This window comes from Schistocerca piceifrons, chromosome 1, assembly GCF_021461385.2.
Source record: "Schistocerca piceifrons isolate TAMUIC-IGC-003096 chromosome 1, iqSchPice1.1, whole genome shotgun sequence".
In the NCBI taxonomy this organism is placed as follows: Eukaryota; Metazoa; Arthropoda; class Insecta; order Orthoptera; family Acrididae; genus Schistocerca; species Schistocerca piceifrons.
In genome coordinates this window covers 235,095,868-235,384,225 of record NC_060138.1, presented here as the reverse complement: position 1 = coordinate 235,384,225, position 288,358 = coordinate 235,095,868, and the positions used below count along the sequence as shown (strand labels likewise).

General features: G+C 41.5%; 1 protein-coding gene and 1 non-coding gene across 3 annotated transcripts; one reads left to right on the top strand and one right to left on the bottom strand.

Moving 5' to 3' along the window:
• Nucleotides 1-142,473: 142,473 nt before the first annotated feature.
• Nucleotides 142,474-287,966, bottom strand: LOC124803997 (inter-alpha-trypsin inhibitor heavy chain H4-like). 2 transcript variants are annotated; one of them, XM_047264717.1, is made up of 17 exons: nt 287,815-287,966; nt 266,775-266,941; nt 253,815-253,925; nt 250,324-250,462; nt 247,447-247,561; nt 238,304-238,464; nt 235,338-235,541; nt 226,456-226,603; nt 210,803-211,194; nt 205,356-205,634; nt 188,886-188,979; nt 180,112-180,201; nt 177,435-177,470; nt 167,024-167,056; nt 160,683-160,795; nt 153,129-153,268; nt 142,474-142,804 (listed from the first exon to the last, which is right to left on the bottom strand). In XM_047264717.1, exons 1-17 carry the CDS (start codon nt 287,911-287,913, stop codon nt 142,762-142,764), a joined length of 2,364 nt encoding a protein of 787 aa, XP_047120673.1. In that variant the 5' UTR covers nt 287,914-287,966; the 3' UTR covers nt 142,474-142,761. The 2 variants fall into 2 exon arrangements, with proteins under 2 accessions (XP_047120673.1, XP_047120674.1); XM_047264718.1 differs by lacking the exon at nt 167,024-167,056.
• Nucleotides 247,173-247,246, top strand: Trnat-ugu. Its single transcript has one exon. It is a non-coding gene; the product is annotated as a tRNA-Thr (tRNA).
• Nucleotides 287,967-288,358: the final 392 nt, after the last annotated feature.

The window sequence follows — 288,358 nt, the reverse complement described above, 5'->3', positions numbered from 1 at the left end:
ACAGATTCTAATCTCAAGATTTAGACCGCAAAGTAACCCGACAGAACGAGTCTTCAAAGAATTTAATCGTTTTATTCGCACCTATGTATCGAGCCAGCAAACACGGTGGGTCGATTTCGTTACTCCATATGAAGAAATTGTAAATAATCTTCCGCACACTTCGACCGGTTTCACACCTTCAGAATTAATCTCCAGGCAAAAGGAAAGCAATGAATGGACTGATCCTATCCCCAAGATACAAGGTCCAGAAGTCAACCTAGATAATAAGTTAAGACAAGCACTGATCTCTCTCACAACTCATGTCAATTTAAGAAAAAAGGATTTGACAAGCATGTCAATAAAGTTCTGTCGTATCGCCTGAACGAGCGTGTTCTTCTGAGGACACACTTCAAACCATCTCTTATCTTACGTAAAAATCGTAAGTGGCAACACCTATACGAAGGACCGTTTGTTATAGTCAGGAAGCCACATATTGGTTGCTACGTGTTGGCAGATCCAGTTAGTGGACGAATAAAAGGACTTTACCACCATGTAGACCTAAAGAAGTACCATGAAAAACATTAAAAAAATATCATTTATATTATGTTAAGCTGAAACTTGAAACAAGTGTGATGTGTTTAGAAAGTATGAGAGTCAACAGTATGTACATGTATTCTGCAGGTGACGTAATCATTTGAGTGAGGTGGACACAAAGTAATGATGGAGGTGGAAGGATATTAAGTGGCTGAAGAAGGTACTCTACGTATTTGGAAAATAAGATTTGCCTTAGTTTTAAGGTACTTTTAAGTTTCTTGAGCAATAGAGGGCTGCAGTCGTTGAATTGAGTAAGGGATGTGCCAAAGTGCCACCTGCTGCTTTAGTTTTAAGTTACGGCAAATCTCCTTTTTACCATGTAGCAAAGGTTTTCTTTAAATCCCTCATTCAGACCCGAATGTCCGTATATGTGAAGTAATAACCTAAGTTAAGCTTTCAAAGGATTGATATTTAAAGTCGCTAGAACCATGTACGATGCAGAACTGATACATTGTAATCTGTAGATTACACCGAGTATAAGCAGCAACATATAGTTAATGTACAAAGAAATGAATAATGGTACTCGTAACTAGAGAGCAACTTTAATTTATTTATTACTATGAGTTAACCAGTTAAGAAATATGCATTTATAATGATAATTAGGTCCTGTATTGGAGGAACTTAGAGAGACTATTCCTATGTCATGAGTATCATGCAGAAACCTTCGATACTAAGATACCTAGTTGAGGACTGGGATAATCTGCTTATATTGTTCTGCTATGTCCGCATGCCGTGATTTTGAGATGTATTTGAAGATGCTTTGGAAGCGGATTTGTGCGACATTTTAATACTGAAGTCAAGTTATGCCACGTGGATGACACTAAAAACGGTGGAGCCGAAGAATGAATTTGCTCAACTGATTATTTCACCTATTATCTATCTTCGTATCTTTCATTTCCTTGCACTATCCTATTATAGTTTTCTTCTTTAGCATTCTTACCTTTCTACCCTACCCGGTAGGGGAAGAAATTTGGAAATTGGTTCAAAAGACTTGACGTGTGTATATTGTGTGTATTGACGATAGTGGCTCGTTGGTTAATGCGTATCTGCAGTCACTTATCGAAACGTGATGTAAATCTGATTTGCTGTGAGCAAAAGCATCCTAGGAAATATAATTTTTCCGATTTCTGTTGGATGAAGTTTTGAACGTGAACTGTTTGGCACGCCAAAGATGGTATATTTTACTGATTATTGATGTAACCGAGTAGATGAACAAAGAAACTAAAAAAAGGCTGTTGTAGAACAATAATAAAAGGAAAAGAATAATATTTAAAATACATATAAAATCTAACGTGCTTCAGAAGCACCATTCAGAATAGCAAACACGTTTTTCGTTAGGTCCTTTCATGATAAGTAATTTTAGCATTACCTGTACTACTCTGTAGTATAAAGACACGTAAATAGACACGTATGGATTGATGCGTGTGACTCAGTGACAAAATGATGGACACGTGAGTAAATCGTAATTTGACACATGTATGTACACGAAAAACTGGTTATCTCTGGGAATCAAAACTGTAATAAACCTATGGACACGTGTGATGTTCCGCGTGTAAAGTAGAATTACAAGTATTCTCACGTTGTAACGACGATACAGTGACTATCACTCAAAGGATTGACAAGCTATTGTACTCACTGCAATAGGTGACAGTAGTCATTTTCATCGATGACTGTTCTTCGTCGCTGGTGCAGTCAATTTACCGTCCAGGTTGACCATGTCGCTTTGACGAGCTGCTCCAGTACCCACGATTCAACAGAATGCACAAGTTAAAAAAACGGGGTTGGTAGCCACTGAACTATCTGCCTCGCGCAGGACGCGGACTGCCAACGCTGTTAAACCGCCAGTTCGTTATCACGTGACTGTGAAGCACTGTGGCAACATTCAGTGACTGCTCGCCGGCCCGTACTCAACAATAAGCACTCCTCTCCATAACGGGCGCGAGCGTGCTCCAGATTTGAGATGAAAATGGAAATAAAAATAATGAAACGTTGATAAACTACGCACGATTTTACTATATTTACATGAAAAGGACACTAATGATGACTTTTCCTTAACTATGAAAATTGCTACGGCAATATTGCTAAATACATTGCTTAAGAAAGACCTATACAAGTCGAAACGTGTTTTGTTAATATTTGCTAACGAAAGAATATAAAACCTAGACACAAAACAAACATGAATAATATATAATGTATATGTACATAGTCTATGTAGTCATTTTTATTGTCTTAAATTCTTACTCTATATTCCCTTAGATTAAGATGCTAGTTAATGAGCAAGTCCTAATACAGATTTTTTTCTGTATTTTCATGTGCTGAAACATGAATTGGAATGAGATTAAGACAGCCACCAAACTGACTCATTCGTCATTGAACCAGTCATCAACTTTCCTGATGCCCGACATGACCCGATGGATTGTCGAGTCAAGAAATATCACTTCCCCCTTCACATAGTGAAATTCCCAGTGTTTTCCACCAGAATGTGAAAAGGTGATCCCCAGTTTTAGTGCAGTAGAAAGTGAAAGGCGATGAAAGAATTCCCCTGTGAAAATCACCCGAGTTCATGGGAAATACTCCCAACTACAAAGTGAACAGTGACGTCGCTACGAGAAAGACTGATAAAAGTTTCATGTTCTGTTCAAAATTGGTGGAAATGCACCAATACTGTAATCGAATTTTTTCTTCTTGTCAATATTTATGTATATAAGTATCTGTATGTGTATTTGATTTGTACTTGTATCTATGTTAATATTTCAATGCTTCTATTGATTGATTGAGAGTAATTCTTGAGAACACGCAAAAAAAAGGAACCTATGTTAAATCCTTGAACACTTATGATGGTATCACGCTACAACCAAGTTTGTTAATGATCAAGCAACTGTGAGTAGCTTTGACGACTTAGTGTTAAACGTATATAATTCTATGTGCCTTATGTTATGTTTGTTTTGCTCCCTACAAGGAGAGATCCTTAAATACTTCATTCACTAAGTACGTGAATCCAATAATATTAAGACTGCGTGTTGAGTCGTAACGATCTTTCAGAATCATTACTCCCCACGCGGGAAGCGATGTAATATTATTGGGATTTCCGTAGTATGAGGGCTGTGGGTACCCTTGGAAAGGCATTCACCTATCTGTATATTAAATGATCATCCTATGAGATGAGACGTATTCTTTGAAAGACATTTGTTTTATATAATTTACGTAACTGTAAACCTGCGCATCTAGCGCGGGCGCTAATACATCGATTGCGCAGTCAAAGAAACATTTCAACAGAAGCTGAACTGACGTTCCACTTCGATCTAAATAAAAGAGGACAGTAAAAAAAAAACTTTTGTAGATCTTCAGATTTTAATGTACTACATCTGCTTGTAATGTGAAAACGTAAAAGAAGGTCGACTTTAAGCTAGAAAAGTGAGCGGTCTTGCCAGCGTGCAGACAACATTATTAATTAATAAAATTAAAGTAATTTATGTTCGAAACTGTAAATCGGCAAGTTATTGTTATGAAGGTGTTGAACAGTGCAAGAATTGTCTTTTAACGAAGGAGAAAAGTAATGGCTGTAATTTGTGACAAAAACGTGAACCAAGGAGACAGCACAGGGCAGGCTGAAATCTGATCGCACCATACAGTTAGAAAAGTACTTATGTAAGTTATATTGTTTATAAATAAGCCCCAATTTGCTAGTGAGAATTGTTTGAATATATTTAGTGTTTACCAGATTTCTTATTCGGTTCTTTTCCTTTATTCTTTTTTAACCTCCATGCCATATTATTTTTATAAATGTCAAACAGCCTCTACTACAGCAGAGAATACTGCGGCATCCTGGTCGTGTACAGAAGGCCGCCCCCTGTCTTCTATACAACTCATAGCTGCCCCATTTATTAATGATTTCATTTGCAAATGCAATTTTACTGTTCATTGTTAAAGATCCCTTACGTAATTATAAAATTCATAATGATTACGTAAAGAAATCCGGGTTGTTCTTTTCCAAATAATAGAACTCTTTCCGTAATCAAAAACTAGCCTCCCTCTGACAACGATCAGGAGCTGACCAGAAAACGGACGTCTTCGATCGCCTTCGTGTCTCCTGTGGCAAAGCTGTGTCAAACTGGGAACACGACATTCTAGTATGAAACACAGATTTAAATTGAAAGAATTGAAATATATTTAACCTAATAATAGTTTTTTTATCATACTAGAGGTGCTCCAGATCTCTTGCATGTTCACAGTGAGGTGAGCGTTGCAAGATTTCTGTTCATGGAATCCGTACTGATTTTTATAGAAGACGTTCTCCATTTCCAAGAAAGTCATAATGTGTGAATATGAAACACGTTTCATAATTCTACAGACGAATGACGGCAGTATTATAGTTCTATAAGATTGAAAACAAGGTTCACTTGTGCCTTTTCCAATAGCTCAGTAGTTTTCGTTTCTCTAGCGACCTACGATTAACTGCCATTAGAAGAGGAGCAGTTGTCCATACATTACTCGTCGCCTGAAAGGGTTCCTGTGTGTGAGTTCTGTTCTGGAAGTATTCGAAATTTACATGCAGTAAAGACAAGAAGATAATAGAAGCTTTTGAAATGTGGTCCCACATAATAATCACGAAGATTAGAAGGCTATATCACGTAACAAATGAGGAAGTACTGAACAGAATCGGAGAGAAAAGAAATTTGTCGCACAAGCCGACTAGAAGAAGTGGTCGTTTGACAGGACATATTCCGACATTAATGGTTCACCAGTTTAATACTGGAAGGAAGTGTGGGGGTAAAAATCGTAGAATAAGACCAAGAGACGTAAGCAGATTCAGGAATATGTAGGTTGCAGAAATTATTCGGAGATGGAGTAGCAGAGAGAGCTGCATCAAAAGTGTCTTCGGACTAAAGACCAAAGCAGCAGCAGCAGCAACAACAACAACAACAACAACAACAAAGATATTCCGTGGCTTTCATATGGAAGTTCAGCCTTCGTATTAGACAGGAAAAGTTAATTTGGGTTACCGCTTCTTCAGTTATTCACTTGTTGATAAGTTGGTAACACCAGGAACGGTTGGATAACCAGCAGCATGCTCAACAGAAGCCAAAAAAATTCAGAGTTAAGTCTTGTAGGTGACTCCAGAAACAAGATTATTCGTATAGAGCCTTGGGACAACATGTAGACCAAAGCCACAAATATGGAAGTAGCAAAATTGCATAGCCTGGAGTAAGAGTTTCCGCGAGACACAAATTATCGTCGGATGCCTCCCGTACTCTTGAAACAATTAAAAGCATTGAGATTTCAGTCGCCAGCAAGCTGAAAGGGGACTCTCATGAACTGCAAAGAATGTTAGTAGTTTCGCGAGAGATTCCGTTGGCACTAGACAGATGTCAGAAGTCATTAGAATCCTGAACTAAAGAATTGTAGCGTTAGTTTGGCCACTGAAACACATTAGTGTGTAAAAGACAGGAGGCACGAAATATGAAAGCATAGTAGTTGGCTCAACTTGAGAGTTCGATGTCACCCGTCGTGTCTGAGATCTGATGTACCGGTGGCATTGCGGATGACGTCATGCGTGTTCGGAGTGTTGGTTTGTTTTGCTCATGGGTACTAAAAAAAAGTATCAGGTTGTTTGTGTTTTTTGGGTAAAAGTTTAGATTAGGGTCAGTAGCCTACTTACGTATTTCGTGCAAGAATGTTTTCAACGCTTGCCTTGAGATATGATGGGAACAAAAGGTGTCCGAGCAATTTGTGTTACACAGCCAATGAGAGAGGTCGAGGTAGATGACTTGTTTCTAAGTGATACATTTAGAATAAAGGGTGAAACATTGCTGTAAATGAGGATTATAAAGGTAATTGCTCCCTGTCTGAGTGGCAGCAGTTTTTATAGTATCTACAAAGGAGGACAGCGTCACAGTACATGATATATTCGAAAAAGCAGTAACATAATTTTTCGCTCCGCGTTGTTACGCAGTCTATCTGCGCGAGCACACTAAATAGATCAATGCTTTTTAATTAAATCATGGGAGAAGGTAGGGGGATCAATGTTTGTTAACATATCGAATATCCAACTCTTATTAATAAACTATGATCCACCTACCTTCTCTCATAATTCAGTTACAAAACATTGATCCATTTAGCCAAAGTGACGGCTTTTTCTGCCCTTTCAGATGATTCCATCGCCAACAACGTTTGATTCTTTATGAGTCATTTCAGCAGCCATTTCATACATTTTTGTGTCTGTGCAACTAAGCCATGAGACATGCCCCAATGGACGACTTGGCCGTACAGACCTAAATCACTTAAATCTAAATCTACTTGTCTACATCTACATGGATACTCTGCAAATCTCACTTTGTGCTTGGCGGAGGGTTCATCGATCCACCTCTACAATAATTCTCTATTATTCCAATCTCGAACAGCGCGCGGGAAAAATGAACACGTGTATACGTATTTCCGTGCTAGCTCTTATTTCTCTTATTTCATTATGATGATCGTTTCTGCCTATGTAGGTCGGCATCAGCAAAATAATTTCGCATTCAGAGGAGACAGTTTGTGATTGATATTTTGTGTGATTCCGTCGCAACGAAAAATGCCTTTGTTTTAATGGTGTCCACCCTAAATCTTCATGTCAGTGACACCCTCTTCCCTAGTTCGCGATAGTACAAAACGTGCCTCCCTTTTTTCGGCTTACACGATGTACTCCGTTAATCCTATCTGGTAAGGATCCCAGACTGCGCAGTAGTGCTACAAAAGAGGGCGACAAGCGTAGTGTAGCCAGTCTCTGTAATAGATCTGTTACATTTTCTAAGTGGTCTGTCAGTACAACGGAGTCTTTGTTTTGCCTTCTACACAACATTTTATATGGATTCTTTCCAATTTACTTTGTTTGTTAGTATAATTCTTAGGTGTTTAGATGGTCTTTAGATTGGACTGATTTATCATGTAGCGTAAGTTTAACGGATTCCTTTTAGCGCTCATGTGGATGACCTCACACTTTTGGTTATTTAGGGGCAACTTTCAATTTTCGCACTATATAGATATCTTTTCTAAATAGTTTTGCAATTTGATACGCATCAATCCACTTTGTAGTACTCGCTTCCGTAATGACAAAATATTTCTCTCTAAACTCACTAATACACCGAAAAACAGTGAACAAGACAATGGCTTCAGCTCTGGCGCTTTGGTTATGTCAACGAATCATGCCACCGGCTCCACGAAACTGACACATTGCCATCCTATCAGCAGCAAATAAGCACCGCCGAGACTACTGCTGGCCCTGATCAAGACTAGTCGTATTTTGTGTTAGGTTTGTAGAGACCGCTGCAAGTTTGGATATTGCGAACATGTTGTTGATTTCACAAGTTCAGCTACTTAACTGAAAATAACGAGCGTATGCTGGACTCTGCTTACCCTCCTAAAGAGGCAAAGCTTAAACACTATCTTTGGTTGTCTTAGTAACGAGAGTAACCAGAGATCACAACATGTGTGATTCTCTAATTTCTTATTTTTCCTTCGACGCATATTTTTCTCAACGCTGAGCCAACAAGCAATATAATGATAATAATTATTTTGTGAATAATAATATCATTGAAATAAGAAAAGCTGACACTTCGACCACTGCGAATTACGTAAGTCTGCAAACATTTAACTGTAAATCAAGACTGAATATTTTAACGTCAAGTGTAGAGAAAGCGGTGTTGTTAATTGAAAGTAATGTACAGACGTGTACCACAAATAGCTTAGTTGGACAGCCAATAACCCGGTCCAGAGCGGTAGAATAAAGTAATTCACAATCGTCAGGTTCAGAATAGTGCGCACCAACTCATTTCTCTGTGATACTAAGGATGCTTAGTTCCAGTAATTTTGGAATTTGCAGCTATTAGTGAAGCCGGGTCAACGGAAGTGTTCGATCGTAATTTATGTGATTGGGAGCTGTTGTAGATGTATGTAGGTGTAAGGGAAGTGTTCGGTTTTTTTTCGTATTGGAGGATGTGATCGGTAGGTTCTGTTGAGCTACATAGGTCAAGGGAAGTGTCCGATTCTGGATAGGAATGTGTTTTTTGGTATTTGGTCAGTTTTGTGATGTTGATTTATTTCGTTGTTTTGCGTGGTTTTGTATGGCGGTCGGTGGCTACATTTGTGTATATTTAGTTTGTCCCCACCCAAAAACCCCCAATTTCCCACGCTTGTCCCGTTAGAGTCATTAGGCTTTTTGTGAAACCTGTGTATTTCAGTGTTTATAATACGTATGCGATGTTTTTATATCCGCCATATTGGATAATACGTATGCGATGTTTTTATATCCGCCATATTGGAATTGTCGTTTATAGTCGTTTCCGCTACATTTGTGACGTCATGGGTCAAAGCCGACGGGTAAGATCGGACGCTTCTGTATTTCCGTGAAGCCATGGGCAAAATTTCGCTTGCGGCAGCTGCGGCTTAGTGTGTTGATGTAGTCAACGACCGGTGATGAAGTGAGTAATTAATGCTGTTCCAGATACCCCAGTCCACTCAATAAATTAATTACCCTCGCAAAGCGAGCATTTCATAACAAAACGTTTCCGTTAGTATAGACGTCACACAATTCCGATCATTCAACGGTCGTTGCCAACATAGGCACACTACACCGCCGCTACCATGTTTTGGTAATTGTGGTGACTTTTGATTATCTGTATTGGTATCGCTTTTGGGTTTCCGGTTTATTGCTCTCTGTGTTGCTGTTGGTTTTAAGTTCTTTTTTTTCCATTGACTAATCAGTTGACCCTCTTATTCGAGGGTAGCAGAGTTAACAGGGGGGCGCAGAAAGCTATGCGCAGAAAGCAACGTGTTTTCTCAGTTATGCGCGTGACGTCACGGTGGAAGCAGCTGTGCCAAACAGTACACAGTTCGAATTGTGTGTGATTGTTTTTCTTGTGTTGTTTTGTGTTTGAAGGAGTATTTTGATTGAGTTCTTTCTTCTGAGGTACTCAGTCAACAGCGGAAACATTCGGAATTCGGGAGTGTTAATGGTTTTGCTGTAATTGATATTTGATTCGGAACTGAAATAGTTAGCGATAGTGGACAGCGGGATGAACATTGTGTTCGCCATCTCTATAGTTTATGGTTCGTCCTGTGAAATTCTTATTGGATAATCTACAAGTGAGTGAGAAAATTAATTTTTACAATGCTAGGCTGTGTTGTTATGGGCTGTTTTTCCTACAACCGGAGCACAAAGGGAACTGACGTAATGTATCACAGTTTCCCGCGTAATGAAACTACAAAAACTATGGTTGTCGAAATGTTGTAGGAAAGACAGTGTAAATATTGCGCATGCACGAATATGTTCTCGCCATTTCGCAGAAACAGATTACTTAAGGGATTTACAGTCTGAATTGCTTAATTTGCCCCGAAAACGAATGCTCAAGCCAGATGCAGTTCCTTCGTGCAATTTGCCGTGCAGTAGTGCGACTGTCAATGTGTCACCCGCAACAGAAACAGAACCAAACGGTATAAGAAACGAGAACTACAGAAGAAATCTCTGGAAACTCTGGAAAAGCTGTCACCAAATAAGAAACATCATAATAAGAGCACATGTACAGATGACAGTTTTTTTTTTCAGACACAGATAGTTACTTTGATGAATACTATAGCGGCTTTAGAAAGAAGGAATGCTATTCTTACAAACAAGTGTGTGCAACTTCGAGCTCTTAAGTAAATTCATTTCAATGCGGTTCAATGAATAGTTTCTGATTTATTTGAGCCGAGGTTTCGAATTTCAAGTTTGTGACAGTGTGGTTGTGATCTGATGTTTTACCGATGTGTGAGGCATAAGCTGCGAAAGAATATAACTCATCAGTTTTAACTGTAATATTTTAGCAGCAGAAAAGCAGTTTAGACATCTCAATTCTGGTTTAAACAAAATCTTCCGCCAAAAACTTGACGTCAACGCGCATGCCGTGTCGTCTGCTTGTGAGCGCTTGCTTCCACGCTGACGTCACTAGGCCAGCCAATGGCAGAGCAGAGCGCTTACTGCCCAACCTTATTATTTAGTAACCTTGAGAGTTAATATACATGCTGAATGTATGCGGCATTTTTCCCAACACACTATTGTTTTTTACGCAAAATTTTATTTCATTTCGCACCCGGCTTAAGGTTTTTAAGCCGTTATTCAGTGATTTCTATACAAGTAATCGCTGGACAGTGGCTTAAGAAGACGAAATCTGGTGTGAAACCAAAGTATACGTTAAATAAATAACGACTCAATGGTAAAACAAAGTCTCTCATTCATATTCTGTTGGGCTACATCGTCAAGCGATATTTTCGATTAGAATTGGATCGCGCTAATTTGATGTACCTTTTTTCCTGCATCTTTGGTACTAACCGTTGCAGTTGTGTTCCTCCGGCTATTTAGGTTCATATATTTTAGTCTTTTCTTGAGTTTGTGGTTGTTTAAGAGGTCAATTTTTCTCCGCCAATAACTTCCAATTTCCCGCGGTTTCGTTCTAGGTTCAATATTTATTATTTAAAATTGTACGAGTTTATAACTGATTTTTATGCTTTTGTACCCTGGGAATGGGTGGTTATGATGTCCTGAGCGTCATTTTTAAATCAAATTTGTGCTGCATTTTGGGCATCGTGATTATGTCTTTGGCCAAAGCGGACGCATGTCCGTCGAAGCCACTCCGTTTATCCCAATAATCCACCGTGCTTCAGACACCCTGCTGTACATCACTCCAGAGAGTGCAAGCATATGTGGCACTAGGAGTTACATTAATACATTAGAAAGGTACATGTAGGCCTATACCAATGTAGTCAACGAAACCCATTAATAGTTTTTCAATATAAGAATAGTTATTCAATACAAGAATAAATATACTCAAGAGGTAGTTTATCAGCATAAGACATAGTGTCATTTGAGGTGGAGAAAAAAGAAAGAAAGAAAAAGTATGTAACAGAGCAGAGAAAGTTTGTGTTCTGCAATAGATGATTTTGCTATCGCATAATTCTGGAGTAAAGTATTCCGATTTGGCATATCCTAAGCACAGCGTAGCCATGAATATTTTGAAAGCTACTTACAAAAATATATTCAATGCAGATCCCACTAGAATTCCTGTGTCATGTTTGAAAATTCTTACCGCACTTTAGGAAGAAGAATTAATGTGTTGCTGCTTATATTTTTTCTGTACTTGTAAAATATCAGCTGAAGTACTGAATCACCTAATAATTATACGTTTTACCTCGTAATTCTCGTGCTGTGGGTTGTAGGATGGCAGTTATTAACCGCCATTTAGATTCTTTACGATTCCTTCTACCTACTCTGAGCTCAGTTACACTTAATGTATGAAGCAATATGTTGACAAACAGTTTTCATCTGTATGATAAAGCATAAGTGAGGCAGCAACTGAGGAGAAATGGCTGAAATTATTAGCAATATTACCTGATATCGTCCTATTTTCTATGCAACGTAGCTCCACTTCACCATAATTTCTTATTTAATGTCTGCGATATCATTTCACATTAAGTCCTTCGGTACACACAAAGTAAGTTATCTGTCACAATAACTTAACGCAGTAGCTTAAAGTAGCCGAATTAACGTTTTCTTATTTTATTTTTGGGACATAATTCCTTCTTTAAATTTTTACGGGTGGTAATTACTTGTACGGACACGCACGTTACGGAATAGTACGGAAAGCGACAAAATGTTAACCTGATAAGATGATCCAGATACGTATGCTACGCGATGACTATTTTGTTTACTTCTTTGGGGTTGTGACGGGATTCTAATCAATCGCTATTCGGACAATGAAGTTCTATGAAATGGGGCATCATTTTGAGTACACAAAGAAAGGTTTAATTTATGTTTCCTACGCGCAAAGACACTCGTCAAGCTTCTATAAAGACCAGTTGCTGTGTATATCAACATACCTAATATTTCACATCCAAATAGTTTTCTATTTACGAGTAAAGGTAGTCACCAATGAGTAAAGACTAACCGAGTGCGGTGAACATGTATGCAGAGGGCATCAGATGTTAATTTCGGTTTAGTTTCTGCAAACTTTAGGGCTATGATACATGTGGCTCACTGAGGTTTATACGAACTAGTTTGCTATCCTTAGATGGAGTGATTTCTCAGCCACTCTACTGATTTGTACGTGCAGGAGAATGGTGTTCCTCAGGGAAGCGTTTTAAGTGTGACCCTCTTTGCCGTCGCCATTAACAGTATCACGTCCACTATCCGGAGTCCTGCCCAGTGCTCCTTGTTTGTGGACGATTTTGCTGTTTTCTGTTCTTCCTCCAGTCTTGTCACTGCTAGTCGGCAGCTGCAGCTTACGATAAAGCGATTAGAGGCATGGACTGCGAAGACGGGTTTTACCTTTTCTGCAGACAAATGTGTGTGTGTTCATTTTAATCGTTCTCGACGTGCTTTTACCTCCCCTGAATTGCGCCTGAGGGACACCATTCTTCCTTTTAGAGACACTGTGAGGTTCCTGGGCCTCACTTTTGATTCCAAGTTGTCGTGGTTGCCGCACCTTAAAGACCTCAAGGTGCGGGCCCTGAAGGCGCTGAATATTTTGAAGTGTCTGAGCCATCGGTCCTGGGGAGCAGATCGGGCGCGTCTGCTGCAGTTTTATAGGGCTTTCGTCCGGTCGCGTCTTGACTATGGATGCACTGTGTATGGATCAGCGAGGCCTTCGTATCTGAAGATTCTTGACGCAGTACACCATGAGGGTATCAGGCTGGCTACTGGTGCCTTCCGTACCAGTCCCATCCCCAGCCTGTGTGCTGAGGCAGGGGAACCGCCGCTCGCCATCCGGCGGAAACTCCTCATGGTGCGACGGGTGTGTCAATTCCTTGCCTGTCCTACCTCCCCTGCATACCCTACTGTTACCCGACCGCCTATGGAACGTATCTTTTCCAGTCGTCCAAAGGCAACGAGACCATTTGGGATTCGTGCCAAGCATTTGCTTGAGTCCCTTGGTGTGGAGCGTGTGGCACCCCAACTCCAGGGTTTTACCCGCCTGCCTCCCTGGTTGCTCCAGAGGCCCAGCGTCCTTTTAGACTTGTCAGAGTACCGGAGGAGCTGCACTCTGTGATGTTACAAAATAGAAGTGATGTTGCTATTCAATGGAAAGTTGGAAATTGAGATTTAACTAACTGTTTTATCAATCACAATTGGCGTAAGAATCATGGATTGACCATTGTCATAAAATATTGCATTATGAGATGTGAATAGTTTTTACTTGCGGTTTCGCGTGGCTTGAGGCAGTCACAACTAGCGTGCTATTGATTAAGAAGTTGCGTTATCGTCTTTCTAATTACTTCATGATCGTAGATACGATCATACCCGGTTGTGAAGTTATTGTTATGACAAAAAAAATTTCCTAAGGGACCAGAAAGTTCTTAAGGGCGCAAAAACAACTGTAACATCACACAAAAGAGAAATTCAATATTAAAGCTGATGCAAGAAGACGATAAAACAGTTTTCTTTTTATCAATGTAACACGCACATTGGACTGCTGATCTTGGTCTCTGTAATATTAGCAAAATGCATAATTAAAATGAAAATAATACTGAGGAGATAATAGAAATGAGCACTGCTAAATGATTCAGTATTCCCAGAACAAATATTTATTATAACTAAAACATATATCGTACCTTAAGCTTAATACAACAATGACGGTAGATTTTTATGTCCGTATCATGTCCATTTAGCGCTCTTTTATATAGCCATTGTCTTCTTTGAGTCGCTCGTGCGTCGTCACGGTAAGTTATAACAGTTCTTTACACTTCACTCAACTCAGACATACACGTTTTTATACATTTAGTAAAAATTAGATCAGACTGCCACAAATCTGCGTCCGTCTTACTTCAGAAAAACAGTACAAGTCTTCTTAGCGCTCCAGGCTTCATTTGTTCTCCCTCGAACAAAATAGTGAAGGATCGTATATCTATCCGTATTTTTCTGTTTTTATTGCCGCCCAAAGACGACAAATTACATCACTAGAAAATTCCACCGTCGCTATGCGACGCCTCATTATACATTAATCATTATTTACAAACAAGTATTTGCCTTCTGGCTGAAAGTATTAACTACTCGTATTTGCTGTTTTAATGAAGTCAAAAATAGCGAATATCTCATTGCCTCCCATGAGGAGAGAGGGAATGCCGAAGGATTACCTCGATCCTCATGTCCTCATGAGATATTCGTGATTTTTGGTGTGACATTTACATGATGTTACTGGCGTACTATGTACATAAATTGAAATTACATTTATAAACATATATCAGATATTTATCATTTTTCAAAATAAAGTTTTTCATTCTTTGTTCATCAGTCACTTCATTCCATAATACCAAGACTAACATTTATGTGCATATTTAAGTTTGGTCCATATTTGCTTATAACAATAAGTGAACGTTCATTTCGCACTTCAGGGGATAGAATTCAGGAATTACTTTCTCTTGAGCTTAACAACTAATACATGAGTACAGTGAGTGCTTATTTTCACTAAACTAGAGTGGACAATGTTCGAGCATCTGTTGACTCCTTGTGGTTCAATTACAGTTTAATAACGTAGCACTACACTTCGTGATGCTTTCACTTTCTGTGTTAGCTGTCTACGGCGTTCATCATGCAGTACATCTGTCCTTTCCACTGTGGTGCCAGGAATTCATGCGGGTTTTTATTTACAATATGAAACAGAAGAAGTGGAAAATTATTAGTATAACTTATAACCTATTGGATACATTTGTTAAGGATCGGGACTGGTCTGGGATTTAGGGTCTTCCTATAGTGCACATTCATTTTCTTTGTCCATCAAGAGACAGGATTATAATTCATTTTAGCAGCGTTCAGGAGTGCCGGTATTAATGGCTTTAAGGCCTGAGTAATCTAACAATCTGCTTCTCACTCATCTTAACTTCAACTCAAGAAAATTGCTTAATTTACATATGAAAATGTAGTCACACAAGTGTACAAATGTCTTTCCTCCAGTATGTACGATTGAAGTCATGGCGGTTAGCAGTTTAAAGTTTGGATTGTTTCGTCACCCACACGTCAGCCACTCACAGCGGCTGCACAGTGTTGCGTGAGCTCCAACACTCAGTATCCGTTCGCTCTCAGGCTGTAAGAGAGCTGGTGGTCGTCGAGTGCTCCTTTTTTTTGTGAACTTCGTATCACACGAGTGCATCGATACAAACACCTCGCGCGCGTTTTCCATCGGAGGAGCCAGACACTGAAGCTGCCTCCATACTTCTCTGTCAACTGCCTCCCATGAGGCTCACAGGTAAGTGACGACGAATGTTTTAGCTGTCGCTGCACTTAGAACAACACTGAACTTTGCGTTGCACCTGTTGTCGTAGCCTTGACTTCTTTTTTTACACTTGCAGTACAACACTACCACTAGTATACAGTGAACAGTTATTTTTATTATGCACGTCGCACTTTAGTGTGCATCTTCACACAGCATTCGTGCTTAGTTCCTTCGCCGATGGAGTTCATTTACAAAACAATCAATTTCGCACGTTTCCTCCACTGGTATAGAAAGACTTATATTCTACTATTTACAAAATATCACTTACGAGCTAATATTTACAATTAATGGTCACTCCTTTTGTTAAGTCCAGTGAACAACTGCTTTATGAATGGACTCTTTATATCTCAAGATTTGCTTTGACTAGTGAACCTAAAAATATTCTTTCAAACTTTCTTTTAAGTGCTCATCTCCTCATTATGAAAACTACAGGTTTCGCAACACTCGTTGCATTTATTCTTTAGTGCACCCAAGATCATTTTCTACTGCCACGCAGCATATCTACTACTTAACGAGTATGCATTTAACGCTGAATCTTTTTTTTTTTGCTTGCCAAATTTGTTTTTATATTTGAGGGCAGACTGGATAACAATAGGTCTCCCTCTTCGCTTCATGTACTCAGCAATCGTTCTCTGTTAAAAAAAAAAATAGGGTAACGCGTGTCTACTATTTTTTTTTTTTTTTTTTTTTTTTGCATGAATGGAATTACCGACAGTTCACTGGGTTTACGCAACCGGTCCATAACAAACATTACCAAAGCTAGCGAAGTTCATCACGCTACGTGTCTCATTTCTCATAAGCACTGCTTTGCTTCGAAGCACACGTGCCTTTTACAAGTCGACCCTTGGTCTGGGTTAATGAACCAGGATCAAAAGGAACGGGCACAAGGAAAATGGATTTCATAAGAGGAGTGTCTTACGAGACATTTTTGCAATAAAATCTGCATGTAAATAAAATTATCTCAATAAACATAGGCACATATACAAACTTCAACCTCCTTCCTTACAGCATGCTTTGCTACTTCTACGTCTTACTCAGGTTATAGTCAATATCAAGTTTAAATATCACTGCATTGCTTGTTCTTTAGATTAGCCTTCAATTAGGGTATTGAATGGTCGCTAGATTACACTACAAATCTTCTGAAGATCTTTACTTGGACTTATTTATGATACAGGGGGCTTGCTGTGTGGTTATTTAGTAACTTGATTCTACTGAAATCAATTCGTCAGCTAACATTCCTCATATACTCTTTACATTGGGCTCAGATCACAGGGAAATAGTTTGCTTTCATAGCAATTAATGGCCTCGTGGAGTACTTACGCTACATTATTGATGCTTCATGGTTTGCCTCCATTTGTACTGTATTTCACCTAACTTAGTTTACTACAGCTTATTGTCTCCTTGCGTGAACACATGCGGGTTACCACTTGTTTTTTCCATTTAACAGCACGCTTTAACTGAACTTTAAGCTATTTCTTCTACTCCTGTCCACTGTCTGGACTGTTTGACCATGTACCTTTTTTTTTAAGCAGGTAATTTGGGCTTTTACTACAGAACTTCAAGTACTTACATTACTAAAAATAAATCTATCTTCTTGTACCTTGAGAGAAGTGCTTATTTACGCATCCTTCTCCATTTCTCACCTTTACATATTTATATAGCTCCGGGCAATCGCCTCGCAAGCACTTTTTTTCTTATTACTAACTTAAAATTAAATTGAAATTCTTGGTGCAACCTCAATTTCCTGCTTCAGCTTGTTGAAGAAATATCGGTTCATGTCCATCACTATAAACAATTTTTTCATACATAGCATTTAATACTTAAAGTTTACATGTAATAGCCGTTACCATGTAGTCAGTGCGCTGTTCAACACAATACTTATTATTAACAGTTCACACAAGGAAATTTCCAGTACGCAAGAGGTAAGAAACCAAAACAGATGCTATCTGCAGTTGAGGCTGTGTCTGTAAACTAACTCTCTGTTTCAATGGACCAATCGCTCCCGATATGGAGCAGCCCTGAATCGGCAATGATAAAACTTTTGAAACAGAAGACACCTGTCTGAAGAGACATGATGACATCACATTGATGTTTGCTCCTGTATCAACAATGGCTGTGACAGGAATGTTGGCAATAGAAATCTTAATCGAAGCCTGGACCTGTTCATCATAAATGTCATTAATGTCTTGAGCTTCTAGGTCAGGTGCAAGGTCATCTCGTAAGTCGGTCTCATGGTCGTACCGTATCGCATTAACATACTCAGAATCAGAGTATTCGTTAGTACCCCCACTGGAACCGGCAGCGACCTCTAGGAGGCTGAAAGGTGCTGCCTCTAATTTTCCGCAGGATGTTTAACCTGTTTGTCATTCATGGCCTTAAGTGTTTGTTCCGTTTCATATTGGTGCTGGTTATGTGGTACAAATGCCGGTGTAGAGGGGTAAAATCCACTGGGTGCATTCACTTGTGAATAGAATACTTGAGAAGGCTGATGTCGCCCGATCTTTTGGTTGCCGGCAAAACCATTTCCTTGTGAAGGAAAGTTCGCATTTGGTGCCATTTGAAAATTGTTCCGCGGTCCTCTATCCTGTGAATAGTTATTCTTATGTTGTGCTGGGTGGCCTCCGCCTTGCCCATGCCACTTACTATATTTCGACCTATAACTTTGATTGTACACTGGTCCATTTGAAAAATTACCACTAGTTTGTGGAGGATTTCCATGCTGCTCAGGCGCAGAATTAAAGGGTGGGTTTCCGTACTGATGTTGTACCTGGTGGTTGTAAATTGGGTGGTATCTCTGCTGATTACTGTAATTGGTTTTCTGCTTCCGTTTAAAGTTATTGCCGTTTGCGTTTTGATAACCGCTGGCAGGTTGGTAACAGCGGTCGCAGTAGCTCGCTCTCTCCTTGGGCGCATTGTTGTCCGCGTGCGATGCATTCTGCTGGCTGCCAGGGAAGAATTTGCCGCTGCCAACCTTGGAGCGCACATCCTCGCTAATTAAATCTAAGGAATCCAGCACAGAAAGGAATACATCCGTGTCTTCTTCGGACACATTTACTAATTTCTCTCTAATAGACACAGGGAGTTTGCTTTTGAGAATCATAATTACGTCCTTGGAAGAAATCGGAGAATCCCAGAATTTAATTTTTGCTAGATACTTCTCAAAGTATCGCCGGAGACTTCCATGCTTCTCATTGAAAATTTCCGCACCATACACCTCCTTCCTTAATCTTTGCTGTACCCCATTACTCCAAAATTTTGCCAAGAACATTTTCTCAAACTCTTCATAATTCCTACACGTGTCTACCATTTCCGTTCCCCATAATGCTGCATCACCAGAAATAAAGCCAGTGACGAACTGAATACGCTGTCTGTCTGTCCAGCTCCTGGGAAATATGCCGGAAAAATTCTTTAGGAACACGATGGGGTGTATTTCTCGCTTCTGCGGATGAAAAACAGGAAAAGTGCGATGCTTAATCACACTTTCCTCTTGCATTAAACTCACGATTGTGGGCGGATCATTTATTTTCCCTACTCGGGACTCAACAGGACTGTTGTTTTGCATGTAATCAGGCGGTGAACAATAAGGAGTTGACTGACATTCGTCACCGTCTAAATAGTTGTTCCCTATAGTTTGCGTATGCGTGTGCGGATTTTCTACCCAGTTTCTCAGCATTCTGACTTCGTCCACTACTTGCTGCTTCCACTCGGGAAGATCCCGTGTGAGTGTCCTCCGAATCTGTCCCAATTCAGAAACTACTGTGTCTCCCGACTTACCAGGAGCAGCTAAGATTTCGTAAGTTACATCCTTGACAGTCTCCCTAAGCTCCTCCCTGACCTTCTTTTCGATAAAAATATCTTTACCCTTTATCCATTCACTGTAGTGTTCCGACAATGCCTCCGCGTGTGCTTTCACGGTGCTCTTAACCTGTTCTTCAATATTGATTGAGTCTATCTGCCTCGACAGATCCTCCACTACACCTTCAATGTCAGATACTGCATTTCTAACTGAGTTTATTTCTTTGGTAGCTGCCTGAATTTTTGTGTTTAATGTTCCAGATACTTCAGCTATTTCACTTTTCACCTGTTTCTGCATTTTCTGAATTTGATCACTGATCTTAGTTTGCACCTCACCCAAATGGGTATTTAATTCAGCCGTAATTTCTTTATGCAGATCTGTTTTGATTGTGCCTAGCTGTGTTTTTAATGATTCGCTTACAGCATCTAGTCGGGCGTTAACAGTCTCATTTTGTGTTTTTATAGCCTCATTTTGTGTTTTTACTGATTCGCTTACAGCATCTAATCGGGCGTTAACAGTCTCATTTTGTGTTTTTACTGATTCGCTTACAGCATCTAATCGGGCGTTAACAGTCTCATTCTGTGTTTTTATAGTCTCATTTACTGCGTCAAACTGTTGTTTCAGCATTTCCATTAACGCACCGAGGTCATTTGTAGCTGCAGCGGGAAGAATTTGGACTTTAGGGTCACTTTCCCCTGTTACAGACATGGTTAGTTCAGTTTCCACACGGGAACCTACCGTTCGCGATCGTAAAGGGTATGGAATACTATTAACGTCTTCACTCCCGTCTCCTGTTGTCACCTGTCTCTGTTTACTATCTGCCATTTTCGTCAGTAAACCACGTGCTACGTAAGGCTTTCGTCGTTTGTCAGTGACGTGGTGAGTCCGCTAAGAGCACCACTCTCGCGTGAGCAACAAATGAAATTCTATCTGGTAAGAAGACAAGATGGAACCTAACCGTTTCAGACAAATGAATGAAGATGCTCTTCACTGCAAATTGCACACACTATCCACCATGTTGAAAATACAATACAGGTATACTAACAATGGGGAGAAATAATTTCTATTATCAGACTACGAAGAATTTTACTTTGAAAGATAAAATAAAGCAGATTTTCTATAGCGGGAAGGAGATAGAAAGGATGTGGATCGACTTGGAAAAGCAACGTTGCTACTGAAGCACTACACTGCGTATGCAAAATTCTGACTTACTTTTTGATGGCTTGAATACCGCTATGTTGTCTCAGCAAATTCACGTCTCTTTTCTTTTCTTTTCTCTCGGTAATTAAACTGCATTATTGACCGTTATTCTCACAGAGATACGATGTGTACATGAAACGACAGAACATTTATTAACACAAGCACATAGAAAATTTTCCAAGAATTTGAACTAATTTTTGGTCAAGTCCCTGTTCGGGCGCCAAGTGTGATGTTACAAAATAGAAGTGATGTTGCTATTCAATGGAAAGTTGGAAATTGAGATTTAACTAACTGTTTTATCAATCACAATTGGCGTAAGAATCATGGATTGACCATTGTCATAAAATATTGCATTATGAGATGTGAATAGTTTTTACTTGCGGTTTCGCGTGGCTTGAGGCAGTCACAACTAGCGTGCTATTGATTAAGAAGTTGCGTTATCGTCTTTCTAATTACTTCATGATCGTAGATACGATCATACCCGGTTGTGAAGTTATTGTTATGACAAAAAAAATTTCCTAAGGGACCAGAAAGTTCTTAAGGGCGCAAAAACAACTGTAACATCACACAAAAGAGAAATTCAATATTAAAGCTGATGCAAGAAGACGATAAAACAGTTTTCTTTTTATCAATGTAACACGCACATTGGACTGCTGATCTTGGTCTCTGTAATATTAGCAAAATGCATAATTAAAATGAAAATAATACTGAGGAGATAATAGAAATGAGTACTGCTAAATGATTCAGTATTCCCAGAACAAATATTTATTATAACTAAAACATATATCGTACCTTAAGCTTAATACAACAATGACGGTAGATTTTTATGTCCGTATCATGTCCATTTAGCGCTCTTTTATATAGCCATTGTCTTCTTTGAGTCGCTCGTGCGTCGTCACGGTAAGTTATAACAGTTCTTTACACTTCACTCAACTCAGACATACACGTTTTTATACATTTAGTAAAAATTAGATCAGACTGCCACAAATCTGCGTCCGTCTTACTTCAGAAAAACAGTACAAGTCTTCTTAGCGCTCCAGGCTTCATTTGTTCTCCCTCGAACAAAATAGTGAAGGATCGTATATCTATCCGTATTTTTCTGTTTTTATTGCCGCCCAAAGACGACAAATTACATCACTAGAAAATTCCACCGTCGCTATGCGACGCCTCATTATACATTAATCATTATTTACAAACAAGTATTTGCCTTCTGGCTGAAAGTATTAACTACTCGTATTTGCTGTTTTAATGAAGTCAAAAATAGCGAATATCTCAACTCCTGCGTTTGTTTTTACCTCCTTATTTTACGATATTTTAAACCAGCATGCCGAGATTGTACCAGTATTTACGGATGGCTCTAAACAGGGGGACTCTGTTGGTTGTGCTGTTGTTTTCCCTGATCGAGTCGTCAAGTTACGGCTTCCTTCAGCGTTTACCATCTTTGATGCCGAATTGTTTGCGATCTTGCGGGCATTGGAGCAGATGAGATGTTTTCCCAGTCTTAAGTTTCTCATCTGTTCTGACTCCCTGAGTGCCCTTCAGACCATGCAACACTTGTACCCAGCGGATACGGTCGTCCAGAACATCCATGATGCCCTACTCCACCTGCAACGGCAGGGGAAGGAGGTTTCTTTCTGCTGGGTGCCGGGGCACGTGGGTATTAGGGGAAACGAACTGGCGGATGTGGCTACCAAAGATGCATGTTCCCTCCCTCACGTTGTTGAATGTGCCGTCCCCCTCCATGCTGTTACCTCCCTTTTGCGTTTTCGTGTTATGCGTCAGTGGGAAGAGGAGTGGCTGGCAGTCGGTGAAAATAAGCTGCGTCTGGTCAAGGCCACCACGCGGCCATGGCGTACGTCCTACCAGTCATGCAGGCGGGATGAGGTTCTCCTCACTCGACTCCGCATCGGGCACAGTCCCTTAACGCACGGTTTTTTACTCCGGCGGGAGGACCCCCCAATCTGCAGTGCTTGTGGCGTCCAGATTACTGTCCGCCACATTTTACTTGACTGTCCTTTATTCTCTGACCAGAGGGCGGTGGTTTCCTTGCCACCGGATTTGCCCTCTATTTTGCAAGACGACGCAACGACTGTGGTTAAGGTCTTACCGTTTTGTGTCCTGTCCAATTTGCTGCCTCGGATTTTAGGGAGAGGATTTTAATGTGCTGCTGGGTGACTGGCTCACCCAGCAGCGTTTCTTCTACTCTTTTTTTGCCTCTGTATGTGAGGATTTGTAACTGCGTCAGGTCTGTGTCTTTTAGCTGTTCTCCTTGTTCGCTGTCCGTCTTCGTCCCTTCACTGCATGTGTTCCTGTTTCTATGCGTTTGGGCGCTGATGACCACGCTGTTTAGCGCCCGAAAACCTCAAACCACACACACACACTTTTAAGTGTTATCGTTAGTGTCAGTGATTTTGCGGTCAAAATATCATATTTTAAAAAGTTAGTGGCGTGACCTCTGAATGCTTGTTTCGTATACCATTGGCACGTATTTTCCTGTTTTTCGATATTGCTCAAAACACTTTCTTACTCAAATTAAAAACAAAGAAGTCCAAATATTCGTATCTAACGACAAATCGACGTTTATGTAATGACAGACGAAGCTGGTATTGGAGAAGGAATCGCAAGATGATACTCTGAAGGAACCATTAATCCGTTTGCCTTAATGTATTTAGAGAAACCACCGAAAACCTATAGGTCTATCTTGATGGTCGACAGCAGTTTTGAATTACCGACAGTCCGAATGGGAGTTCCGTGTGTTACCGCAACGCCACCTTGCTCGAGCTAAAATAAAAAACGAGACCATGGTATCACAGTAATCCGATTTTTTTATTGAATCGGTAGCTGCGGCCTCAGGTGGAACTGGCCGCAGCGTCACAGTCGCACAGTCTGGCAGCCTGGCGGTCTTCAACAGGCGCCGAGTTGACGGCGACGCCCCCACACACGCAGCGTCTGACGCGGCGGCTCTGAAGAGCTGCGGGGTGTGAAGTGCGCAGCCTCCGTGGTGGGCAAAGAGGTGGCTGGCGTGACCTACGACAAATTTAAATTTATAAATATGGTGGGCTGATAGCACACACGTAGATATGAATTTAAACGTGAAAACTACGAGTAGTGATGATTTGCCTGTACCCTGCTCCCTCAATACAGTTTCTTCTGTTGAAATAGACTATAAAATCATTGTGTCATGGTGGCAGATAGTTGCAATAAGTATCCGAATAAATCTGATATAGTAGAAACCTCGCAGAAAATGATGCACTATCCCGAATTAAGTTCTATGCACGAAGAAACCGAGACAGTTGTGAGTAATGGTGTATATACCCGTAACCGAATAATAGAATATCTTAAAACACAGTTCACAAATGTTCAGCTAAAGTTCGAAGGGCTTCACTGACAATTATATGTCAGAAAAATAAACGTTGATCCAGCATAAAATAACGGAACCGGAAGACAAAGCAAAAGGTGGGTCAAGGAAGGTGAAACTATACTGAAACATCGATAACAGTTTTATTGGAAGAAGGAGGTACGGCAGAATGTTTTCTGAACCGCACTCGGTACTGTAAAAGTGCAGGTAACCATGGTAAACCGTTGATTATTGAGTTTGAATAGATTCTACCAAGGTTCCAGTGAAATAACTGTATTGCTGCAAAAGGACTAAGTATCTACTCACATATTCACAACTATTATAGAAGAAAAGCAGAATATGTATTTCGACAGTGCTCTCCTATCAGTACGTTCCATTCCAGTGTCCGCCGATTGAGGGTTGTATTCATCTGAACTCAGAACTAAATTGCATGTATTTGAAATCTTAAATGATACGATAGATACGCTAAGGAATAAATTGCAAGTAAACACTTTGACATATCTTGGCCATAACTTTACTGTTCCATTACGTCATTATCAAAGGCTATCAAGATACAAATCAAAACTGGTATCACTAGAAATACAAGATGTGTTACATTTTCACAAATTAAATGGAGGCCACAATATAGAAAGTTCAAATGTGATTTAAAGCTCTCCGAATGCTTGATGACATTTCTGTAAGTAAGTATAAACTTATAGAAACAGATATACAGTATCTAGTCAACATTCCTTCACAACAGAATAGTGCAAACTAGCTTCAAGGATCAAGGTTGATACTAAGTGCAATAAACCGCTAAGGTCGCAGTGGAATGAGGCATTTGTTTGTAAACAAGAATACGTGTTTAACCTGTTACATCTCTTAAATAATTTCTTCCGAAAGGAATACATGAAATGTATAATGTAGTTCACAAGAAGTTTTCTTAAAACGCATGTCGTGGAATACATTAATTATATCGAAGAACAGGTGGCGTTTATGTACCGCTATATCTGCTATTAAGAATAAAATTTCATAACAGGGAACAAATGAATGACTGCTATAAAGGAAAAGAACGACTCAAACTAAAATGGTTCTCCAAGGCGCAAACTTTGAAAATGACATACTATAGTTAACCAGTAATAAAATAGCGACAACCCAGATTACCCTGCATAAAACTGTTGCGAAATTAACAAACAACAATAACGGCACAGTCATATTTATACAATCTGTCGTAACTGGTTTACATTTCAACGTTACATTTTTTGAAATTCATGGAATACAGGCGAATTCTTGAAGACTAAAATCAACATATAATGAAACATAGCTTGGATTCATATGCATTGTATCCTTAAGTGTGATAAAAGAAGTCGGGATTGCTGGGGGAGGGACGAAGGAGAGGGGAGTGAAATAAGAGGCGAAAGGGGAAATATATCAACAGGCCTAAGGTTGGCATATGCTTCAAGTAACATTTTTTATAAAACTGGCTGTAGCTCTTTGCCTACAAAAATCTTTATTTTTATTATAAAAACAACGCTGTTTATCATGATTAAATTATATCTTGAAAGCACTGAAAAGTGCATTTAATTGTAAATAAGAGCTTTCAACTTATTCCATACAGCAAATCAAGCGCTAAGTAGTATCTTACAAGTATTTATCAGTTGATGACTACGATGGGTGTGAAACGGAAGAAAAGTAACGACATAATTAAACAATAATTTTGGTTTGTGACATTTCTTACCAGAATAAATGTTATTCATTTTCGCCCCAGCATTTTAGTAGCTGATATTGTGTTTCATAAGCGCCACCTGTACTTTAGTATGACCTTATTTTAAAAATACTTCAGACAATTATTTATGCGATGTAATGGGTTAAACACTTCTTCTTGTTCACAAACAGTTGTCTCCGTACATCACTACTTTGCCTCACTTAGCGATTGTTTCAACTTTGTATTCATCTTGATCCGTGAATTCATTCTGTACTTACTTGCTGTGAAGGATACCAGTTTTCTCTTTTCTTACATAGATAACGATAGAACGTTGAAACACGTAGGGCGTATTGGATTAATAAAAGTGAATATAAGACATTTCACAGTGCTTTTAACGGGCGATTTGTCTCACAGAGTTTTAAGCACTTAAGTTTGTTAAGATAGTCGACGTATCCAAACTGGTAGCGTTTTAGTGACATCCGGAGGCAGAATATTAACTAGTTTCACGTCCTCAGTTGAGTAATGATGTGTTCACGAAACGAAAAATACACTTTGAAACACAAATGTATTGCTCCCGATACTGATTGAATCTCCACTCACCTATAGCAGTACGGTTTTCTTCTTAGACCTGCAGTCGTTTCTGCAGTCACTCCATAAGCACGCGCCAAAGGTGAACGGACGCTCCTGTTGGAAAATAACTTATTAGTATTACTACAAATAACATGTTGAGTATTTTAGGAAATATTCTGGTCCTACCATGTACAAATTTTGCAATGTGTTTCATTTATCGATTATTTTGCAGGCTATGATTACCGATATTATGTATACACTGACTGATTTTCATATTTAAAAAGTATCACTGATCAGTCAGTGCCTCAGTAACTAGCGATACTAACAAATAACTAATATCCCTTGATCTCTGAGGTTTCCCCAGTGTGACTGGTTAATGTTTTGCTTCTGTGGGTCAAGCCAGTTGCTGTACCTATCTCAGGCATAATATTTCAACGAGCTTCTGAGCCAACTTCTTCAGGAAGTGCGCCGTTCGCTGACTGGTTGTTGTCCAGGCAGAGAATACACATCTCAGCAAAACTCATGGGACCTGAAGAAGATGGCTGGGACGCTCGTCGAAGTACTGTGCACAAACTGGTAACATCGACTCCCCAAAACAACCGGACGCATAACATTAACTTGTATCACATTCTGAAGTGTGTGTGATGTGATCATGAAACTTGTAATACACATTGAAAAGAAAATCTATTGTTCTCAATAACGATCGAGAGTACACTTACCGTAACATTATCGCTTTATTCCTCTTCCTGCAGACGTTTCTGCAGCAACTCCACGAAACACCCGTCGAGGGTGAACTGACGCTCCTGTTGGAAAAGAACTTATTAGTTTTATGGAGTAATTCAGAACATTAGCTAGTTCCTAACATGTACAATTGTTACGAATTGTTACATTTATTACGAATTTTGCAGGCTACAGTTGTCGATTTGAAATATAGAATGACCAATTTCTTTCGGGATTTCGGACGAGTTGTAGTTACTGTTTTATTCGCAGTGTTTTAATGACAAACAGAGCCACCTTCTGCGGGTTTGGCGACGTTTGATGAGTGGTCTGAGTTTAGGCAGTAATGTACTTAACTGCAAAACTCGCAACGCCTTGGAAGTATTGTGCACAAAATGAGAAGATCATCTGGGAAAAGTATCCGGAAGTAGAGCATTATCTAGTATCACGTTATGAACTGAATGGCGATGTGTTCACGAAATAACAAATACCTTTTGAAACCAAATCTGTTGTTTCCTATATTGATCGAATTTAAACTCACCATAGCAGCACGGCTCTCTTGCTCCCCTTGCAGCCGTTTCTGCAGTACCTCCATGAAGAACGCGTCAAGCGTGAACTGACGCTCCTGTTGGAAACGAACTTATTAATTTGGTGACTTTCAACATGTGGAGTAATTCAGAAACTTTGATAGTTCTTAACATGTACAGGTGTTAAGAATTATCACGAATTTTGCAGGCTACAGTCGTCGATTTGAAGAATACGATGACTGATTTACTATCCAAGAACATCAATGCCAAATACATTTCTCAGCAAACATTAATATTAAAAACAACTGATAGCCTGTGATCTCTAAGTTACGAATTTTTACGTTTATCATAAATTTTCATGACTGCAATTAACGATAATAAGAGTGAATTGGTTGACTCGAATATCCAATTTACACCAATCTTCTGGCCATGTTCGAGAGTTGGAGAGTGGTTCTAGGTGTACGAACGCCCAAACTTATTTTCATTAACTATTAACATTTTATTGTTGTAACTCTCTGTAATTTACTGCCACGATCGGCAGAAGGAAGCGTTTACCTTGGATGGCAGAGGGTCACATCGAAATACTTGAGGGACAGCGACTCTGCTATCTCTTTAATCGTTTTCCTGCGTGTTTTTACTCCTCAAGGCAAAGTAACAGGGACTGTAACATGTTTCACTAACAGTTGCAGTTCCTCTATTTTCTATTTTCTAACTTCTCGAATGACACAACTAGTATACCTCCGAAACCCAGAATCACGGTTTTTAAGTCTCAAATCAAAGTCTACATTTTCTTTGGTCATAAGATATTCACCCAAAGCAGCTGGTAATTGGTATATCAACCAGATGATCAACAATGCCGTCACCAACCAGTCTCTCGTATTGCCGAAAATTAAGTGAATCTTATTTCTTACAAGACGTTTCAGCATAAATCCCTACTACTTAACAGGGACACTTCCATTCTCAAGTCTAATTCGTATGATCATTATAGTTCGCGCACTCTAAACTAATGACACAAAAACTAGTAGCATGATAACGCATTTGGTTTGTCTAAACTCTCTAAGTCCTCTGTCAGTGATAAATTTAATGTCGCTCAGTGGAGTTCACACAACCATTTCATCGGCACTAGTGCAAGACTATCAAACGATGTGAAAAGATCGGATACAATGTGCTAATAACATGAGGGAGGGAAAATAGGGCATATCGGATCTGGAGAGAGGAGCTGACAATTTTTGCAGCCAAGGAGGCCTGTAGGGAACACACCGTGACAAAACGAGCCATTAATCTGCGAATCAGAGAGACAAACTTCTGTGAGAGAAGGTGTGACTAGCCCATCATCCGGACAAGTCCCACCTCATACCAATTATTTCGATGCGATGAAGTCGGCCTGACTTCCCCGCAAAAAGAGGAAAGTCCCAACTAAAGGGTTCATACTCTCAGGAGACGGCCACTAAATTTGTGATGCCTGTGGCATACAAATTCCTCTAAGGCACAATTTAAGCTTACGTTGTCTTTTGATCAAAAGGATAGAAGGCCTGCTTATATTTTAGCTAAAGTCGGAAAGAGCAAGGGAAAGTTTGAAAATTTTGTACTGGACGTGAACATTAGTCTAAGTTTTAGGTTTTAGGCTCTTGTTTTCTACTGAGCTTCCGGCACATCCCCTTTTCCTCCAGTATTTAATAAATCGATCCACGCACCAGCGACATTCACCTGTTGTGGTATTTTGGATACTTCCAAAGAACCAATGAATCGCTATCAATTTTATCATCAGTTTTAGGAATGGTTTTGAATATGATTTTGGTAGTTCTGTGTGTCTGTATATGTGTGTGTTTTAATTTTAATTTTGTTTAGTATTTTTACTGTTTTACCACTTTCAACCAACCTCGTCTCAAACGCCCTGGGTTTCTTGCGCCGAATCCAACATATAACCTTCGAAACTGACACTCATTGGGAGATGCGTGTCTAAGGCGTATTATTTGTAATGTCTTCCTACATAGTATGTTTAACAATAAATGTATTTACAGTAAATCGTGGTACTCTGAAATAGCTATTGGCTATGCTATGGGCAAGGAGATAGGTCTCAAACGTCACTGCTTGTATATAACGTTATCAGTAATGCAGAATGACATGGCTCACCTCCAAAGTACCTCGAACAGCAACTAAGTTCCTCTGCAGTCGTGGAACTTCGTCTCTCTCCCCTCCTACGCACCGGGAGAAAAACCTCCTTATGCGCCGGAACATCGCTGCAATGATGACAGGCATCGTGTTAGATATGGCCAGACCGTCTCGATGAGTAAATCTTACAGCAATGTTTCACAAACTGATCGCAATAAAAACTTGGGACTCTGACAGCACGTCTGTACATTTAGCTTTTGTAATAAAATAGGTGTCAGTGTCACAAACGGCCTCCAGATCGATGAAATATTGTTTTATTTGAATGTGCTTATCCATTTGTGACTAGTTAACGGTTTATTACTTTAATCCGTTCTTAGTAATTACTAATGGATGAACCTCATTAACAGTATTTCTTGGAAGACAGGCGAAGGTGTTCTCAAAATGTGATACATTTATTCATCAAAGAATAATTTTGTTTTTGTAGCCGTTATCTGAAACCTTCCCTGATAGACTGACTGTGCTAGTAGTATAGCTCAGCTGGCCAGACGTTACAGCGTGATTTACTGACTACATTACGTTCGCGTTCGCTCACTAAGGCGCTGTGGGGCAGGATCCGCAGTTTCATTTGTATGTGCGAATGGCAATATGTTAGTGGTATGCAATTTGCAACATGAGGTGGCTTAAATCCTAAATCTCTCCGCAGTGTCTGACGAGATTAAGATTTGCACTAGACCCATTCGGCTTAGTCAGTTTGTTCTCCCGGGGATTAGCTCTTACTACCAGATGTCATAGTTATCTACATCTACATCTACATCTACATTTATACTCCGCAAGCCACCCAACTGTGTGTGGCGGAGGGCACTTTACGTGCCACTGTCATTACCTCCCTTTCCTGTTCCAGTCGCGTATGGTTCGCGGGAAGAACGACTGTCTGAAAGCCTCCGTGCGCGCTCTAATCTCTCTAATTTTACATTCGTGATCTCCTCGGGAGGTATAAGTAGGGGGAAGCAAATTTTACATATTCACAAGTACCTTTACCTTTAATCCAAATAAATACAGTTTCATTTACAGATATCTTACGTCTATTACGGGTATACAAAGAGAAGGGTGAGGGTGACATATATGATGATTTGCCAAAGTCTTTATTTGCATTTTCACAAACATGGTATGTGCGGTAGGCTATGACGTCACGGTCGACGAAGCTTTCAAGTCCTGATACATTGGGTACACCTGTACCACCTCGTACAATTGCGACAGTTAGCCACCCATTACCATGCGAAAATGTATCATTCAGATCAATACTAAAGTTCAGTCTACATCCACAAAAGACAGCAGGTCCATCTAGTAGTGAATGTGCAGCGACAGATTTTATAGTATTCTTTTTCTTGTCAGCAGCAGATGTTCTCATTTCCACGTCTTCAATTGTTTTATAAATTGTCTGTCTTGCACGACGACGATATCTTCTGTAGGGCATCTTGGCAGCGTTCAATGCAGTTGCCTGTGCAGCAGCAGCAGCGCGAATGATCCGCTCCGCGGGAAGCGCTCGCTTTTATAGCACCCACGACGTAAGTGCGATCCTGAACCTAAAAGTACTCTTTACCGCCATGAAAGCTAAGCAATTACATGTACGACGCAATTGCCATAATTGCGATTAAAATATACCCAGCGGTATCTAAATGAACAAAATCCCCGATATCTTACAAATATCCAATGCATTTAACAGCTAACGTTGCTTCGACATATTAATTCAATTGCGTTAAACAACAGCAAGAGAAAGCACTTTCTCTCAGTGGCGGATACAGAAAAGCCTCACGGAGGGGGAACTCCAGATAGTCTGAGCGACCTTCACTTTTACCACAATTAAAAAAATAGTCTATTAAGTCACATGCAAAGTCTAAGAAAGTTTTGTTTAAACTGATTATATACATATGCAAGACAATGCCATCTTATTACATAAAAAAATTACAATTGTGGTTCTCTTCCTTAAATGATGAATTCTATGCGCCTATTGTTCCTGGCAGATTGATAATTACATCCATAGGGCAATCAATGTCAGGGTGAGTGTTCATCAGAACTAAGCCATTACTTTCTAATACCTTTGACAGAAAGCGCCTATATAGTAACCATACGGTTTTAAGAATCTTCTCGAAAGCCACTCTTACCGGTGATATACGCATCAATGGTTTTCCATACCTAACTCGCATACAAATTAGGTATGTGAAACTACTGTTACGTTATTAGTAAAAATATTGTTACGAGTCTCGTAACAATACTTTTACAGAGAAATTACTAAGAATTACTATTATTAATACTACACAGTCAACTGATCACTCTCACTCTTGACTAATCTTCACACTAGCAATTGCTGCAACTAGGACTTTTTACTTATTCATTTTTCAGTCTTAATATTTCTGCTTCGGAATGTAAACTAGCTTCGTATTCGGCGAACAGTCTGTATTTATAACGCTACATATCGCAGGTCCTATGACACAAGAAAACAGCAGAATATTCGCAACTTTTCTCGAACAAATGCCAGACAGATTAACGTATCGAGATCACTAGAATGGCCGCGACTTTTCTCATAGGCATGTGTTAACTACTGTATCTATGTGCCAGACAGAAACGTATAAAATACGATGACGGGAGCGCGCGTGCTACACGGGAAAGTACAACTACTCGATAACTCGATTCAGCCGAGTCGACTGACAAAAGAAACGAACGAATATCGTGCAGGCTGATTGGCGGGGGCGGTGCGGTAGCCAATGCATGCGGCCCCGCAAGGGGGGCGGGGGGGGGGGGGCAGTGGATGGGAGGCCAACAAGTGTCTTTCTTCACAGACGGCATAAAATAACAACTATACGGACCTGCAATGTTCACAGACAATATGTATGTTTAATTAAGAGAGAAAGATCGGTGGCACCTTTGTAACTGTGAAACGAAGCAATCAATTTGATAATACGCGATGGAAGCACATGAATAGCGTCAAAACCTAAATAAACATCTGTGCCTCTACAAGTGAAGCTCATAATCTTTGAAATCATATGGGAAGAGAAAACGATGCACGTGGCATCCTGTAACTAACTACATGTCTCCAAAATTACATCACGCTCTGTCGCAACGCTTATACGTGCCAGTCATTTAAAATCTTGTAACCACGTGTGATTCGTTATGGTAAATGAATTGGTGAAAGTTTAGGCAGCGTGGTTCATACCTGTTTCGGGTACGTTGCACCTCGCCTTGAAACTGTGTGTTAGCTTCTTTCAAAGCTTTTAAAGCTCCCCAAGAACTTTAGAATGTTTCGTTAGTTGTAGAAAAATACAAAATCCAACACTGCGATACTTCGATCAAAAGTGAACTTCCTTTTACTCAGAATGTATTCGTAACGATACTTCAAGAGCACGAGAGAATTCGGAAGTAATTGCTAGGCAACAAAGCACAAGGCGACATAGCATTGTTGTTAGCGTTGCTGGAAATCGACATTAAACAGCAACGCGAATAATTGCACGACGATAGCAAAGCTTAACTGAGCACTGAAGTAAAATTTAAATAATTGAAATGTTTGTACGACGAAATATACATGTCTCGTGATTGAAAGATGTGGAGCAGTATCTAAATGACGAAAACAATCGAGTACCAAATAAAACCGACTATTTTTAACAGCTGACTGTACTACAGGATATTAATTCAATTCACTTAAGCAATAGGATAGAAACAATTTCTTTGATACGGTGCCAGCGCTGCTAAACATGATTCTACGCAGATTGCACCAATTTTCAAAGTGTTTTCTCTTTCACAGACGGAAGATGAACCAGCCGTAGGACTCCACTGTGGTGTCGTACAGTATCTATACCACACCAGGCAGAACGCATCCTAAGGTTGGCAGTGGACCATGTGACAGCCTCGACAGTCCATGGCCGTCTTGAAGCTCCACCTGCGGCTGTAGACGCACGTGGTGCCGCCGTCAACGTGGCTTACGAAGACTCCGCAACGAGGCCATCCAGTCTACTAGCGGTCTGCGAACGAAGTTAGCCGAAGCTTCAGCAATTTATAGTAGTGTTTCTGTGTCGCGTTCCGTTACGACGACTAAGCTCCAATTAACGGACTCTCTCTCGAATCTGCAGTTCAAGTTATGTGCCATTCAGATTACATGTGCTGCTAATGATTTTTGCATTCTCTCTAAGCATCCATATATTTGTCGTTTCACACTTCTGGAGGAGCCAACACTACAATGATCGCAGATAGTATGTAACTTTAGTCGACAAGCGAGATAGGTCGGGTGACATCGCAGACAATGTAATTGTGAAACTAAGCAATTAAATCAGAATATACTACGAAAGGATGTGATCATCGTCAAAAACTAAGTAAAGAGGTCTGCCTCTACAAGTCAAGCAGCTAACTTTGGAAACTATACGAAAAATGAAGACAATGCCCTGTTTCACGTGTCATGCTGTTATTAAGTACATCTTCCAAAATTGCGTCACACGTATCAGTTTGAAAATACTTCTCCACTAAACACGAAGTCACTTAAAATGCTATACGATATTCTTAATGCAGATTAATCTATATGGTAAATGAATGTAGCTCGTACTTCTTGCAGGTATGATGTACCTCGTTCTGTAGCTCCGTGTTCGTTTCGTTCAAAGATTTTAAAGCTCCGCAAGAACATTTGAATGTTCCGTTAGCTGTACTCTAAGCACAAAATCCAATAATACAAAACCTGAATGAAAACTGAAGTTTCTCTTAGTCTACGACACAAAGAAAGTATTCGTATCGATACTTCGAGCAGTCGAGAGAATGCAGAAGTAATTGTGAGCCAACGGAGCAGAAGAATTTAGACGAAGTACATTGTCGTTAGCATGGCCTGGGATCTACGATAAACAGCAACAACAGTAACAACACTCTTTCACAGTTTAGCAACGTCGACAGCAATGTTTAAACCAGAACTTCAACAAAATAAATGATTGTACGACGATATAGTCTTCTTCTCAAATGAAAGATATGCACCAGTATCTAAATGTCAAAAACACACGAGCGGTTAGTACAGTACCAATGGATTTAACTGCTAACGATGCTCCAATATAATAATTTAATTTCATTGAATTGTTTTGTTACGGTGCCTCCTCGACTCAACAAGACTCTATTGAGTTGGCACTAGTTTCCAAAGCGTCTTCTCCTTCACAGACGAAAGAAAATTAGAAAAGCACAACCCTACAATGATTACAGACAATATTTGTGTGTAATCGACATGCAAGGAAGGTCGTTGACTCCGTTGTCGCCGTGAGACTAAGTAATTAATCTGAGAATACACGCTAAAAGCACCCTAACATCTTCAATAATTAAGTAAAGGCGTGCGCCTCTGCAAGTCAACCATGTAATCTTTGAAGCTACACGAAAAATTAAAGCAGACTATTCTTTCACGTGGCATGTTGTTACTAACTACATGTTCTAAATTCACGTCACAATCCACCACTCGCATTGTTTTAGAAATGCTCACCACTAAATGTTCAGTCATTTAAAATCTTATACGATATTCTAGCTGCATATGATGCTACATGGTAAATAAATAAATGACAGTTAAGTCAATGGCTCGTACCTCGAGCGGGTACAACGCACTCCCCTGTGAAGTCGGATGACCGCTTCTTTCAAAGCTTAAGCAAGCTAAGGTCTTTAGAATGTCTCGTAAGTTGTACCGGAAATACAAAACAAGCACTACAATAATTGAACCAAAACTGAAGTTTCTTTTACTCAAGAACACAGAGCACGTATTCGTATGGATACTTCAAGTACTCGAGAGAATACAGAAGTAATTGCTAGGCAACGGAGAACGGTGCTTTACGTGATGTAGCATTGTTGGCAACGTTGCGTTAGATAAACGTTCTGTAGCTTCGCCTGCAACTATAGAGTCAATCACAGTTTAGCAACGTCGTTTAACCACTTAATGAAATCCATCCATGTCATCGAGTCGATATTCGTATATATTATTGTGTATATGTATATTTCTATATTCCACATCTCCTTCTAACGCACTGGAACGACTTCAACCAAACTTGGTAAACATGTTACGGTAAACATGTTACTCGTTTGGAAAGAATTACTGTGGGGATAAGAACCACGAACCATCTACATGCCAAAGGTATGTGGATAGAAGTGAAGAAGTACACCAACTCAAGAAGCGAAAATAGCCAGATTATATCCATCAATTATTTCAGACTCATTACACCTAGTGAACTGCAGCAAACATTCTCACTTCGAACACTTCGGAAACTTTTTCTCGCTGACAACCACATAAAATTATCAAACGAAAAAAATTTAATGTTTACTAAATTATTGCTGTTCATTTAGTAAAAACCTGCATCATGAAGCATGACGTTTTATTACTTCGTTACTACTAGTTTTGTTCCCGAGACGTTTGTGGATAGTATTCACATATACGATTAAGGTTACCAAAAAATTATATCATTGGATCGTACATATCGCAGGGGATATGATGCCATAAACACTAAGATGCGTGATAAACTGCCGCATCAGGTATGACATATTAATTTATTTCTTCAGCACTTACGACTCTATTCGCGACACATTTCGCTGATAGTGTCCACGTATGTCCCTAATTGTAGCTGAAAAAAAAAATATCGTTGTATGACACATAGGTTATGAAACATGACGTCAAACACTGAGATGCACGAAAAGCAGCGGCATCTTACATGATGTTTTAATTCAGTACCTCTATACTTATAACTTTATTCACAATACTTTTCGCTTACAGTTACCACATATACCACTGGATGGTCCTGAAAAATTATATCATTCTGCAGCACATAGTTCAGGACATACGTCGTGATAGACACAGCTCTGCATGGTGTAATTCGATAGAGATATAAGTGAAAATACAGTTCATTTAGGTATTCCGGTCGTCCTTCTCTTTTGGTGGATGATTTCATGGATTTCAATAATCGCGCGATATTCTGTGTGTGCACGGACATATACTCAAAAGACACGAATTCGCCAGCATGGTTTACAGACTCGTAGTGAAATGCCTCTTACTTCGTAGTGTATGGCGATTTCCATCCATCTGTAATGACTTTGGAGCCGTGCAAGATGAAGTTCTTAATAAGAGACGCTTTTGTTTCTTTAGGCCTGGAATACACCTTCGCAGAGAAACATTCTCTTGGGTCCCTTACTGTGCCTCCGAATACTCAAATCCGTTCGGTTTCGTTCTTGAGTAGTCGTCGTTTCTCATATTTTCGAGTGGTTATGTACGACTCGTCTATTAACACAACCTTATTGACACATTGGTCGAGCATCATTAGTCACAATTATGTAACACACTTCTCTATGGAAACCGTAGTAGTCACAAACAGTCCACTTTCCAACGCTGTATTTTCCAATACGTAATCTCTAATCCAGCAGGAAATGAAGAATATGTTCTGCTGTATTGTCTGTATAGAATTATCAAACCGTGTGTTTTTCATTATATTTGTTCTTTACCGACATTTACTACAATATCGCTGAATGGAAACTCACAATCTTTACTTTTTTAATCAAGTTTGACGCAGTTCTCTCCATAACAATTCAGGCAGTTTCTAGAATCGTGACTCGGCAGCTGATGGTACTTCCAACAGAAGTCTATAAACAATTTTTAACGGCAATCAACCAGGGGTTATTTCCAAGGATGATTGCTTATCAAAGTCGCGGGGTCAAAACGATACATAATGAACGTGCGATCATAAATCGAGCATGCGACTCTGGTGGCGGGTGTTATGAATATGTTTACGGGATCACTACAGCAATGACAAAAGAAGAGCGTTACAAAAATACTTGCAATTGCAAAGGAGACGACTTACCTTACTCGTCGTCGGTGTTGTCGTCATGTTATTCCATTACGGTGGTCTGGATGGCTAGTTTGGAAGAATCGAACCATGTATTCTTCCTGATACTCGTTCGTTTTCCACACTGTCCGCAATGAAACTGTAATGGTATTTCAGCATCGAAACTGTTCTTACGAAGTTTTACACACTTCGCACAACCACAGTCTACACAGTCCCTTCTTCCCTCGACCGGTAGTACTCCATATTTGCGACTAAAAGTCAAACAATCTTCTACGCTGTATAAACATGGAATCAGATTTTTCCATGTGAGGCAATCCGCCGAAAAAACATCCAAAACACCAGACACCCCACTCACTACCGACACAAATCGTCTGGGTTTCCCTAGCATCTCACAAATAATTCGCGGAGGTATGTAATTTAGAGCAACTACGGGAACAACGAGAAACAGATAGAAATGACGATCACAACTAATTGATCACAACGCTCACCACCGGATTCGCATGATTGATTTAAGGTCGCACATTCGATATATATCATTTGGACCCCGCGTTGTCGATAGGCAATCATTCTTGCAAATTACCCAAACCGGGACTCAAATCACGCCACGTGAGATTAACACTACAGGTAACCGCAGCTGCTTTGGTCATATCTACGAGACTACTGAAAACAAAGTTGTTTAACACTTGTTATGTGTCATTGATATCGCTCGAAGTGAGATTCTTCGCCGCAGATTACGTCATCGCTGTAAACGCAGTCGAATGTATTGCTCCGTGTCAGTTGCGCATTTGATACATATCGCTTGCAACTATTCTTGTAAATTACCTAAATTTGAGACACACGATGAAAGTGCATGAACATCGTCAAAAACTAATTACGGTAGTCTACCTCTACAACTCAGGCACCTAACCACTGATACTGCGCGAAAAATGAAAACAGTGCCCTATTTCATAGAGAATGCTGTTACTAATTACGTGAGCTACACAACGCCACACTCCACCATACGTATCAATATGAAAAAAAAATTCTCCACTACACACCCAATCATTTAAAATTTTACACGTCATTTTAACTACAGATGATTCTCTATGGTAAATAAACAGATGACAGTGAAGTCAATGTGGCTCATACCTCTTGAGGTTGCGATGCACCTACTCTGAAACTGGGTGTCCGCTTCTTTCAAGTTTTTAAAGCTCACCAAGAGCTTTAGATTGTTTCGCTGGTTGTACTCGAGACGCAAAATCCAACAAAAAATACTTAAAACAGAACTGAAGCTTCTTTCAACTGTAACACAGAGAGCGTATTCGTAACGATACTTCAAGTAATCGAGAGAATACGGAAGTAATTGCTGGGCAACGGAACACGACACTTCAGTCGATTGTTGCAAGCGCGGCCAGAGATCGTCATTAAACAAAACAGCAACGCCATTAACTGCAGAGCTGTACGCTGTTTTGCTACTACGTAATTTCTCCGCTAGGGCACCCCTTCTAATGTCGAAGCCTTTCTGTTTCCCAAAATTTTTACTCCCACGTGATAGCCTCTAACTGGAAGAGATAACGGACACCCTATTAAATGTAGGAAAATACGGTGTAGAAAGTAATGTAAACTGAAGAAAGGTTCAAAGAGTCAGTATGAGCGGTCGTCCACACGGCAGGAGCAGAGAAGGAAGTCTCCGTGTCGCGGTGCTCCGCCCTCCCCGTCGCCTTCCCAGGGCACCAGTTTCAAATGGAGCGCTACAACACAGCTGGAGCCTTTTGCTGCAGCTTACGTCATACCAAGAGCGGAAAGGCTGCATTTTTGCGCTGGTATTCCTCACGTATCATGATTCCCATACGAGATGGATAGTTGGGTTACTAGGATGAAGTGTTCTGAAACGTGTGCACTGTGGCCTAAGCTAAGAATTCTTACATGTTTCTTGAGGGAATCCTGAATTCACGTAGCAGCCATTCAGTGAGAGTGCACTTTTACGAAAGTGAAAAGGCTGTCACTTCGAAGACCACGGTGTCCTCAACATCCTTTTTACTGACATTTGTACAAGTAAATGCAAGTGTACAGTGCCTTACGACGCTTTTGGATTGGATGGCTGACTTAAAAATCAGATATTGAGGAATGTCAGACCTATAAAAATATTTTGGGGGGTTACATTAGTCTTGTCAAGTAAGTGAGTGCTTCTCTGGCAGTTTACTACTCTACGTACGATATCCTTTCAATAGGAGACGCAACGAGCAGTACGATCTTCCGTCGGTGCCAGGTATATGAAGAACAGCCAAGCCTGGCGCCGACACGCCGTAGAGGTATTGTTGCGTCTTTTCCAGTTTCTCGATGACACAGCATCATTGTGCCCAAAAATCTTAACAGCGGTGTCTAAATTGGCGAGGGCATCAGAGAAATATCTACGTCAACTGCTGCAGCAAATTCTATGCAACCGATGAATGTAGATAATATTTATATAGACGTATTGAGATTTCAATAGCACGGAGACGCCTGGAAAAGACAACGACAGGAATCTAGAAAAATGAACTAAAAAAAGAGCAGTGAATACTTTGTAGCGCCCCCTTAGAAATTTTAATGAAGTACTGTGCTGATAAACCTCTTACATTATTTGATTTGCAAACAGCTGAGCAAAACTGAACGTACTCAGACATTACTCTCTTTACTTATTCTGATCAACACTAAACTGACACACAATATTTTTTAGCGTAACGCAATCTGACTATCAACAATCCCTACAAAAGAATGGCCCTGACTAACATTAACCTATACCTCTCACAAATCACTCACCTCACAAAAATCTTCGTTACTCGAACTACTGCAATACAGCGAGCGCCACTACTGCCAGCTAAATAAAAAGATTCAAACTACTGAAGGCACTAACTACTGATAGGCACAGTTAGCAAATGAAAGATTTTGATAGAGAACAAACAATGTATTTACCTTAATAGTGTTCAAAAGTCATAATATATATATATATCAGTTCATGACATCCAGTCTTAAAAATTTACTGTCTCTGATGGACACACGTCCAGATCATCCGCTGTCAAAACTCCGCCATTTCTCTCCCCACATCCACCACTGCTGCCGGCTCACCTCCAACTGCGCAACGCTACGTGCTGCTAACAGCTAACTCCCCAACACTACAATAGCATATACTCCGACAATGCAAACCAACCACAGCCTTCACACAGCACAGTCAGTGATTTTCATATAGAGCGCTACGTGGCGTTACCAACAAAAAACCTAAACAGCCTACTTAGAACTTTTTCATGTGGAATACTCTATACAGTGATTATAATTCCAATGCAAAGGCAGTTATGTAAGGAAAATTAGGAGTAACTTAACGTAAGTCTGCTCTTTATAGGGCCGATGATAAAGGCTCCTTTATAAATGACATCGAAATTGCGAAAAACAAATCATTACCCATATTGATCCAATGTCTCTGGAAATATAGCTGCACTACGCAACTCCTAAAATAAGACGACTAAGTGTGAACCTTTCTTCCTAAGACATTACTAAAAACACGGGTTGTTAAGCCCTAATTTTCCTACTCCATCTCCATTGCCACCTTAAGCCTATTATCCTGTCAGCAGCTTACACTTTCAACGGGGACATTCTGCGATTAGGTGTCGTAAAGCGAAGTGCTTCGCTGCCATTGTAAAAGCACCAACAATATTTCATCTTACAATTGTGTATAAGTGTTAACACCACAGAAAGTTAATAACGTTATTTGTGAAAGACGGTCTGTTTCACTAATTAATAGAAGTGTAAATTTATTATTATTTCACAGTGATCGTCGGTTCAATGGGTAAGTGTCACACAACATACACAAAGGTCCAAGCTTCAATCTGGTATTGGTGCAAGGACGTTTTCTTTACCTATCGCTGCCGGCCGGAGTGGCCGTGCGGTTCTAGGCGCTACAGTCTGGAACCGCTCGACCGCTACGGTCGCAGGTTCGAATCCTGCCTCAGGCATGGATGTGTGTGATGTCCTTACGTTAGTTACGTTTAAGTAGTTCTAAGTTGTAGGGGACTGATGACCACAGCAGTTAAGTCCCATAGTGCTCAGAGCCATTTGAACCATTTTACGTATCGCTTCTTTCACTTCCGGTAATAATTCGATAATGTGAGCAATGCGAAGTCAAGGCATGGCTCGTATTCCTTGTTAATCTGACTAATAAATCAGTTAAAATGTTGGGGTACGCAGTAGGAAAATGTCTACTAAATTACCAAGGTACTAGGAACAGCTTCCGGAGTGATGACTCCTTTTTCATTACAGCTACGGACATTTCCCCTGTATCCTCAAGTAATATTTTTAAATAATTTCTAATATAGCTCTCGTTAAAGTTAACAAGATTCTCGTGGAATGTTAATTGTTCTGCTGTAGCGGGAGGGAAGTGAAGCCTTTTAATTTTGAATTAAACATGTTTTGAACAAAATTCCCACTACAACTGACATTATGCATGTTACCGTTTTTTGGTCCTATTCTGAATAATTTTGACGCACATATCGTTGTTCGATAGTGATAAATTGGGCGATGAGTGACTGTGTGAAAATGTAGGACGAAATATGTCCCGGTGCAGGGCATGTATAATTGGACTTGGTATTTGAAACAAATACGACTGGAAGTTCTAAAACACATGATGTCATTAAGCAAGTGGTACGACGCAGATGCCGCGCAATCATGACATTACTGAACTTATGCTACACAGCGGAAATAAATAGGTGAAACATAGAGAGTACTTATACAGTTAATTAACGATACATGGTGGTTCAAATGGCTCTGAGCACTATGGGACTTAACATCTGAGGTCATCAGTCACCTAGACTTAGAACTACTTAAACCTAACTAACCTAAGGACATGACACACATCTATGCCTGAGGCAGGATTCGAACCTGTGACCGTAGCAGTCCTGCCCATCCGGACTAAAGCACCTACAACCGCTCGGCCCCAGCAGCCTGCAACGATACATGACGGGTACACACTGATCAGCCAGAACAGTATGACAACCGACCTGCTATCGATATAAACTAGTCCAGTCGATAGCAGTGTCACCTGACGAGGAATGACTACTAGTCAGACCCACGCACGGTGTATATAGTTCAGTGAGCGTGCTGTCCGTGTGTAGAATGCGGCAGGCGCGCGTTCTTTCTGCGTTTGACCGAGGGCAGACTGTGTGGCAGGGAGGCTCGACACGAGCATTTCGGGAACTGCACGACTCGTCGGATGCTCGAGGAGTGCTGTGGTGAGGGTTCACTATGTGTCGAAACCAAGGTGAAACCATGTCCAGACGTCGTGTGGAGTGGCAGACACTGCTCTTCACAGATGTCGATACGTAGGCTGGGCAGATTGGTAAAACAGGACAGGTGGAGACCTGTAGCGCAACTAACTTCAGATTTGCCCGCCCAGCTAGCCACGCGGTTTAACGCGCTGATTCTCGAGCGGGATGGCGTGCCCCTCCACGGCACGAATCCGCCCGATGGATTAGTGGCGAGGTCCGATGTGCCGGCCAGCCTGTGGATGATTTTTAAGGCGACTTTCCATGTGCCTCGGCGAATGCGGGCTGATTCCCCTTATTCCGCCGCTGTTACACTATGTTGGCGATTGCTGCGCAAACACTGACTACACGCACGCGTACACCATTATTACTCTACCTCGCAAACATTGGGGTTACACTCGTCTGGTATGAGAAGTTCCCAGGGGGTCCATTGGGGATCGAACTGCACAATAACCCTGGGTTCCGGAACGAAGCCTCTCCGTCTTTTCTAGGTCCCCGGTTCAATACACACACAATACACAACTTCAGATTTTAACGCCGCGAAGAGTACAAGTGTGTTTGAACACACAGAGCACCGTACTCCCCTAACAATGGGCCTCCGCATATGACGACCCATGCATGTGCCAATGCTAACATCACATCGGCAACTACGACGGAAATGGGCACGTGACCATCGGCACTCGATGTTGGCGCAGTGGCATAGCGTTGATGAATCCAGATACCTCCTTCGTCATGCCGATTGGAGGGCACGAATCTGTTGTCTCTCATGGGAACAGCTCCATGACACCTGTGCTGCGACACGGAAACAAGCTATCGGCGGCTGCATTATGCTCGGGGAACGTTAACGTGGACATCCGTGTGTCACGTGGAGCTCGTGCAAGGGAACATGGGGGCCAAGAAGTGCCGTGCACTGGTTGCATCCCTTGTATATTCATTCATAACGTTCATGTTCATAGTGGCACAAAATAATGCTCCATATCATCAGGCCAGGAGTTGATGGAGTGGTTCTACGAACATGGTTGCGAGTTCCAATTGATATGTTCGCTCTCTAATCGTCGTGTCTGAACCCAATCGAACACATTTTCAATGTTATTGAACGTGGCATCAGAGCTCTCACCCCCCGGAATTCAAGGGAATCAGGTGACTTGTGTGTGCAGATGTGGTGCCAACCCCCTCCAGCCACTTACCAATTCGTCATTGCGTCCGTGCCACGAATCGTCGCAGAGAGGTGGGCATACTATAAAGTAGGTGGTCATACGGTTCTGGCTGAGCTGTCTCTGTAATGAATGTTAACTCATTGTATCTCAAAATATGATAATTATTAACGATTAGCGGAAGAGTTACAATACGGGCGTCTTACTCTTACGAAAGAAGATGAGAAAAAGTGTGCAAAGGACCCGAAAGAAGCCCGTTTGTTTTGTATAAAAGACGAACGAAAATATGATGTTCATATTATTACATCGAGATCAGATATGTTTCTTCATAATACTCAACTGAATCGATTAAAGGTAATATGTTACAAGTTCTGCGTGATAAACTGAATAGATACTCCTTCGAACACGTCCTTAAATCACACAGCAAATGAATAAGATTGCAGTGAATAAATCTTTTTTATTGTTATGGAAAGTAGAATAGACTATTAGCACGTTATTGTGAACTGAATAATACTCGAGAAAGGTAAGGAAACATTGATCCGTATATTCTTTTTCCGGAAACTAGTAAATCTGACATTTAAGATACGTTCTTGTTTTTGTTGTCTCTGGACCTAAGACGGAATCGCTGCATAACGACTGCAGCCTACATCCAGAAGACCCAGTTTACTGTAGTCAAGTCTATGTTTTCGTCTACGAGTTCCTGCCTCCCCTTCTCCCTCCCAGTTGTTTCCACTACCAATCTGACGATTCCTTGACATCTCAGAATGGGTTATACCAGCCAATGCAAGAAATATTCCAGAACAAGACATGTCAGTAGAAAATCCAATCGTATCACTTAAACACGCAATAATGATGTCGATGTCTGATGTTTCTTGGTTGTTGTTGGGTCTATTAGCCCGACAGTCAATAGGTGCAGCAGTTAATTCTCATAAAAAATTTACGGTATTGCTCTCTTTAATAACCAAAGAGAGCCAGAGATCTTGTAACAAACCTTTTGAATCAAGAATGTTTGGTCGGAGCCAGTTACGAATCTTGGAAAATAGATGCGATTCAATGCGTTCCATTCGGCTTGTTTTCACTCGTGTCACACAATTTGAGCATGTCATCGTTGTGTATATTGAATACACACTATCTGAGGACTTATTAGTAGACACTGGTATGGCGTGTGTCCACCCCTCATTTTTTGACGAACTCTTCTGGGGACGCTTCCTAAGAGGAGTCTAAATTTATGTGGTGGAATGGGTGCCCATCCTTCGTCAAGAGCACAGACCAGATGTCGACGCTGGGATCTGGATCGACATCGATGTTCTTAGCCATACCTACGGTGCTCCATTGGGCATGCCAGTTGATTTCTGAGGCGTTATTCCCTCTACACTTATTTTTGCGTATATAATCCACGAGCCACCGTACGATGTATGGCGGAGGTACAATATAGTACCACTACCAGTAATTTCCTTTCCATTGCGCTCGCAGGTGGAGTGAGTTACAAAAGACTATTGTAGGTACCTTCACAAGAGCTCTAATTTCCCTTGTCTCTGCGATATTTACGCAAAATGTACTATCATGCTCAAAAGTATCCGAACGACCTGAATTACGTTTTGCCTGATTTGCAAACAGTCCACATAATGTAAGTGTTTTACAGTTGCTCTAATCTCGTTTGGTCCAGTTATTTAACTATACAGTATGATTACCGCGAGTGACCACTAGAAAACACTGCTCTGTATCATGATAACTCTAGATATAAATTAATACCACGATACTAGAAATACCAGGGAACACCTGAGACATTCATCATGCCTGTGAACTCAAAATTATTGCAAGAAGTGTCATTTTCAAAGCCTTATCACCCTCATTGGCGATAGGTGCCGGGTTCGAATCCCAGGAAGGCAAAAAGTGACTGTAACCGTAACGCATCAAGCATTCTTAAATTCTTGTTCTATAAAAGATTTCACAACCATCTATTAATCATCGTCCACTTGGTGAGTGCGCTGCATGAACTGATTATTGAACTAACCACATACAAAACCAATGATTAACAGCGGCAAGCGCTCTGTCGAAACATCATCGTTTACGACATGTCACAAGTAATTTCACTGTATTCATGATGGCGCGTTGATATATATGCAGTTCGAAAACCACCTATCGTCCTTCTTATATAACACAAACTGACATAAAAAATGGAAATTACACTACTGGCCATTAAAATTGCTACACCACGGAGATGACGTGCTACAGACGCGAAATTTAACCGACAGGAAGAAGATGCTGTGATATGCAAATGATTAGCTTTTCAGAGCATTCACACAAGGTTGGCCCGGTGGCGACACCTACAACGTGCTCAAATGAGGACACTTTCCGACCGATTTCTCATACACAAGCAGCAGTTGACGGGAGTTGCCTGGGGAAACGTTGTTGTGATGCCTCGTGCAAGGAGGAGAAATGCGTACCATCACGTTTCCGAGTTTGATAATGGTCGGATTGCAGCCTATCGCGATTGCGGTTCATCGTATCGCGACATTGCTGCTCGTGTTGGTCGAGATCGAATGACTGTTTGGCAGAATATAGAATCGGTGGGTTCAGGAGCGTAATACGGAACTCCGTGCTGGATCCCAACGGACTCGTATCACTAGCAGTCGAGATGACAGGCATCTTATCTGCATGGCTGTAATGGATCGTGCAGCCACGTCTCGATTCCTGAGTCAACAGATGGGGACGTTGCAAGACAACAACCATCTGCACGAACAGTTCGATGACGTTTGCAACAGCATGGACTATCAGCTCGGAGGCCATGGCTGCCGTTACTCTTGACGCTGCATCACATACAGGAGCGCCTGCGATAGTGTACTCAACGACGAATCTGGTTCCACGAATGGCGAAACATCATTTATTCGGATGAATCCAGGTTCTGTTTACAGCATCATGATGGTCGCATCCGTGTTTGGCGACATCGCGTTGATCGCACATTAGAAGCGTGTATTCGTCATCGCCATACTGGCGTACCACACGGCGTGATGGTATGGGGTGCCATTGGTTACACGTCTGGAAGACCTCTTGTTCGCATTGACGGCACTTTGAACAGTGGACGTTACATTTCCGATGCGTTACGACCCGTGGCTCTACCCTTCATGCGATCCCTGCGAAACCTTACATTTCAGCAGGATAATGCACGACCGCATGTTGCCCCTGTACGCGCCATTCTGGATACAGAAAATGATCGACTGCTGCCCTAGCCAGCACATTCTCCAGATCTCTCAGCAATTGAAAACGTCTGGTCAATGGTGGCCGAGCAACTGGCTAGTGACAATACGCCAGTCACTACTCTTGATGAACTGTGGTATCGTGCTGAAGCTGCATGGGCAGCTGTACCTGTACACGCCATCCAAGCTCTGTTTGGCTCAATGCCCGGGTGTATCAAGGCCGTTATTACGGCAAGAGTTGGTTGTTCTGGGTACTAATTTCTCAGGGTCTATGCACCCAAATTGCGTGAATATGTAATCACATGTGAACTCTAGTATAATGTATTTGTTCAATGAATACCCGTTTATCATCTGCATTTCTTCTTTGTGTAGCAATTTTATTGGCCAGTAGTGTACTTCCGGATGCCGCGACCGGTTCCGAGAAACATTAAACTGGTGGCCCACACCACTAGTCTCACTTTTTCGAACATACGCTCCTTTCTCCACGCCAGGAACCACCATCCCACTCCACAGACAAGTGCGGTAATGTTCATTTGTTGCGTGATTCGTTGTGTGATGTCGTGTGAAGGATCTTATTTCAGAGACTAGAAACTGGAAATACAATGTCAACTACATGTATATTGTTTTGTTTTACAACTTCCAACCTTCCTTCTTTATATATAGATGACCATGTTAAAGACATCCTGTTTCCTATCATCATGTCATTTTGGAACAAGGTTTTTTTTGTGATGCACACTATGTCACATAATCTTCGATCACACAGGTATACTCACAAAATTTCTGTCTTTTTTGTGTACATTACATCTCCCTATCTCACTTATTGTTGATGCCTGTCAATTTTCACTACGTGTACAAATTTATTGTGTATGTGTCAATAGTTACAAAATATTATACACAATAATATGCTATAGTGACACGAGAGTATTTTTGTTTGTGTATGTGAGCGGGATATCTGCAGTTACAGTTCTGGTTAATGGTGAATGGAACATCAGTCAATCCATCACTGTAAAAAAAATGATTATCATACTTCTGTTCAGGGAAACGGCATGAGTGTGGTTAAATGTTTCAACCATGAAGCATAGAAATATTGTTTGTCTTTTTGGCTGCATGCAGAAGTATGTGTGTGAGTTGGGCACCAGTAGATAATTCGTAAATGTTACCTTAATGAGAAGCTCTCAGATCCAATAGGTCAGATCCAATAGGTCAAATGTGTTCAACATTTGTATGACTGTGTGAGTGTGTCCATGAACGACAGTGGGCTCCCTGAGGGTGAATCTGTGTTGAATGTGACTTATTCGTTAATATAAGATGTCGGCAAAGTCATAAGAAAAATTGCACCTTTCATTTTGTCATCAATTTCCAATTTAATCTGCCAATCTGTTGTGACATTTTGGAAACTGTTTAGACTAATTCTTTTTGAGTGATTGACACACTACCTCTGTCAAGTGAGTCAACCACTACCAAAAATAATCTAAAGTGACTGAAGGGTAATGAGAGGTTCGATGCCCTCTTTTGCATGTCACCTCTCATTTTCATCAATTTTATTAATGTTCTTTGTCGTTGCACGGTGGTAACAGACCGATTACGGTTATTGTAATAAGAGTATTTGTACTGAGAGCTCAAAAATACTTTTCACTTGATTCCTATGTATGTTCGGTTACTTCCCTGGGTGGCCTCTGCGAGGCGAGCATCGGAGAACGCTGCACACTGCATTTCCGGTTAGGGGCTGCACTTCCCCAAATTCTGAGGGGTTCATACAATGGGCTTAAGTGCCTGGCGGAACGACTGACGGCGGTCGAGCTTCGCCTATTGTACGCAGGGCGAACGAACTGCGAGACGTCTGAGTGTCGCCGCAGTTTATGTGTTTTTTCCGTTCCTGTGCGTCTGGAATGAAGACTCCTGGCGTCGACTGACTGCTTTGTGGTCTTGATTCTGAGAGTACTTGTGGACCGTGCCCTGCTGGGTTTGAGTGTCTTGCGCCGGAATGCCGTGGTCTAGGCAGGTTGTTTTTGTAGCCAGTCAAACGGCACGTTCAGTGCCCTCAGCTGAATGGCAGGGCATGATTGGTCAACTTAAACTGAGGGTAGTTGACGTCATAATGCCCTGCTCGAAATTGGAGGGAACAGTCGCTTTTGGCACAAGTGATGTTCTGAGACAGTGCGGGGGAATTCTGGAGTCTGCACTGAATGCTGATTCGTGGTTTTCGAGGAGAGTAGGGAGTTGAGCAGTGTTGGCTTCGCTCTTGCATTGTGCGGGCAGTGGGGATTCAGGATCTGATCTTCGTCGGAGTTGGATTGTCTTGCGACTTAGTCGCACCTTTTTTCGGCAAAACGTAGAATTCTTGGACAGTCTTTGAGGCCAGGGGTTGAAACAGAGTTGCTGCACACCAGAGGTCGGCGCCTACATCATCAGAAAGCCGCCTACGGACGACCGGCTGCAAATTTCAGGATTGGTAAGGAATTTTGCCTTCTCCAGCATTGTAGGGGGCTATTAATTTTATATTGAAGTTCTCAGCAGCACGCGCGCTCGCTTTGCTACAAGTCCACCTTGCTTGTTTCTCCATGTGAGCTCTCACTACTAATCACGATACTGCTTTACAGTCGAGAGAGTAGTATTTGATTGATTAGGACCTCCAGTCATTATCGTCAAGCTATTGCATCACAGAGAGTAGGAGCCCTTGTTCTAGAGCCAACTCTAAATCGCATAATAGTTCAGAATACCCTATCCTTTAACCTACTGTTTGTGTCGATAATCATGTGCCTTTATGTTTTGATGTATATTAAATATCATTGTAATATTTAAGCCGCATATCATTTCGTAGATATGTGGAGAATCCCATTCCCTGTTGTTTATTATGCTAAAGTTGTTTTTTCTTCTCTGAGTAAATTACGATTTTTATTAAATTATTGTGAGTGTGTAATCCCTATTTTACCAGCTTGCAGGGTCCACCATCATTTCCCTTCGTTACCGTTGTGCGCATAATTAATTAGGTGATGGTTAAGGACGGGGTCGGATGCATGTCTCGTTCTCATGCAAAACCCGTCAGAATAATGAGAGGTACAAACTCTTCTCCACCCCAGCACGTCGCAACCTAGCAAATATATTTCCGAAATTCCATTAGTGTACATTAAATATTTATTTGTGTTGCAGTCTCTTTCTGTTGATGTATTTCCTACTTCGGCGAAAATCGATTGGAGCCAATCATACATGGGGTGTCACTACTCGAGGCAATCACTAAGGCCTGCGCTCCACCTCCAGAGCTCAGTACCCGCACAGCGAGCAGCCCAGGATAAGACTTCGCCAGGACACCACTCGCTACAACGCGAACGCCGCTCCACTCTGGACGTCACCGAGCTACCAGACTTCATCAGTGTAGCGGTGTCGTGCTGGGAGGCTGGGAGACCTTGGTATACTCTGCTTCACTACTTCTTCACCTCTTTGACGGTATCGGACTTAGTGCTGATAGTATCTGCATAAACTTACATGATTTTTCTGGTTCTTTCGTCGGGTCTTCATCAGCGAAGTGCGACCTCTTGAAATTCCAAGTATTGTAATTCTGTTACAACTTTTGTACGTTAACGTCTGCTCAATACTCCGCACTTACCGTTTTGTTTCTATTTCAGAACTCAACATGTTCAAGTAATTCCGGAACTTTATGTAACACTTCGGCCTCTTATTTGCTCAGACTTATAAGCTTTAACTTTGTTAAACTCCGAAACTATTTTTGTTGTTGATCACTCACCCAAGTTCGTTTCCTTGGAAGTTATCGATTGTGTTATAATGTAGTCAGTGGGTTACGTGTGTGACACGTACTGGCACTTCGTTTACAATAAAACATTTTAATGGAGCGTATGATGTATTTTGGCGCGATATGTCCGCTGGAACAGTATATTGTAACTTCCCCACCATAAATTTATGTATGACAAAATACGTGTTTCATAACCCTCCACTGGGGGGGGGGGGGGGGGGGCAAAAATTTGGCAGCGATGGTGAGTCATTTGGACTTGCCAAGCGCGGCAAAATTTTTCTTTAATTAATCAACTTCTAGAATTCACAGAATATTTAGATACATGAATTAAATGTTGTGCACATGCACCGAGTACAAAACATTCCAAACATAGACAAAATGTGAGTACAAAAGATATTCGCAGATCAGAAAACTGTATATACAAATTATTTGACAGATAACAAAGTGCACACGCACTGAAAAAATTCTTTAGCATTTTCAGAACAAATAAACAGAAAGGCAAAAAATCATGTTGACAAGTGACATGAGTGCACATGCACTGCAGTTGAGAACATATCAGCAAATGACGAAATGTATATACAATGAGTAACAAATGACATAAGTGCATACGCACTGAAGTATTGAACATACAGAATGAGTACAAATCATATTGAAAAATGAGAAAAGTGCACAGGCACTGAAGTTCAGTAGAAAACATATTAACACATAAGTGCACATGCAATGTAGTTCAGAACATATCATCAAAATAAAAATGTATATACAATATAAAAGACAAGAGTGCACATATACTGTACTTCAGAACAAATCGAAAACATGTCTTTAGCATTTTCACAACAAATAAACATAATGGCAAAAAAAATCATGTCGACAAGTGACATAAGTGTACTCGCACTGGAGTCCAGCAAATCGAAAAAAAAAAATGTATAGCCCATGAACATAAATGATGTTAGCAAAAAAATTATTTTCACTATTAGGATAGGAAAGGAAAGGATTGCATCATGGTTGTAGCACTTTAGATTGCACACAGCTGTTCTGAAAGTCCATATCTTTCCACAGAAGTACAACACCAAGTGACACAATTTGAAGTTCTTTTCCCATCAGAATTTATCAGCGTAGCCAAGACACTGAACTGTCGTAGTAATATTTCATGTTTTCTTCTTGGCAGTACATTAGGTACACCAAACAGTGGGACCATAATAACGTCTTCATCGCTCACGGTGGTGGACAGCATGTCGTGTCAACACCACGCTCTTACAAGGCACACCAACGTAGAATTAGTGCAAAAACCAAATATAGTGCTCCATGATCATGAGGATGGACAGGACAAATGGACATTGCAGTAATTCAGGGTAGTTAGCTCATAAGGTGAAGGACATTAAGTCACATAATAGGCTTCATTGAGAACTACAGTAGTAGTTTGCGGCATTCATAGCCCAGTTATTGAACATTTCTGTACCAAGTATGTAGTATTACAGAATAATGTTCATAAAATTAAATTATTGGCATCATGGGTAATCGTATTACAATAAACAGTGACAGTCCTTGGCTAGTTACAAAGCATATTTAGTATGACAGAATAATGTTCATCAGAAGTCTTCATTGAAAAAAAAAAGAGTCAATTATTGGCCTAGCATTAACATAATACATTGAGTGATACAAATTATTGGCACTCATTGGCCATTTGCCAAAACATGAAAAGTCAACATTGAAAACAAGAGCTAATTAATGGCATAATTATTAATGTAATTCATTTAGTGACATTAATTATTGGCACTCATTGGCCAGCAAGTACTGAATAGTATAAAACATCGTTCATCATTCAGTATTATTCAGAACTTTCTTAAATGAGTAGCATTATTTGAAACTGGTGATACACACCATTAAGAAGTCATGATTAAAAATGAGTTAATTACAGTCACAGCATTAACAATCATGGGCTTTATAAGTAGTCTCATTACAATAAACAGTGGCAGTTATTAGCCAGTTACAAAGCATTATTATTTTCTTTTTTGTATCATTAAGAAGTCATTACTGAAGTGACATACTATTCAGAGCTGATCAGCATTATTCAGAATTCTCTTAAACTAGTAACATTATTTGGGACTGGTAATACATTTTGTTTTTGTGATAGCAATGCATTGCTTAGGGTAATTATAGGGGAAAGCAAGAGAGAAGAATTTGCTTCTGGGTTATTGGTATAAATGAAAAATGTGTAACGTCATTTGTCATAAGTCAGCTGTGGCAAGATTATGAAACAAGTAGAGTATATGTAACCAAATTCATAGATTTAATGAACAACTGCTTATAGCACATTAATCTCATAAATAATTTCTCCTGCAAAAAATATATAAAAATGGATTATTAAGCTGAAAAGAGAAATGCATTTTATGCTGAAAAGTAGTGAACTTCGAATTAACAGGTAGTGAAATGTGTATAAAAATGTGTTCCATAGCTGTCCTTTCCAAAACCTTCAGTCATTATACTGTGCAATATAACACCTGCTGTCAAAATGAACTGCAACAAATACTTAAATAACTACATAGCCTAAATATAACTTCAACATTATCCTCATCTGCAAAGAAAACTTCATTATCCATATCATCAAAAACTCCATTATCATCATCACCTGTAAAGAAAAACTTCATTATTCATAGCAGCACATTCTTCATCATTATTCATCAGCATTCATTATCATCTGCAAAATATCATTTCATTACTCATTACACAACTATTCCTTATCTCTAGCATATTTCATCACTAAAACTAAGATGTGTAGTTCTGTCTGACAGCCTACATCAATCACCTTGTATTCTGAAAGAAAAAATTAGTTAAGACTGCTATTCTACGATGAGTATAGTATATTCTTGTTAATGCTTGTTAATCCTGATCCATTTACTCTTCCTCATAAAGTTATTGCATCTTCTTTCGTTTATGCCGTAGGTGAAATTCCCATTTCTGTTGAATTTATTTCTTACACGCATCATTTCTTTCTGAAATTGATGAACAAAGATTAATGTCTTGCATTTAAATCATATGCCCACTAAATAATGACTGGTTTATGGTGACATAATTAACCATACAGCATAACATGACAGAAAACGTAATATGTCAAAGACATTGACAGTGTTCAGATGCAAAAATGTACACAGAATAATACAATGCAGCAGCAAAAAACGTAAAACAGTCACGATCTTGAGATGTCATAGGGCAAAAAGAATGTCAAAACCAACTGGTGTGTTATACCTTAACTATTTCACAGTGCATATAAACAAAACATGAAAACAATCGTACATAAAAAGACAAAATGCGACGTTCGTTGTGTTCAGCTTGCATGTAGTGTAGTTAATAGAGGCGAGAATTAAAGACTTTAATGGAGAGAGAATTTGATAAAATTAATACGCCATTACATAGAATTGCATAATTATTCATAAAATACGTAAGTTCATCTGGAAAAATATGCACGGTCCGATGTGTAACGACAAGAAAAGCGACCTGCTAACCTGACCTTGCCGGGCACTTGCCAAGAAAAATACGATAATCATCAGTAATTAGTCATGTGAATACAATTGCATAAGTGGTCATAAAAAAATTAGTAAATGGCATCATAGTGTGTTGAATCGTAAAGTGTCTTCATTCAATAAACGGTTTAATATTTGACCAATGGTGGTTGCCTTTCGATTTTCTGGTTCTCAAAGTTTCGACGTGTACAACATTGGGGTGAGGGATGCTGCGAATCCAATATGGTCCTGCGGATAGAAGTTCAAATTTACTGCACTTACCTTTTATTCTACTGGATAAATAGTGTGTACGCACTAATATCTTCTGTCCAACGTGAAAGTCGCGGCGTGTACAAATCTGTTTTTGCTGTCTTCTCCGGCGCTCTGCGGCACGTTTGATGTTGTTCAGCGCAATGTTAATTATTTCATGGTGTCGTAGGCGACGACATTTAGGGAAGTTTACTAATTCTTTAATTTTGTTTGGTGGTTCAACGTTTTTCAGTATAACAGACGGAGTTAGCATAGTGGATTCATTTGGAATGGAATTAATTACATCTTGGAATGAGAGTATGTGTGTATCCCAATCAATATGTCTTTTGTGGCAGTATATTCGGCACAGCTTACCTATTTCTTTCATTAATCTTTCACAGGGGTTCGAAGAAGCATGGTACTTGTATATATAAATCGGAGAAATGTTTCTAGCTCGTAACATACGTGTCCATGTAGCAGAACGAAATTGTGATCCATTGTCAGAAATTACTTTCATCACATGCCCTACATGAAATAGAAAATGTTTTACAAATGCTTTCGAAACAGTTTTAGCAGTAGCTTTGCGTAACGGAGTGAAGGTAACAAATTTTGAAGTGAGCTCAACAGCGACAAATATGTAGCAAAAACCTCTGTTAGTTCTCGGAATCGGACCAAAAATGTCTACAGCGGCCATATGTCTTAATTTAACAGGTACAATGGGATATAAAGGAGGAATATGTGAAGTGGTGTCTGACTTAGCTTTCTGGCAAATTTTACAAGACGCTAAAACTCGTCGTATACGTTTCTCCACGTTGGTAAAATAACAGTACTGCATCAGTATAAGAAAACATTTTCTTGCTCCGTAATGTGCGTAACTTAAATGAGTGTACCAGATTAATTTGTTAACCAGTTCGTCAGGAATGCATAATAACCAGTTGTAGCTGTCAGGATGAGAGCGGCGAGACAGAATGTCATTGCGTACAGTGTAATGGTTTCTAATCGTAACATTATTCCTATCTTGCCAAAGGTGTTTAATTTCTTTCCACACGTTGTCTTTATTTTGTTCTTGTGCTATGTCCTGTAATGACGACGAAATAAAATTTTCAAATGCTACTTGTTGAATGTACACGACACTGAAATTTGCTTTGCAGAAGTTGGTTGCTACGTCTTGCTGATTGTTGCTCAGAGAACGCGATAGTGCGTCTGCTATAACATTTTGTGTGCCGGGAATGTGGACAATCGTAAAATTAAATTCTTGTAAATAAAGTTTCCATCAACTTAATCTATCGTGTGTGAATTTAGCCGAAAGTAAAAATTGTATCGCTCTGTGGTCTGTGTAGATGGTGGTATGTCTGCCATAAAGAAAGTGCCTAAATCTCGTGAAAGCCCATACAACACATAATGTTTCCAGTTCTGTAACGGAATAATTTCGTTCAGCGGGTGACAAAATGCGACTTGAAAATGCGATGTTTTTAATTACTGTAGAGCCATCTTCTTCTATTTCCTGAAAAATATGTACGCCTAAAGCGGTGTTAGAACTGTCAGTGGGAATGGAAAAATTTCTGGTAAGATCTGGGTGCGATAAAAGTGGAGCATTCAACAGAGCATGTTTCAGGTTCACGAATTCAGAGTGTGCTTGCTTATCCCATGACCAAATAGTGTTTTTACCTGTTAATTGGCATAATCTAGGCGTGTCTAAAGCGGAGTGATGAATAAATTTACGAAAAAAGTTAATTAAGCCCAAAAAACTGCGTAGTTGCTTTTTCGTTGTAGGAATAGTAATGTCACGTAGAGCTTGAAGTTTTTCCGGATCAGGCGCAATGCCTTCTGCTGAAATTACGTGTCCAAGAAATTTTATAGAAGTTTTGCCAAAGTGCGATTTACTAAGATTAACTGTGAGTCCTTGAGCATGAAAAGTTTGCAACAGTTGTTCTAAAATCACATTGTGTTCAGACCAGTTAACTTCTGCAATAAGAATATCGTCTACGTACGTCGTGATTCTGTCTTTAATGCAAACGTGTGTCGGATGGCGTCAAAATTAATAACATTTTCGTGAACAAGATTCTGCGTGTTTAAATTATTGCTTACGTTACTGGAACATACAACCTGTACTGTGTCTGGTCAAAATCTGTCGTACGTGCTATTATTTACGGGAGGATGCTGTGGCATTTCGACTATTTGAACTGCTCTGTTATTTCTTACAGACGTGTTACGCTATAGATGACACCTATTGCCTGGTTCATTCACCAGAATATGTTGTTGCTAATGTTCTTGCTGCTGATAAGATAGACTGTTCTTAAACGTACGCTGACAACTGTGCTCATTATTTCTACGTCTGTCGTAATAGTCATTTCCAAACGGTGCATTGCGATAGGAATCGAAATACTGTGCCTTCTACACGTAGCCGTTTCCCTGCTGCCGAGCGTTACTATTTGTTGGATCTGGGACTATACGTGCACGCGGCGGAACATTAAAGTTTGGTTGACTTTGTAGACTGCATTGTTGGTTAGGTATGCTAAGTGGCTGACTTTCATGCTGTTGTAGTGAAAAACGTCTATTGTTACCAAAAATGCGTTTGCTGTTAATTTTACACATACTGATGATTACGATTTTTACCTGTTATTAATATTCTCGTGGTAGTTCTGGAGTGCCTAATGAAAATTGTCACTTTCGGTAAAAAATTTGTCATATCGGGTTTTCTTTAGTCATTTTTTATAATTCTACATAGAGCAATAGTTAAAGAGCAGTTTTGATAGATATAAAGGATAGTAGAAGAGAAGGCAGCAGTGCGGAAAACTGAAGATGAAACAGCACTACTACAGCTCGGGGCCCTATGCACGCTAGGGCACATATTCATTAAAGCGTAATGAATCCCCTGAGGTCTTTTACGCACTGCAAATAAATTTTAGCTTTTGCGTTGCAAGCAATAGCGGTAAAATTCCAAAAGTAAATCGCTGTATTCTTGCTAATTCCAGTTTCTGTATAATAGTTAATGCTGATGAAAATACAATAGCAAATTGTCGCCTCAGGTTCAAAGCTAGTTTCTACATTACAGGTAATAGCGGTGAAAGTACAAAAATAAATTGTCGTATACAGTGCAAATCGTGTATCTGTGTTCTGCCATTATTAAATTCCTTACATTTTCTTACAAATGCAAATTGCTTATAATCAACGTTCTCGTCACTGAATTTGATAACACGTTCAGGTTTGTGTGCGAATCTGTTCGTCTGTGTCATTTCGGATTTCAAGTTGCGTAGCTTTTCAGATTTTAAGTCGCGTGGCTTTTCGGATTTTAAGTCGCGTAGTTGCTGTAAATTGCTCAAATTATACGCACTGCGTAAGTCTGACAAATGTTCGTAAAGTGGCGTCTGCTGTGATGTGTTATTAACTGAAATATTTTTTTATCTCTGTTACCTCTTGTTGTAAACTTGTCAATTTTCTATGTAAGGTGTTATTAGACGAATCGATCTCATTAGTCGTCTACTGTAAATTTTGAAATTCAGGTGTTCGATTAAATGAAACCGGTGAAGTATCGTCTGACTTATTGTCATTAGTATTTTCGATAACATCAATACGACTGGCCAATTCATCATATTTTTCAGTCAGTATTTTTACCTGCTCATCAGACTTAGTGTCAGAGGCATTTATCTGTTTTTGCAATTTACGTGTTGTTTCGTTCAGTTTTTTAACGTCAGTTTTGACGACATCGGAATCCTGTGTTAGTTCTAATTGATCGAGTCTGTCGGTCACTGTTTGAAAATCGGTTGTGTATGTGTCTGTTTTCGATTTAAGATCAGAAATTTCGTCACGTAATTCTGTGTTCGACTGTTTGATGGTATTGATTTTGTCGGACACTGTAGTAATATTATTGCCTACATACGTTTTTGCCTTCGCAAACATTTTACGTTTGTCTTCTTGTCTTTGAGCAGTGATTGTTTCCATGACTTGACGTTTGACTTTATTTTGATCCTGAATAAATTTGCGGAAACGCGTATCACTGTTTTGTATGTGAAGATTAAAGCGTTCGTCAATTTGAGAGTTCTGTTGGTCGAATTTCGCGTCTATCTTTTCATCTATTGTGCGCGAAAGTTCTGCCGTCATTGCTTTAAACTCGTCGCGTAATTGTGTAGCTTTTTCAGAGAATTGTTTAGCGACTGTACTGATTTCCTCTCTAAGTGTTTCTGTTGCGGCTGTTTGCATTTCCCTTAATTCTTGCGCAACAGACTTAATTTCTTCGTTACTTTTTCTTGAACTAGCCTCAATTTCCTCGCGCAACTGTTCTTTAGTGTCATGACACTGTGCGGCAACGTCTCTAATTTGTTCACTAAGCTGTCTGGAACTGTTGTCTAATTTATCATTTAGCTGTCTGGAACTGTTGTCTAATTTATCATTTAGCTGTTTGGAACTGTTGTCTAATTTATCATTTAGCTGCTTGTTCTGTTCACTAAGTTGTTTGAATTTTTCATCAGTATTGTCTAGTTTTTTTACTATTTTGTAGCAATATTGCCATAATTTGACCCAATGTAACATTATCTACTCTATTATCTGTGCTGTTTAGTGGTGGATCTGGAATTATCTCACTTTCTGTAACCATTTGGTCATTTTGAGATTTACAAAAAGGTTTGTCAGTCGAATGTACACTGTCGGTCATTATTTCTGAATTAAATGGATCCGTCGTACTTTCAGAACACTGTCCATTTTCATTAGACAAATTTGTCTGTTCGTCACGTGAATTTAGTAAACCGGTTGTGTTAAGCTGGGCAGCGCTCATTACAATAGAGCGTCCCGCGTCATCAATTGTCGTCAAATTAACAGAACAGACAATTGAGTTCGTTTGTTCATTATTAAGGTAAAAGTCATCATTATTGGTTGGAATGCACTGATTGTCAGTGAACGCAGGATTGTCATCATGACACTGCGTGTCACAAGTCCTATCGGTAAAGTTGTTTGAGTCGGTAATTTCATTCATAATACCTCGCGATACACTACTCACAGTCTTTCGCGGCATTTTTACAATAGTCACAAATATTCACAAAACAAACAAGCACAAATGCAAAAAGGCAACAAACAAATACAACAGAGCAACGAATTGCCGTTGACCTGTATAAAGAAAGTCACAATATTAATAAAAGCGTTTGCGCCAAATCCTAATTATATCTAAGCAAATAAGAGCAGATATCTGACTGTTTTTCAAAAGACTCTCAACGAAATACGATCCTGGACTGGGTGTCGCCAAGTATAACTTCCCCACCGTATATTTATGTATGACAAAGTCAAATAAAAATGGAGCCACGAAGCAATATCGTCCCCACAGAAATATTTAAATAAGAAAAATAATAAATGGGAGCCAAGTGTAACCTCCCACAGTGAAATCTACTGACAATGACAATTAAACAAAAATTAGCAATCTGACCCAAGGTGTAAGCTCTCACGAAAATAATGAAAAACAATTCAATGCTAATGAGACTTCAGTGACAATGTAAACTCAATTAAACCGAAATATTGGTCTTTGGCCCTGTGCAAAAAATCATAATTAATTTCTTACCTCAGTATAACTGCATGTCAAAGTTCTGCTCTTATTGTTGGCTGCGGCTTGGAGGAAATGCATTGCAAGTATTTTTTTTTTTTTAATTTTTTGAAATTTAACTGAAACTTTTCTTTAAAGGAATATCAACGGAATATTTGTTTCGTTAAAGAATTCTTTGTAAAAAAAATTGCTTTGAAAACCAAAATTATTATTGGGGCGATTGTTTGCACAAATTAGTTACAGTTAATTTACATTATTAGCTGAGCGCATTTAAAAATAATATACCTCATCCTGAATCTTGACCAGAGTACCATGTCGACGCCCGCCGACTCATCACACACAACTGTACTGGGCTGCTACTATCGACAGACTGCACTGCTCACAGACTGCCCACCGACTACTGCTCGCAACTGTACTGCACGACTACTACTGACAGAGTCCCGCTCGCAACTCTCGCGCGGTCAAGCGCAGACTAGCCACGATAAATGGCTCTCTGGTCAGAGACTCTGCAATGCCTCGCCATCGCCGCCATACAACATACGTGTTTCAATATATCACATCTAAAAGGTTCTGGCACTGATTTTATTCCTGGCATATAATCGACGTCAGAGTAATACGTACAGTAGCAACTAACAACAGAAAACAGAGATATGTGTCAAACCAGTCAGTTGCGAGCAGGCAGCATTAAGTAGTGAACGTGCGGCCTTGTTGTGCCACAAACTGTAATCGAACAGAGAACTGAACGTCTCTCAATCAAGTATACAAGAAATTATACACAATGTTTTCAAGATGAGAAAACCTTGCGCAAACCTTTTCCCGCACACCTTGACTCCTGAACAAATCCCATTAACGCTTGGACGCATGCACCAATACGGACATTTCCTTTCTGTAAAACATCATAACGGGTGAGGAGACTTTGTGTCATCAATATGAACGTACCAAAGAACGGAAATGTGCAAAAGAGGTCTCTGATGGTGTTCCAAGCACGATGAAGGCACGAGTGTGACGCACGAGCTGAGCGACATCCCAACTAAGGGCATTTCTGACAGTTTCACTTGGTTATATGAGCATTCTGAGCGATCTACTCAAATGTGGGGGGGGGGGGGGGGGGAGAGAATATGTTGAACATACACTATGTGATGAAAAGTATCTGGACACGAACATACACTATGTGATGAAAAGTATCTGGACACCCCCAAAAACAACCGTTTTTCTTGTTAGGTGCATTGTGCTGCCACCTACTGCCAGGTACTCCCTATCAGCGACCTCAGTAGTCTTTGGACATCGTGCATCGTGAGAGAGCAGAATGGGGCGCTCAGCGGAAATCACGGACTTCGAGCATGGTCAAGTGATTGGGTGTCACTTGTGTCATACGTCTGTACGCGAGATTTCCACACTCCTAAACATCTCTAGGTCCACTGTTTCCGATGTGGTAGTTAAGTGGAAACGTGAAGGGACACGTACAGCACAAAAACGTAAAGGCTGACCTAGTCTGTCGACTGGCAGAGACCGCCGACAGTTGAAGTGGGTCGTAATTGGTAACAGGCAGACATCTATCCAGACCATCACACAGTAAGACCAAACTGCATCAGAATCCACTGCCAATACTATGACAGTTAGGCGGGCGGGGGGGGGGGGGGGGGGGGGAGTGATAAACCTTGGATGTCATGGTCGAGAGGCTGCTCATAAACAACACATCCCGCCGGTAAATGGCAAGCGACGCCTGGCTTGGTGCAACGAGCGTAAACATTGGACGATTAAATAGTGGATAAACGTGGTGTGGAGCGACGAATCACGGTGCACAATGTGGCGATCTGATAGCAGAGTGTGGGTATGGCGAATGTCCGGTGAACGTCATCTGACAGCGTGTGTAGTGCCAACAGTAAAATTCGGAGGCGGTGGTGTTATGGTGTAGTAGTGTTTTTCACGGTGGCGTCTTGCACTCCTTGTTGTTTTGCGAGACACTATCACAGCACAGGCGTACATTGATGTATTAAGCACCTTCTTGTTGAAGAGCAATTCGGAGAGGGCGATTGCATCTTTCAACACGATCGAGTATCTGTTAATAATGCACGGTCTGTGGCGGAGTGGCTACAACGACAATAACATCCCTGTTATGGACTGGCCTGCACCGAGTCCTGACCTGAATCCTTCAGAACGCCTTTAGGATGTTTTGGAACGCCGTCTTCGTGCCAGGCCTCACCGACCAACATCGATATCTCTCCTCAGGGCAGCACTCCGTGGAGAGTGGGCTGTCACTCACCAAGAAATCTTCCAGCAACTGACTGAACGCATGCCTGCGAGAATGGATGCTATCATCAAGGCTAAGGGTGTGCCACCACCATACTGAATACCAACATTACCAATGGAGGGTGCTACGAACATGTAAGTCATTTTAGTGTGGCGTTCGCTGTTTTATTCAGTGGTTTGGTTTTAACTAATTTGTAAATAAAAAATGATAATCTTATTTTATTATATTGAGTAATTACTAAAGAAATTTTCTCCCGGCTAAACATTTGGTCAAGTTCCTAAAGAACTCCAAGTTAACGTTGTGTTAAATTGTTGTCTGTAAGTTGTGTGTCACTAAATCACAGTTCATACAACAGCTTCTATACAACTATTATGATGGAAAGTTATCTTCAGCAAATTGATCATTAAAACCACCGAATATCAGCCGCGCACAACACTGACGTATGTTACCTGAAACAATATTCTTCGCAACTGGTGCGTAATTAATTTCGGCTCCATACATCAGCTAGAAAAGTTTGTTATAAGGATCGTGCTACGAGCACTGTTTTTAAAGAACCAATCTGATTCGAATTATTTTCATTAAAATGAGTTCGGAATCACCGGTGCACATTTATTTTTACACATTTGTATTACTTTCGGCATTTATGTCTGCAGAGTTGCGTAATTTGAATTTGCCGCTGAGATAATTGTTAAGATGGCGGCAGACAATTGATAGAGACTTTCTATTGTTAGAGCAAATAACATAAGTATTTGAAATGATTATATAACTCTACTTTCGTATTGTGCACTATTTAGACTTCATCAAGTAAACATTTGATATTTTTCTAAGGAAAACACAGACAAAAACTTGATACAAATCGCTATCATCAACGGCTGCGCTCCTTGAAGCGGAAAGAAATAATTAACACAGATAATGCTTACTGAGAGAGGAATTAAAGTTACAAATAATTATTCACTCATATTTACAATAATAATGATCTCTATTCTCAAGTAATAATGAACAAATAATTACAATATATTAACAGACCTCAGTTTGATATGCGTCCGCAACCTACAAAAGCCAACCAATCAAAGGTAAAACAAAGGAAGACAAACGCAGATCATAAAAGGAATTTACAATTATCATTGTCTTTGTATGATACACATCGATATGTCCAATTACATCATAGAATATTATATAAATAATGAATATTTATCATCGTTTTCACTTTTTTTTATATGATAATGTTTATAAATGTTACAGCATAATTTCCTCTCGTCGCACTGTAGCTAAAATTTATCTCGTGGATGTTCCAATGCCCCTTGGGCTGAGAAAAAATAATAGTTTATCTATTGTTTATTTTTGTTATCAGTCCACGTAATCCACGTAGATTTGCTACTCTCCAGATGAAAATGTTTAGTTTCAATGTTGTTTTAGACATGATAAAATTATAGTTGAATCGAGTACTTTAAATGACTTCAGTGACTGTATTATCTCGGAAATTGCTGCGGATACTTCCCGGATTAACTTATCCTCCCCCCCCCCCTTATTTGGGTTCACTGGACTCGGAAAACCGGGAATAAAACCGTCCAAGGGGCTTCAAGAAAATACAGACACCTACTTTTAACAGTCAGGCTTGACAGGAATGTAATAAAATATGCTGGAAAATGTAAATTTATGACTCTGTTGTAAGCATCTGAGATAATGAATGTTTTTTCATGGTGGTATATCATAACAATTTCGAAAGTTAATGCCAGAACCATTTGCCGCTGACGTCGAGTCGAGCCGTTGGAACGCGGTCAGGTAGTGGCTGCTGCTGCTGGGCCGCCCCCGGCCGAGTCAGTGGGGCGTCGGCTGCCGTCGGCTGCCGTCGGCTGTATCGTGGTTTGGATCTGCTGCTGGCTAGAAGTCGCGCTGCAGAAGGTCTTGTTTCTCCTTCCTCACGTCCCTCAGTTTAAGGCGGGTACATGAAATGTCAAAATATAAGCATCAGTGACAAGATAATTACTATTCTCATCCTGTGGAAAAGTTTATTAGTGTCCATTTCACTCACATTCACACGGATGGAATTAGACTGTTTTTGGAGTATGTTCTGTATTTTGACACTGTTCAACATACTGTAGTGATTCACGTGTAAGTTTATCACAATATACACATTTTGAACACTGCACCGTTAATCATACAAGTGTCCGTAGTGTGCTTCGTTTACTTAAGCGGAATGTAAATATTTTCGCGACGCGCTGCGTAGCCAACGTTGCATTATTGTTTTGCCCCGCGGCTGGCTGTACAGTTGTCACATTAAACTTGGCACGCGAGGACGCTTCGTATCAAACTACTAAAGGTCATCAGTTCAAGTTAATTATTAATACAGTCAACAGTACTCAACGTTCATAGCGTTGCTGCTAACTTTGACACTCCAAGAGCGTTCATAAGGTTACGTGATCACAGTTTTTATCACTGATCATCATTATTCACAATATAAATCACAATTCTTCACGCGTCCACTAGTTCCTGCGAAACACGTTTCACTGTTCTGATTGCTGTCAGTAGTTTTCCACAGTACTTAACAGAAATCTACATGCAAATGACACTTTTCAAGTAGGTCTGGTACACTTGCACATAAGTTCATATTACCATGACTGAATAACAAAATTTAAAATTTTACACTGTCACATGAACATGAGACAATATAAAACTTTCAGAATCTGCTACATTATCTTGACCATGAGATCATTAATGAACTGTCCAGATAATAGTACATTTCCATTTTTATTACAGATACAATATTTATATATTTCTATTTTTTTATTTTTTTTTATTGGGATTGTTATTTACCATGTTTTTGGGACGGATGTCCATGTTCGGTTTATCTAACTGGAATGTTGCTCATAAGAGCATTTTAAATGACATCGTAACGAAACCGTGTACGTAAATCAGTACACATTCAGATTTCGCTTCACTAGTGGTGAAAGCAGTTTACTTTATTTTTTTTATTTTTTTTTGTTTTTGTTTTCGCAGAACACAGCTCACACAGCACCAACACTCGCTACGTGTGTGGGACTACATGACTTAATCTTATGAAAATATTTTTGTTATATCCATTCTTACACACGAACAAATATATTGTTTAAGCATTTTAATCATTTCTATGCTACGTATAGAAAGGTAAAATTCCTCACATTTAATGCACAACACTCAAGTGTTTATCAAGTTATTGATATCTTTTAGAGTAAAAATATTTTTTATTATGAAGTTTCTCTACTCCTTTGCTCAAATAATTCAAGAACATTACAGTGTAATACTTGACATAAAAGCTTATATACTAATACATACATAATATTATCACATTATTGCTGCTAATTATTTTAGCATAAACACTATATTTATAGTTATGGGGTAGTGCACTTGCACTTCTGATTGGTCCCTTGTATATTCACTTCGTTTTTCTTAGTCCAGGAGACCGAGTAAGATGCTCTGCAATAGGTCTTGTGCGGATATACTTTCATATTATACTGACAATCTTTTATGATTCCAGGGCGTTTAGTAGTGAATACTTCGAGGTATCCGGATAATAATTCTGTTAATTGTCTATCCTCTGAAGCATTAATGCAAGTTGCCTCCTGTGCTTTCTCTTCTATTGTTGTGACGATGTCACTCACGTTGCTGGGTGCATCGTTATTTCGATTTTTGTGACACACCTGTGGGTGCTTATGATCCAACACTTAAAGCTTTTGTTTGCTGACAGAAAGATTCATTTTTCTCATCAGCGGAAGGTTTGCACCGAAATCCCGATTCAGCATTAATGTTATGGGTCGCTGTTGGTAATTAAGTGCACGTGTCCCACTGGCGAGTTCAATTACAGCTTCCCTTTCCCGAAGGAACTTAAGACCCAGAAGCACCGGTACTGACTAGTTATCCATTAGTAGGAACGTGCATAATAAGCGATCATTTCCCAAGGAAACTTCCACCTGTGTCTGGTATTTTATACTCTGTGCCTTTTTTCCCAATGCCCCGTATAACCTTACAATTTGCAACCGGCAAAATCGGCAATCTTCTTATCTCCGATACCTTCTTGAAAAACTGCGTGTTCATAACTGATACATTCGGACCTGTGTCAAGCAGAATAGTAGTTGTTACACCATTTACAGCTCCGGTGACACTTGCTTGGATATTTTCCCTTTGTGGCTTATCAGAGACAGCAAGTTCCTGATATAGCTCATCTTCCATCCTGTTGCCATCCTGACACCGTATCATGTTTATTTTTTTGTACCGTCGCCCTATTGCCTTCATTGTTGGCCTCGATCACTTGGCGAAGGCCTAAAGGGACCGAAATTATTTTGTTGGCTTCTGAGTGTTTTGTTTTGCTTCTGAAGGTACTTCCACTATTCTAACATTTTGTGAGTTTTCAGTCGGAGGAGGCCTGCTTGGATCCCACAACGGTGGATATTGATTGCTTGGTATAGGTATAGCCTGTACATAATTTATTGGCTGACCTGAATTGATAGAATTTTGTTGCGGCTGCCAATGACTTGGCCCTGGCTGTCGCCAATATTCACTGTGAAACACGTATGTTGTGTGGCGGCGATTGCGAGGCATTGCAGAGTCTCTGACCAGAGAGCCATTTATCGTGGCTAGTCTGCGCTTGACCGCGCGAGAGTTGCGAGCAGTACTCTGTCAGTAGTAGTCGTGCAGTACAGTTGCGAGCAGTAGTCGGTGGGCAGTCTGTGAGCAGTGCAGTCTGTCGGTAGTAGCAGCCCAGTACAGTTGTGTGTGATGAGTCGGCGGGCGTCGACATGGCACTCTGGTCAAGATTCAGGATGAGGTATATCATTTTTAAATGCGCTCAGCTAATAATGTAAATTAACTGTAATTAATTTGTGCAACAATCGCCCCAATAATAATTTTGATTTCAAAGCAATATTTTTAACAAACGAACTATTTAATTGAACGAACGATTCCCTTCCATTTCCTTTAAAGAAAAGCTTCAGTTAAATTTAAAGAAAAAAAATATTACTTGCAATGCATTTCCTCCAAGCCGTGGGCAACAATAAGAACAGAAATTTGACATGCAGTTTCAATGAGGTAAGAAATTAATTATGATTTTTTTGCACAGGGCCAAAGACCGATATTTCGATTTAATTGAGTTTACATTGTCACTGAAGTCTCATTAGCATTGTATTGTTTTTCATTATTTTCGTGACAGCTTACACCTTGAGTCAGATTGCGATTCTCATTTTTATTGTCATTAAATTTATTTGCTGGGAGCTTACGTTAGGTTGTATTCTTGTTAACATTCAACTATTGTGTTTCAAAATTTCTCTGGGGAGCTTACACTTAGCTCAATGTCCATTAGCACTTAAAATAATATCATTAAAATTTCGGTGGGGAGGTTACACTTGGCGACACCCAGTCCAGGATCGAATTTCGTGGATAGTCTTTTGAAAAACAGTCAGATATCTGCTCTTATTTGCTTAGATATATTTAGAATTTGGCGCAACGCTTTTATTAATCTTGTGACTTTCTTTCTACAGGTCAACGGCAATTCGTTGCTCTGTTGTATTTGTGTGTTGCTTTTGCATTGTGCTTATTTATTTTGTGAATAGTTGTGACTATTGCAAAAATGCCGCGAAAGACTGTGAATAGTGTATCGCGAGGTATTATGAACGAAATTACCGACTAAAACAACGTGACCGATAGTAATTGTGACAATCCTGCGTTCACTGACAATCAGTGCGTTCCAACCATTAATAATTATGTAGACCTTAATGATGAACAAACGAACTCGATTCTGTCTTTTGTTGATTTGACGACAATTGATGACGCGGGGCGCACTATTGTAATGAGCGCTGCCCAGCTTAATACACCCGGTTTGGAAAATTCAAATAATGTACAGACAAATTTTTCTAATGAAAATGGACAATGTACTGAAAGTACGACGGATCCATTTAATTCCGAAATAGTGACCGACAGTGTAAATCCGACTGACAAACCTTTTTGTGAATCTCAGAATAACCAAATGGTTGCGGAAAGCGAGACAATTCCAGGTACACCACTAAACAACACGAGGAATAGAAATGATGATTTTGTGTCGAATCCAATTATGGCAGTTTTGCTACAAAAGAATAAACAACTTAATGAAAAACTGGACAACACTTCCAAACAACAGATCGAAAAACAAGACAAACTTAGTGAACAGGCTAAACACTTAAATGAAAAACTTGACGATAATGACGAAAATCTCAAACAACTTAGTGAACAGGTCAAACAAGATAACGAAAAACTCAAACAACACTTAAATTAAAAATTAGACGACAATTCAAGACAGCTTAGTGAACAAATTAGAGCCGTTGCCGCGCAGTACTATGACACTAAGGAACAGTTGCGCGTGGAAATTGAGGCTTGTTCAAAGAAAAAGTAGCGAAGAAATTAGGTCTGTTGCTCAGGAATTAAGGGAAATGCAAACAGCTGCAACAGGAACACTCAGAGACGAAATTAGCTGGGTCGCTAAAGAATGCTCTGAAAAAGCTACACAATTACGGGACGAGTTTAAAGCAATGACGGTAGAACTTTCGCGCACAATGGACGCAAAGATAGACGCGAAATTCGAACAGCAGAACACTCAGATTGACGAACGCTTTAATCTTCACATACAAAACAGTGATACGCGTTTCCGCAAATTTATTCAGGATCAAAATAAAGTCAAACGTCAAGTCATGGAAACAATCACTGCTCAGAGACAAGAAGACAAACGTAAAATGTTTGCGAAGGCAAAAACGTATGTAGACAGTAATATTGCTACAGTGTCCGACGAAATTAATTCCATCAAACAGTCGAACACAGAATTACGTGACGAAATTTCTGACCTTAAATCGAAAACAGACACATACACAACAGATTTTCAAACAGTGACCGACAGACTCGAACAATTAGAACTAACACAGGATTCCGATGTCGTCAAAGCTGACGTTAAAAAACTGAACGAAACTACACGTAAGTTGCAAAAACAGATTAATGCGTCTGATTCTAAAACCGATGATCAGGTTAAAATACTGACTGAAAAATGTGATTAATTGGCCAGTCGTATTGATGTTATCGAAAATACTAATGACAACAAATCAGACGATACTTCACCGGTTTCATTCAGTCAAGCACCGGAATTTCAAAATCTACAACAGACAGTCAATGAGATCGATTCAGCTAATCACTCATTACGGAGAAATTTGTCAGATTTACAGCATGAGGTAACAGAGATAAAAAATATTTCGGTTAATAACTCAACACAGCAGACGCCACTTTGCGAACATCTGTCAGACTCGCGCAACGCGTATAATTTGGGTAATCTACAGAGAGTACGGAACTTAGATTCCGATCAACCACAGTTCAATAGATTGGCTTCAAATGGCTCTGAGCACTATGGGACTCAACTGCTGAGGTCATTAGTCCCCTAGAACTTAGAACTAGTTAAACCTAACTAACCTAAGGACATCACAAACATCCATGCCCGAGGCAGGATTCGAACCTGCGACCGTAGCGGTCTTGGGGTTCCAGACTGCAGCGCCTTTAACCGCACGGCCACTTCGGCCGGCAGTTCAATAGATTCTCTTACAATCCTGAACCTGCTCCGTCATACAGAGATGATAATTTTGATTACAAACATTTTCTGTCAGTGAGAAAGTTTAAAGTGTTTAAAAACGACAGAACACAGATTCACCCACTGGATTGGATACAACAGTTTTGCTTTGCTTTTCCACCGACTTGGCCCGTAACACACAAACTTGAATTTATTTGCAGTTTCTTGGAAGGCAACTCGTATGGGACCGATCGCGAGACAATGCTCTTCAGCAGAAGATTTTCAGAATGCTTTTCTGTCAGCGTACTGGTCGAAGACGACACAGCGCGGAATTAAAGATCAGTTAATTAGTTTGCCAAATTACGAGAACTCAAATTTTCCCAGTGTGACGCAATTTTTTGAGCACATGGTGCAACAAAACCAATACCTGAGTGAACCGTACAGTTAATCTGCACTTACACAATTATGCATTTCCAAATTACCACGGTCATTACGAGTGTAACTTCTAATGGGCCAGCAAAAAGAAAACATTTCAGCATTCAGGGATCTGTTGCAGCTTTTAGAAGTTCAGCAATCTGATAATTCTTTTGTGAACAAAAATTTTTCATATAATAACCAGGGGCATCCAACTTACAGTAATTACGATCAGTCACGCAATTTTAATAGTAAAAGTAATAGACGTTTTAGGAATGACAACTCCCAGAGCTTTCATAACAGGCAAAATTCCAATTATCAATTCCGTCGAAATCATCAGCAGCAGGAACCACACTTTAGTAACAATAGAGGTGTTTCACAACAACAACATCAAAACCAACCGGTTAGCATACCTAACCAACAATGGAATGCACAAGGTCAACCAGGCTTTAATGTTCCGCCGCGTACACGTATAGTCCCAGATCCAACAAATAGTAACGCACGGCAGCAAGGAAACAACTACGTACAGAGAAGACAGTATTTCAATTCCTATCGCAATACACCGTATGGGAATGACTATTACGACAGACGTAAAAACGATGAGCACAATTATCAGCGTACATATAATAACAGTCGGACTTACCAGCAACAAAATGATCAGCAACAACATATCCTGATGAATGAACCCGACAGTAGGTATCATCCAGAGCGTAATACGTCTGGAAGAAGTAATAGAACTGTTCAAATAGTAGAAATGCCACAGCATCCTCCTGATAACAATAACACGTCAGATAGAATCTGACTAGATACTGTACAGGTCGCATCTTCCAGTAACACGAGCACTACTTTAGACACACAGAATGTTGTTCATGAAAATGTAATTACTTTTGACGACATACGAGACACTCTTTTACAGGAAAGACCTGTCGTTCAGAAAACCATTTCACATCCTGTTATCGAAATTAAAATTGGTTCATCGAAATTCTCAGCAGTAATTGATTCCGGCTCACCTATATCAGTAATAAATGAAGAAACTTTTAACGAGTGTAACAAAGAGAATACCTATCCGACATTACCTTTAGGCAAAACAAAAGTGAAAGGAGCAGTATCGAGTAAAGGAGTAGACGTTAAATTTCAGACGCATTTATCATTTTGTATTGGAGGTCATACTTTCCACTCAAATTTTTGGATAGTTCCTTTATTGACAACAGATGTTATTTTAGGTACGAATTTTCTGGTACAACATGACGCAGTTATTGATTTTCAGAATTCTTATTTAATGTTTAAGGATGAAAATATACAATTTGCTATAGAATTTTCAGCACTCACTATCTGCGGAAGAGCAAACAATTAATCGCACAGAGGTCATTTCCGCAACACGTAACATAGACTGTAATTCTGCATTGTTCACGGATACGTACGTACATAACTATAATACTCCAGACGAAGCTGACTACGACGTAATGCAAATGATTTCCGATAAAGTTAGACAAAGCAGTGCAAATACAGACGACGAACGAACGCAATTACACAAAATTCTTATACAGCAAGCTCCAGTTTTCGACAACATTCCTGGTACTATGTCTGGCTTTATGTATGAATTTCAAGTGAAACAGCACGACACATTTAAAGCAAAGCATTATCCCATTCCATATATCCACAGAGAACAGGTTAAAAAAGAGTTGGCCCGCATCTCGTGGTCGTGCGGTAGCGTTCTCGCTTCCCACGCCCGGGTTCCCGGGTTCGATTCCCGGCGGGGTCAGGGATTTTCTCTGCCTCGTGATGGCTGGGTGTTGTGTGATGTCCTTAGGTTAGTTAGGTTTAAGTAGTTCTAAGTTCTAGGGGACTGATGACCGTAGATGTTAAGTCCCATAGTGCTCAGAGCCATTTGAACCAAAAAGGAGTTGCAGGATATGCTTGACCAAGGAGTTATAGAACCGGCAGTTAGTCCGTACATAAACCCGCTACATATTGTTAAGAAAAAAGATGGCTCACTTCGCCTTGTACTTGATTCACGTCACATTAATGACATTATTATTAATGAAACTGATCGACCACAGACATTAGAGGAACTTCTACAGAAATTTCACGGTACAGTTATTTATTCCACATTAGATTTGAAATCGGGATTTTGGCAAATTCAGCTTCATCCGAACTGTAGAAAATATACAGCTTTTCTCTGTTTTGGCGACTGTTATCAATTTTGTAAATTACCGTTCGGCTTAACTATTTCTTCTGCAGCTTTTATTCGCGGTTTGAACACTATAGTTCCGACAGAACTTAAAGACAGAATTACGACGTATGTAGACGATATTCTTATCGCAGAAGCTAACTGGTCTGAACACAATCTGATTCTTGAACAACTGTCACAAACTTTTCGTGCACAAGGACTTACAGTTAACCTCAGTAAATCGCACTTTGGCAAAACTTCTATAAAATTTCTTGGACACGTAATTTCAGCAGAAGGCATTGCGCCTGATCCGGAAAAACTTCAAGCTCTACGTGACATTACTGTTCCTACAACAAAAAAGCAATTACGCAGTTTTTTGGGCTTAATTAACTTTTTTCGTAAATTTATTCATCACTCCGCTTTAGACACGCCCAGATTATGCCAATTAACAGGTAAAAACACTATTTGGTCTTGGGATAAGCAAGCACATTCTGAATTCATGAAACTGAAACATGCTTTGTTGAATGCTCCACTTTTATCGCACCCAGATCTTACCAGAAATTTTTCCATTGCCACCGACAGTTCTAACACCGCTTTAGGCGCACATATTTTCCAGGAAATTGAAGAAGATGGTTCAATAGTAATTAAAAACATCGCATTTGCAAGTCGCATTTTGTCACCCGCTGAACGAAATTATTCCGTTACAGAACTGGAAACATTATGTGTTGTATGGGCTTTCACGAGTTTTAGGCACTTTCTTTATGGCAGACATACCACCATCTACACAGACCACAGAGCGATACAATTTTTACTTTCGGCTAAATTCACACACGATAGATTAAGTAGATGGAAACTTTATTTACAAGAATTTAATTTTACGATTGTCCACATTTCCGGCACACAAAATGTTATTGCAGACGCACTATCGCGTTCTCTGAGCAACAATCAGCAAGACGTAGCAACCAACTTCTGCAAAGCAAATTTCAGTGTCGTGTACATTCAACAAGTAGCATTTGAAAATTTTATTTCGTCGTCATTACAGGACATAGCACAAGAACAAAATAAAGACAACGTGTGGAAAGAAATTAAACACCTTTGGCAAGATAGGAATAATGTTACGATTAGAAACCATTACACTGTACGCAATGACATTCTGTCTCGCCGCTCTCATCCTGACAGCAACAACTGGTTATTATGCATTCCTGACGAACTGGTTAACAAATTAATCTGGTACACTCATTTAAGTTACGCACATTACGGAGCACGAAAATGTTTTCTTATACTGAGACAGAACTGTTATTTTACCAACATGGAGAAACGTATACGACGAGTTTTAGCGTCTTGTAAAATTTGCCAGAAAGCTAAGTCAGACACCACTTTACATATTCCTCCACTATATCCCATTATACCTGTTAAATTAAGACATATGGCCGCTGTAGACATTTTTGGTCCGATTCCGAGAACTAACAGAGGTTTTTGCAACATATTTGTCGCTGTTGAGCTCACTTCAAAATTTGTTACCTTCACTCCGTTACGCAAAGCTACTGCTAAAACTGTTTCGAAAGCATTTGTAAAACATTTTCTATTTCATGTAGGGCATGTGATGAAAGTAATTTCTGACAATGGATCACAATTTCGTTCTGCTACATGGACACGTATGTTACGAGCTAGAAACATTTCTCCGATTTATATATACAAGTACCATGCTTCTTCGAACCCCTGTGAAAGATTAATGAAAGTAATTGGTAAACTGTGTAGAATATACTGCCACAAAAGACATATTGATTGGGACACACACATATTCTCATTCCAAGATGTAACTAATTCCATTCCAAATGAATCCACTATGCTAACTCCGTCTGTTATACTGAAAAACGTTGAACCACCAAACAAAATTAAAGAATTAGTAAACTTCCCTAAATGTCGTCGCCTACGTCACCATGAAATAATTAACATTGCGCTGAACAACATCAAACGTGCCGCAGAGCGCCGGAGAAGACAGCAAAAACAGGTTTGTACACGCCGCGACTTTCACGTTGGACAGAAGATATTAGTGCGTACACACTATTTATCCACCAGAATAAAAGGTAAGTGCAGTAAATTTGAACTTCTATACGCAGGACCATATCGGATTCGCAGCATTCCTCATCCCAATGTGGTACACGTCGAAACTTTGAGAACCAGAAAATCGAAAGGCAACCACCATTGGTCAAATATTAAACCCTTTATTGAATGAAGACACTGTATGATTCAACACACTATGATGCCATTTACTAATGCAATTATATTCACATGACTAATTACTGATGATTATCGTATTTTTTCTTGGCAAGTGCCCGGCAAGGTAAGGCTAGCAGGTCGCTCTTCTTGTCGTTACACATCAGACCGTGCACATTTTCCATTTTTTTGTGTGTATTATTGTATTCCAGTTTTGTTTGTATGCACTGTGAAATAGTTAAGGTATAACACACCAGTTGATTTTGACATTCCTTTTGCCCTATGACATCTCAAGATCGTGACTGTTTTACATTTTTTTTTGCTGCTGCATTGTATTATTCTGTGTACATTTTTGCATCTGAACACTGTCAATGTCTTTGACATATTACGTTTTCTGTCATGTTATGCTGTATGGTTAATTATGTCACCATAAACCAGTCATTATTTAGTGGGTATATGATTTAAATGCAAGGCATTAATCTCTGTTCATCAATTTCAGAAAGAAATGATGCGTGTAAGAAATAAATTCAACAGAAATGGGAATTTCACCTACGGAATAAACGAAAGAAGAGGCAATAACTTTATGAGGAAGAGTAAATGGATCAGGATTAACAAGCATTAACAAGAATATACTATACTCATCGTAGAATAGCAGTCTTAACTAATTTTTTCTTTCAGAATACAAGGTGATTGATGCAGGCTGTCAGACAGAACTACACATCTTAGTTTTAGTGATGAAATATGCTAGAGATAAGGAACAGTTGTGTAACGAGTAATGAAGTGATTTTTTGCAGATGATAATGAATGCTGATGAATAATGATGACGAATATGCTGCTATGAATAATGAAGTTTTTCTTTACAGGTGATGATGATAATGGAGTTTTTGATGATATGGATAATGAAGTTTTCTTTGCAGATGAGGATAATATTGAAGTTATATTTATGCTATGTAGTTATTTAAGTATTTGTTGCAGTTCGTTTTGACAGCAAGTGTTATATTGCACAGTATAATGACTGAAGGTTTTGGAAAAGACAGCTATGGAACACATTTTTATACACATTTCACTACCTGTTAATTCGAAGTTCACTACTTTTCAGCATAAAATGCATTTCTCTTTTCAGCTTAATAACCCATTTTTATATATTTTTTGCAGGAGAAATTATTTATGAGATTAATGTGCTATAAGCAGTTGTTCATTAAATCTATGAATGTGGTTACATATACTCTACTTGTTTCATAATCTTGCCACAGCTGACTTATGACGAATGACGTTACACATTTTCATTTATACCAATAACCCAGAAGCAAATTCTTCTCTCTTGCTTTCCCCTATAATTACCCTAAGCAATGCATTGCTAGCACAAAAACAGAATGTATTACCAGTCCCAAATAATGTTACTAGTTTAAGAGAATTCTGAATAATACTGATCAGCTCTGAATAGTATGTCACTTCAGTAATGACTTCTTAATGATACAAAAAAAATTTATAAAATAATGCTTTGTAACGGGCAAATAACTGCCATTGTTTATTGTAATGAGACTACTTATAATGCCCATGATTATTAATGCTATGACTGTAATTAACTCATTTTTAATCATGACTTCTTAATGGTGTGTATCACCAGTTTCAAATAATGCTACTCATTTAAGAAAGTTCTGAATAATACTGAATGATGAACAATGTTTTATACTATCCAATACTTACTGGCCACTGAGTTCCAATAATTAATCTAATTAAATGAATTATGACCTTACATGTTTTGGTAACTGGCCAATGAGTGCCAATAATTAATGTCACTAAATGAATTACGTTAATAATTATGCCATTAATTAGCTCCTGTTTTCAATTATGACTTTTCATGTTCTATAACTGGCCACTGAGTGCCAATAATTAATGTCACTAAATGAATTTTGTTATTAATTATGCCATTAATTAGCTCTTGTTTTCAATGTTGACTTTTCATGTTTTGGTGAATGGCCAATGAGTGCCAATAATTTGTATCACTCAATGTATTATGTTAATGCTAGGCCAATAATTGACTCTCCTTTTCAATTAAGACTTCTGATGAACATTATTCTGTCATATTAAATTTGCTTTGTAACTGGCCAAGGACTGCCACTGTTTATTGTAATACGATTACCCATGATGCCAATAATTTAATTTTATGAACATTATTCTGTAATACTACATACTTGGTACAGAAATGTTCAATAACTGGGATATGAATGCCGCAAACTACTACTGTAGTTCTCAATGAAGCCTATTATGTGACTTAATGTCCTTCACCTTATGAGCTAACTACCCTGAATTACTGTAATGTCCATTTGTCCTGTCCATCCTCATGATCATGGAGCACTATATTTGGTTTTTGCATTAATTCTACGTTGGTGTGCCTTGTAAGAGCGTGGTGTTGACACGACATGCTGTCCACCACCGTGAGCGATGAAGACGTTATTATGGTCCCACTGTTTGGTGTACCTAATGTACTGCCAAGAAGAAAACATGAAATATTACTACGACAGTTCAGTGTCTTGGCTACGCTGATAAATTCTGATGGGAAAAGAACTTCAAATTGTGTCACTTGGTGTTGTACTTCTGTGGAAAGATATGGACTTTCAGAACAGCTGTGTGCAATTTAAAGTGCTACAACCATGATGCAATCCTTCCCTTTCCTATCCTAATAGTGAAAATCATTTTTTTGCTAACATCATTTATGTTCATGGGCTATACATTTTTTTTTCGATTTGCTGGACTCCAGTGCGAGTACACTTATGTCACTTGTCGACATGATTTTTTTTGCCATTATGTTTATTTGTTGTGAAAATGCTAAAGACATTTTTTCGATTTGTTCTGAAGTACAGTATATGTGCACTCGTGTCTTCTATATTGTATATACATTTTTATTTTGATGATATGTTCTGAACTACAGTGCATGTGCACTCATGTCACTTGTCAACATGGTTTTTTGCCATTCTGTTCATTTGTTCTGAAAATGCTAAAGAATTTTTTCAGTGTGTGTGCACTTTGTTATCTGTCAAATAATTTGTATATACAGTTTTCTGATTTGCTACTATGTTTTGTACTCGGTGCATGTGCACGACATTTAATTCATGTATCTAAATATTCTGTAAATTGTAGAAGTTGATTGATTAAAGAAAAATTTTGCCGCGCTTGGCAAGTCCAAATGACTCACCATCGCTGCCAAATTTTTGCCCCCCCAGGGGAGGGTTATGAAACACGTATGTTGTGTGGCGGCGATGGCGAGGCATTGCAGAGTCTCTGACCAGAGAGCCATTTATCGTGGCTAGTCTGCGCTTGACCGCGCGAGAGTTGCGAGCGGGACTCTGTCAGTAGTAGTCGTGCAGTACAGTTGCGAGCAGTAGTCGTTGGGCAGTCTGTGAGCAGTGCAGTCTGTTGGTAGTAGCAGCCTAGTACAGTTGTGTGTGATGAGTCGGCGGGCGTCGACATGGCACTCTGGTCAAGATTCAGGATGAGGTATATTATTTTTAAATGCGCTCAGCTAATAATGTAAATTAACTGTAACTAATTTGTGCAACAATCGCCCCAATAATAATTTTGATTTCAATGCAATATTTTTAACAAACGAACTATTTAATTGAACGATCGATTCCCTTCCATTTCCTTTAAAGAAAAGTTTCAGTTAAATTTAAAAAAAAAAAATAATATTACTTGCAATGCATTTCCTCCAAGCCGTGGCCAACAATAAGAACAGAAATTTGACATGCAGTTTCAATGAGGTAAGAAATTAATTATGATTTTTTTGCACAGGGCCAAAGACCGATATTTCGGTTTAATTGAGTTTACATTGTCACTGAAGTCTCATTAGCATTGAATTGTTTTTCATTATTTTCGTGACAGCTTACATCTTGAGTCAGATTGCGATTCTCATTTTTATTGTCATTAAATTTATTTGCTGGGAGCTTACGTTAGGTTGTATTCTTGTTAACATTCAACTATTGTGTTTCAAAATTTCTCTGGGGAGCTTACACTTAGCTCAATGTCCATTAGCACTTAAAATAATATCATTAAAATTTCGGTGGGGAGGTTACAACTGTCACCCCGCATATTTTTAGGCTTGTCTTTATATGAACTGTCTGACCTGTTGTCATTTCGTCGCTTTCGGTTGCTATTGTTATTGTTTGGGTTTGCATTGTGATGCTGCCTATGGTTACCATTCGGTTGTTGGTGTTCTTCCGCCTTTTGATAATTACTGTTATTATTATTAGGATAACCAAAATTTTGGTTGTATGGATTCCTACTACTATTATTATTATTGTATTTTCCCTTACTATAAGCTTTATTTTTATATTTCTTTGAACTACCTTCGCCCCTATTTCCATTATTTCCATTCCATGATTTTTTTCTATTAGTACTATTATTATTGCTGATCACGTCAGAATTTTTTCTGGCGTCTTCTTGCACTAGATCCAGAGAATCAATTACAGATAGAAATTCTTTCAGATCAGTGTCTGTAACATTAAATGATTATTCTGTAATATGTATGGGTAATATAGCTTTTAACACTCGCAATAAGACTCTGGTGGTGTAATGTTTAATATATTTTTCAAAGTACTTTCTTAAGGAACCTGACTTCGGATTGTACATTTCTGCATTGTAAACAACTTTACAGAGTCGCTCTTGAGTAGACACTGACCAGAATTGATCAAGGAACGCCTTCTCAAAGTCGTGGAAAGTCTTGCAAGTTTCTGCTGCATTTAATGCCCAGAGCGACGCATCACCAGAAATATATGAAACCACAAACTGTAGTTTCTGTTCTTCCGACCATGATTTTGGAAGAACACTTTTGAAGTTTCGAATGAAAACTATTGGATGTATGTTTTTCTTGCTTTCTTCGTTAAATATTTGAAACTGTCTATGCTTAATCAGGCTTTCTTCATCCATCAAAGTAGTTAAGTGCATGGAATTGCTGTCATTCGCAGGTGGTGTGCTTACTTTATTACAAGTACATTCTATTCCACTATTATTGTTCCTTGGTGTCACATATTGCTTTGGTAATACCGGTTGATTACCAAAATTTGGTCTTCCTCGTGGTGCATTAAAATTCGCCGTTAGATTATCTGCAATCTTTTGCCTGTCAGTACCAGTGTTGTCATTACTGCATGCTGTCAGATTTTGAAAGTTTTGATTTACAGAGCTCAGCACCCTGGCTACTTCTGTTCGGACTTGCTTTCGGATTTCCGAGGGAATGTCCTCCTGCATTGTTTCCACAGCGGTAGCCAAGGCTTTGAATTGGTTCTCTAGTCTATCTACTTCAGTTTGAAGACTATTGACCTGAACTGGAATGTTTGTTAACGGTTGAATAGTGGTTTTTACTGCATCGATCTCCTGCTTAAAATTGTTAGTAATAGCATTACCACGATCGACCAACACTTGATTTATCCTACGAACAATCTCTTTATCTCTTTCCAGAAAAAATATTGTTTATATTTTCCATAAATTTCTTTTCCTTTTCTTGGTCCCTGAGTTCCTGTTGCCGTTTTTCTATAAGCTTTTCCTGTCTACGTTTTTCCTTTTCCTGCTGACGTTGTCTTTCACGCTCCTGCTCTTTAAGCTCGCATTGTTTTCCACGCTCCTGCTCTTTAAGCTCACGTTGTTTTTCACGCTCCTACTCTTTAATAGTAAACTTTTCAAAAAATATTGTTAGCCTATCCCGTTTGGACATAGCTTGAGCACTGCTAACTTCTGCCCCTTGCCCAGAAGAAATATTGTCATTAATTCCTAACTGGTTAAATGCAGGAGTGTCAGTTTGTTTTGGCAACTCCTGTTTTACTATCACTCGGGACATCAGTTAATAAATTATCATTCATAATTAAATTTTCTAATAATTCGACAGAAATATGGGTAGATCGTTCTACCTGAGACTCTGATGTCATCTCTGCATCAGTATGCTCATTCGCTTTAATCGGTTTCTTTTGTTTAACCATTCTATCACCAATATAGCACAACAAATATATAAATCACTGACAAGCACCAATTGACACAACATAATTTTATAACTAACACATATACACAAATAACACTTAAAAATATTATTCTCGCAGCCAGAATATTCAATTATTACTACTTATGGCTGGAGGTACCCAAAATTTACACACAGATCAATTGCTAATTGTGTATTGCTATGTAAGTACTGAACAATAACATCTATTCCTACCTGAGTTGGTTGAGAGTTGTGGCCTGCACTGCATATAAGAAGTTATTCGTGTGTGTCGCACCAGCCCAGATACAGATTCGTACATTTGGTACCCCGTACCTGTAATAGATCATAATTTCAATTATTAAAATGAATAAATGTGCATTGGTGGCCCCACGTTGGGCGCCAGTGTGGCGTTCGCTGTTTTATTCAGTGGTTTGGTATTTAACTAATTTGTAAATGAAAATGATAATCTTATTTTATTACATTGAGTGATTACTAAATAAATTTTCTCCCGGCTAAACATTTGGTCAAGTTGCTAAAGAACTTCAAGTTAAAGATGTGTTAAAGTGTTGTCTGTAAGTTGTGTAAGTGTCACTAAATCACAGTTGATACAACAGCTTCTATACAACTATTGATTATGATGGAAAGTTATCTTCAGCAAAATGATCATTAAAACCACCGAATATCAGCCGCGCACAGCACTGACGTATGTTACCTGAAACAATATTCTTCGAAACTGGTGCGTAATTAATTTCGGCTCCATACATCACCGGTGCACATTTATTTTTACACATTTGTATTACTTTCGGCATTTATGTCTGCAGAGTTACGTAATTTGAATTTGCTGCTGAGATATTGTTAGAGCAATTTTCTATTGTTAGAGCAAATAAGATAAGTATTTGAAATGCTCATAAAACTCTACTTTCGTATTGTGCCATTTAATGAATCAGACCATCTTCTTGTTTATTGACAAATGTCAGTATCAGCGTCTTTGACTCAGAAAATAATAGTGAAAAGAACTAAAAAAACTTACGTAGATAAACGCATCTTAAGTGATGGCTGCTACAGAAGCTGCATATCTAATGGCTATTTCCTTTGTTTACGTCTCGCCTGAAAAGCGTACTCCTTTAACAAGTATCTCAGTAGCATGGACTCCACTACATACCTGTGATGCCAAAGACATAAAAGGAGAAAAGAAAAGTAAGCGAAAGCTTTCTTTCTTACATCTATAAATCCCTAGTCGCCCGGAGAGAGATCTGCAGTGAGTTTATTTCATGGTTCACATGACGGTTTGTAATATAAGTAATTTTCGCCTCACAGACATTAATATACGCTCAATAGTAAACGCCTGATGGCCTTAAGTTATCGAACTGTAAAGTAAAAGAAATGGACCATCGCATAGCAGCGACAGAGTCTATTATTCTTTATCTTTGCCGTTCTTTCGCGGTGCCTGTAAATCTCTATGTACATGTATCGATTAATGATATAAAAAAGAATTCTGTTCTTTCAAGACAAACGAGGCAGTTGGCGCCTCACCTTTTACTGTCTGTATTCCATGAAACTGTATTTTATATTTTATGTGAAAATATTGAGTGAATATGCTAACTGTTATTTTTCCACTCAGAAAACATGTAGTTTCTTGTAACTGATTACAAACAGACAGCATCAAGAGGACATTTTGACTGTTATGTATAAAGTATTTAACCACAATGGTCATCTATTGTAATTTAATATGGAAAGGTACATAGCATTAAAAAAAGTGTGTTAAAGATAAGTGTGCTTATTTTAGTAAATTAACCTTGATGATTTCCATCTCCTCATTTACTCAACTGATAATTATTTTGTGTTAGTTCATCACCAGAAATTACGATCACGCTGATGGGCCGAACGCAGCATGAGGCAGAAGCAACATTATCGTTTTCCTATTATTTCTGAACCAATTTGTTTTTAATTGTGTAGTGTTGCATTTCTTTTAAAGTCTATAAATCTTCTGGTCCCTTAGTGTTATTCCGGGTATGACTACATCGCGAATATAAAAATGCACAGAAATGATAATGTTTCTCTTATTCAGGTATTTAATGCTCAACGTGTGTTATTATAATAGTGTAATCAATCCCTGATTCTGTTGCCAAGTGGCCCACCAAAATAGTCACTTTTTCGACATTTTTCCAAAAAAAAAAAATTAAATAAAAAAGAAAGAGCAACGCTACAGGTTCCCAAGCCGGCGTTGATGACAGACAGGTTGCCTGCCAGCCATTGAGATTTATACTTTCCACTACATCGTTTATATGTTTTCTACATATTAAAGAGCATGTACAGCTCCCTTGGGAACTCCGGAAATACCCTCAACGTGTGTCAATTTGGTCCCATGAAGTTGCATGTTTTTTTGAAAACAGCCATTACGTCCGGTACTAGGTAAGCTAATTTTTTCATTAAACGTCAGCTTTGGACTGCATTGTAGTCCAGGAATATACCATAAACCAAGGCGCCGTTGTCTAAGGTGCTTCAGATCTCTTGGATGTTCACAGTGCGGTGAGCGTTGCAACATCTCTGTTTATGGAAACCGTATTGATTTTTATAGAAGACGTTCTCCATTTTCAAGAAGGTCATAATGTGTGAATATGAAACACGTTCCATAATTCTACAGCCGAATAACGCCAGGGTTATAGGTCTATAACCTTGAAACCAAGGTTCACTTGCTCCTTTTCCAATTACTCAGTAGGATTCGTTGCTCTAGGGACCTACGATTAACTGCCATTAGAAGAGGAGCAGTTATCCATACATTACTCGTATCCTGAAAGTGTTCCTGTGTGTGAGTTCTGTTCTAGAAGTATTCGAAATTTACATGCTGTAAAGACAAGAAGATAATGGAAGCTTTTGAAATGTGGTGCTACGGAATAATGCCGAAGATTAGAAGGGTATATCACGTAACACATGAGGAAGTACTGAATAGAAACGAGGAAAAAACAAATTTGTGGTACAAGCCGACTAGAAGAACTGGTCGTTTGACAGAATATATTCAGACGTCAAAGATTCACCAATTTAGTACTGGAAGCAAGTATGGGGGTAAAAATCGTAGAATGAGACCAAGTATAAAATAAGCAGATTCAGAAAGATGTAGGTTGCAGAAGTTATTCGGAGATAATAGGGCTTGAAAAGGATAGAGTATCGGGGAGACATGTATCAAAACAATCTTCGGACTGAAGATCACAGCAGCAACAACAACAAAGATATTCCATTGCTCTCATAAGGAAGTTCAGCATTCATGTTGGACAGGAAAAGTTAATTTGGGTTACCGCTTCTTCAGTTCTTCTCTTGTTGGTAAATTGGTAACACCAGGAATAGTTTGAAAACAGCAGCATGCTCAACAGAAGCCACAAAAATTCAGAGTTAGGCGTTCTACGGTGACTCCAGAAACAAGATTATTCATATAGAGCCTTGGGACAACATGTAGACCACAGCCACAAATATGGAAGTGGCAAAATTGCATGAGCTAGCGTAGGAGTTTCGGCGAAACACAAATTCTCGTCGTATGCCTCCCGTACTCTTGAAACAATTAAAAGCATGGAGATATCAATCACCAGCAAGCTGAAATGGATAACTGCATGAACTGCAAAGAATGTTTGTTGTTTTGCGAAAGATTCCGCCGGCACTAGATGGATGTCAGAAGTCATTACAATCTTCAACTAAAGATTTGGAGCGTTAGCTTGGCCCTAAAACATATTGGTGTGGAAAAGACAGGAGGCACGTAGTATGGCAGCACAGTAGTTAGCTCAACTTGAGAGTTCGATATCGCCTGTCGTGTCTGAGCTCTGACGTGCCAGTGGCATCACTGATGACGTCAGTTTGGGTGTGTTTCTTGGGTAAAAAATTTGATTAGGGCCAGTGATCTACTTATCTGTTTCGCTCACGAATGTTTTCAGTGCTTGCCTTTAGGTATGATGGGAACAAAAGGTGTGCGAGCAATTTGTGTTACACAGCCAATGAGAGAGGTCGAGGTAGATGACTTGTTTCGGAAGCGATACATTTGGAACAAAGGGTGGGACATTGCTGTAAAGCAGGGTTGTAAACGTAATTGTTCCTTGTCTGAGTCGCAGCTGTTTTTATAGTATCTACAAAGGAAGGACAGCGTCAAAGTACATGATATATTCGAAGAAGCAGAGCATATTTCTGTGTTCTGCGTTGCTACGCAGTCGATCTGCGCGAGCACACTGAGTAAGTAGATCAATGCTTTTTTAATTGAATCATGGGAGAAGGTAGGGGGATCAATGTTTATTAACATATCGAACGTGTAACTCTTATTAATAAACTACGATCCACCTACCATCTCTCATAATTCAATTACAAAACATTGATTCACTTAGCCAAAGTGACAGCTTTTGCTGCCCTTCCAGATGATTCCATCTCCAAAAACATTTGATTCTATAAGAGTCATTTCAGCAGCCATTTGATATAATTTTGTGTCTCTGCAACTAAGCCATGAGACATGCCCCAACGGACGACTTGGCCGTACAGAACTAAATCACTTCACTCTAAATCTGCATGTCTACATATACACACAAACCTTACTTATGTGCCTTTCGGAGGGTTCATCGAGCCACCTTTACAATAATTCACTGTTATTCCAATCACGAACAGCACGCGGGAAAAATGAACACATGTATACGTATTTCCGTGCGAGCTTTTATTTCCCTTATTTGATTATGATGATCGTTTTTGCCTATGCAGGCCGGAATGAAGAAAATATTTTCGCATTCTGAGGAGAAAGTTTGTGACTGAAATTTTGTGAGATCCGTCGCTGCTAAAAACGCCTTAGTTTTAATGATGTCCACTTTAAATCTTCTATCATGTCAGTGACACACTCTCCGCTATTTCACGATAATACAAGACGTGCTTACCCTCTTCGGACTTACACGATGAACACCGCTAACCCTTTTTGCTAAGGATCCCACACCGCGCGGTAGTATTACAAAATCCGACTGACAACCGTAGTGTAGGCAGCCTCTGTAATATATCAGTTACATTTTCTAGGTGTTTTGCCAGTAAAACATAGTCTTTGTTTTGTCTTTCCCACAGCAGTTTCTGTGTTTTCTTTCCAATTTACTTTGTTCGCAAATATAATTCTTAGGTATTTAGATGAATTTATGAACTTTATATTGGATTGATTTATCGTGTAACTGAAGTTTATCGGATTTCTTTTAACACTCATGTGGATGACCTCCCACATTTCATAATTGGGGGTCAATTTCCAATTTTCGCACCATACAGATATCTTTTCTATATAGTTTTGCAATTTGTTTTGATCTAAATCAACCCACTTTGTAGTACTCGCTGGCATAATCACAAAATATTTCTCTCTATTCTCACTAATACACCGAAAATCAGCGAACAAGACAATGCCTTCACCTCTGGCGCTTTGGTTATGTCAATGAATCATGTCACTGGCTCCGCGAAACTGAGATGTTGCCAACCTATGAGCAGCAAATAAGCACTGCTGTTGGCACTGATCAAGACTAGTCGTACTTTGTGTTAAGTTTGTAGAGGGCGCTGCTAGGTTTGAAACTGCGAACATGTTATTGATTCCACAAGTTTAGCTACTTAACAGAAAATAACGAGCGTATGCTGGACTCTGCTTACCCTCATAATCAGGCAAAGCTTAAAAATTATCCTTGGTTGTCTTAGTAACGAGAGTAACCAGAGACTACAACATGTGTGACTTCGAATTTCTTGTAATTTCTTTCGACGCATATTTTTCTCAAAGGTGAGCCAACATGCAATAAAACGATAATAATTTTGTGAATAATAATATCACTGAAATAAGAAAAGCTAACACTTCGACCAACGTGAATTATGTAAGTCTGCAAAGGTTTAACTGTAAATGAGGACTGGATGTTTTAACGTAAAGTGTAGAGAATGCGATGTTGATAATTGGAAGTAATGTACAGACGTGTACCACAATCACCTTAGTTGGACAGCGGATAATACGTTCCAGAGCGATGGAATAAAGTAATTCACAGTCGTCAGATTCAGAATAGTGAGCACCAACTCATGCCTCAATAATACCATACATAATTAGCTCCAGTGATTTGGTAATTTTCAGCTGAGCTGTATAAGTAGAAGCCATGGGTAAAATTTCACTTACGGCAGCTGCGGTGTCGTGTGTTGATGTAGTCAAGGACCGGGGATGAAGTGAGTAATTAATGCTGTTCGTGCTCTGCGGTTGACATGTTCTTGTATGTACCCCTGTCCGCTCAATAAGTTAATTTCGTAACAAAATGTTTGCGTTGGTATAAGCGTCACATAATTCCGAGCATTCAACAGTCGTTGTCAACATAAGGACACTACGCCGCCGCTGTCGTGAATGAAATTTAACCAAGCCGTGTTTTAGATACCGCGTTTCTTGTTGTTGTTGTTGTGTTCTTCAGTCCTGAGACTGGTTTGATGCAGCTCTCCATGCTACTCTATCCTGTGCAAGCTTCTTCATCTCCCGGTACCTACTGCAACCTACATCCTTCTGAATCTGCTTGGTGTATTCATCTCTTGGTCTCCCTCTACGATTTCTACCCTCCACGCTGCCCTCCAATACTAAATTGGTGATCCCTTGATGCCTCAGAACATGTCCTACCAATCGATCCCTTCTTCTAGTCAAGTTGTGCCACAAACTTCTCCCCAGTCCTATTCAACACCTCCTCGTTAGTTATGTGATCCACCCACCTAATCTTCAGCATTCTTCTGTAGCACCACATTTCGAAAGCTTCTATTCTCTTCTTGTCTAAACTGTTTATCGTCCACGTTTCACTTCCATACATGGCTACACTCCATACAAATACTTTCAGAAACGACTTCCTAGTTGGCATCGCAATATTCAGTTTAGCTCTATAGCGCTTGTTACCGTGTTCCGGTAATTGTAGTGACTTTTCGTGACTTTTGAGTATCTGTGTTGGTATCGCTTTTGGCTTTCCGATTTATTGCTCTCTGTGTTACTGTCGGTTATTTTTTCCACTGACTATTCAGTTGAACCACTTATTCTTGAGGGCAGCAGAGTTATAGGCATATTGAATGTACAATGGCAGTTTTCTCCAACAGGATTGTTAATTACCCAAAATTTTCTTTCATTTAACGACCGGTTTAAGGTTCTTAAGCGATTATTCAGTGGTTTCTATACAGGTAACTGCTGGACAGTGGCTTAAGAAGACTAAACCTGCAGTGAAACGAAAGAATACGTTAAATAAATGACGAATCAGTGGTAAAACAAAGTCTCTCATGGATATTCTATTGGGCTACATACGTCAAGCGATATTTTCCATTACAGTTGGATTACGCTAATTTGATGTACGTTTTATCCTGCATCTTTGGTACCAACCGCTGCAGTTGCGTTCTTCCGATTATTTAGGTACATATATTTTAGTCTTTTTTTCATTTTGTGGTTGTTGTTTAAGAGGTCAATTTTTCTCCGCCCATAACTTCCAATTTCCCGCGGTTTCGTTTTAGGTTCAATATTTATTATTTAAAATTGTGCGATTTTATAATTGATTTTTATGCTTTTGTAAGCTGGCAATTGGTGGTTACGATGCCCTGACCGTCATTTTTAAATCCAATTTTTACTGCATTTTGGGCATCGCCATTATGTCTTTTGCCGGCCGGTGTGGCCGTGCGGTTCTAGGCGCTTCAGTTTGGGACCGCAACGGTCGCAGGTTCGAATCCTGCCTCGGGCATGGATGTGTGTGATGTCCTTAGGTTGGTTAGGTTTAAGTAGTTCTAAGTTCTAGGGGACTGATGACCACAGATGTTAAGCCCCATAGTGCTCCATTTGAACCATGATGTCTTTGGTCAAAGCGGACGAATGCCGTCGAAGCCACTCCGTTTATCCCAATAATCCACCGTGCTTCAGACACCCTGCTGTACATCAGTCCAGAGAGGGCCAGCATATGTGGCACTAGGGGTTACGTTAATACATTAAAAAGGTACATGTATAGCAATATAGTGGTCGAAACCCATCGAAAGTTCTTCAATATAAGAATAAATAAATTTAATTGTCTTATATCTTACTTTTTATAAATATCCATTGGAGGTAATTTATCTGCATAAGACGTAGTATCATTTAAGGTGGAAGAAAAAGAAAGAAAGAAAGAAAGAAAAAGTATATAGCGTAGGAGAGAAAGCTTGTATTCTGCAATAGATGATTTTGCGATCACATAATTGTGGAAAAAGGAATTTCGATCTGGCATATCCTAAGCACAGCGTAACCACGAATACTTTGAAAGTTATTTACAAAGACATTTTGAATACAGTTTCCACTACAATTCCAGTATTGTGTTGGATAGTTCTTACCGCACTTTAGGAAGAAGAATTAATGTGCTGCCACTTATATTTTTCAGTAGTTCTAAAATGTCAGGTGAAGTACTGCATCACCTAATAATTATACATTCTCGTGCTGTGGGTTGTAGGATGGCAGTTATTAACAGCCATTTAGATTCTTTATGAGCTCAGTTACACCTACTCTGAGCTCAGTTACACTTAATCTATAATAACAATATATTGCTAAACAGTTTTTATCTATATGATAAAGCGTAAGTGAGGTAGCACCTGAGGAGAAATGGCTGAAATTATTAGCAATATTACCTGATATCGTCCTATTTTCTATGCAACGTAGCTCCACTTCACCATATTTTCTTATTTTATGGCTGCGATATCATTTCACATTAAGTCCTTCGGTAGATACAGAGTAAGTTACCCGTCAAAATTACTTAACGCAGCAGCTTAACGCAGCCGAATTATAACTAACGTTTTTCTTATTTTATTTTTGGGACAGAATTACTTCGTTAAATTTTACGGGTTGTAATTATTTGTACGGCCATGAGCGTTACGGAATAGTACAGAAAGTGAGAACAGGTTAACCTGACAAGATGATCCAGATACGGATGCTTCACAATGACTATTTTGTTTTCTTCTTTGGAGTTGTGTCGGGTTTCTAATCAATCGCTATTCGGACAATGGAGTTCTTTGAAATGTACCATCGTTTTCAGTACACTAAGAATGCTTTAATTCATGTTTCCTACGCGCAAAGACACTCGTCAAGCTTTTATAATGACCAGTTTCTGTGTGTATCAGCATACCTACTATTTCATACCCATATTGTTTCCTACATACGAGTAAAGGTAGTAACCAACGAGTAAAGAGTAACCGAGCGCGGTGAACATTATATGCAGAGGGCATAAAATGTTGATTGTAGTTTAGTTTCTGCAAACTTTAGGGTTATGGTACATATGGCTCACCGAGGATTATACGAACTAGTTTGCTATCCTTAGAAGCAGGTATTTCTCAGCCACTCTACTTTTTTAAGTGTTATCGTTAGTGTCAGTGATTTTGCGTTCAAAATATCACATGTTGCACTAGAAGTGGCGTGAATTCTAAATGCTTGTTTTCGTGTTCCATTAGCACATTAGTTTACTGTTTTTAATATTGTTCAAATCAGTGTCTTACTCAAATAAAAATAAAATCGAATTATTTGGATCTAGCGTCCATCAAGGGAGATGTAATGACAGACGGAGCTCGCAGTGGAGAAGGAAATCGTAAGATAATACTCTGAAGGAACCATTCATCCATTCATCCGTAATGTATTTAGAGAAACCACCGAAAACTTATAGGCCTATCTTGATGGTCGACAGCGGTTTTGAATTACCCACAGTCTGAATGGGAGTTCCGTGTGTTACCACAACGCCACCTTGCTTGAACTAAAATAAAAAAAACGAGACCATGGTATCACATTAATCCGATTTTTTATTGAATCGGTAGTTGCGGTTTCAGGTGGAACTGGCCGCAGTGTCACAGTCGCACAGTCTGGCAGCCTGGCGGTCTTCAACAGGCGCCGAGGTGATGGCGACGCCCCCACACACGCAGCGTCTGACGCGGCGGCTCTGAAGAGCTGCGGGGTGTGAAGTGCGCAGCCTCCATGATGGGCAAAGAGGTGGCTGGCGTGACCTACGACAAATTGAAATTTAAAAATATGGTGGGCTGATAGGACACACGTAGATATGAACTTAAACGTGGATACTACGAGTAGTGACGATTTGCCTCCATCCTGCTCTGTTGAAATAGACTATAAAATCATTGTGTCATGGTGGCAGATAGTTGCAATAAGTATCAGAATAAATCGGATGTAGTAGAAACCTCACAGAAAATTATGCTCTATCCCGAATTAAGTTCTATGCACGATGAAACCGAGACAGCTGTGAGTAATGGTATGCATACCCGTAACAGAATCATAGATTATCTAAAAATACAGTTCACAAATGTTCAGTTAAAGTTCGAAGGACTTCACTGACAATCGTATGTCAGAAAAATAAACGTTGACCCAGCATAAAAGAACGGAACCAGAAGACAAAGTAAAAGGTGGGACAGGGAAGGTGAAACTATACTGAAACATCGATAACAGTTTTATTGGAAGGAGGACGTACGGCAGAATAGTTTCTGATTAACCCTCGGTATTGTAAAAGTGTAGGTAACCATGGTGAACCTTTGATTATTGAGTTTGAATAGATTCTACCAAGGTATCACTGAAATAACTGTATTGTTGCAAAAGGTCTTAGTATCTACTCTCATATTCACAACTGTTATAGATGAAAGGCAGAATATGTATTTCGACAGTGCTCTCCTATCGGTACGTTCCATTCCAGTGTCCGCCGATTGAGGGTTGTACTCATCCGAACTCAGTACTATATTGCATGTATTTGAAATCTTAAATTATACTATAAATACGGTAAGGAATAAATTGCAAGTAAACACTTTGACGTATCTTGGCCATAACTTTACTGTTCCAATACCCCTTAAGCATTAAGACATTACGTCACCACCAAAGGCTAGCAAAATAAAAAGCACCACTAGAAATACAAGATGTGTTACGTTTTCACAAATTAAATGTATGCCACACTATAGAAAGAACAAATATGGTTTTAAGCTAACCGAATGCTTAATGTCATTCCTGTAACTAATTGTAAACGTACAAGAACAGACATATAGCATCTAGTCAACATTCCTTCACAAGAGAATAGCGCAAACTAGCTTCAAGGATCAAGGTTGATACTAAGTGCAATATATTGAGGCATTTGTTTGTAAACAAGAATACGTGCTTAACCTATTACATCGCTAACTAATTTCATCCGAAAGAAATACATGAAATGTATAATGTAGTTTACAAGAAGTTTTCTTAAAACGCGTGTCATGGAATACATTAATTATATCGAAGATCGGGTGGCGCTTATGTACAGCTATATCTGCTATTAAGAGTAGACGTAAACTTTGAAAATGACATACCATAGTTAACCAGTAATAAAATAGCAACAACCCAGATTACCCTGCATAAAACTGTTGCGAAATTAACAAACAACAAGAACGGCACATTGATATTTATACAATGTATTGTAATTGGTTTACATTCCAATGTTACATATTTTGAAATTCATGGAATACAGGCGAATTCTTGAAGATTATAATCAAGATATAATGAAACATATCTTTCATTCATAGTCATTGTATCCTAAATTATTAAGTGTGATAAAAGAAGTCGAGATTGCTGGGGAAGAGCGAAGGAGAGGGGAGTGAAAGAAGAGGCGAAACGGGAAACATATCAACAGGCCTAAGGTTGGCATATGCTTCAAATGCCTTTTTTTTTTTTTTTTTGTAAAACTTGCTGTGGCTCTTTGCCTACAAAATTATTTATTTTTATTATAAAAACAACACTGTTTATCATGATTAAATTATATCTTGAAAGCACTTAAAAGTGCATTTAATTGTAAATAGGAGCTTTCAACTTATTCCATACAGGGTCAAGCGCTAAGTAGTATCTTACAAGTATTTATCAGTTGATGACTAAGATGGGTGTGAAACGAAAGAAAAGTAACGACAAACTTAAAAAATACTGGGATTTATTTTGGTTTGTGACATTTCTTACCATAATAAATGTTATTCATTTTCACCCCAGCATGTTAGTAGCTGACATTGTGTTTGATAAGCGCCACCTGTACTTTGGTACGACCTTATTTTAAAAATGCTTCTGACATTTATACGATGTAATCGATTAAACACCTCTTCTTGTTCACAAACAATTGTCTCCTTACCTCACTACTTTGCCTCACTTAACGATTTATTCCACTTTGTATTCCTCTTGATCCGTGAAGTCAGTCTGCACTTACTTTCTGTGAAGAAATGTTGTCTACATGCTATATATCCATTTGGACATTAAGCTTTTGGTAAGCTTTAAACCGTATTTGTACTTTCTATATTATGGCTTCACCTGAGCAGAGAAAATGTAACATCTTGCGGTACCAAGGATACCAGTATTGGGTTAATAAAACTGAGGATAAGACATTTCACAGTGCTTTTAACGGCGGATATGTCTCACAGAGTTTTAAGCACTTAAGTTTGTTAAGATAGTCAACGTATCCAAACTGGTAGCGTTTTAGTGTCATCCGGAGGCAGAGTACTGATTAGCATCACGTCCTCAGTTGAATAATGATGTGTACACGAAACGAAAAATACGCTTTGAAACACAAATACTGATGAAATTTCCACTCACCAATAGCAGCACGGTTTTCTTCTTAGACCTGCAGCCGTTCCTGCAGTCACTCCATAAGCACGCGCCAAAGGTGAACGGACGCTCCTGTTGAAAAAGAACTTATCAGTATTACAATAAATAACATGTGGAGTATTTTAGGAAATGTGCTGGTCCTACCATGTACAAATTTTGCAATGTATTTCATTTATCGCTTATTTTGCAGGCTACTCTTAACGATATTATGTATACACTGACTGATTTTCACATCTAAAAAGTATCACTGATCAGTCAGTGCGTCAGTAACTAGCGATACTAACAAATAACTAATATCCCTTGATCTCTGAGGTTTCCTCAGTGTGACTGGTTAATGTTTTGCTTCTGTGGGTCAAGCCAGTTGTTGTAGCTATCTCAGGCATAATATTTCATCGAGCTTCTGAGCCAAGTTCTTCAGGAAGTGCGCCGTTCGCTGACTGGTTAGTGTCCAGGCAGAGAATACACATCTCAGCAAAACTCATGGGACCTGAAGAAGATGGCTGGGACGCTCGTCGAAGTACTGTGCACAAACTGGTAACATCGACTCCCCAAAACAACCGGACGCATAACGTTAACTAGTATCACATTCTGAAGTGTGTGTGATGTGATCATGAAACTTGTAATACACATTGAAAAGAAAATCTGTTGTTCTCAATAACGATCGAGAGTACACTTACCGTAACATAATCGCTTTATTCCTCTTCCTGCAGACGTTTCTGCAGCAACTCCACGAAACACCCGTCGAGGGTGAACTGACGCTCCTGTTGGAAAAGAACTTATTAGTTTTATGGAGTAATTCAGAACATTAGCTAGTTCCTAACATGTACAATTGTTACGTATTGTTACATTTATTACGAATTTTGCAGGCTACAGTTGTCAATTTGAAATGTACAATGACCAATTTACTATTCAAGTGACATCACTGCCGAGTCCATTTCCCAGCAAACATTAATGCTAAAAAGAACTAATATTCTGTGAACTCGTAAGTTTTCTCGAAGCGATTGGTTGATGGGATGCTTTCGGGATTTCGGACGAGTTGTAGTTACTGTTTTATTTGCAGTGTTTTAATGACAAACAGAGCCACCTTCTTCGGGTTTGGCGACGTTTGATGAGTGGTTGGAGTTTAGGCAGTAATGTACTTAACTGCAAAACTCGCAACTCCTTGGAAGTATTGTGCACAAAATGAGAAGATCATCTGGGAAAAGTATCCGGAAGTAGACCATTATCTAGTATCACGTTATGAACTGAATGGCGATGTGTTCACGAAATAACAAATACCTTTTGAAACCAAATCTGTTGTTTCCTATATTGATCGAATTTAAACTCACCATAGCAGCACGGCTCTCTTGCTCCCCTTGCAGCCGTTTCTGCAGTAACTCCATGAAGAACGCGTCAAGCGTGAACTGACGCACCTGTTGGAAACGAACTTATTACTTTTGTGCCTTTCAACATGTGGAGTAATTCAGAAATTTTGCTAGCTCTTAACATGTACAGGTGTTAAGAATTATCACGAATTTTGCAGGCCACAGTCGTCGATTTGAAGAATACGATGACTGATTTACTATCCAAGAACATCGCTGCCAAGTACATTTCTCAGCAAAAATTGATATTAAAAACAACTGATAGCCTGTGATCTCTAAGTTACGAAATTTTACGTTTATCATAATTTTTTATGACTGCAAGTAACGATAATAAGTGTGCATTGGTTGACTCTAATATCCAAGTTACACCAGTCTTCTGGCCATGTTCGAGAATTGGGGATTGGTTCTACGTGTATGATCGCTCAAACGTATTTCGATTAACTACCAACATTTTATTGTTGTAACTCTCTGTAATTTACTACCACGATCGGCAGAAGGAAGCGCTCTCCTCGAAGGGCAGAGGGTCACAGCGGAACTATGTGAGGGACAGCGACACTGCTATCTCTTTAATCGTTTTCCTGCGTGTTTTTACTCCTCAAAGCAAAGTAACGGTGACTGTAACACGTTTTACTAACAGTTGCAGTTCCTCTGTTTTCTGACTCCACGAATGACACAACTAGTATTCCTCCGAAACCCAACAACACGGTTGTTAAGTCTCAAACCAAAGTCTACACTTTCTTTGGTCATCAGATATTCACCCCAAGCAGCTGGTAATTGGTAGATCAACTAGATAATCAAAAATGCAGTCATCAACCAGTCGCACGTATTGCCGCATATTAAGTGAATCTTCTGTCTTACAAGACGTTTCAGCATAAATCTCTACTACTTAAAAGGATCACTTCGATTGTCAAGTCCAGTTCGCATGATCATTATGGTTCGCGCACTCACAATAAGTAGCAGCATGATAACGCATTTGGTTGGTCTAAACTCTCCATGTCCTGTGTAAGTGATAAATTTAATGTTGCTCAGTGGAGTTCACACAACTATTTTATCGGCACTAGGGCAAGACTATCAAACAATACTACCTAATGTGAAAAGATCGGATACAATGTGCTAATAACATGGAGGAGGGAAAATAGGGCATTTGGGATCTGGAGAGAGGAGCTGACAATTTTTGCAGCCAAGGAGTCCTGTAGGGAACACACCGTGACACAGCGAGCTATTAACCTGCGGGTCAGAGATACAAACTACTGTGGGAGAAGGTGTGACTAGCCAATCATCCGGTCAAGTCCCACCTCATACCATCATTTCGATGCGATGAAGTCGACCTAGCTTCCCTGCAAAAAGGACAAAGCTCCAACTGATGGGTTCATACTGTCGAGAGACGGCCACTAGATACGTGATACCTGTGGCATACAAATTCCTTTGCGCCACAATTCAAGTTTATGTTGTCTCTTGATCACGAGGCTACAAGGCCTGCTTAAATTTTAGCTGAAGTTGAAAAGAGCACGCTAAAGTTTGAAAATTTTGTACTGGACGTGGACATTAGTCCAAGTTTCAGGTTGTAGGCTCTTGTGTTATACTGAGCTTCCCTCATACCCCATTTTGCTCCATGTTTAATAAATCCATCCACACATCAGCGACATTCACCCGTTGTGGTGTTTAGGATACTTCCAAAGAACCAGGGAACCGCGATCAATTTTCTCATCAGTTTTAGGAAAGGTTTTGAATATGATTTTGGTAGTTCTGTGTGTGTGTTCTGTGTTTGTTTGTTTGTGTGTGTATGTATGTGTGTGCGTGTGAATAAGGTCTTACAGAAATTTTTGATTTAAATTTTTTGTAGTATTTTTACTGTTTTACCACTTTCAACCACCCGCGTCTCAAACGCCCTGGCTTTCATGCCCCGAATCTAGCATATAACCCTCGGAACTGACACTCGTTGGGAGATGCTTGTCTAAGGCATATTATTTGCAATGCCTTCCTGCATAGTATGTTTAACCATAAATGTATTTACAGTAAATCGTGGTACTCTGAAATAGCTATTGGCTGTGCAGTGTACAATGATCTCAAACATTACTGCTTTGTATATAACGTTATTAGTAATGCAACATGACATGGCTCACCTCCAAAGTACCTCGAACAGCAACTAAGTTCCTCTGCAGTCGCGGAACTTCGTCTCTCTCCCCTCCTACGCACCGGGAGAAAAACCTCCTTATGCGCCGGAACATCGCTGCAATGAAGACGGGCATCGTGTTAGATATGGCCAGACCGTCTCGATGAGTAAATCTTACAGCAATGTCTCACAAACTGATCGCAAGAAAAACTTGGGACTGTGACGGCACGTCTGTATACTAGGCTTTTGTAATAAAATAGGTGTCAGTGTTACAAACAGGCTATTAAATCCAGATCGATGAAATATTGTTTTATTTCAATAAGCTTATCTATTTGTTACTAGCCAGCTGTTCATTATTTTAATCCGTTGTTAGTAAACCACTATACTACACTCCTGGAAATGGAAAAAGAACACATTGACACCGGTGTGTCAGACCCACCATACTTGCTCCGGACACTGCGAGAGGGCTGTACAAGCAATGATCACACGCACGGCACAGCGGACACACCAGGAACCGCGGTGTTGGCCGTCGAATGGCGCTAGCTGCGCAGCATTTGTGCACCGCCGCCGTCAGTGTCAGCCAGTTTGCCGTGGCATACGGAGCTCCATCGCAGTCTTTAACACTGGTAGCATGCCGCGACAGCGTGGACGTGAACCGTATGTGCAGTTGACGGACTTTGAGCGAGGGCGTATAGTGGGCATGCGGGAGGCAGGGTGGACGTACCGCCGAATTGCTCAACACGTGGGGCGTGAGGTCTCCACAGTACATCGATGTTGTCGCCAGTGGTCGGCGGAAGGTGCACGTGCCCGTCGACCTGGGACCGGACCGCAGCGACGCACGGATGCACGCCAAGACCGTAGGATCCTACGCAGTGGCGTAGGGGACCGCACCGCCACTTCCCAGCAAATTAGGGACACTGTTGCTCCTTGGGTATCGGCGAGGACCATTCGCAACCGTCTCCATGAAGCTGGGCTACGGTCCCGCACACCGTTAGGCCGTCTTCCGCTCACGCCCCAACATCGTGCAGCCCGCCTCCAGTGGTGTCGCGACAGGCGTGAATGGAGGGACGAATGGAGACGTGTCGTCTTCAGCGATGAGAGTCGCTTCTGCCTTGGTGCCAATGATGGTCGTATGCGTGTTTGGCGCCGTGCAGGTGAGCGCCACAATCAGGACTGCATACGACCGAGGCACACAGGGCCAACACCCGGCATCATGGTGTGGGGAGCGATCTCCTACACTGGCCGTACACCACTGGTGATCGTCGAGGGGACACTGAATAGTGCACGGTACATCCAAACCGTCATCGAACCCATCGTTCTACCATTCCTAGACCGGCAAGGGAACTTGCTGTTCCAACAGGACAATGCACGTCCGCATGTATCCCGTGCCACCCAACGTGCTCTAGAAGGTGTAAGTCAACTACCCTGGCCAGCAAGATCTCCGGATCTGTCCCCCATTGAGCATGTTTGGGACTGGATGAAGCGTCGTCTCACGCGGTCTGCACGTCCAGCACGAACGCTGGTCCAACTGAGGCGCCAGGTGGAAATGGCATGGCAAGCCGTTCCACAGGACTACATCCAGCATCTCTACGATCGTCTCCATGGGAGAATAGCAGCCTGCATTGCTGCGAAAGGTGGATATACACTGTACTAGTGCCGACATTGTGCATGCTCTGTTGCCTGTGTCTATGTGCCTGTGGTTCTGTCAGTGTGATCATGTGATGTATCTGACCCCAGGAATGTGTCAATAAAGTTTCCCCTTCCTGGGACAATGAATTCACGGTGTTCTTATTTCAATTTCCAGGAGTGTAGTAGTATAGCTGAGTTATTACCACTGGCCAGACATTACAGCGTGATTTTCTGACTACACTACGTTCACTCACTATGGCGCTGTGAGGCAGCATCCGCAGTTTCATTTGTATCTACGCATGGCAATATGTTAGTGGTATATGATTTGCAAAATGAGGTGGCTTAAATGGTAAATCTCTCTGCGGTGGCTGACGATATCAGGATTTGTAATGCACCCATTTGGCTTAGTCGGTTTGTTCTCTCGGGGCTTCACTGTTCCTACCTTCTGTCATAGTGAATAACAACGTTAAGTACGATCCTGAACCTAAAAGTACTCTTTGCCGACATGTAAGCTAAGCAATTACATGTACGACGCAATAACCATATTTGCGATTAAAATACACCCATCGATATCTAAATCAACAAATTCCCCGATCTCTTACAAATATCCAGTGCAATACACATCTAACGTTGCTTCAGGATATTAATTCAATTGCGTTAAACAACAGCGAGAGAAAGCACTTTCTCTCAATGGTGGATACAGAAAAACTTCAAGGAGAGGGCGCTCAAGACATTTTGAGCGACCTTTACTTTTACCGTTATAAAAAAATAATGTATTAAGTCACATGCAAAGTCTAAGAAAATTTTGTTTAAACGAATAAATACATATGCAAGGCAATGCCATCTTATGATATAAAAAAGTTACAATTGTGGTTCTCTTCCTCAAATGATGAATTCTATGCACCTATTCTTCCTGGCAAATTGTCTAATTACATCGTCAATAGGGCAATCAATGTCAGGGTGAGTGTTCAACAGAGCTAAGCCGTTCCTTTCTAATACCTTTGACAGAGAGTCTATATAGTAACCATGCGGTTTTAAGAATCTTCTCGAAAGTCACTCTTACTGGAGATATATGCGTCATTAGTTTTTCATACCTAACTCGTACACAAGATAGGTATGGGAAACTATTGTTACGAGATTAGTAAAAATATTGTTATGAGTCTCGTAACAATATTTTTACTGATATATTATTATGAATTACTGTTATTAATACTACACAATCGCCGGCCGGAGTGGCCGTGCGGTTCTAGGCGCTGCAGTCTGGAACCAAGCGACCGCTACGGTCGCAGGTTCGATTCCTGCCTCGGGCATTGATGTGTGTGATGTCCTTAGGTTAGTTAGGTTTAATAGTTCTAAGTTCTAGGCGACTGATGACCTCAGAAGTTAAGTCGCATAGTGCTCAGAGCCATTTGAACCATTTGATTTTGAACTACACAATCAACTGATCACTCTCACTCTTGACTAATCTTCACACTAGCAATTACTACAACTAGGACTTTTCGCTTATTCATTAATCAGTCTCAATATTTCTACTTCTGAATGTAAACTAGCTTCGTATTCGGCGAATAGTCCATATTTGTAACGCTACATACCGCGGGTTCTATGACACAAATAAACAGCAGAATATTCGCAACTTTTCTCGAACAAATGCCAGACAGAACAACGTATCGAGATCACTGGAATGGCCGCGACTTTTCTCATAGGCATGTGTTAACTACTGTATCTATGTGCCAGACAGAAACGTATAAAACACGATGACGGGAGCGCACGTGCTACATGGGAAAGTACAACTACTCGATAACTCGATTCAGTCGTGTCGACTGACAAAAGAAACGAACGAACAGCGTGTGGGCTGACTGGCCGGGGCGTCACGGTTGCCAATGCTTTTGGGCCCACAGGGTGGTGGGGGGAAGCGTATGGGAGGCCGCGCCCCGCACGCCACCCATATGTATCCGCCACTGCCTTTCCTGCGGTGCTATTTCTATTCAGTACGACTCTACAGAACTGTAACGAGTCTCTTTCTTCACAGACGGCATAAAATTACAGAAATACGAACCTGCAATGTTCACAGACAATATGTATGTTTAATTAAGAGAGAAAGATGGTGGCACCATTGTAGCTGTGAAACGAAGCAATCAATTTGATAATGAGTGATGAAAGAACATGAATATCTTCAAAACCTATGTCAAGAGCTGTGCCTCTACAAGTGAAGCACACAATTTTTGAAATCACATGGGAAGAGAAAACGATGAACTATTTCACGTGGCATCCTGTAACTAACTACATGTTTCCAAAATTACATCACGCTCTGTCGCAACGCTAATACATCCCAGTCATTTAAAATCTTGTAGTTGCGTTACGTGTGATTCATTATGGTAAATGAATGGGTGAAAGTTTGGGCAGTGTGGTTTACACCTGTTTCGGGTACGTTGCACCTCGCCGAGAAAGTGGGTGTTCGCTTCTTTAAAAGCTTTTAAAGCTCCCCAAGAACTTTAGAATGTTTCGTTAGTTGTACTCAAATACAAAATCCAACACTGCGATATTTCGACCGAAAGTGAGCTACCTTTTACTCGGAAAGTATTCGTAACGATGCTTCAAGTACACGAGAGAATTCGGAAGTAACTGCTAGGCAACGAAGCGCAAGGCGACATAGCATTGTTGTTCGCGTGGCCGGAAATCGACATTAAACAGCAACGCGAATAGTTACTGTGTCAATAACTATTTAGCACGACGATAGCAAAGCTTAAAGGAGCGCTGAAGTAAAATTTAAATAATTGATTTGGTTCGACGAAATATACATGTTTCGTGATTGAAAGATATCGAGCAGTATCTAAATGACGAAAACAATCGAGTACCTAATAAAACCGTATGATTTTAACAGCTAACGGTACGGCTGAAGGTGGCAGGGGTAAAATACAGGGAGCGAAAGTTTATTTACAATTTGTACCGAAAGCAGATGGCAGTTATAAGAGTCAAGGCGTATGAAAGGGAAGCAATGGTTGGGAAGGGAGTGAGACTGATGATGGTCGAAGTAGAGAGGATATAAAATGTAGACTGGCAATGGCAAGGAAACCGTTTCTGAAGAAGAAAAATTTGTTAACATCGAGTATAGATTTAAATGTCAGGAAGTCGTTTCTGAAAGTATTTGTATGGAATGTGATGTGTCGACAGAAGTGCCGACACAGTGTGATTTGAGCGGACCGCAATGCACGCTATAAACACACGAAGGATGGCGTGAGGTCTGAAACAGGATACGTAATGAATGCTATAAAGAAAAGTACGTAGCTTTTGGAATACTTAACTTTAATCCATCCTTGTTGTATACATCGTTCTTGATGAGACATGCTTTATACGATAAGTATCAATTGCTATGTAAGGCTAATGGCGCCTTGCTAGGTCGTAGCCATGGACTTAGCTGAAGGCTATTCTAACTATCTGCTCGGCAAAGGAGCGAGGCTTCGTCAGTGTAGTCGCTAGCAAAGTCGTCCGTACAACTGGGGCGAGTGCTCGTCCGTATCTCGAGACCTGCCTTGTGGTGGCGCTCGGTCTGCGATTACTGACAGTGGCGACACGCGGGTCCGACATGTACTAATGGACCGCGGCCGATTTAAAACTACCACCCAGCAAGTGTGGTGTCTGGCGGTGACACCACAGAATGTAGCCATGTACGGAAGAGAAACGTGAACGATAAATAGTTTAGACAAGAAGAGAATACAAGCTTTCGAAATGTGGTGCTACAGAAGAATGCTGAAGATTAGATGGGTAGATCACGTAACTAATGAGGAGGTATTGAAAAGAATTGGGGAGAAGAGGAGCTTGTGACACAACTTGATTAGAAGAAGGGATCGGTTGGTATAGGACATGTTCTGACACATCGAGGGATAACCAATTCAGTATTGGAGGGCAGCGTGGAGGGTAAAAATCGAAGAGGGAGACCAAGAGATGTATACACTTGGCAGATTCAGAAGGAGGTACTGGGAGATGAAGAAGCTTGCACAGGATAGAGTAGCATGGAGAGCTGCATCAAATCAGTCTCTGGACTGAAGACCACAACAACAACAACGGTACTCCAGGATATTAATTCAATTTCCTTAAGCAATAGGACAGGAAAATTTCCTTTGATACTGTGCCAGCGCTGCTAAACATGGTTCTACGCAGATTGCACCAATTTTCAAAGTGTTTTCTCTTTTACAGACGGAAGATAAACCAGCCGTAGGACTCAACTGTGGTGCCGTACAGTATCTATACCACACCAGGCAGAACGCATCCTAAGGTTGGCAGTGGACCATGTGACAGCCTCGACAGTCCATGGCCGTCTTGAAGCTCCACCTGCGGCTGTAGGCGCACGTGGGGCCGCCGTCAACGTGGCTTACGAAGACTCCGCAACGAGGCCACCCAGTCTACTAGCGGTCTGCGAACGAAGTTAGCCGAAGCTTCAGCAATTTATACACTCCTGGAAATTGAAATAAGAACACCGTGAATTCATTGTCCCAGGAAGGGGAAACTTTATTGACACATTCCTGGGGTCAGATACATCACATGATCACACTGACAGAACCACAGGCACATAGACACAGGCAACAGAGCATGCACAATGTCGGCACTAGTACAGTGTATATCCACCTTTCGCAGCAATGCAGGCTGCTATTCTCCCATGGAGACAATCGTAGAGATGCTGGATGTAGTCCTGTGGAACGGCTTGCCATGCCATTTCCACCTGGCGCCTCAGTTGGACCAGCGTTCGTGCTGGACGTGCAGACCGCGTGAGACGACACTTCATCCAGTCCCAAACATGCTCAATGGGGGACAGATCCGGAGATCTTGCTGGCCAGGGTAGTTGACTTACACCTTCTAGAGCACGTTGGGTGGCACGGGATACATGCGGACGTGCATTGTCCTGTTGGAACAGCAAGTACCCTTGCCGGTCTAGGAATGGTAGAACGATGGGTTCGATGACGGTTTGGATGTACCGTGCACTATTCAGTGTCCCCTCGACGATCACCAGTGGTGTACGGCCAGTGTAGGAGATCGCTCCCCACACCATGATGCCGGGTGTTGGCCCTGTGTGCCTCGCTCGTATGCAGTCCTGATTGTGGCGCTCACCTGCACGGCGCCAAACACTCATACGACCATCATTGGCACCAAGGCAGAAGCGACTCTCATCGCTGAAGACGACACGTCTCCATTCGTCCCTCCATTCACGCCGGTCGCGACACCACTGGAGGCGGGCTGCACGATGTTGGGGCGTGAGCGGAAGACGGCCTAACGGTGTGCGGGACCGTAGCCCAGCTTCAAGGAGACGGTTGCGAATGGTCCTCGCCGATACCCCAGGAGCAACAGTGTCCCTAATTTGCTGGGAAGTGGCGGTGCGGTCCCCTACGGCACTGCGTAGGATCCTACGGTCTTGGCGTGCATCCGTGCGTCGCTGCGGTCCGGTCCCAGGTCGACGGGCACGTGCACCTTCCGCCGACCACTGGCGACAACATCGATGTACTGTGGAGACCTCACGCCCCACGTGTTGAGCAATTCGGCGGTACGTCCACCCGGCCTCCCGCATGCCCGCTATACGCCCTCGCTCAAAGTCCGTCAACTGCACGTACGGTTCACGTCCACGCTGTCGCGGCATGCTACCAGTGTTAAAGACTGCGATGGAGCTCCGTATGCCGCGGCAAACTGGCTGACACTGACGGCGGCGGTGCACAAATGCTGCGCAGCTAGCGCCATTCGACGGCCAACACCGCGGTTCCTGGTGTCTCCGCTGTGCCGTGCGTGTGATCATTGCTTGTACAGCCCTCTCGCAGTGTCCGGAGCAAGTATGGTGGGTCTGACACACCGGTGTCAATGTGTTCTTTTTTCCATTTCCAGGAGTGTAGTAGTGTTTCTGTGTCGCGTTCCGTTACGACGACTAAGCTGCAATTAACGGGCTCTCTCTCGAATCTGCAGTTCAAGTTAAGTTATTGTGCCATTCAGTTTACGTGTGCTGCTTATGGTTTTTGCATTCTCTCTAAGCCTCGACCTATTTCTCAGCACCCACCTCTAGAGGAGCCAACACTAGAATGATCGCAGACAGTATGTAATTTTAATCGACAAGCGAGATAGATTGGTGACATCGCTGACAATGTAACTGTGAAACTAAGCAATTAAATCAGAATATACTATGAAAGGATGTGACCATCGTCAAAAACTAAGTAAAGAGGTCTGCCTCTACAAATCAAGCGGCTAATCTTCGAAACTGTACGAAAAATGAAGACAATACCCTGTTTCACGTGTCATGCTGTTATTAAGTACATACACCAAATTCGCGTCACACGTATCAGTTTGAAAGTACTTCTCCACTCAACACGCAGTTACTTAAAATGCTATACGATATTCTTATTGCAGATTAATCTATATAGTAAATGAACAGGTAATAGTTTAGTCAGTGTAGCTCGTACTTCTTGCAGGTATGATGCACCTCGTTCTTTAGCAGCGCGTCCGCTTCGTTCAAAGATTTTAAAACTCCACAAGAACATTCGATCGTTTCGTTAGCTCAACTCTAAACAAAAAATGCAATAATACACAACCTGAATCAAAATTGAAGTTTCTCTTACTCTGCGGCACAAATACAATATTCGTATCGATTCTTCGAGTAGTCGAGAGGATACAGAAGTAATAGCGAGCCAACACAGCACGAAAATTTAGACGAAGTAGCATTGTTATTAGCATGGCCTGGGACCGAAGATAAACAGCAACTACAGTGACAATAGAGTCCTTCACAGTTTAGCAACTTCGATAGCCATCTTTAAACCAGCACTTCAACAAACTAAATGTCTGTACGACGAAATAATCTTGTTTTGCGACTGAAAGATATACTCCAGTATCTAAATGCTGCAAACATGCGAACGGCTTGTACAATCCTAATGGATTTAACAGCTAACGATACTCCAATACATTAATTTACTTTCATTGCTCAACAGGAGATGAAAATTGTTTTCTTACGGTGCCTCCTCGATTCAACAAGACTATATGCAGTTGGCACCTGTTTCTAAAGTGTCTTCTCCTTCGCAGGCAGAAGAAAATTCCAAAAACACAACCCTACAATGATTACAAACATTATGGTGTGTAATAGACACGCAAGGAAGTTCGTTGACTCTGTTGTCACTCTGAGACTAAGTAATTAGTCTGAGAATAGACGGTAAAAGCACAGAAACATCGTCAAAAATTAAGTAAAGGCATGTACCTCTGCACATCAAGCATCTAATCTTTGACGCTACACGAAAAATGAAAGCAGAGAATTCTTTCACGTGGCATGTTTTTGCTAACTTCATGTTCTAAAATCACGTCACAGTCTACCACACGCATTATTTTGGAAATAATCACCACTAAATGCACAGTCGTTTAAAATCTTATACGAAATTCTAGCTGCAGATGATTCCACATGGTAAATAAATAAATGACAGTTAAGTCAATGGCTCGTACTTCCAGCGGGTACAACGCACTTCCTCTGTGAAGTCGTATGTCCGCTTGTTTCAAAGCTTAGGGAAACTAAGATCTTTAGAATGTCTCGTTAGTTGGACTTAAAGCCACCACTGCAGTACTTGAAACAAAACTGAAGTTTCTTTCACTCAAGAACACAGAACACGTATTCGTATGGATACTTCAAGTACTCGAGAGAATACAGAAGTACTTGTTACGCAACGGAGAACGGTGCTTTATTCGATGTAGCATGCATCGTTGGACATTCAACAGCATCGCCTGTAACTACAGAGCCAATCACAGTTTAGCAACGTCGTCAGCAATGCGACCAGTTACTGAAAACCATGCCTCTTATAAAGTCGATATTCATATGTATTATTGTGTACACTAAACTCTCGCTAATCCGACCCTCAGTACTCTGGCCTCTCAGTAATCCGGTCCACATCAGCCTCCAGTCGCGCAAGCAGAAAGGACGCACACAATAACGAATTCTCGCGTGCAGCATTGTAGTTAGTTAACTATAATGTTAAACAATGCTATACATGTTCTTTGCGGTTCGGTATCATGGCTTCTAAAAGGAAGCTTCTTATGCTAGGTCTCAAGCAGAAGCTCTAAATTCGAGATAAGCTGAACAAAGGTACTTCAGAGAAAGCCATTGCTACTGAGTGCAATGCTGGACGAACATCAATTTATGACCAAACTTTAACAGACGAACAGATAATCAAAAGCGTACAGGAAAGTTACGATGAAAGTGATGAAGAAGAGGGCATAGGAGGAGACAACATGAAGATATCTCACGTTGCTGGTGCTGAAGCTGCGGACATCTTTCTGAAGTACTTTATGCAACAATCATAAACAAGTAGTACCGACGTAATGCTTGCAAAGCTGTTGTGTGTTGCAACATACTGCCATCGCGTATCGTCATTCCGACAACTAAAAATTTTGAAGTCTTCCATAGTGGAATAAATTTGAGACACTCTCCATAACTTGGCAGTCTCGCTAATCCGGCACCCATACGCACAAGGAATGGCCGGATTAGCAAGAGTCTAGTGTATATGTATGTTCGTATATTCCGTATCTCCTTCTAACTCTCTGGAACGACTTGAACAAAACTTGTTAGCCACGCTACTTACTGTTTGGAAAGAATCGCTGTAGGGATAAGAACCATGAACCAACTACATGTCAAAGGGATGTGGATAGAAGAAGTGTAACAACTCACGACGCTCAAATAGCCACTATTATATTCATCAATTGGTTCAAATGGCTCTGAGCACTATGGGACTTAACATCGGAAGTCATCAGTCCCCTAGAACTTAGAACTACTTAAACCTAATTAACCTAACGACATCACACACATCCATGCCCGAGGCAGGATTCGAACCTGGGACCGTAGCGGTCGCGCGGTTCCAGACTGTAGCGCCTTGAACCGCTCGGCCACACCGGTCGGCTATTCATCAGTTATTTTAGACTCTGCGCACTTAGTGAACTGCAGCAAACTTACGTACTTCAAACACTTAGGAAACTTTTCTCACAAACAACCACACAAAATGATGAAACGAAAAAAGTTTAATGTTTACTAAATTTGGGCTCCTCAATCAGTAAAACTGCCTCATGAAGCATGACGTTTTCTTACTTCTTTACTACTAGCTTTGTTCCCGAGACGTTTGTGGATAGTATTCACATATACCATTAACGTTACCAAAAAAATTATATCATTGGATCGTACATATTGCAGGGGATATGATGCCATAAACACTAAGATGCGTGATAAACTGCCGCATCAGGTATGACATATCAATTTATTACTTCAGCACTTATGACTATTTGCGACACATTTCGCTGGTAGTATCCACATATGTCGTTAATTGTAGCTGCAAAAAAAATATCATTGTATGACACATAGGTTATGAAACATGACGTCAAACACTGAGATGCACGAAAAACAGTGGCATCTTGCATGACGTTTTAATTTAGTACCTCTATACTTACAACTTCATTCACAATACTTTTCGAGTACGGTTACCACATATACCACTGGATGCGCCTGAAAAATTATATCATTGTGCAGCACATAGTTCAGTGCATACGTCGTCATAGACACAGTTCGTCAAGGTGAAATTCGATACAGATACGAGTTAAAGTACAGTTCATTTCGGTCCTCCGGTCCTTCTCTTTTGGTGGATGATTTGAGGGATTTCAATAATCGCGCGATATGCTGTGTGTGGACGGACATACACTCCTGGAAATTGAAGTAAGAACACCGTGAATTCATTGTCCCAGGAAGGGGAAACTTTATTGACACATTCCTGGTGTCAGATACATCACATGATCACACTGACAGAACCACAGGCACATAGATACAGGCAACAGAGCATGCACAATGTCGGCACTAGTACAGTGTATATCCACCTTTCGCAGCAATGCAGGCTGCTATTCTCCCATGGTGACGATCGTAGAGATGCTGGATGTAGTCCTGTGGAACGGCTTGCCATGCCATTTCCACCTGGCGCCTCAGTTGGACCATCGTTCGTGCTGGACGTGCAGACCGCGTGAGACGACGCTTCATCCAGTCCCAAACATGCTCAATGGGGGACAGATCCGGAGATCTTGCTGGCCAGGGTAGTTGACTTACACCTTCTAGAGCACGTTGGGTGGCACGGGATACATGCGGACGTGCATTGTCCTGTTGGAACAGCAAGTTCCCTTGCCGGTCTAGGAATGGCAGAACGATGGGTTCGATGACGGTTTGGATGTACCGTGCACTATTCAGTGTCCCCTCGACGATCACCAGTGGTGTACGGCCAGTGTAGGAGATCGCTCCCCACACCATGATGCCGGGTGTTGGCCCTGTGTGCCTCGGTCGTATGCAGTCCTGATTGTGGCGCTCACCTGCACGGCGCCAAACACGCATACGACCATCATTGGCACCAAGGCAGAAGCGACTCTCATCGCTGAAGACGACACGTCTCCATTCGTCCCTCCATTCACGCCTGTCGCGACACCACTGGAGGCGGGCTGCACGATGTTGGGGCGTGAGCGGAAGACGGCCTAACGGTGTGCGGGACCGTAGCCCAGCTTCATGGAGACGGTTGCGAATGGTCCTCGCCGATACCCCAGGAGCAACAGTGTCCCTAATTTGCTGGGAAGTGGCGGTGCGGTCCCCTACGCCACTGCGTAGGATCCTACGGTCTTGGCGTGCATCCGTGCGTCGCTGCGGTCCGGTCCCAGGTCGACGGGCACGTGCACCTTCCGCCGACCACTGGCGACAACATCGATGTACTGTGGAGACCTCACGCCCCACGTGTTGAGCAATTCGGCGGTACGTCCACCCGGCCTCCCGCATGCCCACTATACGCCCTCGCTCAAAGTCCGTCAACTGCACATACGGTTCACGTCCACGCTGTCGCGGCATGCTACCAGTGTTAAAGACTGCGATGGAGCTCCGTATGCCACGGCAAACTGGCTGACACTGACGGTGGCGGTGCACAAATGCTGCGCAGCTAGCGCCATTCGATGGCCAACACCGCGGTTCCTGGTGTGTCCGCTGTGCCGTGAGTGTGATCATTGCTTGTACAGCCCTCTCGCAGTGTCCGGAGCAAGTATGGTGGGTCTGACACACCGGTGTCAATGTGTTCTTTTTTCCATTTCCAGGAGTGTATAATCAAAAGACACGAATTCGACAGTATGGTTTAGAGATTCGTAGTGAAATACCTCTTACTTCGAAGTGTATGGCGATTTCCATCCATCTGTAATGACTTTGGAGCCGTGCAAGATGAAGCTCTTAATAAGAGACGCTTTTGTTTCTTTAGTCCTGGAATACACCTTCGCAAAGAAACATTCTCTTGGGTCCCTTTCAGTTTCGTTCTTGAGTAGTCGTCGTTTGTCATATTTTCGTGTGGTTATGTGCGACTCGTCTATTAACACAATCTTATTGACACATTAGTCGCGTGCCATTAGTCACAATTATGTAACACACTTCTCTGTGGAAACCGTAACAGTCACAAACAGTATTAATCAACAGTCCGGTTTCCGAGACTGTGTTTTCCAATACGTAATCTCTAATCCAGCAGGAAACCAAGATGACGTTCTGCTGTATTGTCTGTTTAGAATTATCAAACCGTGTTTTTCATTATATTTGTTCTTTACCGACATTTACTGCAATATAATTGAATGGGAACTCATAATATCTAATTTTGGAATCAAGTTTGACGTAGTTCTCTCCATAACAATTCATACAATTCATACAATTTCTAGTATCGTGTCTCGGCAGCTGGTGGTATTCTCAACAGAAGTCCAAACAATTTTTAACGGCAATCAACCTGGGACTCATATCACGCCACGTGAGATTAACGCTACTGGTAACCGTAGCTGCTTCGGTCATCTCTACGAAACTACTGAAAACAAAGTTCTTAAACACTTATTATGTGTCATTGATATCGCTCGAAGTGAGATTCTTTGACACATATTACGTGTCATCGCTGTAACCACAGTCGATATATTGCTCCGTGACAGTTGCGCATTTCATATATATCGCTTGCAATCGTTCTTGTAAATTACCTAAATTTGAGATACACGATGAAAGCGCATGAACATCGTCAAAAACTAAGTAAGGCAGTCTGCCCCCACAACTCAGGCACCAAACAACTGACACTGCGCGAAAAATGAAAATAGCGCCCTCTTTCACACGATGCTGTTACTAATTACGTGAGCTACACCACATTACACTCCACCATACGTATCAATATGAAAAAAAATTCTCCACTACACACGCAGTTATTTAAAATTTTATACGTCTTTCTAACTACAGATGATTCTCTATGGTAAATAAACAGATGACAGTTAAGTAAATGTGGCTCATACCCTTGAGGTTGCGATGCACCTACTCTGGAGCTGGATGTCCGCTTCTTTCAAAGTTTTTAAAGCTCACCAAGAGCTTTAGATTATTTCACTGGTTGCACTCTAAACACAAAATCCAACAAAAAATACTTAAAACAGAACTGAAGCTTCTTTCAACTGTAACACAGAGAGCGTATTCGTAACGATACTTCAAGTAATCGTGAGAATACGGAAGTAATTGCTAGGCAACGGAGCATGTCACTTCAGACGATATAGCATTGTTGTAAGCGCTGCCAGAGATCGTCATTAAACAAAACAGCAACGCCACTAATTACAGAGCAGTACGCTGTTTTGCTACTACGTGGTTTCTCCCTCAGGGAACCCCTTGTAATGTCGAAGCTTTCCCAAATTTTTTACTCCACGTGATCTCCTCGAACTGGAAAGAATTACGGACACGTTATTAAATATAGGGAAATACGGTGTAGAAAGTAATGTAAACTGAAGAAAGGTTCAAAGAGACAGTACGAGCGGCCGTCCACGCAGCAAGAGCAGAGAATGAGCAGACGATAGAGAAAGGAAGTCTCCGTGTCACGGTGCCCTGCCTACCCCGTCGCCGTCCCAGGGCACCAGTTTCAAAGGGGCAACAACTGATCACAGCTGGAGCCTCTCGCAGCAGCTTACGTAAATCTGATTGTGAGAAAGTCTCATGTTTCAGTAGTAGATGTAGACACTGCTTTCTGTTATGTTATCTGAAATGACCTTTTTCCGGTTGAAACTAGAAATCGATGTTCCTTACTTGCGATCTCGGCAAATAAAACGTTATCGTAAAGGAGAATACAACACTAACATACTTATCACAAACATGAATTCCGTGTTTAATTTTAAACAGCATTTAGAGAACAGGAATTGAGATTTGCGTTCGCTAATCGGATCATACAGTCTGACACTATCTTCAAGAGATGTCCTTTGAAATTTACATTTTGTGCTATTTTTCAACCAGCGGTAAAAGACGTCCTCCCAGTGTGAACGATGTTTGATTATATCATTCATTATGCAAAATTATTATTCATGGTACATAGTGCGTAAACAAATCATTATTTACATGAAAAACAATGCCCATCAGTTAAAGTTTTCTCTGCGCAGGCTGTGTTGAATAGTATAATTTACAGTACGGCACTTACTTGATTCATACTAAACAGCAACTAAGATCTGTCAGTGCCCACAACTGTTAAAAAAATTTGGAATTTTGGCAGTAATAATTGGCAGCACCTGGATACTCTCCTGTCATTGCAGCAGTGGGACCACGATTTCGTCAGCGCTCGCGACCACGACCTCAAGCTTGCAAAATAGGTCTACAAAAGAGACCAAGGGGCTGTGAGGACATTAGTTGACATATCTGTGTATCGTTCTGGTTTTTCTCTGTTTGTGCGATTCCAATTTTTTTCAGCTAAAAACAAGATGATCAATAATACTTGCAAACTTTTTTACTGGTTTTGCACTTACCTAACACTTCAGCGGTTCAGATCAAGTATTTTTGTTTATCTGCCAGTGACAAGACATTTTACAACATCTCTTCATCAGCGCTAATACGGGGAAATATATTCACGTAACATACAGTTACTCTGCGTACGGAATCATAATGTATGAGGAATGCACTGTCGAATTGCGGGGGCAGCAGTGGTGCTGCACAGTAATGCGATAACATATTACTCTTATCACCTCCACAATGAAGTGGCAGTCTGCTGTGGAATACATTAAATTGGGTACAGAAACGTGTCAGCACACAGCGTAACGCTGCGATTAACAAGCGTGAGTATCGGTTGCGGCATAAAGGCGCGCAGGAACTGTGCAGCTATCTGTATACTGAAAACTACTTTCTCACCACATTATTGGCTAGCTAACAACGACACTGCATTTGCTAAAAATTTATTTGTTCACGCATATCCGGCATAGTCCACCATCAGAACGTCATATAGAAGGACTTGTGCCTTGTCACATGATTTCAGTCTTGTCGTTGGTGCTTAATTAAGATTGAAATGACGTGACATGAACTTATGGTTTGTGATTAAAACCACCTGGATCATTCTATACATCGGACATTCGACAGTTAAAGAGACACATAGATGTAGAAAAAATTGTGCATTTTTTTACCAAACGAGACTTTTTCTGCTTCTACACATAATGTTAATACACTTCTCCGAACGCTGAACTATTTTTATATACCTGATGCAAAGACGTTTTGGTTTTTTTTAGTCACTTTCCATAAATCATTGTTTCATGCTTTCTCTTTTGGACCCTGGTTCGAAATGGTGAACCGCAGTTTCAGCACACGCTAAAATTCTGTTTAGAGAAGGGTCACATTACCTTTGATAGCTTTCTTCTAAGTCTCTATGCTTCAAGCCTTGATTCCTTGTGTTTTATTCATTCTATCAGGCCCGCCTTGCACGTCTTTCGCTTTACTTAAGTTTGGTTCTGGTGACGTTAGGAACTGTGCCAACCCCTACTGTCACTGTTTTGGCTGTATGTTCAACCTCAGCACGTCAGTATTCACGAATAATGCCGTCAGGGCAGGTTTCATAATAAGGAGTTGACACTTCTACTGACCTTTGATAGCTTTCTTCTAAGTCTCTATGCTTCAAGCCTTGATTCCTTGTGTTTTATTCATTCTATCAGGCCCGCCTTGCACGTCTTTCGCTTTACTTAAGTTTGGTTCTGGTGACGTTAGGAACTGTGCCAACCCCTACTGTCACTGTTTTGGCTGTATGTTCAACCTCAGCACGTCAGTATTCACGAATAATGCCGTCAGGGCAGGTTTCATAATAAGGAGTTGACACTTCTACTGACCAGTCAGGATAGGAAGTTGCTAGTAAGTCACTGAGATTAGACCGTTTGTAAGCTGTTACGCCAACTTACAATAATTACCGCAGTTCATACAACATTCATCATAATATAAAAGCATTTGAGTACAGATTTAACCCAATTTTCTTTTTTTTTCAAAAAGTAAACAAAACGAATCATTGAACTTTACTCACGTAATGTGAAAAGTTTTACGTCCACGCCATCGTTAAATGCAATATTGGGGTTAAAACAAAACAATTTTTAACGGTCAGCTGTTTTTAGCTCATCTCCCTGATGAAAATCGACACCCATGGAAGTAAAAAAAAATTCCTTTCTACATCAATTTTTCTCTTTAATTATTGAATGTCCCTCGTTCACGAGGAACACATCATTGTTCAGCATCTCTTTTCGGCTATTGCCGTCGTGAAAACAAAAACTGTATATGAAGCTCTTTTAAATGATGTTTTGATGATGGGCTACCTCCTAACTGCGTAAACAAACAAATTTTTAACAACTAGTAGACAGTCATCATTACCCACCGAATAAAGCAGTTAAATCCAACTCTTTACTTACTTTTCTTATTAAACAATGACCTACAGGATTCTCCCTGACAAAGACAACTCAAACTTAAACTACTCATTTATTACCCACAAGATACAAGCCCTACGCAATCTGACTGCTACACATTGAGAATCTGACTTACAATAATTAACACAAAAAGACCCCGAATTTCAGGAAATCTTGACAATAATGCAGATCCAAAAAATATGAAATTTAAGAAATATGCGACTGTGCGTGTGCACATTCACAACTGAAGAGTCTTGAGGATAAATAGCAAGTCATTGCTATGCTACCAATGTGTAGTCAATACTGATGCATATTTAAAGTCCTGAGCCTCCACTTGTGCACTCACAATTTTTTTTTTTGCAATGACTTTATAACCTGTCATGCTTTTAATCCTTGCTAAATTGTCAAGAGACGTGCAAGAACTAACACAATCATATAATCTCTGAGATTTGGTACATATGATATGACCAACAGACAAATATCTGCAGTAAAAAGAATCCCTACTAGTTACCTAACTTGGAGAACTGGTGTCTATACAATTGCAATTTCACAGCATAAGAATACAATTACAAATGTAAATAAACCATCATTATAGTAAAGAACATGATAACACAAATAACATTTGTAGTAATACAGGCTTCTCAAAAAGAATATAAATAAGCATATATCTGAGTATTACAGGAATTATGACATAACTAAACAGGTAAAAAATGAGAATATCAGTACAAAATTTAGCTTGACACATGAATATTAAAAGAAAATATAACAGAATAAATAATGTCATCCTAAAGTAAAGAACATGGTACAAAACCAGAGATTAGGTTTGAGGATAACAGTAACCTCATTATAGTGAATGCAGCCTAGTAGTAGGAAAAAAATTCTACTAAATTTATCTTATCAGGTAAACACAGACAGATAGGAAGAACATAGACACACAAGGGTACACAAAAACATATCAAAATAACACAAAAGGAAAGGTCACTAACGTTTTCAAGTGATGATGTGTCAAAGTGTAAGTGTAAATTTAACATTTGATAGTGCAATACGTATAATGTACATTTTGTAACTCTTTTTCATTTTTCTCTTTTTAACAATATTCTTCACGCTCATACCGTCTTTACTTTCAACCAAAATTACGTCATTTCCAACCAAAACTTCGTTTACTTCTCGCAGATCTCTCTTACTTCAACATTTGTTTCCACAAAAATACTATCTAAGCATGCTATCTGTATTTATATTTTCAACCAGTGCTTCTACTTATATATTTTCCAAGAAAATCCTATCTAAACCTGTTGTCACTATACCCTACTTACATCTGTTGATTTCCTCTTTCAAAATAATTGTTCTTCACTATACAATACTCTTTGGCCAGACCTTTTCCTTACAGATTCTCAATGGATTTCTTCCCAACACATCACAACCCATTTTCTTATACAACACACCCACTCCTAAGCTAACTTAAACCTACTGAGCTCAGATATGCAAACTAGACAACGAGGCAATGCAGCATCACAAAAAATTGAGACAAACAACAATGACAACAAAAGCAAATTGGCAAAGCAAACAGCAGCATATCTAAATTTGCAAGCCAAATGCAACATTACAACTAATATAAGACAATATGCAGAAAACAATAAAAATAAATCAATGGTCAAACTGGCTTTAGCATAGTAGTACAAAGTAAAATTCAGTAGAATACTGCCTGACAAATGGCAGCAGCAAATACAATAACTTATACCTAAACATGACAAAGCACAAGCAGAAAAAATATTACAGTAAAGACAGCAATGCAGATAAGGGAAATATATGTGTAAGCTTACAATAGCGTGTGTGCATCTGCAATCATCAAAACTATGCAAGGCGCCAGCACAAGAAACAAGATCTATAGTATCTCCCACGTGACATGCAATGGTTCTATGTCACATCTTAATAGTGAAGTGGTATCCACAACGAGGTCAACGGCCTGTCTTTTCTACAGCTGTGCAAGCGCTTGTGGGTGTGCGGTGAGCTTCAAAGCGGCTGAAACGGCACCAGTAAAGTTGAAACGCAACACAACAATGCGTATATTTCAAGGCGGATAGCGCACAGCCCAGCACAATAGAGCATTAAGTGAAGGTCACATATACTCTTTAACAAAATATTTACGACAGCAGTTTCTACTACAATGACAGTTTCATACAAATAAAAGAATTTCACAGGTTGGAAAATTACAGGAGAAATTTGTAGAAACGAAATCTCATCAATAACAGCGTCCAAAAATTTCCGTCGGAATTCTAGTACTCACATTCATACATGTGTTCATGTTTCATAACTATTAAAGTAAAATTCTTGGCTTTCAACATTCTTTTCCACAAACCAGAGTCCCTGACCCTTACTCATTATTCATTACCTCATTTCACATATACGTACTCGTCGATACTTCTTCAATATTTCATCATAATAAACGTGTATGTAGCATAATCATATCCCTCATATAGTATTACCTTATTGATCATAGCAGTATCTCAACATCATAATAGACACTGTCGTCATAATGTCATCATAACACATCAATCAAATCTCAGAAACGTCGTAGCTTCCTTCAGTAAGCTCAAATCCTCTAAAACATGCTCTTTGCCCGTTTCAAAAGTGTCATCTCCCTCAAACATACTTCAAAAATCATGATCCCATACAATATACTTCACTCAAAGCTCTTGCAGTATCAAAATGGTTCCAAAAATATATGTGAACAATTCACAAAATGAAGACAAAGTACAATTTCATAAATGCAAAGTCATCCACCTGCGTAATTATGTAGACATGTGTCAGTGACGTAGTAAAAATGTTCATTTCTCTCCATGAAATGACCAGAAAGCTATGAATTCTATGTTAGAGAAATATGGTACCGATGTGTAAAACTGTATAAGCAAATACCATATCAGTTAAAGCTCCATGAGCTTGCCAAACGCATGATACACACAGTAGGTGTACCCCCTTGAAGGATAATGTAAATAGATCTTATAGGCTAAAATTGCGGAATGAAATTTATCACCGAAAACCTTCTCTGTAGCATTGTAGGTCAAAAATGTTTCTAATAATGTCTCAATTAACAAAGTAATCACTCAAATATGTGTAATGTAGTTCTAAACTGTACTTCTTGTTGTAAGAAAATTACTGTCATCACTTAATGGTAAAAATGTGCCAACTGTCGCAGTTATCGTCGTTCATAAGCAAAGTTCTCCAAAAATCAATGTACAGTAGAACCCACCTAATCTGTCACCTTCGGGACCGGGACCATGGTCGGAACGAAAAAAAGGTCGGATTATCCGAAAAATCTAATACTTATTGCAAAAAATATAAAAGACATTTAGTACAAAAATTAAACTATTTAAGAACTAAAAGACGTCTACTGTAATATAAAAAGATGTTCTTTTACAAAGTGTTAAACAATGTATTAACTAAAAAACGTCTACACAGACTATAATATATATTGGTTTTAAAAGGAAAAACGACAAGCAAATTACAGTCCTATACTGTACTTAATAACGTATAAACGATATTAACTGTAAACTAAGAAATGTTTATAGCACTGTATATAAAGAAGAAATTTTTTACAAAGATATAAACTACTTTATGTATGAACTAAGAAATGATTATACTGTATGCATTGTTTTTACATTAAAAACGAAGACAAATTGCTTGGAAAAAAAGTCTGTGATACATTTTTGTTTAGCAGATGTTATTCTAGATTTAGCTGCAGTGTACCTCCATTTTTTCATCCACAAAACGTCCATTGGAGATGAAGCTCGATTCTGCTCGATGTATTGAAGGGCGATGTCAAAAGCGTTTTTTGCATCGTTGTGTGGTGGGTTTGTCTTCGCCGTCCGTGTCCTCATTCACAGTTCCCCGGCTAACAGCGGCAACAATCTGGTCATCTTTGAGCTCTTCAAAAGTGTCACAGTCTTTGTCACATTCGTTGATCTACTTTTCAACTTCATTGGCAGGGACGTTCCGCTCTAGAGTTTGCAGATCCTTAACGATTTCCAGTGTGTCGTTGTTTTGCTCATTTTCGGTATGCTCATTTTCAGTCATAACTTGAGGCCAAAGGTTACGCAACGATTTCCGCAGTGTGTCAGGTTTCGGTTCATCCTATGCTGCAGCGATTGTGTAGATAGCATCTTTGATGTTCAGGGATTTCATTGCCTCAAATAAGTTACGACCTCCTTCAGATTTATCCAAGATTGAGCTGATATACTTTCTGCGATATAGCCTTTTTAACCATTCGATAACCCCCTGATCCTTGGTTGGATGAGTGAAGTCACATTAGAAGGCAGACAGAAAGCTTTTATGTCCCCTTTCACTACATCTTCTTCGGTTGGATTTGATAGTACGTTATCCAACATCAGTAGAGCACGAACAGGCAGATTTTTTTGCTTCAAGTCTTTTTCGACCGATGGGACAAACTCGTCGAAAAACCAGGATTTAAAAAGGTTGCAGTCCATCCAAGCAGATTTTTGATTGCGGTAATAAACCAGGCAAGGAAGATAAGTTTATATTTTTGAATGCCCTTGGCTTCTTAAATTTGCCAATGACGAACAAGGGGACCTTGTGGGTACCATCTGCGTTGCTACAAGGAATGACTGTTATTCTATCTTTTATAAGTTTCGTTCCTACAACAGATTTATTTGAGGCTGCGAGCGTTTTTGTTGGCAACACTTTAAGTTCAGCCCTGTCTCGTCGATGTTATATACTCTGCAGGGTAACAGTTCATTTTCTTCTACAATTTCTTAAAACTTAAGAGAAAACTCCTTAGCAGCTGCGGCATCGGCAGATAGTTTTTCACCAGAAATAGAAACAAATCGGACACCATGACGAGTTTTCCAACGATCAATCCAGCCTTCACTGACAGGAAATTTGCTTTCGGCTTCTAGTTATTTTCTTTGAGAATTGACCCGGATATTGCAGTTCCTTTCCTTTTTTCTTGACAAAACCATATCCACAATCCGTTATCAAGTAGTTCAAGTTTAGGCTTTTTTAATGTTTTGCGATTCTTCAGCGTGTTTTCACCATCAATTGTAACTGTATAGGATTCAATGTCTTTCCGATTCTTCCTCCAATCCTTAATTGTCGTAACACCTACATTCAGATCGTTTGCAATTTTTTGTAGCGTTTCTTCTTCGTCCAGTTTTTGTTGCACTGCTAATTTTTCAATTAGTGAAAGAGTTACATGTTTACATTTGAATGCAGACATGTTGAAAAACAGACAACTGTACACACAATGAATCTACAGTAATAAGTAATATAGGGAACAAGGAATAAAGCAAATAACGACGTTTTTTAATCCCAACAAAGTACAAAACTGCACAATAACGTACAGTATAATAATATGCACAGCGATAGACACCGCAACAATGGCCCGACAAACTTCCAGTCAGTGACAAGTCGGCACAGGCTCGCGAGTAGAGATGGGCAAACTCGTTCATCCTTGGGAACTAGTTCACTGTTGATCGTTCTGTTTTGGGAACCGTTCATTTTTACTCGTTCACCGTTCATTTGTGCTTTGTATATGGTTCTTATGAAGAACTGAAAACTAGTAGTGTAGGTGACTGAAGGATGGAGGGCACCAAGTGGGAGTATTTGCCTCCCCCCTGGGAGTATAGAGTTTTTATTCATTACAGAATTCTTACACACTTTTAGAAGTAATTTCTGTGATTCTGCAGAACCTCTCGTTTAGCCAACTGCAGCGTTGCGTGGCTGATCGCAGGGAAATAATATAGGGTGGCGCACGGAAAACCGGCCCCGAGTACAGACTGCTCGCCAATTACGGACGATGTGTTGCCCGTTACGAGCAGATATAACAAACAGACAAACATGTAATAATTAGGCAGTGAAGAAATAACAAGCAAATGCAAGCAACAATGGCTAAACAATCGATGACGATGTGTAGAGAGCTGGAGAAGAGAACATGAAAATCTCACGCGACGCACATGGGCTATAGCACATGTAGTCTTGTAAGCCTGCTGGTGGCTGTTTCCTAACTTAATAGACCACAAGTGTCTTGTACAAAATTCTTCGTTTCGACTTCCACTACATAGCTATGCTACGTTGTAAACAATAATCGTTTACACTCTATACATACTTCACGTTGTCTCAGAGTTCGTAGGCGAAGTAGACTTTGTGGAGGCATAAAATAAAATGTGGTTTTCTCATCATACTTGCCTCACACGCTTGGTAAAAGTTAGGTTTTTATGTTGCATTATTAAAGTTAATGCAGCAATAATAATAATAAATAGCAGTAATAAAGTTTTTGGTTTGAAAGCTCCTTCTGAACAAATTTTTTTGAGATAATAAGTATATACGATTTTATGGAAATCTATGTCTTTTCAAATGGAGAAGCACCGCTTTTGCTACTGAGCCAAAATGACCCACAACCTACTTTTTTTTTTCTTCAAAGAAACCGAACTAGCAGGTAATGCAAATTGGAAACAAACAAACTTAAAAATAATTAGAGCCTTCCTAAATGTAATGTTTTGCATATGGAAGATACACGAAAATCGTTTTATATGAATTTTCTTACACTAAAAATTAAGCAAATTATTGAAAGTTAGTCGCTGAATCAAGTTGATGAAACCAAAAAATATATGAATAACAAAAAAACTTGCCTTGTTATAAGTAAGTCTGCTGCTGTTCATCGATATAATGAAGTGAGCTGATATGCCCTTTTGTTACCTGAAAAGACGTACCTATTACTTACAACGTGATTTATATGTAATTTACGTAACTATAAAATACTTCTTGATTATCGGTCGTGGACGCTGAATAGCCAGACCCAAGTGGAAGAACAGTTTGGAACACATGTAAAATGGGCGAGCGCAGTGAACGAAACGAACAACTGGATACTGAACTAACTAGGAGCAGTCGGCAGTGGAACTGAGACAGGTGGTCATGCGAAGAACGACGAGTGCGGCCGAGGGAGACCGAGACTGAGACGAGCACGCGACCGAGGCTGGAACGAGAACTGACGAAGTGACCGCCGCTACCGAAGTGAACTAGTGAACTATGAACCGATCGTTCCTCGTTCCCGGGAACTATAAGTAGAACGCCGCGACCGAAGTGAACTATGAACCGATCGTTCCTCGTTCCCGAGAACTATAAGTAGACCGCCGCGACCGAAGTGAACTATGAACCGATCGTTCCTTGGAATTCCTTCCTCGGTCCTTTCGTTCATCTTGGTGAACCGTTCCTTTGCACCCGTTTGTTCGCGAACTACCCATCTCTACTCGCGAGCCTGAGCATGGTCGGACTAACCTGAGTGACGGACCATCCAAGGTCGGATTAGAGGGGTTCTACTGTACTTACCTCGTCATACAAAAAAGTAAAGTGCTATGCGAATTAATGTTGTAGTTATTACGTTCATTACCGTGACCTTGAAAGTACTGTACTGTAACATATATTGTGTTACGAAAATAACTGCCTCATTGTAGCCATGCCACAAAAGTCACTACCAGAACAAGTTTTACCTTCCAGAAGAAGGTAGAAAAACTGTGCAGACATAAAACAGGTACAGCTTAAAAGCAATCATGAAAATTGTGTCACTCATTAGTAGCGTCGTAATTTCATCGTGTAGCTGTCAAACTAACCAGATACTGTGTCATCTGTGACCTCTCAGAAAGTACTTCAAATAAAAAAAATATTTTTTCTCAAGTTAACCAAAATGCTGCAGTAAAATCTCATTTGCAGTGTAGGTTACAGGAATGTAGGCATTATAGTCGTGACGTAATCGTGCAACTAACAAGCGAAAATGTACTCACAGTAAAATAGTGTCATCTGTTTAGTATCTAATACGTCATATCATCCCTGTTAGTACTTGCAACGTGATCATTAGCATCAAATTCCGTCGAAAGCTCCAAACTGTGATCTGACAAAAGATAAAGTCAAGTGATTTCCTTGTCATGGTTTGAAAGTCATTCTTCAAATTTCAAAGCTATTGACTTACCTCCTTTCTATAAACTTATTCCAGCATCGTGAAAGTTTAAAATTGCTTTATACTCATTCAAAAAATCTACACCTAATATGATCTCCGTCGGCAATAATGGAACAATATGAAAATTCGTAATAAATCTGTGCTTTGACAAAAGAATTCTGAGTTAGTTTGCTGGTGTACATCTAAACTTTTTCCTAAAATTGCACCTTGTAGTTTAATTTTACGCAAAGGAAATGTGTGACAATCATTCGATTTTGTTGCATTTACTGAAAGCTGTTTCAATAATTACCGAAATAGGACTGCTGGAGTCGAGCACTGCCGAAAATTTTATGTTATTTGTTGTGATGTGAATTGCAGGATATACGGTATTGTTCTGTTTCATGTGATGTTCCTGGAGTAAAATGTCCGTTATGTCTTCCGTTTTCACATAACTGAAAGCCATGACAGCTATGTGGTCAGCCTCATAAGTATGCAGTATGAGTCATTGTCTATTATCTCTTTGTTGTCGCACGTCTTTACTGGGATTTGGAGATATAATTTCTACAATGTAAACTTGTAGAGAGTGCCCTGCCCAATTTGAATCACGCCAGTTCTGATTAAATTCATGTCTGTTATCATGGCTATAGCATCTGCCGTCTTGTCGGTAATTTCTGTAGTTTCTTTCTTGTCGATTAAGTGGTGGAGAATTTCTCCTGGAATCTTAATTATAGGGTAGGATCTTGTGTCTGAAGTTATTTTGTCTCCCTTGTTAATAATTATTCTGGTTCTCATATTGTCTATTTCTGTGATTGTCTCTGTTATAGTCAATTGCACGGAAATGTTATCTGTCTCTGTAATTATTGTTTTCTATTGGTTGTCATATGTGAGATGTCTGTTTTGGCCACGATTTGCGTTATGATGGTGAACTTGTGTGTATGGTTATTGTTTCTGTCATCACGAAATTGTGCGGGATATAACCTGTAACTGTCGTTATCTTCCTGTTTTCATGCCATTGTTCATGTCGATTTCCAGTTCTTGCAAAAGTCCCTGAAAAGCTTCGATATCTTCTTTACAACGTCCAGCCAAAATAATATGTCTTAAGTGTTCAGGCAGTTTAATTAAGCAAATGTGAATAAGTTCCGAGGGGCTGTAAAGGTTTGACAGATACTGAATCTTGTGTGATGTCTTCAAACTATTTCACAGGGCTGTAAAATTCAGACTGTTCGTAGTGCTTCTTCATTATAATACTGTGTTTCGCTCGATCTTGTGTAGCCTGAGACCAATAAGCAGAAAAGAAGGCATGATAAAAATATCCTTCACTGTGACAGTCGCGAATAACCGATAGCATTCATACAGCTGGTTGATTTTCTAAATAACCACACATAAAGCACACAAATTCTAAACTATGTTCTAATGACCAATTGGGAGGGAAACAAAGAGAAAATTAATGAAGTCAAGCTTGCGGATGTATGTCATTACTAGAATTCTTGAATGTTTGAAACGTACGTGTCGTGATGAAGACCTTATAGTCAATGTCATCGTGTCGGCAAGTCGCAAATCGGTCATTGTTACGTCGTGTCGGCGGTTCCATGTCAAAGTGCATCTTGCCGACTCCTTTCAAGATCTCGAAAATACCATGTATTATTACTGTGTGACTTTTCCGTATTTCTAAATCCCTTTTCTCATGCCGGTGCGTGAATATGTAATTCTTGTATCACCTATGCCTAGTGATCTTGTACTTAACGGTACTTCTCTTTTGTGTTGCGTATTAATTTGTTTCTGACTCTCTTTAAATTTCCTCATTTCCTCGTACTCCTCTGCGTCAGTAAAAGCTACCGGTCTTGTATCATTAAAGTCATCATCTACCTTCGTAGATAAATTGGTTAACTGATAGTAAAGTTCGGCAATTTTTTTAATTAACGTGCTGATTTCCTCCGTGTGTTTTTCTGAACCACGTTTTAGCGTGTCTATTTGTCATAATCTTATGTACTGTGTCCTTTTAAGTTTTCCTGATTTTTTACAAGTTGTGCAACCATATCGGTAGATGCAACAGAGTCAGTTTTAGCCTGCAAGATGTCATGATTTTTGTGTACAATGGTCTTCGTTTGTTTTATTGCTGCTTCGTGGTTCTATAATGTGTCTTCCTGTTGAGAAAAAATAGGCTGAAAATGCTCACAAATTTGTATTTTTAGGTCTTCATAAATGTTTTTATATTTCGATTCAGTTTTGTGTATCTCAGAGGTTAAATCTTCACGTTGTTTGTTCAAGTTTTTGTTTAATTTCGTCAGTTGTGTCTAACTTTTGAAGTTGTTACTCTGTTTCTTATTTTGTTCCATTGTGTCTATCTTTTGAAGCTTTTGGTCTGTTTGACCAAGTTTCTGAAGTAATTGAAATAACAATGAATTAGTGACTTAAACACGTTCCATTGTGTTTTTCGTCACTGATTTTGCACCGGCAATATTCGGATTTTGAAAAGCAGAGAGTGAGTCTTGACTTAATTGAGAAAAGCGTATTGATGCAAAACCTGAATTTACGGTATTTGCAAGATTTTGTTCTATTATTTTGTATTCCTGAGGCGAACTGTTACCGACCGACCGATGATCAATGGTTCCCTGTTCACTGATTGTTTCAATTCCTACCCCACTATTTACTGTCTGGTCCATGTCCCTATGCAATATTACCAAATTACTGTCTTAAACAACAGTCAGTTCGTTACTAGGTGGTACTAACAAGCTACGCTCCTCTGTCACTGTGATTTCTCAATTTACTTTGCAGTGCCGGCCGGAGTGGCCGAGCGGTTCTATGCGCTACAGTCTGGAGCCGCGCGACCGCTACGGTCGCAGGTTCGAATCCTGCCTCGAGCATAGATGTGTGTGATGTCCTTAGGTTAGTTAGGTTTAAGTAGTTCTAAGTTCTAGGGGACCGATGACCTCAGAAGTGAAGTCCCATAGTGCTCAGAGCCATTTCAACCATTTGCTTTGCAGTCTACTGTTACGCTTCCCACTAGCCATGATTATCACACTATTTAACACAATAACACACAAGAAACAATTTGAAAAGCTGAAATAAGAAGAAACACTAATATTGCACTGAAAATAATAAATATCTAATCTGTTACAAAAGGGACTGCAAGATACTTAATGCAATCCTACATGTGTGACACAAGTACTTTGCTCATGACGATACAGTACAACAATAAGAAACTACAACTACAAAGGAAATTCGATACATACAATTACATGCTATTAGTAAACAATAACTAATTTCTAATCAGGCACTAATTATTCAAACTACAAAGAAATCAGATGAGTAAAGTATCCTCGGCTAAGGGTCGCCAGGTGAAAGTAACTCTTCAGTTATTGTTATCATTTAAACACTGACCTACATAATTTTCCCTGACAAAGACAACTCAACTTAACCTATTCATTTATTACCCACAATACACTGACGGCAGTGGAATCGTTGTGTAACCTCCTGCACATGCCTATTCCTTAAATTTTTTCAATAGCATTTCGCGGAAAGAACATCGTCTGCCCTCGGGATTCCCGTCCTAGTTCACGAAACATCTCTGTAACACTCTGTTATTTATCAAACTTACCATTAACAAGAGGCTACACCCGTGGTCTATGGGCAGATTCTTTGATTAATAATCAAAACATCCTCGATTCCGAGTTCGAAACCCGCCCCCGCTTAAATTTAGATTAATAATCGGCATTGGCGGCCGGGAGACTTCCGACATAAGAAGTCACCCTCACTCTGCCAACGGCCTTGTCAAAGAGGTTGGAGGAGCGGACAGAGATTCGGGGAACTCTCTGGTCCTTGTCGTGGAAAACTGCCCCTGAAGGCGGATTAATCAGCAATGATCAACCGCATGAGGACGCAGAAAGCAATGGAAACCACAGCATTAAAGACACGTAACGTGTATCCAAAGGGCATGTGGCCTGAAACTGAATCTCTCCATTGGCAAAAGATTAAGGGATAGCCCCCATTCGATCTTCGGGTGGGTACTGCCAAGGGGGAAGGTGACCATAAGAAAAAGATTGAACAGCCGACTAAAGAATAATGTTCTACGAGAAGGGGCATAGAAAGTCAGAGGCTTGAACGTGGTATGGAAGCTAAAAAATCTGAAAAGGGAAATGCAAAGGCTCAATCCAGATAAGGTAGGGGTCAGTGAAGTGAAGAGGGAAAGAAGACAGGAACTTCTGGTCTGATGATTATAGGGTAATATCAACAGCAGCAGAAAATGATATAATGGGAGTCGGATTCCTTATGAAAAGGAAGGTAGGGCAGAGAGTGTGTTACTGTGAACAGTTCAGTGATAGGGTGGCTCGTATCAGAATCGACAGCAAACCAACACCGACAACAGGACACACACGTCGACGACGCAAGCTGAAGATGAAGAGACAGAAAAAGTGTATGAGGGTAACACAGTACGTAAAGGGGTATGAAAATCTAATAGTCCTGGGAGTGGAATTCAGTTGGAGGGGAAGGAGTAGAAGAAAAGATTACAGGAGAATATGGGCTTGGGACAATCAGTGAGAGAGAAGAAAGAATAACTGAGCTCTGTAATAAATTTCAGCTAGTAATAGCGAATAATCTGTTTAAGAATCACAAGAGGAGGAGGTATACTTGGAAATGGCCGGGCGATGCGGGAAGATTTCAGTTAGATTACCTGATGGTCAGACAGATATTCCGAAATCAGATACTGGTTTATAAGGCGAATCCAGGAGCATATACAGGGTGGTCCATTGATAGTGACCGGGCCAAATATCTCACGAAATAAGCGTCAAACGAAAAAACTACAAAGAACGAAACTCGTCTAGCTTGAAGGGGGGGAAACCAGATGGCACAATAGTTGGCCCACTAGATGGCGCTGCCATAGGTCAAACGGATATCAACTCCGTTTCTTTTTTTAATAGGAACTCCCATTTTTTATTACACATTCGTGTAGTACGTAAAGTAATATGAATGTTTTAGTTGGACCACATATTTCGCCTTGTGATAGATGGCACTCTAATAGTCACAAACGTATAAGAACGTATTATCGCGTAACATTCCGCCAGTGCGGACGGTATTTGCATCGTGATACATTACCCGTGTTAAAAGGGACCGTTTACCACTTGCGGAAAAGATCGATATCGTGTTGATGTATGGCTATTGCGATCAAAATGCCCAACGGGCGTGCGCTATGTATGCTGCTCGGTATCCTGGACGACATCATCCAAGTGTCCGGACCGTTCGCCGGATAGATGGCAATCTAAATGGTGCAATGCTGATTTCCTACGTATTGTCCTACCGATGCTACTACAAGATGTTTCACTGCATGACAGAATGGCAATGTACTTCCAACATGATGGGCGTGCGGTTGAAGAGGTATTGAATAGCATATTTCATGACAGGTGGATTGGTCGTCGAAGCACCATACCATGGCCCTTCAACTTCCCCACGGAAAGAAAACCGGGGACGAGAGAGATGGTGCAGTGGTTAGCATACTGGACTCGCATTTGGGAGGGCGATGGTTCAAAACCGCGCCCGCCCGTCCTGATTTAGGTTTTCCGCGATTTTCCTAAATCGTTCCAGGCAAATGCCGTCCTACCCTAATCCGTAAACACCGATGACCTCGCTGTTTGGTCTCTTTCCCCAAACAACCCAACCCGAACCAACGAAGACAGTGGTCATAAGTAGGCGCGGCCCCCTTGTAAGCGCGATGTAAACCGACGTCTCTGCGCTGTTTAACGTTTGCGCGTTGCTGTGCCTCTAAGCTTTCAGTATCACATACAAGACACCAGAAGTCAGTAGAAGACGATGTTTAGGCCCAGAATGCTACAATAAAACAACAAGGTCGCGTGACGGAAGTATCTGAAAAGCGTCTCAGAGGATTTTTAAGTAACGGCGGTGAGATTGTAATTACTGAATTCCTCCGTCTCATCAATCTTTTGTCCCGAATACTCAGATTTTCATTTTACATCAGGAGTTGAACGAAGAAGTTAAAATTAATTTAGGAAAGTAGTTGCCACTTCCAGTCCACAGGTATAACATTAGCCGTAGAATACAAGATGAGAGAAATTAGAATGTTTTAACATCTGAGGTCATCAGTCCCCTAGAACTTAGACCTACTTAAACCTAACTAACCTGAGGACATCACACACATCCATGCCCGAGGCAGGATTCGAACCTACGACCGTAGCAGTCGCGTGGTTCCAGACTGAAGCGCCTAGAACCGCTCGGCCACCGAGACGGGCTAGAAAGTTTTAGACTGTACCATATGTGACTGTCTTTTTGTTAATAGTCTGGGAACCTATGACATACGCAAGAATCTTCAGCAAGTAAATATGCTAGTTTATGGTGCATCACATATGTTCCACATCAGAGTGTCTGCAAGGATTGAAACTTTTTGCCTAGTTTCTGTCTTGTATATAAATTTGTCATTGAAGCGTTACTAAGACCTGAAATAGACACTTCTGACCATCAAAATTGCTACACCATGAAGATGACATTCTACAGACGCGAAATTTAACTAACAGGAAGAAGATGCTGTGACATGCAAATGAATAGTTTTTCAGAGCATTCACACAAGGTTGGCGCCGGTGTCGACACCTACAACGTGCTCTCATGAGGAAAGGTTCCCACCGATTTCTCATACACAAACAGAAGTTGACCGGAGTTGCCTGGTGAAACGTTGTTGCGATGCCTCGTGTGAGGAGGAGAAATACGTACGTACCATCACGTTTGCGACTTTGATAAATGTCGGAATGTAGCCTATTGCGATTGCGGTTTATCGTATCGCGACATTGCTGCTCGCGTTGGTGGATATCCAATGACTGTTAGCAGAATATGGAATCGATGGGTTCAGGAGGGTAATACGGAACGCCGTGCTGGATCCCAACGGCCTCGTATCACTAGCAGTCGAGACGACAGGCATCTTATGCGCATGGCTATAACGTCTCGATCCCTGAGTCAACAGATGGGGACGTTTGCAAGACAACAACCATCTGCACGAACAGTTCGACGACATTTGCAGCAGCATGGACTATCAGCTCGGAGACCAGAGCTGTAGTTACCCTTGAAGCTACATCACAGACAGGAGTGCCTGCGATGGTGTACTCAACGACGAACCTGGGTGCACGAATGCCAAAACGTCATTTTTTCGGATGAATCCAGATTCTGTTTACAGCGTCATGATGGTCGCATCCGTGTTTGGCGACATCGCGGTGAACGCACATTGGAAGCGTGCATTCGTCATCGCCATACTGGCGTCTCACCCGGCGTAATGGTATGGGGTGCCATTGGTTACACGTCTCGGTAACCTCTTGTTCGCATTGACGGCACTTTGAACAGTGGACGTTACATTTCAGATGTGTTACGACCCGTGGCTCCACCCTTCATTCGATCCCAGCGAAACCCTACAGTTCAACAGGATAACGCACGACCACATGTTGCAGGTCCTGTACGGGTCTTTCTCTATACAGAAAATGTTCGACTGCTGTCCTGGCCAGCACATTCTCCAGATCTCTCACCAATTGAAAACGTCTGGTCAATGGTGGCCGAGCAACTGGCTCGTCACAATACGCCAGTCACTACTCTTGATGAACTGTGGTATCGTGTTGAAGCTGCGTGGGCAGCTCTACCTGCACAAGCCATCCAAGCTCTGTTTGACTCAATGCCCAGGCGTATCAAGGCCGTTATTGCGGCCAGAGGTGGTTGTTCTGGGTACTGATTTCTCAGGATTTATGACCCCAAATTGCGTGAAAATGTAATCACATGTCAGTTACAGTATAATATATTTGTCCAATGAATACCCGTTTATCATCTGCATTTCTTCTTGGTGTAGCAATTTTAATGGCCAGTAGTGGTTCATGGTGTGGGTTCCTGTAGTCATGTCCTAGTTCATGAACCACGGGCAACGTATGAATGGCCAAGTAAGTGGTCCCGGCAGTCGGGATACCAGTTACTTTGGAATAAGGCTGGGCATCTCGGACATATACTGAGTCGTGGTCACCTTTGTGCTCATACGGCAAAGACTACCAAATCCACCGGTTAGTCCCTCAGCCGTTAGGGGTAAAACACAATGGGACTCGGGGCAAGTAAGGCTAGCAACCTGCTTCCCTGGTACTTTAAATATGATGCTGGCAACAATCAGAGCAAAATGCCTCGGACCTTTGGAGGTGACGGAGTCCCACCTCTAACTGACAAACCAGGGACTCCTAAGATACGACTTGGCAAACAAATGGTAATGAGATGGGGAGCTATTAATATCAATGGGGGCTACTCTTGGAAGAAGGTAGAGCTGGCAGAGGCTGCAAGTAAGATGGGGCTGGACGTTTTAGCTGATAGTGACATTCGGGTAAGGGGTGAGAAAGAAGAAGAAGTGGGAGAATACAAGGTCTACTTGTCAGGAGTCAAAGCAGGAATAGCACAATGGGGCGTAGGGCTTTACATCAGGAAAGAAATGGAACCCAGCGTAGTTCCAATAAGGTATGTAAACGAACGACTGATGTGGATAGATTTGACAGTGTCTAGCAAGAAAATTAGGATTGTGTCAGTATATTCGCATTGTGAAGGGACTGATCAAGATAAGATGGATAGTTTTTATGAGGCACTCAGTGATGTAGTTGTTAGAGTAAAGGACAAGGACAGTGTTCTGCTCATGGGTGATTTTAACGCCAGGATTGGAAATCGAACAGAAGGGTACGAAAAGGTTATGGGTAAATTTGGAGAGGATATGGAGGCCAACAGGAACGGGCAGCAACTCTTGGATTTCTGTGCCAGTATGGGCTTAGTAATCACAAACTCCTTTTTTAAACATAAGAACATTCACCGGTATACTTGGGAAAGCAGGGGAACCAGATCTGTCATTGACTATATAATAACAGATCAGGAATTCAGGAAGGCTGTGAGGGACACACGTGTATTCAGGGGATTCTTTGATGACACTGATCATTATTTAATCTGCAGTGAAATTGGGATTGCGAGGCCGAAAGTGCAGGAGGTCAGGTCCATATGTAGGAGGATAAGAGTGGAGAAACTTCAGGATAAGGAAATCAGGCACAAGTACATAACAGCGATCTCAGAAAGGTACCAGTTAGTTGAATGTAGTCAATTACAGTCATTGGAAAAGGGATGGACAAGGTACAGGGACACAGTACTAGAAGTGGCTAAAGAATGTCTTGGAACAGTAGTGTGTAAAAGTAGGATGAAGCAAACAGCTTGGTGGAATGATACAGTCAAGGCAGCCCGTAAAAGGAAAAAGAAGGCGTATCAAAAATGGCTACATACCAGAACCCAGGTAGACAGAGAAAGTTATGTTGAAGAAAGAAACAAAGCCAAACAGATAATTGCAGCATCGAAGAAGAAATCGTGGGAAGACTTTGGAAACAGGTTGGAGACTATGGGTCAAGCTGCTGGAAAACCATTCTGGAGTGTAATTAGCAGTCTTCGAAAGGGAGGTAAGAAGGAAATGACAAGTATTTTGGACAGGTCAGGAAAACTGCTGGTGAATCCTGTGGATGCCTTGGGCAGATGGAGGGAATATTTTGAAGAGTTGCTCAATGTAGGTGAAAATACGATCAGTAATGTTTCAGATTTCGAGGTAGAATGGGATAGGAATGATGATGGAAATAGGATCACGTTTGAGGAAGCGGAGAAAACGGTCAATAGATTGCAGTGCAATAAAGCAGCTGGGGTGGATGAAATTAAGTCGGAACTCATCAAGTACAGTGGAATGTCAGGTCTTAAATGGCTACACAGGATAATTGAAATGGCCTGGGAGTCGGGACAGGTTCCATCAGACTGGACAAAAGCAGTAATCACACCAATCTTTAAACATGGAAACAGAAAAGATTGTAACAACTACAGAGGTATCTCTTTAATCAGCGTTGTGGGTAAAATCTTCTCAGGTATTGTTGAAAGGAAAGTGCGAGTATTAGTTGAGGAGCAATTGGATGAAAATCAGTGTGGGTTTAGGCCTCTTAGAGTTTGTCAGGACCAGATCTTTAGCTTACGACAAATAATGGAGAAGTGTTATGAGTGGAACAGGGAATTGTATCTATGCTTTATAGATCTAGAAAAGGCATATGACCGGGTTCCTAGGAGGAAGTTATTGTCTGTTCTACGAGATTATGGAATAGGAGGCAAACTTTTGCAAGCAATTAAAGGTCTTTACATGGATAGTCAGGCAGCAGTTAGAGTTGACGGTAAACTGAGTTCATGGTTCAGAGTAGTTTCAGGGGTAAGACAAGGCTGCAACCTGTCTCCACTGTTGTTCATATTATTTATGGATCATATGTTGAAAACAATAGACTGGCTGGGTGAGATTAAGATATGTGAACACAAAATAAGCAGTATTGCATATGCGGATGACTTAGTTGTGATGGCAGATTCGATTGAAAGTTTGCAGAGTAATATTTCAGAGCTAGATCATAAATGTAAGGACTATGGTATGAAGATTAGCATCTCCAAAACGAAAGTAATGTCAGTGGGAAAGAAATATAAACGGATTGAGTGCCAAATAGGAGGAACAAAGTTAGAACAGGTGGACGGTTTCAAGTACTTAGGATGCATATTCTCACAGGATGGCAACATAGTGAAAGAACTGGAAGCGAGGTGTAGCAAGGCTAATGCAGTGAGCGCTCAGCAACGATCTACTACTCTCTTCTGCAAGAAGGAAGTCAGTACCAAGACTAAGTTATCTGTGCACCGTTCAATCTTTCGACCAACTTTGTCGTGTGGGAGCGAAAGGTGGGTGGATTCAGGTTACCTTATCAATAAGGTTGAGGTTACGGATATGAAAGTAGCTAGGATGATTGCAGGTACTAGTAGATGGGATCAATGGCAGGAGGGTGTCCAGAATGAGGAAATCAAAGAAAAACTGGGAATGAACTCTATAGATGTAGCAGTCAGGGCGAACAGGCTTAGATGGTGGGGTCATATTACACGCATGGGAGAAGCAAGGTTACCCAAGAGACTCATGGGTTCAGCAGTAAAGGGTAGGAGGAGTCGGGGCAGACCAAGGAGAAGGTACCTGGATTCGGTTAAGAATGATTTTGAAGTAATAGGTTTAACATCAGAAGAGGCACCAATGTTAGCACTGAATAGGGGATCATGGAGGAATTTTATAAGGGGGGCTATGCTCCAGACTGAACGCTGAAAGGCATAATCAGTCTTAAATGATGATGATGATGAGTAGTGTAGATTCAACAGAAAGTAACATGGTATTACTAAAAACAAAAGTGTTAAAAACAAGATGAATCTACCTACACAAGGGTCTAACAATTAGACAAGTCAGAAATACGCACTTTGAATGTTTATTCTACACATTGGGCTTGGCAGGCATCAAATTTAATTTATGGCTTATAGTATGTAGAACAACAAACTATTTGTAGATTTGCGACCACCTCATTCGAAAATTTCGATAAATATAATTTTAACAGTGAATTAACACTACTGTGCTGCTCAAGTAGTTAACCCATTACTGAAAAAATTTTACAACTGATTAAATAAGATACAAAACAGAAACTCATTTTACCGCATCCGATGAGGAAATCGCTCCCTGCACGACCTTTGTGAGTTGTTCGGTTCACACATTGCCTCCTGGTACTCCCAACTCTATCTAATGGTTTCAACGACCATGTCGAACAAAATAAACGATGTTCTTATTTCCCACATTTATATTATTAAATTAATATACACGTATATGTAGTCTACATTATTTTGAGAAGGCGATGATTTACAGCTTTTCAAAAAGAATTCAAAACTCATGAAAGTTGGAAATTTGTGGTAAGTACTATGGGTCCCTAGGCTTACGCACTACTTAATCTAACATAAACTAATTACCATAAGGACACCACAGACATCCATGCCCGAGGGAGGACTCGAACCTCCGACGGGGAGAGCCGCGCGAACCGTGATAAGACGCCTCAGATCGCACAGCAAACCCGCGCGGTTCAAAACTCATGATTGCACATAGTTATATAGTTCCAAAATTTATTATACAGCCGGTTTTAGTAGTTAACAGACCGCCGGCCGGGGTGGCCGAGCGGTTCTAGGCGCTTCAGTCTGGAACCTCGCGTCCGCTACTGTCGCAGGTTCGAATCCTGCCACGGGCATGGATATGTGTGATGTCCTTAGGTTAGTTAGGTTTAAGTAGTTCTAAGTTCTAGGGGACTGATGACCTCAGAAGTTAAGTCCAATAGTGGTCAGAGCCATTTGTAGTTAACAGACCATCCTCTTCAATAGTACTCAGATGTGGTACAACAAGCCGGCCGAAGTGGCCGTGCGGTTAAAGGCGCTGCAGTCTGGAACCGCAAGACCGCTACGGTCGCAGGTTCGAATCCTGTCTCGGGCTTGGATGTTTGTGATGTCCTTAGGTTAGTTAGGTTCAACTAGTTCTAAGTTGTAGGGGATTAATGACCTCAGCAGTTGAGTCCCATAGTGCTCAGAGCCATTTGAACCATTTTTTTGTGGTACAACACATAAACACATAAACATAAACATAAACATCATTAAGCGTCATAGCACAAAATAAATCTCTCTGTTTAACTCAATAACAAAAGTAGACATAGCATCGCGTAATTTCATGATGAAGCATAAGACACATGCAGAAGATGACTATTGCCATTATTATTTATGATGATTATCAGTTTCGTCATATCTGCTTATGATTTCAACATCCACAAGAAGATAGTCTATTAACGACTGAAATCGGTTGTATAACAGATTTTGGAGTAATAGAGGCGTGTGCAATCATCATTTTTCAACTAAGATTCTGCCTGAAACAATGTCCTTTGTCCTTCTGAAACAAACAGTAATCGTTTCTTTACCTGTCACGGCAGACTTCTAACAAGCTGCAATACTGTCTCTACACATGCATACATGTGATCCCAAATAGCAGGTACGTCAACTTTCGCAATGATATTTCATTTTGTTTAAATACTGAGGCACTTCCAAATATATTTGGCTACAGACAACCGCAAAATTAAACAACGCGATAATGTGAACCGTCTATTGTCACAGATTACAGATTACTTGTGTGATTATCGTATACCTGAGGTATTATTGTATTGACATTTACTGAGCCACGCATAACTGAAGTTCTTCAGTTTCAGCAAGTGTTGGCAAACGGCTGGCACTCCGCACTCATTCCTACTGTTGACAACAGAAAGGAATAAAAATCGACTTAGGCACATGTAAACATATTTTGTATGAAGTGCTTATCCACACAAATCTTAAAAATTACTATGTGTATACAGGTGGGAGAGGGCAGATTTAGTGTTACAGGGCTCTATAATTGTAAAACAAAAATTTGGAAAAAATAGTTCGAAAGCACTTGAACAACGGAAAAAAAATCGACACGTCATCAAAACGATGAAAATAAATAATTATGGTACTCTCAATAGATCTGCCCTATCACGCGAAGTCGTGTGCTGCGAACTGGTTATTGCAACTACAGTAGATGGATTTAATTTTTTGTTGCCCTTGTCTTCAGACACAACGAAAACTGGTATGTGGATCATCATCAGGAGTGTCGTATAGCATAAATGTCATGGACTGAAGTTTCTAGTGTATACTGATTCTATCTGTCGCTAGTAACAAGAGACTTACCATACATAGAGTCTGTACCATTTCTTCACGAATCAGAGAGTTGTTTTCTCCATGCTGATGCGTGTTAAAGAGACGTTTGTAACCTGAAATCTGGATCTCAGACAGCTGTCTACAGCAAACCAATCTTTGGACTGTAGATTACAACAGCAATATTGTTGGGAGTATGGTACCGCGGCCATTACGGTGTTGGTAGGAAACCAGCACTAGACTGCTTCCGGAACTATTGCCGATGGAGCACATGTACGTAGCAGTTACCTCACCATCTGCTGCGCTTGCCGTCTCCCCCCCCCCCCCCCCCCTATCCGAACACATGGCCGAAGCAAAGACATTTTCTGTGTTGCAGAAAGACGACGATTTCACCCTTGTATCCATATGAATCAACTTGAAGACCTCACAAATTATTTGGGTTTGGGTGGTTGGATTGTGACTTGAACATTTCCTCCATCCAAATGACAGTCCATAGTCGTAAACATTGAGCCACCTCGTTCGATAGTGAACGAACAGTACTGCAAGTTAGAATATTTGTTGATTGTGCCTCAGAATGTGATACAGAACTTATTAAAAGGAACACAAATTTCATGATTTCTCGATTTATGAAATATATTATCCTTAATTAGCTACGTAGCTTGTAGAAATGGATGTAGCTTTTTACGAAGTCTGCTATTTTTTAATGTTTCCTTGACTTCGAAGTTGCCCGAGCATATACAGAAAATGGTCATCTATTGTTGAAAAAAAATTTCTGAATTAGCACGAAACGAGTTGAAGAAAATCGCAAGAAAATGAAAACCATATTTGCTTCAGAGCGATTCGTAGCCTGCACCTCCTGAAAAGGCAATACAATGCCTATCGACATAAAACGCCACATTCTTATGCGACCTAGAAAAATGCGTGCGCACAATACATTCAATTGTTTATTCATCTTCGCTTTGAACCGCCACTTCTATCTTGCGGTTGCAAGTAACAGGCTGTCCACACACGCTGACTAAAAATTATTTGCCCGACACAACAGTGTTCAAGATAAAAACCAACACAGCAGTCATACATCTCAGCAGCAATGACAAATGCGTTCAATAGACACGCTATACATTGAGGTATATCGTATCGGACATCCTTTTTTCCGGCACAGTGCAGTAGCTCAATGTGGAATGGACGTAACAAGTCGTTGGAAGTGCCCTGCAGGAATATTGAGCCATGGGACCTCTACAGCCGTCCGTAATTGCGAATGAGCAGTGGGAGTTCATTTCTCCTTCTCACTATCGATAACTCTTAGCTAGCGTTATCGATGACTCGCTAGTCTTCAAAAGCAGTCGCTTTAAAGTCGCGTCTAGCAAAGACGTCCGAAAAGCGCGGCCCAGGCAGTAGACGGGTTGTTTTGGCACAGTGTGGAACCGGGGGCAGCAGCAGTGCTTAGAGCACGGACGCGCGGAGCAGATTGGCAAGACGTCTGTCCGGGTCGTCCTATTCTTCGCCAGGACTAGGCAGAAGGCAAAGATCTGGTTCGCTTACGTTGTGCCCAACTAGCTGCTCAGCCTTGTGAGCCGATTTCCCGCTCCACATACTGTCTGTACACACGCTCATATTTATGTTCACTGAGTCACCGGCACGCGTTGTTATTTGGCCCCTACGCCTAATCTAGTTTGTTTGTTTAATTTTTGTGGTGGCACCGCCAGACACCACACTTGCTAGGTGGTAGCCTTTAAATCGGCCGCGGTCCATTAGTATACGTCGGACCCGCGTGTCGCCACTGTCAGTGATTGCAGACCGAGCGCCGCCACACGGCAGGTCTAGAGAGACGTCCTGGCACTCGCCCCAGTTGTACAGCCGACTTTGCTAGCGATGCTACACTGACCAATACGCTCTCATTTGCCGATACGATAGTTAGCATAGCCTTCAGCTACGTCATTTGCTACGACCTAGCAAGGCGCTATTATCAATAGATATTTATCTTGTGAAGCATGTAAACAAGAGCGATGTTCTCCAATTGTGGATTAAAGTTAAGTATTCCAAGAACTACGTTCTTTTCTTTATAGGATAATTACTTTACCTTGTTCCAGACCTCACGCCAATGTACGTGAGCTTAAAAGCGTGCATTTCGGCCTCCTCTAGCAACACGGTGTTGGCTCTTCTGCCAACACTCCAATTTTTAAATTTGGTTGTTTTTCACGTTGCTTTAGAACCTGGTGGGCTCTCTGCTATCACTATTATCCAGCCCTTTTAAGCATGTTGTGACCTCCAGCCGATGGTAAGACCCTCGCGAGTTGTTTATTGTATTCTTTCCTGGAAGAAATTACAGCTCCCTTTCTGTAGTTCTCTGTCAACGAAACTTATTTCCTAGGGCATATCAACTTACTGAAAACCCTCTACAAGTGCAATCGTGATTAAACTATAACTTTACTCGTAGTATAATCCAGTCAGACACTTATCTTTCTCGTTTGTTAACACCCTTACTGAGTTGCTGGAACAGTGTTCGGTGTCGGGAGCTTCTTGCCGCGTGGGCCTGGCTGGTCTGGTCTCACACGGAGCAAGGTTCGCCGCAAGTTGGCGAGATGGCGTGCATGCCTGCCGGCTTGCAGGGAAGGAGCCGACTATCTTCCATGCCGAAGATCTCCCACGGTGCAAGATCGGCAGCTAGTTGTGTTGTGATCGGCTGCATGTTGTATCGAACGAAGATGGCTGCTTCAGGTACAGATGTTCAGAGCAAACTGTCGTTATTAGCTGTTTTGGTGCTAAACGATGCAGAAATGCATGCTAATGAGAGAAGAAGAAAGAAAGAATGGACGAAAAACTGGATTAAGAGGAGAAACGCTGGAAAAGGTGTGCTCTCCATGCTTCATAAAGAGTTGAGGTTAGTTCGTATAACACCTACTTTTGTTTAAAAAGTATCATCATTTCATTACTGTTTGACTTTATAAATATGACTATTATATACGACTTTATTTTATAGGATAGAAGATCGTACATCCTTTGCAAAGTTTATACGAATGGATGTATTGCTATTTGAAAAACTGCTTTTCGATAATTTTACTTTGGCGTACTCCACTTTAAATGGAGTACGCAGATTGTGCATTTTGCTATAGCACTCCTTGCTCGTCGTGTATGGTCGAACAAGACACACCGCACTTGCAACTCTTTCGAGTGCTTCTGCACGAAAGAGTTTATTATATTAGTTTGCACTTTTCACTACGTACAGACACTGTTCTTCCCTGTAAGTACATATCAATGCTTCAATCGCTTCCTTGGACCACTGCGGTGCCATTATTTAATAATTATAAGAACATCCTACCGCTCCTCACAACAGCAGAAAGGCGACTATCAACAAAGGCTTCCCGCCCAAGCTTTCCGCGTCTGACGTCACAAACGAAACGTCCCATGATTGGCCAACGTACGCACAAGAAAAACAGCACCGGACCTATCCTGGAAATCTTACAAGGTTCCCAGCAAGGGTAGCCCGCTAGCAGACGACGGAGCCCGCAAGGTAGCCGTCGCGCGAGCCAGCAAGGAAACTTACAGCGAATCTTGCTCCGTGTGAGAAGGGCTTTACTTGCGGCCCTGCGCGCGGCCCTCGGCATTTCCTAGCGCGCCGGCCGAGATGGGCCGAGCGGTTCTAGGCTCTACTGTCTGGAGCCGCGTGACCGCTACGGTCGCAGGTTGGAATCCTGCCTCGGGCATGGATGTGTGTGATGCTCTTAGGTTAGTTAGGTTTAAGTAGTTCTAAGTTCTAGGGGCCTGATGACCTCTGAAGTTGTTAAGTCTGGTCAAAGCCATTTCCTAGCGCTGCTTGCTGATTGTTTTCAGTCGCGCGCCGTGGCTGTCTGCGCTCAAACTTAGTATCTTTTATTATCTGACTTGCACTGTAAACGACATTTTGCTGTGGGCCAAAAGGCATTTGATTAACTGGCTTTGCACAAGAAGCTTTCCCTTTAATGTTTAGTATATATTATATACTTGTGCTAAGCTTTATTGTAAGTTTTTTGATGTAAACCTATGGGTGGTCTGCCTAATGTTTTGAAGAAATTTATTTAGAAACTGTTTTAATTATTTTAATTGACTGTTTTTTAAGTATTATTTAATTTAAAATTTTTAAAAAGGCTGATATTGTTAAGGTCTTATTTCTTGAATTTGTTTGTTATTATTATTATTGTAAATCGACAGCTGCCTCTTTCACCATTTTGAACGAATTCATCCTTGTAATGGCAAATTAAATTCAAGTTTACCTAACTGTTTTTCAAATGGGACCTGTTGTTATCTCCCCTCCCCCCCAAAAAAAGTATAAAAGTAAATGTTCTTGTCCAAGAATAAATGATGACAGCTAAAGCGGCCTAGTCCTTTCATGTATGTGATTTCCCTGTTTCTGGTAATTCCGGATTTCAGCGAAAGTGTTGCCAGTGCAGGATTTTGTGCACGAACATGCCTCTCGATTACGTTCTGAGTGGCCACATCGTTAGCTCGAATTGTCCAGAATCTTCTTCAAACCAACAGTGAACGATTATGGCTCGATGACTTGTCGCATTGTCATCGGTAAAAATTCCACTGTTATTTGGGGAATGAAGTTCAGATGGTCTCCAAGTAGCCAAAGATGACCATATCCAGTCACTGATCGGTTCAGTCGGACCAGAGGACCCGGTCTACTCCAAGTAAACGAAGCCCAGACCATTATGAAGCCACCACCAGCTTACACAGTGCCTTGCTGGCATCATCGATCTATCGCTTCAGAGGGTATGCGCCACACTGGAAACATCCCATTTGCTCTTACAAACTGAAATCGGGACTCATCTGACGAGACCACAGTTTTCCAGTCGCCTAGGGTATAACGGATATGGTCACGAGCCCAGGAAAGGCGCTACAGGCGATGTTGTATTAGCAAAGATACTCGCGTCAGTTGTCTGCTGCATTAAGCTCATTAACGCCAAATTTCGCGGCAGTGTGCTAACGCATACGTTCGTCGTACGTGCCACATTGCTTTCTGAAGGTATGTCACGCAGTTACTTGTCTGTTATCATTGTCAGCTCCACGCAAACGCCGCTGCACTCGGCCGTTGAGTGAAGGCTGCCGGCCAGTGTGTTGTCCATGGTGAGAGGCAATGCCTTAAATTTGCTATTCTCGGCACTCTCTTGACACCGTGGATCCCCAAACATTGAATTCCTTAACGATTTCCGAAACAGAATATTCCATGCATCTAGTTCCAACTGCCATTGCCCGTTCAGAGTATGTTAATTGCCATCGTGGGGCCATAATCGCGGCGTAAACCCTTTCACATGAATCAACTGAGTGCCAATGACAGCTCTGCCCATGCGTTGTCCTTTAATGACTTGTGTACGCGAAACTATTACCACCTGCATATGTTCAAATCGTTATCCCATGACTTTCGCCACCTCAGTGCAATACTGCAGTGTGCTACATGTAGGGTCCTAAATTTCTAGATTCGATTATCGTAAGTTCTATATTGGTCGATCACAGAGAATTATGGCAGCTTACGTGACGCAAATGCGGGTAACTGCTGATAACTTATTTCTGACTCTTAGTTTGTTGCGGATGCATAGACTGGAGGTCACTGCTACATAACACAGTCTCATATCAGCCATCTAGGAAAAAAGCGTGAAAACTAAACCTGCCGGAAGACTCTGACGACAATAAACATGCTGTACAACATTGACTCTTGATTTTAATTGAACAAACTGTGGCTGTCCCACACTTTAACCAACTCTCTTAATCATTTATTTTACTTCAGTGTTTCAATGTCTTCTAAATTAATAGCTCATAAGTTTTAGCGTACACGCATCTGTACTACTGTCCTGCGTTTCTTCTTGCGTAAAGGCTTCTAGGGACCACGTTCCATTTTCAATTCCTAATCCTATTTTGTTCTGTCCTCCGCTTCGATTATTCCTTTATTATTTCACTGTGTTTCTTTTCCGGTCTTCAGACTACTTTTTGACATTTCTTTTTCGTCCAGCCTTGGAATCCTTCCAGTTTTAAAGCTTATTCCTTAAGTCTCTCTTTCCAGTACTACTTCTAACCTCTTGAATCCATATAGTTGTTAATGTCCCTTCCCTGATGCACCTGAAGACTTGCTTGATGAGTCTATTGCAGTCGGTCATCATTTGGATCGATTCACTCGTAGTGCGATTGAAACGTATATTTTAATTGTTCTCAAGTGAGATTGACGTCCTGCCTTCTCTTTCGCTGTTCAGTTTTAACGTTATTTATTGTACCAAGCTTTCACTGTATGGGATAATTTTAACTGCGCAAGTTGCCACCAGTTCGCTTCGGTTGTTGTATCTTCGGCAACACTGTTCACCAACATATTATCTTAGTCGGCGATAGTCGTTGTCTCATAATGGAATTGTAAGGAGAAGACAGATTAACAAGATATATTACTGTAAAACAACAGCGATTTCTTTTTCATTAATATTTATAGCAGAAAAGTTTAAAAACTAACTTCCAGGCTATAAATAAAACAAATGTTCAGAAGCAGGGGACCAAGATTTGGTGCGGTTACAAACCAAAATCTGTCTCCTTTTTTTTTTAACAAAAATGGCTAGAAATCATTCCAGAATTAGCAAGGATTGCATTTATGAAATTGACAGAAAGTGACAGCTTTTTACTGGTAATAAAATGACTCACCAAAAGTACATTACATGAAACGGTGTGTAATCAACGAATGCGATGTGAGCGGTTTTAGACTCGTTGCAATAAAGAACAAAGTGTACTCTGTAGAGAGAATTAATATTTTATTATCAGTAAAAACGATTGTGAACTACACGTGACAATGAGAGTATTTAATTTTTACGCAGTGTTGCCAAGTACAATGTACAGTTGTGGAGCATGCTGCATTGTTTGAACTCGTCACAATCGTCATACGTGTGTCTGGCTTTCGACAGTTGTATAGCTTTCTCTGGCGTTCCTTACTGCAGCAGCGGAGCTACTGTAGATTTGCTGTCACCTTCCATGTGAGCTGTTGTCTTCTTTCGCCAGGCCGCTATTCCATAGACTGGTCATGGAACTGCAGTGGTGTGAGGACAACATACGCCGAGGAAACTGGAGAAAAAGGAAATCTGTTTCAGGCACATCTTAGAGATACATATCTACAAACGGCTCAGGCTACAGCTTGCAATACTGAAAATCTAAGACAGATAACGCTCTTTCCGTGGCCTGTTGGCAAGGGCGCCCATATGATAGTTTATTGGAGGGGCGGGAGCAAGACCTGAGGCAATGGAGTATTTTTAATTTTTTGGAAGACAAATCTAATTTGCAAGTAGGCACAAAAAGTTCCATTACCGACCATGTTAAAAACCTGCGTAATACCGACTTTTCAGCCATTTTCTTGGCAGAAAACACCTGTCTACACGGTATTTTTCTCTGTTCCTCGAGAGCTAGGAGGGGGGGGGGGGGAAGCTGCGGGAGAAATCTTTGCCCTGGGTGTGGGCGCCCTTGCCTATTGGTCTTACTATTTTTCACTTCAGATCACACAAACTACTTTTAAGAAATCAAAAAGCCTCAAACGTAAAATAATTTCTTCTTTGTTATTTGTTTCATTTTGACAGAGAGAATATATCATGGGGCTGTAACAAAGAAGGAATAATATAAATTGACAGCGTTACCAGTGACCATGGACAGAACAGTTCCGAAATTTGTGTGATTTACAAAGGCTGGAGTTAGATATCTAGCGGGCTGAAGTTTCCACCTACCAGTACACACAAATAGTAGCGGTGCTGGCTGTGTCTGCTCCCAATGTGTCAACACTTCTGCTGTGCAAAGCATAATGACTGCGACTTTTCATCGTGCGGTTGCAGTAGGACATTCATGCAACGTGTAGTAACGTGCGGATTGCTATGTGAGAAGAAGAGTTGAAAGAGGGGCATATGGAGACGCTATAGTGATCTACACCAACAGTGAATTTCAGGATTTTTACTTGCTTAGCCGAGAGCGCTAATACGCTGCTTGCTAGACTCGGGTAGGCGCGCCGGCCCCGGATCGAATCCACCCGCCAGATTAACGACTAGTGCCGGTGTGCCAGCCAGCCTGGATGTGGTTTTTAGGAGGTTTTCCACATCCCTCTTGGTGAATACCGGGCTGGTCCCCACGTCCCGCCTCAGTATACGACTCACAGACATTTGAAACACATCCGCACCTTTCCATGATTTACTCTGGACGCAGACAGATGGGGTACTCTGACTCCGTCCCTGGGGGTACAGGGTGGCGGCCACCCCTTCACATTAACATGCCAAATCCGATTTAACCTCGCCAACCCCAGGCAAAATGCGGGACAAAGGAGCAATCGATAGAATAGACTTGAAACTTCATACTTGTTACAAGAAGTTAATTTCGGACAAAACGGTCAAAACAAGCTGTTACCCGACATAGAAAATACAAAATACGACATTTTGTAAATGTCCATTGCCGAGCATGTTATTTTGCTAATCCACGAAAATATATAGGTTTCAGTGAGTTCGATAGTTTCCGAGGTAGAGCCGTAATTCTGAAGCTGTTTCCCCGTCGGTAATGTTTCACTACTTTCAAAATAAATTAACTTCACTCTATCTCAGATTAAGATCAAGAACACATTAAGACATACTTAGAGGCACTATAAAGACCTGTACCAGTCGTTATTTGCTGACTTCTTACATGATTTTAGCTTCTCTAACACCAGCGACGGTCGAGTGCCTTGGCGGCGCATTTCAAACAGTAACCGTGAGGGCGTTGCAGCTTTGAATCTTAAGGATCTGCTGTCAAATTATATCAGACTCTTGTATCTTAGATGAGTGTTAAGAATCTCTGAGAAAGCGAGCACCTAGTTATCAGGTCTTTAATGAGCTGCAGGTAAGACGCAGGTGTGCAACACTTATGCCAAAATACAATTTGCCTTTGAAGGGGACATTTTAATATTTTTGATTTATGTATTATAATACACAATTTAATTAATACATTCGTATAACTGAAACATAAAGGCGCTATTAAACGTAAAATCTGTATTATGGTTCATTATGAGGAATCTTCAACAAATTACCACTGCGACTTTTATAAACAAACGCTCTGTTAAATAGACTATGTAAAAGTGACATATTTTTTGGAGGTGTGTCCCAGTATTGTTAACTATAATGAACATGCACAAAAATAACTACTGAGTCAGTGACCTGCCATGAGATGAGTCTGGCATGTCTGCCTGTGCAGTGTCAAGTTGTCGAAATTATGATATCAGTATTTTTCACTGCCGATTAATACCATTCGATGAGGTTGCGATTATTAGTCTGAACGCATGGGGCATTTCGTTGGGCGACGATGAGAGCGCTTGTCATGATGTAAACGCGGCACCGGAGCTAAAATAGCGCCGATTACACTGATTCCGGTAAAACTGTAACAGCCTGTAATTCATTCACCTCAAAGCAATTACGTTAGTTCTGTATCGCAAAATGTTTTTGCCCACTAAATCATTTTTTCATTCATATTTTACACTGATATTTTATAATACACAGTTGAACACTGCTAAAATTTCACACATAGAAAATATCAGCAAAAATAAACTCTCTAAGAGAACTGATATTTGACTACCTGAATTGTAAAACTACTGTGTATTTCATTTAAAACATGTCAATAGATACCATAATTGTTAGTTGAAACTGTTGGTTGCTGTTAAATAGATGTATTTGATTAATGTTGTAACATGTAATTGTTAAGTATGAATGAGGTACGAAACTACTATTTAAATGTACACACGTCATGGTGATTCCTGGTTCATGATAGCCGTTGCTGCCGTGACCAGCTCGTGACAGGTATCGTAATCATCGTGGAAATGCCTTGGTATTCTCTCATACCAAACACTGCTTTTGTTTCAAAATCGTGTTTATGTTTTAAAGTTCCCCGATAGTTAACTTCGGTTCTTTACTTGTCAGTGGGGACGAATTTAATTTAATGAGGCCATTTGTGAACATTTCGACAACATATGAAAGACCAAATCCGATTGTCGCAAATAAATTGCGTGCTGAAAAGTAATGCCTCCGAATTTCTTCAGCGCAAAAGTCTTAAAGCTTTGATAAATAAAACTAACGTTATTAACATTCTACATCTTTATTCTACACGTCTAAACATTTTATTTTGAAAATAAGTCACCGTTGTGACGAACGCATTTCTCCCAACCAGTCTGTTGATAACGTCACTGCTGAATGTTTAATTTTGTTGACGGAGACACAACCTCATCTCTGCCTCAGTCACTGTCAAAGTGAAGTCTTCGAACATATTCTTTATGTTTTGGAAATACATGTAAATCCGTTGGAGCAAGGCGAGACGGTATAAACGATAATGGAAGACAGTGAACTCTCAAGGCGTCGGGTTAACGTAGATATTGTAGCGCTCGAGTGTTATCTGGACCGGACTGAGTGGCCGAGCGGTTCTAGGCGCTACAGTCTGGAGCCGCGTGACCGCTACGGTCGCAGGTTCCAAATCCTGCCTCGGGCATGGATGTGTGTGATGTTCTTAGGTTAGTTATGTTTAAGCATTTCTAAGTTCTATGGGACTGATGACCTCAGAAGTTAAGTCCCATAGTGCTCAGAGCCATTTGAACCATTTTTTTGTGATCTGGCACTGTCCTGCTCCACGCATGGACGAATTCTTTGAATAAGAAACTCGATTACAGCAAGCCGTTTCTTGTGCACCAACACATTTATGTTTCGTACCAGCACGATACACGCTCAAGCGGCGGAGGGCTGCCAACGTGTTGACACGAAGAAGATAGATGTAGAATGTTAATAACGTTTGTTTCATTTAAAAAGCTTTAAGAATGTTGAGATAAGAAATCCGGAGGCATTATTTTTCAGCACGACCTAGTATATTGAGTCGTTTACATTAAATATCCGAACCGGTATGTTATACTGGGACGATATGTTGAGCTTAAATCAGACTGATACATTGTATTCCAATGTGCTGCCTTTGGAAAGGACGTTCAACAATTAACTACTGTTTTGTTGCTTAGATAAGACAATATTAATGGCAGTGCCATGCCTTTCGTTTCAGTATAATCATTTAGAATCTTATCTGGCAGTTGATAAAATAATACTGTTGGAAGTTTCACGAGAGAGAGAGAGAGAGAGAGAGAGAGAGTCCTGTTTATATTTTCTTGTTTCCACCCGTGATCACTGTCGTGTTCATTTCCTCCAGTATCGTGTAGCTGTGTCCAACTTGTAACAGTACCGAAGTGTACCTGGAGTATACATGCATGCATGTCCGAAGGAACAACACACGTACTGCAATATCGTATTTACCCGCCGATACCAGGCACCGACTGTCAGTTAAAATGGCCTCACCTTTATGGCAATTGCAAACTGTGTGTACAAGGTGTGACGTAGGACCGACGAGATAAGGAAATTTAGGTCTGGCCGTGAGTAGCGCTGCCGGCACGGTAGCTCAGCGTGTTCGGTCAGAGGGTGAGCTACCCTCTATAATAAAAAAAAAAAAAAAAAAAAGTGAACGGATCAACAAAGAACCTGAACGGGTGTCATCGGACGACGGCACCGAACAAATTCAACGAGCAATATAGAGCAAAATGAGATAAAAAAAGTGCGCGGACGGCCAAAGCCGTTAGGGCGAGCGCTCGCGTAACATGGGAAATTCGGGTTCGAGTCCCGCTTGGGGCACAAATTTTCATTACTGTCCTTCCGTTCTACAATTGAGGGTTTCTTTCATTAGCAACATCCATGCTCTCTGATAAAATGGTGATGTGGGTAGAGACTGTGGTTTAGGAGGGTCGCCGATTGAGAATGAGAGGTATCAGAGCTGTGGTTGTCATTTCCTTGAGATCTGTTAAGACAATCCTGTATGCTGACGTGAAAGTGCGATAAGTGCTCTCCAGGTGGGCGCCATGAATTCTGGAGGGCGACTTCAAGGTTGCGCACGGGGCAGCTTAAAATCAAAATGGTTCAAATGGCTCTGAGCACTATGGGACTTGACATCTGAGGTCATCAGTCCCCTAGAACTTAGAACTACTTAAACCTAACTAGCCTAAGGACATCACACACATCCATGCCTGAGGTAGGATTCGCACCTGCGACCATAGCGGTCGCGCGGTTCCAGACTGAAGGGCCTAGAACCGCTCGGCCACACCGGCCGGCCCGTGGCAGCTTACGAGGCGATGTTGGCACATGATGAAATCATGACTGGGACTTCCTTTTCGACACTGTGACAATGGATGAGGCATGGATGACGTTTATAACTCCTGAAACGAGGAAACGTTAGCTCTGTGGAAGCACACAGATTCGCCACCACCAAACGAGCCATTGTTGAAGAAATGAAGATTGCATGTCATAGAAAAGTGTTGGCATGATCTTTATACATAGTGTTTCTCAAAGGACAGTACGATGACAGGTACGAGCTACTAAGGGGTTTTGAAGAAGAATCTCTTAGAAACATTTCGAGAAAAATGTTCTGAAAGTGCTGTTTCACTAAGACAAATCACCAGCGTATCGGGGGCTCGTGGTGCAGTAATTTCTTCATGAAAACGACTTAGAAATAGTTTCTCATGCTACTTACTCAAGTGACCTGGCTCCTAGCTATTTTGTGACTTATTACAACGGTGACACATAATCCGCGGTCGCGCATTCTCCAGTCGAGCTGTTGTCATAGTACCAACTTCCCAGTGGTAAAAACATACTCCGAAAGAAGCGTTCGCAGTGGCTATGGAACCATAGTGTCGATTTCGTGAAGGTATGTACAACTGCCGGGAGATTACTTCGGGAAATGACTCAAGTATCAAATGTTTTGTGTATCTAGTTTGTGAAGAGAAAGTCAGAGGACTTAGAACTTGAACACTCCTTCTATGGGGAATCTAACACAACAGACACTCGATTAATCACTTTCATATTTGAGATAATAGCCGGTTCGATGGTAAGCATGACACTGTTTCCCATTTTACATAAATTAAGCTTAAAGTTTTGCCGGCCGCTGTGGCCGAGCGGTTCTAGGCGCTTCAGTCTGGAACCGCGTGACCACTACGGTCGCAGGTTCGAATCCTGCCTCGGGCATGGATGTGTGTGATGTCCTTAGGTTAGTTAGGTTTAAGTAGTTCTAAGTTCTAGGGGACTGATGACCTCAGATGTAAAGTCCCATTGTGCTCAGACCCATTTGAATTTTGCAACGACACGAAGGGACTCGAAATTCAATACAACTACGTATTGTACGTTTACCCCAAGACATATTCGAAACAATGTCCATGTAGACAAAGACAGTGACGTGCTCGATATCTTTGTGCTCTCGGCATGTTGCAAGCTACGATCATCTCTTTCTGCTCAACGGAGCACAACGAAGTCATTAAACAAAGGTGTTTCTTGTCAGAATAAACCGAGGAGTGCTGAGAGGTGTACAAAGCAACATCAGTCGAAATGGAAGCGATGACGATACGCCAAAAACATGTGCTGGCTGACGATGTAATGCGTACCATAAATGACATTGTGCGTCGTAATTCGGAAATAAAGCAGTTTCAGACAAAACTTTACTTAATATTTTACTCTTATTTCGATCCATTCATCAGACCTACTACGTTTGTAGAGTTACTTTTGAATCACACTGTAGACAAGTTCTGTTCCAATGTCGTCAGTTGCACATTGCTCCGATGTTATCTTACACAACTTTACATTGTTAATAAATGTTATCTAAAATCGTTTGTTATCATACGACCGAACCAAACGACGTAGGGTGCTCAGAGAATACTCTCATACTCTGACAAATTTTGTTTGAATTAAGATTAACAACAATCTTGCTCACGTATAATTAATGTTCTTGCAAACTTATTTTACGTTCCTTCAACTAATTTTAAGTTAAAGAGTAGTATGTCTTTGTAATATGTTTGTCTACCAAGTTCAATAGCATTTCTGTAAAATTTTCGTGCATGCCAGAATGAATTTTCACTCTGTAGCAGTGTTTGCGCTTATTTGAAACTTATTAGCAGATTAGAACGTGTGCCGGACCAGGACTCGAACTTCCGAACTTTGCCTGTGCTATCAAAGCAAAATCCAGAGTTCAAGAGCTACAGAAGTAAAGCTGTATGGGTAGCTCGTGAATCGTGTTGTGGTTGTCAGAGGTTCGAGTCCCAGCCCGGTACGCGGTTTTAATCAGCCAGAAGGTTTCCGGTTATCGTGTACGCTTTAAAGCTCAACCCTTTCGAACAGGACAGTACGCTTATCCTCATCAACCGAATGTTGTACTGTTAGGTTAGCAGCTTCCACTGCTAAGCCCAATGTGTGTCGTGACTTTTTGCTGCGTATCATAGTCCTATGGAGTGCGTTGTTAAATTTTGTATTCCCAAGACGCCTAAACAGGTTTCTAATACTACCTCGAGACAGTGTACACGAGTCAGCATCTGCAGTTGTCCTTGCCGGTGATTCTAGTGATGCTAGAAATCTCCAGTAGTGCTTCTCTTATTCTTCCCACGTTGTGAAAGCATGAGTAAGGACACACTAGTGATTTGTCCAGTTTTCGCTGTACACGTCGCCTCAGTAGGGAGAGGTATTAAAATTTTATTTCCAAATGATGAAGGGAGCAATTATTCCTTGCGATGTGTACGAAACTAATAAGAGTCGACTGTACGTTTTGTTTCAGTGGTTTCAAAAATTTTACTTTCATTGCTAGGTTAATCAATATACAATAAAAACTATAAAAGTGTACAATGTACGTGACGCTACAACTCCGAAACGATTCTCGGTGCCATCAAAGAGTCAAATGGTGTGTTAGCCGTTTAACCCCCCCCCCCCCCTTTCCCTCTCCATCCATGAAGGAAGTCCTGTTTTTACCTGAAGGGCGGGCTTATGAAAATGTAAGAGCTGAAAGTTTCGCTCTCCAGAACATTCGAGAGTATTGAGAAAATTCCAGAACATTCGAGAGAATTAGAGAACTTTCTACTACATTCCAGAATCGCTGCGGTAGTATTAGTCTTAAAAGTTAGTCGTAAGAAAGCGGAATTTTGTTAAAAATTCAGTAAAGGCGCGATTGGGCGATGAATTTTGGGGCCGCTGGCAGTGTGTGGTAAGTCGGTCGCCACTAGGCCAGCCGGAGTAAACAGGGCCCGGAGATGCGACGGCGTATTGCACTTACGATTTGTTTGGAGTGAAGAAACAGCAAGGCAGCGAACTGCAGCGTTGCTTGAAGTTATTGCGATGTATGAGGCGAAGCAGTAGGCCAGAGCCGGGAGTGACGATGTGTAAATTGCTGACGTATGGGAATTTACCCCTGCCATAGTTTGTCTCTCTCTGACACTACGTCAGAAGCGAAGGGAAAAGCAGTATAAATAGTCAGGCACTTTTAGCTTGAGGGGTGTGCCAAATCAGTCGAGAGTCAGGTCGGACCTGTGCTGGTCTACACTTATAGGGGCCAGCTTGGCAGCGATTTTGTAAATACTCTGTGTAAACCTGTACTTTGTTTCTAAGTACTTGTTCGGGCTGTATTCCGCCCCTGGGGACACAACACCAGGGCGGGACGGAACGGCAGCCGGGTACTTGGGAACTGCACGTCTGCCTCAAGGTGGGCAGTGACAGTGGTCTGCAGCGGCTCCAGGACGGGCCACGTTCGCTTCCCACCTGGTGTACCGGGGTCCAGGCGACGCGTACGCTGCGGGGAAGGAGGGGGGGAGGCGGAGAAGGGGGGTCGGCAGCGCTGCAGCTGCGCCAGAGGCGGCGGTGGGTGTTGCCATCCAGCAAGCACCACTAGCAGCAAGTTGTGGCACAGCATCCAGGAGAGTGTGGATTCGAGTCCGGTCCTGTCCTGGGAGCAGCAGTGGCTGAGGGCCATGGGTGACCAGTGCAACCATCTTCGTTGCATGATCGGACAGAACAGACCGAACGGGGCGGAAGGCGTCGGGGACCAGGGACAGCAACAGTCTCCGGAAACGCGAGCAGTTACGCGGCGCAAGATGCGACACCTCGATGGGCGGCGACCGGACAGGGCGCAGCCGACTACCTGCTGAGCGGCCTTGATGACCGAGCAGTGGCGTTGGCATACCAGGAGCTGCTGAGCCAGCCGGACTCTCGGGACAACGCTGCGGGCTGCACGCCGGCACTATGCTGCACCCATCATAGTACTGTAAATTATGTTACTAAAGCAATGCTACCGAATTCCGCTGTGTGACTGCTCTGCCCCTTGACGCTATTGAACTTGCTCGGCCTCCTGACGAAATACGGCGCGGTGGGTGCTGGCTTCAGCTCTGCCATCTGGAGTCCCGGGTTCGACCATCGACACCCCACAACAGAATGTTCTGGAATGTTTCGCAATGATCCGGGATGTTCTAGAATATTCGGAAATAGTCTGGAACATTCGAGAAAATTCCAAAATGTTCGGGAACATCCCGTAACGTCCCAGATCATTGTGGAACTTTCTCAAAGTTGTGGAATGCTCTTGAACTTTGTGGACCACTAGAAGCCTTTTTGGTATGTTCTGGAATTGGTCACTGGTGGGGCTAATCATTGGTAGGCTTATAGAAAGCAAGACCTATCGTGGTTTCAAACATCAGCTTTTTATCAGAGATGAAGGGAGGAACCGAAAAAGTAGTGCAGTGAGTGCAAAAAAACAAACAGTGAAGTGTCATTAGTCAAAGTGATACAGTGACTGAATATAAACCGAAAGCAAAGTGTGAAAAGAGTATAGAATATCTTTAGTGTATTGGTTAATAAAATGTTGCTTTGATTAATATTTTAGACAATGTCCAAACGTAAAACAGGCTGAGATCTTGACAGTTCTGAAGCAAAAGGGGCGAAAACGAAAAGAACACCGAAAAACGAAACAGACGACGAGCGCGAAGCACGTTTAAGTTCCCAACGAACAAGAATCAGCACCATGAGAAACAGAGAAATCGAAGAACAGCGAAATGAACGGACTGAAGGATCAAGAATTGTGACGCAATCTTATAATAAAAGACTGTGAACTCAACCCAGCCATGAAAATATCACCCTGCGAGAAGTGCGGACGAGGACAAGTAAACAGTACAACCTAACAAATGAAGCATCCCACCGCGACCTGACGAAAGAATATAACAAACGCAAGTACTTAGTGATCGGAAAAATAGATAACATCAGGCATTTTTGAAACGCCAAAAATTCAGTAGAGAAACACCAGGATTCTGTTGCATGAATGGAAAAAGTCGGTTACTAACTTCTTGAGCGATGCCGGGTACCCCAGCTAGTTGTTTTATAAATCCAGGAACATGGTTTCTAATAGTGGTCAAATTAGTGAAATAAAATTTTATGATATGTCACTTCCGATCTTATACGGATGTCAAGTTGTACATCTAACGATACAGTTAAATAGATCCCAACAGTTTATCAGTGTTACGGGTTCACCCGATCTTAAACCGGCCCTGAACACAGTAGGTGTACAAAGCCAGTCTCACCTTCCCGCGACGACGCACATCCAAACGGAGAGGAAGACATCCAGCTTCTCCTTGAAGTCGCGCAGAACACAGGCGGCCAGGTGTCGGCAAACGCCAGACCCGCCGGGCGCCGTGGTGCAGTTCTGGAAGCTGTCCTCCATCTGGAACACACAGCCGAGGCTGCAGTCAGTGAGCCGCCACGTCTTGCACGCGTGTGTATCTGAGCAATTCTAATATGGTGGTCAAATTATGCTATTTTAGTATGATATAGAGACGGAAATGATAAGCATTAGAAGAAATGCCGATGTAGACACAATTTCAAACACATATACAGGGTGTAAAAGGTACAAGTGCAAATGTTTCTGTTGATGACTGAGAATGGCGTACTGAACATCACATCAGTATTTTCGTAATTTGCAGACTAATAACTACTGATATTACAAGTCCTATATTTTTAGGTTCAGTAGTGCCTCCAAGAAAATGTGGCAAGAGCTAGCCATTAATGCTTATCCCCCCCCCTCCCCTCCGAATCCCCAGGCAGCAGGTCAGGTGTTGCAGTGCGGATGCATAGACGCGGAATGGCTGGTTAATACTGGCAGGCAAACGCCACTTAGTGGTGCTGCAACGACCATGCGGAAAACATCACGTCATAAACTTTTTGATGTGTTTGTGGGAAGACTGTTAGGTGCAGAGGAAAAACGAACAACGCACTGATGCGTGTACGTATCAGTGCGTCACATATAAAAATATCTACAGTTGTACCCGTCACACCCTGAATGATTTCACTTTGCAGCGGAGTGTGCGCTGACGAGGTACTGGCAGAATTGAAGCTGAGAGGATGGGCCGTGAGTCGTGCTTGGGTAGCTCAGATGGTAGAGCACTTGCCCGCGAAAGGCAAAGGTCCTGAGTTCGAGTGTTGGTCAGGCACAGAGTTTTAATCTGCCAGGAAGTTCTGTTACACCATGTAAACAAACAGTGGATGCGTCAGTGCTTAGGGTTGCAGTGATCTGTGGCAGTTACAATGGCCACCTCACTGGATTAATATAGTCATCATGTGATCATGTTTTCATACCTTAAAGGATAATCACTGCTGGCCATTAAAATTGCAACATCATTAAGGCAGCGTTGAACAAACCTAAAACTGGCATGCAGTGTAATAGATACTTGCATATCCCAATGGTTAGCATCTCAATGCAAACTCACAAAGTAGGTTGCAATAAAGGTAGAAAAGATTCCAGTCAACACGCTCCTGATGTTTTTCCTTTGTAACATATTCTTGTTCACTAGCAGAACTGTGGTCACTGGCGATTGCAAAAATCATCGTCTACATCTTCATCTACATCACTCACATCTTATTCTATCCACTGCCTAACAATTTTATCGAATTTAGGATCGTTAAAATTGACAAGCTCCTGCGAACACATTTTGTAGTGCGCTGCACAAAACAGGTACGTAGACCATGAAGCGCGTTCTAGGAAACCTCAACACGTGTCAACAATAATCGAAGGAAACAGCAATGCAACCGACGGTAAAACATTGTTGGGCTTGTGATTTAAAGAAGGTAGGGATGACACAGCAGCATTCCCTCAAAACTCTATGCGCGGAAGCGCCGTCCTACGTGACGTGGGCTTTAACCTTGCGCAGTGAGTTAGAAAATTCTCGCGCGGTCTGAAAGACCACTCCTCGTGTGTTAAAAGGTTAAAAACGCGAAGATTAACCAGTACTGCAGGAGCGACAGCACTGCCCTGGTGCACGCTGACTGCTAGCGCCACACAGCAGCGCAAATCAGTTGGTGGTGGAGTATTTGTTAGCCTTGGTTTTTAGTGCGTCTGTGAGTATGTATCAATAAAACGAATGTCGCGGTAAACTAATTGCTGGGCGCTCTATCCAATGGGCACGTAAAATTCTTCTGTAAGAGAAATTTTCTTTGTAATGGGAAATAAACCAGCGCTTTCCGTCCACACTGGTTGTGCTATAAAAGACGTGATCAGCAGAATTTGTTTGGGCTGAAACCAGCTACTTAAAAAGAAACACTAGCTGCTTCCATAACACTAAGTTCAACAAATGTGGTGTCACCGCCATACACGACACTTGCTAGGTGGTAGCCTTTAAATCGGCCGTGGTCCGTTAGTATACGTCGGACCAGCGTGTCGCCACTATCAGTGATTGCAGACCGATCGCCGCCACACGGCAGGTCTAGTCTAGAGAGACTCCCTAGCACTCGCCCAGTTGTACAGCCGACTTTGCTAGCGATGGTTCACTGTCTACATACGCTCTCATTTGCAGAGACGACAGTTTAGCATAGCCTTCAGCTACGTCATTTGCTACGACCTAGCAAGGCGCCATATTCAGTTACTGAATGTATTCTGAACAGATAATATTGTGACTCATGTCTCATTAATGGATTAAAGTTGAGTATCAGACTAATTATGTCCGCTTTCTGAACTCTCATTCCTTGTCATGTTCCAGACCTCACGTCAGTATAGTTCTTCCCTCCTCACGCCAGCCTGCGCGAGCTAAAAGGCATGCATTTCGGCTTCCATTCGTAACACGGTGTTGGCTCTTTGGCTAGGACAACAACAGAGATGCCGACCAGACAGCAAAATTGTAGGAGGCATTCAATAACAGTTGGAATACCTTTTTTCTCGGCCAATTTCTGTTTAAAAAATGCGGAATCAGTTGTGAGACATCGTGTAACAAGCCCCTTTAGCCCCTTTAGTTTCATGAAGTTCCGATAGGTGTGGCACTGCTTCTGTGCGTCCAAAGCAGAGAGCTCTCATGTAGTTTCTTTTGACAGTAAACGAAAGCACCGCAGATATTCATAAGTAGAATGTCTCAGAGACCTGGCAGTGAATAAAATCACCGTGAGTCGTTGAGTGAGACAACTGGCATCATCGCAACAAGGTCGCGCAAACCTGTGCGACCACCTGCCTGCTGGCCGGGCTCGCACACAACTGACTTCTGCAGTGTTGGGATGTGTGGACACTCTCATTCGAGGCGATCGACGGATCACAATCAAACGCCTCACTACGCAGCTCGGCATCTCTGTCGGTAGTACTGATATACTCGTACACCATTTGCGTTATTCATACATGTGTGCCAGCTGTATTCCTCTCCATCTAACACAAGACCACAAAGAGCAAAGAAGGACCACCTGTGCGGAATTGCATGTGTGTTATAATGCTGAGGTGACAATTTTTGTCGAACATAAATCAGATGCGAATAATTATAGGCCTATTTCGCTTACGTCAATCTGTTGTAGAATAATGGAACATGTTTTGTGTTCTCGTATTATGACGTTCTTAGATAATACAAATCTCCTTCATCATAACCAACATGGATTCCGCAAACAGAGATCATGTGAAACTCAGCTCGCCCTATTTGCCCAAGAAATTCACAGTGCCGTAGACACTGGCGAGCAGATTGATGCCGTATTCCTGGACTTCAGGAAGGCATTTGATACGGTTCCGCACTTACGTTTAGTGAAAAAAATACGAGCTTACGGAATATCGGACCAGGTTTGTGATTGGATTCAGGATTTCCTAGAAGAAAGAACACAACATGTCATTCTTAACGGTTCAAAATCTGCAGATGTAGAGGTAATTTCGGGAGTACCGCAGGGAAGCGTGATAGGACCTTTATTGTTTGCAATATACATAAATGACTTAGTTGACAACATCGGTAGCTCCGTGAGGCTATTTGCAGATGACACGGTTGTCTACAAGAAAGTAGCAACATCAGAAGACTCGTACGTACTCCAGGAGGACCTGCAGAGGATTAATGCATGGTGCGACAGCTGGCAGCTTTCCCTAAACGTAGATAAATGTAATATAATGCGCATACATAGGGGCAGAAATCCATTCCAGTACGATTATGCCATAGGTGGTAAATCATTGGAAGCGGTAACGACCGTAAAATACTTAGGAGTTACTATCCGGAGCGATCTGAAGTGGAATGATCACATAAAACAAATAGTGGGAAAAGCAGGCGCCAGGTTGAGATTCATAGGAAGAATTCTAAGAAAATGTGACTCATCGACGAAAGAAGTAGCTTACAAAACGCTTGTTCGTCCGATTCTTGAGTATTGCTCATCAGTATGGGACCCTTACCAGGTTGGATTAATAGAAGAGATAGACATGATCCAGCGAAAAGCAGCGCGATTCGTCATGGGGACATTTAGTCAGCGCGAGAGCGTTACGGAGATGCTGAACAAGCTCCAGTGGCGGACACTTCAAGAAAGGCGTTACGCAATACGGAGAGGTTTATTATCGAAATTACGAGAGAGCACATTCCGGGAAGAGATGGGCAACATATTACTACCGCCCACATATATCTCGCGTAATGATCACAACGAAAAGATCCGAGAAATTAGAGCAAATACGGAGACTTACAAGCAGTCGTTCTTCCCACGCACAATTCGTGAATGGAACAGGGAAGGGGGGATCAGATAGTGGTACAATAAGTACCCTCCGCCACACACCGTAAGGTGGCTCGCGGAGTATAGATGTAGATGTAGATGTAGATAGTTACAGACGATGAAACATGAGTTCGTCACTTCGAACCGGAAACAAAACGGCAATCCATGAAGTGACGGAAATCCACCTCTCTTCCGAAGAAAAAGTTCCAAGCCGCACCCTCTCCCGGTAAAGTCATGGCGACGTCCTTCTGGAACTCTGAATGGGTTACTCTGCTCGATGTCCTCCCTCATGGTTCTTTGTGCTACTCTCAGTAAATTGAAGAAACGACGTCAGCGCGTCCGTGTCCACAAATATAGAAACGAACTTGTCCTTCTCCATGACAAAGCAAAGCCTCACAGAATTCTGCGCACTCGAGAGGTGGTCACAAAACTACATTGGACTCTTCTTTCTCGCTCACACTACAGCGCGGATCTCGCAGCTTCCGACCTCCATCTGTCTTACTCTATGCCGCAATGACGGTCAAAGTTGGCGGGAAGCAGTACGTGGATAACTGGGAGATTATTGATGCAGCAAGATGATGGCTCGGACGTCGACTGGTAGAGTGGTACCATGCCTGCATACAGGCCCTCCTTGTAAGTTGTCGTAAGGTCGTCGCATTGAAAGGAGATTTTGTTGAAAGATGGGTTTTTGTATCCAAGAGGGTGGCAAATAATGTGGTATATTGGAAAACTGAATAAAGCAAAATTGCTTTCAGAAAAAATGTGTTGTATTACTTATTGAACTCCTTCGTAAGTGCCCCTCTGCGTACTATCGTTTACCGGAAACCTCGTTTCGATGTCTTGAACCGTTTGCGAAATAAAAATGGTGCTGTATAAGAGGTGCTTTCAGTGAGCACACCGTGGGGACAAAAGTACAGTAGACGAAACGCAGCATAACTGGTCAACTTATGATTCACGTAATTATGAGAGGGGACACTATATGGAACACTGTGGACAGGTCCCATAAATCACTGTGCCACTAGTGCCTATTTAAGCCTTCCATGAGGTTGGCAACGAAGCGTCCACTGAAGGATATTGGAACACGTCGTGTGTGTTTAGACGCACCGCAAGCCGCATGTTGGTATTGCACACAGAAGGTGCACTATTATAGCGTCGAGTGCTAAAAAAACTGGCACTTCTGGCTCTCTCTACGACAGCCACAGTGTGTGCCGTGGCAGTGTACTACACGGAAAGAAGGAAACTCTTACTACGGGTGATAAAACGAGTGAGCGAAAGGGAAAAGAAGGAAAAAATTAGGAAATTTGTGGTAAGCACTATGGCCTCAAATTGCTGAGGTCATCGGTCCCTAGGCTTACTCACTACTTAATCTAACCTAAAGTAACTTACGCCAAGGACAACAAACACACTCATGCCCTAGGGAGGACTCGAAACTCCGACGGGGGGAGCAGCGCGAACGGTGAAAGACGCCTCAGATCGCACGGCTACCCCATGCGGGAGGAAAAGAATGGAAGCCGCACGTCTCTTCGATGAAAACTTCTTCTAGAAAACGAATATTTATTTGCGAAATTATTTGAGGATGAGCGAAGAGAATTTTCAATTACTACTGGATATTGTGCAATAAAAATTAACGAAACTGGTCGTCGTGCTGATAAAAAGTTTAAATCTAGTAGAAGTTGGCTCTTACTCTCTTGCTGTCATATTTTTGGCACGTAAACATCCTTTCCAGAACCATTTCTCTTTGAGACTTCAACAGCAAATTTTTCTCGGCAGCTCTGAACCTCAGAGGTTTTCTTTTCTTTTCAACTTCGTCCATTGCTGATTGTAGCCTACACACTTTTAAAGCAATGCAGACTTCGTATAGCGCTTACTACAGTTGTGACAAAGTTAATTTTTTGTATAAAAATATACGGCTTCAGTTAATGCTGTTCAATTAAAACTTCCACTTGATCTTTGCACTAGGTTGCCATAATCTACTTCCTCTTCCTTTGAAATCAGTTTGTCAGTGAATCCGCAAGCTGTGAAGGCATAATTGCTGACTGTCTTTCCTCTCCATTCTACTAGAAAGGAAACATATCAGCCGAAGCTTGCATTGGTGTATCAGCGCATGTAAGTTCAAATTCATATGTACAAGATGATTTAGGTGCCCCTCAGTGTGGGTTTAGCCCAACCCGTAGTGCGTTCAAAGAAATACACACGGAATGTTTGTATCTCTCGCTCGCTGCCGACAGACAGTTGAACAAGAACTTTTTATAGGAACTTTAATGTAGTTAAATTTTGTACAGAGATACGTTCTCACTAGAGGCCACAGTTTTAAAATTACTCAAGAAAAACATACATAAATGACTTCCAAACGCGTTTTTCTTGAATGTCTCGAAAACCGTTGCCTCTACCGAAAACGTGTCCCAGTACAAAGTTTAACTAAATTAAATTTACTACAAAAAAGACCTGTCTTTTTTCTGTAGGACTAACAGTCTGCACGTAGCAAGCGAGAAAATGTGATAATTTGGCACGTGGTTTCTGAAGGCGTCGTGGGTTGCATAAAACGCGTGGGTAGGGGCACCTGAACCATCTTGTCCTGTATATCTTCTTTCAATTCCGTACAACGGGCGCAAACAGGCTGGGATTAGCAAGTTTAAACTGTCTATGCAACTGTATAGCCTCTGTCGTAAGGTAAGAGGAACATGTTTATACGCACATAGTTTTCTCAGTACATGCTGTTACACATGTCCATTCTCTGTGTAGCGGCCGTAAATTTGTGTATGGGCCATCAACATTGGAATTTTGCCCGTTTTAGTCACAAAATACTCTCTATTGACGTAAATCCCAAAAGAAAGGAAAGGTCACCAGCGGTATTTGGAAGGATTAAAAGGAACCCACCATTCATTAACATCAATGAACATTTCACCAAGTACAGCTATCGTTGTCTTCACAAAATTGTTTGTACACTAACATGCCACAGCACTATCAGAGAACACCGAAACGATTGAATCAGTAAGTAGTGTAGCAAGAGTATTGGTAGGAGACGATCACAGGCTTCATCCTTTGAAAACTCGTCGCCGTATTCACAATTGGGCACTTTTGTTCACTGCAGAGGGATTATTCATCAACATCAGCGTTGGCAGTCTTGCTAAGACAGCACGCTGTAAGCGAGGACTTACCTGGCTGAGAGCGAGCTGGAAGTGTTGGTCGGTGCCGTTAATATTCAGTGTGACCTGAGATCCGTTCCGCAATGGGCCCAGCCACGATATATCAGCCAGTGTAGGGAGTGCCTCTGGAAAACAAAGACCACAAAGCGAATTCAACTAGTCAGCTCTCTAGCTACACACATAATATATATAATTTCATGCATATCTCAATGTTATTCCATTTCCGATACATGACGTCGTTTCAGTGTTGCTGAGTGACAAGAAATGACTTTTTTCTTTTACTGTTGCTTCGACCACTCGCATCATAGACGTAGGGGATGGACTTTCAGCGACATAACCATCCTGCTCTTAAGCCAAATGCATTAAAAATACATGGTGTTTCAAAAAGATTCAATCCCTTGCACAAGACTGTCTCTTCAAATTAATAAAGATAGAAACTCGAGGTAAATTTTAAATTACACAGCGAAAACTAACAGTTTACCTGATTGCCAGTAGGGATCTCCCTGTGTTGGCTACCTCCCTCACTTCTTCATTACAGAATTACGAGAGCACGACGAAAATATCATTTCTCCACAATAGGGAGCACAAACTCACTGTCACCTGTATACAAGAGTAATAATTCGAGAGGCTCGCTGGGTAGGGGCATGACTTTCAAGTACCACCACATTGGGACATTGCGTGGCCATAATCTATCCCAGTTATCCACCTATCGTGTCTGGCGACTGCTGACATTGTTGACAGGCGAATGCTAGATTGAAAGTGGACTGAAAGTATTCGTCGGTTGCACCATTGGGCTACAAGATGGCCTGACCTCGAGATATGCCACTTTTTTTTTTTTGGGGGGGGGGGGGGGTTGTGAAAGACCCCGATGGTATGCCTACCATTGTAATTTTGAGGAAGTGCATCACAGCATAACAACAGCAATGATTACATTAACGCCAGACCTGCGAAGAAAAGTGTGGGAGTTTACATCCGATTGGATGCTTGTTGTACATCTGGTGGAGGACGCATTGAATACACTCTAAAGACAAAGAAAAAGCGTTTAACAAAAACGAATTATACCACTGGAACGGAAATGAGTAGATGTGTAGATGTGATCTACATTAAAGACAAACGACTACAATTTCAGAAAAATTAGGTAACCTGTTCAAGAGTAAAGGCGTCAAAAATTGACCAAGTCAATAAAGTGTTGGCCCACCTCTGAAACTTTTGCAAGCGGTTATTCGACTTGGCATTCATTAATAGAGCCGTTGGATGTCCTTTTGAGGGATATCGTGCCAAATTCCGTCTGCAGGTATCCAGTAATCTGCTAGGAGTGAGATGTCCGTTCCTTTTAGCTACCAGGACTACTTATCGATGCTCGTCGGTATGATGTTCCGTCTGCAATCTGTGGCATGCTTTCGCATTGCATTTCCACCTTCAGCGACCTGTTTTAACAGCCAGATGACACTTCTGGACGAACACATTACTGTGATCACAGTAGCGACACTTGGGCGGACCGCGAGACGTCCAGCTGCTCGTCCACGATCTGAAACACTCAAAGTCTTGCAGACATGTTGCCGCACCGCACGGAATGTCACACTAATCGGTTCCACAACAACCATCATCACACACCGTACTGGATGAACTGTCTTGTGGATATAGAGCTTTCGTGCACAGGCGTCGTTGCAGTTAACACGTCCCACCCCTCTACATTTCCTTTCACTACTAATGGTCGGGCGTGCCAATTATCGGTTGTTCTGTAGCAACTGACCGTAATACTTTAGCAAGTGTCAGTTGTTCCTTGGTAGTGGTCAAGCAATGTGGGTAAGGTAACGAGACATTAAAGATAGCAGACGAGATTTGTTATTCGAGCGACGAGATAACTGACGATGGCCGAAACAGACTTGCATTAGCTGGAATACGATTTCTCACAGAGATAAATTTGCTAACGTAGAATATAAATTTAAGTATCAGGAAATTTTTTCTGAAGGTATTTGTAGAGAGAGTAGCTTTGTACGGAAGAGAAATGTGGACAATAAGCAGATCAAACAAGAAGAGAATGGAAGATCTGGTACAACAGGAGAACGTCGAAAATCGGGATAGATTGTGCAAAGTATGTAGAAGCATGTATAAAGACAATTTCGATGACACAGAACAAAATCTATTGAAAGACATGGTGAAGAAATGAGCCACATCAGGTGAGAAGAAAAGCCAACAGTCGGAATGTCTTGTGACTAGCGAACAGGACAGACACGCTCTCTCGATAGACAAGGTGGACAACGGAGACTGTCAGAGCTGATTCTCGAATATGTGAAAGAGAGTCAGTGCAGGACTTCCTTAATTCCGTGGACAGTCTTGAAAATGTGTCCGACGCATTTTTGTAAACGGTTGACAAACAGTGAGTGAAGAAGGATCGGTAACCTGTAAGCCCGAAACGTAAGGCCTAACACGGAGTTGCATTCGGAAGAACAGTAGTTCTCTTAACAGATATCGGTTCTAAACCATTTCTATGATAACCATGAAAGGTACGTGGCAGTGTTAGGTGGCAAAACATAAAGCGAAGACGTTCATTAAATCAGCATGCGGCTCACTTCGTCACACTGACCAATAGATATTGTTTATGTATTGATGGGAACTGCGGAAGGGAGCAATATATTTGTTTCGAAACTCTGAAACCACTTGAATCTTTATCATTGCTAAATCTGTCATTAAAATAACTATTGACTTCGCCATTCAGAAGTGATTTACTGACGTGTTTCGGGTTATGTTCATAATCAGAAATATCAAATATAAGAACAGTGTATGGACTCCTGTGTATGATCCCTCATTATCGGAACCAAACAATTTTTTGCTTACCACAAATCTTACTCCTACGTCGTCCAAAAATTTCCAACTGTATTTCCGTCACCGAAACAGCCCAGAACACCTTTAAGACAGCACTGTCTATCGAGAGAGCGTGTCTGTCCTGTTCGCTAGTCACAAGACATTCCGACTGTTGGCTTTTCTTTAAGACATCGATCTTGTGGAAGTCAGCTGCCGATTACGAAAGGACGTCACTTGCCAGATCTTCGAAAAGTGAGTAACCACAAAAAGACTTCCCAGTGGCAATGAGTCCACACATAGTACATTAGATTCTTAAGAATAAAATGTAACCTTTAACCGACGTCACTATCAGAACAGCAGCTCAAGTTACTTTCTAAATGATGAGCTAAAACCACCTGCTACGAGGGGTATTCGAAAAGTAAGGAACGATCGGTCGCGAAATGGAAACCACAGTGAAAATCTTCTGAAGCGTTCAACAAATGTGCTGGACAGTGTCTATTATACCTGTAGATAGCGCCATTCCGCTCTTCACAGTTCTGAGCGCACAATGAGCGCATAAAGATGTCTAGAAAACAGTGGCTGCCGCCAAGTATGGGTACCTTCCGTGAGAATTTGCTGGGTTATATGCGACCCCACATAACCTAACTGTCATACATTTTCTTTTTCATGACATTTCTCGCCCACACACTGCAGGGGCAAAGAAGACTTCCTTGCAGGGTTTTCTTGTTTGATCACCCACCACATATGTCGGACTTGGCTCCCTCTGATTTTCATCTCTCCAGTGGATCGCTGGTACTGAACACATTTTGGCACAGGCAAGGAGTTGCAGTCCAGTGTAGAAAATTGTCGCAAAGCACAGGAGGCAGCCCTATGACAAGGGTATGGAAAAGTTGGAACAAAGCTACGACAGATGTCCGAGTTGGAGCGGCGACTATGTGGAGAAGTAACTGGAAGGTGTAGGTAACTGTTTCCAAACAAAACAGTTTTGATTTTCCCTGCGGTTTCCATTTCGCGACCGATCGTTCCTTACCATCCGAATACCCCTCGTATATTTGAAAACTCCTGACGACAGAAGCAGTTTGTAGTTTACTATAGCTTAGTATTCTTAATATTCAGGGTGTCCTACAACTGTGACAGACTTCGAGGGATTTCGGAGCGTGACATGAGGAACAAATCGGGGACAGGAACCCGTCTACAAACGTCATCCAACGACACTACAGAGCGTCGAAGTCATAGACGTCGTCGTCTGCCACTTCAGCACCCATTCGGCAGCAAGCGTGACTTTGCACGCTGACGAACCATACGCGGAAAATCTCGTAGCATTGTTTGTTAGTCACTGATTGCAACTGGTTGCCACGATCGCCAGTGGAGAAGATGGAAATAGCAGGAGCGTGTCCTATGAATGCGATGCTCCGTTGCCTCGGTGAATGACGGTTTCGGGCGCTGGTTTCAACCCTTTCATTCCCAACTGAAGCCATTATCAAGGTGAGCACGAAATAAGCGAAGTTTAGGAATTCTGGTACCTTGGAAGTAAAATCACACATAAAATAACACACAGCAGATAAGGTTTCCTTTACTTTACGTCTGTGGCCACAAAAGTTTTTTGTCATGAGACTACCGGTTTCGGTCTATAATGACGATCTTCAGATCTGTTCTATGAAAACATGTCCTAATGTACTGCAGTCATAGTGGCATCGTCAAATGTTAAACACAAAATCAGCCGCTGACAAGATGACTCTTGCATATGCTGCCGTTTATATATATTTAACGGTGCTGGTGCTAATTTTGTGTTTACCATTTGACGATGCCACTATGGCTGCAGTACGTTAGGACATGTTTTTGTAGAACAGATCTGAAGATGGTCATTATAGACCGAACTGCCGACCGTTGTGGCCGTGCGGTTCTAGGCACTTCAGTCTGGAACGGCGTGACCGCTACGGTCGCAGGTTCGAATCCTGCTTCGGGCATGGATGTGTGTGATGTCCTTAGGTTAGTTAGGTTTAAGTAGTTCTAAGTTCTAGGGACTGATGACCACAGATGTTAAATCCCATAGTGCTCAGAGTCATTTGAACCATAGACTGAACTGGTAGTCTCGTGACAAAGAATCTCTGACCACAGACGTGAAGTAAAGGAAATTTATTGTACATTCGAGTCTGTTTTATTCGCGACCATGTCGCAGCTTGTGAGACATAGTAGATGTATCATGGAAGGCATGAAAGGTTAACTAGCAGAGACAAAGCGTGAATGCCTATACAAGAGAGTTAGTTTCATATTTCATAGATCATTTTGCACAATAAACGGTCATTTTACATTCACATTACAGATTAATTAGTAAATATACCTGCATACTCCTTGCAAAGTATCTTTCAGTCTACCGTGTACGACGACGCCTCTAATTTTGTTTGTGTGAACCTTCGACAGGAAATAATGCAGCACCACATGTTATTACAAATCCTCATCTCTAGACATTGAGTAACAGTCAGTACAGCAAACAGCGTCGCAGACGAAGCAAATACACTGCGTAAAATGTTGTCGCCAGTGTGGAGAGAGAGAAAAGAAAAAGCCAGAAACATGTTCCAATACAACGCAGGAAACATTTACAATTGAAACAAGTTTCCAATGTATATGCACCTTTTAAAAAAATACAAATGTTAGTTAGTAATTCGTACCCACCGCCTTTTAACATTACAGTAATACAAATTCTTCTACAGGAGAGAAGGAGTTGTTAAGGAGAAACTTCTCAGTTTCTTTTGAAATTTTTTCTTTGCTGCCTATCAGACGTTTTCTATCTCCGGGTAAGTGATCAAAATGTTTTAGTTACAGCAATGTGCTTCTCTTTTTATGCTAAATATAATCTTAATGTGGAATAATGAATGCCTTTTTCATTCTGGTATTGTAATTTGAACGGAAGTGGATTATTTGCAACGAACTTCATGTGGAAATAAATATACTGTTAAGCTGTAGTCAGGACGACCAACTCCTTAAAAAGACAATTACAAGATTATCGTGGGTGAGAACTACAATTATTCTTAAGCATATTTTTGAGCTTTGAAGACATTCTGCCTTGCCCCCAGAATAGTATTTCATATGACATTATTGAATGTAAATATGCAAAGCATGTCATCATAGCTACTTATCTCTCCCCAAAATTTGCAATGATTAAAAGTAGAAATGTGGCTGAACTACGTTGTTCTAGGGGTTCCAAAATATGATTTTTACAGTTTAAAATCTCAGCAAGAAGGGCACCTATAATTCTGTAGATTCCACCCTGTTTATCATTGCATAACCATGTGTTACACTTACCATTGGTTTAGTACTCCTGGACGTGCAGAACTGAACATGTCGTGTCTCTTTGAAAGTGAGAGACAATTCGTAGAAAACCAATCAATGACAATTTTAAGAACACTGTTTACCTTTTCTTCTGTTTCTATTACTATAAAACACTGACACTGATTTGAGGAAAAATATTCCGAGTATGTGCATTTAGTAAACAGCACTGTAGATAGTGAATTGTGGACTATGAGAAAACCAGAGCACAAGAGAATTACCTGTTGTGACTTCAACTGCCTGAGGACTGTGCACTGAAACACATGGAATTGTCATTAGCATCAAATCGAAATTTATATGTTCTAATACACATCATGCACTGAACTACAATATTGCTTAACTATGTTACACCTAACTTTCTCTTCGCTTTTCAGAACACATACTTTTTACTGTTTTTAGTACAGAAAGCAGACTGCAGTTATAAGAGTCAAAGGACATTAATGGGAACCGGTTGTAGCGAAGTAAGTGAGAATAGTTCGTAGTCTATCATCAGCGTCATTCACTTTGTGCAATTAGCAAATAGTAATGGATGCAAAGGATAACGAGGAGAAATTTGGGAAAGGATATAAGTTCAGGGAGAAGAAATAAAAGTTTCCAGTTTTCTGGTGACACAGTATTTCTGCCAGAGGCTTGTACGAGCAGCTGAACTATAGGGATACTGCCTTGAAGAGAGGTTATATGATGACTATCAACAAAACTCGGATCCAGTGGAATTAAATTAGCTGATGTTGACAGGGCTGATGTAGAAACTGAGCCTCCTACAAGTAGTAAACGAGTCTTGTTATTTGTGTAGCGAAACATATGACAATAGTAGAAGTGGAGAGGATATAAAATGCTGGCTGGCTATAGCTAGAACAGTGTTTCTGAAAAAGAGCCACTTGTTCACATAGAATATATATTTTAAAGTTACGAAGTTTTCTCTGATAATATTCATGGAGGACTTTTGGACAACAGACGAGAAGAGAGTAGAAGTTCCTGAAATGTGGTCTATGAAAGAAGTAAATGGACACACCGATTAACTAACGGGGAAGAGCTCGAGCGAGTACGGGATGAAAGAAAAGTGAAGCAGAACTTGATTAATAGAAGTTATCGGTTGATAGGACACACAATGAGGCATCAAGAAAATTTTCGGTTTGGTACTGGAAGGAAGTGTGCCTGACAAAAATTCTAGAGGGAAACCAAGACTTTAATACAGTAAGAAAGGTTCAAATATATCTTCGTTTCATTAGTTATACTAAGGTGCACTGGACAGAGTAGCAAGGAGAGCTGCAACAAATTAGTCTGCGGAGTAAAGACTACAGATGAAAAAAACGGAAATTTGTCGTAAGGTCTTATGGGACCCAACTGCCGAGGTCATCGGTCCCTAAGCTTACACACTACTTAATCTAACTTAAACTAACTTACGCTAAGGACACCACACACACACCCATGACCGAGAGAGCCGAATCTCCGACGGGGGGAGCCGCGTGGACCGTGACAAGGCAGCCTAGACAACAGATGAAACAATTTATAATCATAAACTTATAACGTGTATGTCTGTCGCGCCTGTTCTGTCGGACATATCCGACAGAACAACCACTACTGTTTCTTCCTATACACTGACGTAAATATCAATATTTTGAGAGAGATGCCAACGTTAGCCGCAATTGGGCATAGAGATTATTCAGTGGCAAAAGTTGAAAATTTCTGCAGTACCGGAACTCGAATCCAGATTTCCCGCTTTACACGAGCAGTCATTTTAAGCACTTCGGCTATCCATTCATACTCTCTGCCAGGCCCCAGATTTCACGTCATCGCATACTAACAAGCATCGACCCCATCGATTTACCTATTTGCCTCATCTGCTTGCAGAAGTTCCCGTATTTCCGCAAGAGTTTCAAACTCTATTGTGTATCTGTACTGAGGATAATACAGCAGTCACGTTAACAGTTATACTATATGTATGTGTGTGGGGTCTGTTCAGTCGAACATGTCCAACATAAAAGATACCACGTTACCTCCCTCGAAATACTCATGTTTCGCGATCTCTGTCGAGTGATCATGTACGACGGGTGTGCAACATTGAGACAATCGTGAATAAAATAACCTCTTCCCCCCCCACACACACACACTCTGGTAACGCCGTCGGCGACATATGTGCATGTTTGTTGAACATTTTAAAAATCTATCTGCACTGTGACAGCCCTTGACCGATTCCTAGGTGCCTGCAGGTAGTCAGCCCCTCGACTCCCTTCAGTTAAGTGGCACTACGCTGCTGCTCTATACCTGCTTGCAGGGTTAGATGTTCGCAGGCGTCTAGCAATCGGTCATGGCTTGTCTCCATAAAGGCACATTTTTAAAGCGCTCAACAAAAGTGTGTGCGTGGGACCGAGATTGTTACTAAACTGGGAAGGTGAGAGGGCTCTTTTCCAAGCACGCGTCAATGTCTTAACCCCCTTTCCCGCCCCTCCCTCCCTCGTGATCACACCACAGGAAGACACAATAAAGGAGACGTGGAAAAGCCTCAATGTCCTTTGATTCTTCACATAGTGTTCAAATTTTGTTAATGTTTTTGCACCGTCCTTAATGACTTAGTTGCTGTTGTGCCACACTCCAAAAAGGTTTGGTCACATCCATTGGTGCTGCAGCTCCTCAATGTTCTTAGAGGAGTGCTGAACCGTCCATAAGGTGTCAGCAGTGACAAACGTTGTCACGATCATCGTTCTGTTGCACATCGCGCTGTATTCTGTATTATTTGACGGCGGATATGTGTAAATGGACGTCTCAAGAAAAGTGGTGGTCTCAGTGACACCCTGTGTACCATCTGCTGGGGTCTTTTCGTGTCGATTATGAGCGATGGTATGTCTGAGATGTCAGACACCCACAAAAATTGCATGGTTTGAATGCTGACCTCCATCGCAAAGGCGCCAGGAGAAGGGCTGAGATGTGAGTAAGGAAGGTTTGTGGACCTTCCTATTGTGAGATACCTCCACGGTGGCACTGACCAGATACGTGGGGTAATTTGGTGGCAATGTCACATCATCAATTCACCTTACAGCTTCCATGAACTTCTGATCTCTGGCCTCCTACTCGCATGTGTCGATACCTCGCCGACCGCAATGCGCGACGTCGCAGGACAGGATTTATTCCGAATCTCGTTTAGCTGAACATTATCTCTACTGTTTAACTGAAAGAATTTCTTTAGATTTTATATACAATTTATTGTATTTCAGGCTATAATGTATGAAAAGAAATTAATTTGTTACACTCGGTATGTATTAACGGTTAAAATTATTCTCCTTTTAGAAATATTTGAAATTAGAAATTCTGGCATATTTAAATTCATATTATTAATTGCACAATCTAATATGAATTATTAACTTCATGTCTGGACTCATTTATAAAATAATGATATAACTAGACGATTCTGCTTTTGTCATGAAAGTATGTAAACTCTTTCGCTTTGTAAATTCTTTGGAATACAGTGTGTTTCAAAAAGAATATACGTATTAAAAAGTATTATTTTGTCCAAACTATCGCTCGCTGCGCCTCGGCTTGGCTATTGGAGAAACGAATACATAGTCTAGTTTGTATAAATAACCGCTAGATGTCAGTTGTCTTCTGTTTTGATTGGTAACCGTCATATGTTTAAAATGGCTACTCCACAGCACAAATTATTTTGTTTTCTCGAGTTTTCGAAGTGAAATTCCGTGATTACAGTGCAGAGACGTTCCTAGTTGAGATACCAAATTGATACTCCGAATGGGTGGAACATTCGCTGATGGTATCGACAGTTTCCAGGTACAGGATGTGTATGTAAAGGAAAGAGTACTGCCCACCCTCGTATTCCTGAAAAGAAAAATGTTGCACGAATTCAAACTGCTTTGCAAGGTAGTCCTTCAAAATAAATCTTCGTGCCAATCGGGAGTTACAACAGCCTACAACAACAATTTGCCGTATTTTGAGACGTCGGTTGGTTATGAAGCCGTACAAGTTACAGCTGTTTCAATGTCTGCGTCTTGATGACGAACGCAAACGTGTGGCATTTTGTAACGAGATTCTTGATGCTACTGACAATAACATCAGTTTCACACAACGCAACATATTCAGTAATGAAGCGACTTCCATATTAGTGGTGAGGTAAACAAACACATTTGAGGCCTACAGAGCCCACATGCAGCCACTGAACATGTACGAGATTCGCCCAAAGTCAATGTGTTTTGTGCGATATCGCGATCATCTGTTTACGGCTCAATATTTTTTGATGGAAACACGGTTAACAGTCAGCAGTATCTCGCTATGTTACAAAACCGGTTGTTTCTGAGGCTGCAAGAAGACAACTTCATTTTTCAACAAGACGGGGCACCCCCCTCACTGGAGTCACCAAGTGCGTGAATATCTGAATGAAACTCTACCGAACCGTTGGATTGTTCATCAAAGAGCTGGCGACTTAGCATGTCTCAGCTGGGCTGGACGGTCACCGGATTTGACACCTTCTGACTTCTTCCTGTGGGTTTTCGTTATAGACAACGGTTATGTACCACCACTCCCACAGAACCTGGAAGAGTTGAAGAATCGGATCCGTACTGCCATAACATCAGTGACGAACGATATGCTGGGGGTGATATTATTCGTGCCTTTGATGGAGGATATATTGAACATCTGTAATCTGAACTTGAGAAGTTCGTAAATATGTGGGTAAAGTTTCATATTGGTTTTTCTTAAAGTTTAATAAATGTAAGCATTCGAAATACATACATTCTTTTTTAAGCACCCTGTATTGTGAGTACCACAGTATGTGAGTAGTAGTGGGCATGCCTCTGATGGAAGCGCACGTGTTTTTTAATTTTGTCTACAACAATGTAAAAAAATTGTGCAAATGGCTCTGAGCACTATGGGACTTAACATCTGAGGTCATCAGTCCCCTAGAACTTAGAACTACTTAAACCTAACTAACCTAAGGACATCACACACATCCATACCCGAGGCAGGACTCGAACCTGCGACCGTAGCGGTCGCGCGGTTCCAGTCTGTAGCGCCTAGTACCGCTCGGCCACCTCGGCCGGCTACAACAATGTAATTGACGGTTTTATGAAATTAGAGATTGTGAATTCAGTGTGGTATAGAAGAATGGGATAAAATAATAAGATATTCATAACAGCAGAAAGAATTTCATCATTTCTACAGTTCAACAACAACCTACAAAATTAAAATTTCAGCTGCAAGAATGTACCCCTAGCCTCAATATTTGCAGCCCACAACAAGAGAAAATGAAGGTAAGTAAAAAGTTTCTCTTTTGTATATCTTACGCCTCTTGAAGCTTTCAAAACTTGTGCAGAGACAGAGAATTTTAATATGATGTGTGGGAGGGAAAGATTACAAGGGGAACGATTTAGGCAGCTGTGAGCCAAATGTCAAACATTTGCGTCGCAGTAGGGGTAAATGGGATTTCAAAAAAGTGACTCTTTAATTATATTGCACAGTGTTTTCATAATATGATCGCACACTCAGAATAAGTGTACTGGAGAAAATATTAGTTGCTGTCCTACTGCACACAGCAATGTAACTCGGCTGAGGACAGTGTAGCCGACAGGGAACTCAGACAGAAGCCATCCGTCGTCAGTGACAATCGGTTTCAAACCAGAAAGGAATTGTTGTCAGCGACTACAAGTCCACATCAGTAAGTTTCCGAGCGAACATTTCGAAGGGAACTGTTCGCAGTTGATGGTTGCTTAGCAAAATGTCTTTTGTGACAGCGGCATAAAAAGATGCACGTATTGAGTGGGTCAAATAACACAGATATTGGACAGTAGCTGGAGGCGTGTTCTGCCAGCTTGCCTCTTCTCGAATGTCATAACTCATAAGGCATCGAGCGCACCTAGGGTCCAATGGTGGCGCTTAAGTTCCGCTATGTGAAGGACGTAGCTCAACTCCGAGTAGGTTCTGTGATGTTTTATGCGTCTTCTATAATGGCTAGGTCCATCCTTTCAGGTTACTATGGGCAAGTATAAGAATTTTTTTTTCATATTGTCGGTGACTACGAGTTGCCCTTTATCTAACATTTTCATGCCGAGTATAAAATAGCTAGCCGAACTGAATCCGTTACCAAAGCTAGAGATGCGCTATACCAAAACTGTAGTACGGCAGTTTTGATACAGTACATAAATGACGTAGTAAGAATTACCGATAGTATTGACAGCACTGGTAGGAAAAGAAAGACAAATGAATGTGTGCGAGAGAATCTAGGAGAGGACGACATCTGTGATTTTTGTTTGTTTTCTTACACATAATTAGAACCGCACATCGTTCAATGTTAGTGCAATGTGTATTTTATGTCCTTACAAAACATAAATTGCATTTTATAAGTAATATGAATTAGTTGACCAACTAACTTTTGCAAACTCCCCCTCCATGAACCATGGACCTTGCCGTTGGTGGTGAGGCTTGCGTACCTCAGCGACACAGATAGCTGTACCGTAGGTGCAACCACAATGGAGATGTATCTGTTGAGAGGCCAGACAAACATGTGGTTCCTGAAGAGGGGCAGCGGCCTTTTCAGTACTAGCAGCGGCAACAGTCTGGATGATCTAGCCTTGTAATATTAACCAAAACAGCCTTGCTGTGCTGGTTCTGCGAACGGCTGAAAGCAAGGGAAAACTACTGCCGTAGTTTTGCCCGAGGGCATGCAGCTTAACTGTATGGTTAAATGATGGTGGCGTCCTCTTGGGTAAAATATTCCGGAGGTGAAATAGTCCCGAGTACGTCGTTATCAGGAGAAAGAAAACTGCCGTTCTACGGATCGGAGTGTGGAATGTCAGATCCCTTAATCAGACAGGTTGGTTAGAAAATTTAAAAAGGGAAATGCGTAGGTTAAACTTAGATATAGTAGGAATTAGCGACGTTCGGTGGCAGGAGGAGCAAGACTTCTGGTCAGGTGAATACAGGGTTATAAATACAAAATCAAGTAGGGGTAATGCAGTAGTAGGTTTAGTAATGAATAAAAAATAGGAGTGCAGGAAAGTTACTACAAACAACGTAGTGAACGCATTATTGTAGCCAAGATAGACATAAAGCCCACACCTACCGCAGTAGTATAGGTTTATATGCCAACTAGCTCCTCAGATGACGAAGAGATTGATGAAATTATTCAGATAGTGACGGGAGACGAAAATTTAATTTTCATGGGTGACTGGAATTCGATAGTAGGAAAAAGCCAAGAAGGAAACAAAGTAGGTGAATATGGAATGGTGGTAAGGAATGAAAGAGGAAGCCGCCTGGCAGAATTTTGCACAGAGCATAACTTAGTCTTAGCGAACACCTGGTTCAAGAATCATGAAAGAAGGTTGTATACACGGAAGAGGCCTGGAGATAATTCAAGGTTTCAGATAGATTATATAATGGTAAGACAGAGATTTAGGAACCAAGTTTTAAATTGTAAGACATTTCCAGGGGCAGATGTGGACTCTGACCACAATCTATTGGCTATGAACTGTAGATTAAAACTGAAGAAACTGCAAAAAGGTGGGAATTTAAGGAGATGGGACCTGGATAAACTGACTAAACCAGAGGTTGTACACGGTTTCAGGCAGAGCATAAGGAAACAATTGACAGGAATGGGGGAACGAAATACAGTAGAAGATGATTGGGTAGCTTTGAGGGATGAAACAGTGAAGGCAGCTGAGCATCAAATAGGTAAAAAGACGAGGGCTAGTAGAAACCCTTGGGTAACAGAAGAAATATTGAATTTAATTGATGAAAGAAGAAAATATAAAAATGCAGTAAATGAAGCAGGTAAAAAGGAAAACAAACATCTCAAAAATGAGATCGACAGGAAGTGCATAATGGCAAAGCAGGGATGGCTAGAGGGCAAATGTAAGGATGTAGAGGCTTATCTCACTAGGGGTAAGATAGATACTGCCTACAGGAAAATTAAAGAGACCTTTGGAGAAAGGAGAACCACTTGCATTAATATCAAGACTTTGATGGAAACCCAGTTCTAAGCAAAGAAAGGAAAGCAGAAAGGTGGAAGGAGTATATAGAAGGTCTATACAAGGGCGATGTACTTGAGGACAATATTATGGAAATGGAAGAGGATGTAGATGAAGATGAAATGCGAGATATGATAGTGCGTGAAGAGTTTGACAGAGCACCAAGACCTGAGTGGAAACGAGGCCCCAGGAGTAGACAACATTCCATTAGAACTACTGACAGCCTTGGGAGAGCCAGTCCTACCATCTGGTGAGCAAGATGTATGAGACAGGCGAAATATCCTCAGACTCCAAGAAGAATATAATAATTGCAATCCCAAAGAAAGCAGGTGTTGACAGATGTGAAAATTACCGAACTATCAGTTTAATAAGTCACAGCTGCAAAATACTAACACGAATTCTTTACAGACGAATGGAAAAACTGGTAGAAGCCGACCTCGGGGAAGATCAGTTTGGATTCCGTAGAAATGTTGGAACACCTGAGGCAATACTGACCCTATGACTTAGATTAAGAAAAGGCAAACCTACGTTTCTAGCATTTGTAGACTTAGAGAAAGATTTTGACAATATTGACTGGAATACTCTCTTTCAAATTCTGAATGTGGCAGGGGTAAAATACAGGGAGCGAAAGACTATTTACAATTTGTACAGAAACCAGATGGTAGTCATAAACAGTCGAGGGGCGTGAACGGGAATCTGTGGTTGGGATGGGAGTGTGACAGGGTTGTAGCCTATCCCCGATGTTATTCAATCTGTATATTGAGCAAGCAGTAAAGGAAACAAAAGAAAAATCGGAGAAGGAATTAAAATCCATGAAGAAGAAATAAAAACTTTGAGGTTCTCCGATGACACTGTAATTTGTCAGAGACAGCAAGGGACGTGGAAGAGCAGTTTAACGGAATGGACAATGTCTTGAAAGGAGGATATAAGATGAACATCAACAAAAGCAAAACGAGGTAATGGAACATAGTCGAATTAAATCGGGTGATGCTGAGGGAATTGGATTAGGAAATGAGACACTTAAAGTAGAAAATGAGTTTTGCTATTTGGGAAGCAAAATAAGTGATGATGGTCGAAGTGGAGAGGATATAAAATGTACACTGGCAATGGCAAGGGGAGCGTTTATGAAGAAGAAAAATTTGTTATCATCGAGTATAGATTTGTCAGGAAGTCGTTTCTGAAATTATTTGTATGGAGTGTAGACATGTATGAAAGTGAAACGTGTACGATAAATAGTTTAGACGAGAATAGTATAAAAGCTTTCGAAATGTGGTGCTACAGAAGAATGCTGAAGATTAGATGGGTAGATCACATAACTAATGACGAGATATTGAACAGAATTGGGAAGAAGCAAAATTTGTGGCACAACTTGACTAGAAGAAGGGATCGGTTGGTAGGACATGTTCTGAGGCATCAACGGATCACCAATTTAGTATTGGAGGACAGCGTGGAGGATAAAAATCGTAGAGGGAGACCAAGAGATGCTTACTCTAAGCAGATTCAGAAGGATGTAGGTTGCAGTAGGTACTGGGAGATGAAAAAGCTTGCACAGGATAGAGTAGCATGGAGAGCTACATCAAACCAGTCTCTGGACTGAAGATCACAACAACAACAACATGTAACTAAAGCAGTTACTATCAATGCAAGGACAGTGTACATGCACAAACATAAATAAATCTGTGTAATAGTCAATGTTATTTTGTACTCTTTATAACGTTCTCCATCGTGAACAGTGGCAAGAGTCTCCTGTTATTATTGATAAGTGTGAAAGTTGTATATTTCATATGAACTCGACAACGTACTGCAGCGATGTGTGATTTGGCTTTGTTTTGCGATTTTAGTTTTTAGTTTTATCTCATTTCGAGAAAATGGGGTTTTCTAACGCTAAATGTTAAATCTATACGTTTCTATTAGAACATCCGTTTGTTTCTATTTACAAAAGTTTTCGAATAAAACCTGAATTAAAGATTGACAATTTCAATTTTGCTGTAAATACTATTTGCTTTTAAGAAACAGACAGGAGGATAGCTTTGTAGAACAAAGATATTCCTTAGGCTGCGGCAGCTCTTTGTATATCTGTTTCTAGACGGCTCACCGCTTCCAGTCTCTAGGGATATCTAGTGAGGCACTAATCGCATACACAACAACGGAATCGAAAAGAGGTGCAGCCAGATAGATATGCAATGCAGCTAACTTACACATAATGTGATTAATATCTTCATTGACCAAAGTTATTAGGAAAACTGCGATAGACTAGCTAGCTTATGGCAGTGTTCTGTACCATACGCTACGTTTACTACTGTAGGTATCTGTCTGTCCGGAATCACTAATTTTATATGGGGTACATAATTTTAGTGAATGCTAATAATGGTCTACTATAATGTAACACCTTCAGTGGAAGTAGCCTATGCTGCAGCTAGTATTAGCAATACTTGTATCGCGTTTTATCATACTCGCAGTACGTCATACCGTTAATAAAAAAGAACACCTTCTGTATGTTTGATTTAAGCTCCCCAGTGCTTGAATAGGCAATCTGTTATAGGAGGTGGAGTGTTTTTGCCCTTCGTTGGGCCTTTGAACTGGCTTGCTCATTCAGATATACTATCATACAGTTTAACATACACTCTGGACTATGAGATGATGCGTACTACGGCGAAACACTTACCTGTTGTGGCTTCCTTGGTTGAATTACGCCTGCGTTCTGAAACATGTAGAACTGGAATTAGAGTCACATCGAGAATACTTCGTTCTAAGGCATATCATACACTGAAATGCAACTACTGCTTAACGATATTGTAGCAGACAGTTTCGTCACTTTTCATAATACGGACTCTTTTCTTTTCGTCTCCTAGGCTAGCCGTCTTACTTTTTTACTTTTTTAACAGTAGATGCAGACGAAAATACCTGAAAATGAGGCGAGAGCAGGGTAGGGGACTTCTATTCGAGCACCATTTTGCCACATAACCACAGGTCTAAATGCACCAGCGTGGAGCTAAGGATATAAAACGACAGTTAATCAGCGTCGATAGAGCGCAAGTATGTGGATTTAAACTAACCCAAACCGGCCCAGCAAATGCATGTTATCTTAAAGAGCGCAGGGACTGGTCGAATTAACTTAAGTTTTCAAGCTAAACTGTCAAAGCGAGGCAAACTTTAAATTCGTACCTACGGTTGGTTTCCTACCTACTGTTGGTTTTGTTAGACGGGACTTTGTTGTTGTCTTTACTGGAGAAAGCCTGCCTGTTATGTCAATTGCAACACAAGTACTGCAACCCTATTCAATTGTTAAGGTGAATTTTTGCTTCTCATAACGTGGAGTTGTGATATGCAATTCTATGCCCATTGTATCATATAGAGAATAAATCTAAAATTGTATATAATGAAAAATAAACTTTTATATTTCCCAAGTCTCTGTTTCGAGTGTTCTTAAATTTTTTGTTAGTGATTGACTACAATGAATTTGGTACGTTCTGTTTTAAAAGTCAGAAACAAGTAATTTTAGTGAGATATGCATGTAGGTGACATCACGGCATGAATCGTAGTAATGAAAATTTTTAATTATTCTTAAGTTTTAGAAAAAAGTCACACTTTCATTTTTAATTTAAAGCCCATTAATTCATAATAATATGCATTCCTGTATTTACATATATCCTTTATTTCATATATATTCTATTTTATTTTAAACAACTGAGACGCAGTCCAAGAACAATGACCGGTAAGACTGCGGGAATTGATGCTACCCAACGATAACGCTCACCCACATTGACAAAAATAACTACACAGAAATTGGGTTGGGATGTCATTCCACACCTACCTTATGCACCTGATCATGCGCCCTCAGATTTTCACCTTTTCCATTCTCTATCGGAAACTCTTAAAGGAACTTCCTTTCCGGATGAAAATGTGCTCCGAACTAGGCTCGACGGTTTATTCGCCTCAAAACCATGTGGTTCTTATAGTTACGAAATCGAGAAGTTACCCCAGCTTTTGCAGACTGTTGTAAATAGTAAAGGAGAATACATTATTCATGACCAGAGTCTCTGTTATGTGTGTTTGTTGTGTATATCAAACTTATGGAAAAACGTTATAAACTTAAGCACCAACCTAATATTACCGTTTTGTGTGTGTGTGTGTGTGTGTGTGTGTGTGTGTGTGTGTGTGTGTGGACTGTAGTATGGAAGTGAAAAATGGACGATAAACGGATTATATTGAGAACAGAGGCTTTCGAAATGTGGTGCTACAGAACAATGCTCAAGATTGGATGGGTCAATCAAGTAACTAATGAGGAAGTACCGAATAGAATTGGAGAGACAAGAAACTTGTGGTGCAACTTGACATTCTGAGACATTAAGGGATCACCAATTTAGTACTGGTGAGATTTGTGTGTGTGTGTGTGTGTGTGTGTGTGTGTGTGTGTGTGTGTGTGTGTGTGTGTAGGAGGGGAGGTGGGGCGGAGGTATAAATCGTAGAGGGAGACCAAGAGAAGAAATCAGTAATCAGATTCAGAAAGATGTGGTTACACTAGTTATTTGGAGATAAAGCTTCCACAGGATAGAGTAGTATGGAGAGATGCATCTAACCAGTCTGGGAATTGAAGACCATAACAATTCCAGTAAATGACGACCCTTCCATCTGAATATGGTTATTTATCAAAATCAGATCAGTAAGGGCTCAGCTTCCAGAAATATGGCTTTTATTTAATGCGAAAAATAGTGTTTACACCCCGCATATTTTATATTGTGGCCATTGAGAACACAGAGGTGAACGATATATTAGCACTGGAAATTGTTCAGTTTCATATTACAGCTAATTTCTCCGAGGATCTGGATGTATACTATATAGCTAGAATTGGCAGATGTAGTGCAGCTATTAGACATAAAAGTTCTGACGGTATATTCGCTTACACTTCGCACTTCGACAGTCAATAGAAATTGTAGTTATTATTGAACATACTTGAAGGTATTAAAGGTACATGGTAGGTAGTGGATGACCCATGTTAAGCACTCATAGGAAAGTGTATCCAGAGTGTGGCAAAAAGTTTCAGATTTTTTTTGTCGGAGGTGTAGACTGAGCTGGCAGGCCCACCTGGCTAGTTGGGCTAGCCAGTGGCCTGTACATGTCCGCAGAGCCCGGGACACAATCTGGATGGACTGGAACCTGCCACCTGCATGACTCTGACCAACACTCTCAACAACTGTACACGAGACTCAAGTCTGTTAGCTGAGCGTACCGGCTACTGTGAAGAAAACTGTAGTCTCCTTTTGACAAGCACCATAATCAATGTCTTGTTAAATCTAGAATTTTATTGAGGTGGGCATGTAGAGTATATGTGCAATACTCACGTGGTCGCAGCCATGCGGGTCTTGGTCTCAGCCTCGATGACGGCATCCTGTGACGTCCGCGTATATGGTGGAACCCTAGAGGCATTGATGCTGCAACACAAGATCAAATGTTAGATCGCAACAAGTACTGATACCTTGCGTCCTACTCACGAGATGTTAAGTCAAACGTGGCAAACAGGACCTATCACTAGTTCTGTTGGAGACAAAGATGAGGAAGGCCTCAATGTTCAGTTATTGTTGCAAAAGCAGCTGTGTCCATCAGATCCCTATTCAACGGCTTTTGAAAGGGATTGCTTTTGATGGAGTAACTATCATACGTTGACCGTACTGAATCATAATTATCTACCGGCCTTAGAGTAAAATCTTTGGCCTGCAGCCTCGGAACATGGACCATAATGATACAATTAGGTCGCGAAGCAAAATGCAAGCCTTCTCATAGTGATTTTCTCCAGTTTCATCTTGATGATGACAGAAATATCTACAGCTCATAATGTAATATTATAGGTCGGCTTTAATTATGAATTGGAATAACTGCAGTCTTTATAACGAATAACTACATCTTAATAGATACTCAGACCTTCCCCCACCTCCAACACTCACGCTCCTAATAAGTACCATAGTACATGAAGAATAAGGCAGCACAACACCTACCGTCAGATCTGCTAGTGTTCTGGAAATATGTTAATCTCCTATCTAGCTGAAGGCCTAAATAAATCGTAGTGTCGCTTTGCTCAAAGTAACGGATGCCAATAGATATATGGCTGACAGCAGTCTAAGTTTCTAACTGACTCAACATCATCTAATCCAAACACATTATAAAAATGGATGTACATATGTACACTCTAAGGAAAAAAAAGGCTCACCACGAAGGAATTTTCCAAATGGGGTGAAAATCGCTAGATGGGACGTACATCTACAGAAAAACGAACCATTACACTTTCAGAAAAACTGAACGATTTATTCAAGATTAAGAACTATACACGCAGAGCAGGTCAGTAACGCGCTGATGAAACCTCTGGCATTTATGAAAGCATTTATAGACGTGACACTGATTGACAGAGTTTATGCATGTCTTCCTAAGGGTTATCATGGAACATTCAGTCCAACTGGCAAATTAGATCGTCAAAATCGCGAGATGGTTGGCGGGTCCTGCCCATAAGGCTTCAGATACTCTCATGGAAAGAGATCCAGCGCTCTTGCTGATCAAATAAGGGTTTGGTAAGCACGAAGACAAGCAGTAGAAACTCTCGCCGTGTTTGGGCAGGCATTATAATGCTGAGATTAAGTCCAGTGTGGTTTTCCATGAAGCGCAACAATGCGGAGCGTACAATAACATCGACCTTCCGCTGTGTGTATGAGTGCGGCGGATGACAACCAAAGGGGTCCTGCTATGTAATGAAATGGCAACCCCGGACGACCACACGTGGCTGTCGGGACGTACAGCTGACGACAGTGAGGGTGGTATCCCACTACTGTTTGGGTTGTCTCCAGACACGTCTTCCCTTGTCATCGGAGCTCAATGCGATGCGGGACTCGTCACTAAAGACGATTCTTCTCCGGTCAAAGAGATTCCAGATCGAAAACGTTTATGGAGAAACTCCGGACAGAGGGGGGATACCAGTCTGAATGTTACCCGCCGTACGGCCTGTCGACGGGGAGTGGTGGTGTGGGATGCCGTTTCTTTTCATAGCAGGACCGCTTTGATTGTCATCCGCGCCTCCCTTACAACACAGCGGTACGTTGACGATATTCTACGCTTCGTTTTGTTGCCCTTCATGGGAAGCTGTACTGGGATTACATTTCAGTATGATAATGCCTGCCCACACACGCCGAGAGTTTCTACTGCTTGTCTTCGCACTTACCAAACCGTACCTTGGCCAGCAAGATCGCTAGATTTCTCCTCAGTTGAGAGCATTTGGGGAATTGTGAGCAGTGCCTTCCAACCAGTTCTCGACTTTGACTCTCTAACGCTCGGATAAAATGTGGCACTGTATCCCTTAGGAGGACATTCAACAACTCTACTAATTAGTTCCAAGCCATTAATTTCTTTTATAAAGGCCAGAGGTGGGCCAACGCGTTATTGACTTGCTCAACTTGTGAAACTCTTTCTCTTCAATAAGTCATACAGTTTTTCTGGAAATGTAATCATTTGTTTGTCTCTACGTGTCTACTGATTTCAGCTACATTCGGATAATTCCTTCGTGGTGCGCCCTTTTTTTTGCCTTAGAGTGTACGTACGAATATGTGTTATGTATGTTTGTACGTTCCACATCTCCTCCTAAACTAGTTGACCGATTCTCACCAAAATTGGTGGAAATATAACTTATTGTCCGGAAAGAAGTTGGAGTTAAAAACCACATACCTATCAAAGAGGTTGGGTGTGGGTGAAAAAGTAATGCAACTCAACAAGGGCAAATAGTCAGACTATATTCATCCAGTATTGGAGATTGAGAGAATTTAATTACTGACAACATACTTGACACATAATTTCAAAGCTTTACAATCACCAACAAAAGATGGAAGGCAAAAAGTTAGCTGTTCATGCAGTTAAACTGCCGCATCAGGTATTTCCTTTAATTTATCACTTCCTTACTACTAACTCTGTTCGGAACATACTTCGCATACCTGTACCGCTGAATTGACCAGTAGAATTATATCAATGTACAACACACGGCTCAGGAGATATGATTTAATTAACACTGAAATGCTTGAAAAACTGCCGCATCATGCATGAGGTTCAAATGTATTATTTGTTTGTTATTAACTCTATTCGCAATACATTTCGCAGAAAATATCCATTAATGCCGCTGAATGTACCTACAAAAATATATCTTTGTATGAAACGTAATTGAGGAGACATGACGCCATGAACATTGAGATGTGTGAAAAACTGCAAAATTGTGCACAACTTTTTAATTTAGTATTTCGTTACTACTAATTCTGTTCGCAACAAATTTCACATGCCGTATGTAGATATACTACTGGATGTACATGCACATTATATCATAGCAAGGCTCTCAGTTCTTGAGATATGGCGTCATAAATTGGGCTGCGTGGAAACAAAATTGCAATTTCCATACAGACACAGGTGAGATATGTGTATAAATAAGCGTGAAATATGTTAAATATATGAGACATCTGCGTACGCTGGTAAAACCACAGGAAAAAGCTCTTCATATTCCTCTGGCTAAAGTTCAACCAAATTTGGAATACATATTATTCACTATCTGGAGAGAATTACAGTGGCGGTAAGAATCAGCACCTTCCTGTTGGGATAGGGGAGACAATATGAAGAGACAAGGGAGGACGTCGACAGACGCAGAGAGCTAACGAGGAGATGGAGAGAGAAAGGTGTAGGAGGAAATGGGCAGTGAAAAGAGGGAGGAGGAAATGGACAGAGAAAGGGAAGAGGAGATGGATAGAAGAGGGAAGAGAGAATAAACAATGGGAGGGAGAGGAGTCAGAAAGTGAGATGAGGGAGGAGGAGATGGATGGATGGAGAGAGAAGGAGGAGAAGATGGATGGAGAAAGGTTTGGGAGGAAATAGATGGGAAGTGGGGAGGTGGATGAGGTGGACAGAGAGAGAGGGTGGAGGATATGGACAGAGTGGAGGGGAAGGAGGAGATTTAGTGCGAATTTTACATACTATGTATAAAAAATACTATGTGACTTGGACACCTCTAGTATTCCAAGGGTTTAGTGGAAATAGGGTAGTATAGGTGACAACATAGCATAACTCTGGAACATGTGGATAGATTTTAAGCAAACGTATGGATTAGTATCTAGGAAAGATATTGTATTGTAAGACAACTACACGACACCTGTTAATGGGGACATGAATGATATGGAAGACAAGGCGAGGGTATAAGTGCGGGTATAGAGGTGACAGTCAGAGAGTATTGGGAAATGCTAAGTGTGAATATATACTTGAGTACCCCTCAATGCTCTAGATCTTTATTTATTGTCTGTCAGGTGTTCACGATGCATCACAAATGAAGTATAATCATAGAAATTGTGCTTAGTACAGATGTACAACAGAGTAGTACAGAAAATCTGTACTAACTATAACTAAAACATACACATATGCTCGTCAAAGCTAAGCACAAGCAGAGATTTAGGCAACGTGTTGTTAGAGTCGGAAAAATAAATGACAAAGAAAAAGCAATCGGTTTACAAACGTAGCTTGAAAGTGTTCCATAGTTTCTGCATAAATGACCTTAAACCCTGGAAACATTGGCAATTGCCCTAAGTCACTCTGATCATGTACGTAGCGCCTCATCTACGTCCCAAGAATAAACAGTTCCCGTTCTTAAAGGACCCCATATTTTCTACATGCATTTTATAGGCATCATAATAATTTGCATTCGATATCTCTATTGGGTTTAGAGCTTTGCGAGGGCTTTTCTCTTCGTGGCGACAAGAGCCACACTTCAGTTGCCGCTCACAGCCATACTATTTGTAAGTTTTGGACATCATTTTATCGTGTTCTCACGTATTATTCTACGTTGGCATCACTAAATGGCTTCCTACTACGCCAGACAGAAGGTGTGTCGAAAAATATTGAATGTGGAGCTATGGAATGCAACGGTTTAGCGATTTATCACACTCTGTAATTGCTTAGTGACGAAATTCTTAACATTATACTTCTCGGTTCCATATGTTTAATCTTCGTTCATCCTCAAGAAAACTATGACATTTATCGCAAGTACTTACTCTGCCCTTCATAAGCACTAGTAATATCATACCGTTCACTACTTCAAAAACGAGCGCAGTGGTTTAGAAATATGTACAATCAAGATATAAATATTAACTGCAGGTGAAAGCTGTTCGAAACGGATTGATTGGTAGCGCACACCCACATTTCCGAAATTATCTTGTACTTGTGCCATACATATGTTGTCACAGTCACATAAATTAGTCTCGATGTTTTATAACACACAATGCGCGTTCTACTGTTATGACTACGTTGACTAGGTGTCTGTGGCAGTTATTTACGATAAGTAACTTTTCCTATTTTTACGTATCTTCGGATTCCGTCCGCGGCAGCAACAATAATTGTTTTCATCATTATTGTCACTAATAATGTGTGAAAACAGCTATACTCCAAAATGTAGACCAGGCGTCTCTAAACTTTTTAATCCGCGGGCTACATTGACTCCTCCACAAAGTCATCCGGGCCAAGATCTACCTAGTGGGATTAAAGCAACCTAGCACTCCATGATCACCGTAATGTAAGGCTAAAGGAAAGATGAAATCGCAAAAAGCTAAGGTTGTGAGAGTATCTAGCACTGAAACGAACTACGATTTTTATTTAATTACATAATTTTAATTGGTGGACGCACCTGACCGAAATTCTGGCGTATTGTATTCTGGCGAATTTCACCGACAAAGAAGCATGTCACTGCACATTCTTCACGAAAGCGTCCTGCAAAGTTAACGAAATCTCAAAATCATTGTTAGCAACACTATTACTGCAAGACGTAACAGAGGTAGAGTATATCAACACATTGTTATTTCAAGCGGCGCAACAATAAGTTTAGTTATGTGGTCTTGTAGCGCGCAGCAGAGCCAGAGCATATATCTGATAGTTCTTTTGCTTGATTGTGTCTATGCTGCGAATGTCTCACGAGTTTTCTAGTGTTTTATGCGCTGTACTAGTAGGTGAGACGACTAAGTGTTCCATTATTTAAAAAAGTGAAAAAAGTTTATTTATTATTTATTATTTAAAAAAGTTTGAATTCGTAGAGACAAGGAAAATCTGAAAATCGAAATACGTATAGCACGACTTGAGTATTTTTTCACTGTATTTTTTAGTGAAACTACAGTGTAATTGTGAGTATTTAATTTAGTAACCTTAAAAATAAATTCATTGCATTTTGTTTAGGCAAACTAATCCCCAGTTTTATTAGTATTAAATAGCACAATTTTATTTTCAGGTTACAATCTTTTGTGAAGTTCTGCACAAATATGGAAAAGAAACGAAAGGTTGACAGTGAATGTAGAATTTTTAAAGAGCAGTGGGGATGTCAATATTTCGTGGTGGAGTCAAGCAACAAACCAATGTGTATTATTTGCGATGAAGCAATATCAGTCTTCAAAGAATATAATATAAAACTTCATTATGAGACTAAGCACTCTCAGAATTACTCAAAGTTTGCAGGGTGCGAACGATTAGAAATGTATGAGTCTCTGAAACGCCAGCTAAAAACCCAGCAGTCGCTGTTTAAGAAAGTAAATGCTGAACAACATGCAGCAACTCGTGCTAGTTTTCGTGTGGCTCATTTAGTAGCGAAACAGTGTAAGTCATTTACCGACGGTGAATTAATTAAGAATTGCATTAGTGCAACAGCAGAAGAAATGTGACCAGAAAGAGTTAATTTATTTAAAAACATAAGTTTGTCGGCAAACACTGTGGCTCGTAGAATAGATGACATTGCACAAAATATATCAGCACAACTGCGTGACAAAAATCAAGACTACGACTGGTTCTCTTTGGCCGTGGATGAGTCAACAGATGTATCAGATACTGCGCAAGTACTACTTTTTATTCGAGGGATTGACAAAAATTATGGATTGTATGAAGAGCTCCTTGATGCTCACAGTATTCACGGGACGACCACTGGCGAAGATATTTTTAAAGGAGTTGAAAGGGCAGTTCAGAAAAACAATGTTCAGTGGAAGAAATTAAAATGTATTACAACTGATGGTGGAAAAAGATGTGTGGGAAAAATAAAGGTGTTGTTACTCTCCTTTCTAAGGCCGCAGAAAATGACGGTGGCTCAAAACCATTAGTAGTGCATTGTATTATTCACCAACAGTTTTGTGTGGAAAACATTTAGATATGTCAGAAGTTTTAAAGCCAGTTATTTAAATTGTTAATTATATCAGGTCCCATGCACTCAGTCATCACCAGTTCCGCGAGTTTCTTGAAGATATTGAGGAAAGCGACTTGTCATATTATACTGCAGTGCGCTGGCTTAGCTGCGGTAAAGTTCTGACCCGTTTTTTTGAACTCCGAATAGTAACTGAAATTTTTTTGAACGAAAGGAATCGCCCTCTGGCTGAGTTACGGAACGGTGAGTGGTTATGAGAGCTAGCATTTTATACAGACTTAACTAAACATATGAATGACCTTAGTTTAAAATTGCAAGGTGAAGACCAGCTTCTGCCTGATTTATACACGCGTGTTAAGTCCTTTCGACAAAAGATTGCTTTTTTTCAATCTCAGTTGAACAAAGTATGCTTCACGCATTTTAATACATGCCAAACATTCACTCAGCAAACTGAGATTCCGTTTCCTGTAACTTTCGCTGTTGAAGCTTTGGGCGCTTTAAAAATTAATTTTGAATCACGTTTTTTAGATATCGATGCAAATTTAAACGAGATCAAGATATTTCAAAATCCCTTTGGCGTCGATATAGAAGCGTTACCCGCAGAACTTCAGTTTGAAATTATTGATTTGCAATGTAGAGACTTTTTTAAAGAAAAACATTCAAAGTCAACATTACTGGAATTTTATAAGCGTCTTCCATCCACACACATTACAAATTTACATAAATCTGCCCGTGGCTTTTTTTCCGCTTTTGGCACTACTTATTTGTGTGAAAAAACTTTCTCCAAAATGAACATGCAAAAAGTATTTACAGATCAAAATTAAGTGATGAGCATTTGAAGTCACTGATGATTATCTGTACCAGTAAACTTGATCCACAACTGGAGGTAATTATGAAAGGAAAGTTACAGCTACACAAAAGTCACTAATTATCACTAAGATGTTAAATTTTGTTAAATTTCTTTACGTGACTACTTTAACACTGTGAGTGTTCAAGATATAAATTAATTACAGTTATTTTTATCCATCAGTTACAACTAAAATATCTAATATCATTATGTACACCAGGTATTGTATTTTCCTTAAACTGCCTTTAAATAAAAATATTTTATACGATTTACTTGCTATGTGTATTTTACAACGTAATCAAAAGAATGTGAAACCTCACTTAAGAAGCATCTTCCATAACGATTGATTACTAAAGCTAGTCGCCGAAGTGTCGTCTATTTGAAAGACTTGCACGAGACTCGTGAGAAGAATAAAATGCAAAGAATTTTTTTACTTAAAATGTTTTCGCCAAACTAGTCTGTTAACCGTTCTTTTTTTCTCACTATCGCACGGAGTCTGTCTGTTTATTGTGGATAGCCACAAGTTTAACCATACCCTTCCGCTTTGTAAAGATAAGAGCTCCGACAATGTCGCGGTGTATTGGTCGCGATAGGCCTCGAAACTCAATTGTTGGCAGTATAGGTACCACCTCAAATATTTGGAGGGCTGGATACCGGGGATGTCCGGCCAGCTAACGCGTGCCGGTTTGCCGGCCCTCGCGGGCCGGTTTCAGCCCGCGGATGTGATTTGGAGACCCCTGATGTAGACAAACAACGATGTTCGCAAGTCACGTGCCAATACCAGTTTCGTACTGGCGACATGCGCAGTACGTACTCTGTCCACACTCCATAGACATTCCTTTTCTATGATTGACACACTGTGTATTACAACGAAGACAATGGACAGTTTAACCGTTCCACACAATTGTTTCACAGAAGAATGCACATTACGCTTGACTTTTCACATTAGTGTTTCAAGTAAGTCATTGATTAAGTTTAAGACATAGTGACGATGGAAGTAGGCTAAAGGAGTAACAGGGAATTATACATTATTAGAAAAAATCGGATAGCATTTATTCCGTTACACACACCAGAGATCAATGGGTGATCATTACCTAGTCGTGGGGCAGCAGATCCATCGAGGTTGACTGCAGACGTAGCGTTTGGCTTGACTACCAACAGTGACGTAACAGGTGTCACGAAGGAGTACTGTAAGAAAGAAAATAAGAACTAAGCGACTTACTTACATAAGAGATCAAAAGATTACTTGGATACATTGTAGAGATGATGTGCTATTCTTACTGCTTACCTAGTCATTCGTAGAAAACTACATGTTGTAACGTATGTTTATAGATAATCAGGCATGAGAAACGTGTACATGTACGTCATTCCAATCTTCTTTATCCATCCAATTGCACGAATGGCTATGATAAGAGCTCGGACAGTGGTATTGTGTTTGTAGTTGTGTATGCAAATCAAAAAGTGCAGCCACGCTATCAGGGGCGTTCTGTTACGGTTCGCGCTGCTCTCCCCGTCGGAGGTTCGAGTCCTTCCTCCGGCATGGATGTGTGTGTTGTCCTTAGTGTAAGTTAGTTTACGCTTGATTAAGTAGTGTGTAAGCCTAGGGACCGATGACCTCAGCAGTTTGGTCTCATAAGATCTTACCACAAATTTCCATATTTTCAAAAAGTGGAACAAACCCAGTCTCGAATACCACTAAGGATGATACCGACCTTCACGTCGCCTTTCCACAGATGAATCATCCTTGTAACATGCCATCACTCCCAGACATTTGAGGTGAGATTTATCTCAGAAAGCTGTGGCATAATCTGGTGATGAGGCGCCTCCTCCGCTACTACTGGTGGAAGAATAGTGTTGATGGAAATGTCTTTTGCCATCAGGATCAACAGGCGCTACTGCACTATCGTGCGTCAGTGGCATCAGCTGCGAAGGACTGTGAACACTTACCAATACATTTCAGAATATCGTATTGCAAATAGAAATAATTTTCGTCTACTAGTGACGTAATCTTGTATCGAATTTTCTCACAATACACCTCTGTCCGTCATATTTTGTCAAATAATAATCCACATGTATTCCAAATGGCAATAGCATTCAGTGTCACATCCTTCTCATGTAGGGTCTGAGAAAATTTTCTGAGCTGAAACGCAATGAGTCATGTCCAAAGGAATGACCACCTCAATGCCAACTAGTATGGATTTTTAAAACATAGTTCAACTTGCGCTTTTCTCACGTCACATCCTGAAAGCCAGGGAGCAAAACAGTGAGTTTACTGAAAAGGAACTTGCGAAAAGTACGATTGGAGCAGATAAGAAACAAAAATTGTAGTGGGTTGCCGATGTCTTGCTGAGGATGATGCTTCGGCTATATAAGTACAGCTCATCAGCCGTGCGTTGCAACGATGATTCTCTTCCGACATAAACAAGCGCCAGGAAGAATATTTCACGGTATTAGAGAAACTTTCGCTGTGCAGTCAGTCAGTATTGACCACTCTGTGAAATGGAAACGCCACTGAAAATCAGTAGCGACAGTGGGTGAATCCAAACCGGACAGTTGTCGACTGATCACACAATGAAAGCTTTCAACGCTGGTGTTACTTCAAACTTCCAAGACGTGACTGATATGTAAAGCTTTCCCCTAAGGTTTCATCTCTGGTTGCTGGAGACAACCTCAGAGACGAGGCGTTATCTGCAATCGGAGCTCGAAAGGGCGCTGAATACACAGGGTGAATCAAAACTTACTTGGAAAATATTGCGAAAATGGAAAATGCTACTGATGTGCGGTTTTCACAGAATCGATTGGTGGTCATGGCCTTGTAGTGTTAGCCAACAAACAGAATATAATCATACATAAGAAGTGTACCTGATACGTGTTGCAAACCGGACACAATAGGAAGGACCAGGCCCCTTTGTTTTTTTCTTTTATCACTCGTTTATTACATCAGAGAAATACACATTTTAAGACAAAATTTAACTACATGAAACATTGCCCCCACTAAAGGTTAACATAGGCAGTGACAAAACTTACTTCTCTTAAGGTTTTCTGCTGGCAACAAATTTTAAGGAGGCAATGTAAGGTTTATATCAGTTTAGCTCAAACACGTAGCTAGTGATTGAATCACGACACAGACACTTTAACAACTTCGGCAAACAAATAAATTGCGTGAATTTGTACTCACAGTAACCAACTAATGAACAGCTTTGCCATTGAATAAGTAGTAGGTCATTTGGAACGAATTAGCAACACCCAGCAACTAGTGGAGTTAATACCAACAGTCTTTAAATGTCTTGCTCCCATTAAATAAACAAACTTACAATAATTAAATGAATAACAAATCAAACACACTACGCTTCACTCAAACTCTTCATTGGAAGCCAAGCCAAAATGAAGATTCCATTAACTGACTAACACTGAAGTCACACTAAAGCTCACCTCTGTGTTCTCAGACATATGGCGCAAACTTAACCAAGACAAGATTTGGAAGGGAGCACATAACTAAAATCGGTAGTGGAGCCAACTCGTGCCACTGAAAATTAAGGTACTAGACCGGGGCACAAGGTGGTATACAATGAGGTTGCCTTAGTGCTATATTGCGCTCCAAAATATTAATTCAAATGACCAATTCAAAATGAAGTACGCATAAACCAGCATTAATTAACGAGGAGTGACACCAGGTCGCTCGAAGCGATGGCAACACTTAATTCAAAAGACGAATGCCGGAGGCGGCAGTAACATCAAACACCTTCTCCGAGTTTTAACCAGGAGTCACTTCCCGCTAGACAAGTAAACATCTAACCAAGCACAAGGAAGGAACCCGCAAAGAGAAAATTCAAATAAAACCCCCAAAAGATTATAAAGGACAGGGAACCCCAACTATTTAAATTTAAAAGAATTAGCTCTCCCTAAAGGCAGTGTAAACGCTAAGGCTACACTTAAGTGGCCACCAAAATTGGTTACAAAAGGTGTTATACATTTTCTCCTTTTCTTTAAAAGAAACACAAGGCTGCTTAATTTCCGCTGGACGTCCGGTACGGCTCGTGTAGGATACAACAGGCAGGAACCCAAGCTAGGCGATCGCGAGGCACGGGGAGAAAAATCAGGAGAGCTGACAGGCAGGCAGCCAACACATATGCTCCATCCTGAATCGGCAGACCACGCACAACCAACTCCACATATACGTGGTTGCTTCCCACCTCGTACCTCGCGGCGTCTCAGCAGGTAGCCCGAACAAACGTCAATTGCCCCTCGCCCCGCGAATGCGGAAAACAACAAGGCAAGCAAAGATAAGAAACATCGAAGGATCGACAATGCACATCCAAGAGACTGGCGCGCCAGTAACGAGCGCCACGGCTGAGTACCTTTTGTGAAAACACACTCTTTTTAAAAGTAACAATGCCTCTTGACACTAAGAAGGTAAAAGTAGGGTAAATTAGAGTGTTTGTTGCAGGATTCTAGTGCGAGTCGTTTACGAGTTATCGTATTTTGAAAAGTTCCTACAACATCACCTGAACGATACCTGTCGTAGCACACGCTAAAGAATAACACAAGTGCATACATTAGTTATTTGAATTCTGACCAGTAAATAGAAAACCATCCATCACAGGTTGTATTCAAAATGACGATCAGCAGCGGGCAATACATACTTTCAGTCTGGTATGGTACGACTGTTGCACACGTGCTAGCATTTCAGCGGAGGTGTTCGAGCAGGCTGCAGTAATACGTCGTTGCATACCATCGAGTGTAGTTGGTATGCACTTCTAGATAGCATCTTTCAGCTTCATCCGCAGAAACAGTCTACAGGCGTCAAATCCGGGGAATGGGCCAGCTAAGGTACAGGCGCTCAGTGTCCAGCCCGACAAATTGGAAACTATTCGTGAATACGTGCTGTAGTACTTCGTGCACTAATAGCTGGGCAGGTTCCTTCTAGTCCGCAAAGGCACGTCTTCTAACATCCATGGAAGATGGTCTGTTAGCAGGCTGTGATAATTGTGCGCGTTCAATGTTCCGTCTATGAGTTGATGGTTCACTATCCCACACCGCTCATTTTCACTCCATAGACGTCTCCGTTCCACCTGAAGAAGCCAACGGGGATGGTCAACAGACGAACAGTGTATGTTTTGGCGGTTTATCTGGCCATACTTGGTAAATGTGTTTTCATCACTACATAGAATACATGATGATCTGGAGTACCTCGTTGTAATTCCCATGTACAGAAGTTCACACGATTCTCATAATCGTTTCAATGCAGCTCTTGATAGAGAGAGATGTGATACCGATGAAATCTATGTCGCTGGAGAATGCGTAGGACAATTGCCTGGCACATGCCACTTTCCCGTGCGACTGCGCGGGGGCTGACGTGCGGATCAACTGCAGCAGCAGCAACAACATTGATTCCCCTTCTTCTGTCGTCATATGTTTCCTTCCGTTACATTGTCTAGGTGTCCGCCCCGACAGCTGAATGGTCAACGTGACGGACTGCCGTCCTAAGGGGCCAGGGTTCGATTCCCGGATGGGTCGGGGATTTTCTCCGGTCAGGGACTGGGTGTTGTCTTCCTCATCATTTCATCCCCATCCGGCGCGCAGGTCGCCCAGTGTGGCGTCGAATGTAATAAGACCTGCACCAAGGCGGCCGGATCTGACCCGTAAGGGACCCTTGCGGCCAATGACGCCACACGTTCATTTCCATTTCCATTGTCTACGTTTTCACATAACTGGTTGAAGAGGTTGATAAATAACTGCCGACATGGTTGACGTGTATTGGGATATCTTGCCGCATACACCGCACGAGAACGGACTGTATTCTTCCTCTTCAAACAGCACAAACGTGTCGGCTTTTTCTGCATTGCTAATTCCTATAGTCCACTCACGACCAGCTGCTCAGACTATTACACGCTAACTGATTAGCAAGTCGCAAAGCACCGAAAGAACACACAAGCACACTGTAAACAAACGCCGGCCGAGTGGCCGATCGGTTCTAGGCGCTACAGCCTGGAACCGCACGACCGCTACGGTAGCAGGTTCGAATCCTGCCTCGGGCATGGATGTTTGTGATGTCCTTAGGTTAGTTAGGTTTAAGTAGTTCTAAGTTCTAACCACAGCAGTTAAGTCCCATAGTGCTGAGAGCCATTTGAACCATTTTGTAAACAAACGTGACAATATCGTAGCTAGCAACTACGCAGGTTGAATGGCACAAGCAAGTGTCGGTGAGGAAGCTTCCCAAAATACGATAACATCTCGTAAACTACTCGGACGAGAATTCTACAACAAACACCACTGACATTCTAATTTACTCTGCTTTTAGTTCGTTAAAAACGTGTATGTTCCACAAAAAATACATTTTTAAGTATTATTACAATCTGCTTATCGTCTAATGATCCGAGCCCCTGACTACCAAGCCGTTCTGTAAAACTGCACATCTATAGCTCTTTCCATTTCCGCAGTATTTGCGATGCTGCTCTTAGACAATTCACCCTATATAGGCAGTGTAGAAGGGATCACAGTCTATCACGTGACGCTGGCTTAGAGACAAACTCTGGTAGTGCAAACATTCTCACGTGAATTTGACACCTTCCTCTTAGAGATCGCACTGGCAAAGTGTCGGGCAAGAATGCAGTTGAAACTGTTTCAGGAAGGTAAAAGAATATTAATAGCGTTAAAAGATACACGCATTCTGTGGCGATACCGGGTGTATATGTTATTCAAAAAGTAAGATGATTGTAAATTCTAGAATTTACAAGTAAAACCTGACATTCACCACCACCGTATGGTAACATTCTGAAATTTATTATTGTATGTGTTGCGTTGGCAGAAGAGCCAACACCGTGTTACTAGTGGAGGCCGAAATGCACGCGTTTTAGCTCACGCAGGCTGGTGTGAGGAGGGAATAACTATACTGACGTGAGGTCTGGAACATGACAAGGAATTATAATTCAGAAAGCGGACGTAATTAGTTTGATACTTAACTTTAATCCATTAATGATGAACGTCGCTCTTGACGGTACATGATTCGCAATATTATCTGTTCAGGATACATTCTTGAAGATAGTAATTATAGTGACTGAAGATGGCGCCTTGGTAGGTCGTAGCAAATGACGTAGCTGAAGGCTATGCTAAACTGTCGTCTCTGCAAATGAGAGCGTATGTAGACAGTGAACCATCGCTAGCAAAGTCGGCTGTACAACTGGGCGAGTGCTAGGGAGTCTCTCTAGACTTGACCTGCCGTGTGGCGGCGCTCGGTCTGCAATCACTGATAGTGGCGACACGCGGGTCCTACGTATACTAACGGACCGCGGCCGGTTTAAAGGCTACCACCTAACAAGTATGGTGTTTGGCGGTGACACCACTGTATGCATAGATTTCAAACTTCTACCAAGAGTTGCTGGTAACTCTTAAGATCTTCACATGCAAACTGGTAAACCTACATCGAAAATTACCACCTCCATGGTGCAAGTTGAGACATGTTTCTTTGTTGGCAATTTATTGTTCTCAGTCCGCCCACCGCTGTGTAGCTTCAGTCTGTGTCAGGCAACCTGGCGCTCACGTTCGGTCATCTTCGCGACTCGTTTTAATGATGTTGTTTCTTGTGAAGCTTTGAATCAGAATGACTGATGTTACGTGTAACGGATTTTATGAAATTTTAAGTGAATCTATGAATAAAAAGGAGGACAACAACTAACTATTGAGTAATGTAATGCTGCGTTAAATGAAATGAAAAATTGAAAAACCATTGTCAATAAAAAATCTTTTCACCACAATCGTTAGAAGCGTTATGATGTTTTCAGCGTCGGAGGTGAAAGTGAGCTCACAGCACCAGTGTTTCTTGTAAAAGAAGAAATTCGTTACTACGTTTATTTTGATGAACTTTTTGACATAATACAGGAGATCCACATTGCTAAACGTCATGGTGGCCGAACTCGGATGATTATGGAAGTAAAACCGTGACTGTTGAACTAAACGTTACTTGTGTGAGATAATACCATGTCAGAAAAAAAAATACTTTGTAAAGGGGTGTTGTAGTGAAACACGTCGTACATACTGAAATGAATTCCCGATGCCAAATTGACTTAATCGACGTGCTGGCGAATCCAGACGATAATTCGAAGTTCATAATTATATACCTACCACGCTCATTTGACAAAATTTGTTATTTATTGACTACTAATTTTGAAAAGAGCCGATGAAGCATCATTTCACCTTTTGGATATTTTAACCATCTTTGGTGCCCCAAATACCCTTCATTGCAATAATGGTATAGAGTTTTGCAACCAAGCCATCCAAAGTTAATGTGTATTGTGAACTGACGTCCATGGGAAGCCGAAGCATAGCCAGTTCCATGAAACTGTCGACAGAGTAAACCAGGACTTTGTAAATACGTTATCAATGTGAATTGAAACAAATAAAACTGCAAAATTGTCTGAAGGGTTAAGATTTGTACACACAATGAAAAATAGGGCTTATCATGATGGAATACGACGGTCACTATATGAAGACATGTTCGGTGTTCCAATGAAAATGGGCATTGGCAGCTCAATTGTTACATGTTACTTAATTAAAAAAAATGCCAACGCTGGAGAAGATTTGGAAACAACGTTAAACATTGCAACAACTGACTCACAAGAACAGGAAGACCACGTTCAAAGAATTGATTCAAGTGAATCAAATATTGGAACAGAAGGAACGCAGGTAGAAACTGCAGTTGTACTGGGTCAAGAAGCACCAGAAACACTTGATTTGACAACAGTTAATACCGAAACACTGGTTCTAATTGATGGTTCTGACGAGACGCTGACAAACTCCAGCAGTTCTAATAAAATTACGCGGATCCAAGAGGCTACCAATGCTCCTGTGATGTATGTCAATTTGACATAAGACATGACTGCCACTATTCTAAGACATACTGTTTCTACAATGTCACTGAATAATTTCGATATTGTTCACCTTCAAAGAATAGGGGGTGCTTTTAATTAATCTGTTGTGCCCTACATCCTGGATGGTGGTTAATAACTGTAACCTGTAGATGATAAATGGAACAAATAAACATCTGAGGCTTAAAATGCGCTTTATAAAATACCAAAAAAGGTCTACATTTGCAAATAAAGAAATGAAAGCTGCCTCATGTATCTAAATTCCAAAATCTTCAGCTGAACAGAATCTGAGAATTAAAGTACTATATGTAGACCAGGCAAAAACAGATGCAAAATCAATAATAGCGGTGCTGATAAATATTCAGGATGACGGATTTTATCACCTTGGTACCAAAGTTGGCAAACTGAAGTCATTATAAACTAACAACCAATTTACATTTTGCAAGGAATATTTCATCAGCATTGAAGAAGTAGGAAGAGAAGAATTTAGTGTATGGGAAGTGATTGCCAAACTATCTTCCGTTGGAGAACAAGGTTTCAGATTAGATTAGATTAGATTAGTACCTGTTCCATAGATCATGAATACGACGCTTCGTAATGATGTGGAACGTGTCAGGTTAATGAAAGGTGTCTATACAGGATATTACATCACACGAAATATTACACGACACTTAATTTTTTTGTGGGGATGGGGAAATTACCCACTTACTATAAACAAAAATTCATCTAATGAGTAGAAGGAGTTGCCATTAAGAATTTTTTTAATTTCCTTTTAAATGCTATATGGCTATCTGTCAGACTTTTGATGCTATTAGGTAAGTGACCAAAGACTTTTGTGGCACCGTAATTTAACCCTTGTGAGCCAAAGTTAGATTTAACCTTGAGTAGTGAAGATCATTTTTTCTCCTAGTGTTGTAGCTATGTATACTGCTGTTACTTTTGAATTCCTTCAGATTGTTAATAACAGATTTCATAAGTGAATTCATATATCGGGAGGCTACAGTGGTGATTTTTAGCTCTTTAAATAAGTGTCTGCAGTATTATCTTGGATGAGCTCCGGCAATTATTCTGATTACACGCTTTTGTGCAATGAACACTGTTTTACTCATTGATGAGTTACCCCAGAATATGATGCCATATGGAAGCAGAGAATGAAAATAGGCGTGGTAAGCTAATTTACTCAGATGTATATCGCCAAAATTCGCAATGACCCTAATAGCATAAGAATCTGAACTCAAACGTTTCAGCAGATCCTCAGTGTGTTTCTTGCAGTTCAACCCCTCATCAATGTATACACCTAGAAATTTTGAGTATTCTACCTTAGCTACCGATTTCTGATCGAAGTGTATATTTATTAATGATGTCATTCCATTTACTGTGTGGAGCTGTATATACTGTGTTTTGTCAAAGTTTAATGAGAGCCCATTTGCAGAGAACCACTTACTGATTTTCTGAAAAACGTCATTTACAATTTCACCAGTTAATTCTTGACTGTTGGGTGTGATAGCTATACTTATATCATCGGCAAAGAGTACCGGCTTTGCATCTTCATGAATATAGAATGGCAAGTCATTAATATGTATGAAGAACAGCAGCGGACCCATGACTGAACCTTGCGGCACCCCATTCTTGATTGTTCCCCAATTTGAGAAATCACCAGTTTTTTGCGTATTATGTGAACTGTTTATTTAAACTTTCTGCACTCTTCCAGTTAGGTATGATTTAAAATATTTGAGCACTGTCCCATTCATACCACAGTACTTGAGCTTATCTAGAAGTATTCCGTGATTTACACAATCAAAAGCCTTTGATAGATCACAAAAATCCCAACGAGTGACTTCCGGGTACTCAGAGCATTTAATATTTCATTAGTGAAAGTGTATATAGCATTTTCCGTTGAAAAACCTCTTCTGAAAATCAAACTGACATTTTGTTAAAACTTCATTTTTACAAAGGTGTGAAGCTACTCTACAATACATTACTTTTTCAAGAATTTTGGATAAGGCAGTCAGAAGAGAGGTTGGGCAGTAGTTGTTGACATCAGACGTATCCCCTTTTTTATGCAGTGGTTTAACAATGGCATACTTCAGTCTATCTGCGAAAATATCCTGCTTCAGTGAGCTATTACATATGTGGCTAAGAATCCCACTTATTTCTTGGGAACAAGCTTTTATTATCCTGCTGGAAACGCCAGCAATTCAATGTGACCTTTTATTCTTGAGAGAGTTTTTTATTTTTCTAATTTCAGAAGGAGAGGTGGGTGGAATTTCAATTGAATCAAATGGTGTGGGTAAGGCCTCTTCCATTAAGTGCCTTGCTTCTTCTAATGATCATTTAGATCCTATTTTCTCTACAACATTTAAAAAATGATTATTCAAAATGTTTTCGACTTCTGGCTGGTTGTTTATCAAGTTTCCATTCGCTTTGATGGTGATGCCGTCATCCTGTACTCTTGGTTGCCCTGTCTCCCTTGTAATAATATTCCAAATTGTTTTCATTTTGTTATCAGAGGTATTAATCTCAGACATGATGCACATGCTTTTGGGCTATTTAATAACCTTTCTTCATGTAGGACAGTAGTTTTTATAATATTTGGCTGTTCCTGAGTCATTACTCTTTCTTGTTGTTAGATAAAGTTCCCTTTTGTGGTTTCAAGATATTTTTATTCCTGTAGTGAGCCAAAGGTTTTTTGCATGGTTTCTTATAATTAGATGTAAATACTTTCTTGGGGAAACAGTTTTCAAATTCTCTTACAAGTGTATCATGAAATATGCTATATTTTAAATTAGCTTTGGGTTCCTTGTACACCTCATCCCAGTCTAATTGCTGAACATTTTCTATTAAATTTCTAATTGTTGAGTCATTAATTGAACGCCCAACTTTGGAGGGTAGTTTTGAATTACTGAATGGAGCTATGTCATATACTGTAACTAGCTAAGCATTATGATCAGAAAGGCCACTCTTAACAGGACAAGAATTTATGTTTTTAAACCTATCTTGGTCTATAAAAGTGTTATCTAAAGTGCAATTGTTTAAAAAGTGTTAAACCAAGCAATGCTTGCGCAGATCATCTTTCATATTATGGAATTCTAAAGGCCACAACAGTCAAACTTATTGTAACCAAAAATATCTTTCTCACTAATTTCTCACCAGTTTCAGTGTGGGATATTGGTCATTATAATCACGTTGGAATGGAAGAATGTTTAAATAACGTAATTTTACAATCAATACAAACTATTTCAGTAACTGCTAAGGTGATTTTTTTAAATGGATACTGTTTCACCAGTTCCCATGGATAAAGCCTATGTTTTACCAACGTCTCTCGGTAAACGTTATAAATCTTGGTATATAATAAGAAATTTCGGACTATTGTCTTACTTTCACAATAACTTATATAAAATTCGTTGTAGTTGTGGTCTAGCACATAATGTTGCCACGAAAAGAAATGTAAACATCTGTTTACACTGAAGCGCCAAAGATACTGGTATAGGCGTACGTATTCAAATACGACATTCGTAAACAGGCAGAATACGCCGCTGCGGTCGGAGACGCCTGTATGAGACAACAAGTGTCTGGCGCATTTCTTAGATCGGTTACTACTGCTACAATAGCAGGTTACCAAGATTTACGCGAAAGTGAGTTTGAACGTAGTGTAGTAGTCGGCGCACGAGCGATAGTACAGAGCATCTTCGAGGTAGCGATGAAGTTGGGATTTTCCCGTGCGACCATTTCACGAGTGTACTGAATATCAGGAATCCGGAAGAATATCAAATCTCCGACATCGTGGCGGCTGGAAAATATCCTGCAAGAACGGAACCAACGACGACTGATGGGAATCGTTTAACGTGACAGACGTGCAACCCTTCCGCAGATTGTTGCTGGGCGAACTATTCAACGTAACATCATCGATATGAGCTTTTGCAGCCGAAGGCCCACTCGTTTACCCTTGATGACTGCACGAAACAAAGCTTTACGCCTCGTCTAGACCAGTCAACACCGACATTGGACTCTTGGTGATTGGAAACATGTTGCTTGGTCGGCGAGTCTTGTTTCAAATTGTATCGAGCGAATGGATGTGTAGGGATATGGAGATAACCTCACGAATCCATGTGCCCTGCATGTCAGCAGGGGACTGTCCAAGCTGGTGTGGGGCGTGTGCATTTGGAGAGATATAGACCCCCTGTACGTCTAGATACGACTCTAACAGGTGACACGTACGTAACTATCCTGTCGATCACCGGCACGCATTCATGTCCCTTGTGCATTCCGATGAATTTGGGCAATCCCAGCAGGACAATGCGACACCCCACACGTTCAGAATTGCTACAGAGTGGCTCCAGGAACACTGAGTTTAAACACGTCCACTGGCCATCCAACTCCCCAGACATGAACATTATTGAGTATATCTCTGATGCCTTGTAACGTGCTGCTCAGAAGAGATCTCCACCTCCCTCGTACTCCTACGAACTTATGGAAAGCCCTGCAGAATTCACGGTGTCAGTTACATCCAGCACTACTTCAGAAATTAGTAGAGTCCATGCCACGTCGTGTTGTGGCACTTCCAGGTGCTCATGGAGGATGTAGACGATGTTAGGCAGGAGTAACTGTTTCTTTGACTCTACAATTCAGTTGAAGATGAATCTCCATCTGGAACACATGGATAAATCGGACGTAGTGGAACACGTGTATCAGGAGCGTCATATCGAGAACATCGCACTGTCGTGCGCGCTTGTGGAGAGAGGCTATTGAGATTTATAAACAGCGTCACAATTTTAGCAGAGAAGAGATAGGCGACAAATTAGGTAAAATATGGACGTCGACTTTGAAGCGACGATCGGTAACTTTCTATCGAGACTGTTGGCGCTGTCAGAGATAGTCTCGTAGTCAGCGTCATGTGACGATGGACTGTGGCGCCCTCTATAATACTTATATATTCGGCGCTCGCACGAGTTCTATTTCAGTTAGCTGCTTCGCCTCTGAGGATGTTTCCCGCAGCCGTCGATGAAACTTACTGGAAAAAATTTTACACATCGACCACACACTGTCAATCCGGAAGCTTTTAGTGAAGTCGTCGACTGCTCATAACAGAGCACTCCACCAAGCTGCAGCTCCTGTGTGGTTCACGTGCTGATGTCAAAGTGAGCCCTTCTTTTCGTCTTTCGCAGCGAAAATCCGATGGCAGTCATATGTACGCCACAAATGAATGTTCGAAGCCTACAGCCATGTCACTTTGCAAACTCAACTTCAATCATCGACGTGAATTCGTATAGAGACTCATTGTCTCCGACGTGCTATGCCCGACCGCTGGAGTTCTTTAGCCGTGGACACCTAGGAAAAGTTATCTACGGCGTTTCACCATACAATAACTTCTTTCGTCAGTTCCTGAAGTCGCCCATCCGTCACTACTCCAGCACCAGGATGACACTCAACTGTACTTCATATTATCACCACGCCAGCACCACCATGTCGTGTACAGCCTCGTCGTCTGCCTCCAGTTACAACTGCTTCTGCCCGTCAAGCACGATTCAACACCAAATATCGTTGACACTTGGCAAGGAACATCGTTGACACTTGGGAGGGAACAGAGGGATTAATGTGGAAACGTAACCGCCTATTATATTTTATGTACAATGTAGATTCTTTGCTTCTACATGTTGTCTGAGGACTTTGCACAAATAAACAACATATGGCGTCATTTGCAGCTGACTTTCGTACAGTGCAACTAACTGTTACTTGCTGTGCCGAATACATTGTATATTCATACGATACTTACAACAGATTGCTTGCGCATCGCTTGGTATCACGAAAGTGTGTCTGGTCTAATAGCGGATGGCTGTAATTTATGTGTAGCAACTCACAGAGATCCAGAGTGGGCTTTAATTATTGCATTGCAGCGAAATTTGGTAGATATTATAATACGTTAATACAGAACCGATTTAGCTAGGAATAAAGTTTAGTTCCAATCTTACCCAACAGGTGCAAATCTGTCTGTTAATGCAAGAAAAACGTATAGAAATGTTTCCGTATATAATGGATTATGAATGGGACTTGGACAGAATATACCAAGTAAGTGAGGAAGGCATAATGTTGATTTTATTACTAAACGCAGATTACACAATTTGTTCAATATGAACATCGATTGCGTCGAGGAGAAGCCACATCCATACAACGACATGATCAACAGTTTCCCAAAGGAGTTCCAATGGAATTTAAGCAACTTGTTCCTGTATGCTGGTCTTCAGATCAGGTAGAGACAGAACGTCTTCCTTGTAAAAGTCACACTGATTCAGACCAGGTGGTCTTGGAAGCCATAAATCTGGGAAACCTCTGTGGAGATAAAACGTTGTTGGAAGGTTGCATTAAGAACATCTCTCACTGGGCGAGTGACATGTGTTGCATCCTGCATGAAAACAGTGCTTTCCACACACATACTCTCTTCCAAAGGAGCGATGACATGCTGCACTAGTACAGCTGTCAAGGAACACTTGACGGAGTGTGATGTTTTCAAGAAGAACGGACCGAAGATAAGGTGCTTACGAATCCAGATCACACAGTCACATACGGAGAGTGCAATGGTTCTTCGCGCGCAGTATCCCCAAATGAGGCAGCTCTGTGTATTCACAGCATCCTGTAGCGTAAAATACGCGTCGTCACTCCATAGAATATTTCCCGGCCCCATGCCATCTACGGACCGTGGCAGAAACCGAAGAGAAAAATCAGAACGTTGCTGCTGATCATGAGCTTTCAGTTCCTGCACCGTCTGGATCTTGTACAGGTACCAGTATAAAATAGACCGCAAAACTTTCCGTACTACTGACCAAGAGGTGGACACTTCTCGTCCAACTGCACGAGCACTAACACTACCCAAGGCACGTGCTGCATGGTCAGTTACAGCAACAGCAACCTCATCAGTAACTTCCACCGGAATAGGACGCCTTCTTCTAAAAGGTACCACACCAAACTTCGCGTTTCTTCGAATTTCATTACCATCTTCATTAAACCATATAATATTGGGCTTCTCCTCAGATATTTCCGTCGGCGGCAATCTCTCAATGCAGCACTGGAACTTCTGCCGTTCACGTAAAAGAGTCTCACAGACAGCTCATGGTTTTACTTCTTGATAGCCTTACTGTTCACTCACGTTATGGCTTGTCAGATGATAGCAAGGATGCCATGTCGTCAAACAAAAAATCTGCACCTCGTAGCCACAAGTTGAACTAATTTGTTTCCCAGCGTAAATCGGTTCCGCATTAGGATATTAGCATATTTACCAAATTTCGCTCCCTTACGTTAATTGCAGTTCACACTGGACCTCCGTGAGTTACTCCGGTTTTTATTTATAATGTAATCTCTCTTTATATTTTACTAATTATCCCTGCACAACTCTATGAGTGAATTACGTTTCCTACTTGACCATCTATATACTTGCAGAATCCATGCGCAAAGTTGTACAGGACTATTACAATTCCATGAGTGCATAATTACTCTTTGTAATATTCTCTCTGGTGTGTTGAATGGGCTTCTAGGATCTTCTCCGTGCCGAATAGCCGCATTAAATAATTGTAATTTTGCTATCAAGATTACTGGAAGAAAGAGATTGAAAATATGTTGTATGCTACTCAAGAAAATATATACTGAGCATTTACATCAAAGGTGTGTAAGGAATATCATTATATATGTATTCTCTAATTGGAAATTTGCACGGAGGTGTCGTTTCGTTGGTACTCAGAAGGGAACTTCCGATGAATTGGAAACGAACCTGCAATTATTAGATCCAAGAGCTCCATTATTTCATCGGATAATTAAACTCCACCAAAGCAAACTTTCCGCTTGGTTTGAGGTTTCCCGACTGACTGCGCAGCGCAAGAAAACCAAGACATTTTATTTACACAGGATTGCCGATCGCTTCGAATCATCGAGACTGCGGACAAGGAGAGTCATCGTCCGATTCTGATTAAACAAGTAAAGCTTAATTATCACTTCCTTGAGCGACTGTGATGACTGTGATATTGCTGCTTATGAATGAGATCATTAATAAAATACTAATAACCTAACTTTCCTCCTCACCAGCAACCAGTATAAACACAATATTAATTAAGATTATAATAATCACCCGTTACTTGGGAAGATTGCTGAAATTAATATTTTATACAAAGCAGGATACCAAGTAGGAGCGCGTAAGTCGGATGCTGTAGTGCCAGTTAGGTATTCAGCTCGCATTGCCGGGTAATACCAGTCACGTTTGTAGATTAAAACGTTGATGCTCTAGACCAGTGGTTCCCAACAGCTGGTCCGCGGACCCCTTGGGGTCCGTGAGCTATGCCAGAGGGGACCGCAAGATGCTATTAGAATAAAAAATGTATTAAATACATTTCGTATGATACTCAACTGTTATTTTTTAAGGAGTCTGTTACACTAAACACCCAGATTTGAAGCAAAGATTTTGAGCAAAAATCAAAAATTTAACAATAACAAAGACGGCAAAATTGGAAAAGTTTTAAGCTCAATATTTTTTCAATGATGACTGTGTCAATTTTTTTCTACGTACCAAAACTACAAAACGTGTAAAAAGACTCTTAATTTGGCTTTTTTAGGTACTTGATACTGTGATGTGACAAGGTACCAATCATGCTCGATGAGGGGGTCCTCGAGAAAATTTTGTTGGGAACCCCTGCTCTATACTATTGACCGGCGTGTTACCCTGAGAGCGATGTCCTTGGCCCTGGTGCGGAGAGTTTCGTTGGGTGTGGCGGCGTCCTGGTCCAGCAGCTGGCGCACCGTCAGGTAGGCCCACAGCCTCTCTGCTGACGCCACGTTGACGGCAGCTGGCTCTGGTACGCGGTCCGTCGTGTTACGGGACGTGCTCAACACGACACAGATCAGTCGTCTGGCCCCAGGGGGCAGGCGGCCCGCCACCACCAACTCCCCGCCGTCGAACAGCGCCGAGAACTTCACCTTCGTCAGTGCGTCCTCATCCACCTGTTAAAAAACTCGTTTTGTTAACCAACTTACGTACACTTCTACGTGTTGGGAATTTTATATACCGATTCTGACGTTGTGTACGGGAATAGTCATAACATTTAATTTTAACCTCCAATATCTGCACCAACATGTCTATACACTTGGAACCCACTGAAATCCTTGTGTTTCAGTATCATAGCACGCCACTAGAGGAGGCTAAACTAAATGGTGCAGCCCGTCTATAATTTACCAAAAAACTGCGCCATTTTCTTTTGGCTCTTGTAACTGCTTGCTACGGTTCTGTGGTGCGGGTAGCCGGCCTATGTGGCCGAGCAGTTCTAGGCGCTACAGTCTGGTACCGCGCGACTGCTACGGTCGCAGGTTCGAATCCTGCCTCGAGCATGAATGTGTGTGATGTCCTTAGGTTAGTTAGGTTTAAGTAGTTCTAAGTTCTAGAGGACTGATGACCTCAGAAGTTAAGTCTCATAGTGCTCAGAGCCATTTGAACCATTTTTTGTGGTGTGGGGATTTCACTGCGTACCAGGACTACAACAAGTAGCTGAAATCCAACAAAAATTTGATTGCATAACTTTATAAACGTACCAGCTACGTTGCCAGTTTAATGATACAGTCTAATGATATTGATTATTCATTTTAACAAAAGAACTCCTTCATCAGTTATCGCTCTCAGTACTCATGTGGTTATTGTGGCGTATGTTGACGGATAGCAGAAAATCTTAGCACCAAGAAAGAGTTGAGCAACAAAAAGGAAAGTTGGTAGGCGCCTTTTTATATCTCAAAGACGAAGTCTATTCAAATTTCGCGCCATTCACACAAGACTGGCGTTAGTACCTTACTACGACGATACAAAACAGTTTTGCGATGCAAATCATTTCTGCTTGAAATACACGCTGTAATTGTCGTGAGTGTTATTACCTTTGATTAGTGGGTTGATGTCAGTGAAGAATGCCTTTGCCGCGCGGGATTAGCCGAGCGGACTAAGGCACTGCAGTCATGGACTGAGAGACTGGTCCCGGAGGAGGTTCGAGTCCTCCTCCCTCGGGCATGGCTGTCTGTGTTTGTGCTTAGGATAATTTAGGTTAAGTAGTGTGTAAGCGTAGGGACTGATGACTTTAGCAGTTAAGTCCCATAAGATTTCACACGCATCTGAACATGTTTTTGAAGAATGCCTTTAAGGCGACAAAGACACCATTACCAACATCTCTCCGAGATTGAAAAAGTCGCATAACAGGGCTACGAGAAGCTGAATGTTGTTTCTGCGATATTGCAGAATGACTTGGCAGGAACTCAACCCACGGTACATGATTGCTAGCAGTGGTGCTCGTCTTACGGCTCTGGCGCGTCGTATTGCAACTGCAGCAGCAGTTTGAGCAGCAGTTGGCACCACATTGACACGACGGACTGTTACAGATCGATTACTTCAATGGCAGCTCCGAGACAGACGCTTCAGCATACATTCCACTGACCCTAAACCACCGCCATTTGCAAATTCAGTGGTGTCAAGTGAGAGCTCGTTGGAGGGCAGGTTGGAGGACTGTTGTGTTTTCTGATAAGAGCTGGTTCTGCCTCGGTGGCAGTGATGGTCGTGTGTTGGCTAGGCGGAGTCCAGTTGAGGGTCTGGAACAACCTGTCTGCATGCTAGATGCACTGGAACTACGACTGGAGCTATGGTCTGGTCTGTGAATTTCGTATGACAGCAGGAGCACTCTCGTTGTCATCCCACGCACCCTAACTGCATATTTGCACGTCAGACTGGTGATTCGACCTGTTGAGCTGCCATTCGTGAACAGCATTCCAGTGAGTGTTTTCCAGCAGGATAACGCTCATCAGCATACCGTTGTTGTAACCCAACATGCTCTACAGGGTGTCGACATGTTGCCCTGGCCTGCTCGATCATGAGATCTGTCTCCAAATTAACACATGTGGGACATAATCGGACGCCAACTCAGTGTCATCCACAAATAGCATTAATCGTCCCTGTATTGAATGACTAAGTGCAACAGCCATGGAACTCTATTCCACAAACTGACATCCGCACGTGTACAACACAATATATGCACGTTTGCATGCTTCCATTCAACGTTCTGGATGTTATACAGTTATTAATGTATCAGCTCTCCGCATTTGCAATTTCTTATCTTGCGCTTACATTAACTTGTGATCTTCCATTGTTAATCACTGACATATTTTACCCAGCTAATTTACTTACTTAATAACACCAAAAGCTCTCTAGCACTTTATTGTTACACAATGTCATGAGACGATTCAAGCTTCCCAGAGTGGAAAGCTAGCAACAATGCTCAGGTGGCAACAAAATCCTTGAAGATTACATTTACCCTTCCATTCTTTGTACTTAGTGAGCACAGGGGCAGAAATTAGCCAAAACATATTGTGCTCATTTATTGACAGGCTAATGCCAGATCACGGCCATTGGGCACCACTACTAGCTATGGTTAGTGTGGATCCGAACAAGTCCAATCTACAATCTTCCAACGCATTAAAATATGTAAAATATTCCCGCTCCTGACCACACATCAACAAACATTATGCTTCAAACTCCCACATCGACAGCTGCAAAGGACTGAGTTCGGTTTTCATGCTCTTTTATCAGTGAATTCGACGTGCACCTCTCTCTTCAACTTACGCCAAAGCATGTATTGTGTCTTACTGAAAAAATATCGTGACATCAATGTTCATATCGTGAAGTCTGGTTTGTATAAAGTAGGCTTTTCTTCCTGCACGATTATTGAGCGCTTTATGGATATAATGCAGTCTGCCATTCCACAGCTATGCAGTCAGAAACAATGCCTTTGAAGCATGGATCTGGAGACATCAATATCCCAAATTCTGTTCGTAACTCTTGAACTCCATACTCTCCATCTGACATCCTCTGTGGACTCTTGGAGTACACTCTCAGAAGCACGTGGAAGTTTGAAGTAAGTGCATAGCGTTATTAGCTTCCAGAAATAGCACTGAGATAGGGTGTGGAGGGGTCACATCCTTTAAAACACTTTCTACAATTATCGTTCCATAGCTTTCTTTTATTTCCGATGTTAGGAGACTCTCATCCACTACACAAATAGTTCTGGTTCCATTAGCGTCGTATATTTCCTCATTCCTTGTGCTGTATAAGTTGGGAAAAGTTTTCTATTCAGTCAAACTGCAGTGTGTAAATTGGTTTTGCATTTTGGCAGCATCTGAATCTTGTGGCATTAGAGTAAACTGCCACCTCAAAACTGGAGAGCTGGGACGCATGCACCATATTCTGTGTGCTGAAACTGCATCCTGTATACACTGTTGAAAAGCACAGATGTAGCACCTTGCGTTTCATATCAGCACCATGCGTTCTCTTGCTGACATGGTAGTCAAGTGCAGCGTCCACCATGCCTCCTTCTCGTTCCCCTCCTCTCCCGTCCCTTCCCTTCCCTCCCCACCCCTCTCTTCCCCACTCATCGCTCTCTGAAAGTATGACTGTGGCACCATGCTGGCAAGGACACTTTTCCTGCCACATCTCGTGGCTCATGTGTCTTAAAGGCTGTGCCAGTCTCAGCGCTAATTACAGCTTGTAACCGCTACTCTTTTATAACGTCCCCACACCAATGACTGTGATACTGGTCTGCTATGAAGCTATGCTTATCTCTCATTTGTATCATATCACATTAATTGACAGTGGATTACTGTTCGACAGCTCGCAGTGTGACAAAATCACACCTACTACTAAGTTTTCTAAGTTTATTCTAAAGATAAGGCTAGGTCAGGCTGTTTCACATATTGCCAGCTTATGTCACTAACAGACTATGCTTACAGTAACGCCTCGAATTTCTGTTTCTACCCTCTGGATCATCTTTCTGTTAGGCATGACTGCGGAATTTCTATGCAAACGATGCTTCTTGTTCTTCTCCTTCTTCGTCTTCTCCTCCTCCTCCTTTAGCATTTGTTCCAATAGGCAGGAGGGTGCACTCAGTGGAGCCGTTGTCTCAATTTTGTTTGATCGTGGGCCATGTTTGAATGAATCGGGCCATCAGTGTCTTGATTGCCCCTTGGGTCTCTTTCTCATGAGTTACACTGTGTAGGCTGCCTTTGTTACAGTATCGTCCTGTGTGTGCACCACATGTCTGAACGATCATGGTACGCTTTTTCATATTTTCGTCTGGATCAATCTGGCTCCAAAACGTTTCCTGATACTGTCCTTCGAAACGTGATTCTGGTTTATGTCGTCACCTGGCCATCTACACATCCTCTTCTCCATGACTCCCAGTCGTCGTTCTGACTCTATTGTAGTTGGCCAGAAATCAGTGCTGCAGAGAGCGATGGGGTGGATGATGGCAGTTCTCTGAATTCACATAATGCTGCATCTGACAATAGCAGGTGATTTTTGTTGTTATTTGTCGCTTAATGCAGTTCAGACAAGAAGAGAATAGAAGCCTTCGAAACGTGGTGTGACTAATAGGGCTTACTGAAACAGTTTTGGGAGAAAACAAATGTGTGCCACAACTAGCTAAAATGGTTCAAATGGCTCTAAGCACTATGGGACTTAACATCTGAGGTCATCAGTCTCCTAGACTTAGAACTACTTAAACCTAGCTAACCTAAGGACAGCACACACATCCATAGGTAGGATTCGAACCTGCGACCGTAGCAGCAGCGCGGTTCCAGATTGATGCGCCTAGAACCGCTCGGCCACAACGGCCGGCAACTGGATAAAAGGAAGGATGCCCGCATCTCGTGGTCGTGCGGTAGCGTTCTCGCTTCCCACGCCCGGGTTCCCGGGTTCGATTCCCGGCGGGGTCAGGGATTTTCTCTGCCTCGTGATGGCTGGGTGTTGTGTGATGTCCTTAGGTTAGTTAGGTTTAAGTAGTTCTAAGTTCTAGGGGACTGATGACCATCGATGTTAAGTCCCATAGTGCTGAGAGCCAAAAGGAAGGATCAGTTGGTAAGATAGACCATGAGTCATGAAGGATTTCATGAATTTCATAAAGGCGGGAGACATATGGAAGTACTAAGTGAGAAGTTTCAAATAGTTGTGTATTGCAGTAGATGTTAGGAGAGGAAAAGACTTGCAAACGACAGATTATCTGGAGGGCTGCATCAAACCAGCCTTCCAACAGCCTTACAACCTGAGTAACAATAGTGACGAAACGTCCTCAGAGAGTGCGCAAGCCTACCTGCTGGCCGTCGTAGTTGAACGTGACGTCTGTGAGCAGCGGCGAGGCGATCTGGCGATAGAAGTTGCGCAGCTGCAGGTGGGCGTCGGCGGCCTCGTAGATCCTGCGGCCGACGCCGCTGTTGCGCACTGCGAGGCGGCGCAGGAAGCCGTAGTCGGCGCCGGTGCCGAAGGCCAGCGTGAAGATCGCGGCCTTGGTCTTCGAGTTGCACTCGGTGATGCGGTCCACGAAATTGTCCCCGATCCTCACCCTGCCATTCGGCACGCCGTCCGTCAGCAGCAGCAGCATGGGCGCGTGCCGGAGTCGGCCTGACGTCGAGCTGCCGTCCCCGCTGGTCGACCTCGCTTCCAACACTCGCAGCGCCGTCTTCAATGCGTTGAACATGTACGTGGCTGCCCAGCACACACGTGAGTCAACTTTTAGCATATAGCTTCCTAATCGCAGCTAACAAACTACACTACTGGCCATTACAATTGCTACGCCAAGAAGAAATGCAGGTGATAAACGGGCACTCATTGGACCTATATATTATACTAGAACCGACATGTGATCACATTTTCACGCAATTTGGGTGCATAGACCCTGAGAAATCAGTACCCAGAACAACCACCTCTGGGCATACGCCTGTGCATTGAGTCAAACAGAGCTTGGATGGCGTGTACATGTACAGCTGCCCATGCAGCTTCAACACGATACCACAGTTCATCAAGAGTAGTGACTGGCGTATTGTGACGAGCTACTTGCTCAGCCATCATTGACCAGACGTTTTCAGTTGGTGAGAGATCTGCACAATGAGCTGGCCAGGGCAGCAGTCGAACATTTGCTCTATCCAGAAAGGCTCGTACAGGACCTGCACATGCGGTCGTGCATTATCCTGCTGAAATGTAGGGTTTCGCAGGGATCGAATGAAGGGTAGAGCCACGGGTCGTAACACATCTGAAATGTAACGTCCACTGTTCAAAGTGCCGCCAATGCGAACAAGAGGTGAGCGATACGTGTAACGAATGGCACCCCATACCATGACGAAGGGTGATACGCCAGTATGGCGATGACGAATACACGCTTCCGTCGTGCTTTCACCGCGATGTCGCCAAATACAGATGCGACTATCATGATGCTGTAAACAGAACCTGGATTCATCCGAAAAAGTGACGTTTTGCCATTCGTGCACCCAGGTTCGTCGTTAGGTACACCATCGCATGCGCTCCTGTCTGTGATGCAGCGTCAAGGGTAACCGCAGCCATTCTCCGAGCTGATAGTCCATGCTGCTGCAAACGTCGTCGAACTGTTCGTGCAGATGGTTGTTGTCTTGCAAACGTCCCCATCTGTTGACTCAGGGATCGAGACGTGGCTGTACGATCCGTTACAGCCATGCGAATAAGATGCGTGTCATCTCGACTGCTAGAGATTCGAGGCCGTTGGGATCCAGCACGGTGTTCCGTATTACCCTCCTGAAGCCACCGATTCCATATTCTGCTAACAGTCATTGGATGTCGACCAACACGAGCAGCAGTGTCGCGATACGATAAACCGCAATCGCGATAGGCTATAATCTGACCTTTATCCAAAGTCGGAAACGTGATGGTACGCAGCTCTCCTCCTTACACGAGGCATCACAACAACGTTTCACCAGTCAACGCCGATCATCTGCTGTTTGTGTATGAGAAATCGGTTGGAAACTTTCCTCATGTCACCACGTTGTAGGTGTCGCCACCGGCGCCAACCTTGTGTGAATGCTCTGAAAAGCTAATCATTTGCATATCACAGCATCATATTCCTGTCGGTTAAATTTCGCGTCTGTGGCATGTCGTCTTCGTGGTGTAGCAATTTTAATGGTTATCAATGTAATTAATCAGTTTATAACGTAATACAGGGTGCTCTAAAATTCCCCTTATAAAATTCTAGGGCTTGTGGAGGAGACTTATTAGATAATATTTTGATCTGGAACACATGTCCGAAAATGTACCATTTCTGGGTTACAACTTTCCGAAAAGATGTTAGTAGTGCGAGTATTTTTACGAGTAATTTATTAGGCGTCTCCAAGTACATCACTTTTTTTACAGTTCCCCTCATTAGAACCAAGGAGGAAAAAAAGTAAACTTAATAGGTTTTCTCAAACACTATTGTTTATAGTAAAATTTTAATCGGTTTTGTCCTTCTCAAAGAAAGATTAGCATTCAGATCCACTGTAGGTAAGGCTCGATTTGGTGACCCCAAAGTTCTGTGCACATGCTGTACCTACGAATTATTTTGTGGCACACACGTTCCATCACAACTGATTTCTCTGGAATCCGTCCTGCACTGACCAAAACTCAGTCCACCAGTTTTTTCTGTCTCTACAGCAGTCTAATAAACCAAACTCTTCATTCAGTCCCATAGGAAAAAGTCCTGTAGAGCCAAATCCAGTGATCATGGAGGCCATATGATTGGACCTCCTTGGCCTATCCAACTGTGCAGATCGTTGGTCCCGATGTTCCCGAACATGACTTGAAAAGTGAACAGATGCGCTGTCATGTTGAAGCCACACGTCGTGACCGACGTTCAGTCTCACAGCAACCATCAACACGCCCAGTAAATATTGAAGGAAGGTCAAGTACATAGGACCTGTGAGCTTGGATGGAAGCAGGTACAATACAGTCACATGACCATCCACAATACCTGCCCACACGTTGATACCAAATCTGTGTAGGATCCCTGGATATGCGTGGAATGTGGGTTTCCGACTGCCCAGACCGGGATATTTCGAGAATAGAGGGCACAATCCCTAGTAAATTTACGTTCATCTGTGCACCATGAAAATACTAGGGGCTCATTGATACAGCGGCGCAGAAACTACATACAGTACTCAATGCGTCATGGAAAATCGGGTGTCATTAATGATTGTACCCTTTGGAGGCGGTATGGATGTAGTTATTGGTCATACATACATACCAGACGCTCACAAACTATTTTATATTCCGGGCAACCGCAGCTGTTGAAAGGCATGATGTTAGGAAGAACTCCGCTTACAGCTGGTAAAATTGTTGTTACTTAAAACACGACAGGTTTCGCAGCTACAATCCGCTTCATCAGGGGAACCTACATACTAAAATTAGTAAAGAAATGTCTGAAAAATACTCACAACGTATAGAGATACTAGGCACACCCATTGGTCCTAATCAAAATTTACTATTCAGAGAACATCATCAATACTATGCATTCTGGCTAATTTTCATTGTTTGTATGAATAGGTGGTAGTATCTAATAAAATTCTGTACTATTCTCTGTGGTAAAAGTAACGACCTAGTCACATGATGTCACACTGTCCACATGGATAGCTTCCCTTCCGCCAGCCAGCTAGTCTCTCTTTGTCGTTCATGCAGCCGCTTTTACTTTTCCCTGTAATGAGCTGTCACACTGGTAATATAATGCCACCTGATACTTTTCACATAGTAATTTCCGTGTGCCGCGACCAATCATGATAACAATGACAATTCTTTAACACCAATCCAGTCTCTTTAAAAAAAATTTGCGTCCTCTCACTATAAAAATTTGTCTTTTTGGATTGGGGCAAATTTTTAAGAATGGTGCACGTCTTCTTTACCTTTCTCTCACCATAGTATTGAGGATATTCTATGAATAGTAAATTTTGTTAGGAGTATATTTTAGACATTCCCTTGCTAATTTTTGATATCCACAAAATGTGGTGACATTCTACACCAATGCTCATAAATTAAGGATAATTGCAGAATGTGGTGCCACACAACGTGGCACTACACAAAACTGGCGCTAATAGCGTAGGCACATGGGGAACACACACGATACAGATCTGTAAGTCCACGGTATTGGTGATAAGTTGAGAAAACCGCCACTGTTTCCTGCGCATGTACCCCGACATCAGTATGGGAGATGATCACTGTGCGCAAGTACACAGGCCGCACAACGGGTTGGCATACTCTGGATCAAGTGGTCGAGAAGCTGCTGGGTTATTGCCTCTCATTATTGTACCAGTGCTTGTCGGAGTTCCTAAAGTGTCGTAGGGGTTAGAAGACGTGCAGCGATACGACGACCGAGAGCATCCCAGACGTGCTTGATGGGATTTAGGTCTGGAGAACAGGTAGGCCACTCCATTCGCCTGATAGCTTCTGTTTCAGGGTACTCCTCCACGATGGCAGCTCGGTGGGGCCGTGTGTTATCACCCATCAGGAGGAAGGTGGGATCCACTGCACCCCTGAATAGGCGGACATACTGGTGCAAAATGACGTCCCGACACACCTGACCTGTTACAGTTCCTCTGTCAAAGACATGTAGGGGTGTACGTGCACCCCACACCATCAAATAACGACCTTCATACAGGTCCCTTTCAAGGACATTAAGGGCTTGGTATCTGGTTCCTGGTTCACGCCAGATGAAACCCGGCGAGAATCACTATTCAGACTCTACCTGGACTCGTCCGTGAACATAACCTGGGACCGCTGTTCGAATGACCACGTACTGTGTTCTTGACACCCAGCTTTACGGGCTCTCCTGTGACCAGGGGTCAGTGGAATACACCTTGCAGGTCTGAGGCGAATAAATCATGTCTGTTAAGTCGTCTGTAGACTGTATGTTTGGAGACAGCTGTTCCAGTGGCTGCGGTAGGGTCCAGAGCAAGGCTACCTGCAGTACTCCGTGGCCGTCTGTTGACACTGATGGTGAGATATCGGTCTTCTTGTGGTGTTGTACACTGTGGCTGTCCCGTACTGTAACGTCTGGATACGTTTCCTGTCTGCTGAAATCGTTTCCATAATCTTGAGATCACACTTTGTGGCACACGGAGGGCCCATGCTACGACCTGCTGTGTTTGACCAGTCTCCAGTCGCCCTAGTATTCTACTCCTCATAACGTCATAAATATGTGTTCTTTGAGCCATTTTTAACACACAGTCACCATTAGCGTGTGTGAAAACGTCTGCACACTTACTCACTGCACCGTACTCTGAGAGCGCGGTGGCGCAGTGGCTAGCACACTGGACTCGCATTCGGAGGACGACGGTTCAATCCCGCGTCCGGCCATCCTGATTTAGGTTTTCCGTGATTTCCCTAAATCGCTCCAGGCGAATGCCGGGATGGTTCCTTTGAAAGGGCACGGCTGACTTCCTTCCCTAATCCGATGAGACCGATGACCTCGCTGTCTGGTCTCCTTCCCCAAAACAACCAACCAACCGTACTCTGACAAGCACCAACACACCTCTGCCTAAGTGGACTGCTGCCAGCGCCACCGTGCGACGACCGCAGGTCAAATGCGCCGCATGGTCATACCCTGGGGTGATTTAAACCAGCAAACCGCCCACCAGAGCGTTGTTTCACCAAGTATCAGCACTATCCTTAATTTATGAGCATGAGTGTGCTTCGCTTTTCACCGTGTAGGTTCATCTGATGATGCTATAAGCGGAGTTCTTCCTAACATCATACCAGATGATGATGATGATAATTGTAGCAATACCCATCGCACGAGCAATTACTCGTGCATTTATTGATGGGTGCTCTTCAACATGATGTAGTATGGCCTTTCTCAATTGGAGTATGCAGCGTCTCCTCTGAGCACCACAGTCACGCCTGCTGATGGTGAAAATATCACTTTCTCGAAGATGTTGCGTAACTGTGATGAAAAGAGTATGCGATTCAGTCAGACGTTGTGGATAACCATCTTGATAAACGTGACGAGCAGTTCTTCCATTACCGTGAATTTTGCCGTACAGAACGAACATGTCGGTGTATTCTGCAGACGTGTACCTAACCATGTTTCTCTAAGACTCAAACACACGCAAATATGGCTCGAACCAGATCGGAAAGGTAGGATAGACGTGAAATGACATCATCCTATCCGACGTACTACCCTACTGTTTCCGGACATGAGTTCCGAATAAAAATATTGCCTACCCAAATTTCATTCAAAATAACATCATTTTATTCTAATAACTATTTGCATGAAAATGCACAAAAAATTTAAATTTCTTTCCAGAATGGTAAAATCAAACAAAAAATTAAATAATTTTTATTTCTACAGGGTTTAAAAAAGGCATTTCGTATGCCTGTATCAGATTTTAATTTATTTTCACACTGCCAGTAAATAAAATTGTGATTCAATATTTGTTATTTAAGTTATTAACTTGCTAGTAAATAAGGAATTCAAAAAAGTAAACAAGTATTAAACGCCCAATCCATGATTACAGTCTGATGACTGTACTTGCTGATCTACTGAAGAATTTGTAATTTAATTTCAAAAGTGTTAGAAATCTTTCAATTTGGAAGGCTTGTATTTTACAGTTTTTCTGAGAATTACATGTTTTTCCTTTAGGAAATCGGTGTCCAGTGTGTGATCTTCATATCAAGAAAATCCGAGAGGGCAAGTCTGCAATGTCCCCTTGTTAGTCATATTCCAGTGCTCCTGACGAATGAGGCTATGCAGTGATCGAGGTTACGCTCAACAGGCACACGCTCTGGCTAGCTGGAGGTGGTGTTAACATAAGAAACGGGCCTGGAAAGATCTGACTGAAACAAAAAACTAATTATTTCCCACTGAAACTGAAAGTTTGGTGTTTTTTCGTGATTTAATCCCTTTCGACTTTGACACTTTACCCTGTTTAGTTTTCTGGAGATTATTGCTGGGAGTTACTAGAAACCAACTCACGGCAGTTTAATGACTGGTTGGATCCGTTTGTCTTTCTTGAAGTAACTGAATTTGTACAGGGTATTTATTAATGGCATGGGAGAAATCACAATTCTAACCGAGTCTCGCACATAAAATCGGGGATGGTGACCATTCCTTGGACTGATTTAAAAGTGTATTAGCAGAGAGGGATAATTGTGGTCCACCAATAAATGTTTGCAAGTATACCTGCAGAGCAATACGTTGTTGCATCTGTCTCGCAACCTACACATGCCAGTCGCTATGAAATACTCTCAGTCGATTTAAAAAAAAAACTATTTGGTAAATAACATCGATTTTTTGCGTCTTATACCTTCAAATATTCACTCAAGGTTGTAGGTCATACATTGCAGTCTATGAAATGTACCTTTCCTCTTTTTTTTTTTTTTCGTCAATCTTCTGATTGCTTTGATGCGGCCCGCCACGAATTCCTCTCCTGTGCTAACCTCTTCATCTCAGAGTAGCATTTGCAACCTACATCCTCAATTATTTGCTGGGTGTATTCCAATCTCTGTCTTCCTCTTCACGTTTTTCTCTCTACAGCTCCCTCTAGTGCCATGAAAGTCATTCCCTCATGTCTTAACAGATGTCCTATCATCCTGTCCCTTCTCCTTGTCCACGTGTTCTTTTCCCCTCCGATTCTGCGCAGAACCTCCTCATTCCTTGCCGTATCAGTCTACCTCATTTTCAACATTCGTCTGTAGCATCACATCTCAAATGCTACAACTCTCTTCTGTTTCCCCACAGTCCATGTTTCACTACCATACAATTCTGTGTTCCAGATATACATTCTCAGAAATCTGCTCCTCAATTTGAGGCCGATATTTGATATTAGTAGACTTGTCTTGGGCAGGAATGCCCTTTTTGCCATTGCTAGTCTGCTTTTGATGTCCTCCTTGCTCCGTCCGTCATTGGTTATTTTACTGACTAGGTAGCAGAATTCCTTAACTTCATCTACTTCGTGACCATCAATCCTGATGTTAAGTTTCTCGCTGTTCTCATTTCTAATACTTCTCCTTATCTTCGTCGTTCTTCGATTTACTCTCAATCCATACTCTATACTCATTAGACAGTTCATTCCGTTCAGCACATCATGTAAATCTTCTTCGCTTTCACTCAAGACAGCAATGTCATCAGCGTATCGTGTCATTGATATTCTTTCACCTTGTATTTTAATTCCACTCCTGAACGTTCCTTTTAATTCCATCATTGCTTCCTCGATGTATATTGAACAGTAGGTGCAAAAGGCTACGTCCTTGTCTTACACCCTTTTCAATACGAGCACTTCGTTCTTGGTCGTTCACTCTTATTATTCCCTCTTGGCTGATGTACTTATAGTATATGACCCCTCTCTCCCTATAGCTTACCCCAACTTTTTTCAGAATTTCGAACATCTTGCACCAGTTTACACTGTCGAACGTTTTTTCTAGGTCGACAAATCCTACGAATGTGTCTTGATTTTTCTTTAGTATTGCTTCCATTATTAACCGCAACGTGATAATTGCCTCTCTAGTGCGTTTACCTTTCCTAAAGCCAAACTGGTCGTCATCTTGCACATCTTCAATTTTCTTTTGCATTCTTCTGTATATTATTCTTGTAAGCAACTTGGATGCCTGCGTGCATTAAGCTGATTGTGCGATAATCCTTGCACTTGTCAGCTCTTGCCGTCTTCGGAACTGTGTGGATGATGCTTTTCCGAAAGTCAGATGGTCATGTCGCCAGACTCATACATTCTATACACCAACGTGAATAGTCGTTTTGTTGTCACTTCCCCCAGTGATTTTAGAAATTCTGATGGAATGATATCTATCCCTTCTGCCTTATTGATCTTAAGTTCTCCAAAGCTCTTTTGAGTTCTGATTCTAATACTGGATCCCCTATCTCTTCTAAATCGACTCCTCTTTCTTCTTCTGTCATATCATACAAATCTTCCCCCTGATAGAGGCTTTCAAAGAATTGTTTCCATCTATCCGCTCTCTCCTCTGTATTTAACAGAGGACTTCCAGTTGTACTCTTAATGTTAACATTCTTGCTTTTAATGTCACCGAAGGTTGTTTTGACTATGCTGTATGGTGAGTCTGTCCTTCCGACAATCATTTCTTTTTCGATCTCTTCAAATTTTTCCTGCAGCCATTTCGTCTTAGCTTCCCTGCACTTCCTGTTTATTTCATTCCTCAGTGACTTGTATTTTTCTATTCGTGAATTTCCCGGAACATTTTTGTACTTCCTCCTTTCATCGATGAATTATTTCTTCTGTTACCCATGATTTGTCCGCAGTTACCTTCTTTGTACCTATGTTTCCCTTCCCAACTTCTGTGATGGCAGTTTTAGAGATGTTCATTCCTCTTCAACCATACTGCCTACTGAGCTATTCCGTATTGCTGTATCTATAGCCTTAGAGAACTTCAACCGTATCTCGTCATTCCTTAGTACTTTCGTATCCCACTTCTTTGCGCATTGATTCTTCCTGACTAATGTCTTAAACTTCATCCTACTCTTCGTCACTACTATATTCTGATTTGAATCTATATCTGCACTTGGGTACACCTTACAGTCCAGTGTCTGATTTCGGAAACTATGTCTAACCATGAGGTAATCTGAGATCTTCCCGTATCACCCGACCTTTCCAAGTATACCTCCTCCTCTTGTGATTCTTGAACAGAGTGTTCGCTATTGCTAGCTGAAACTTGTTATAGAACTCAATTAGTCTTTCTCCTCCCTCATTCCTTGTTCTAAGCCAATATTCTCCTGTAACATTTTCTTTTACTGATTCCCGCATAGCTGCATTCCAATCCCCCATGACTATTATACGAGCCCCCTTTACATACTGTATTACCCTTTCAATATCCTCATACATTTTATCTCTTTATCTTCAGCTTACAACGTCGGCATCGTTGACGGTGTTGGTTTGCTGTCGATTCTGACTAGAACAATCTTGTCACTGAACTGTTCACAGTAACACACTCTCTGCCCTACCTTCATAATCATAACGAATTCTACTCGCGTTATACCATTCGCTGCTGCTGTTGGTATTACCCTATACTCACCTGACCAGAAATCCTTTTCTTCTTTCCTCTTCACTTCACTGACCCCTACTATTTCCAGATTGAGCCTTTGCATTTCTCTTTTCACATTTTTTTAGTTTCTCTACCGCGTTTAATGTACCTAACATATCGAAACTGTATTGCAAGCTGAGAGCAGAATAATATCTGTTTCCATTCTCGAGATAATGATTTGTATGTCAGACGAAAAGTCGCACGCAGTGCGCACTGCAATGTTCACGTGCATCGTGAATCATATAGGTCTCATCAAGGTTTTTGCAAATTACAGCACACAAAAACGTCATTATCTTGTTGTGTGATTAACACCCAAAACTTTATACGTCAAGTAACAAGAGGTACCTGTAGTTTGTTTTGCTGTAGCGATACACATTTTTAAAAGCATTTAATATCTAGTTCATCCAGTCAAAAAGAGTATTCAATAAAATTTTCTCGGTTTTCAAGCTGTATCAAGTCGAATTAAATATTAAAGATTTCGATGGCTATTTCCATCACCGAAATATCACTGACTGTCAGTGACGACGATGGCGAAAATAGCCATTGCAACTCGAGTATTTTATTCGAATTGACGCGGCTTGAATACTGAGACGATTTTATTCAAGCACGCTACAGCGAAAAACTAGGACAACGAAGAGCACTGTGGTATGGGACATGTTAATACACAAAAAAAGATGCACAACTAAGTAGTTATGTAAATTGGTCAAAAGTTGATATTCATACAGGTATCGACAGAAAATCCAAAACTGAAAACTTCGGAGCCCTATGGATAAATATGTGACGCTGCAGCGCAGTTTCTCCACATAATGGGCAAGGATAGTAAACAAGCGATATGTCGATACCAGAACAAAAAGTCTCTGCGAATTTCATTCCATGACCTAGTTGAATAGTAACTTCGCAGACAGGCGCGTAATATATATATGTGTCGACGAATTGAAGAGGTATTATTGAGGTATTGAGATTGTGTGAGTTGATGATTATTGGAGATTTGGTGGACAAGAGGTAAGGTAAATGATATTGATGATAAGGTTTATATGTATCGACATAAGAGGTATTATTGAAGTTTAAGATTATGTGATGCTGATGATTATAGGAGTTTCGGTGGATAAGAGGTAAAATAAGTGAGGAGCATATGTTTTTTGTTGGTCATATGGAACAAGGAGGATGAAGATGGCAGACTAGAACACTCAAGTGGAAGGAAGATTGTCTACACACACACTTTGTTAAATCACCATCACATTTTCGCACCATATAGATATGTTCCTGACCTTCATAAATAGGAGACAATCTGAGCTGCCCAATTAGACTGTTTGCAGATTAGGCAGTCGTCTTTTAAAGTCGTCAGTTAATCAAACCAAATTTCAAAATGATTTAAACAAAATATTTATATGGTGCGAAAATGGCAATTAACTCTAAATAATGAGAAGTGTGATGTCATCAGCTTGAGCACTAAAACATCCCCGCTAAGTTTCGGTTACACGTTAGATCACACAAATCTAATGGCTGTAAATTCAACTGAATATTTAGGGATTACAATTACGAATAACTTAAATTCGGGCTGTCACACAGATAACGCTGCGGGTAAAGCAAACTAAAGACAGCGATTTATTGCCAGAACACTTAGAAAATGCAAACAGGTCTACTAAAGAGACTACTTACACCCTGCCTGTCCGCCCTTGCCGGCCAGAATGGCCGAGCGGTTCTAGGCGCTTCAGTCTGGCACCGCGCGACCGCTACGGTCGCAGGTTCGAATTTTGCCTCGGGCATGGATGTGTGTGATGTCCTTAGGTTAGTTAGGTTTAAGTAGTTCTAAGGGGACTGATGACCTCAGCTGTTAAGTCCCATAGTGCTCAGAGCCATTTTGTCCGACTTTTCAGGAGTATTGCTGTACGCTGTGGTATGCGCGTCAGAGGGGACTGACGGAGGACATCGAAGAAATTCAGAGAAGGGCAGCTCGTTTTTTTATTATCGCCAAGTGCGGGTCAAAGTGTCACGGACATGATTCGTGAATTGGGATGGCAATCATTAAGACAAAGGCATTCTTCGTTGTGGCAGAATCTTCTCGTAAAATTTCCGTCACTCTCTTCTCCGATTGCGAAAATGTTCTGTTGACGACAACCTCCTTAGGAGAAATGATCATCATGATAAAATAACAGAATTCAGAGCAACACGAAAGACTTAAGGCTCTTTTTTCCCCGGAACCGTTCGAGAGTGGAAAGGTGGAGAAATAGCTTGATGGTAGTTCGATGAAACCCTTGTCAGGCACTTAATGGCGAGTTGCTGAGAAATCATGTACATGTATATGTAGATTACCAGTTCGTATTGTATATCCTCTCTACATCTGTCTTTTCAATTATTGTCTCCTTCATGACATTCTGTTCTTAAAATTGAGGTTATATTTCAGTACAAGCTGTAAGTAATTTCTTGCGTCCTGTGTTTTATTCTTGATACCTTTATGAATTCAATGAATATATTCCAGTCAAATTTTCTAAAAGCTTCCTCTAATTTACAAATGCTGTAAACGCAGGTTTGAATTTCTTCAGTCTGTCTTCTAAGATATGTTGTGGAATCAATATTGTGTCGCTTGTGCAGATATTTGACCGGAATTTAAAATGGTGCTCAAGTTCGTTCGATTAACTCCCTCCCTCCTCTATAAAATTCCGTTTTCCAGGCGTTCCTCTTTTGCTTCTATATGGCTTGGCATCCGAGTTTTTCTTTATTTAATTATCCAATAATCTGCATCTATTCTTTCCTAGCAAACTTCTATAGGCTTCCACTTTTCTACTGGCCATTATGCTTTGCCAGTTTCCAGTTTCAGTGTACCTCATTCTTAGACGTATGTATTCCCTTTGCCTCGTCAATTGTATTCAGTACCTCATAGGTTATCAAAAGATTTATACTGTACTTTATTCCACTTTCACCCTCTGCCACCTTCACTATATCATCTCTTAAAACTACCCATTGTCTTGTAGTGCATTCCTATCTCCAGTTTCAGCCAGTCATTATTTAATGCTCTCTTTGAGATTCTGAATAACTCTGCAATTTATCCAGGTCCGATCTCGATATATTAAGTGTATGATCCTTTTTTCACAATTCTTAAACCAAGTTTAGTTATGAATAAAATCGACTCGCGGCGAAAAACCATAACACGGTTACCTCTTTAAATCCTTTCCCTCACTCCAGTTTTTCTTTCCCGTCCTTGTTCTACTATTAAATTTTAGTCCTCCACTAAAATTAATTTTTTTTCTCTGTTAAAGCCTCAGTTTCTTCTGTTGTCTCGTCATAGATTTTTTTCATTTTCTTCGTCACCAGTGGTGTTAATAGGCATGTAAACTTATATTACTGTGGTGGGTGCTGGTTTCGTTTCTATCCTGCCTATAATGATACATCATACGTTAATGAAAGTTTGAGTAAAGACTTGAGCATAGTAGCACTGCTTCATTGACTGTTTCAATAAGTAACACTAGCTGAGTGGCTAAAATATGTGTGGTTCACACAACGAAAATTGAAAAGCAGCTATCAGATACATAAATTCTGAACAAATACCTACGATATTAAAGCTATGCACTATTTATAGCAACCAACTGAACGCACATACTGCACTTCGGAACATTAAAAGCTGTACTGTGAGTCATCGAAAATTTTTCTTCTAGAGTGGTCAGTTTTTTAGATTTTATTACTGTCTAATGAGACAAGGTACAGTTACGAATGATAAATCACCAGTTGCATTAACGGTAAACAAGGAAACATAAATAACGAAATACACACATCAAAAAAAGTTATGCATCACCTCAGTTTCGAGAGTTACGGAACCTGTACACAAAATTGGAATAGAGATTAACATAAACATCATTTCCGCCCTTCTGATTGCTCATGAAAACCGCACATTGCATGTTGTACGACCATACAGCGAGATCTTCAGAAGTGGTGGTTCAGATTGCTGGACACACCGGTACCACTAATACCCAGTAGCACATCTTCTTACACTGACATATGTCTGTATTCGTCGTGGCATACTATCCACAAGTTCATCAAAGCACTGTTGGTCCAGATTGTCCCATTCCTTAACGGCGATTCGGCGTAGATCCCCCAGAGTGGTTGGTGGGTCACGTCATCCATAAAAAAACCTTTTCAATCTATCCCAGACATGTTCGATAGAGTTCATGTCTGTAGAACATGCTGGACACTCTACTCGAGTGAGGTCATTATCCTGGAGGAATTCGTTCACAAGATGTGCATGATGGCGGCTGCGAATTGTCGTCCATGAAGACGATTACCGTGCCAATATGCTGCCTATATGGTTGCACTATCGGTCGGAGGATGGCATTCGCGTATCGTACAGGCGTTACGGCGCCTTCCATGACCACCAGTGGCGTGCGTCGGCCCCACATAATTCCACCTCAAAACGGCAGGGAACCTCCTCCTTGCTGCACTCTCTGGACATTGTTTCTAAGGCGTTCGTCCTGACCGAGCTGCCTATAAAACACGTCTCCAACCATTGTCTGTTTGAAGGCATATGCGACACTCATCGGTGAAGAGAACGTGATGCCAATAATGAGCGGTCGGGTCGGCATGTTTATTTGGCTCATCTGTACCGCTCTGCATGGTGTCGTGGTTGCAAAGATTGACCTCTCCATGGAAGTCGGGAGTGAAGTTGCGAATCATGCAGCCTATTGCGCACAGTTTGAGACGTAACACGACGTACTGTGGCTGAACGAAAAGCATTATTCAACATGGTGGCGTTGCTGTCAGGGTTCCTCCGAGCCATAGGTAGCGGTAATGCACTGCAGTAGTAACCCTTTGGCGGCCTGAGCGAGGCAAGTCATCGACAGTTCCTGTCTCTCTGCATCTCTTCCATGTCCGAAAAATATCGCTTTGGTTCACTCCGAGATGCCTGGACACTTCCCTTGTTGAGAGCCCTTCCTGGCACAAAGTAAAAATGCGGACGTGATGGAACCACGGTACTGACCGCCTAGGCATGGTTGAACTACAGACAACACGAGCCGTGCACCTCCTTCCTCGTGGAATGACTGGAACTGACCGGCTGTCGGATCCCTTCGTCTAATAGGCGCTGCTCATGTATGGTTGTTTACATCTTTGGGCGGGTTTAGTGGCATCTCTGAACAGTCAAAGGGACTGTGTGTGTGATACAATATCCTCAGTCAACGACTATCTTCAGGAGTTTTGGGAAGCGGGGTGATGCAAAACTTTTTTGATGTATGTATATGAAATAAGATATATTTAAAAAATGAAGAACTGTGTGTCTTCTTCCAGCAATGTCTTTCATTCATATAGTCTCATGGTATTGTGAATCACATAAACTGTCACACTTGCAGCAGTCATTAACACAATATATTCGACCAACATGATCGAATTTACAATTGCCATAGCTACACGTTCTAACTCCCCATTCTGAACTATACTGTCGTGCTTACCTATGTTTGAGAGGTCAGTTGTTAACCGCCTGTCACTGATTCTCCACTCACAGCTCTGTTCCGTCTATCACTGGTTACCACTGATTGCCGTTTCGGATGAGAACGCCAATTCCGCGTGCCGCTTTGAAGCTACGGAAAGCGTTTGCTGCTGCAGTACGCCATCGCACCGCACTCTAGTGTGAACCGACCGTAAGTGTGTATGGAATCTGACCGGGAATGGGACTCCGCCCGACATCATGGAAGCTTCAAGGACGAGATGCAAGAATCGTTTGAGGCGAAATGAACCGTTTTTAATCATTGAAAGCTCCACGTTTGACATAGAGACAATGGGGTTTCTGTGCTGACTTTGTGTATTGCTTATTTAATGAAAAGCATGTTTTGACAAAAATTTAATAGTGAAAACACAGTAGGCGATATCTGAGAGTTAAGTGAAATTGCTTCATTGTATCCTGATTTTTGTATGATTGAAATTCTATACTAGACTAGTACATACCCCCAATCGCTTCAAAGGAGTTAATGCAGCTTTTGGCCTTGGCGATGTTCTCACTCGTGGCTTCGACGATAGCGCTGGAGTTGAACACGGGGTCCAGAATCTCCTGGGACGTAGCTTCAAATGTGAGCGTCACATCTGGATGCCATACCTGCAACCGAGGATCACCATCTGAGTCTCACCCCAAATAAGCGTTTACAACATTCACTCATAGACCCAAAATATGTATATATTCACACATGTATAACGAGAACAAACCATAAAATAAACATCAAGAAAAGTGGAACAAGGATATTGAAACGCTGTAAAATTGCTTTCGGCGATGCTGAGAGTATTATATTAGAAAGTGACAGAATAAAATCTTGGCGGAAAAATACTTGATATAAGCATAAATAAAGAGGACAGAAAATGCAGATTGTTCTTAACAAGAAAATCATTTCTGTAAAGGAGATTTTTAAATATTAAAAAGTGTTCTCTGGTGAGACTTGTTTGTATTGTTCCCTGACACCGAGTAAAATTTCACGTTCAAGGTATCATTCATGCAAAACCATACCGTCGTTTGAAGTGGCACTGACTTTAGCATGGAGGACATAAATATAGATATCCCTGGCGTAGAGAAGCAACTGTAAGAGTTGAAAATGAATAAGTTGCCATGTCCAGATGGAATCCCAGTTCAGTTTTACAATACCTTTCGGCGCTGATCTCTTACTCTGCTTGCCTTTGTTGCGAATTTCCCGCCCAGGCGAAGTCGTAGGAGGTGGATAAAAGCGCAGGTGACGGGGCCCACACATTTACCAACCAGTACCTTAATATCGGTTTGCTGCAGAATTCTTGAACATATTCTCAGAATATAATAAATGTCCTCGAGAAAGAGAAACTTCTGTTCACTAGCCCCGGATGTACGAAATTTTCCGATTTCCTGTGCTTGGGCAGAAACTTGATGGTGGCACTTCCCCCCCACCCGAGAGTTTGAGACAGGATGATAATGATTTTAAAAAGTCGGTTTTTCAAAAATATGTTCATTTTTAGGGCACATCTTTCTAAATAGTTTGATATACAAGACATATTTGTTCGAGGAAATTTAAGACATTTATTTGGTCTTAAGTGTACCAAAGTGCAGTGCCGAGCGTCTTCACAAAGCATTCTTCTATCCCATGTCACTGTATTTCGCTCTATGGAATTCTACCGTGTATATCTTGTAATGGAAACCATCAAATCTATATTTATGACGGTGGAAATTAAATTGTCCTGTGGTGTCTCTCCTGCTTCCAGTTGTCCGGTTTGACATCCAGCCCCCTCTTTAAAAAGAACTCACAATTAATACTGGGTGGGATTATCTGTGACCGGGAGAATAAGAGCTCTTGAGAAAATTTGCACTCTTTGTTGCCTATTAGCTCATAACTTTCTCTTTTGTGTGTCATGAAATTAAATGCAGGAAGCATAAAACCAGTAAAGACAAGAGGAAAGCAAGACAGTACACATTTCTTCAATCCTTAGGTCGCAACATTTTTTCCTCTCTAACCTTAATACAGCTTCACATGGGGTGCTTTCTTTTCTGCGAAAAAATGTGTTATCTCGTCAAAGTTCGTCAAACGTTTTGCTACATTAAAAGTTAAAGTGTAATTGTCTAATACCGAGAAAGCTGGTTAATACGAATAGTATGCAACACTGGTGTGGTTTCTCGATTTGATTACGTCCCTTTTTTTCACTGTCTGCCAGATAAAACGAAATGGGTCTTTCTAATATTACAGTAATTGTAACACACTCCAAATAAACGAGACTGTTTTGGCACAAATGGACATTTTTATCTACCTCATTTAAAATAATACGACAGAATATAATTCACGAAGTACCAGTGTCAAATGCCTGTTAGGCCCATGACAAGCAAAACGTTTTATGTTAGAAAACAGTTTTACATTTCATTCACGCGCTCCAGTTTCTCAAGCATGAGATCGAAAAGTAGCAGTATGAAATTTTATATAAATTTGGAATCGTCATATTCTTCCACATAATATCTGTGCAACGAGTTTGCCGCTCTATTCCGAGAACAGAACTTAAGTGGCTGCTAACCAGGGACTATACAACTGGCCCTTAGTAGTGTAGCGATATGACAAAAATTTTCCGACAACATTTCATTTTCTTGGATACACCGATAAGACTAATATGTAATCTTTCTTACCTTTTATTCCTATTAGTCGTTTATTTCACTCTGGTAGTCTGGCTCTATGGATTTCGATAGTAATTATAACAACGCTACTCATTCCCACACCTAGTCAACCACATTAACAAACAGCGATTGGCATTCACCCGTTCCGGTTTAATCGGCTCAGCTTGTTTAGCCCCGCCCACTTTTGTCTGCGGGAATGTTTTTCATTTCTAGATGCGACAGGTTCAAATGGTTCAAATGGCTCTGAGCACTATGGGACTCAACTGCTGAGGTCATTAGTCCCCTAGAACTTAGAACTAGTTAAACCTAACTAACCTAAGGACATCACAAACATCCATGCCCGAGGCAGGATTCGAACCTGCGACCGTAGCGGTCTTGCGGTTCCAGACTGCAGCGCCTTTAACCGCACGGCCACTTCGGCCGGCCGATGCGACAGGGATTCCCCTGACAGAGACATCAGGTACACTACGCGCGCATTCAAAAATAAACGTATTATTCGTTCAGAAATTAACTTAGAATGTGTTCAAAAATATTCAAAAACCAACGGGGATGCGTTTCAAAATCATATGAATAATCGATAGACCAACGTAGGCTGGATTCTAGGCGCTTTATGAAACAAGGTTTTTTTCTTCAAGAACATAAATTTGGCACCCCCTGAAATTGCCCCCGGCCCCCCCCCCCCCCATCCTATATCCCGACCTACTGTTCACAAATCAGCACGGATTTAGAAAGCGTCGCTCATGTGAAACTCAACTCTCCCTTTTATCACGTGATATGCTAAAAACCATGAATGGAGGGTAACAGACAGATCCCATCTTCCTAGATTTAAGAAATGCCTCACACGCAGTGCTCCACTGCAGACTGTTAACGAAGGTCCGAGCTCACCTACAAGGTTCCCAGGTTCATGAGGGCTCGAAGACCTTTTAACTATCAGAGCTCATTTAGTTGTCCTGGAGGGTGAGTGTTGATCAAAGACAAGAGTATCGTCAGGAGTTCACCGAGTAAGTGTGATAGGTCCGCTATTACTCTTTATATAGATAAATGATGTAGTGGGCGAGTGAATAACAATTTACGGCGGTTCGCCGATGAAGCTATGGTGTATTTCCAGGTGTTGTCTTTGAGTGACTGTAGGGGCATACAAGACGACTTAGACGAATTTCTAGTTGGTGTGATAAATGGCAACTTTCTCTCTCTGTAGAAAAACGTAAGTTAATGCAGATGAGCAGGACAATCAATCTTGCGACGTTCAAATACAGCATTAGTAGCAAGCTCCTTGACACAGTCACACCGATTAAATACCTAAGCGTAACATTGCAAAGCGATATGAAATGGATTGAGCATGTTATGTTGGTAATAGGGAAGCCGAATGCTCGACTTCGTTTCATTGGGAGAGTTTTGGGAAAGCATGCCGCATCTATAAAGGATACGGCGTATAGAACGCTAGTGCGACCAATTCTTGACTATCGCTCAAGGGTTTGCGATCCTCACTAGGTCAGGTTAAAGGAAGACATCGAAACAGTTCAGAGGCGTGCTTTAAATTCGTTACCGGAAGGATCGGTCAGCTGGCAAGGAGTAAAGAAATGCTAAGTGAACTTCCTTGCAGGGACGACGACGCTCTTTTCGTGAGGCACTATTGCGGAAATTTAGAGAACCGGCGTTTGAGGTCGACTTCAGATCAATTCTACTGCCGCCAACGCACATTCTGCGTAAATACCGCGAACGTAAGGTGAGAGATTAGAGGTCGTACTGAGGCTTATAGACAGTGAAGACAGTGGTTCTACCTCATTCTATTTGAGAATGGAACAGGAAGAAGTATCTATGGAGAAACATGGGCGATACGTCTTGTGCAATAAAGGGCAGTTGAAACTTTCTGAAATGTGGTGCTACAGAACAATGTAGAAAACTGAATGGAAATTTTGAACAACTAATGAGTAACTACTTAACTGAACTCGAAAGAAAAATGTGTTTCTGCACAGCGTGAGTAAAAGAAAAGATCGGTTGATAGGACAGAACCTGACGTATTATAACACTAGGACTCTGTTCACGGATATTACTTTCACTTTTACTTTTTCAGAATTATGTTTGCTGTTCCATCTATTATTTGTTTATGTAATTCGTTGAAATACTTAAGTTTAAGAATTTGTAAATCGGACTTAAACAAATGAAAGTCTTTATACTGAAAAGTTAATTTTGGAGTGGTCTATAGAGAATTGTAGAACTTTGGCAGTAACAGTATGATGTGTTAAGATACGGGGCAGGAGATGTGTGGCTAGATAGGAAAACTAATGGTCGTGTGACAGAATGGTGAGCATCTGGAAATGAGCAATACCATAAGTATTATTTGTGTGGAGAAGATGCTCAAGGAGATGCAACGCAATTAAGCAACTGACGATTTGTTCAACGACGAAATGGGACGCGCTGATAACATCTTTCTACATACTAAGAGCTACAGTAACACGCTAAAGAACTACCGTACGTCAGTTATGCCCAATTCAGATTTCGAGACTGACCACTCACTAACTTTGTAGAGATTACATGGGAGCCTACAGTGCTTCAAATTACGGTTAGATGTGTTTTTATTCGTAGGGAACATTTTATCCCGAACTTAAATTTGTTTCCTTTGTCATGATCTCTAATCATGAATTACGAGCCACTGTTGTTTCAGAAAGATCCATTTACATAATTAGTGGCTGATAACTATGTCAAAAGTAATGTGTTACACCTGGTAACTTGTACAGTCAAATGACGGTACATTTTTGTCATTTTCTTGCACTACCGTAGGTCGTGTTGTCAGTGCAGGACGATTGTGAGCAAATGGATACAGTGTGATTTGCTGTCTCAAGTATAAAAGTGAATATACTGCCACATTTCGTTAGTTGTGTTGTAAGTAAATTGGTGTGATGAATCGGCATTGCAAATTTGTATCCACTAATTACTGAATTACATTATTTGTATAAAAGTATTTTATAAAATTCGTTTGCTTTGTTTTTATATGCTCTCGTGCACGTTATTTTTTTGGAAATAATTTTATGCAATTTTTGTATTTTTTGTGTGATCACATATTATTAATAGATATCGACGCCCCATCGAGCCCCGATAACTTGACTGCATTAATTGAACTTTCGGATGAGAAACAAACTCAAATGTGTTCCTAAACACTGCAATAATATAATTGGACGTTTTTCTAACAAATTGCAGCAATAGCACACGATATTTAATTTTTGAGGCATTTAGCTTTGCTTTAACTTGGTGTTTCTTATATTCTGATAACTATACTTTCCAACAGACATTTCTGGAAATAGATCGTGTAGTATATTATAGACGGTCGAGTCACATTACCACCTATGTTCGACATCCACATCCAATAACCACTCACAGACGGCAGGTGGCAAGCACTAGCAGTGGAGGGTATCTAAAGCTTGACGGGAGAGAGGACGCGGAAAGCAATGCAGCCGTTGTCAAACTGCGGAAACGGAACGATTTATCTAACATAGAAAACTGCCTGATCAATCGGGTCCCATCTCGGTAGCTACTATGTCAGTGCAGCGTATTGCTAAGCGTAGGTGCCCGCGTTGCATTCCTGGCCAGGTCAGACTTTTCTTCCTCTCGGTGACTGGGTATTGCGTTGTCCTGACGTTCGTATCAACATAAATGACGTTTAACTACTGGGTGACTGAATGGGCACATCTAGAAAGACAATTAAAAATAATTATCACTGTCATTCGTACCAAGGGTGAAAACATTTTCGATACAGCTAAGTTTGTAAATTGATCGCGTGGCGCCATGGTTAAAGAATGTCGTGCATTGCAAAATGGCGCTATGCAACACCGCCGGCAAGGTAACTGTGGTGCACCACGAGCCACAAATGACAGCGCTGAACGACGGCTGCGGAGATGCGTACGGGCGAGTGGAAGTGCAAATGTTGAGCAACTGAGCCTCCCGAGTAACCGAGCGCTGTCAATAGTGTCACCTCACCAATCGTTCAGCAAACGCTTCGGCATCTGAGCCTCTGCAGCAGCCCCTGGATCATAGACCCATGCTGACTGCTGTTCATCTGCGACGAAGCGTGGTCTACGCACGCAGTTAACGCAACAGGACGTCCGCTGAGTGCCGACAGGTGGCCTTTTCAGATGGGTCACTTTTTATACTCCATCGGACAGATGACATGTACAGCGTAAAACGGCTGAAAGCAAACACTCCCGCAAGAATCATCGGAAGTGTTCAGGCCTGAGGAGGAAGTATTATGGTGTGTGGAATATTTTCGTGGCATTCCCTGGGTGGTGGCTTTCCCTGGGTGATCTCGTCATTCTGAAGACACACTGAATCAACAAAAGTATGTATCTATTTTTGGGGATCATATCCGTATCTACATGCAGTCTGCTCTTCCTCAGCACGATGGCATCTACAAGCAGCATAACGCAACGTGTCACACGGCTCGCCGTATACGTGTGTGGTTTTAAGAGCACCAGGATGAGTTTACCTGCACTTCTCTGGCTGCCAGACTCCACAAAATGTGATTTCCCTAAATCACTCCAGGCCAATGCCGGGATGGTTACTTTGAAAGGGCACAGCCGACTTCTCCGTCCTTCCCTAATCCGATGAGACCGATGACCTCGCTGTTTGGTCTCTTCCCCCAAACCAACCAACCAACCAACTCCACATAATTAAACAGAATCAAGTATTTTTGGGACCACTGTTCACGCAATGGATTCACAAGTGAGAAAACCAGCGCAGCTGGCCACGCCACTGGAGTAGGCATGGCTCCACATCCCTGACAGTATCTTGCAGAACCTCACTGACACTCTTACTCCAAGTACTGCTGCAGTCCAAACTGCGTCACAATAGTGTGATTGGACAGTGTACACTGTTTGAGAGCTCTGTTCTGTTACAGCTTCGAAGAATAGTCAGTTTGGTAATTTATTAGTGTGTGCAGGATAAATATCTTAGAGGAAGATGAAGGTTTCAATAAACAGATTCAAACTGATGCGCATTACAACCCAGAGCTGTTCATAAACATCTCTAGAATTTCAGTAGACGACTGCACTAAAAAAGATAAGCAGAATAATAGTACTTATGAGTGGAATATCGCTTAGTAGTACATGCCGTGGCGGTGATGCAGAGGGCACTAGAAGGGGACAGCAGTGTGAGAACATGCATACAACCCTTGTTGTTGTATCGAATCATTTTTTTCCTAAAGATAGGCAAACAAATGAACATATTGACAAAGTGCACTTCTGTTGTTGTACCTTCCAGGGCAGCAGCAGCAGTAGTAGTAGTAGTGACTTCAGTGAATTGCACGCGTGTACTCTCACTTGCCACGTCACAAACAATGAGCACATGTAATGTGAGTTAAAACTTGGAGAGGTGCTCTGTCCGTTGGTATTTGTCTGTTTTCTGTATTTCTTGTAATTTTCCTACAGTTGTCTTCTGAAACGACAAAGGTACTTATGAATAACCGTGTAGTAGCCAAAGACTGAAAGGGTCGCTGATATACAGATCTCAAACCAGTCTTCAGAATGGAGATCATAACAACAAGTACAATAGCAGAATGAATGTATAGGAGGCTTGCTGAGCAGCGACATTGCGTGTGTATTTATTTATTCCGATCTTTTATTAGATCATCTCATCCTGCTCCACTCTCCACTCATCTCCTCGTACCGCAAATTAAAATCCACCTCCTCCTCTACCCTCTGTGTCATCTCATTTTCTCCCCTCTTCTGTACATCTCCTCCTCCATCCTCTCTCTGTCCATCTCGTCCTCCATCCCCTCTCTCCGTCCACCTCCTCCTTTTCTGTCCATGCTCTCCTTGAGGCTCTAGCTATCTATCTCCTACTCCCCATATTTCAGTCCAACTCCCCCTCTCTTCTCTCTTTCCGTCCATCTCATCTTTCCATCTCTATCTGTCCATCACAGCCCTTCGTTTCTCTGACTGCCTATCTCCCCCTTTCAGCTTTCTATCCATCTTATCTTCACCCTTCTCATTATCCACCTCCTCCTTCTCCTCCCCCCCCCTCTCTCTCTATCTCTCTGCTCACCCATACTCGCCATGCTCAATGCTCAGCAGTACACATACTCTCAGCAAAGCTTTCCAAAACTACTTGCACAAGAAGCGTGACGTACAGGTCACAGGTTGCCAGCTCATTCCATCTCCACCCTCACCCTTATGGTAGCTAAGTGGTTCTTATCCCCCCACAGTAGCCCTTCCCATATGTGTGTATCAAATTTGGTAGAAATGTATCCACTCATACAGTAGGAGGTGTGGTACAGACACATACATACATATATTTTTATATATGATAATTTTCATTGATGATCGGTGTAGATATTGTGAGAGCCTCCCGTGCTTATGTAAAGACATGAGACTGATGTATCTAAAAAATTTAATAAAATAAAAATAAGGTGCACGATGCCACTGCCATGAACAAACGGAAGAAAAAACGTTCTAAATCCAGTGAATGCCGACTGTTGCCGTATTAAGTATTACATACTTGCAAATAAAATTGTTAGAGGATGTGAATGGGAATGGGAAAGTCTAGGCAACATATTAATGTTGGGTACTACAGCTTAAAATGTGTCCCTTCAACAATTTATCCACATTCACTTGCAAAAAATTTAATTACAGCCCTCGGAAGCGTACTGTAAGCATTCAGCCGTCCATCAGTAGCTCATAACGTAATTTTGCACCATCTGAGAATAACTGCTCGCGATTCGCCTTACCTGAACTTCATTAGAAAACGGGATCAGGGAGAAGACGTCACCCGCGTTGAGCTCGTCCAGGATGGTGTGCATAGCCGTCTTGAGCTGCTCGATCTTGCGGCCCATCATGGAGCCGCTGACATCGAGCACGAAGACGACGTGTTTGGGCAGCGGCGGCAGGCCGGGAGGCGCGTAGAAGTGCACGAAGTAGCCGTCCTCGCTCACCTGCACACGAGTGGGAACTGGCAGGACAATGGCAAACTGCTTTGCGTCGATGTAGCACTTTATTTTTGAGCGCTATGTTACATCAGTAGCGGAGAAGTCCGCTGCTACGAAGTGATCATCAGTTTTGTCTTGAAATGTGGCAAATCGATTGTTTTCTGAGTTTAGTGAGCGGGAAACCTTCGCGTACACACTATACTGTGTACCTCGCAGAATAATGTAAATTTTAATCTTAATGTAAAATTGATATGAGTTGTCTTATAAGTGTAGACGAGAGGCGATATTTTTGTGAGGTGAAATGTAAGTAGTATACTAAGAAATGGAACAAGTAGTCTGTACAATGAAACTTCCCGGCAAGAGTATGCCGCATCGAGACTCGCACACTGAGTCACTACTGCCCTTTGTGGACAAGTACTTTACCGACTGAGCTACCCAAGAACGAATCACCACCCTTCCTCACAGCTCTATTTCACCACTACCTCATTTCCTACTTTCCAAATTTCACAGAAGTTCTCCAGCGAAACTTGCAATACTAGCGCTCCTAGAAAGAAGGATATTGCGGAAACATACCTTCGCCACAGCTTGATGGATGTTTCCATAATAAGATTTTCACTCTGCAGGTAGGAGATGAGGTACTGATGGACGTAATGATGTGAAGACCTCTCGTGATTCTTGCCTGGATACCTCAGTCGGTAAAGCACTTGCGCACAAAAGGCAAAGGTCTCGAATTCGAGTCTCGGTCTGGGTCTGGCTCACATTTTTAATCTTTCAGGAAGTTTCTTATTGGCACCCGCTCCGCTCCTGTACCATAATTAAAGCAACACACCAGACGTCATGATGAAGAGTGGCACGTGATAAACCACTTCGTTTGCGCCTTGAGCAGGGACCAAAATTCAGAGAAAGTTCAGGGGATTGTGTAAGGGTGCTACGTTGAAAGAATTTGTTGCCTCCTTAGTTTCATGGTATAGCTGTAGTTTATTTGTTATGAGTTGCTTATTATTTATTTTATTGCAATGACATTTTTCAAAGAAAATATTTTTGTATTTGTAAAACTGAGTCCCATTTGTAGTACAATATTATTTAGCATACAACTTTATAACAAAACTGCTAGTTGCCACCTAGGTAACAGGCATTTTAAGTCAGTCAGTCCCCATATTTAGATGAAATTACCTTGCAGATTAAAACTGTGTGCTTGACCGAGGCTCGAAGGGACCTTTGCCTTTAGCGGGCAATTGCTCTACCGACTGAGCTACCCAAGCACGACTTATGACCCCTCAGCACAGCTTCAATTCCGCTAGTACCTCGTCTGCTACGTTCCAGAATTCAGAAGCTCTCCTGCGAACCTTGAGGAACAAGCACTCCTGGAAGAAAGGAATGCTGATTTTGCAACGTTCGCAGGAGAACTTCTGTGAAGGCGAGAGACTAAATACTGGCGGAGTTCTGTGTCCTGCTTGGGTAGCTCAGTCGATAGAGCACTTGCCCGCTAAAGGCAAAGCTCCACAGTTCGAGTCTCGGTCCGACACACAATTTTAATGTGCTTGGAAGTTTCATGTCCGCACAAATTCCGCTGCAGAGTGATAAATTAGTTCTGGACAAATATTCAGATAATACGTGGAAAGAACGGTTAATGAAGTGAGTTTTCAGTTTTCTTTTTTAATTGGTAGGGATTCATAATTTCTTGCCCGATGTTAGACAGGAGCTTGTTGAATACCTTACCACCAAAGTATGTACCTCCAGTCTGAAACCTGAACAAGTGTACGTGAATTTTATTGGTGTTGCCTGTAGAGTCTCTGCGCATCTATGAAAGGAAGTGGGTACGAATACGTTGTGTCATATTACACAACATGAATGGTTCAAATGGCTGTGAACACTACGGGACTTAACATCTGAGGTCATCAGTCCCCTAGAACTTAGAAGTATTTAAACCTAACTAACCTAAGGACATCACACACATCTACGCGCGAGGCAGGATTCGAACCCGCGACCGTAGCAGTCGTGCGGTTCTGGACTGAAGCGCCTAGAACCGCTCGGCCACCGCGGCCAGCTTACACGACATGACAAATTTCATGTGGAATGATGATGGCATGTATCATATACCTTGTTACTTTTACTTAAAAATGGTTCAAATGGCTCTGAGGACTATGGGAATTTACTTATCAGGTCATCAGTCCCCTAGAACTGAGAACTACTTAAACCTAACTAACCTAAGGACATCACGCACATCCATGCCCGAGACAGGATTCGAACCGGCAGTTTTACTTACGTCACATGGCAAGTGTATTAATACTAACAAGTATCGTAGGATGTAAAATGAGAAGGTTACTTGGGCTGCGAACCGTCGCACTTGGAAATCAGTAAAGTAATTTCATACTCGATTCATGTCTCTTACTTAACATCAATTTTCGATTTCCACCTTCGTGGGTCTGTGATGTATCTTCAGAAAAGAGTAAGTACAGGTCGCATATGGCGAGCAGGATGAGGCCAAGACATTAAATTAAATCCTGAATGGCAGGTACTGGAGTTTTCTCTTTTTGGTCCCGGCGGAGGTTCGAGTCCTCCCTCGGGCATGGGTGTGTGTGTTTGTCCTTAGGGTAATTTAGGTTAAGTAGTGTGTAAGCTTAGGGACTGATGACCTTAGCAGTTAAGTCCCATAAGATTTCATACACATTACATTATTATTAATTTCTCTTTTTCGGTTGGAGTTGTGAGACTGTTATGGGACAAATAGGAGTTAGCAACTGTCAGCGAGTATTACGGAGACTCACGAGTATCTGGCTGGGGCTGGCGTCGCGGTCCACGTCGTAGCGCACCACCAGCTGACCGGAGATGCCCTTCTTGCCCCGCTGCCGCTGCTCCTCCTCGGTGGGCGACCAGCGCACGATGGCGCTGGATGGCGTGGGTCGCTCGATGCGCGCCAGGGGGTCCGCTGCAACAGGCAACGCTCAGGCGATTTCGGTCTTGGCCCTTCCTCGTCTAAAACATGATGATGTCGCAATTGGTTATACCCTGATCGATTGCCAAACAAAGATCACTGACCGGAATCGCGCGCAGTCCAGGCGTCTGCGGCCTCGTCCATGCAGAACGCTCACACTCGTATGTTGCATGTCTAACGGCTTGTAGTGCAACAGAGGTTTGATTTTCAATAATAATTAATACCGCTACTGACAGAATTTGCATAATTTAACGGCTCTCATAATCTGCTCATCTAGAGCTGAAATCTTGTGTTAAATGTTTTACACAAGAAGTCAAGTAGTACAGTTACAACCTGTATATGTCTTGAGGCAGGTTAAGTCACGGAACACAAATTATCCAGGCTATATTCATGCAGTACTTGAGAATGAGCTCGGCTTCCAACAAACTTCACATATAATTTCAAAGATTTATGAAACATTTTCTCCCTCACAACTCCTTTCAAACAATGACATGAAAAACGTTTATCGCTTATTACATTTTAGCTGTTGATGCAGTAAAACTTCAGCTTCAGACACGACTTTTTAATTTATTACTTCTTGTCTACTGGCACTATTCGCAATACACATCTCATACAATATTCGCGTATGCGGCTAAATTTACCTGCAAAATCATATCACTGTACGACAAAGAGTTCGGGAGACGTGACGTTTTATACACGGGAGTTCGATTGTTTAAGGAATCAGGGACTGGGGTTTACTAGTACTGCATAGAAGCCAGGCCGGCTGGCTCGTCGAGCTTTGGGACTGAGTGCAACCTGCCAGGCTAGCCCTGCGTGTGGACACAATTCGCAGCACCGGTACTTCTCCAGCCAGGCGTGTTGTGTACTGTGGTTACTTAATGGGTCAGGCTGTTGTCTTTGTTGCATTACCTCCTGTGGACATCTTCAAAGCTCTGTATCTGTCCATCTGTATTTTTTATTTCCGTCAACTTAGCAGGCGAGAATATATTTGAGCTTCACTGTAGTATTTGTTTTTCCATATTCTAAACTCTACCCACTTACAGTATGCTCTTAAGTGTTTCTAGGATTCTGTACCTCAGTGTAATAGGTATAGGATCACTTTGTTCATCCCTGTCGTTGTCTGTTAAGACTCCTTTTTCTCAGGAACAGGTAGAGGAATCAAGTTGATATTTATGACAAATTCTTCGGCCCCTTTACGGTGTACGAAATTTAACCTGCTAAACCAGATAACGGCATTTCTATTACGTATTTTGATACTCGCAAGCCCACTTATCAAGTACACTGAAGAGCAAAAGAAGCTGAGACACCTATCTAATATCGTGAAGGGCCCTCGCGAGCGCGCAGAAGTGCCGCAACACGACGTGACATGGACTCGACTAATGTGTGAAATAGGGCTAGAGGGAACTGACATATCCTGCGCTGCTGTTCATAAATCCTTACGAGTACGAGAGGGCGAAGATCTCTTCTGAACAACACACCGCGAGACATCCCAGATATACTCAGTAATGTTCATGTTTGGGGAGTCTGGTGGTCTGCAGAAGTGATCCTGGAGCCCTCTGTAGCATTTCTGGACATGTGGGGAGCCTCATTGTGCTGCTGGAATTGCCCAAGTCTGTCGGAAAGCACAATTGACATGAATGGATGCAGGTGATCAGACAGGATGCTAAAGTACATGTCACCTGTCACACTCGTACCTTGATATATCACGAGACCATATTACTCTAAATGCACACGTCACACACCATCACCGAGCCTCCACCAACTTGAATAGTCCCCTGCTGACATGCAGAGTCCATGGATTCATGAAGTTTTCTCCATAATCGTACACTTCCATCTGCTCGATACAATTTGAATCGAGACTCGTCCGACCCGGCGACATGTTTCCAGTCATCAACAGTCCAATGTCGGTGTTGAAGGGTCCAGGCGAGGCGCAAAGCTGTGAGTCGTGCAGTCATCAAGGGTACACGAAAGGGCCTTCGGCCCCGAAAGCCCATATCGTAGATGTTTCGTCGAATGGTTCGCACGCTGTCACTTGTTGATGACCCGCCATTAAAATCTGCTGCAATTTGCGGAAGGGTTGCACTTCTGTCACGTTGAACAATTTTCGTCAGTCGCCGTTGGTTCGGTTCTTGCAGGATCCTTTTCCGGCTGCAGCGATGTTGGAGATCTGATGTTTTACCGGATTACTAATATTCACGGTACACTGGTGAAATGGTCGTGCAGGAATATCCCGACTTCATCGCTACCTCGGAGGTTCTGTGTCCCATCGCTCGTGCGCCGACTGTAACACCACGTTCAAACTCACTTCAATCTTGATAACCTGCCATTGTAGCAGCAGTACCCGATCTAACCACTGCACCAGACACTTGCCGACCGCAGCGCCGTATTCTGCCTGTTTACATATCTGTGTATTTGAATATACATGCCTGTACCAGTTTCTTTGGTGCTTCAGTGTACATACAGATAAGCTACCTATGCACCTGAATATTGTTGTACCGAACCCTCAGAGGATGAGTCCTACTCGCAGTTATCTGTTCTTTTTTTTAATTTTTTTAATAATTGGTACAGTATATACGACAGCAAAAAAAGTACGGAATATGTTTACTCTTAATACATAATTTTAATTATATTGCCTAATTGCTAAATAACACGTAAGAAACATCCCAAGTTAACCAACCAGAATCTCTGTTAATGACAGTGAGAGAACCCATGGAAATACAATGGGAATGAAATTCTACACTAAATGAAAAGTCGTACTATCTTCACGAAGTTGCAGACAGAGGCCAGACGCGAGGCAGCGAAGACAACGTGCTGGAGTAGTGAATACTGTGAGCAGAGCTGGCTTGCAATAGCAGCCCAGTGTCCGCCCGTGGGCCGTACAGGACAGTGCGCGAGGCATGGACTCGTTGGGTATGAAACCTGCGATACACATGACACTAACGAAGAAAGTGATGAAACATCGCACAATACAATTGTGCCTAAGTGCTATACCTGTCAGTCAGTTCAGACAGGTTCCCCAATCTGGTTTCCCAGATATTGTGTTTGGTTTATAATGTGACCATTCAATTAGCTTATTTGGAAATAAGGATTTTACTGCCGGATTTATGCTCTCGCAGTCGGTTTTCCTTCCATGTAAAACCTCTACCATAATTGAGATGTGATTGTGCTCTGAGGTTGTGCTAGCTTTTCCAAAAATTGGGTTAATTTGTATGAAGTGATCTCTTGTGGAGTAAAGTAAATGGTGGAGTATTGAACAGACCACGAAATTTTTCATTTCCTTTACTTAAATGAGGAAAAGAACATTTTATATTTATTAAATGAAAACTGTAATGCTGATATACTTTGTTTAGTGGGTATAAGTGCAGATATTTTTATTTGTGGTCCCTTTTTTTTCTCTACGTTGAAGAGTCTTCTCACAAACCTTACGACATGATGTCGCACCATTAAGTGGACAACAGCTGTCAATATAGACTAGCTGTTTGGTAGCCACACAATACCTGACCTCCAGGCTACGGTAACATAAGGATTAATGGCTTACTTTTGCCAGATGTACTTGGAGGTAGTAACCAACCTAAAAATATAGCAGTCCCAGTAGCTATAATCATCAGTTCTCAAATTATGTAATGTTATTCGGTACTCTCTCCCTAATCACCAACAGCAACATCTGCTTTTATACCCAATATATCCTGTATTTACTGAAGTACTAAAATCGAACAAGTTGAGAACAACTCTGTATCCTGTGTTCCTGGGAAATTTATACATTCCTGTATCTTTTAATTGCAAAGGCTTTCGTATGCAATCAGTGGTTGGTACTTACACGTTACGTGCACAGGAATAGGAATGTGTCTTTATCTTTATTAATTCTGAACTTTTCTGGCCAATAAAAAAACTCAAAGTGTTAGGGGGCAATAGTATTCCACCAATAATCACTACATACTTTGGCCATTGTGCACGCCATCTTCGTCTAGGTAATTGCAGTAAAACAAGTCCTACGCTATAATTGTCTAGGATAAGATCTTTAAACATATTCATGAGCAGTCTTCGCTTCCTTCTCTTAACGAAAACACATATCGCTAAGGAAACTGGAAAGTTATTGATAACGTCACCGCCTTGTTGAAGAAAACCAACAGCTCATTTGTAGGCACCATTTATGCAAAACGTCTGAAACCGAGCTGTCGATTCAGGCCTAAAACTTGAAGGTATCAGTGCAAAAATCAGTTTACCAAATTCTGTTTCCGTCTTTCGCAGTTGTGACTGTAGAAGACTGTCGAGATGGGAGTCGAGAGCTGCAGCGAGAGGGCTGAACGGCGTCTCATTACACTAGACGGTCGAGGTCCACAGCTATGATTTCGTAAACTGCTTAACTGAGGGTGTACGAGGGGATGTGGATCATTCTACGGTATAAGATAAAGATATAGATTTTTTTCCGTGTGAACGCAATATGCAGGTGAGCAAGTATGTAGGTTAGACGCAGTAATCCATAATCAGAACAAGAAAATCAGATAATGCGAATGGTTAAGGAATGTTTAGGAAAACGAAATGGTAATCTGCTCTCTTATATTCCCTTAGCAAGCATATTCCTACTGATTCCACAACTGTTAATGAATATTGTATTATATATTGTCACCGCAGCTGTAACGTTAATTCTCTGTGGAAGTCAGAGCTTTCGACAATATTCACTGTTGTCTTCGTCAAGAAATCAACTGATTATAGCAGAATACGGAATCGCACAGGTGCATTGATGTACTAGTACACACTGCGACTTTAGTTGACACCGGCAGCAAGATCCAAATGTCATTTGCCGCATTTTTGTTTCCACAGACACATAATACGTGATATGCTTCTATACTGTCTCTCGATATCGAGTACCAGCTCACACACACTGCTGAATACGATTCTCGTATCCCTATTCATATATAAGAACTTAATAATTTCCGTCCCAAAAAAAGCAGGTGTTAACAGGTGTGAAAAATTTCATAAGTAATGGCTGCAAAATACTAACACGAATCCTTTACAGACGAATGCAAAAACTGGTAAAAGCCGACCTCGAGGAAGATCAGTTTGGACTCCGTAGAGATGTTGGAACACACAAGGATACTGACCCTACGACTTAAATAAGAAGACAGGTTAATGAAAGGCAAACCTACGTTTCTAGCCTGGAAGCCGCTCTTTCGAATTCTGAAGGTAGCAGGGTTAAAATACAGGGACCGAAAGGCTCTTCACAATTTGGTCAAAAACCAAATGGCAGCTACAAAAGTCGAGGGACACGCAAGGGAAGCAATGATTCAGGAGGGAGTGAGACAAGGTTGTAGTCTATCCCCGATGTTATTCAATTTATACAGGGTGGTCCATTGATAGTGACCGGGCCAAATATCTTACGAAATAAGCATCAAACGAAAAAACTACAAAAAACGAAACTCGTATAGCTTGAAGGGGGAAACCAGATGGCAGTGTGGTTGGCACGTTAGATGTTGCTGCCATAGGTCCAACAGATATCAACTGCGTTTCTTAAATAGGAAACCCCATTTCTATTACATATTCGTGTAGTACGTAAAGAAATATGAATGTTTTAGTTGGAACACTTTTTTCGCTTTGTGATGGATGGCGCTGTAACAGTCACAAATGTAATAAGTACGTGGTATCAAGTAACATTCCTCCAGTGCGGACGGTATTTGCTTCGTGATACGTTACCCGTGTTAAAATGGACCGTTTACCAATTGCTGAAAAGGTCGATATCGTGTTGATGTATGGCTATTGTGCTCAAAATGCCCAACGGGCATGTGCTATGTATGCTGCTCGGTATCCTGGACGACATCACCCAAGTGTCCGGACCGTTCGACGGATAGTTACGCTATTTAAGGAAACAGGAAGTGTGCAGTCATATGTGAAACGTCAACCACGACCTGCAACAAATGATGATGCCCAAGTAGGTGTTTTAGCTGCTGTCACGGTTAATCCACACATCAGCAGCAGACAAATTGCGCGAGAATCGGGAATCTCAAAAACGTCGATGTTGAGAATGCTACATCAACATCGATTGCACCCGTACCATATTTCTATGCACCAGGAATTGCATGGCGACAACTTTGAACGTCGTGTACAGTTCTGCCATTGGGCACAAGAGAAATTACGGAACGATGACACACTTTTTGTACTCGTTCTATTTAGCGACGAAGCTTCAAAAAAAAAAAAAAAAAATGGTTCAAATGGCTCTGAGCAATATGGGACTTAACATCTGTGGTCATCAGTCCCCTAGAACTTAGAATTGCTTAAACCTAACTAACCTAAGGACATCACACACATCCATGCCCGAGGCAGGATTCGAACCCGCGACCGTAGCAGTCGCGCGGTTCCGGACTGCGCGCCTAGAACCGCTAGACCACCGCGGCCGGCGACGAAGCTTCATTCACCAACAGCGGTAACGTAAACCAGCATAATATGCACTATTGTGCAACGGAAAATCCACGATGGCTGCGACAAGTGGAACATCAGCGACTCTGGCGGGTTAATGTATGGTGGGGCATTATGGGAGGAAGAATAATTGTCCCCCATTTTATCGATGGCTATCTAAATGCTGCAATGTATGCTGATTTCCTACGTAATGTTCTACCGATGTTACAAAAAGGTGTTTCACTGCATGACAGAATGGCAATGTACTTCCAACATGATGGGTGTCCGACACATAGCTCGCGTGCGGTTGAAGCGGTATTGAATATCATATTTCATAACAGGTGGATTGGTCGTCGAAGCACCATACCCTGGGTCCGCAAGTTCACCGGATCTGATGTCCCCGGATATCTTTCTGTGGGGAAAGTTGAAGGATATGTGCTATCGTGATCCACCGACAACGCCTGACAACATGCGTCAGCGCATTGTCAATGCATGTGCGAACATTATGGAAGGCGAACTACTCGCTATTAAGACGAATATCGTTACACGTATTGCCAAATGCATTAAGGTTGACGGACATCATTTTGCGCATTTATTACATTAATGTGGTATTTACAGATAATCAGGCTGTAACAACATGCGTTCTCAGAAATGATAAGTTCACAAAGGTACTTGTATCACATTGGAACAACCGAAATAAAATGTTCAAATGTACCTACGTTCCGTATTTTAATTTAAAAAACCTACCTGTTACCAATTGTTCGTCTAAAATTGTGAGCCATATGTTTGTGACTATTAGAACGCCATCTATCACAAATCTAAAAAAGTGGCCCAACTAAAACATTCATATTTCTTTACGTACTACACGAATATGTAATAAAAATTGGGTTCCTATTTTTAAAAAACGCAGTTGATATCCGTTTGACCTATGGCAGCCCTATCTAGCGGGCCAACCATAGCGCCATCTGGTTTCCCCCTTCAAGATAGACAAGTTTCGTTCTTTGTGGGTTTTTCGTTTGACGCTTATTTCGTGAGATATTTTGCCCGATCACAATCAATGGACCACCCTGTATAGTGAGCAAGCAGTAAAGGAAACAAAAGAAAAATTGGGAAAAGGAATTAAAATCCACGGAGAAGAAACAAAAATTTTGAGTTTTCCTGATGACATTGTAACTCTGTCAGAGACAGCTAAGGATCAGGAAACGCAGTTGAACGGAATGGACAGCATCCTGAAAGGAGGATATAAGATGAAAACCAACAAAAGCAAATCGAGAATAATGGAATGTAGTCGCATTAAATCAGGTGATACTGAGGGAATTAGATTAGGAAATGAGTCACTTAAAGTAGTAGATTTGTTTTGCTATCTGGGAAGGAAAATAAGTAATGATGGTCGAAGTAGAGAGAATATATAATGTATACTTGCTATTTTTAAGGAAGTGGAATACAGCCACGTATGGAAGTGAGACGTGGACGATAAATAGTTTACACGAGAACAGAAGAGATGCTTTCGAAACGTCGTGGTACAGAAGAATCCTGAAGATTAGGTGGGTAGATCACGTAACTAATGAGGAGGCACTGAATACAACTGGGGAGAAGAGGAATTTGTGGTACAACTTGACTAGAAGAACGGATCGGTTGAGAGGACAGGTTCTGAGGCGTCAAGGGATCACTAGTTTAGTACTGAAGGGAAACGTGGAGAGTAAAAATCATAGAGAGAGACCAAGAGATGAATACACTAAGTAGATTCAGAAGGATGTAGGTTGCAACAGGGCTAAAAACCGTTTATGCTCCAACAATGTGTTACGTTTATTAGTGAGGCAACTGCAGACCTTTCTTGGATTCCTGTACGTGATTACGACGTTCTCGAAAGAACGGTTACTGTTGTTGACCGTGCAGCTTTTCCCTGGAATAAATTATGACTAACTGACAACCTCAGCTGCCGACAGGTGTTGTTGATATACCGCGATGTGGACAGCTGACAATGTGTGCCCCGACCGGTACTCGAACCCGGGATCTCCTGCTTACATGGCAGACGCTCTATCCATCTGAGCCACCGAGGACACAGATGAATAGCGCGACTGCAGGGACTTATCCCTTGCACGCTTGCTACCCAGCTATTGACCTTCGTCTGTGCGAATGCGCACAGGTTGCCCAAACTCTTACGGGAATCGCCAAAGCGTGCGCGAGTAATGAGTGGATGGGCAAATGTCTATAAGGTACAATACGTATCTAGAATTGTGGACAGTTGGGAATGTGAGTCTTCACGGGAAGCGCGCAACGATAAGTCCCTGCAGTCACGCTATTCATCTGTGTCCTCGGTGGCTCAGATGGATAGAGCGTCTGCCATGTAAGCTGGAGATCCCGGGTTCGAGTCCCGGTCGGGGCACACATTTTCAGCTGTCCACATGGAGGTATATCAACAACACCTGTCGGCAGCTGAGGTTGTCAGTTAGTCATAATATAGAACTGCTCAGCGACAAGATACCTTACATCTGAAACACTTTGTGTCAATATTCCCTAACACTTCGTCCAAGCTGAGCTTGCAGTTGAGTGATACTTCTGTTAGTGCACTTCATGACGACTTACAATCATTGTTCAGCGACTCCAGGACCTCGTTGCTCTGTCGCAGTGTGGGAACCTCCACCAGACGCAGAGGCGCTTTCTCCTCTATATGCACCTCAACCACCAGGTCATTTACTAGCTGCAACAAGAAAATGTTGGGAGTCATTATTTAGTTACGCCGAAAAACACTGATAGCTATACAGAAACGCTGAAACTAAAATTCGTTAGTACTAGAATCTGACATTATGATAACACCCACTATGCAGTTTCTTGAAATAAGGGAATGTAAATCATGCATCGAACAAGGTTCTTAAGGCCGGAGAAACCATCCTCGTCAAGTATTCCGACAATTTACATAGTTTGTGGTCACGCAAAATCCGAGGTTTTACGGCGCTGTTATTGACTGTAAGGGCTAGAGGAATCTTTATACTGGATGATCTCTTCCAGTATCTCATATCTCCTCCATCGCAACGGGCAGAGCTTTTGTTGTCACTGTCATTGTGATCCAGCTGGTAGCCACAGGTCTGAACCTGGTCGATGATTAAGAATTTTCTGCATCTGTTTATTTTAGTATTATCTACTTGACTTTATCAACAAGTAAGAGATAGTACTCTCATCTCGCTCTATAGTCTCCCAACACTCTTCTTTCACTCAGGTGTAGGAGGAGTTGGGTACAAATCTCCATCTGGCTATATAGTTTCCCTACATCAATTAAGCAAATGTCGAGGCAATTCCTGTGGAAAGAACAACACCGATTTCGTTCCCTGTCCCTAACTTATGTGAATTTGAACTCTGCTTCCAATAACTTCCTTGTCAAGGGGACGTATTCTCCTACCTTCCTTTATCGGTTACCTTTTTTTCTGCACTGGATCCTGTACATTGTATTTGTTATTACTTTCACTTCATATGCCCTTTCCTATGGCCAACATCTGTGTGTGTGTGTGTGTGTGTGTGTGTGTGTGTGTGTGTGTGTACGCGGGTGGGTGTGTGAGAGTGAGGGAGTGAGTGTGTGAGAGGGGGACAGAGAGAGAGAGAGAGAGAGAAAGAGAGAGAGAGAGAGAGAGAGAGAGAGAGAGAGAGAGGGAGGGATGGAGGGAGGAAAGGGGGGATGATAATGGGAATGTCTTGGTCAACTACTTCTTCAATCATTCTTAAGCACATAGTCTTGTACTTAGATCTAATTATGAATGAGTACCTTCATTAAAGTGCAAGTAATGCAAAATTACAATACTAGTGATGAATGACAAGGTCTTAGGATGACGAGCAAGTACACGTAAACGAAGATCGGTCGAGCAGGTGTTTTGTAAACCTATTTTTTCATGTGTAATTAATTACGTTTACTTAAGAGTCTTCCAACAAACAGCTACATAGTATCCTATTTCCTACAAGTTATATTACGTGATTATTCTACTCAAGCTCAGTCAGGACAGTTACTCAATGGTATTATATGATAGATACTGATTCTAATGGCTTATTACCAATAGTGTAATTGACTTGGACCTATTCGCCTCATTATGCACAATATGTTACATGTATTTACATCCAGTATCTGTATCAATCGTCAATCCTCTTCAGTTCGCTGCTATCAAAGGATTGTTGTGAGGCATGTTATATTTGTTACCACAATGTCTCTGTATCTATTGATAAGCCACTGAAATTCCATGCTATCAGATGGCTGTCTATATATACCTGTGTACGTGTACTTACTCTCTTGTTGTATTATTATGATCGCTAGGTCTATTGGTTAATTTAGATGTATTTGTATCAAGGTTGTAGCACCTTTGTAACGTTATTTCAGCAAATATTGGCGAGGATAGCTTGTGACGTACAACGGAATGATTTCTTTTTCTCCCTCGATAAGACCAGTTCTGGAGAACTCTAACCTGACGGTAAAAGTAGACATCGCAGGTTTGCAGTATTTGACTGACTTTAGAAAAATGTGTGTGAAATCTTGAGACTTAACTGCTAAGGCCATCAGTCCCTAAGCTTACACACTGCTTAACCTAAATTATCCTACGGACAAACATACACACCCATGCCCGAGGGAGGACTCTTATTCATTAGACTCTTCATCCCTTTCAGCAGATTCTATAATTCTTCTCCACTTCATAGCAATGTCAACACTGATATCCTTTCACCTTGAATTTTAATTCCGCTCTTGAACCATTTTTTTTTTTTTTTATTTCCGTCATTGGTTCTTCGAGGGAATTGTACAGGATAAAAACTATAGAGGAAGGCAGATATTGGAATACATCTGACACAAGTAATTAAGGTCGTCTGATACAAGAGTTACTCTGAGATGGTGAGGTTGGCACAGGAGAGAAATTCATGGCGGGTTGCATCATACCATTCAGAAAAAAAAAAATGGTTCAAATGCCTCTGAGCACTATGGGACTTAACATCTATGGTCATCAGTCCCTTAGAACATAGAACTACTTAAACCTAACTAACCTAAGGACATCACACACATCCATGCCCGAGGCAGGATTCGAACCTGCGACCGTAGCAGTCGCGCGGCTCCGGACTGAGCGCCTAGAACCGCTAGACCACCGCGGCCGGCACCATTCAGAAGACTTCTGTCACAAAAAAGAGCGGCTCCCCCTGTCGGAGGTTCGAGTCCTCCCTCGGGCATGGGTGTGTGTGTTGTCCTTAGCGTAAGTTAGTTAGATTAAGTCTTGTGTAAGCCTAGGGACCGATGACTTCAGCAGTTTGGTCCCATAGTAACTTACCACAAATTTCCAAATTTTCACAAAAAAGAAGTTCACTCTAGTACCAAGGAGGTTCTCTTACTCTTCTAGTACAAACATAGTTCTACATTAGAGGTAACACGGACAGTATAATAGAAGTAACAGTCGCCTGTGATACGGCATTTGCGCCCCCGTTAGCCAGTGGTGGGCATACCTGTCGAGGATTGATGTTGATGCGGAGGTTGTAGGCGCCTGTTTCTCTCTGCAACAGCTCCTCATATGTCAGGTTGAAGGTTACTTTTTTCTGCGCCTCAACATTCACCCACACGTGTACCACTTTGGAATCGCGTGCACTGCAACATTCGATAGTAACATTACGCTAACAAATAAAAATAACGTAAGATATTTGTAATACGGTGAATGAAAGTCATAAACTCGTTCATCCGCGCCCGCGCACGCTCGGGAACACACACACACACACACACACACACACACACACACACACACACACACACACACACGAACACAAGGAAACACATATATCCATAAACCTTTTAGATCCCTCTTCTAGGTAACTATTAGGAGAGATATCAGTAAATCTGGATTCATTTCATTGTCAATTTCTTTCTCCAAAGTTCGGAAAACGTGACCCACTTACGAATGGTTGAACATATCTGTGGAGGAGATTAGTGTTTAACGTCCCGTCGACTACGAGGTCGTTAGAGACGGAAGACGGAGCAGAAGCTCGGATTAGGGAAGAATGGGGAAGGAAATCGGCCGTGCCCTTTCACAGAAGACATCCCGGCATTTGCCTGAAGTGATTTAGTGACATCACAGAAAACCTAAATCAGGATGGTCGGATGAGGATTTGAACCGTCGTCCTCCCGAATGAACATATCTGTAAATTAGATTCTGTGTCACTTACAATGGTGGTTTAAGAAGGGCCTCGTCACTGAATATACCACGTACCATGTCTCTTACCATGTATTAAGATATCTGATTTCACCTACTAGGAGTTTTTGAGATTTATCTAAGGAATTTGCCTCTGCATTTCGCAACACTATTCTGAAGAAACTCAAAGTTTAAGGCTTTCACGGAAAAATGAATAAGTGGTTCACGTCATATTTAACCGATAAGACGCAGGGGGTCATTTTACATTGCTTATGCAGCTTTTACGATGAATCTTCCGAGTGAGAAAAATTACTACGGAATACTTAATTTTATTTTAGTCTACAATTTAAAAAAAATTGTCCTCAGACTATCGATTTCCGTCCAGTAGTGACCGTCTTCAGATCTGCAGAAAACAAGGAAACCAAACACAGCTGAGGGAGAGTCTATACTTTGTAATCAAGCATTATGTTACAATGAAAAGCGTTACTGTCATACATATGAAATATGTGCTTAAAATGTGATGACGCACGCCTGTTCAGAACATTTCCTGATTAATAAATTCGGTGTGGAATCGTCAAATAAATCTATTTAGTTTATAGTCTGGTGATGATACGTTGTTCACGACTGGCATTTTAATCTGAAATAGAAGGTGGAGAAGTTCCGCATTCATCAGTTTCAGCGATTTCTTTTCGAATTCTTTAAGAAGTTGGTAGCAATGTATGTTTTGCTGTTCAGTTTAGATATTCCTAGTTGGGTCTCTGTGAACAAATATTTCATTTTTTGCAAATAACTCTTCTGTTTTATCAATACAACCCCGTGTCTGCTGTAGTGGCCATTGTCTCCTCTTTGTCTAACTTCCGACTAACATCTTTACTGGCTGGATAATTTCCAGTCTCGGCATCTTTGATGCTTAACATGTAATTTTAGTCTGAACTAAGACGCGCCTGACTCTTTTCTTCTTAACATTTATTCAGCAAAGTAAGTTCACCATCATTCAGCTTGATATTTGTTTAGTCAGTTACTTCGTAATTAAAGCAATGTTAATCAAAGGCAAACTTAGTTTTTGCAATATTTGAAATCTGAAATTTCGACAGTTTTCTAAAAGTTTTGTTTCACTTTTTTTCGATTTTGTAACATTATTCTGAACCCTATCAGAAATCTCTTGTCACAAAAGTTGAAATTTGTTACAAAAATATTCTTTACTTACTTGTAAATGTTGTTCAAAATCTTCTCTATTAAATACCTTTTTTCGATTCATGTAACTAGGCCTTCATTCTGTTAATCTCAGATTTGGTTTTAACTGATAAAGAAAATGTTGAATCCTGTTTAATTTTCACCTTGGCTTACGGCACCTGCTGCAATACATTGCTTGTTGGTCTTAATATTGATTATCTCGGAACTTATTTTCTGCTTTAGTTCACGGAGCCTTTTAACTCTTGTGTAAACAAGACATGGCGGTAGTTTCACAAACTGTAACATAATCAAAACTTATGATCAAGGATCTGCAGTATTTGTTTCGTTTAATCCAGTCCGTGATCATAACAAAGAAAGATCTTCACCTGAGGATAAAAAAAGAATTTGTGATCACTGACTGGAATAAAATAAACATAATATACACTTCCTGGATCTCTGTTTTTATTCACAACAATGTCGCGGGTAGTGAAATTATTACTGGCGTTTTGCAGGGCTTGATTCTGGGGCCTACTGACCCTCCACGTTAAAGCAATGAAGCAGAAATAGTGAACTTTCGTGGTAATACGAGCGGCATAACGAAGCTCGCTAGAGGTGCAACAGCAGAAGAAGCAATAAATGAAAAGTTCAAATGTATTATTGATTGGTTCTGGTCAAATAGTCTACTACTTAATTTATAAGCACCCTTTATTCAATTCTTTATGAGGCAAATCATAAATAACAATACACTTGAAGGAAAGTAAATACGGAAAACTGATTGCTCTAGCCATGAGTTATAAATCTTCTCAAACGATAGAGTTCAGCGACAGTTTCTCTTGGTCTAATTGCTGATTTTGGATGTGAAAGCATTGTAAAAGTAGCTTACTTTTCTCATACGTTTGTTCATTAACGTCATGTGAAATAATTTTATGGGGCAATTTCGCGTGTAGATACAAATGATTCGTTGCAAGGAGACATCCTGTAATCATAATATCTGATGTTGGCTCTCATATTTCATTTAGGTAAGTGTTTAAAAACTAGGAAAACTAACAACTTACTCACAACAGATTTACTTGCTTAAGGAGTTTTTTGTTAACAGTCAGGGGCAATTGGAAAATATCATGCCATCTCCCTTGTCAGCTTAACTTGCCGTGATGTAATGAAAGTTCTAGAAAAAACTTGAGATTATTTCTGCCTGACAGCTCTTTCTACTCAACAGATGAACTCCTGGGCAGACACTGTCCGTATATGATTGGGTTGTACTTACGAGAAATAGTTATAGGGCTATAAAAAGTTTGTTTTGTGGGTGGCCAGCACGTAGATATGACTTCACAGAGAAAAAGTATCATGTTTGTGAATGCACTTGTATGTTCCACATCGTAGAGGGTGGTTATGAATATGACAACTAAAGCACACATAGATATGTACACACACACAACACACACACACACACACACACACACACACACAAACACACACACACACACACACACACACATTTATGACAAGACCCTAGGTTGCTTTTTTGAAGTGCATTATTATTGCAGTCGATTATTAGATGAGAATCTGGTAGCTGCTTGGCTGTTGGCATGTGCCGCTGCCTCTGAGACGTTACTACAGCTGCGTGTGTATGTATACCCCCACCTGAGAGCGACGTGTGCCGCGCCGCGCCCTTCCGCCACCGCTGCCTGGTACTGCTGGCGGGCCTCCTCTTTGCCTCGCACGAACGCCTCATACGCCACGCCGTCCATCTCTCTGCAAAAACAGTCACCCACGTCATTCACTTTCCTCCTACAAAATTTGCAGTCAGTGGGTGTGTCGAATCAGTCATTCAAAGACAATAGCAGAACAGCACGGATGCACGATAAATCTCATTTCATCAGTACAAAACCCCTCTTCACGCACAACGTAAAGGCACAGTAAATTCTCATTACAGATACACCAATTTATTTTCTTTCTTAATTTGTTATAAATTTGCTTCAAATCATCTTATTTGGTGTACAAGCTGATGTACAATCACAATAGCAATGTGATGCCACCGATGAGCGGCGTGTAAAACTAACCAACATTGTGCAAAGAACGTAAAATATCTGTATTAAGTAGTACAAAATAAAATTCTGTATTCAGTAGTACACTGAAGTGAAAAAGTCATGGGCCAGCGAATGCACATACGCAGATGGTGGTAGTACCACATACACAAATTATGAAAGGGTAGTACATTAGCGGAGCTGAAATTTGTACTCAGGTGATTCATGTGAAAGGATTTTAGACGTAATTAAGACCTCACGGTGAGAATTAACAGACTTTGAACGCGGGACGTTAATTGGAGCTAGACGCATTGGACACTCCACTTCGAAATTCGTTAGGGAATTCAATGTTCCAAGTACCACAGTGTCAAGAGTTTGTCGAGGATACCAAATTTCAGGCGCTTCCTCTCAACACGGACAACGTAAAGGCCGATGGCCTTTACTTAAAGACCGAAATTCGTTAGGGAATTCAATGTTCCAAGTTCCACAGTGTCAAGAGTTTGTCGAGGATACCAAATTTCACGCGTTTCCTCTCAACACGGACAACGTAAAGGCCGATGGCCTTTACTTAAAGACCGATAGCATAGGATTTTGTGTAGAGTTGTCTCTGCTAACAAACAAGCAACATTGAGTGAAATAACAGCACAAATCAATGTGGGACGTACGACGATCATATCCGTTAGGACAAGGAGGCGAAATTTTGCACTAATGGGCTATAGCTGCAGACGACCGACGCGAGTGCTTCTGTTGACAGCACGACATCTTCTGTAACGCCTCTCCTGGGGCCGGCCAGTGTGGCCGAGCCGTTCTAGGCGCTACAGTCTGGAACCGCGCGACCGCTCCGGTCGCAGGTTCGAATCTTGCCTCGGGCATGGATATGTGTGATGTCCTTAGTTAGGTTTAAGTAGTTCTAAGTTCTAGGGGGCTGGTGACCTCAGAAGTTAAGTCCCACAGTGCTCAGAACCATTTGAACCTCTCCTGGGCTCGTGACCACATCGGTTGGACCCTAGACACCTGGGAAGCCCTTGCCTTGTTGGATGAATCCCGATTTCTGTTGGTAAGAGCTGATGGTAGCGCAGACCCCACGATGGCACGGACCCCAAGTTGTCAGCGAGGCACTGTGCAAGATTCTTGTATCTCCATAATGGTGTGGGTTGGGTTTACATAGAATGGACTGGGTCCTCGGAATGTTCGGCTACTTGCAGATCATTTGCAGCCATTCAGGGACTTCAAGTTCCCACACAACGAGGGAATTTTTATGCATGACAATATCCCATGTCACCAAGCCACAGTTGTTCGCAGTTCGTTGGAAGAAGTGCAAGTGAATGATTTGGCCACCCAGGTCGTCCGACATGAATTCCATCGAACGTTTATGGGACATAATCGAGAATGCTCGTGCACAAAAACCGGCACGGGCACACATTCGTTTCTCTGGATGGCTGTAGAGGCAGCAGGCCTAATTGTTTCTTCAGGGGACATCCAACGACTTGTTGAGTCCATGCCGAGTTGCTGCACAACGACGCGCAAGAGGAGGTCCGATACATTTTTAGGAGGTATCCCATGACTCACTGTGTGCGACAATTCTTATTACATCATTCATACCCAACTAGTGCGAGCAAGACGGGTTGTCGTAGAACTTGGCTTTTTCCACACAAAAATCGGACGGGACAGAGCTAATCACAACTGGAAATGTTTGACAGGAGATTTCCAGTTCCGTCATTCGCTTGATCACCGAGGGAAGCTTTCCTGAACAATGGGTCGACACTGCAGATTGTAAATGAATTTGTTTCTGTGGCAATGTGTTTTAAATAAAAACTGTCTGTACATGTATTGCTTGTGAATATATGATTGATTGAATATGATGTATGCATGTGTGTGAGATGACTGAAGCCACTTCATCACATGGCAAAACCTATAGAGTCATTGACAATACTGTCACAGAGGTATCTATCAGTGTGAGAGTATGAACTTTGTTCTGGCTAACGAAGGTCAATGAAATATCCTACAGTTGCTGTTTGTTCATAACGTCCTGAATCAGGTCCTCCTAGTCCTAAATCGGCTGAAGTCACTGGACTTTGCCCAACTAATATTTTATGTCCAGCCATTGCCGATGCCGAAGATCTGACAGTACTGTGCCTTTATTTGCCACAACTGTTACGAAGTGACTGTTGTACCGTACGGTGAAAAACCAGTAGGCACATGTGTAGTGGCAGCGTTGCCTGACGAAAGCGGCCTGGTTTCCCCCCTCCACCACTCGGCAGCCAAGTGCTGGAAGGTGCTGTCCCCTGAGAATTTGTTCAGGATGTTGTGAACAAACTGAAAGTGACATTTCAAGTCGGCCGGAGTGGCCGTACGGTTCTAGCGCTACAGCCTGGAACCGAGCGACCGCTACAGCCGCAGGTTCGAATCCTGCCTCGGGCATGGATGTGTGTGATGTCCTTAGGTTAGTTAGGTTTAATTGGTTCTAAGTTATAGGCGACTGATGACCTCAGAAGTTAAGTCACATAGTGCTCAGAGCCATTTTTTTGACATTTCAAAAAAGGCACAAGTCTCTCTGAATTTTCATTTCACTAAAAGTGAAGTAATCAATAAAATGTACTGTTCTGACTATTATTTCAAGATGTTGACTATACTTGTTTTCATTTGCAGTACGGGGAAAGAGAGACTCTCCAATGTGTACATTGTTGCAGAGTGGATTATAACAAACAATCTCGTTATCGATAAACATACAAGAGGAAAAAATTACTTTATTAAAAAGGATGCACTTCAAACAGAGGTGACTGAAACTGACCATTATTTTCAGTCGAAATAGTTAATTCATCTGTGATTAAATTTTGAAAATTTAAATGTTGAAAATTGTGAAAAGATTTCGTATGAATTCCACAAAAGAGTAAATAAATATTTCTAGTAGGAACTCTTGTAGTCCTTTCTAAATAACTATTGGTCCTAATATTCATTTTGAGGAGTGATTATTTTAGATTGAGGTGATAAAATTTGAGTCAGAAAACCATCACAGTCTTTCGTAACACTACAAATACTACAAATTATTTTAATTACTATTTTGATTGTGAACTCTGCATTTTTGTTTTTATTTTGTTTCCATAGTAATTATTCCGAGTGCGTCTGGGTGAATGGGTTCAGCGTTTTATTGGTATGTTATTTGTTGCACAAGGTATTACATGAAATAACAGTGTTGTTAGGCCTCATTGTAGCTTGCTGACCACACCTTCGCCAAAGTTGCATCAGTAATATGTAAAAGTTACTAAAGCACAGTACTTGAACAACATGTGTTTGCATTTTATTTGCTATAACACGGTGTTGGGTGGCTGTTTCACCCACGATCAACATTCGTTATTCGAAGAGATGCTGAAGTTATAAAACACGATATCTGCATTATAACTGATATCAAATAAAAATGAAAACTCTGAAGCATTAACCATTCGGTGGATGCGCCTTTCAGATTTCTATGATTGGACACCTAGCGATCCATTTAACAATTCAAGTATTTTTGAAATTTTAAACGAAAATTTTTTGACTTACAGTCATAAATATATAACAGTTCAAATCTGTCACATTCGTGAGCCCATTTGAATATCCGCCCAACAGATCCGTCACGTCTGGCGCACGTGCTGAAATAATTTAGACCTTGGTCAAACCTAAAGAGGTGGCGATCCATGGCCTCCATGGCTTCTTCATTGGTACTGTCTTCCTCAGTGGCCTTACTTCCTGCTTAGTGGTCAACGAGCTAAGGTAGAAGCGACAACCTGCGCAGGGTGAGCCTGTGCTGACAGAGCGAGAAGTGGGACCTGCACACGGACCTACACACGGATTCTGCAGCCAGCATATGATTTCGAGCAATTGTCCAACCTATTTTGTTCAAATACAGATTAATATAAAGTGTATCATACCAAATTGCACTGAGTGATGTGTACTGTTGTCGAATCAAACAAAGTGAATGTGTTTACAAGTAATGCTTGTCATTCATTATTAATCGGCATTAAGGGACCTTAAGTTACCTTGTGTGGCCTACCGAGACGACATTCAAACTAGTGTTTTTCCACACTTCTTTTCAGCCGATCAGAAGTTCATTTGGTGTAACTGCACGTTCCATATTCGAAATTCGAACGTTATAAATGTATTTGCTACTACTGATACTTTTGTAGGAATGCAGATGCTAGGCTACTTCTTTTAATTCTGTTCTAGGTGTTTAACTTTCTTAAAATAATTCTAAACTTGATGGCCAACGATATAAGTGGTGTTGTCTTACATTCTTTTACACAATTCTATAAATTGGGGTTGTTATAGATTGTGATGGTAAAACTGTAATTTTGAGTTCCGCTCTTGATTGAGTTTTGGATTCACATGAATGTTTTTGCACTGATAATAAAAAAATTCGTTATTATTGCAATGTTGTTGTGCATACCTTTTGACCACTCCACTCACTACCATCACACTATGGCAGCAGAGAGTTGTTTAGATCTACAGTTCTCTCGGTTTTGGGCCCAGCGCATTTCTACTGGATGTAACGGTTCAGTTCCATCACGACGCGAGACTGTGGTGTACTGGAGCCTTTTCACCACCTCTGTGGCAGGTTAGCTACTAAGAACCAGGATCCCTTCGAAATTCACTGATATCTCAAGACAAATGGGCTTCAGAAACGAAGACCAGTCTTTCCTTCATTCCTATCGTCGTGTCCATTTTTTATTGGAACAGGGCAAGGAATGACTAGCAGTGGTAGAACGTACCCGCCACCGTGCACCATATGGTAGCTACTGGAGTATATGTGTAATATATGTGTATTTGTTGATCGAGACGTACTCTCTCCACATGGCAAGTCTCATTCTTCTGTTCTGAGCAGTTCGTCAGGTTGTTCTCTCTTGATTCCCTGAAAAGTTTGAGCATGTTTTGTTGAAGAGGCAAATTCTCATTTTGCAACACGTCATCGACGAAATTGCAATAAATCTGCTGCCTCTCTTTTACCGTCATGGTTTCTTAAAGCAGACACTGTAGTATGACGTGGAAAAGTGTGCTAGTGGCTCTGCACACACATCTGAGTTACTTTTTTTTCTCTCTATACCTTATAAATATTTCTGGATATGACCATGTACTGTCAGATAATGCCCATGGCCAACAGTTCGTTGAACGCAAATCATTTGTAATCTCTCCCTGCCATTTAATAGGAAATAATACTCCATCTTTCAGTACAAATTCAGTCTGGTCTATTGACGTACTTTATCTGTGCTGTGCATAACTGGTAAGAAAATCAAGGTTTTGTTCTTTTTAGTGACAGATGTGGTCACACAAAAATGGTCTCGAGAAGCGAAAAGACAAGATCAGACATTCCTGATTTTATATTCTGGTAACGAAGAACATGAAGCCTTTTCCAAGGATATTTTCAATCAGAGGGTAACTCCTACAGTATTTCTTTTGAACAGTAACTAAAAGCCTATCATTATAAAACGTATTCTCAATACAAGGTGCGTAACGACAGGATACTCAGTTTACCGAGTTCAATAGCGAGTCCACTGCTACGGGAAATTGAAGTACGTCGTCCCGAATACGCGTCCGAAGTGTTACTACTGTAGTTATCTATCGATGTACGGTCGTTGTTCAGCTGGAAGATCTTACGGCCATTTAGTTATAAGAACAGCAAGACAGTGGCCTGGATGATCCAGAATTACACTGCACTATTCGGTGTTTCTTCTATGTATTCGTCCTAAATAATACCAAAAAGTGGTGCAATCTTATGAAGAATGTTTCTTTCCTGTTGGCGGTAAGTTGCTTGTTCAATTGATGAAGAAACTGTGACACGTTACATCAGAGAGTACGCAGTGTATTTCGGTACATCTGATGTGCCAGTCATATTTTGACTGGGAATGTCTTCACCGAAAAATATGGTAAGTGCACATCTAACAAGACCACAACAAGAAACTGCACGACAAATTCCAGAAGACAGGGAACGCCACAGGTACAACCAAAAAGCGATCGGCGGAATGTGTTGACCCCAGAAAGTTTGATCGACGTGTAAGCTAATTGTTCTTCGAGTCCCATTAAGTCTGTGGGTTGAAATACTGGCCAGTCTGACCTTCCTGTTGGTAATGGCCTCAGGACATTGCGGAAGTCTTCAACGATGCATCGTAACAGAAGTCCTACTCTTCATGAGTTGTTACCCAAAGACAATAGAAAATTCGTAACTTCCTGTCAGCGTTTGGTGTGATCTGCTACCGATGGGTAAGATATCGGTGATTGGTTTCCATCTAACGAGTACGATTTCGCCTTGACGGATATGTAATAGTGCAGGTTTCATACATTTGAGCTACTGAAAATCACAGTCAGATGCGCATGCCCTCTGTGTACGCCCAGTACTCGAATGTTTGGTATACGATATCACATAGGTGAATCCGGGTCACATTTCCTCGTCGCATTCTATCACGTCAGAGCGAACATAGAGCGCTACACACAGATGCTACAACAATTTGTTAACGCTATACATGGTTTCAACCGGACGATGCATGTTCAATTTCTGCTTTTAAGCTAACATTGTAAATTAAATTATAGAAAGTGTGACATACCAAAGATGTTATACGAGAGCGTACTAAAAACAAATTTACTGCAGGACCATACTCATTTACAAACATTAAGAAAAGCAGCAATTAATACTGCAAGCAGAGCTCACAATGAAGTGACATTGTGAACCGGCAGGCTTGGCGAGCTGGTCTGCTGTTCTCCACACATCAAATATTCCATAACCTCAGTATTTCTAATTTCATAGCACAAAGAAAGAAAAACTGGCTCTGATATATGAATACATATTCGTTTGCAATATGTCCAGGTCACCACGTCGAAAAAGGAAACGAAAAAAAATGTGTAAAGACAAAATCGTCTGTTTCCAACGGGCGTTTTTTACATCAATTCTGAGCAATGCGTCAACACGTAGTGAAATGTCCTCTTACTCGAGCGCTGGCTTGAATCCGTCGTGGCATACCATCGATGCGTCATCTAACCAATCCTGGTCCAAACTATCCCTGTCTTCAACGCCGATTCTGCATAAGTTGGGCAGCCTACGTGGTCGTTGTCGACATGCAAAAACAGCTCGTTTCAATCGAGCCTGCAGATGTTCGACTGGATTCGCGTTCGGGGAGCAGGCTGGCTACTCTGTTCTGGTGATCCCACATGCTGGAGCAACGAGTTCACGAGTACAGCACAACGTCCACGCGAGTGATCGCCCCTCAAGATGAAACTGTCACCATAATTGTTGGCGATACGATCGCACTGCTGGTTGCAGAGAGTCTCGTTCCTGTACCGTAGAGCAGTGCGGTTGCTCTCAACAACAACGAGAGGCGTACGGTGATCTCATGCAATGCCACTACAGAACATCACTTGTCTACAACGTTGTTGCACATGTCAGACAGAGTGTTGGAGTCGGTCTATATTGCTGGGTTCTCTCCAGACATGTCTACGTTTATCAAGGTACAAACAGATAACGAGATGCAGGATGCGCTGTTGTCTGTCCATGCTAGCTTATGTCCCAAACCACCCCTCCCACATAAATAAAAGCCCATTTCCCATACTCGTTTCCTTATCGCCTCCTTCTCTCTTCCATAAGTAGTGCGTAAATGCACAAGACGGTTTAATTCAGTCTCGTTTGCAATGTGGCGGAAAGACATATTTTATTTACATATTTTGTACGATTTTTATGATATTTAGTGGGCATGTAACTAGTGTTTATAGATCATGAAGAAATTACTTGTAAATTGCTTTCATATCATAATATACTATTTAACGTGCACAAACCTATTATTTAAATATTTATCAGTTATAATGTTGTGATTCTCCAGTTTCTCCCACGGTATTTCTTGCTCGAAGAGGCCACGGGTGTACTGCCGGTCCATGGTGTCCAACGGACATTGAACGTCTTTTTAATAAGACTCCATGCTGACTGTCATGCGTTGCTGAAGTTGTGGTGTCACCGCCAGACACCACACTTGCTAGGTGGTAGCTTAAATCGGCCGCGGTCCATTTAGTACATGTCGGACCCGCGTGTCGCCACTGTGTGATCGTAGACCGAGCGCCACCACAAGGCAGGTCTAGAGATACGGAATAGCACTCGCCCCAGTTGTACGACGACTTTGCTAGCGACTACACTGACGAAGCCTTTCTCTCATTTGCCGAGAGACAGTTAGAATAGCCTTCAGCTAAGTCAATGGCTACGACCTAGCAAGGCGCCATTAACCATTTTAAGATAGAGTCTCACTTGTATCATCAAGGAATGCTGTATTCACATGAAGGATTAAAAGTTAAGTATTAAAGCAGCTACGTACTTTTCTTGCTACCATTCATTAAGTATCCTGTTTCAGACCTCTATCTAGCCTACGTGAGATTACGCGTGCCTTTCGGCTACTTCAGTGTGGCGTAGCTGTCTTGTTACGCCACAACAGAAGTTATAGCCGCAATCTCGGTTGATTAGTCCGTCCCTGGTACCAATTTCGATAGTCTCTCTAACGACGCTGTCCCAGTACTTAGATGTCTGTGTCAAGACCCTGGTATGTTGGTAGTCCATTTCGTGATTTTCGGACAAACAGTGCTCTGCGACCGCCAACTTGTTGGGGTATCTAAGTCGAGTGTGCCTCTATTGTTCTCGGCAACGACCTTCGATGATACGCACTGTCTGTCCAATATAAGTCTTCCCACATCGACACAGAATCTGGTATATGCCGGCCTTCCGCAAACTGAGATCGTCTTTGACACTTCCCAATAATGCTCGTGTTCTATTGGTTGGCAAAAGACATAGGTGTTTCCTCAATATTCAATAGTGCGCCAGTATAGAGCACATAGGCTGTCTCTTCCTCCCTGACTTCTTTCGTCTCCACACGCTGTACTGTAGAGGTCGGGTGGACAGCGCGTCTGATCTGCCATTTCGAGTACCCGTTTTACCGGAATGCAATTTTGGGGTGTTCCAGCTTATGGGCAGACTCTCTGCATCAGAGATGGTGCGCACCCTGTGCACCGGTGTTTTTAACACCCCATTCCTCTGCGAAAGGTGGTGGCAGCTACCTGTATATAAGTACAGGTCTGTGTGCGTTTTCTCCCTTTATACCCCGTGGCCCAGGGTGTCATCCGCTCTTCTTTTGACCACGACGTCCAGGAATGGTAATCTTCTTTCTGCTTTGGTCTCTAAAGTGAATTTGATGTTCGGATGTATGGAGTTCAGGTGCATATGGAAGTCTAGGAGCTTGTCCCTTCCAAGGGGCCAGATCATGAACGTGTCATCCACATAACTGGGAAAACAAGCATGTTTCCATTTGGATGACGCCGAAGCTTCCTCCTCGAAGTACTCCATATAGAAATTTGCGACCACAGATGAGAATGGGCTCCCCATTGCGACTCCTTCTGTTTGTTCACAGTATTCCCCATTAAAGAGAAAATACATGGAGGTCAGAACGTGCCTGAGAAAGTTAGTCGTCTTCTCGTCAAATTTCTGCGCAATAAGCTCAACTGACTCTCGAAGAGGCACACTGGTGAGCAATGTTACAACGTCAAAACTCACCAGGATATCTGAGTCTTTTAACTTGAAGTTGTCGAGACGTTTTACAAGATCCACAGAATTACAAACGTGATGAGGGCATTTACCCACATAATGGCTTAGTAATTCTGCCAGGTATTTGGCCAGCAAATATGTAGGTGCCTAATGTTGCTGACAATTGGGAGTAACGGCACCCCTTCTTTGTGGACTTTAGGGAGTCCATAAAGTCTTGGCGGTACGGGTCGTTGAGGTGTCAATTTCTTGGCGGGCGTGGACCGCGGAGGAAACACCTCGCAGAAGGAGGGGATTTAAGACAGGCGGCCGCCCTCAGGAACTCAGCACGGACGCACACATTCACTTCGTTACAATCCCTCGCCTACGCCACTAGCCGCTAGATATGGCTGGTCACAAGGGAGGCAAGCTGGCGGCCGTACTGGCGCTACTCATCGACGCGATGGGGAGCATCCGCGGCAGCAAATGGCATACGAAGAGTACACAGAAGAAGATGCAGTGCCAAAAGTGCCAGAAAACGGAGCACACTGCGAATGTTTGCAAGAACGCCGTCGCGTGCTTGAAGCGCGCGGCAGTGCTCGATGTAATTGCAACAAGCCATGAGAAGTGGCTTGCAGATGCGCGAACTGTGGCGGCTCACACGCCACAAAGTCGTGTAGCTGCGGCTACCTAAAAGGGTTCTGCCGCCAGCACGCCGCGACACGCCCTGCGGCGATGTCTGGCGCCACGACAGCCGCCCCGGCTCCCCGCTCTGGCGAGGGGTGCGAACCGCGCCACATCGAAGCCGCCACTGATGACGCCGTGGCCGGCTTCCACGCTGCCTTTGCAGCCGAAAGAGGTGCACTCAAGAACGAGCTAGCAGTTGTCCATCACCAGCTCCAGCAGCTGCCTGAGGAGACCAGGATCTCAAGAAGAAGGCGCCTGTCTCCGCCCCTGCCACCCCTGTGAGGCATCCGGTGGGGCTGGACACCGCCACACAGATGGCCATCGCCTAACCCCCTGCAGAAATGCTGGAGGCAGTGCACCTGGAGATGGACGTCGAGACGCCTGCTCTGTCTCCCGCTGTGGAGACAGCCACAACAGCCAGCGAAGAGACGCCGTCTGCTTCCTCCCACGACGAGGAAGAGGCATCGGAGGACGAAGAGCTGCCCCTGTGCCTGCCACTCCCAGATGAGCGCAAAGTGCAGCTCTTCCTCAAGAAGGCTGCGGCGTCCATAAGGGATGGGTCGTACCCACACTGGGACAACCCTTATCCCTTCGCGCCAACAGACATCCCCAAGCCTCCGCTTCCTCACCACCCGTGCGACCTCCGCCATCCCCGTTGCACGAGGTGGTGTACCGGAAGGAGCTGCGACTAATTAACGCCATCTTGACCCCCGCCCTACCACCACCACCACCGCGCAACTAGCAGCATGTCTACCAAGTCACGGAGAAATGGGTGAAGGAGTAGCGGCGTTCCGACACACGACAGCCTGCCACTGAGGACCTCGCAGCGGTAGCCTGTTTTCAAAATCTACGGAAGTAGCATGACGACCATTCCAAAGAGAGTCAACACTACCACCAGAGAGGCCAACGGAAGAACAACAGCTAAGCTGCTTAGCTTCCTTTGGCGCTGGACTCGATGACCAGTCCGTGACCTAGTGAGAGCGTGAAATCAGGGGCTCAGTTCGTCAGTGCACCTGACGTTGGCGACATGTCTCATCGCAGAAATATTGTGTCAGCTGGACACTATGGACCGGGAGTATACCCGCGGACTGTTCGAATTATAATTTTGACATAATAAATTAACGCCCGAACATTAAATATCACATACGTCTTTCCGACAATATACCTATTCCTGTAACATACGAGCTGAGTTTTTCGTACCTTGCTTATTCTTAGTAATGGAACGCCAGAAATCTACAGGAGTATCAGCTGTAATGAGCCATGTAATGGAAATTACTGAGTCATACAAAATGCACCATACCTGTAGTGGATTTTTTGATCCATCGCAGCTGTGGAAATCAGTAATACCATTTCCCACATTTGTTATTTGTCAAATATTTATAACACTAGAAAAAGTAAACAACAGCAAATTTCAGTCGGATTTGGTCGCCAACTATATGAGTGCAATAGAAAAAGTTTTAAGAGTGACATTATTTTTATTATTACTCTTATCATTAAGAGTGCAGAAGTACAAGCACTGCCAGTATTAACTTTATTAGTTCTTAGTCAGTACTACTTAAACTGCCACTTCAGACATTCAATTTTAATAGTAGTTGTCATATTAAGATCATTATTTGTTGGGTAACTATGATGTAAAGCATGTACAGTATGAGTGAAACACTTGTCCGATGTAAAAGAGCCTGATGGCCCTAATCAGATCAGGTTAAACACGTAAATAATTAAAGTGAATACTATAGGTGTAATGTGGGAATAACAAGGGTGACAAGGAAATCAATTGTTTCCTCTTCAAAAATGTCTTAGGTAAATTGCGGAAAGCCTAAATCAGTGTGGGCACTCACATACGACGCTCAGACACCTTGATATTTGGCTGCAAGCAATTTCAGCATACTCCTCAAGGCCTTGATTTGATATCAGGTGATTTTCACTTCTTTCCATAATTACAGTGATAGATGGAAAGAATGACATCAGTAAATACAGTAGCACATATCATCACGCCCAACAACCTTTTGTAGCAACATCTCATAGAAAATAAACTGCACTGCAAACTATTTTGGTCTATGTGAATTGAAGTAACTGAAAAATTACACAGAATTTCTCTCCGAAGAGCCACCAGGCGCGTTATTTCTGGAATTTCCTCAGATATTTGCAATTGTATTTCTTCAGTTTGCAGAATGAATCAGCTCAGACCTGCTTAATGCGCCATCCAGTGTCAACACATTGCTTCTTCAAAACTTATTAAGTAAGCAAAATAATAATGCACTTTATTATTACTGTGAAAAAATCTGGTCCATATCTCGAAACCGCTTATTGGCCTCAAAGTAGAGAAAATGTGTAGCACTCTGTTGCTACTACTTGCCCAGGTCTCTGTGTACTCACATAACGAAGCGGGAGATAAAAGCGTTCTCAGGCAGCACAGCGTCGAAAGATACTTCTTGTGCTTGATTTGCAGGGTTGCCAATCTTGCTGGTAATAAGCGTTTTAGCATAACGGTTGCGGACCTCGGACGACACATGCAGTTTGTACACCCTGGGTTGTTGAAGTCCCTGTAAAATAAAATTCAGTCAGTGAAAGTTGTCTTGCGGCTATACGCAGACAGAACGACGCTATTGATACTGCTATCACCCCCTGGGAGTTTCAACCCTACTCCAACGACATCGTTGGATTGCAACCTCAGAGTGTGGCAGCAATGTCCAAAGTTGTCAATAACGTCGTCCTGTTGTTCATGGCACTGCGAAATGTCGTTTGATGGAGTCAACACCCCAAGCGAAGGGATGACTTCATTGAGGTCCTTTGTGCCATCCTCCGAGGCTTTCTCGTGTTGTGGATACGCTGTTTACGTCTACAGAGCAGTCAGTCTTGCAGACACAGATGTACAGCAGGAGGTCGCAGTGCCCCTTGGATACAGCATTCGCAAAAATACAAAAAAAAAAAAAAAATTAATGAACTGCACTGGACTATATTTCGAAAGTTAGTCAGATTGGTAGCTAAGTGTGTATACGAATAGGCACGACTAGTCTAATGTGAAAAACAACAAAATTTTAATTTAGATAGATGCGAAATGGGAAACCCTTTACCCTATCTCTAAGACCCAAGCCCAGAATGAGGAATAAACCATTCTTACACCTCAATCGCAAATGCTAGACAGAAAAATAAAGAACGAGTTGTGGTAACAGAAACTCAGGAGTTTCTACGGAGGGTTATAAGAAACATTCGATACAATACATTCTTCAACAGGAACATCGAAGGAAGCTGAGAACATCACTTTCCTGTCAGTCATGAATTTCCGGAACTCTGCGGGTAAAATATCCCCGCGTTTCTAAAGAAGTTCTGTTGATTCAGGGGACTTTCTTTCTTAATGTTCGTCAGTGTCGTAATAGAACTGGATGCCAACTCGATCAGCAAACGAGGTCCTACATGTACTACACTGGGTCAGAAAACATTCCTCTAGAGATAATTAAATTTGGTAGCTCACCTTCAATAGGCAAGTATGTCTGAATCCATCTGAAATCATCATATTCAGACTTCAACATCCATCCTTTTGTAATTTATTTTCATCAGCCCTAGGTGTCCCTCGACCGAAACACGAACGCACACACACACACACACACACACACACACACACACACTTACACAGTTCCTTACATTACCAAATCGACAAATTATTGATGTCTGCTAGCAAGTCTCGCTGCTTCCAGTTAGATAGATGCTACACTTGCGTCTCTCCTCCATTCCATTCAATATCTCCTCGTTAATTATTAGTTGTGTTGTGGTCTTCAGTTCAGAGACTGGTTTGATGCAGCTTTACATGCTACTCTATCCTGTGCAAGCTTCTTCATCTCCGAGTAACTACTGCAACCTACATCCTTCTGAATCTGTTTAGTGATTCATGCCTTGGTCTCCCTCTACGATTTGTACCATCCATGCTTCCCTCCGGTACTAAACTGGTGATCACTTCATGCCACAGAACGTGTCCTACCAACCGATCCGTTCTGCTACTCAAGCTGTGCCACAAATTCCTCTTCTCCCCAATTCTATTCAGTACCTTCTTTTTAGTTACACGATCTACCCATCGAATCTTCAGCATTCTTCTGTAGTACCACATTTCAAAGCTTCTATTCTCTACTTCTCTCAACTGTTTAACGTCCATGTTTCACTTCCATACATGACTACACCCGATACAAACACTTTCAGAACAGACATCCTAACACATAAATCTATACTCGATGTGAACAAATATCTCTTCTGCAGAAATGCTTTTCCTGCCATAGCCAGTCTACATTATATATCCTCTCTACTGCGACCATCATTAGTTATTTTGCTCCCCAAACAACAAAACCCATTTACTCATTTCCTAATCTAATTACCTCCCATCACCTGATTTAATTCGACTACATTCCATTATACTCGTTTTGCTTTTACTAATGTTCATCTAATATCCTCCTTTCAAGACACTGTCCATTCTCTTCAACTGCTCTTCCAGGCCCTTTGCTGTCTCTGACAGAATTACAATGTCGTCGGCCAACCTCGAAGTTCTTATTTCTTCTCCATGAATTATAATACCTACTCCTAAGTTTTCTTTTGTTTCCTTCCTTCCCATCTACTCTTATAACTTCCATTTGGTTTCTGTACAAATTGTAAGTAGCCTTTCACTCCCTGTATTTTAAACTTGTCATCTTCAGAATTTGAAAGAGAGTATTCCAGTCAACATTACCAAAAGCTTTCTCTCCGTTTACAAATGTTATAACCGTAGGTTTGCCTTTTCTTAACCCATGTTCTAAGATAAGTCGTAGGGCCAGTACTGCCTCGCGTGTTCCAACATTTCTACGGAATCCAAACTGTTCTTCCCCGAGGTCGGCTTCTAACAATTTTTCCGTACGTTTGTAAAGAATTCGTGTTAGTATTTTGCAGGTGTGGCCTATTAAACTGATAGTTCAGTCGCCATCCGTCGACACCAGCTTTCTTTGAGATTGGAATTATTATATTCTTCTTGGTTCAAATGGTTCAAATGGCTCTGAGCACTATGGGACTTAACATCTGAGGTCATCAGTCCCCTAGAACTTAGAACTACGTAAACCTAACTAACCTAAGGACATCACACACATCCATGCCCGAGGCAGGATTCGAACCTGCGACCGTAGCGGTCACACGGTTCCAGACTGAAGCGCCTAGAACCGCACGGCCACGCCGGCCGGCCATATTCTTCTTGAAGTCTGAAGGTATTTCGCCTGTCTCATACGTCTTGCTCACCAGATGGAAGAGTTTTGTCATGGCTGGCTCTCCCAAGGCTATCAGTAGTTCTAATGGAATGTTGTCTACTCCTGGGACCTTGTTCCGACTTAAGTCTTTCAGTAATCTGTCAAATTCTTCACGCAGTATCGTTTCTCCCGTTTCATCATCAATTACATCCTCTTCCATCTCCATAACATTGCCTTTAATTACATCGAAATTTTATAGACCCTCTACACACTCCTTCCACCTTTTTGCTTTCCCTTCTTAACTTAGGATTGGTTTCCCATCTGAGCTCTTGATATTCATACTGGTGGTTCTCTTTTCTCCAAAAATCTCTTTAATTTTCCTGTAGGCAGTATTTCTCTTACCCCTAGCGATATATGAATCTACATCCTTATATCTCTCCTCTATCTGCTTCGCCATTTTGCTCTTTGAGTTGATCACATTCTTGGGACGTTTGTATTCCTTTTCCCCTGCTTCATTTACTGCGTTTTTATATTTACTGCTTTCATCACTTAAATTCAATATCTCTTCCGTCATCCTACGATTTCTACTAGATCTCGTCTTTTTACCAACTTGATCGTCTTCTGCCTTCACTATTTCATCTGTCAAAGCTACCCAGTCTTCTTGCATTGTATTTTTTCCACTGTTCTTGTCAACCGTTCCCTAATGGTCCCTCTGAAACTCAACAAAACATCTCGTTCTTGCAGTTTATCCAAGTCCCGTCTCCTTAAGTTCCTACCTTTCTTCTGTTTCTTCAGTTTTAATCTACAATTCATATCCAATAAATTGTGGTCTGAGCCCACATCTGCCACTGGAAATGTCTTACAATTTAAAACCTGGTTCCTCTTACCATTACAAAATCTATCTGAAACTTTCCAGTGTCTCAGGTCTCTTCCAGGTGTATAACCTTCTTTCATTATTCTTAAACCAAATGTTAGCCATATTAATTTATGCTCTATGCAAAATTCAACCAGAATGCTTCCTCTTTTAAATTTTTGTCTCCCTTAACTACCTGAATAATTTATTTTTTCGCATCGTACATTTCTTCAATCGCTTCATCTTCTGCGGAGCTAGTTGGCATATAAACAAATGGTTGAAATGGCTCTGAGGACTATGCGACTTAACTTCTCAGGTCATCAGTCGCCTAGAACTTGGAACTACTTAAACCTAACTAACCTAAAGACATCAAACACATCCATGCTCGATGCAGGATTCGAACCTGCGACCGTAGCGGTGGCGCGGTTCCAGACTGAAGCACCTAGAACCGCTCGGCCACGACGGCCGGTTGGCATATAAACATGTACTACTGTGGCAGGCGTGTGATTCGTATCTATGTTGGCTACAATAATGCGTTTACTATATTGTTCGTAATAGCTTATCTACATTCCTATTTTTTATTCATTATTAAACCTACTCTTTGAAAAATAGTTCAAATGGCTCTGAGCACTATGGGACTTAACTGCTGTGGTCATCAGTCCCCTAGAACTTAGAACTACTTAAACCTAAGGACATCAAACACATCCATGCCCGAGGCAGGACTCGAACCTGCGACCGTAGCGGTCGCTCGGTTCCAGATCCTACTCTTTCATTAGAGTTATTGGACTTTGTGTTTATAACGCTGTATTCACCTGGTCAGAAGTCTTGTTCCTCCTCCCACCAAACTTCACTAATTCCATACAATATCTAACTTTAATCTACCCATTTCCCTTTTTAAATTTCCTAACCTAACTGCCCGATTAAGAGATCTGACATTCCACGTTCCGATCCGTAGAACGCCAGTTTTGTTTCTCCCGATAAGGACGTCCTCCTGAGTAGTCCGCGCGCGGAGATCCAAAAGGGGGCTTATTGTACCTCCGGAATATTTTACCCAAGAGGACGCCATCATCGTTTAACCACTCAGAAAAGCAGCATGCCCTCCGGAAAAATTTCAGCAGTTTGCAGTACCAGCACATCGAGGTCGTTTTGGTTGCTGTTACAAGGCCAGATCAGTCAATCACCCAGACTGTTGCCCCTGCAACTACCGAAAAGGCTGCTGCCCCTCTTCAGTAACCACACGTTCGTCTTGCCTCTCAACAGGTACCAATACGTTGTAGTACGGCTATCGGTACCATTCTGGCACGCAAGTATCCCCAACAACGACAATGTCCATGGTTCATTTAATCTTCAGCACACTTAAGCCTCCGTTCTCTTCTTGTATTAATTTTTCGTGGTCCACATTTCCCTTCCACATAAGGCTACATAAAGACATTCAGAAAAGTTTTCATAATACTAAAATTTATATTCAATGTTAGGAAACTTCTCCTTTTCCGAAATCCATTCTTGTTATTGCCAGTCTGAATTTTATGCCCTCTCTGCACTTTTTATGACATAAAACTAAATTAATCATTTCAAAAAAATGTTGAATTATAGTAAACTGAATTAATATCATAAATTAAATTACTTCTGATTTTTTGTAATCGGTACGCGATGTGGTTAGCACTTCATTGGATTATCCAATACGCTCTGAAGCTAGTAATCCTTGTGCAGTTGATAATACTACACTACTGGCCATTAAATTTCTACACCACGAAGATGAGGTCCTACAGACGCAAAATTTAACCGACAGGAAGAAGATGCTGTGATATGCAAATGATTAGCTTTTCAGAGCATTCATACAAGGTTAGCGCCGGTGGCGACACCTACAGCGTGCTAACATGAGGAAATTTTCCAACCGATTTCTCACACACAAACAGCAGTTGACCGGCGTTGCCTGGTGAAACGTTGTTGTGATGCCTCGTGTAAGGAGGAGAAATGTGTACCATCACGTTTCCGACTTTGATAAAAGTCGGATTGTAGCCTATCGCGATTGTGGTTTACCGTATCGCGACATTGCTGCTTGTGTTGGTCGATATCCAATGACTGTTAGCAGAATATGGACTCGGTGGGTTCAGGAGGGTAATACGGAATGCCGTGCTGGATTCCAACAGCAGTCGAGATGACAGGCATCTTATCCGCATGGCTGTAACGGATCGCGCAGCCACGTCTCGATCCCTGAGTCAACAGATGGGGACGTTTGCAAGACAACAATCATCTGCATGAACAGTTCGACGACGTTTGCAGCAGCATGGACAATCAGCTCGGAGACCATGGCTACGGTTACCCCTGACGCTGCATCACAGACAGGAGCGCCTGCGATGGTGTACTCAACGACGAACCTGGGTGCACGAATGGCAAAACGTCATTTTTTCGGATGAATCCAGGTTCTGTTTACAGCATCATGATGGTCGCATCCGTGTTTGGCGACATCGTGGTGAACGCACATTGGCAGCGTGTATTCGTCATCGCCATACTGGCGTATCACCCGGCGTGATGGTATGGGGTGCCACTGGTTACACGTCTCGGTCACCTCTTGTTCGTATTGACGGCACTTTGAACAATGGACGTTACATTTCAGATGTGTTACGACCCGAGGCTCTACCCTTCATTCGATCCCTGCGAAACCATACATTTCGGCAGGGTAATTCACGACCGCATGTTGCAGGTCCTGTACGGGCCTTTCTGGATACAGAATATGTTCGACTGCTGCCCTGGCCAGCACATTCTCCAAATCTCTCACTAGCTGAAAACGTCTGGGTAATGGTGGCCGAGCAAGTGGCTCGTCACAATACGCCAGTCACTAATCTTGATGAACTGTGGTATCGTATTGAAGCTGCATGGGCAGCTGTATCTGTACACGCCATCCAAGCTTTGTTTGACTCAATGCTCAGGCGTATCAAGGCTGTTATTACGGCCAGAGGTGGTTGTTCTGGGTACTGACTTCTCAGGATCTATGCACCCAAATTGGGTGAAAATGTAATCACATGTCAGTTACAGTATAATATATATGTACAATGAATACCCGTTTATCATCTGCATTTCTTCTTGGTGTAGCCAGTAGTGAATTTACAACGGTCCACTAGTAAGGATTCATTAATGCAGATCGAAAGCTTACACCAGCAGTGTTACTGTCACCAATGTTACAAGGTAACAAAAGTTCAATATATGTTTATGATGGTTCAAATGGCTCTGAACACTATGGGACTTAACATCTTAGGTCATCAGTCCCCTAGAACGTAGAACTACTTAAACCTAACTAACCTAAGGACATCACACACACCCATGCCCGAGGCAGGATTCGAACCTGCGACCGTAGCTTTCGCGCGGTTTGCAGACTGAAGCGCCTAGCACGTTTATGACACCACATGCTTATCTGTCTGACATTCCTTAGTAACTTTCATACGGGTACAGGCGGTATGGAGAATGGTATCATGCGATCTAAGATGGTCTAATACTAAATTGTTAGTATCCACTCGTGTGTCCCATTTGTTTCGATAGCCTTGTGTACTTGAAATAACTGTACAAAGCAGATTTGACGGCTTGCCAGACGATCTTTCCCAGCTCCAGTAGTCGGTGCAGTAGCGTTTTCTACAGGATACTTTCGATATTTTGTAAGAGTGTCCATACTGATATGGGTAAACTATAATAAACTAATTGATATAAATGGTACTGTTGTCGCTGCCTCGAGGACACAGCAACGAGTAGTGTACTCTCAAGGGCTTTTACCTTAGTTTATTTTTTATTTTTTTTTTAATTTCGTTCTTTGAGAGTCGTGGCTACTGCCAAACGAAGTGATAGCAATCGGAGCCTCAGTCAGCTGATAACCTCGCTCCGATCATCTATGATTGAACAGGACCATGAGTTACGAAGAACATTTTCGAGTGAAGAAAGCTTCCGTTGCATTTTAGAGTTAATGTCAGCGTGTGGAAAGAGTATTAGAGGATCATTGTTTACTGTATCATTATCAGTGACAGTTGTTTAGGTATCTGCAATGCACGTATGGAACACCTATCGGAACATATCCTTCTCTTCAGCGGACGGGTTCTTACTCAGGTTTGGACAGAATTTCCAGTTATTCTGATTCACGTTATTTGAAGCCATATATCCGTTTCAAAAATGTGGAAACTAGGATAATATTCGTCAGATTTTGAAAGGTGCCACTTAATGGAATAATGCTTGTGTGATATTATTTGCAAAATAACATATAGACTATACAGTATAGTTTTAGGTTGAAACTTTATATTGCGCGAAAATATCATTAGCAATTAATAACTTCGAACAATATTGCCAACTATATAAGGGATTACGCGACACCTTAACGTGGACAAACGTATCGAATAGGAAAACCAGACAATATACCGTTTAATGTATATCCAGAGACACAGGCCAAATAATGCAGTAGCTTTCCACAGTCACAAAATAACCTTGATAACACGTCAAATAAATTTGACACAAATGCAGTAGACACATTTTAACACCGTCCATGGCTGCTATAGTACCGCAAGCCGAAACTGCTTGGAAAGATCTATTTCTATGTAAAGACAGTCAACAGATTCAAACTTTTTATCCATTTTTTTAGGACAGTCTATAGTTTAAAATGAAAACAACAGGCCGAAAGACAAATTGTTATTCCGTTCAAAAAAATACTGAACATCGTCGATAATAGCATTCCACTATTTGACCACTGCACATACTCACTAATGGGAGGTATTGAAATAAGCATCTCTGGTGCTGAGAAACGACAAAGATCATTATAGTTGAACAAGACAGCATGCTGATCTGATCTTATCTGCATAAAATTCACACCTGATACGCTGCGGTGCTAGATCCTTTCCCAGGTCGTGTTTACCGAGAACGTCCCGAAAAACAGATAGTCCCGCGTGACTAATACTGTAAATGTTTTAAAAAAAGTTAAAAAACTAATTTATAGAATTAGAAAGCAATTTTGCTGTGTTGAAGAATAAATTACTTGTTGTACAGTAATATAATTTTCCAGGTGCGATCAGTTGTATACGCGTATGTGGACACTGCAAAATTTCTTGCAAACAAAGTTTATAGTAAAGAAGTAATAAATGAAAACTCATCTTCAAATATTGGGTGAATATACTCACAAGAAGAACACGGCAAGTGTCATCATAACCAGATTTCTCAGAAACTTAGCTCAGTTAAAGAGAGGCCAATATAAGCTAACATGTGTCTTGGGTTATTCGTAGGTATTCGACAGTTTCTGAGAAAACATCAGTCAAAATTTTCCAGGTGCATTATATGCAAAAAAATTTGATATTTGTGGTACGTTCTATGGGACAAAGTTGTTAAGTTACACACTACTTAATCTTAAACAAACATACATTAAGGACAACACACACGCCCATTCCTAAGGGAGAACTCGAACCTCCGACGGAGGGAACTGCGTGAACCGTGGGAAAGTGCTTAGACCGCACGGCTCCCCGCGCGGTCAGCTTGATGTAGCTTTTACCAAGTGACTGGTGACGCAATAGCAAGCATCGGAGCTTCTTGCTTTTGCGCACCGTGTTCGAATCCTGATTATTATTTTTAATTTTTCTACCCACGTCCGTAGAAGATTTCTACTAGAATGTTTTCCAATGTATATTGAAATATCTTTGCCCTCGTCTACTAATTATATGCCTGGCGAATGAACTTAAAATAAAGAAATAACATATACAGATGATGTCGATATTTCTGTTTTAGCCCTCTATACGAAGACTGTTCAAAAAGTAACCTACTTTAACGTCTACCGTTGAAATCAACCACGGTACTGGGCGCGTATTCTGTCTATGTTTGTAGACATACTCTGTGCGCGTACCTGATTTTCTTCATGGCTGCGGGAACAGCCCGTCATTGGCTGGCTGTTGACAACTGAACGCGTGTAGGTGGTAGTCGTCGGGTTTTGTATTGTGGTCAAAATGAGAAAGTTGAACAACGTTATTGCACCAAATTTTAAGCTTGACGATTCTCAAGGTGAAACAATCCGCAGGATTCGACAAGTGTTTTGGGAGAAACAGTGGCTACCACTGAGTGGTACAACAGCTTCAAAGATGGCCGTTCATCAGGGAAGAGTGAAGCACGTTTAGGTAGGTCCTCAACATTCGCAAATGAGGTCGCGATGCAGGATAGACGAATCACGATCAGCGTACTCGCAGACATGTTTAAATTAGTACTTGATTCATTCATTTCATTTTAATGGAGCATTAGGACCTCAGAAGGAGGTTTGTGCCGAAGTTGCTAACAAATAAGCAGAAATAATTTCGTTCCAAGATCGCTCAGATGCTTGAATTCTCATGTCTCATATGTTTGTGCCATCGGTATCACACAAGGGAATGCTTCAAATCTCCCTGATGAATAAATATAAGAATTCATGTAAGAGTGAAATATAAGAATATCATAATTTAAAATGATTGTAACCTCTGAAAATACCACACATACATATATTATATAATAAACATATAACACTTATTGTGCAACCTACTTGTAATATTATTATTAATATAATTAATAATCTGTATATTGAGCAAGCAGTGAAGGAAATAAAAGAAAAATTCGGAGTAGGTATTAAAATCCATGGAGAAGAAATAAAAACATTGAGGTTCGCCGATGACATTGTAATTCTGTCATAGACAGCAAAGGACTTGGAAGAGCGGTTGAACGGAATGGACAGTGTCTTGAAAGGAGGATATAAGATGAACATCAACAAAAGTAAAACGAGGATAATGGAATGTAGTCGAATAAAGTAGGGTGATGCTGAGGGAATTAGATTAGGAAATGAGACACTTAAAGTAGTAAAGGAGTTTTGCTATTTGGGGAGCAAAATAACTGATGATGGTCGAAGTAGAGAGGATATAAAATGTAGACTGGCAATGGCAAGGAAAGCGTTTATGAAGAAGAGAACTTTGTTAACGTCGAGTATAGATTTAAATGTCAGGAAGTCGTTTCTAAAAATGGTTCAAATGGTTCTGAGCACTATGCGACTCAACTTCTGAGGTCATTAGTCGCCTAGAACTTAGAACTAACTAACCTAAGGACATCACACACATCCATGTCCGAGGCAGGATTCGAACCTGCGACCGTAGCGGTCGCTCGGTTCCAGACTGCAGCGCCCAGAACCGCACGGCCACTCCGGCCGGCTAAGTCGTTTCTGAAAGTATTTGTATGGAAGTGTTTGTATGGAAGTGAAACATGGACAATAAATAGTTTGGACAAGAAGAGAATAGAAGCTTTTGAAATGTGGTGCTACAGAAGAATGCTGAAGATTAGATGGGTAGATCACATAACTAATGACGAGGTATTGAATAGGGTTGGGGAGAAGAGAAATTTGTGGCACAACTTGACTAGTAGAAGCGATCGGTTGGTAGGACATGTTCTGAGGCATCAAGGGATCACCAATTTAGTATTGGAGAGCAGCGTGGAGGGTAAAAATCGTAGAGGGAGACCAAGAGATGAATACACTAAGCAGATTCAGAAGGATTTAGGTTGCAGTAGTTACTGGGAGGTGAAGCAGCTTGCACAGGATAGAGTAGCATGGAGAGCTGCGTCAAACCAGTCTCTGGACTGAAGACCACAACAACAACAATTAATATAACACACTTGCATCCCCTAACGCGGTAAGAAACGTTCATGTGTGATAACATTCTATGTGTATGAGTATAAAGAAAGATAAAAAAATATAGGAAAAAGTGATCGGGTTTCGTGCACGGCTCGCAAAAATGAGACACCGCAATGCTACAGCGCCATCTGTCACAAAGCGGAAAAAGTGGTCCAACTAAAACATTCATGTTTCTTTACGTACTACACGAATATGAAATAAAAAATGGGGTTTCCTATTTTAAAAAAAAACGCAGTTGATATTCGTTTGACCTATGGCAACGCCATCTAGCGGGCCAACCATAGCGCCATCTGGTTTCCCCCTTCAAGCTAGACGAGTTTCGTTCTTTGTAGTTCTTTCGGTTGATGCTTATTTCGTGAGATATTTGGCCCGGTCACTATCAATGGACCACCCTGTATATAAATGATATAGTAGAAAGCGTCGGATGCTCTATAAGGTTACTCGCAGATGATGCAGTTGTTTATGCCAAAGTAGCACCGCCAGAAGATAGTAAAAATTTGCAGAACGACCTGCAGAGAATTGACGAAAAGTGCAGACTCTGGCAGTTGACCCTTAACGTAAATAAATACACTCCTGGAAATTGAAATAAGAACACCGTGAATTCATTGTCCCAGGAAGGGGAAACTTTATTGATACATTCCTGGGGTCAGATACATCACATGATCACACTGACAGAACCACAGGCACATAGACACAGGCAACAGAGCATGCACAATGTCGGCACTAGTACAGTGTATATCCACCTTTTGCAGCAATGCAGGCTGCTATTCTCCCATGGAGACGATCGTAGAGATGCTGGATGTAGTCCTGTGGGACGGCTTGCCATGCCATTTCCACCTGGCGCCTCAGTTGGACCAGCGTTCGTGCTGGACGTGCAGACCGCGTGAGACGACGCTTCATCCAGTCCCAAACATGCTCAGTTGGGGGACAGATCCGGAGATCTTGCTGGCCAGGGTAGTTGACTTACACCTTCTAGAGCACGTTGGGTGGCACGGGATACATGCGGACGTGCATTGTCCTGTTGGAACAGCAAGTTCCCTTGCCGGTCTAGGAATGGTAGAACGATGGGTTCGATGACGGTTTGGATGTACCGTGCACTATTCAGTGTCCCCTCGACGATCATCAGTGGTGTACGGCCAGTGTAGGAGACCGCTCCCCACACCATGATGCCGGGTGTTGGCCCTGTGTGCCTCGGTCGTATGCAGTCCTAATTGTGGCGCTCACCTGCACGGCGCCAAACACGCATACGACCATCATTGGCACCAAGGCAGAAGCGACTCTCGTCGCTGAAGACGACACGTCTCCATTCGTCCCTCCATTCACGCCTGTCGCGACACCACTGGAGGCGGGCTGCACGATGTTGGGGCGTGAGCGGAAGACGGCCTAACGGTGTGCGGGACCGTAGCCCAGCTTCATGGAGACGGTTGCGAATGGTCCTCGCCGATACCCCAGGAGCAACAGTGTCCCTAATTTGCTGGGAAGTGGCGGTGCGGTCCCCTACGGCACTGCGTAGGATCCTACGGTCTTGGCGTGCATCCGTGCGTCGCTGCGATCCAGTCCCAGGTCGACGGGCACGTGCACCTTCCGCCGACCACTGGCGACAACATCGATGTACTGTGGAGACCTCACGCCCCACGTGTTGAGCAATTCGGCGGTACGTCCACCCGGCCTCCCGCATGCCCACTATACGCCCTCGCTCAAAGTCCGTCAACTGCACATACGGTTCACGTCCGCGCTGTCGCGGCATGCTACCAGTGTTAAAGACTGCGACGGAGCTCCGTATGCCACGGCAAACTGGCTGACACTGACGGCGGCGGTGCACAAATGCTGCGCAGCTAGCGCCATTCGACGGCCAACACCGCGGTTCCTGGTGTGTCCGCTGTGCCGTGCATGTGATCATTGCTTGTACAGCCCTCTCGCAGTGTCCGGAGCAAGCATGGTGGGTCTGACACACCGGTGTCAATGTGTTCTTTTTTCCATTTCCAGGAGTGTACAACATACGAAAAGAAATCCACTACTGTACAGCTACACTATTGATGACAAACAGCTGGAGACAGCGTCTGCCGTAAAATATTTAGGCATAACTATCCAGAGCGACCTTAAGTGGAATGACCATCTGAAACAGATAGTTGGAAAAGCAGACACCAGACTCATATTCATCGGAAGTATCTTAAGGAAATGTAACTCATTCCCGAAAGGAGTGGCTTAAAAGGCGCCCGTTCGCCCGATTCTTGAGAATTGTTCATCTATCTAGGATCCCTATCAGGTAGTACTGATAGAGGAGATCCAACGAAGAGCGATGCGTTTCGTCACGGGATCGTTTCGCTGGCGAGAGAGTGCTACGGAGATGTTAAACTAACTCCACTGGTAGAAGTTAGAAGAGAGGCGTTGTGCATCACAGAGACATTTACTATTGAAATTTCCGGACAGCACTTTTCAGGAGGAGTCGGTCAACATATTACTCACCCCCACATATGTCTCGCGTATTGACCACGAGCAGGATATTCGAGAAATTAGACCCAATACAGAGGCTTACCGACAATCATTCTTCCCACGCATTATTCACGAGTGGAACAGGGTTGGAGGGATCAGACAGTCGTACCGAAAGTACCCTCCGCCACCCACCATTAGGTGGCTTGCGGAGTATGATGTAGATGTAGATGTAGACGCGACTTGCGTTGTGAGCGGTTATTGACAGTTGCCGTCGAACATTGGCGTGGTCACATAAACGTGATTGGGCAATGTAATTAGAGAGGTCTCTCATAACTGCTTCAACAATAAGCTTTACGAAGAACGTCTAACATACCGTCGACGATGAGATCGTTAGAGACGGCCCAAGCGTTGGTTTTGAAAAAGATGAAGGAATAGACCATACCCTTCCCAAACAAACCATCCCCATATTTACATTAAGTAATTTTGTGGAAGGCTAGGAAAAAAGTGTGATGCGATTTCATCGAAGTACTGAGCTCGGAGTCCACCTGAAGCGATTCATTAATCCCAAAACAAACCCATATACGAATCGCGCGATTAGGATTCGGTTCAAATGGCTCTGAGCACTATGGGACTCAACTGCTGAGGTCATTAGTCCCCTAGAACTTAGAACTAGTTAAACCTAACTAACCTAAGGACATCACAAACATCCATGCCCGAGGCAGGATTCGAACCTGCGACCGTAGCGGTCTTGCGGTTCCAGACTGCAGCGCCTTTAACAGCACGGCCACTTCGGCCGGCTTAGGATTCGGTCAGACATTCTTCCTGAATATGTCTTACCCACTCGTCGCCATGTTTATGTTATCCCTTGAAATTTGTGTCAACAATGATACAATTTTGCTGGTACATTCAGTAAAAAAAAAATGTAAATGTCGTGTGACTATGGCCTCCCGTCGGGTAGACCGTTCGCAGGGTGCAAGTCTTTCGTCGACTTGCGCGTCGATGGGGATGAAATGATGATGATGAGGACAACACAATACCCAGTCCCTGTGCGGTGAGAATCTCCGACCCAGGTACATTCAGTGGTATATGTGGATACTTTCTGCAAAATGAGTTACAAATCAACAAAGGCGATCTCGTCGTTCGGAAAGTCACAACGGATGAGCACAAGTATGCACATATCCTGGAGTCTACCCCTACATGCAGTTTGTTTTCCCTCGGGACGATGGCCTCTACCGCAGGACAATGCAACATGTCACACAACTCGCAACATACATGTGTGGCTTAAAGAGCACCAAGAACAGCCTACGGTATTCCCTTGGCCACCAAACTCCCTGAATTTAAGCCCAATCTAGAATTTGTGGCACCACATCGATCATGATGTTCGTGCAACGGGTCCTCAATCGAGAAACGGAGCGAAGCTGGCAACGGCACTGGATCGGTATGACCCCACATCCTTGTCGGTACCTTCGGAAACCTAATTGACTCTCTTCCTGCACGTCGTGTCCGCCACGATAGGTGCCGGCACGGTAGCTCAGCATGTTCAGTCAGAGGGTTTAGCTACCCTCTGTAATAAAAAACTGAGTAAATGGATCAACGAACAACCTGAGCGAGTGTCATCGGACGTCTTCCACGAACAAATTCAACGAACAATATAGAAGAAAAATGAGATAAAAAAGGATAGGTGACTGGTCAGCGTGACGGACTGCCGCCCTAAGGGCCCCGGGTTCGATTCCCGGCTGGGTCGAGGATTTTCTGCGCTCAGGGATTGGGTGTTGTGTTGTCTTCCTTATCATTTCATCCCTATCCCGCGCTCAGGTCGCCCAATGAGGCGTCGAATGAAATAAGACCTGCACTGAGTCGGCCAGACCTGCCCCCGTAAGGGGCCTCCCGGCCAATGACGCCAAACGCTCATTTCCATTTCCTGCACGTCTTGGAGGGGCCCCTGTTGTAAAAGGTGGTTATTCAGCCTTTTGACAGGTCTTCAAATTAATGTGACTGGACAGGGTATATATAGAACAAACAAGTATACCGAGCTGCTGTTTTCGCTAAGTGAAGCAGAAAATGAGAAGAAAATTGTGGTTTATGCAAACAGTAGCTGCCGAATTATAGTACTGATTATTTTTTTAAAAACGATACTACATGATTTTGTCTATGATGATGGAAAGGTCACTCAAAGAGGACTTCAACGAGATGATGTGCTCCAAGAGGGCTTTGGAACTTGGTGAAATATTAACAACCACTTTCATTAAAACATCGAACCCCAGTGTATAAAACAGCTTCAAACGTCTGATTACTTTACAAATGAGTTAATAAGTTCAGTGTTTGATGTTAAGCTTGTAAGCGAGAAAAAATTCCGAAAAGGTTCGAAATTATTTGTAAATTGTCATGTTTATGACCTCATACCTTCTGAACTATGCATCGACAGTGATGTAATTTTGCTGATACATTCAATGGTATTTGTCGATTTGTTCTGCAAAATATATTTCAAATGGAGCTAGCAGTAAAAAAAAAAAAAAAAAAAAAAAGTCTTCCCTGGTGCTTGAGTTTTACTGCGTGAACAGCGGAAACGTTCATTTCATCAACATGTGAGGAGTGTAAGCTAGCAAAAGTTAAGATTTGCAGTTTTGTGCAAAATTCGTTGAAATTCGCTAAATGCTCTCATTATCAAACACTGGCTGAGTATGAATATCGACTACGTGATTTGAACATCATGAGTTACGTTGCCTCAAGACTTGCAATGTTTGTCGTATTTGTCTTGTATTAAAAACTTAATGTTGAGACTGTATCTCCTAATGACCTTGTAAGTAGGCTGTTTATGTTTTCTCTATGTAAGTAGGCTGTTTATGTTTTCTTTATGTAAGTAGGCTGTTTAGGTTCTTATATTGGTAACGCCGCCGCCACGTAGCGCTCTCTGTATGAGAATGAAATCACTGGCTGTGCTGTGTGCAGTCTGTGGCTATTTTGCATTGTTGTCTGCCATTGTAGAGGGGCAGCTGGATGTGAACAGCGCGTAGCGTTGCGCAGTTGGAGGTGAGCCGCCAGCAGTGGTGGATGTGGAGAGAGAGATGGCGGAGTTTTGAAATTTGTCATGAACTGCTATATTTATATATGATGATATCAAGGTAAATACATTGTTTGTTCTCTATTAATATCTTTCATTTGCTAACTATCCCTATCAGTAGTTAGTGCCTTCCATAGTTTGAATCTTTTATTTAGCTGGCAGTAGTGGCGCTCGCTGTATTGCAGTAGCTTGAGCAGCGAAGATTTTTGTGAGGTAAGTGATTTGTGAAAGGTATAGTTTAATGTTAGTCAGGGCCATTCTTTTGTAGGGAATTTTGAAAGCCAGATTGCGTTGCGCTAACAAAATATTGTGTGTCAGTTTAAGCACAGTCATGTATAATTGTTGAAAGGGGACGTTTCAACCTGATAACGAAAGCGTTTTACAGTTGTAAATTCGGCCAGTAATTGATTGAAAGACAAAAATCGATTTCTTGTTGTCCCTGGAAGACTTTAGATAGGCAACCCCCCCCCCCTCCCTCCCGGTCGGTAGTTCGAGTCCTCCCTCGGGCATGGATGTGTGTGTTTTCCTTACCGTAACTTAGTTTGTGTAAGCCTAAGGACCTATGGCCTCAGCAGTTTGGTCCCACAGGATTATTACGACAAATTTCCAAAAATCAGCGCAAGGAGTGCTCTACACATACTAACCTAGCTGACAAGCCCAGCAATTCCAGGTATTCATTCTGCCAATTTTCTGTTAGAAACGAAATCTGGCAAGTATTCCTGTAGTAGACTTGGAGTGAGACGATCCCGTACAGTTTCTGTACGCTGAACGTAGCTGATTTGAGCTTTGAGAGTCTACAACAACTTTTTCTAAAAGCCCCTTTCGCAACGCCTCTTTGTATCTCTATAGACGACTATTTTTCGCCTACAGCCGTTTCCACTCACTTGTTGAAAGCTCTCAGAAACGCTGTCGCGTGTCAGAGATTTCAATAAGTTGACTCAGCTGTAGGAGTATCTTACAGCAAAGAATAGATGTATTATAACTTCATGGATGATGCGACATTTTTTCACACATCTCAGTGTTTGTGACATCATATCTCTTGTACTATGTGTCGTACAATGACATATTTTTGTAGATATATTCAGCTCCATATATGGATACTGTCTACGAAATATGATACGAATAGTATTAGCAGCAAAGAAGTAATAAATATAACGCCATGTTTGATGGGGAAGTTTTTTACGCGTTTCAGTGTTTATAATGTGATATCTCCAGATCTATGTGTCACACAACGACATAATTTTGTAGGTATGTTCAGGGGCATATATGGATACTGTCTGCATAATTTATTGCGAATAGAGTTAGTAGCACGGAAGTAATATATTTGAAACTCATGCATGATGCGGCAGTTTTTTTACGTATCTCATTATTTATGACAGCATATTTCCTGAACTATGATAAATAGATGGTTCTTGAATGACATTAAGGCATATTTGTACAAAGTTTAGTTGAAATCTGTGCGGTGGTTTAGGATATACACACATTCAAACACCCGTTTCTACAATATGCATGGAATCTATCTGATTTCATTTTGGTCCATCAACAGCTTCATGGTAATAACTTTCAAAATCGACTACAGTCCTCTGAATTGTACCTACAAAAACTGCTAAGTGATGTGGCGTTTCTATGCACGATCTTGCTTACGGATGTGACATTGTCTACGTCGTGCGAAGTGGTAGCGTGGTTTCAGGCGCCATGTCACGGACTGCGCGGCCACTCACGCCAGAGTTTCAAGTCCTCCCTCAGGCATGGGTGTGTGTGTTGTTCTTAGCATAAGTTAATTTAAGTAGTGTGTAAGAGTAGGGACCGATGACCTCAGCAGTTTGGTCCCTCAGAAATTCACACACATTTGAACATTTTTTGACTTTGTTTACAAATGATGGGCAACACAGTTCTCGCAAGATGCACTACTGGTCAGTTGAGAATCAACACTGGCTGGGAAAAGTGAATACACGACGATCTACTATTATTAACGGATGTGACACTACGCATAAGATAAGAATGGTATCAATACCTCACATGTACCCCTCCACCCGCCCCCCCCCCCCTCCCATTGTCAAGCAAAAACCTTAGCAGAGCACTGGAGATCGTAGTCGGTTGTATCAAAATGGTTTGCCCGCCCCTCAGCCTTATCCGCTGTGCACTTATAACTATTAGGAAAATTAAACATGAAGTCTACGAAGAAACACGGGTGACTCCGGAGTACATAAATGCCATAATGATACAGGGTCGTACTGTGAGTGAAGACCAGATGAAATGCAGTGACATTATTTTCTGCTTAAGGGTTCAGTGCAAATTTAATCGAAATCGACGTAGCGCTTTAGTCGGGTAAAAGTAACAGAGTTACTTCCGCGTTTAATAATTTTAATATGGAAGAAAGGTTTAAATAAAAACGGAGCTTACTTTGCAAAAATGGCTCTGAGCACTGTAGGACCTAACATCTCAGGTCATCAGTCCCCTAGAACTTAGAACTACTTAAACCTAACTAACTAAGGACATCACACACATCCATGCCCGAGGCAGGATTCGAACCTGCGACCGTAGCGGTCGCGCGGTTCCAGACTGAAGCGCCTAGAACCGCTCGGCCACCAACGGCCGGCGCTTACTTTGCAAATGTGAAGCTGTTTAGAAAGAGTCTTGCTAAAAGAAATACAAAACTACCAATATATAACTCCCTGGTCAGCTCATTTGTCACATATTGGTCAGAAGTATGGACAGAACACGACAAAAATGCAATAACAAGCTTTCAGCGGAAAATACTATGCAATATCTGTGGTGCAACAAGGGAGTAAGAAAGCTGGAGAATACGCTCCAACGCCGAATTACACGTATTAACACAAGGTAGGAGCATAGTGAATTTTGTGAAATCACAGCGAATACGACGGTTTGGACACATGGCGAGAATGGCACAGGATACAATTCAAAGAAAAATGATGAAAAGTGTGATCCATTTAGCTAGGAGAAAATGGAGACGTAGAAGAAGATGTACTGACGACGTGATAGTGGATTTCACCAGTATGGGAGTCCGATGGTGCAAAAGAGCAGCAGATAACTTAGAAATGTGGAGGAAAATCGTTGAAGAAGCCGAAGTTCACCAAGGGCTTTAGCGCTACTAAAGAAGAAGAAGAAGAAGAAGAAGAAGAAGAAGAAAAAGAGAATGGGTTCAACACGTTGAGGATGGTATAGGCATTGTATTCATTACATTGAATCGTATTACGTGGAATTTTTCATCCAATAAAAACATTTTCGCAAATACGATAAAGCGATAAAGTTCAAAAGTCAATGGATAAAGAGCCTTCTCGAGGAAGAAGTGTTTTTACGCATTTCGCGTAAAATTTTTCAAATCAATGAATGTCTTGTACTGCACACTTCCTAAAGTAGGCTGTGTTCTTCCTCGGCTTCAAGCTATCTCCGTACCAAATTTCATTAAAATTTGGTCAACAGTTTTTTGTGAAAACATATGAGAGAGAGTTATTTAGCGTATTTACAACATTAGTATACAAAGCACGGACTATACAATTGCCGAATGATCACTGAAAATAGTCGCATTTGTTAAGTATCTGAGAGTATGCGTACTGGGCGATTTAAAGTAGAACAACCACATAAAACTAAGCGCAGGAAAGCCATATGCCAAACTGAGATTCATTGGAAGAATCACGAGGAGGAACAGACCACACACGAAGGAGGGAGGTTACAAAACACTCTATCTATGGTGACGTGAGCATTTCTTCTCAGTCTGGTACCCTTATCCTCCTGACAGAGGAAACAGAGAAGATTCGAAGAAAACCGCTAGCGTTTCGTCACCATTGCGCGGAAGCCTCACACACATTCTTATCGAGCTCCGGTGGCAGACGCAACAAGAGACACTTTGTGCATGACGGTGTGGTTCGCTGCTACAATACGCAAAGCGGTCGTTCCTAGGAGAATAAAACAACATTTTTTCCTGTTACCTCGGGAAAAGACTGAAGGCGAAATTAGAGAGAATCGAGTTCACATGGATGTTTTTCACAAACGCCTCCTTCTGTCCACCTATATCCACTCAAACAGGAAAGGCAGCAAGCTCCAGTGGTACGCGAAATACTGTCTACCACACACATTGCGGCGGCTTACGAAGTATGGAAGTAGATTTAGATATAAATGACTAAAAAATCATCAACAGTTGCAGTAACAGTTAAACGTAGGCTATGAATGGTGTGCGTGATATGTGAGGTAACCTGAACAGAGACGGCGACCAGCAGCGCCGCCGACACCACGACCGCCCTGAAGTCCATCGCCAGCTCCAACTGAGGCTGCAGGCCGCGCAGCCGACCCATCGCCAGCCAGCCGCCCAAACCGTGTGACGTAAGCAAGGGACTATCGCCCGACGGCGAGTCTCTCTGCTCGCGCGACTTGTAGACAGCTATCGTTAATCAAGGGCACCACCTTCCATCAATCTGAGCAACGTATAAATAATGCTGATCTGACTCACCGCATGTACACTACTGGCCATTAAAATTGCTACACCACGAAGATGACGTGCTACAGACGCGAAATTTAACCGACAGGTAGAAGATGCTGTGATATGCAAATGATTAGCTTTTCAGAGCATTCATTCAAGGTTGGCGCCGGTGGCGACACGTACAACGTGCTGCCATGAGGAAAGTTTCCAACCGATTTCTCATACACAAACAGCAGTTGACCGGCGTTGCCTGGTGAAACGTTGTTGTGATGGCTCGTGTAAGGAGGAGAAATGTGTACCATCACGTTTCCGACTTTGAT

Coding starts and splice junctions, on each gene's coding strand:
- LOC124803997 (XM_047264717.1), bottom strand. CDS start 287,913: ATGGGTCGGCTGCGCGGCCTGCAGCCTCAGTTGGAGCTGGCGATGGAC. Junction 205,635..210,802: donor TCAACTACGACGGCCAGCAG/GTAGGCTTGCGC, acceptor GTTTTTTAACAG/GTGGATGAGGACGCACTGAC. Junction 153,269..160,682: donor TCCAGCTCGCTCTCAGCCAG/GTAAGTCCTCGC, acceptor TGTGTGTTCCAG/ATGGAGGACAGCTTCCAGAA.